General features: G+C 43.5%; 13 protein-coding genes across 40 annotated transcripts in view; 7 read left to right on the forward strand and 6 right to left on the reverse strand.

Moving 5' to 3' along the window:
* Positions 1–7,060, forward strand: part of LOC139556588 (E3 ubiquitin-protein ligase pellino homolog 2-like) — a 16,359-nt gene extending 9,299 nt beyond the window's left edge. The window contains exons 4-7 of one of the 2 annotated variants that reach the window (XM_071370721.1): positions 351–548; positions 803–988; positions 1,196–1,401; positions 1,645–7,060. In XM_071370721.1, coding sequence (XP_071226822.1) covers positions 351–548; positions 803–988; positions 1,196–1,401; positions 1,645–2,062 — 1,008 coding nt within the window. In that variant the 3' untranslated portion in view covers positions 2,063–7,060. The remainder of the gene's footprint in view (positions 1–350; positions 549–802; positions 989–1,195; positions 1,402–1,644) is intronic. The other variant, XM_071370722.1, reaches the window with a different exon arrangement.
* Positions 7,061–44,337: 37,277 nt separating this feature from the next.
* Positions 44,338–47,149, reverse strand: LOC139556589 (homeobox protein OTX2-like). Its single transcript, XM_071370723.1, has 3 exons — positions 46,735–47,149; positions 46,111–46,262; positions 44,338–45,830 (listed from the first exon to the last, which is right to left on the reverse strand). Exons 1-3 carry the CDS (start codon positions 46,829–46,831, stop codon positions 45,213–45,215), a joined length of 867 nt encoding a protein of 288 aa, XP_071226824.1. The 5' UTR covers positions 46,832–47,149; the 3' UTR covers positions 44,338–45,212.
* Positions 47,150–80,000: 32,851 nt separating this feature from the next.
* Positions 80,001–86,167, forward strand: LOC139556592 (N-alpha-acetyltransferase 30-like). Of its 2 annotated transcripts, XM_071370729.1 has the most exons (5): positions 80,003–81,072; positions 81,670–81,753; positions 82,688–82,811; positions 82,999–83,054; positions 84,589–86,167. In XM_071370729.1, the coding sequence occupies exons 1-5, from the start codon at positions 80,218–80,220 to the stop codon at positions 84,724–84,726; spliced, it is 1,257 nt and encodes a 418-aa protein (XP_071226830.1). In that variant the 5' UTR covers positions 80,003–80,217; the 3' UTR covers positions 84,727–86,167. The 2 variants fall into 2 exon arrangements, with proteins under 2 accessions (XP_071226831.1, XP_071226830.1); XM_071370730.1 differs by lacking the exon at positions 81,670–81,753 and having other exon boundaries at positions 80,001–81,072.
* A 2,623-nt stretch (positions 86,168–88,790) lies between these two features.
* Positions 88,791–102,701, reverse strand: LOC139556590 (armadillo-like helical domain-containing protein 4). 4 transcript variants are annotated; one of them, XM_071370728.1, is made up of 8 exons: positions 102,439–102,701; positions 96,051–97,255; positions 92,903–93,289; positions 92,369–92,524; positions 92,091–92,249; positions 91,841–91,872; positions 90,798–90,932; positions 88,791–90,508 (listed from the first exon to the last, which is right to left on the reverse strand). In XM_071370728.1, the coding sequence occupies exons 2-8, from the start codon at positions 97,147–97,149 to the stop codon at positions 90,434–90,436; spliced, it is 2,043 nt and encodes a 680-aa protein (XP_071226829.1). In that variant the 5' UTR covers positions 97,150–97,255; positions 102,439–102,701; the 3' UTR covers positions 88,791–90,433. The 4 variants fall into 4 exon arrangements, with proteins under 4 accessions (XP_071226829.1, XP_071226825.1, XP_071226826.1 ...); XM_071370724.1 differs by having other exon boundaries at positions 90,783–90,932; positions 102,439–102,700; XM_071370725.1 differs by lacking the exon at positions 102,439–102,701 and adding an exon at positions 98,689–98,939 and having other exon boundaries at positions 90,783–90,932.
* A 627-nt stretch (positions 102,702–103,328) lies between these two features.
* Positions 103,329–114,249, forward strand: LOC139556593 (actin-related protein 10-like). The gene is made up of 12 exons (XM_071370731.1): positions 103,329–103,524; positions 103,997–104,069; positions 104,183–104,265; positions 104,448–104,556; positions 108,758–108,933; positions 109,194–109,273; positions 110,238–110,273; positions 110,498–110,577; positions 110,773–110,846; positions 111,298–111,379; positions 112,480–112,681; positions 112,899–114,249. The coding sequence occupies exons 1-12, from the start codon at positions 103,448–103,450 to the stop codon at positions 113,078–113,080; spliced, it is 1,254 nt and encodes a 417-aa protein (XP_071226832.1). The 5' UTR covers positions 103,329–103,447; the 3' UTR covers positions 113,081–114,249.
* Positions 114,250–118,117: 3,868 nt separating this feature from the next.
* On the forward strand, positions 118,118–127,975 carry LOC139556595 (snake venom vascular endothelial growth factor toxin HF-like). 3 transcript variants are annotated; one of them, XM_071370737.1, is made up of 7 exons: positions 118,118–118,512; positions 125,426–125,459; positions 125,590–125,786; positions 125,958–126,037; positions 126,307–126,333; positions 126,503–126,568; positions 127,065–127,975. In XM_071370737.1, the coding sequence occupies exons 1-7, from the start codon at positions 118,426–118,428 to the stop codon at positions 127,084–127,086; spliced, it is 513 nt and encodes a 170-aa protein (XP_071226838.1). In that variant the 5' UTR covers positions 118,118–118,425; the 3' UTR covers positions 127,087–127,975. The 3 variants fall into 3 exon arrangements, with proteins under 3 accessions (XP_071226838.1, XP_071226836.1, XP_071226839.1); XM_071370735.1 differs by having other exon boundaries at positions 125,958–126,027; XM_071370738.1 differs by lacking the exon at positions 118,118–118,512 and adding an exon at positions 121,024–121,276 and having other exon boundaries at positions 125,958–126,027.
* A 775-nt stretch (positions 127,976–128,750) lies between these two features.
* Positions 128,751–134,625, forward strand: LOC139556594 (CLOCK-interacting pacemaker-like). 3 transcript variants are annotated; one of them, XM_071370734.1, is made up of 4 exons: positions 128,751–129,305; positions 129,713–129,903; positions 130,096–130,262; positions 130,657–134,625. In XM_071370734.1, exons 2-4 carry the CDS (start codon positions 129,792–129,794, stop codon positions 131,590–131,592), a joined length of 1,215 nt encoding a protein of 404 aa, XP_071226835.1. In that variant the 5' UTR covers positions 128,751–129,305; positions 129,713–129,791; the 3' UTR covers positions 131,593–134,625. The 3 variants fall into 3 exon arrangements, with proteins under 3 accessions (XP_071226835.1, XP_071226833.1, XP_071226834.1); XM_071370732.1 differs by having other exon boundaries at positions 128,818–129,318; XM_071370733.1 differs by having other exon boundaries at positions 128,819–129,281.
* Positions 134,626–140,503: 5,878 nt separating this feature from the next.
* On the forward strand, positions 140,504–162,027 carry znf410 (zinc finger protein 410). Of its 3 annotated transcripts, XM_071370742.1 has the most exons (13): positions 140,528–140,639; positions 141,262–141,327; positions 141,662–141,768; positions 141,857–141,908; positions 142,051–142,183; positions 142,378–142,563; positions 147,293–147,514; positions 155,617–155,779; positions 155,879–156,060; positions 159,780–159,869; positions 160,142–160,261; positions 160,475–160,594; positions 160,758–162,027. In XM_071370742.1, exons 4-13 carry the CDS (start codon positions 141,876–141,878, stop codon positions 160,856–160,858), a joined length of 1,350 nt encoding a protein of 449 aa, XP_071226843.1. In that variant the 5' UTR covers positions 140,528–140,639; positions 141,262–141,327; positions 141,662–141,768; positions 141,857–141,875; the 3' UTR covers positions 160,859–162,027. The 3 variants fall into 3 exon arrangements, with proteins under 3 accessions (XP_071226841.1, XP_071226843.1, XP_071226842.1); XM_071370740.1 differs by lacking the exon at positions 141,262–141,327 and having other exon boundaries at positions 140,504–140,639; XM_071370741.1 differs by lacking the exon at positions 140,528–140,639 and having other exon boundaries at positions 140,659–141,327.
* On the reverse strand, positions 161,074–174,044 carry LOC139556598 (ectonucleoside triphosphate diphosphohydrolase 5-like). Of its 5 annotated transcripts, none has more exons than XM_071370747.1 (14): positions 173,252–174,044; positions 168,460–168,708; positions 168,090–168,169; positions 167,808–167,951; positions 167,592–167,667; positions 167,134–167,169; positions 165,939–166,027; positions 165,744–165,823; positions 165,557–165,618; positions 165,311–165,412; positions 164,861–165,004; positions 162,466–162,522; positions 162,107–162,222; positions 161,074–161,942 (listed from the first exon to the last, which is right to left on the reverse strand). In XM_071370747.1, the coding sequence occupies exons 2-14, from the start codon at positions 168,704–168,706 to the stop codon at positions 161,856–161,858; spliced, it is 1,320 nt and encodes a 439-aa protein (XP_071226848.1). In that variant the 5' UTR covers positions 168,707–168,708; positions 173,252–174,044; the 3' UTR covers positions 161,074–161,855. The 5 variants fall into 5 exon arrangements, with proteins under 5 accessions (XP_071226848.1, XP_071226846.1, XP_071226849.1 ...); XM_071370745.1 differs by lacking the exon at positions 173,252–174,044 and adding an exon at positions 171,726–173,077; XM_071370748.1 differs by lacking the exon at positions 173,252–174,044 and adding an exon at positions 171,269–171,719.
* A 131-nt stretch (positions 174,045–174,175) lies between these two features.
* LOC139556596 (methylmalonate-semialdehyde/malonate-semialdehyde dehydrogenase [acylating], mitochondrial-like) lies at positions 174,176–189,524 on the reverse strand. The gene is made up of 12 exons (XM_071370739.1): positions 189,335–189,524; positions 188,898–188,942; positions 188,654–188,728; positions 187,838–187,999; positions 187,554–187,632; positions 187,002–187,304; positions 186,523–186,644; positions 186,062–186,251; positions 184,007–184,188; positions 181,555–181,734; positions 175,862–175,960; positions 174,176–175,691 (listed from the first exon to the last, which is right to left on the reverse strand). The coding sequence occupies exons 1-12, from the start codon at positions 189,371–189,373 to the stop codon at positions 175,587–175,589; spliced, it is 1,581 nt and encodes a 526-aa protein (XP_071226840.1). The 5' UTR covers positions 189,374–189,524; the 3' UTR covers positions 174,176–175,586.
* Positions 189,525–190,030: 506 nt separating this feature from the next.
* On the forward strand, positions 190,031–210,201 carry LOC139556630 (leucine-rich repeat and fibronectin type-III domain-containing protein 5-like). Of its 4 annotated transcripts, XM_071370821.1 has the most exons (9): positions 190,031–190,472; positions 190,559–190,653; positions 191,292–191,655; positions 197,109–199,768; positions 199,895–200,811; positions 201,140–201,314; positions 204,820–205,153; positions 207,756–208,056; positions 208,193–210,201. In XM_071370821.1, exons 5-9 carry the CDS (start codon positions 199,921–199,923, stop codon positions 208,949–208,951), a joined length of 2,460 nt encoding a protein of 819 aa, XP_071226922.1. In that variant the 5' UTR covers positions 190,031–190,472; positions 190,559–190,653; positions 191,292–191,655; positions 197,109–199,768; positions 199,895–199,920; the 3' UTR covers positions 208,952–210,201. The 4 variants fall into 4 exon arrangements, with proteins under 4 accessions (XP_071226922.1, XP_071226923.1, XP_071226921.1 ...); XM_071370822.1 differs by lacking the exon at positions 197,109–199,768; XM_071370820.1 differs by lacking the exon at positions 197,109–199,768 and having other exon boundaries at positions 190,032–190,472; positions 191,292–194,693.
* Positions 210,202–232,928: 22,727 nt separating this feature from the next.
* Positions 232,929–237,476, reverse strand: LOC139556599 (transcriptional repressor protein YY1-like). 6 transcript variants are annotated; one of them, XR_011671145.1, is made up of 7 exons: positions 236,516–237,476; positions 235,251–235,413; positions 234,911–234,955; positions 234,619–234,679; positions 234,325–234,483; positions 233,752–234,045; positions 232,929–233,637 (listed from the first exon to the last, which is right to left on the reverse strand). XR_011671145.1 is itself a non-coding variant. In XM_071370750.1 (6 exons), exons 1-6 carry the CDS (start codon positions 237,057–237,059, stop codon positions 233,863–233,865), a joined length of 1,143 nt encoding a protein of 380 aa, XP_071226851.1. In that variant the 5' UTR covers positions 237,060–237,476; the 3' UTR covers positions 232,929–233,862. The 6 variants fall into 6 exon arrangements, 4 of the variants coding, with proteins under 4 accessions (XP_071226851.1, XP_071226850.1, XP_071226853.1 ...); XR_011671146.1 differs by lacking the exon at positions 234,911–234,955 and having other exon boundaries at positions 235,251–235,401; XM_071370750.1 differs by having other exon boundaries at positions 232,929–234,045; positions 235,251–235,401.
* An 812-nt stretch (positions 237,477–238,288) lies between these two features.
* LOC139556600 (ena/VASP-like protein) overlaps positions 238,289–288,358 on the reverse strand; it is an 85,246-nt gene continuing 35,176 nt past the window's right edge. For 2 of the 5 annotated variants that reach the window (XM_071370757.1, XM_071370753.1), the window contains exons 2-13: positions 258,726–258,900; positions 255,253–255,430; positions 247,447–247,513; positions 244,585–244,649; positions 244,116–244,396; positions 243,571–243,677; positions 243,341–243,380; positions 243,173–243,227; positions 242,940–243,000; positions 240,052–240,112; positions 239,898–239,955; positions 238,289–239,393 (exon numbers count right to left, since the gene is read on the reverse strand). In XM_071370757.1, the coding sequence (XP_071226858.1) occupies positions 239,356–239,393; positions 239,898–239,955; positions 240,052–240,112; positions 242,940–243,000; positions 243,173–243,227; positions 243,341–243,380; positions 243,571–243,677; positions 244,116–244,396; positions 244,585–244,649; positions 247,447–247,513; positions 255,253–255,430; positions 258,726–258,900 (1,186 nt within the window). In that variant the 3' untranslated portion in view covers positions 238,289–239,355. The remainder of the gene's footprint in view (positions 239,394–239,897; positions 239,956–240,051; positions 240,113–242,939; positions 243,001–243,172; positions 243,228–243,340; positions 243,381–243,570; positions 243,678–244,115; positions 244,397–244,584; positions 244,650–247,446; positions 247,514–255,252; positions 255,431–258,725; positions 258,901–288,358) is intronic. The other 3 variants (XM_071370755.1, XM_071370756.1, XM_071370754.1) reach the window with 3 other exon arrangements.

The following is a 288,358-nucleotide window of genomic DNA, read 5'->3' on the forward strand; positions in this document are numbered from 1 at the left end:
AAATGTATCTTAAGTGGGTTATCACAGGTGGTTCATTTACCGTGAGTAACTGCACACAGTCTGAAATGAAATGTAGCCAGATGTTATTGCTATTTTTGTGTGAATAATGATACAACCGTGGCAAGTAATAAGCACAGCAGGATCCCTCAAGTCCTGGCCTAATTAACAAGCTAAAGAAAAGCTCAAATCATCACAATTACATCTATCAATAAAACCAGAATCATGGCCTGACATAAATATTACTTTAAGTGGAGCAAAGGACCTTTAAAATTACTTTCCCATCGAACCCTGTTCTGAACACAAGACAGATCCCATGTAATGTTTGTCTCTCTCGCTCGTTTCCCCTGCAGATTGGGCGCTCCACAGAGTGTCCAATAGACTTTGTCGTGATGGACACATCAGGAGAGGGGAAGGAGTGCGAGGACCCCTCGGTGGCCCCCAGCACCATCTCCCGCTTCGCCTGCAGGGTGGTGTGTGAACGCAACCCCCCCTACACCGCACGCATCTACGCCGCTGGCTTTGACTCCTCCAAAAACATCTTTCTAGGGGTGAGTGTGTAGCACGGGCTCGGTAGAGAGCTCTAAATGGATGTCAGTTGAAAACGAGTTGGAGAAGTCACACTTCATTAGGCACAAACAGAAGACAACAGTGTGTCCTTATAGGACATGTTCAGGTAGTACCCACCTACGTTTTCTCCCATTGGGTGGCTACTAAACACAACCCATCCTAGACGCGAGTAACCAAGCTTCGGTTCTTTCTCGGTTTTCTTATTCATCTTCTTCATCACCTCCTCCTCTTCCAGGAGAAAGCCACTAAGTGGAAGAACCCGGACGGCCACATGGATGGCTTGACCACCAACGGGGTGCTGGTGATGCACCCTGAGGGCTTCCCTGAGGACAACAGACAGGGCCTGTGGAGGGAGATTTCTGTTTGTGGGGACGTCTACGCCCTCCGAGAGACACGCTCTGGACCCAGCCGAGGCAAACTGGTCAGTACCGTAGGCTACAAGAGGCACAACCAGGGCACCCTATTCCCTATGGGCCCTTGTCAAAAGTAGTGCTATATAGGGAATAGACACCTGTATGTATTTGTGAACGTATAATTTTCTCTGATTTTGTTCTTTGTGTGCATATGTACTTGTGTGTATCAGTAGTAGTCTGATGTCCTCCCTGTGTGTGTGTCTCCTGGCCTGTAGGCGGAGGGAGAGAGCAGTGCCCTGCGGGATGGTTCTCTGGTGGACCTGTGTGGAGCCACTCTGCTGTGGCGTACTGGAGAGGGCCTGCTCCACGCTCCCACCCTCCGCCACCTGGAGGCACTGCGACAGGAGCTCAACGCTGCCCGGCCACAGTGTCCTGTAGGCCTCAGTACCCTGGCATTCCCCAGCATGCCACGCAGCCACAGGTGGGTAGCTACTACACAGTGACACATAAGGAGCTACAACACAAGGAGGTAGTATACGTGAGTTGCCCCTAACTACTTGGACAGTGGTCGGGGCAAATTCAACCTTGAGAACTACACAAACATGCCTTGATTACAACTACGTTTTTATCCCTTGTAGTCTATTTAAAAACTATTTTACAATACAACTACTACCAACAAAATAAATGGTGCTTTGAGTTTGAGGAAAATCGTAAAACCTAGTAGTTTTCCTTTTCTCCCCAGTCTGGAGGAGCGCCAGCCCTGGGTTTACCTCACCTGCGGACACGTGCACGGCCGCCACGACTGGGGCCAGCGCCCCGAGCGCCGGGAGGCGGGAGGAGGAGAGGGGGAAGGAGGGATCTCCACAGTCCGCCGGGAGTGCCCTCTATGCAGGAGCGTGGGGCCCTACGTGCCCCTGTGGCTGGGGTGTGAGCCCGCCGTGTACGTGGATGCTGGAGCGCCTACGTACGCGTTTGTACCCTGCGGCCACGTGTGTTCAGAGAGGACAGCCAAGTACTGGGCGGATACCCCGCTGCCCCATGGGACCCACGCCTTCCGGCCCACCTGTCCCTTCTGCTCTGCCCCTCTCAGCAGCACCCCACAGGGCTGGACACGCCTCATCTTCCAGGGCCCCATCGACTAGCCATGCCCCCACGGATGCATTCCACAACTACTACGCAACAGTGGAACCAACAGTCACTAAACCAAAGGCCCAATCCTAACTTGAGATAATAGTGTATAACTAATATAAATATTTCTCCAATTTACACTACATCCATGGTGATGTTAGACAAGTGTGTGTACCTCAAACATTTGTGTAATAATGTGTTAATGTCATTTTAGGATCTGTGCTGTAGTTTGCATTAGGCACATTTCTCTCAAGGTAAGATTTGGCCGTAACAGAATCTCCCTTCAAAAGCAATAAGAACACCACTATAGCGAAGCATAGTTTTTAGATGAGCTAGTTTTTTGGCTAGTCATCCATGTCTCCAATTCTGTCTCTCTTCAGACATGGCTGAATGTTGTCTGCAGCTCAAGGGCTAAACCTGAGGTGTGTTGAAGTCACTGGATGTTCATGATTGCTGGTTTCCTGACAAATTCCTCTCAGCCCAATTTTGAACCAATAATGTAATGTTACTTCAGTGTTTGAGTGAATATTCCCTTTGACAAATATGAATTATCCGGAAAACAGAACATTGTAATATTTTGAGAAGCGGTTAAGTGATATTGGTGAACATAATGCAGTTTGACCACACCTCAGGTTTGTGACCAAACAAACAGACAGACAGGGTCCGTGTCATGAGACATAGCAGAAAGGTCAGAAAGCGTGACATAAAGTAACCTCATAAGACATTTTTTTTTCAATGAAAATATAACTATTTTATTAAAATGGGGGGTGTTTGGGGTGGGATTTCATTTAGATGTTGAGTGTTATTAAGATACAACTATTTTTCTATCTTGAGTATTTAGTTAAATGTGATTTCTCAATGTACGCGTTTTCTGTAAGTGTATGACTTATGTGTGTTCGATGAAACGAGGAGAGTGAGAAAATTGCCAACACTGTGTCACACACGTTACACGACCATAAACAATTGGCCAGACAATGAATGTAGCCAAATACTCAGGCTATACTAGCTTAGCCTGCCCAGGTGCTTGTATTGAATTGCTCTATATTATGCTACTACTATTTCTTTTATCTGAACGTTGTGATATACAGTACCAGTCGAAAGTTTGGACACATCTACTCATTCAAGGGTTTTTCTTAATATTTTACTATTTTCTACATAGTAGAATAATAGTGAAGACATCAAAACTATAAAATAACACATATGGAGTCATGTAGTAACCAAAAAAAGTGTTAAACAAATCAAAATGTATTATATATAGATTCTTCAAGGTAGCCACCCTTTGCCTTGATGATAGCTTTGCCCACCCTTGGCATTGTCTCAACCAGCTTCACCTGGAATGCTTTTCCAACAGTCTTGAAGGAGTTCCCACATGCTGAGCACTTGTTGGCTGCTTTTCCTTCACTCTGCGGTCCAACTCATCCCAAACCATCTCAATTGGGTTGAGGTCAGGTCATCTGATGCAGCACTCCATCACTCTCCTTCTTGGTCAAATAGTCCTTACACAGCCTGGAGGTGTGTTGGGTCGTTGTCCTGTTGAAAAACAAATGATAGTCCCACAAAGCGTAAACCAGGTGGGATGGCGTATTGCTGCAGAATGCTGTGGTAGCCATGCTGGTTAAGTGTCACCAGCAAAGCACCCCCACACCACCTCCTCCGTGCTTCACGGTGGGAACCACACATGGAGATCATCCGTTCACCTACTCTGCGTTGAGATGTTTGGTTGGAACCAAACATCTCAAATTTGGACTCATCAAACCGAAGGACAAATTTCAACCGGTCTAATATCCATTGCTCGTGTTTCATTGCCCAAGCAGGTCTCTTCTTCTTATTGGTGTCCTTTAAATTTTTTACATTTAAGTTATTTAGCAGACGTTCTTATCCAGCAAATCTCAAATTTGGACCAAAAGACAAATTTCCACCGGTCTAATGTTCATTGCTCATGTTTCTTGGCCAAAGCAAGTCTCTTCTTCTTATTGTTGTCCTTTAGTAGTGGTTTCTTTGCAGCAATTTGACCATGAAGGCCTGATTCACACAGTCTCATCTGAACAGTTGATGTTGAGATGTGTCTGTTACTTGAAATCTAGGAAGTATTTATTTGGGCTGCAATTTCTGAGGCTGGTAACTCTAATGATCTTATCCCCTGCAGCAAAAGTAACTCTGGCATTCCAGGTGACTACCTCTTGAAGCTGGTTGAGAGAATGCCAAGCGTGTGCAAAGCTGTCATCAAGGCAAAGGGTGGCTACTTTGAAGAATCTCAAATATAAAATATATGTTGATTTGTTTAACACTTTTTTGGTTACTACATGATTCCATATGTGTTATTTCATAGTTTTGACGCCTTCACTATGTAGAAAATAGTAACAAGTCCAATTGTTACAGGAAGATGAACACGTTACACCCACACATGTAACATAAACATACACTCACGTCTTGCACTGTCGATTGCCAAACCTTGCATTTGTGCTTAATGGTGCACAGTGTGGCATGTTAATTATACAGCCCTAAATGCCTCAAATGAAAAGAAATGTCAGCAAAATGAGCAGTCCAACACAAATCTACAATTTAAACATGTTATTTTACATATAAGATATATACACGCCTACTCAAGCTTCTACTCAGGGGCCAGAGAGAGCAATATTTCTTATTCTGGAGGGTGCAACATTACAGAACGTTCAGATAGAAATGTTTGGAGTAGAACTGAGAATGTCTCTATTTTACATTTCTATGCCCCAGATGCATTAACTACTTCAGGTTTACAGCCATTAGGCCTCTACACAGTGCCATGCTGTATTTCATATAATGGGTAATGTTACCAATGGGTAAATATAAAACCACTTCAGGCGGTCTTCCAAGTCCCCAGTTCAGTTAGAGCAACCTTCTCTTCCTCAGTACCGGTGTTTTCACCAAACCAATTGTCTATTAGCTCAGGTTTAGAATACCCAGAGTTTGCCCCGAGGGTAGCACAGGACACTGAGCTACAGTAAGCTAGTAGTAATAGATTTTAGATGGTCATTCATTTCATGGCCGCATTTAAGGAGTTGCATCGTTACAGAACATTCGGATAAGAATGTTTTTTTAGAACCAACATGATTTTCTCTCATGGAGAATATTGAGTCATGTCAGCTCTAAAGTCAATTTCTATCTGAACCATTCTGTAACATTGTTACCTCTTAATAGGCCTCACCCAGCTAGCACATAACGTTCTGTGAACCATATGTTTCTGAGCGCGTGGTTGTCCTATTGTTATTTTGCATGCAACCTCCTGGGAATGGTGCAGGATAGTTGCTTGGCTTTGGAACATTCTCAGCACATTTAAGGAACTTGACAAAAAAAACTTTGTTAAAGTAATGAAATGGCAAGAAAATAAACTGTTTCCCAATTGTTCAAATATGTTTACATGTAATTTCAATTTTGGTAATGCTCTAGGAATATTCTACAACTTTTTTGACATTGAGCATGTTCTCAAATAGTTCAGAGAACGTTAAGAAACAACGTTCTTCTGTGGGAAATGTGGTGCTTCAGCATAACATTTCCTAATGATTCTATTAAGGCATGTTCTCAAATTGTTCCAAGAATGAACTTTCCATAAAAAACTAAAAACTTTTAGCATGTGAGGCTAAAACATTTACATTCTCTTTTCAGCATCAACAAAACTCTTATCCTCTATCTTGTTAGTGTGTTCAGGTGTGTTGGTTTGCGCCCACTAATTGGCCACACCTGATCATAATGAGTGCTTGTTTCCTTTTAAAATGGGGTCTGTTTGAATAGACTAAAACGAAAAGCTTTGTATGCGTAAAAAACATGGCATGTTAGCTCCATCCTGGTGGCGCAGTGGACTAATTCCATGGATACACAACAGAAAATGATAGGTTTGAATCTCACTGATGTTGTGTCACAACAAAAAGTTTCCATGATTAAGCCTACGGACCCCCATTTCCATGTGTCCTAGCTGTGCTTGAAGTTCCAAAAAAGTTTGCCCAAAAATAAGCTAGCATTGTTATTAAAAGTCTTACTGAAACGTTCAGTGAAGTTATTTAAAAACCTCCAAATAATCGTCGGAGCGTTAATAAAACCACCCAGGAAAACTTTCAAGGAACCAGAGTAAAATGTTCTCGGGTCCTCCTAGGCAACCTAAAGATAAATGTTCCCATAACAGGCAAAATGTTCACTTCTGTTCTCAGAAAATTACATTTTTTTTCTCAGTTTTACCAGTCAGGAAATGTATGGCTTCGTTTCCACAACCAATGTATAACCAAGAAACTTTGTTCGCCAACACTTCCAAGGAACCACAATGTGCTAGCTGGACAGTACCTTTCAGTATTCCCCAAATCCTCAGTACCTCAGGCCAGATTAGCTCAGAGCAGGTCTGAGATCAGTTTGACGACGCACTCCTCCATATACGGTTAGTGGTACAGTTGCCAGGTCCCTCGTGTTGGGGTGGAACTAGTCAGGTTCAAACACAGTATAGGGTTTTTTGAAACATTTCTGTTACCTACCCCATTACGACAGCCAAAATCCCCACTTGTCCAGTCCATGGGAGATCCTGCTATTGGACATGCCAATTCTAAAATGTATTATGATATAGCAGGTGAAATGAAATTGTTTGGCTCATTTAGTTTTTTATATACTTTGTTGTTTTGAACCTTTTATCTGTTTTGTTTTTATCCTGTAATTTATTCTCCCATTGAGTCGGTAGAAGTTGCCCCTAACCACTGATTCAGAGTCAGAATGGTTTCATTCCGTCTAATGGTTAAGGTTAGAATTGGGTGAGTGTAATCTGATCCTACTATAGATCTGTGGTTAAGAGGAACTTCTACTTAAACCATTCTTTTATCCGGTTGACCCCCACATCACAGCTGACCTCTGACTTGTAAAGGTACTGATAACCTCACAGCTATCACATTCCTCTGGAGCGACCAAAACGCTAAACGCTGATTGTTTCTCACCTTTCTGTAATCCTGGGGTGCACAGACAATCACTGTACACACATCAATAAACCTGTTTTAAAACTAGCCTCTTTGTCTGTTCACTGGCTGGAAGGGGATGGGATGAAGGTTTGGAAATAGCTGTTTTCCACTACTTTTCATTTGATTTATTTAGCACATTTGAAAAGCATTCTTTGTTTTAGTATCTTCTCACATGGGGAGGAGCGAGACTGTCTTTATTTTAATATTTTTTTTATTGAATATTAAAACATACTATTTACTTTTAGTGAAGCCGCTCAACTTTTATTTACATTACATTGTCATCTAACAGACTCCCATTCAGAGCGACCCAAAGAAGCAACCAGGCCCAACCAAGCTCCCAATCGCCAGGCCACCAGCTCTCCAAGACCCCCCCCCCCCCACCCACACACACACAGTTCCCCGAGAGCTGTCCCTCAACCATCCAAGAACCCCCCCCGAGAAAAAATTTGAATAAAATAATTCCATTCCACACCCCGAAGTGCCACCCCCCAAGCCCACTTGCCTCAATGCATCAACAACCAACAAAATGAACAAAAGAGAAAAAGAATGCAAAAACAAAAGACATCAAGGACAACAAAAAATTATAACAGCAAGGCCTGTGCCTTTCAATGTGAGTGTGTGTATATGCATGTGTACACGTAAAAACACATGCACGGCATCAGCCTAAGGCAAACAGGCATTAGATGTAACAACGTTGCCCATCAGTGTCATTCCAACTAACATTTTCTTTTTTTTTTACTTTCTTTTTTACTTTTATATTTGACCGTCATTCTATCCCCCGCCTAGCAACTCGTCCCACTCATCCCACTTGTCTCCAATTCCACATCCCAGATGTGCATCCAAGATGGCGTAGCAGTGTAGACGTGTATTTTTTAGTGCTCTCGTGCACATTGTATTTTTTCGTACTTCTTGTATATATTTATTATTATTTTTTCTATCTCTTTTCGATTTTCAATTCGATTATACCTTCCGGTAACCTACCTCACCCAATGTGGTACGGAATCGCTATCATTTTTTATCTTTGGAACACATCCACGAACCCCCAGTAGCTAACCAGCTACAAGCTACCAGCTACAAGCTACTTAGCCATTTTTAACCGATGCTAGCAGCTTTTACCGTTGGAACTGTGGAACACATTCAAGAACCCCCAGTAGCTAACCAGCTACAAGCTACCAGCTACAAGCTACTTAGCCATTTTTAACCGATGCTAGCAGCTTTTACTTTCGGCACAGACACCAGCCCTGTTATTAGCCTGGATATTACTCACCAATTTAACAGCATCGGACTGTCTCTCGACAACAACGCCGGATCCCTGCCGTAATCCCTGAGCCACTACTTCTGATCCTCACAGCTAGCCTGCAGCTAACGCAGCTAGCACAGCTAGTGCCACTGCTACGAAGCTAGCATCAGTTAGCAAACACAATTCTACAATCACAACCTCTCTCTCGCCATCCGGCCTGGATTCTCTGTCGACACGTCCACATCTGGTCTGCAGACGAATACCCCATCCGCTGTACCCTCAACCGGCCTCCGTCTGAGCAGACCCCCTTCGTCTGAGCAGACTCACCCCCCCGGGCTACTAACTTTAAACACCGCGTGCTAGCTTAGCGGCGACTTCCCTGCTCCATCTACGGCTGCCCCCTGGACACTATGATCACCTGGCTACATAGCTGATGCCTGCCGGACTGTCCATTAATTTACGGTACTCCATTCTGTTTACTTGTGTTTTATCTGTCGGCTCTGTGTTTTAACTCAGGCTCTGTGTGTAGTTAATCCGACCCTCTCTGCCTAGTCGTCGCCATTTTTACCTGCTGTTGCTGTGTTAGCTGACTAGCTGCTGTTATCTCACCTGTTGTTTTAGCTAGCTCTCCCAATCAAGACCTGCAATCACTTTATGCCTTACTGTATGTCTCTGCCAAATATCAATATGCCTTGTATACTGTTGTTCAGGCTAGTTATCATAATTATCATTGTTTTGGTTTGCAATGGACCCCGTAGTTCCACTCTCCGTACCTCTGATACCCCCTTCGTCCCACCTCCCACACATGCGGTGACCTCACCCATTGAGACCAGCATGTCCAGAGATACAACCTCTCTTATCATCACCCAGTGCCTGGGCTTGCCTCCGCTGTACCCGTGCCCCACCATACCCCTGTCTGCACATTATGCCCAGAATCTATTCTACCACGGCCATAAATCTGCTCCTTTTATTCCTTGTCTCCAACGCTCTAGGCGACCAGTTTTGATAGCCTTTAGCCGCACCCTCATCCTACTACTCCTCTGTTCCTCGGGTGACGTGGAGGTTAACCCAGGCCCTGCATGTCCCCAGGCACCCTCATTTGTTGACTTCTGTGATCGAAAAAGCCTTGGCCTCATGCATGTCAACATCAGAAGCCTCCTCCCTAAGTTTGTCTTACTCACCGCTTTAGCACACTCTGCCAACCCTGATGTCCTTGCCGTGTCTGAATCCTGGCTTAGGAAGGCCACCAAAAATTCTGAGATTTCCATACCCAACTATAACACTTTCCGTCAAGATAGAACTGCCAAAAGGGGAGGAGTTGCAATCTACTGCAGAGATAGCCTGCAAAGTTCTGTCATACTTTCCAGGTCTATGCCCAAACAGTTCGAACTTCTAATTTTAAAAATTAATCTCTCCAGAAATAAGTCTCTCACTGTTGCCGCCTGCTACCGACCCCCCTCAGCTCCCAGCTGTGCCCTGGACACCATCTGTGAATTGATCGCTCCCCATCTAGCTTCAGAGTTTGTTCTGTTAGGTGACCTAAACTGGGATATGCTTAACACCCCGGCAGTCCTACAATCTAAGCTAGATGCCCTCAATCTCACACAAATCATCAAGGAACCTACCAGGTACAACCCTAAATCCGTCAGCATGGGCACCCTAATAGACATTATCCTGACCAACCTGCCCTCCAAATACACCGCTGCTGTCTTCAATCAAGATCTCAGCGATCACTGCCTCATTGCCTGTATCCGCTGCGGGTCCGCGGTCAAACGACCACCCCTCATCACTATCAAACGCTCCCTAAAACACTTCTGCGAGCAGGCCTTTCTAATCGACCTGGCCCGGGTACCCTGGATGGATATTGACCTCATCCCGTCAGTTGAGGATGCCTGGTCATTCTTTAAAAGTTACTTCCTCACCATATTAGACAAGCATGCTCCGTTCAAAAAATGCAGAACTAAGAACAGATATAGCCCTTGGTTCACTCCAGACCTGACTGCCCTCGACCAGCACAAAAACATCCTGTGGCGAACTGCAATAGCATCGAAGAGCCCACGCGATATGCAACTGTTCAGGGAAGTCAGGAACCAATACACGCAGTCAGTCAGGAAAGCAAAGGCCAGCTTTTTCAAGCAGAAATTTGCATCCTGTAGCTCTAACTCCAAAAAGTTCTGGGATACTGTAAAGTCCATGGAGAACAAGAGCACCTCCTCCCAGCTGCCCACTGCACTGAGGCTAGGTAACACGGTCACCACCGATAAATCCGTGATGATCGAAGACTTCAACAAGCATTTCTCAATGGCTGGCCATGCCTTCCTCCTGGCGACTCCAACCTTGGCCAACAGCCCCCCCCCCCCCCCCCCCCGCTGCTACTCGCCCAAGCCTCCCCAGCTTCTCCTTCTCCTTTACCCAAATCCAGATAGCAGATGTTCTGAAAGAGCTGGAAAACCTGGACCCATACAAATCAGCTGGGCTTGACAATCTGGACCCCCTATTTCTGAAACTGTCCGCCGCCATTGTCGCACCCCCTATTACCAGCCTGAGATCCCCAAGGATTGGAAAGCTGCCGCGGTCATCCCCCTCTTCAAAGGGGGAGACACCCTGGACCCAAACTGTTACAGACCTATATCCATCCTGCCCTGCCTATCTAAGGTCTTCGAAAGCCAAGTCAACAAACAGATCACTGACCATCTCGAATCCCACCGTACCTTCTCCGCTGTGCAATCCGGTTTCCGAGCCGGTCACGGGTGCACTTCAGCCACGCTCAAGGTACTAAATGATATCATAACCGGCATCGATAAAAGACAGTACTGTGCTGCCGTCTTCATCGACCTGGCAAAGGCTTTCGACTCTGTCAATCACCATATTCTTATCGGCAGACTCAGTAGCCTCGGTTTTTCTAATGACTGCCTTGCCTGGTTCACCAACTACTTTGCAGACAGAGTTCAGTGCGTCAAATCGGAAGGCATGCTGTCCGGTCCTCTGGCAGTCTCTATGGGGGTACCACAGGGTTCAATTCTCGGGCCGACTCTTTTCTCTGTATATATCAATGATGTTGCTCTTGCTGCGGGCGATTCCCTGATCCACCTCTACGCAGACGACACCATTCTGTATACTTCTGGCCCTTCTTTGGACACTGTGATAACCAACCTCCAAACGAGCTTCAATGCCATTCAACACTCCTTCCGTGGCCTCCAACTGCTCTTAAACGCTAGTAAAACCAAATGCATGCTCTTCAACCGTTCGCTGCCTGCACCCGCACGCCCGACTAGCATCACCACCCTGGACGGTTCTGACCTAGAATATGTGGACATCTATAAGTACCTAGGTGTCTGGCTAGACTGCAAACTCTCCTTCCAGACTCATATCACACATCTCCAATCCAAAATCAGATCTAGAGTCGGCTTTCTATTTCGCAACAGAGCCTCCTTCACTCACGCCGCCAAACTCACCCTAGTGAAACTGACTATCCTACCGATCCTCGACTTCGGCGATGTCATCTACAAAATGGCTTCCAATACTCTACTCAGCAAACTGGATGCAGTTTATCACAGTGCCATCCGTTTTGTTACTAAAGCACCTTATTCGACCCACCACTGCGACCTGTATGCCCTAGTCGGCTGGCCCTCGCTACATGTTCGCCGTCAGACCCACTGGCTCCAGGTCATCTACAAGGCTATGCTAGGTAAAGTGCCGCCTTATCTCAGTTCACTGGTCACGATGGCTACACCCACCCGTAGCACGCGCTCTAGCAGGTGTATCTCACTGATCATCCCTAAAGCCAAAACCTAATTTGGACGCCTTTCCTTCCAGTTCTCTGCTGCCTGCGACTGGAACGAATTGCAAAAATCTCTGAAGTTGGAGACTTTTATCTCCCTCAACAACTTTAAACATCTGCTATCCGAGCAGCTAACCGATCGCTGCAGCTGTACATAGTCCATCGGTATATAGCCCACCCAATTTACGTACCTCACCCTCCCCATACTGCTTTTATTTCCTTTTCTGCTTTTTTTGCACACCAGTATCTCTACTTGCACATGATCATCTGATGATTTACCACTCCAGTGTTAATCTGCTAAATTGTAATTATCTGATTTATTGCCTACCTCCTCATGCCTTTTGCACACATTGTATATAGATTCTCTTTTTTTCTTTTTTTCTACCATGTTATTGACTTGTTTATTGTTTACTCCATGTGTAACTCTGTGTTGTTGTCTGTTCACACTGCTATGCTTTATCTTGGCCAGGTCGCAGTTGCAAATGAGAACTTGTTCTCAACTAGCCTACCTGGTTAAATAAAGGTGAAATAAATAAAAATTAAAAAAATCCTCAACTTCCCTCAGCCCACCCCACTTATCTCTGCTGGCCACCCTCTTCAGATTTCTACGTGCCATATATCTTTCAACTATCCTAGTTGCCTGGGACTTTAATGCAGGCAAACTTAAATCAGTTTTACCACATTTTTACCAGCATGTCAAATGTGCAACCAGAGGGGAAAAAAACTCTAGACCACTTTTACTCTACACATAGATGCATACAAAGCTCTCCCCCGCCCTCCATTTGGCAAATCTGACCATAATTCTATCCTCCTGATTCCGGCTTACAGGCAAACACTAAAGCAGGAAGCACCAGTGACTCGCTCAATACTACGTAAGTGATCAGACTTAATATAAATCTTGGGTAATCGGCATACATGTACACCTTTGTTTATAGGCCTTGGATTTCTAATCCTCTGATGTTGTTATTTGATCGGATTGTAAAAGCTAGCATTTCGATAGCCGTAACGAATAGATATGGTGACAGCGGACACCCTTGTTTTACTCCACTTGACATTTCAAAAATCTCTGAGAAGTAGCCGCTATTTACTATTTTAGACCTGGGGTTGCTATACATTACTTTTACCCATTTTATAAGAGACTCCAGGCATTTATAAATAAAATCAAAGGCTTTTTCAAAATCCGCAAAAAATACCAGGCCTGGCTTCTTAGACGTTTCATGTTGTTCTATTATTTCTAGTTTTATAATATCTGCAGTGTATCGTCCATGTAAAAAACCTGTCTGATCAGGATGAACAATACCTGGTAAAAGCGTTTTAATTCTAAGTGCTATTCATTTCGCTAGCATTTTTGCATCACAACATTGAAGTGTAAGAGGCCTCCAGTTTTTTAGATAGACTGGGTCTTTATATTTGCCATTTGGGTCTTGTTTTAATAATAGTGAAATCAGACCTTCCTGCTGAGTACCTGACAGACTACCATTTATATAGGAGTAGTTAATAATAATGTAGCTTTGAGTATATCAAAAAATGCTTTTAAATTGAACCTTTATTTAGCTAGGCAAGTCAGTTAAGAACAAATTCTTATTTACAATGACGGCCTACACTGGCCAAACCCGGACCATGCTGGGCCAATTGTGTGCCGCCCTATGGAACTCCCAATCACGGCCGGTTGTGATACAGCCTGAATTCAAACCAGGGTGTCTGTAGTGATGCCTCTAGCACTGAGATACAGTGCCTTAGACCGATGTGCCACTCAGGAAGCTTGATATACCTCTAATGTTATGCCATCAAGCCCTGGGGGGGTTTCGAGACTGAAAGGATTTAATAGCCTCAAAAAGTTATTCCTCATCGCACTGATCTTTTTGTACATTTGGTAATTTTCAAAAAAATGAATTCCTTACAGTAATCCTCATTCAGAGGGTGAGGATGAGATGGAAAAGAAAACATGCTTAAAATATTTAGCTTCCTCTTTTAAACTGATTAGGGAAATGGGATGAGATTTCGAGAATAAACCTATGTAAATGTGAGTTGACTATTAAGAAAATATTTGATGATTTGAATCAAGTTTGTGCCTGATACATACACATCAAATTGTGGCCCTAGAGTGTGGTTTCCTCCTAGCCCACCAGGGGGCAGCCGATGCTAATTTAGACAAGGTTAGCACATCATCTCTATCATATCAGGGGTTGCTCTCATGTTGCATCACCTCTTCAACTAATTTCACTGATTAGAATGAGTCATTCTGGCTGCCTTGAAAGTATGCAACCCAAACCAAGATAAGATGCTACGCTACACTTCTCGTAATAATATAACTACCCGAGATTAAGAAAAGGGTTTGGCAAGAGTTGAGACGGTTGCTTCTCTGCAAAGTTCTCAAGATGTCAGAAGACTCAGAAAGAAAACCTGCTGACTGCAGTGTTATTTAAAAGTTTGTTCTGAAATTATTTCACTCTACAACTGAAGAAGAGAGACAGTTTTTTTTCTCAAAGAGATTATGAAGCCTATTTCATGGATATCTTAGTGACACAGAGTATTTAATCTCTTCCTCCAGAGAGAGAGAAAGAGAGAGAGTGAGAGAAAGAGGCTGTATCTGTGAGACCCAAAGAGCTGTTCAGAGTTTGTTGGTGAGTCATTCATGTGGGAAATGATAGAAGCAGCATGAGTACACACTAACACTGACTATAGTCTATTAGGCCATAGAGAAAATGGTCACACAGCCACACCCACTGCCTGAAATTCAAATAAATGGTACAGTATTTGTAAGTATCAAACAATGTATATAAAGCAACGACTGTAAATTCCCAATATGAACTCAAGTCAAAACATTCCAGGAGAGGGCCATCTTCCCTTGTCACTGTGTCTATAAGCATTGTTTAACTGAACTGAGCGGAGAGAGCAGTAGGGTCTAACATTTTATTAATACTGTAATACAAAGTGCAAATACAGACTCAGCTCAATTATTTTATTGTATAACAGTAACAATATATAATTGCACAGTAATTATCTTCATTTTTCATGAAAAGTATTGATGGTGAGAAATTGCCAGACTGGGTGTATGCCAGTAATTGTCAGTAATTCTGTGCACGTGTCCCCGTCTGTACATATACAGTGGGGAGAACAAGTATTTGATACACTGCCGATTTTTCAGGTTTTCCTACTTACAAAGCATGTAGAGGTCTGTAATTTTTATCATAGGTACACTTCAACTGTGAGAGACGGAATCTAAAACAAAAATCCAGAAAATCACATTGTATGATTTTTAAGTAATTAATTTGCATTTTATTGCATGACATAAGTATTTGAACACCTACCAACCAGTAAGAATTCCGGCTCTCACAGACCTGTTCGTTTTTCTTTAAGAAGCCCTCCTGTTCTCCACTCATTACCTGTATTAACTGCACCTGTTTGAACTCGTTACCTGTATGAAAGACACCTGTCCACACACTCAATCAAACAGACTCCAACCTCTCCACAATGGCCAAGACCAGAGAGCTGTGTAAGGACATCAGGGATAAATTGTAGACCTGTACAAGGCTGGGATGGGCTACAGGACAATAGCCAAGCAGCTTGGTGAGAAGGCAACAACTGTTGGCACAATTATTAGAAAATGGAAGAAGTTCAAGATGACGGTCAATCACCCTCGGTCTGGGGCTCCATGCAAGATCTCACCTCGTGGGGCATCAATGATCATGAGGAAGGTGAGGGATCAGCCCAGAACTACACGGCAGGACCTGGTCAATGACCTGAAGAGAGCTGGGACCACAGTCTCAAAGAAAACCATTAGTAACACACTACGCCGTCATGGATTAAAATCCTGCAGCGCACGCAAGGTCCCCCTGGTCAAGCCAGCGCATGTCCAGGCCCGTCTGAAGTTTGCCAATGACCATCTGGATGATCCAGAGGAGGAATGGGAGAAGGTCATGTGGTCTGATGAGACAAAAATAGAGCTTTTTGCTCTAAACTCCACTCGCCGTGTTTGGAGGAATAGAAGGATGAGTACAACCCCAAGAACACCATCCCAACCGTGAAGCATGGAGGTGGAAACATCATTCTTTGGGGATGCTTTTCTGCAAAGGGGACAGGACGACTGCACCGTATTGAGGGGAGGATGGATGGGGCCATGTATCGCGAGATCTTGACCAACAACCTCCTTCCCTCAGTAAGAGCATTGAAGATGGGTCGTGGCTGGGTCTTCCAGCATGACAACGACCCGAAACACACAGCCAGGGCAACTAAGGAGTGGCTCCGTAAGAAGCATCTCAAGGTCCTGGAGTGGCCTAGCCAGTCTCCAGACCTGAACCCAATAGAAAATCTTTGGAGGGAGCCGAAAGTCCGTATTGCCCAGCGACAGCCCCGTAAACCTGAAGGATCTGGAGAAGGTCTGTATGGAGGAGTGGGCCAAAATCCCTGCTGCAGTGTGTGCAAACCTGGTCAAGAACTACAGGAAACGTATGATCTCTGTAATTGCACACAAAGGTTTCTGTAGGAAATATTAAGTTCTGCTTTTCTGATGTATCAAATACTTATGTCATGCAATAAAATGCAAATTATTTACTTAAAAATCATACAATGTGATTTTCTGGATTTTTGTTTTAGATTCCGTCTCTCACAGTTGAAGTGTACCTATGATAAAAATTACAGACCTCTACATGCTTTGTAAGTAGGAAAACTTGCAAAATCGGCAGTGTATCAAATACTTGTTCTCCCCACTGTATATGTGTGTGTGTGTGTGTGTGTGTGTGTGTGTGTCAGGGGAGCAGGGGTAGATGATGGAGGAAGGGCTTAGTGAAACAGTTTAAACTCTGAGGAGGGATTTGCAGGTTTTGATCCTGGCTAATTAATGTGGAGCCCTCGATGGGACGACTGGGTATTTGTGACAGGGAAGTTTGAAGGGGACTCTCGTGTGTGTGTGTGTGTGTGTGTGTGTGTGTGTGTGTGTGTGTGTGTGTGTGTGTGTGTGTGTGTGTGTGTGTGTGTGTGTGTGTGTGTGTGTGTGTGTGTGTGTGTGTGTGTGTGTGTGTGTGTGCACGTCAGCGTGTGTGTGTGTGTTCGTTCGTCTTTGTATGTGTGTGTGTGTGTGTGTGTGTGTGTGTGTGTGTGTGTGTGTGTGTGTGTCTCAGTGGTATCACTTGGTTCTATAATCATCTCTTCCTCTCTGTGTGTCCCTATGGTGAGATGATCAGAGCAGTGGAGGGCATCCACTCTATTGTTCAATCAATTCACTCATTAACTCACAACATTAGGAAACTTTAATTAAGCATGGGGCCTGCCACGATTAATTAACTTTTGAGACTACTTCCTTTTTTCTTTCCCGTACACTTATTTTACTAAGTCAGGGAAGCTACAGAATGCACTAATTTAGCCACACAATTTACAAATCCAATTAAAGTCAATATTAAAGCTTCACAAGCTGTCCCATGCATAGTCTTAGCTATAATACTATGCTCTTTTGTGGTTAGAACAGCCAGGCTGTGTATTTGTAAGCCGGAGAATAATGTATTAAATAGGGTTAGCAGTTATAATAAGTTTGGTTATTGAAAAGAGTTTATTATGCTGTGTTATCCTGTTAGGGAGGTGGTGTTGTGGCACTTTATTGGTAATCCTGAGTCTCCCATCGCTCTGAGTGGTCTCTTTTACACCCACCCTGTTCCAGTGTCTGTGTGCTTTCCCTTTTCTGAAAAGATCAGTTGTCCTGTCCTCTGTAGACCTAACTGACTGACAAGGCCTACATATGTGACTGGTCACATCTAACTGGGCACAAGTCCGTTTTTTGTTGATTTTCATATTATGACGATAGTAGGACTAAACTGTGGTCCACGTATTACTTTCGACAATACAGAAATGACACTTGACATTAGTATAGGCAACCACTTGAACACAGTTCTCTCAAGCTTGGTAACAATTAGCCTAGAAGACTAACTCTGCGTTTACACTAGGAAGCGGCATCGCTCAGTGAAACATCGGAAGCCACTCACTTTCAATGAAAGGAAAGCGAGAGAAGCGGGGGAACATTGAGGCGGGGGGACCGTTGAGCGATGCGAGTATGGGCGAGGGAGCTGAACAGGGCGGGACTAAAGTTGGTAAAAACTGAACTTTGTTCAAAACCTCCGCGATATCGAGACGTGAGGGGTCCAATCGATGCTCAACATAGCTTCCAACCCCTACTGGATTGGCTGTCAATGGCAGTTGATACGTTACACTACCCAGCTTGCTTAGCACCCACATGAGGGCGAGGCTAGCGTGGCTAGGCGAGTCAAATCAAACAACATTTAACTTGTCACATGCTTCATAAACAACAAGTGTAGACTAACAATGAAATGCTTACTTACATGCCCTTCCAGACAATGCAGAAAGAAAGAAAATAGAAAAGTAAAACATAATAATAAAAGTAATAATAAATACACAATGAGTAATGATAACTTGTGCAGGGGTACAAGGTAATTGAGGTAGATACTGTATGTTCATATTACTATGAATAAAGTGACATAATAAAACAGTAGCACCAGTGAATGTGATGAGTCAAAAAAAGTTAGCGCAAAAGGGGTGAATGCAGATAGTCTGGGTAGCTAATTGTTTAACTATTTAACTAATTATTTCACAGTCTTATGACTTGGGGGTAGAAGCTGTTCAGGGTCCTGTTGGTTCATCGGTGCCTCTTGCCGTGTGGTAGCAGAAAGAACATTCTATGACTTGGGTGGCTAGAGTCTTTAACAATTTTTTTCGGTTTTCCTCTGACACCGCCTGGTATAGAGGTCCTGGATTGCAGGGAGCGCCTTGTGGTTGGATGTCAAGCAGTTGCCATACCAAGCAGTGATGCAGCCAGTCAAGATTCTCTCAATGGTGTGGCTGTATAATGTTTTGAGAATCTGAGGGCCCATGACAAATCTTTTCAGCCTCCTGAAGAGGTAGAGGCATGGCCGTGCCCTCTTCACGACTGAATGTGTGTGTGGGCCATGATATATCCTTAGTGATATGGACTTGATGGTCAGCGTGGCGGTTATGTTGTTGCCCACCCTCACCACCTGGGGGCGGTCTGTCAGGAAGTCCAGGATCCAGTTGCAGAGGGAGGTGTTCAGTCCCAGGGTCCATAGCTTAGTGGTGAGCTTGGAGGGCACTATGGTGTTGAACGCTGACCTGTAGTGAACAGCATGCTCATTTACAGTAGGTGTTCCTCTTGTCCAGGTGGGAAAGGGCAGTGTGGAGTGCAATAGAGATTGCATGATCTGTGGATCTGTTGGGGCGGTATGTGAATTGGAGTGGGTCCATGGTGTCTGGGATGATGGTGTTGATGTGGTCCATGACCAGCCTTTCAAAGCATTTCATGACTACAGATGTGAGTGCTACAGGGCAATTGTCATTTAGAAAGGTTACCTTCGCATTCTTGGGCACAGGGACTATGGTGGTCTGCTTGAAACGTAGGTATTAGAGACTGGGTCAAGGAGAGGTTGAAAATATCAGTAAAAAACTTGCCAGCTGGTCAGCTCATGCTCTGAGTATGCATCCTGGTACACGGTCCCGTGTGGCTCAGTTGGTAGAGCATGGCGCTTGCAACGCCAGGGTTGTGGGTTCATTCCCCACGGGGGGACCAGGATGAATATGTATGAACTTTCCAATTTGTAAGTCGCTCTGGATAAGAGCGTCTGCTAAATGACTTAAATGTAAATGTAATTCGTCTGACCCTGCGGCCTTGTGAACATTAACCTGTTTAAAGGTCTTACTCACATCGGCTACGGAGAGCGTGATCACACAGTCATCCAGAACAGCTGGTGCTCTCATGTATGGTTCAGTGGTGCTTCTCTCAAAGCTTTCTATGATACGCTTGCTGGTGGGCTCGCATCACTGGGCAGCTGGGGGCTGGGTTTCCGATTGTAATCCGTGATAGTTTGCACGCCCTACCACATCCGACGAACGTCAGAGCTGGTGTAGTAGGATTTGATCTTAGTCCTCTTTTCCTGTTTGATGGTTCGTCGGAGGGCGTAGTGGGATTTCTTTTAAGCGTCCGGATTAGTGTCCCACTCTTTGAAAGCAGCAGCTCTAGCCTTTAGCTCAGTGTGGATGTTGCCTTTATTAATACATGGCTTCTGGTTGGGATATGTAGATGCGGTAACAAAGTCGTCGATGCACTTATTAATGAAGCTGTTGACTCATGTGGTAAACTCCTCACGCTCAACCACCCAAAGTCGGGAAGCAAGTTCAGGGAGTAGTGAGTGTTTTAATAAATAAATGTAACATGATACAAAACAAGAAAACACGAACAACGCACAGACAATTAACAGGAACAGAAACAATAACGCCTGGGGAAGGAACCAAAGGGAGTGACATATATAGGGCAGGTAATCAAGGAGGTGATGGAGTCCAGGTGAGTGTCATAACGCGCTGATGCCCGTAACGATGGTGACAGGTGTGCGCCATAACGAGCAGCCTGGTGACCTAGAGGCCGGAGAGGGAGCACACGTGACAGCGGTTTATGTACTCGCCAAAGTAGTTTAGTCAGGGTGCCCGCACATTGCTTATATAGTTTCAATGGCCAGTATGAGAGATTATATTCAAAATAGAGTACAAATTAAGATGGTGGACCTTACAAGCGTAATAACAGCCATCTTTTATTCCCCACCATCTCCACAACACAGTGTTGTCTAGCATGACCGATACAGCCCTCAGGGACCACACCATAATACACAGTAAATGACACCTAATTAACATTTTCATCATTAGTGTGTGTGTAAGTGTGTGCATATGCTAAACACGTGTGCGTGCTTAACTTAACTCGGCCGCGGGCCAAGATTCGCTCCACTTGTGTTAAATATTTCATCTCTCCTCCCTTTCTTTTTGACTCTCCTTCCTTGTTGATCCCTGCTTCAGAATAGGTCAAAGATAGTGTCGTCCCCAGAGCAGATATTGGTACTCTGCAGTGAGGTGAGGCATCAGCTACAGGCTCAATGAGCATATTAGACAGGTCGGCGTCCTAGGCCTATGAGTCATTTGAAAACATTTCTCATTACACCTTATCATGGCAGTACTGGAGGGTTACAAGAGGGGAAAAAAGAGTGTCTTAGAAAGAGAGAGAGTGGGAAGAGACATCAAAGTGGTGGTCTATTTAAATTGACTGATCTTTTGTGAAAGAACTCCCTACATAAAAGATTACCCCCCCCATACCTAATATCACATACTGCATACCCTTGGATTACGTGTCAAGGGTTAATAACTATACGGATGAGGATATTGGGAGGGGGGGGGGGGCAATTGGTGTGTGTGTGTGTGTGTGTGTGTGTGTGTGTGTGTGTGTGTGTGTGTGTGTGTGTGTGTGTGTGTGTGTGTGTGTGTGTGTGTGTGTGTGTGTGTGTGTGTGTGTGTGTGTGTGAGAGAAAGAGATAATGAGAGAGACTAGAAAGATGAAGAGAGAGAGGAGAGACTCCAACCTCTTGACTGACACATTACAAATCCCCTGACAATCCCATATCACTGTCCCAACTGGCAGAGTGAAAAGCCAAGGTTGGTGAATGGGGAGAGAAAATAAGACTGTACCAGGAAATAGGAAAGTGTGTGTGTGTGTGTGTGTGTGTGTGTGTGTGTGTGTGTGTGTGTGTGTGTGTGTGTGTGTGTGTGTGTGTGTGTCTGCGCGTGTGCGTTTCATCACTCTTTCCTTTATATGGCATTTTGGTCACACTTTATTTGGATAGTCCGGATAGTCCATCTGTAGATGCTCTACAGATAGCAAGCAGATCGTATGACTAAGGTTACAATTAGGGTTAGGTTTAGAATAAGGGTTAGGGCTAGAGTTAGGGTAAGGGTTAAGTTTAGGGTTAGGATAAGGGTTAGGGCAAGGGTTAAGTTTAGGGTTAGGATAAGGGTTTAGGTTAGGGTTAGGGCTAGGGCTAGGTTAAGGGTAAGTAGATTTTCCAAATAAAGTGTTACCAGCATTTGTTCTCTACTTTTTCTCTCCCTGAATGTCTCCATCTTAACACAGCTCCTTTTGTGGCAACCAGGGCGGGAAATGATTTTGGTGTGTGCGTTCTTCCATCCCACCCGCCAGATTAATGACGTCATCGGTTACTACTCTCTCTCTCCCGCTCCCTCTCTGATAACAGCCCTGCGCGCTTGCCTCCTGCCTGCCGCTCGCTGCTCCTCGCACTCAATTTCAGATAACACTAATGGAATCTGTCCCGCGCGATTGTAATGAGAGCGAGACTCATTTGCCACGGAGCTTGGAGTTGTCAGCTTGGCGGGCTGTGGGGGGGCGAGAAGAGAGGACAGGGAGAAGGAAAGAAAGCTAGGAGATGGGGGTTGATGAGGACTGAGGAGAGGGAGAGGGGTTTAATAAAGAAGAAGAGGAGAGGAGTGTGTGGAGTAGTGTTGGTTGTATATTGCAGGGGCAGGCGGGAGCTAGCACCAGTGTTGTTTTGGCCCATAGTGTGTATCAGGAGTGTGTGAATAGACCAGGCCTTCTCGCCTCTCCTCCCTGCCTGTCAGTGAACTGAAAGTCTGCAGAGGACTCTAAGCTTCATCACACAATAGAGAGAGCTCTCTGCCTCGGCACACACTGCATAGACACACCATTCAAAACACACACACACACACTTATGCACACAGCCACGCAAAACAAACAACAAAGGCTTTGGGAAACTCACTCACGCTGTCTGGTCACATGAGAAGAGTAAATAAAGAAACAGGTACATACTTTAGGATTGTTTAGATGCTTCTCTCTTGTGGTCATCTTGGACCAACCCTGGAGGCCAGGGTTCCCCAGCTGGTGGCCAGGTGGTTTTATTGAGCCCCCCCTATTTTTCTGGAGAAAAAAACCCGATTTTTTTGTTGTTGGACATAATAGACAAGTTGAAATCAGCTCCAAGTGATTTTAATTGAAGAAATCTGTTCCCAAGTATTCTCATGCATAATAGATGGAATACAAATGTAAGCAAGGTTTGAAATTGATATTTTTTGTCAATTAGTCAAACATTATATCTGTTTTGGGCTTCTTGCATTCTACAAATTATTAGTAATTATGTTTATATTTTACATTTGAGTTATTTAGTAGAAGCTCTTATCCAGAGCGACTTACATGAGAAATTAGAGGCAAGTGCCTTGCTCAATATTTTCCACCTTGTTGGCTCGGGGATTCGGACCAGTGATTTTTCCAACAGTCCTAACCGCTATGCTAACTGCAGACCCTGCCTGTTCCAACCCCCCTGACCATCCACTCAAGAACAAATTGGCCCACGGCTGAATCTAGTTAATGATCCCTGCTGTAGGCCTTATACCAGTGTCCTGCAGAGGGCAGTATCTGCTTGGAGAACTATACACTGCAACCAGAGGACCACACTGACGACCCCAGACAACCACACAATGATTACAGTTTGGGGTGCATGCATGTGGGTTATGAATTATGTCCTGGAGGGGTTGGTTGAGAATGAACATGGGAATTGAATGGAAAGTAACAGAGTAAGACAATGCATTACTTCTCTCGCTCTCTTTATTTATATTCTGTCTAATCCCCCTCTACCTTTTATGTCTATAAATCTGCATGGCTCTTTGTTTTTCCTCTCTTTATCGCTCTCTTTCTCCCTCTCTCTCTCTCTCTCTCTCCCTCCCTCTCTCTCTCTGTTCAGATTGAGGGGTAAAGGAAAGCCTATGTTTTGGCTGAGGCACAGGCCAGGGATTACAGTGGTGCTAGTATTTAATCTGGGACAGACTGTCCCGGACTGTGTGTGTCTGCACTTAAAACAGCCCAACTGACTACCCTGTGTGTGTGTGTGTGTGTGTGTGTGTGTGTGTGTGTGTGTGTGTGTGTGTGTGTGTGTGTGTGTGTGTGTGTGTGTTGTTTTTGTGCCCTGCCCAACCCCAGCCTCGTCCCATCGTGTTAGTGCACTAAACACTGCTAGGGCTGATTAGGCTCTTTTTAAACTGGGCCCAAAGCTCATATTAAGGGCTTTATGGTCAGCCAGACACCCCATTAACACCACTCTACCCCCTGGGTGGTGTTCAGACTGTACATACTGTACCCTCTCAGGGCATAGCCAAAACCATAGGACATCTATGTAATGTAACATACTACATCATATCTATGTATCTGTTTTTGGATGGTGATACCCAAACACAGTTGGCCACATTGGGATGCTTAGACAGACAATCATGCAGACAGACAGACTGGTCTAGCAGAGCAGACTTATAGGCCACTATAGGCTTTCCTAGTGCTGGTGAGTGAGACTTCACTGTCACATACACAGAAGTAGAAGTACAATCAAAACAAAGGGCTCATATTTACACATGCACGTACACCCACACATAAACCCGAGAGAAGGCGAAAGAATGAGTGAGACTGGGACAGAGAGAGAAATCTAGTGCATATGCTTAATCACCGCTGGAGTCTCCCAGGAACTCAAAAAGCCTCTGTGGATTAAAACCCTCAGAGCAGAACATTAGAGAAGTGCACAGTTCAGCTCCCACTGAAAAGGCAAATTATTATCTTTCCTCGGAGAGAAAAAGAGAGAGACAGTGTTAGAGAGCAAGTGAAGGAGGGAGAGAACGACAGAGGTTGAGGAAGCCACAGAAGGATACAGAGGGTGAGAAAAATGGGGAGATAGACAGAGATAAACAGAGAGAAAAAGAGCGATATACAGAAAAAGGAGAGAGAAAAAGGGGGCCACAAATTGGTGAAGGAAAAGTCAGCCTCACTCTGCTTTGCATTTCATTTACATGCCTGGCCGTATCGGCCAATCGGATTGCAGAGCAGAGCCCGCGGCTTAGGAAAGGGAATAAAGACTCCAAATGCCTTCACTGCTCTCATCCCTCTCTCATAATACCCTGTCTGCCTTTCTTTTCTCTCTCTCCCTCTCTTTCTCTCCCCACTGTCATAATACCCATTCTCTACCCATTCTCTCCATGCTGGCGCACTGCTATAAGTAGACCCTGGCCGATGTGATAGAGGCAGGAGAGGGATGGAAGAAGGGAGCGGGGGAAGGAAGGAGAAGAGGAGGGGGGGAGCTGCAAACATGACTTTAGTTGCTACCCGCCGAGTGTGAAAAGGGTGTGTGTGTGTGTGTGTGTAAGTGAGAGGGCAAGTGAATGAACTTGACTCATTTCTAAAATCCTCTTACCTGTCTTGGGTCCCAGTGGTGCTAACCTTCAAGCATGGAGTATTTGTAAGTTAACACCATAGGGGTATCTGTTTAGCTGAGAAAACCCTCACATGTACCAGGAAGACTGGTACTACGGTAAGGCTGTGCCACAACTCAAGATCAGGACTTTGAAACCTTTTAACCAGGATGCACGAAGCCAAATTACCTCTTACCTCTCCTTCCATCTAATTTGTTCCTCTTCCTCCCACCTCCTCTTCTTCATCCTTCTGCTCTACTTCTATAATGGGAAAAGCGTCTGCTCAATGCCCACCCTCCATCAACACTATTTGACACACTACGATGCACTTGAGCATTTGCAGTCTCGCTCCTAATGCACACACTTGGATCTATCTACAGCATTGTGATCAAATCTCACATGTTGTGTGGAGCACCACTGCGTGAGCATCCCAATTGAGTGTGTGAGAGAAGGCTAGTCAACGCACGTGCACACACACTTTCTGATGGGCGATAACCACAGCGTGACTTCCTCTCTGAAGTCACGGGCAGCACATTTCCTTGCTGACACGCGACACACACACACACACACACATTACATTCAGTACACTATCACTCCCTCTCGCATACAACACACAGCCTAGATTCATTTGAATAATGGACTGTAAACATACACATTAGGCACCGTCATGGACGGCCACAGGCATTTCTAACGGGTTCCACACACATACATACTACAGCAAGGTCCATAAACACACAATAATATCTTTTTCAGAAGAAGATGGGCTGCAGGGGGAATGTTCCGGGTTGCCATATTTTGTAAATGTTCCTGGTTGGTAGAGTGGATTTTTCCAGCTCCTCTCAACACCTCAGGAGGGTCATTTTGTGCCACATTAGATGATATAGCTACACTCCATTCAGAGCAGTTTCATCATTCTCCTTCGTCCTACCTTATATTATAGTGTCATATGGAAGGAATGGATATAATAGACAATGTATGCATATAATAGACAATTATATGGATTGTCCCAGAAGTAGACCCATCATCCTTCAATTGTACATACATCATTTGCTGTTTGGCATTCTACTTCATCATCATCATCATCGTGAGCATCAGCATCATCATCGTTGTCATCATCTCCATCATCATTATCGTCATCTAATATTTCTTAAAATGCGTTGATATAGTTGCTCAGTAAAGTCATTAGCTAAACGAAACCACTAATCCCGGAGGGGGGGGGGGCAAGGGGAGAGTAAAGTTACCTCCCATTCTCCTCATTCCCCCTCACTCACACCTCCTTCCCCACTCCCCCAAACATTTCCCGTGTCATCACCAACCCCGTGCAACAGGACCCAAAAGGGGGGAGAGATACTCACTACTGAATGAGATTAACCATCTAATTAGTATGGCAGAAATGTGTGGCATCGCTTATGTAAAGGAGGCTCTTCTCCAACATTTCTAAGATAGTTTAGAAACGAATCAACTTGATTGGAGGTACACAACACCCCCTGCCACGCTGGCGCTGCAGACGGATATATCCGCTAATACAGGATTATTAAAAGGCCCACTGCACTATTTTTGTGTAACAAAAAAATATATATATAATATATATTTATAACATATATATTTTGGGGGGTGATTATTCAGGGGTTGCTGCAGCACCCTCTGCACCCCTACTCCCCACGGCTATGCTGTCGTCATGAGCCATCAGTCCTTAAAGAGAACCACATACCGGATTTTTTAACAGGATCATTAGCGATTGAGTTTTAAGAGTATTTCTTGCGGCTACCTAGCTCAAAAATTCTAGATGTCGGATTAAAACGAGACTATAGTGTCCATAAAATGACCATTGGACTTTAAAAAATGGCAGATTGACTAAATTTGTAGGTGCAACAGTTTTTATTAAATGTATAATTTATCGCTCTCAAAATGCACATTTCCATTCATTATGAAACAACAATGTGCTACCTTTCTGTAGCATTTCTGACAATGCAAAAATATTTTTCCAGACGAATCTCAAGAGTTCGGTCAAACCCGGACAGCAACTCAGTCGATCAGCAACACAAACAGCTCACTGCTTGCACCAAGAAGAAGTAGTTGAGGACAAACCTAGGCTGTAGGTAGTTAGCTATATGTTGGTACTCAAACTGAGGTTAATCAATAAACGCAAACAGATAATTGTCCAACATGAAAAATGGGTCGGTTGTTGTAAATGAGATTGGGATCTTGTTTTGATTAGCTAACGTTACAGCTGCTGGCTAGCTAACATAACGTTATACCACAGATAGCTCTAATCTGACTGGTAAATGATTCTAACATTGGCTAGCTAGCTAACCAACAAGCAAAGAAAGCTAGCTAGATATGCTTTGCCAAGGAATATTTTTTTTAAAATAAGGCTGAAGTCATCTATGTAAAAAACAAATAAGCTAGCGAATGTCCTTGCCCGCTAGCTATATGACAAATTATTCCACAAAGCATAGCTATCTAGCTAAGTACATTTCATAGTCAACACCGAACTTTGGGAAACTGTCACGCTGATAATTTATAATGCAACGGGCATTGTTCATCTAATGTTAGCTACTCCATACAGTCAAATTATCTTGCTTGCTAACGTTACGTGTGCAAACAGATTTCAGCTCATAACATAAAAGCTGCTAGCTAGCTAGCCTTGACCAAGATCAGCCATGCCACTCACAACCCAAACTGTAACTTAGCTGATAAAATTGCCTAGCTCAGAAAAAGTTACCTAGGTAGCACACTAGACACACACTTTGCTTTTTCGACATCCAAAGCGAAGCAATTTAACGTTAGCTAATGTTACAGCCCTTACCTTATGCATTAATTCAGTACGCTCCTCCTCTCTCAGTGGAATTGGCCTTGTCATTATAATCCAAATTTGCGTTGACTGATCAATACAGTGTCAAATTACTTTTCAGTGAGTTCCCAAAAATCCGAATTTGTCATCCACATAAGTAGCACGTGTACACAGTTAAAACAACATTATTGCTTGCTGGCGCAACCGACCCTGTGCGCATTCAAAAGAAAACACCATCCCAAACTTGGTTAGAACTAAGTCTATAATTTATTAGGTGGCTCTTATTAAAAGAGCCTTTGGGTTTGTGGAGTGACATGCAAGTGGCAGTGAGTGTGGTGGGGTGTACTACTGTGTGCGTATTGCTAGAACAGTGGAGAGACCATCTGAGACTCTCAAGGAAGAAAGAGGTCATTGCCCTCATCCGTGAGATGCACGCCATCCAAACAGTACTGCCCAGGGACACAGTGCTTTATGGCGGAGTGGCGGATTGTGGCATACACCTGTCACAGAGAAATGCAAGCTAGCCCATGTGGAACTGACAATTTACTTATGCCAATTCAAATGCACGCAGTACTTAGCACACTATCAATACTTAAGATGTATGTTCTGTTCCAAATCTGTGAGTACTCCCAGTCCCACCAGTTTTAATATTTATAAATTAAGACATGTGCTCTTTTACTGGAGTTGCTGAAGTTTTGTATTCAAGGATTTAGAGCACCTATCCAATTACAATATGTAAATATGTCTATAGTTTTCTTAAGAATTTTGTACTTTTCTAATGACTGTATTTTAAGGGTGTTTCTCAGCAGTTTGTCATTTGTTGCAGTGTTTGTATCAATTACTCTTGATGATCCACAGTGTTATGCAGGGTTCTCCGTTCAATCCCAGTGCTGCCACACCGGATTCTACAACTCAGCTGTTCACCGAGACCATGAGTAGTAGAATCAGGTGTGGTAGAACTGGGCTTGAACAGAAAAGCCGGCTTAAACCTGTAGCTTGTCAAAAGAAATTGTGGCCATCCCTGAATAGTATTTACAAAGTTGACTATATCCGATGAATGTAAATTTGGTTGTAAATGTTATGTTTAGTGATAACTCACTTTTGTTTACCGGTAATGTAGTACTAGGCCTTACTTCAGTAAACTATAAGGTAAATTTTCTTGTAAATAGTTCATGCGTACACGATTATTTGTGTATTTTCCAGGAGCTTGCTCGATTGTCTTGAGAGATCAGGGAAAACATTTCCAGTTTACTCTATATTGACTTAAATGGGTTTCTTGTTTTTCATTTCCCTCTGGAAAAAAAATCAGCTGTTAATATTAAATACTAACTACATTATTTCAATTGCCATTTATCAAGTTTTTACTTTTGCTGTATAATAATATTGCATCATCACCTTCCGGTGTAAAAACCATGGATATTAAAAACAGTTAAGTGAGCATAGGTGTTGGTCTGAAGCCGAAAAAGAAAGGGCATTCACATGAGCTCCACAACGCCTATTCCACCCATGCTCTACCAAGGTTTTCCAGTACATAGCTTTGACCTACTACAGTAGCTAAGTTGGTATTTGTTCTTCAAAGTATGTGTAGGCAGGTTGTTTAGGATTCAAACCTTCTCAAACAGACTAATTCTATAAGGGCACAAGGCAAGACCCAGATGCAGACACGGGAGGCAGATAGTTTGAGTCTTGATATTTATTAAACAATCCAAAAGGGGTAGGCAAGAGAATGGTCATGGACAGGCAAAAGGTCAAAACCAGTTCAGAGTCCAGGAGGTACAGAGTGGCAGGCAGGTTTAAGGTCAGGGCAGGCAGGCAGGTACGGAGTCCAGAAAACAGGCAAGGGTCAAAAACCAGGAGGACTAGCAAAAGAGAATAGAAGCAGGTGTACGGGAAAACCGCTGGTTGAATACAAGACACCAGGGATAATAAGCAACACCTGGAGGGGGTGGAGACAATCACAAGACTGGTGAAACCAATCAGGGTGTGACAAATTCATACTCTTCAGAGGGATAATGGACTTTACAGTGTCCTGCTATTCAAATTATATATATATATATATATATACGTATATATATATACATATTGATTGTACAAAACATTAAGGACACCTGCTCTTTCCATGACAGACTGACTGAGTGAAACCAGGTGAAAGCTATGATCCCTTATAAATGTCACTTGTTAAATTTACTTCAATCAGTGTAGATGAAGGGGAGGAGACGGGGCAAAGAAGGATATTTAAGCCATGAAACAATTGAGAAATGGATAGGGCAAGAGGGTGAATCGGCAAGACAAATATTTAAGTGCCTTTGAACGGGGTATGGTTGTAGGTGCCAGGCGCACTGGTTTGTGTCAAGAACTGCAATGCTGCTGGGTTTTTCACGTTCAACAGTTTCCAGTGTGTATCAAGAATGGTCCACCACCCAAAGGATATCGAGTCAACTTGACACTGTGGGAAGCATTGGCATCAACACAGGCCAGCATCCCTGTGGAACGCTTTCAACACCTTGTTACTTAATATTAAGGCGGTGTCCTTAATGGTTTGTACACAGAGTGTAATTTGGCTGTATGTATTTTTAGATATTAGGCCTACTGTAAATGTGTGTTATTGTTGCGTCACCATCTTTATTGCAAAAATAAACAAGTACAAACATTACTTTAAGCTACACATTATTTTGACAGAGGTAATGAACTGTCCATTGATCAGCACGGCAATTGATAAAATAGGACCATGTTTGAAACACAATAGGTTCTGAGTTTAATTCAATATCACACAGGTAAGCTAACAGTTACAGCAATCAGTAATGCAGACATGCTCTATCTGAGCGACTGTGTGCAACACACCACCACTTGCTGTTATGTTGGGAACCTACTGACGTGTATTGCTAAAATAAAGGTTGAAGCAAATACAGGCATGCACCACATTACTACAAGACAAAACAGCTCAATCAAGCCTGATGTTCTCGTAAGTATGAAAAACAAAGCTTGCTTTCATTTAATAAAAAAAGCTTGGAAAGGTAGCGTAATGGCATTATGTCTTACTGTGGTGCGTGAAGAATCCAATACTTTACCTTGTATGTGGTACAAATCACATTATCGTGGAAGCACCTCCTCTAAGAGTATGAACTAGGCTGTTTGAAAGTATTTGAATCCTAAGCAACCTGCCTACACATAGTGTGAAGTACCATACCAACATAGCTACTGTAGTCGGTCAAAGCTGTGTGATGGAAAACATTGGTAGAGCATTGGTGGAACAGGCATTGTGGTGCTCACGTGAATTTTCTTTTTTGGGGGGCTTCAGACCAATGCTTATTCTCACATAAAACTGTTTATATATATATATATAAATAAATGTCTGTCTACTGAGTGAAGAGCCACATGCATCACTGCTTTCTTGTCATCTCTGGTCTCCAGACCTCTCATCGCCACAGAGATGCCCATGGAGGACATCCTGGGTGGGCATGGGATGAGGTTAGGACGACCCTTGTCATTACATGATAGTGGAGCACGAGGGACACCACATCACAGTAGGCTAGCTAGGCCTACTCATTGTCCATAACAAGTGCTCTGTAGGATCGACGTACTGTACATGGCCGATCAAAGGTGTTGTTCAAATCACTTGTCATTGCTGCATATTGTATGGTTGTTGTTGTCTTTTTACTATTGTTGTTGAGTTTATTTCTTCACTTGACCCTCTTTTCCTGGGTCCCACTAGCCTGTTGGTTCCAGGATGGTGACGTCACAGTGTGTTGTTGTTGGTTAAACTAGGCCACCGGAGGCAGCGGAGTTGTAGTGGGTCAGAGTAAGTCCTCTCCTCCCTCCCCGCGTGGCAAAACATGCTCCCACAAACACAATCCCACTCTCTCGCAGATAATATACCAGATCGTATAGGATAAAAACATGACGCAAGTGCAAACACAGGAATACAAAAACACACACGCAGTACAAACAAAACATACGCACTCATGTTAGCCACATCTCACATGGTTACTATGAACTGTAAATTATCGTCTAAATAGTTAAAACGTCATGATATTGAATACAATCCACAAGTGCTATCCGTACACAAAGACATTGGGTCAACACATACATAGGGGAGAGTGGTAAGTTGAGCGATTGTTTCTACATTCAGCATCACTCTGTCAAGGGAAATATAGCATTCTTTCTAACAAGGTATGTACATATATTTCAGGTTGTTGTGGAAATAATCAGAATTCATATGAACGTTACAGATTTGAAAACATAGCTTGTCCAAAAAGCGTGGTCTATCGGCACAACTTACCCTGGGTATGGGCTAAGTTGAGCCGCGGGACAGGGTAAGTTATGCCGCCTACAAATTTCTGTCGTCAATTAAATATTACCACTACCTTTTTAAAACCATGTCTATCTTTATTTCCCAAACACAATTCAACACAATCACAAACACTTTTTTGGTCTTCAAATCATTTTAATGGTAGACTCGGCAAAATGACATTGCCACGAGCAACACCGCAGATATTGAGACGAGCGAGATGCAAGACTTTGTCTCTCACACAGTCAAACACAGTATCGGCGCATGTGCACAGGGTCACTTTACGCTGTTCACAGCGTGGTAGCCAGGGCGCCAAAACAGCGGAGAAGTTGGGCCTCACGCTTCAACACTCTTAGTTGTTGCGAAAGTTGACCCACTATGCTGTTTACTTCCTGTATGTACGTCATATCGCTGAGTCTACCTTCAAGCATCTTTTAACACAGGCTTAACACCTAACAAACGCTTTGTACTTTTTTTTAACACTGTGAACATAGGCCAGGCCCTGTTGTTACCTCATATCCCAGAGATAATGCCTTGCATTACACCTGGGAAGAAAACATTTACATTGCTCAACGATTGGCTCGACTTACCACATGGCCACTGGCTCAAGGCAAACATTTTTACTATATCATCCCACATAGCAACAAGGATAAACATATTAGGACCTCATACAGAGACCCCAACTGATGTATAGAACAATCTTAAAATGATCTACTTTGTTTTAGATGCAAGCATCATGAAACCACTAAAAAACACCTTGGTGAACTTGTTCCCACTTCCTCCATGTGGTTTCTTCCTTCACAGACTCCATGAAATGATGACCTCTTCCATAAATATTTGTCAACTATCCATTCCGCTCAGCTTACCCCACTCTCCCCCACAGTAACTAATGTCAAACATTGGCAGTATATGCTATTGTTGTACTTATGTACTCAAGAATCTTCTCTCCAGTTCAACACAATAGACCAGTGAATTGTCTCCTTATTTAAAACTAAGGACAATGCTCAAAGCTATAGTTGTTTTGGGGTCATGTTGACAGGCGGTGCTGTGTGTCCTTTGTTGTGCGGGTGGTGTGTGGTGTATTTGTGTTAGTGTGTCTCCATTGTGACGCGTGTAATCCACATGCTCCCTAATCCACGAGCAGGTGGCCAGGCGTGTGGCGTCCGCGGGGCTCCTCATGCCTCCCCTAATACACACATACACATACACACACACAAACACAAATCCTTCCCTAGCCTTGAGAGAGGGACTGGTCACAAAAACACACATACGTTCATACACACAAACAGATATACACACTATTACCCCCGCCCCCTTTCCCATTTCCTTGCGTGTATCCACACAGCCACACATGCCTCCGGGGGGGGCATCTGTCAACAAACTAGCATCCTCTTGTACTACCTCTCCATCTGCTCTTCATACAGCCTATATGAACCAGACTGGTCAGGTGGCCTTGACTGATGAAAGCTATAGTGTTCTGGTAGAGTGTTCAAAAATCTAGAATCATTGATGCAAGCTGAGAGATGGTGTACAGGTCATCATTGTGACCAGTTAGGTTTGGAATGAGATGTCCCTTTGTGTCTCTTTGTGGACTCAGGGTGAGATGGTCCCAGTTGTCCAGTATAGAGAGGGATGCTATGTAAAACAGAGGTTGATTGGAACATATCTAGTGGATGGGGGACATTACAGTACTGAGGTGGATGAGACCCCACGTCCCTGTGCTGTCTGATTCAGTCTTACAGTAGTTAGCTAGGACGCCAGGAGACGGGTGGTAGCTGACAGCTGTGGTGGCCCCCTGACCACTAACCCTCACTCTGGAGAATGATTCAAACAGAGTTTTTGGCCCTTAGACACTGATCAAAATGGCATCTACACAGCATTATCAACAGTAAAATACTCTGAAACATTTTACTGCGGCGTACTGTAAATGATGGTGCGTTGTGGGAAAACGTTGTGGGCAGGGAAAGAATGCAACGATCTACAAGACTTCAAAGAGGACCAGCCCACATTGTGATACAGAATTAAATGATGTGTAATGAACCTATCACCCATAACAAAACACAATGGACTCCCGAGTTGCGCAGCGGTCTAAGGCACTGCATCTCAGTGCTAGAGGCGTCACTACAGACCCTGGTTCGATCCCGGGCTGTATCACAACCGCGAGTACCATAGGGCGGCACACAATTGGCCCAGTGTCGTCCGGGTTAGGGGAGGGTTTGGTCGGTGTAGGTCGTCATTGTAAATAAGAATTTGTTCTTAACTGACTTACCTAGTTAAATAAAGATAAAAAAATGATAAACCATGTCCAATGGCTTCAATATATTGGCAGCTGCATTCATATAGACAATATGGCCATAGTCTATAACCAGAATGAATGTTGACTGAATCATTTGTTTTCTGCTATTTAATGAAAGATAGGACTCGTTCCTATAGAAGAAGCCTATTTCAATTCTTAATTTCTTAACTAACTCATCAACATGCTTTATGAAAGATAGCTTTTCGTCAAGCCCGATGCCCAGATATTTATATGCGGGGACACGATCAATGAGGGCACCGTCCATAGTATGTATGCATAAATCATCAGATACATTTTTATGTGATTTGGAAAATAACATATACTTGGTTTTACATGCAGTATTAAGTACCAATTTAATTTCAACAAAGGATTTCTGCTGGGCAATAAAGACAGATTGAAGCTCTGACAGAGCCTGGTCAGCTGTGGGACAATAGCATATATCAAAGTGTCATCTGCATAGAGGTAAAATAAAAAAAATTGTACAGATAAACCAATATTGTTCATGTAAATAGTGAAAAAAATGACCAAGAATCGATCCCTGTGGGACACCCATTGTTATGTTCAGAAAACCTGATTTAACACCATCAGTAAATACACACTGTTCTGTCCTTTAAATAATTGTCTAACCAGCTACACGCAGCCTGGTCCAGGCAAAATGATGAAAGCCTCTTAATAAGTAATAAGTGATCCACAGTGTCGAATGCTTTAGACAGGTCAAAAAAAAGGGCCACACTTCTTATCCAAACAATTAAGAACGTAATTAAAACCAAAGAAGTAGCAAAAATGGTGCTATGACCTGCTCTGAAACCTGACTGCTGTTATGTATTTAAGTTGAGTATTTACCAAGGATTCTGTTAAGGCCTCTAGAAGTACAAGTGATTTAAAACACCAAATATTCATTAATATGCTTTACTGTGTAAATACTTTACTTAGCAGCCAACCTGCTTGCACCAATCCCTTGTAATTACGGTAAAATACTGTGAAATACAAACCCCTCCTAAATGAATTGAATTCATTCATTCCGATTATGGTAGCGTTTACTTTTTTTTTTTTACAGTATAATACAGTCAGTTTTACGGTATTATACTTTTTGTCATTACACAGTACTTGCCTTGATACAGTATTTATATTACAATAGGTATACTGTAATATGAAATACAGAATTTTACTTGCCACTGAGGCAGTAAGTTACTGTAAAATTCTCTGAAACCCTTTTACAGTGTACCCATAATGATACAAACACTAGTCAGAGTCAAGGGCCTCCTGACTTCTGTCTTCTCGCTGTCTCTTAGCACTCATTGTAGTTGTGTGAACAAAGAAACTGCTGTGTGAACAAATAAACTGTTTACGACTCGCTCAATTTTTCCATCTCTTGCTGTCTCTTTCTCTCTGATTGCATTCCAAATGGCAACCTATTCTTGATATAGTGAACTACTTTTAACCAGGGCCCTAAAGAGAATATGATGCCATTTGAGACACAGCCCACTCTCAACTGAGTCAGGTGACATCCTGTTGTATTATAAGTGACATCATCACACTCAAACACCTGACCGGTGGGCCAAAGAGGTTCCATCACATGTCCCAGTCACCATAGAGAGATGTTCCACCCCTTCTAGGGACAGTGTGCCTGACAACACACCACCAGTCTATCAGCCTTTTCAAATTCCATTCCAAATGCTTTTAGCCTCATGAAAAGCTTATAAAGGCTTGCAAATTGTGCCATTAGATGCATGTAATCTGTTATTAGAGCATCTCCATTTTGCTCTTAAGGAGATTTGCGAATTTTTTTTTAACACTAATGGTGCGTTTGTATAAAGACTGGGGTGTTCTGTTGGCTGGTTGTACTGCAGTCTGTCTGTATAATCCACGTTGGAAGGTCTCCAAGCTAAATGGACGCTGCATTTGAAATAATAACTAGGAATTAACATGCAGAAAGCCCTTCTGATACTCAAATGTCTTTTTTTTTTATATATATATTTTTACATATGTCAGAATATTAAAAACCTGTAATCAGCTTTCAGCTTTGTGAGTTTTTTTCTCTCTGGAATAAAGAAGACAATGTTGATATATTTGGCTGCCATTTGTAACCCCATCAATATGGTTAAAAAAGCCATGCAAACCTAATTCTAAACTCAAACAACTAAATTTGCGGTCATCATTATCTACACTTATACACTATTTACTTATATAAAGTTAATTGTTATTGGGGAGATTTATGTACAGATTACCATAACGTTTTCTAAGAATTGAGAGAAAGACATGCCATTCTTGAGTATATTTTATTATATTTCCAAGAAAATCTATTCACTAAGATTAGAATATTCCTTCTCTCATGTAAAAAGTGTCTCCAAAATCACCACAGACGAACACAAAGGCTTATTGAAAACAAGCATCAGTTTGACATAAAATATTGTTTTCATTTTTTACACCTAACATTAGTATGACATGAGAATGGTCACACGTGCATCCTTGGACAACCCCTGAGTATTGTTGGCTCTAGGTTGCCTGAAATAGCACCAACAGAAGGTGTACACTGCTATAATTGGAACTGCACTGAGGAAGTGCCTTTTGGAACTCTCGGACCCTTACAGAATGTGCAGCAATATTCCATTTACAGTAATGGATCAGAACCAAGTCACAGTCAAGGGGAGAAAACGTGACTGAGGAACTCCCCTGTAGTGCCAATCAAACCAAACAATGAGTGGGTTTTGTGTGTATAGCCTATCCTACCTGTTGGTTGAACTTTGTTATGGGGCCATGGAATTGTAGTTTCAGTCATGTCACACTCAAATATGACAATTGATCAGTCTCTTATACTACAGATGATGTATAGTACCTTGTTATGTCACACATATTAAGATACTTCATCAATGAATGTGTAATGTAAAAGGCATTTCCTTCACCCTTAATTATAACCAACCTAACCAACCATTCATTCTTCACCTATTTTGCACTTTGTCTTATTAAAGCATCATGTCACATTCTGTCACATTAAAACACCACACTAAAATATGCATTGAATCGCATGAGTGTGTGCTTGCGTCTCTGTCTGTCTGTCTGTCTGTCTGTCTGTCTGTCTGTCTGTCTGTGTGTGTTGCCTGTATCATGATTATTAACCATTTACCATATTCCCCAACCGTCAAATAGTACGTCCCTTATACAACACAGAGACACTATTGTTTCATGAAGTCAAATTAGATTCCATGTTTGTTGATGTAGATGAATTATGTATGTTGATGTGATGCTGTCACTGCCTGTATCCCTGGGAATGTAGGACAACATGCTTCTGCATAACAATACACAATAGTCTTTAGTTTAGTTCTCACAAACAACAAGGCTGTTCATTTATTTTTTAAAGAGGTTCTATTCTATATAAAACAACACTTGTATACATGTTTTAACAGTGTTATTGTAGACACCTGCGTTTGCTGCATGAATGGGAACTGGTAGATTTCTAATTAAAAATGATGTTACAATATTATGGTTTATGGGGGAGGGGGTGGCTATACAAAACTAAATGCTGATGATCATTGATTATCAATGATTGATTTAATATTGATAACTCACATGGGAGAAACTAGGCTACTACTTTTCCCAATTCCGATATCAACTGTCAGAATATTCCTAAACCATAGTAGCCTTTTTTACTGCATGGGTGAATATCACTGCAGCAGAAAATCGAAAAATATAAGGACTGAGTTTTTTCACATTTTTATTGTCAAACCATGAAAAAATGCTCAAAGTCACAAAACCCATAAAAGTGTTGACATTTCCTGGGGTGGTGGCACTTATGCAAGCTTCCTATCATAGCCTATTTTCTTTCATTGCAATGCGTGTAAAATTCCCTGGGCGCGCGGCTAAGTGCCCGGCTGCTTGATGTCGCTGAGGGGAAGCCCTATTTTGGTTCTCGAGGGCCGTTGGGCCAGCCAAGAGAGTTGGATCTCGTTTCCCAGTTGAGATGCAATTTAAGCATTACGATGATTGTACCAGTTGCCTCGTTATTTATGAGTGTTTCCCAAGCAAGCACGTAGAGAGAACGTTAGCTAAGTGCGTCGTTGGTTAGACCATGTGTTGCTACTGACAGAATCTGTCACTCCCTGATCTGTTTCACCTGTCTTTGTGATTGTCTCCACCACCTGCAGGTGTCGCTTATTTTCCCCGGTGTATTTATCCCTGTGTTTCCTGTCTCCCTGTGCCAGTTCGTCTTGTCCGTTCAAGTCAACCAGTGTGTTTTTCCCCGTGCTCCCTCTTTTTCTATTCTCTTTTGCTAATCCTCCCAGTTTTGACCCTTGCCTGTTTCTGGACTCTGTACCTGCCTGCCTGACCATTCTGCCTGCCTACCACACTGTACCTCCTGGATTCTAAACTGGTTGTGAGCTTTTGCCTGTCCACGACCATTCTCTTGCCTACCGTTTTGGAATATCAAAAATATCAAAGACTCAAACCATCTGCCTCCCGTGTCTGCATCTGGGTCTGGCCTTGTGCCCTTATAGAATCTAAAGAAATGCAATACTGCTCTCGGATCAGTCCTCTCCATTAAAATCTTAGTGATATAATTATTCCACAATACTGACGACGGATCAGCTCCTAGAGAGATAGTGTATTACCACATTTTTTATTATTTTTATTTCACCTTTATTTAACCAGGTAGGCAAGTTGAGAACATGTTCTCATTTACAACTGCGACCTGACCAAGATAAAGCAAAGCAGTTCGACACGTATAACAACACAGAGTTACACATGGAGTAAAACAAACATACAGTCAATAATACAGTAGAAAAATAAGGCTATACACAATGTGAGCAAATGAGGTGAGATAAGGGAGGTGAAGGCAATAAATAGGCCATGGTGGCGAAGTAAATACAATATAGCAATTAAAACACTGGAATGGTAGATTTGACAGTAGATGAGTGTGCAAAGTAGAAATACTGGGTTGCTAAGGAGCTAAATAAATAAATACAGTAGGGGAAGAGGTAGTTGTTTGAGAGAATGCCAAGAGTGTGCAAAGCTGTCATCAAAGCAAAGTGTGGCTACTTTGAAGAACCCCAAATATACAACATATTCTTATTTGTTTAACACTTTTTTGGTTACTACAGGATTCCATATGTGTTATTTCATAGTTTTGTTGTCTTCACTATTATTCTACAATGTAAAAAAAATTGTGAAAAAATTGAAAAACCCTGGAATGAGTAGGTGTGTCCAAACTTTTGACTGGTACTGTATATTTCAATCATATTAAAATCATATTGTGTTTTATTTTGTCACTAGGCTACTGTCTGTAATTTTTGCTTCAATATGTTCCCATGAAATACGGACAGAAATACTCCTCAGCACCCCCTCCCACCACCCCTCAGACGATCCCGCAGTGGAAGAAGCCAGATTTGGTCTTGGGCTGGCGACGTTGGAGGCAGTTTATGGTAGAAAAATTAACATTAAATGATCTGGCAACAGCTCTGATGGACATTCCTGCAGTCAGCATGCCAATTGCATGCTCCCTCAAAATGTAAGACATCTGAGGCATTGTGTTGCGAGACAAAACTGCACATTTTAAAGTGGCCTTTTATTGTCCCCAGCACAAGGTGTACCTGTGTAATGACCATGCTGTTTAATCAGCTTCTTGATATGCCACACCTGTCAGGTGGATTGATTATCTTGGCCAAGGAGAAATGCTCAGTAACAGTAACAAATTCGTGCACAAAATTTGAAAGAAATAAAGCTTTTTGTGTGTATGAAAATTCCTGGGATTTTTTATTTCAGCTCCTGACACAGGACCAACACTTTACATGTTGAGTTTATATTTTTGTTCAATGATATGATATGTTACATTTGGTATGGTTACATGAGACAGATGGTTACTTAATGCAAAAACTAAACGAGGGTGGTTGGTCGAGGTGGATGGGTTGGCGTATAACGTGAACGTCTAGCAACCCAAAGCCTGCGAGTTTGAATCTCATCACAAATTTAAGCAAATTAGCAACTTTTCAACTACTTAGCATGTTAGCTAACCCTGACCCTAACCTTAACCCTTTAACCTCACTCCCAAACTTAACCTAGCTAACATACTAAATGGAGTGTCTCGGATATACATAGCCTACAGAATAATATAAAATGCTCCGAGACCAGGTTGCCCCCACTTCATCTACACTGATTGAAGTGGATGTAATAAGGGATCATAGTGTCACACCCTGATCTGGTTCACCTGTCCTTGTGATTGTCTCCACCCCCTCCAGGTGTCGCTTATTATCCCGGTGTATATATCCCTGTGTTTTCTGTCTCTCTGTGCCAGTTTGTCTTGTTTGCCAAGTCAACCAGTGGTTTTCCTTGCTCCTGTTTCCCCCCCCAGACGCTGTTTGTTTTGAGTCCTCCTGGTTTCGATCCTTGCGTGTCCTGACTCTGAACCCGCCTGCCTGACCACTCGGCCTGTTCTGAATACCAGCCTGCTTATCCCCTTGTACTGTTTTTGGACTCCGATCTGGTTTCTGACCCCTGCCTGACCTTGAGACTGCCTAGTGTCTGGTACTGTTTGGTGTCTGACCTGGTTTATGAACTCTCGCCTGACCTGCATTTTGCCTACTCCCTTTGTTATAATAAATATCGGAGATCTACCATCTGCCTCCTGTGTCTACACTTGGGTCTCGCCTTGTGCCCTTATACATAGCTTTCATCCGGATTCACCTGGTCAGTCTGTCACGGAAAGAGCAGGTGTTCCTAATGTTTTGTACACTTACAGGCCCATGTAGGTTATTTATCTTTAATGTAGTCATCTCGGTTTTAATTTGACGCATCGTTTTTATATTTCACTTATTTGTAACAATTGCAAATCGCAACTTTGTATTTGTAGTCTACTTCGTTCTGATGTTATCTGCGGTCAGAGACATACCTAACCTAAACATCTTGATTCTATGTTTAGCAGACATCTTTTGTGAATAAAGTGACGCGGAAGGGCGAAACATCTAACAATGCAATTTGGCTGTGGATCTCTCAGCTGTGCAAAGGTTTTTAAGAGCAACGTGAGTAAAAAGGCTCTGGGAAACAGATCGGCTACTGAAGATACATTGTAATATGGTTCTAACAATTATCTTAACGGTACGAAGGCTCTGGGAAACGAGGGCCAGGTCCTCACTCTGCAGCAGTGACCAGGGCCAAGGCAGGGTTTTAAACTCTGAGTGCGAGGCCCTTTATTACCATCCACAAATGCGATGAGGGGATTAATGAAGCGTCTGCCGGACCCATATGTCCATTCATGCCGCGTGGAGCTTAATTAAAACCGAAAGCCTAGGAATGGCATTTTGCCGGAATTAGGTCCCTCTTCCTGGTCAAAGGAAGTGACTTGCTAGCTTAGCTACACGCTTTTAAAACATCAAATAAATCCGATGTTATTTCTGAGATGTATTGTTGATATTGTTTCATTGTTGACATATGGTTTTTAATATTTTTCGGATATAGTAGGCCTAGCCAAATTGATTCCTGCAAAAACATATGGCGTAGTAACATGACAAAAAAAGATTGATCATTCTATTGGAATAATTCTACAATTATATTTATGATTTATAGCATTGACAATTAGTTTGATCCTTTTTCATTATAATCAAAGCTGTTCATTCTGCTGTCTACTAATCTTGACAGTAGTCTCGCAAGTTCAACATTCAGTTAATTCTAACCTGCTGGACTATACATTTTCAAATTGTTTGGATAGCCTACATTTCCTGATGAGTGACTCAGAAATAGGATGTTAGCCTAACATTTAATAATCTCAGCAGCACCTGACAATATTTATCATTTTGGGATATTTCTCAAATGACAAATCTTCCACATACATAATCCACCTGCCACCTTCTACAATACTAAACTAGTATTGAATTTTCTAGACACAGTGCAAACAATTTGATCAACAGACTTGGGCCATTGACCACCCTGCATACCACTGCTGACTTGCTTCTGAAGCTAAGCAGGGTTGGTCCTGGTCAATCCCTGGATGGGAGACCAGATGCTGCTGGAAGTGGTGTTGGAGGGCCAGTAGGAGGCACTCTTTCCTCTGGTCTAAAATATATCCCAATGCCCCAGGGCAGTGATTGGGGACACTGCTCTGTGTAGGGTGCTGTCTTTCGGATGGGACGTTAAACGGGTGTCCTGACTCTCTGAGGTCATTAAAGATCCCATGGCACTTATTGTAAGAGAATGGGTGTTAACCCCGGTGTCCTGGCTAAATTCCCAAACTGGCCCTCAAACCATCACGGTCACCTAATAATCCTCAGTTTACGATTGGCTCATTCATCCCCCTCCTCTCCCCTGTAACTATTCCCTAGGTCGTTGCTGTAAATGAGAACGTGTTCTCAGTCAACTTACCTGGCAAAATAACAGAAATAAATTTTTTAAATTGATTAGGCCTACTGGTATTGATTGATGTTGACTGCATTGTCTCTCCTGCTTTCAATAAGTAGCTAATTGGCTTCAACAAGTCATGACAGCACAAGCATCCCAATTCTGAAGAATTTCCTAGCTCTTTTGCCAATAATTGGGCTACCTGTGTAAACGCACACGCACACATGTCCTGGATGTGCAATACGTCTGATGTTTTGGATTGAATTGAAATGAAATGCATTTCAATTAGTATTTCCCGTTTGATAGGCATATACTCATTTTGTTAATTATACAATATATTGATCTATCATCATGGCGTGTTCATGCAGAAATAATGCTGTGAAATCGATACCTTTGTTGGTGTTGCCTTTTTACTGACCAATGCATGCTATGATTATAGACGAATTCGTGTTATCTTCTGTCCATTTGTGGATTTAGACCAATAACACATTTGTCCCCGTTGTAGGCCTACATTGAGATTTTATAGTTATCTACAAAAATAATGTAAAAAAGGTCAATTTCCCTTTTCTAAAGAAATACATAATTGCAGCAGAAAATATGTTCTCATATTTCTCTCAGATATCTTGTTTTTGCTCAAGCTGCTAACGCCACCAATTCGGCCTTTCTAACCTCGTGGGAAAGAGAATTGCCCCTGTCCAATTGGTGCTAATTCAAGTTCAAACTGACAACAAAACATTTCAAACCAGCAACAGCATAGAGTGACATTGACATGGGTCATACAACTCCAGAATGCATGGTTTAATACTGTGTTTGTTTTCTCCTCCCTTCTGAAAGACCTTAGCCAAGCGGACACTTTCGTTTTTATAACCAATAACAAAATGCCAGTCTGAGTTTGATTTTAACAGGACGTGTCTAATATGAAAATGTAGGCCTAATAGCCTAAAGTGTTTTTATACTGCATTATTATTATTATTTATATATGTGGTGAATGTAATAGCTACAATTCTGACAAACACATAAAGCCTATTTTCAGTTGGGAAAATGTGCGTTTTCCTCGCCTGATTTGCTGACATCCAAGGCGGGACTTTTGCAAAGCTTTAAAAACGTAGTGCGTTTTAGCAGACAATTTAGTGGGAATGTGAATGTTGGTTAGTGATTAGGGGCTTTTTGGAAAGCCGCTCCGTGTGAACTGGACAGTGGTTAGCTGCCCTCTGAACCAAACAAGGCCCGTCAGTGAAATGTTGGATTATCCTCCCGGAAAACGGGATTAGCATAGCTTTCCCATACTGCGCATTCCTGCTACTGACACTTTAAATTGTGTGTCTGTGTGTGTGTGCTCCGAAAATATGCTTGGTCTGAATTAAAATAACATTGTTGAAATGTGCATCATGTTTTATGTAATATGCATTATTTTCACTGAAACTCAAATGTTGCGTTGACAGAAAAAGTAACAACATCGAGGCTTACAAAATGTACATGTTCTTATGAAGTTAAACAGGCGACACGGGATCAGTTCAAACGTTCTTTATTTGTGTGCTTGGCAGTTTGGCATAACAACCTTGAGCTGTATTTGGTCATTGATGTTTCAGGCAACGTTGCTGTTCATTGACTCCGCCACTCACACTGTTTGAGAACTCCCTATTTCAACTAATATTTCATCATAATAACTTATCATTTGAAACACTTGGACATTTTTTTTTTATCCATTCACAGCTGGGTGATCGCAGATGGGAAACTCAGAATTGTATACAAGGAATCACAGTCTCAAAAAGCTAACAAAGATAGAGAAAATTAAAAACACGTAGTGGGACATTTATCATTTATGAGCACACGAATACTGGTTGATTGTCTCTTGGAACTAGCGTTTAATAAGCATTTTTCATAAATTAAATAGTGCATCCAGGTTCGCCTCAAAGGCGCGCGCACAGAGACGTGCTGGTACACACACACATACGCACGCACGCACAATGCTTTGATCAAAGGGCCCCTTTAGCTTGCCAACCAAGAGGAGAGGGTCGGGGAGTCGTAAGAAGCTTATGGAAAGCTGACCAATTCCACGCGCTTAACCAAGGTTTGGAACTTCTCTTGATCATTTTCTTCTTGGGTAACAATTTTGTTCCATGTCCTTGATCAAAGTTAAACAGAGTTCACTCTGAATTTTCAATAAATTAACCCAACAGGTGTGACGCAGTCAGACAGACAGAGCGGCAGCTCCCCTCCTCTCACACTGCTGCTGCTGGGGTAATAGTTTGACAGACACTAAGGCCCAGCCGTTGGAAAACGTTCCCTTTCGGCGACTCATTCACTGCCAACCTGGGCCCACCGGATTGACTGGCCTTTATTTCACCACATTGTGAAAAGATCATGTAATTCACTCATTCTTCTCACAACACCTGAAATTTCCACGACGACTGGTCTTTGTAATCCAAACAATCCGCGTTGAAGTTGAGTTTCCAGGCCGCGGCCTGGTCTTTGTAATCCAGGCAGTCTGTGGGACCGCTGAAGCCCAGTCCCGCTGCCCCATACCCCTGCGTGGAGAGGGAAGAAGCCGGGCTCAGGTGGCTGGATACCCCGTTGCTGCCCATGGGGCTCATTGTGGAGCCCGCCGCGGAGAGCTGGTGGTGCATAGGCGCCAAGTAAGACCCACAGTCCATCCCGCTGAAATACGATGAGGATCCGGTGTAGCCTTGGCTGTATCCGGACGCCTGGGTGTAGGTCATCGGGTAGGACCGTTGCATACAAGAGGAGGAGGAGGTAGAGAGTGGGTCAGAGAGAGGAGAGATGGAGGCCGGGCTCCAGATGGACACCGGGGCACTGCTGCTGCTCACGGCCGGGATTGAGGTGCTGGGGGGCGGTGTGAACTGGCCGCTGGCACCGCTCTCGGAGCTGGCTTCTCTGATGGGGGAACTTTTCTTCTTGACGGGTCTGGTCTTGCTCTGCGCGCCGCTCTGTGACTGCTGTGCCTGCTGGCGACACTTCGCCCTTCGGTTTTTAAACCATACCTGAAAGAAGGATAAATATGAAAATAAAACAATGTTATAGCGTTTCCTTCATGTTTTATTACAATACAGTCATCTATCTATACAGTGGATGCAAAAGAAAACACTGGTAGGCCTATTCACTGGGAGATGAACACTCCATCAAATTAATAGAGTGGAGAAGACTCTCTGAAGTGGCGTCTGGGTGCTTGACTTCTCAAGCCCAAATTAATGAGCTGTGTGAGTGGCCTTCTCTCAGAATCTGGATGGACGCATGTGTTTACGCAAAGGCCCAGGAACTTACCTGAACACGAGACTCAGGTAGGTTGATCTTCAGGGCCACCTCCTCGCGCATGAAGATGTCTGGGTAGCGCGTCTTGGCGAACAAGTTCTCCAGAATGTCCAGCTGAGCACGCGTAAAGGTCGTCCTCTCGCGCCTCTGTTTACGAGGAGTGGCTGTATGAGGAAGAGTAAACATTCATTATAAGACTACAAATACAAACATGTTATGGCTTTAGAGGAAATTTCAGACAGAGAATAGTTTTCCTTTGATCAGACCTAATTTGGATAAGTTTTACAAGACATGGCTATTGTTTGTTTAGGACCATTGCTAGTAATAATTTACATTTACACCCACAAAGACCATCAGAAAATTAGTTACGATCTCCTGGTAGTTTAGATCATTCACTATAGGTCTAAGCAAAATGATAATGTTTCTAAAGCCAGTCGAAATTATTGATTTAAGGCCAATGATTTAAAAAATCAAATTATACATTGGTTTATTTTATTTAGCCTGTTTTAGCGTATCGATCATCATTTCGAAATAGACAAGACATTTCACAAAGACAAGCTATGCAATAAGCCATTTCACGTTATTTGACTATTTAATGGTTATTTGTAAGAGATGTGAAGTATTCCATGCCCTCACCTGGATAGCCGACAGACGGATGAAGTAGGTCCATCCCGGAGGCAGACAAACTCAGACCGTTGACTGTATAAGGTGGCTGTTTCAGATAAGACATCATTCTCGCCTCCGATCGAAGGGCAAAGTTGGAGAGAATTTTGAAAACAGAAAGTCGTAGAAAAATACCCTTTTAGTTGAGTCCTCAAGTGTTGGATTCTTCTCAATTATTCTGTCCAATACCTGAACAGAGCACGACAGGAAAGAGAGAATGTTGTTTTGGTTAGACGATAAGTCCTTGGTTTTTCGTTGGAGTTGTGACACACACTTTACACAGCGAGGTGAATTTAAAAAATGAGCGTCGCCCTGTACGCCCAGCGCTCTTAAAGCAGACCGGAGACCCCCAGCTGTCCTTGTGGACTGAGGATGCTCTGTCTGTCTGACAAACGTTTGCGCCACCGTTCTCTCTCTCTCTCTCTCTCTCTCTCTTACACACACACACACACACACACACACACACACACACACACACACACACACACACACACACACACACACACACACACACACACACACACACACACACACACACACACACACACAATCAACACTACCACAACCCACCAGCACCCAAAACATCCAATAATTTCATCATGCCTTCTCGGATAACAAAACATTCTCGTTAAAATGCGCACACACATTGGGCCAAACAAGGCAAGGCGCCTATAAGCATAGTACCCACATGTTAGCATCAGCCAATTGTCTCCAGAATAGACGGCATGATTGGGGGCCATTTGCAAAGACAAAGCCCGCTGTTGACCAGATAAATAATGCTGATAACAAAATAGCCTTTGGCGACAAACAAAAGAGATAATTCTGTACACCCAGAGCTCTCCATTTTCAGGCAATGAAACTAGCACGGCATCTTTAATTCTATCCATACGGCCTTTGTCTGCTAAAACGGTTAAATCTCTTGTGGTGAAAATTAAAATGTGAACGGCAATTTAGCAAAATAACTAGAAACTTGGGGGAACTCTTCCATTATTGTAATTCCATCTGACATTATTGACACTCCCTGGGCGATTTCCACGTAATTAATAGCTCCCGGTAATTAGATTTAGGTGGTGAGACTATGGAAGAGTGTTGATTAGCAAAGACCACTTCATCTTAATCTAAACAAACACCGCAATTAAGAACCGATCATATTTCTCTCATTCGGTGGAGTCTCCTTATTAGAGAGAGAGCTATTTCCTTTGGCATTAAAACTGTTCTACACGAAATTACATTTTTCTCTACATAAACGCTACTAAATAGAATTCCATACCTAATGTACCCTACAATGTAAGGGTTAATACAGGAATCATTGGGTGAGTTTGTTTGTTTGGTTTGAATAGCAACCAAACAACAATCTATCCATTCCAGATTGGAAACAATATCTTTGACCGCTGCATCCTCCTGAAGTGATGTGGAAACACAATTTAATTATGTGGGTAGTAGGCTAACTATTAGACTATTATATATATATATATATATATATATCATAGTGCCCAACGGTGAAAATATGTATCCATATTTATAGCACTCATAGAACAAGGCCTACATTTAATCTTGATCTTTAGCACTTTCATTCAAAATTCCAAACAGGCCTACATTTCATTTTTGTGTCATTTAACAGAGGCTCTTAACCAGAGCGTCTACAGGAGCAATTAGGGTTAAGTGCCTTGCTCAAGGGCACATCGATAGATGTTTCACCTAGTCGGCTCGACGGACGCGGTTAATCCCTAAAATACCAGCTACCCCATTGGAATTCTATTTTGACTTTGGCCTATAAAAAACGACAAAATACAAAAATGCAAACACAAGATCACAGGGTGAAGTGTATTACAACGTAATAACTAAGGATACATTTAATGTTTGTTTGTGAAACGAATGGGCCTATACAATAGGCCTATTCAAATAGTCTACATTTAACAAAGTTGTTACATTTAAGTTGATCGTGGAAATGTTCGTTGTAGGCTATGGGCTCCTTCCTACATTAGAATCATTCTGCACCTATCTGTAGAATCGAAGTTACAACTTTGAGTTCCCTCCTCTCGTGCACGTAGTCAACCTAGGATACTTCATGTGTATATAACCTATATAACGGCCACCGGGCTCAATCTGTCACTTCTTTCACCCAGACCCCGTCTACAGGTTGCTCCACACCCGTTCAATAATAATTACCCTGTCCAATAATTAATTATTATTGCACACAAGTTTTTTTTTTATAAGAAATTAACGAGATAATCCGGACGGCACGCGCTGCCCTGATTAGGACGCTAGCCGCGACTCCGCGCGCTCCGCATTCGGGCTGATTAATTTTCTGCGTCACGAAAATAAAACAAAGGCTGGCATTGTGTTTATTAAGCCAGCTGACTGCCAGACAACCTGCTCCCACCCTCACTCACTTTCCCAAACTGATTCAGGTCGCATACTAACAATAATAATAATAATAATAATAATACTAGGCTAATAATAATAAGGTAGGCTATATCATTAGGGCTATAGTCTATTGAAACAGCTTGAATTTTTGTTGTTGTTATCTTTATAATTTATTTCGAAAATTCTGTTCAGACAACTTTTCGTGATGTTTTAACTGCAAATTCAAGACCTTTCTACAGTTCACGTCCGTAGGCAGCAAACTATAAAACCAAGACAGAGTGCACATTATTCACAATCAACATCATATTTCCTCCTCTTGTTGAATATAGGGTTACAGAATGTTTTTGGCTCCGTCCACAGCCAATTATGCTAGTGGCTTTATAGCCTCCAGTGCAGCCGGCATGGCCAGAGAGGTGAGTGGTGGAAAACGTTTTTTTTTTTAAACACGCCTTCCCAATTATCGCTCCATGCAAAGGTATTTCCATCACAAAGAGCACTTGATGCTATTGAAAACGAGGTAAATACACGATAGAGATGAGATGCTTGGAAATTACTAGCACTGTTTTCACAAAGTTTGCCTTAAGAATGCAAAAGAGGAAAGGATTACAAAAAAAGACATAAACCAATGCAGATCTGTGGATGGATGAAATGGAAATAGCCTAACTGTATAGAATGTTACTCTGGCAAGCAGAATATTAATCTTATACTGAGCAATACTGATCAAAGTATTTCTAACCTATTATGCAGACTTGACACTTGCCTGGTATTAATGATTCGTCCGTCTTCGGCGCTCCTTATCTAAACTTTGAAGGAAATAGTATGAGAGATGGAAATGTAAGTTTAAACCAATTATATGACAACGTCGTGATGTATTCGTGTTTTGAAAAAACGTGAGCGAGTGTTGCTCATTTTATCCAGGGGGAGATTTGCTAAATAACCTTGACAGCCAATGGAATAAAGCGAGGAAAATGATGGGGAGTGATGTTGAACGTTTCCACGCGACGTAGGCCTACTGAAATGCGAATGGGCTGATTAAATGTGTTTAGGATTTGTTGTGACTGTCGTCACCGCAGCACATATCATATACAGGATTGTAGTTTATATCACTGCTATCAGTGTCATTAAAAAGATCACCTAGGTCTCCCGAAAAGAGCTCGCGCCCTGGATGAGCGATCCATTGACGTGTCCCCCGGGAGCGCATTGACGTATCCCCCTGTGATTCGTGGCAAAGTTGACCATGACTCGCGAAGAGCAATCAAACGATTAATTATGCCAATAAGTGTTTCACACACATAAACCTCGTCTCCACGGTATATTAGGGTGAAGAGCACTACACGAGGTGTCGGCTTCGGTCATTCGTGCTTTAATCAGTTTAGTTGTTTTTGTTCCATTTTATTTAAACTCATTTTGAACCAAAAATCCAAATTACAGGCTAGCCGATATTTCACCACCATGAAATATCAAACATGTTTTAATTATTTTGTAAATAATGCTTGCAAAATAATTATGCCTAAACGAGAATAAATGTTTGTTGGTCGACTGCACTGATTTAGAAGTGGCGAAGTTCTAGCTAGGCCTTGCCGTGAGGAAGGGGATTGGGAATATAAATTATTGGGGACCTGACTGTCACGGTTTGGTAAATGTAACCCTCTCAGAGAGATTTAAAAACTCTGGCACATGCAGCACCCCTCATCTCTCTCTCTCTCTCTCTCTCTCTCTCTCTCTCTCTCTCTCTCTCTCTCTCTCTCTCTCTCTCTCTCTCTCTCTCTCTCTCTCTCTCTCTCTCTCTCTCTCTCTCTCTCTCTCTCTCTCTCAAACAACCCCCTTCTCACACATCTACAGGCTACTCACATCATGCTGCTATTCCCTCAGAAATAATATCCTTCATCCTACTTTATTTTACTGAATTTTTTTTCTAGGTGTTTCAATTTTCAGCAGAGATATGACTATAGCGTTAGGTTTTTTGGGGGGGGAGGGGGGGGGCTGTCAAAATATATTTTTAATGTCTTACTGTCATTTTGAGCTTTTTGAATTTCGAGAGAAAATAAATATTTTAGGATATTTCAAATGCTTTTTCAAGAACGAATTCACCCAGCTTGTCTGTGAATACAACCGCTACTTTTGGTTTCCTTCACCCACGCCTCCCCCTCCCTCCTCCCTCCTCCCTCTTCCATTTCTGTCCTTGGGGACAGGTTGAGTTTTTGGGATTAGCGTCTGAATTTGATTACCCAGCAAGCTAATTGTTACCAGTGCTCTTTTCACTGTCTAGTTGTCATTGCATTGGTAGCAGCCTTACTCACTAGTTTAGGTGCTAAATGTTCCGCAAAATAATAGCCGTGTACTCGTAATTTCTCTCTCCTTTCTTTTTATGCGCCTATACTGATTCTCTTTAAATGTTGCAATTTGATTGTGGTTTTAAAAAGGAATCCTCAAAAGGTTAATGTTAAAAGGCAGTGTTCTTATAACGTTTATCTTGTGCTTATTGCTTATGACCATCTGCTATAAGAATACATGGCCAAAAGGTCAGGCCCCTGAACCAAGCCTACTTTGCAAGAGTTTGGTCTATAGAAACTAAACAGGCCTCAAAATGGAAGTTTTCAAACGCTTTCAAATTTAAGTGAAATTTGGAATGCTATTTAATTTAATATCAAATAGCCCACAGTGATAAGTCTTTTAACTTCATCATATTTTCAAGAGAACCCTAAATGATTAAATAAACAACTAATATCTCTAACGTTTCGTTTCCCATGTCTCTCAGAAGCGTGAAGCCCTAATGCTCATGGCTCGTGCTGTCGCCTTTCATCTCGAGCTCTGATACATAATTCATCGGTAAATATCGCATAGCCCCGGGGAGCGCTCGCGCTAAACGGGGCTCTGATTGTAAAAGGTGAACGCGCTTGTTAACGTCAGTGACAATATGCCCTCCCTCTGACTCCCGGCCAATTGAAGGAGTCATGGTTTCTCCTGCTGCTAGGGAGACGAATTGGAGTCTTTAAGAATCGTGGGACTGGAATAGGCTCACAGTAAAGGTCCATACATGCACGATAGGGTCCCTTTTTAAATGTGTAGTCAACTGTTTGTAATGTATTACAACTATAAAAATAATACTACTAATAATAATTGTAATAATAATAATAACAACAATAATCATATAAATAATAATAAAGATAATTATAATAATGTCATTACAGTGTCATTACCCATTACTAAAAATACAGCGATCAAATCATTGTCTTACAGTGTTTTTTTTTTTACACACTCAGTGTATTGTAAACTATATCAAAATCAATGATGTCATAGTTCAGTTCAATGTCATTCAGCTGTCCAGCCCAAGGTCAGATCAATGTCCTGGCCCACTCACTCACCCCCATCTGTCACACACACACACACACACACACACACACACACACACACACACACACACACACACACACACACACACACACACACACACACACACACACACACACACACACACACACACACACACACACACACACACACACACACACCATCTGCACCATACATCTACAGTGTTATGAATTTTTTTGATGAGCATGTTGGCGACATATAAGTATTGAAGATGGCATCAATATTGAGCCATCATTACAACGAGACAATACAGCAGGTGGTTACATTCAAAAGCAGCAGTTATGAAGCTAAGCCCGTTTCTGATTGCCTCATTCTACCATTGTCCTCTTCACTGCAACTCAGGTAACCTCAGGTGAGAATGTGTTCGTACCTGGTTCCTACCATTGAGACTGTTCTTACAGTGTCAAATTACCTGGTAAAAGTAGAAAAGTCGTCCATCTTTCCCCTCCTTGTAGTCTTCAGTACCTAACTACAGGGGCCGAGTCATATGATTGACAGATGGGCCCAAAGGACTAATTTAAACTACTAGCAATTACTTCTACTATTATTAGATGATCAGTTGGGGGATGGTAATATATGAGATCCTATAGCCACAACTCTCAATATACAGAAACATACATATACTCATACAATAACTACAGTATGTACATATACAGGCATCTGAACAAAGGGCATCTGGATAAACACACATACACTGTAAAAAGTCATTTAAAGTAATTAGTTCTGCTAAAAAAAATGTTTTGTTTAGAAACCTGTTGCCTAGAACCATTTGAGTAACTCAACTCATAGTATTTCAGTGTTCAATACCTAAAGTAATAAAGTGACATCACCATTATTTTTTTAGTTGTAAATACTTAAATGTTTTGTGTTTTGGGATCTTTTTTACACTAAATTGCATTATGTTTATTGAACTATAATGGCTGAAGTTTCTTGAACATTAATATTTGTTGAAGAAAACATATCGATGTAGGGTCCCTTCAACTTACCTGCGTTACATTTTTTTTCAAGCGTAAGTAGTAAGTTGTTCTGATTAGTAATTTTCAGTGGTCATGTCTTAATGTTTAACATGGTTTTATGTGTTAACAGCCACCGTAGCAGGTATTGTTGAGCACAGTGCTCATTCCTCTAAGCACAGGTATTCCCAAACTCGGGTACACACGCGAAATGCCGTCGGGGGTACGCCAAATAAAAATGTGATTCATATTTTTAAAATATATATATATTTATTTTTTTAAACGATTTCAAACGGTATTTTCCAATGGGGCTATACATTTGGGTGAGGTCTTTTTCTCGCCAAAAATCAAATTAAACCATCTAGTGTTCAGCGAAATAACAACACAATGTCAAATACAGGTAGCCCAGTCAAATAATTAACATCCAATCACATTAACCGTTACTCTCTCGCGGGAATTCCACTAGCGGTCGGTAGCTGCTGCTCATTCCGTTTGCTCTAAAATTGATAAAGAAAGTAAGGCCCGCATCCATAGAGACACATACCAGCTCTACTGGTAGTACTGCTGCTACCGGTAGTGCTGCTACTACCAGCAGTACTACACATTCACCTGTCGACAACACAAGTTGTTCCGCTTCCACGAGCACATCCAATGCTAGCATCAGTAATTCTACATTTGTTGTTAGCCCACCTAGCATGGACATTGACAGTTGTGAATCTGATGCAGCCGAAGAGCTACTCTCCCCTTACCCGGGAAAGCACTGAACAAAAGACAGGGACGTTGGACCATCGAAGAGACGCCTTTCCTCAGCCACAGTGTGTTATATGTGCAAGAGTACTATCTCACAACTCGATGAAACCTTCACTCTTGCGCAGAAATTTAGAAACAAAACATGCCAATTTGAAAAATAAGCCACGGGAGTTTTTTGAGCGAGAATTAAGATGACTTTCGAGTAGTAAGACATGTATAAAAGCAACAAATACCATTAATAAGAAGGGGCTAGAAGCGTCTTATATGGTGAGCTACCGAGTGGCTAGGACAGGCAAGCCCCATACTATTGTGGAGGACTTAATTCCTCCTAATGGCATAGATATGGCTGGGACAATGCAGGGGGAAAGGGCCAAAAAACTATAGACAATGCCTTCATCAAACAACACTGTTTCACGACGCATCAGTGACATGGCAGGAGATGTTTTGAAACAGACATGGCGGGCCTGGCACAGCTCCTGGTATATGTCTGTTACGTTTATGGGGGTCAATTAAGGAAGACATCCTCTTCTGCAAACCACTGGAAACCAGGATAACAGGAGAGGATACATTTTTAAGTACTGGACAGCTTTGTGACATCAAATGGACTTTGGTGGTCAAGATGTGTTGATATCTGTACTGATGGCGCAAAAGCCATGACAGGGAGACATAGTGGAGTGGTAACGCACATTCAAGCAGTTGTTCCCGACGCCACTTGGGTACACTGCAGCATCCACCAAGAGACTCTTGCTGCCAAAGGAATGCCTGACAGCTTGAAAGACATTTTGGACACTACAGTGAAAATGGTAACTTTGTTAAAGCAAGGCCCCTGAACTCTCGTGTATTTTCTGTACTATGCAATGATATGGGCACCGACCATGTACCTCTTTTACAATATACAGAAGTGCACTGGTTATCAAGGGGCAAATTATTGACACGTTTTTTTGAATTGAGAGACGAGCTTAACGTTTTCTTTACTGACCATCATTTTCACTTGTATGACTGCTTGCATGATGATGAGTTTCTCACACGACTGGCCTATCTGGGTGATGTTTTTTCTCGCCTGAATGATCTGAATCTACGATTACAGGGACTCTCCGTAACAATATTCAATGTGCGGGACAAAATTTAAGCTATGATTAAGAAGTTGGAGCTCTTCTCTGTCTGCATTAATGACAACACACAGGTCTTTCCATCATTGTATGATTTTTTGTGTGCAAATGAACTCAAGCTTATGGACAATGTCAAATGTGATATAGCGAAGCACTTGAGTGAGTTCAGTGTGCAATTACGCAGATACTTTCCCGAAACAGATGACACAAACAACTGGATTTGTTATCCCTTTCATGCCCTGCCTCCAGTCCACTTACCGATATCTGAACAAGAGAGCCTCATCGAAATTGCAACAAGTGGTTCTGTGAAAATTTAATTTAATCAGAAGCCACTGCCAGATTTCTGGATTGGGCTGCGCTCAGCGTATCCTGCCTTGGGAAATCGTGCTGTTAAGACACTGATGCCCTTTGCAACCACGTACCTATGTGAGAGTGGATTCACGGCCCTCACTAGCATGAAAACTAAATACAGGCTCAGACTGCGTGTGGAAAATGATTTAAGACTGAGACTCTCTCCAATACAACCCAACATTGCAGAGTGATGTGCATCCTTTCAAGCACACCCTTCTCATTAACCTGTGGTGAGTTATTCACCATTTTCTATGAACAAATAAGGTTTTATATGTAAGATGGTTAAATAAAGAGCAACATTATTGATTATTATTATATTATTATTTGTTCCCTGGTCCTATAAGAGCTCTTTGTCACTTCCCACGAGCCGCGTTGTGACAAAAAACTCACTCATTCTTATGTTTAACAAATCTATCGTATAGTGTGTGTGGCAGGCTTACAATGATGGCAAAAAGCAACATTTGAGAATGCGCTGACCCTGGTGCTAGAGGGGGTACACAGCTGGAGGTTGAATGTTTGAAGTGGTACGGGACTATAAAACATTTGGGAACCACTGCTAGCAGTAACTAGAGGTAGAGCTGTACACATTACAGGATGCTGCATTAGCCTCTGTCATTAAGAATGGTGCACATGACTCTTGTTGATGGTTGGAATGGCTTGTCTTGTTATTGAACATCAATTTGCCCGACGCCTTTGATATCGTGTTCCTCATGATCAGTTACAACTCATAGCATAGCACACTGCTTTATACTATTTTAGAAATGTACTTTTCTTTCTTCAAACATGCGTACAACAGTGTAAAGTAGCATAAAGTTAAAACATTTTGAAGTACCTAAACCTCTTAAAACAGAACGACATGGCACTTTTAAGTATTCACAACTTGTAAAAACCTAATAATTATATATCAGCACAACACAGATTAATCAAATGTTTTTTACTCAAATATCAATGTGTCTGACTACTACTTTATTATTTGAAGTAAAGATGGGAAACATATTAGAATAGAGCAAAAATAACTTATTTAATACATGTTAGATTGACATTTAAAATATTTAAATAAACATAACTTCTAAAAACGAAATTACTTTAGATTAGCAGAAGACAAATAAATCAAGTTATATTTACTCAATAACCTAATGTTCGTTAACAATACTCAGAAACATTAAGTGATAAGAAATCTCATTTACATATGAGTTAGTATCACTATTAGGATTTGAGTTCTACTGACCGTTGGAGATGTTCGAGTAGCCGCTACTCAATTCCTTTAATGAGTTCCTTTTTAAAGTGCACATAACTGAGTGTCTGTGGGAGGTTGGAGTGCCTCGTCCCTGCTGGTACCTTGTTAACCTCCCCAACTAGCTCTCACAGTTTCACTTCAGATTTAGAAGTTCATCCCATGTTTTTCAAACGTCAAATTTCGAAATTGTGGCAAACGTCAAATTTCAAAGTTGTTTAAGGTTAAATTTAGGCATTAACTCCGAAATCTTAAAGTTAGGCATTAACGCCGAATGGTTACATTAAGGGTTAAGGCTTAAACAAAGGGTTATAGGCTTAAAACAAACGTTAAAAAAAATATATACTTTCTATTACTGGATTTGAACTTGCAACCTTTGAAATCAGGGGCTGATGATTACACCCATGCACCATCCCGTTCCACACTGCCCAAGCAAAACCAAAATCTACTTGAAGGTAACAGTGCTTACTGTTGCCCCTAGTGGCCAGTTTCCACATCGTCTCCTGACATCCTCAGACATGGATGGACGTTGAATACTGACTTGTATCACAGGGTGACCTGGCTGAAACTTCCAGGGCCTGTGGGTAGTGTTATGCCAACGAGAGGCCTCCAACGTGGGCAGTACTTTTCAGGCTCTGGTCCCTGGAGGGCCCAGACCCCCACAGTGAGGGGTAGGGAGGGGGAGGGATGGAGGAGGGCCAAACAAAAACACACCCTGTGATCCCGACAGCAAACAGCCCACCTACTAACGCTCAGCATCTGGAGGCAATAACACACACACCTATTCACATTCTGATGTCACTGACCGCCCACACAAACAAACACACACACACACAGGTTCACAAACTGATATACACACCTACAGTGGGGAGAACAAGTATTTGATACACTGCCGATTTTGCAGGTTTTCCTACTTACAAAGCATGTAGAGGTCTGTAATTTTTATCATAGGTACACTTCAACTATGAGAGACGGAATCTAAAACAAAAATCCAGAAAATCACATTGTATGATTTTTAAGTAATTAATTTGCATTTTATTGCATGACATAAGTATTTGATACATCAGAAAAGCAGAACTTAATATTTGGTACAGAAACCTTTGTTTGCAATTACAGAGATCATACGTTTCCTGTAGTTCTTGACTAGGTTTGCACACACTGCAGCAGGGATTTTGGCCCACTCCTCCCTACAGATCTTCTCCAGATCCTTCAGGTTTCGGGGCTGTCGCTGGGCAATACGGACTTTCAGCTCCCTCCAAAGATTTTCTATTGGGTTCAGGTCTGGAGACTGGCTAGGCCACTCCAGGACCTTGAGATGCTTCTTACGGAGCCACTCCTTAGTTGCCATGGCTGTGTGTTTCGTGTCGTTGTCATGCTGGAAGACCCAGCCACGACCCATCTTCAATGCTCTTACTGAGGGAAGGAGGTTGTTGGCCAAGATCTCGCGATACATGGCCCCATCCATCCTCCCCTCAATACGGTGCAGTCGTCCTGTCCCCTTTGCAGAAAAGCATCCCCAAAGAATGATGTTTCCACCTCCATGCTTCACGGTTGGGATGGTGTTCTTGGGGTTGTACTCATACTTCTTCTTCCTCCAAACACGGCGAGTGGAGTTAGACCAAAAAGCTCTATTTTTGTCTCATCAGACCACATGACCTTCTCCCATTCCTCCTCTGGATCATCCAGATGGTCATTGGCAAACTTCAGACAGGCCTGGACATGCACTGGCTTAAGCAGGGGGACCTTGCGTGCGCTGCAGGATTTTAATCCATGACGGCGTAGTGTGTTACTAATGGTTTTCTTTGAGACTGTGGTCCCAGCTCTCTTCAGGTCATTGACCAGGTCCTGCCGTGTAGTTATGGGCTGATCCCTCACCTTCCTCATGATCATTGATGCCCCACGAGGTGAAATCTTGCATGGAGCCCCAGACCGAGGGTGATTGACCGTCATCTTGAACTTCTTCCATTTTCTAATAATTGCGCCAACAGTTGTTTCCTTCTCACCAAGCTGCTTGCCTATTGTCCTGTAGCCCATCCCAGCCTTGTGCAGGTCTACAATTTTATCCCTGATGTCCTTACACAGCTCTCTGGTCTTGGCCATTGTGGAGAGGTTGGAATCTGTTTGATTGAGTGTGTGGACAGGTGTCTTTTATACAGGTAACGAGTTCAAACAGGTGCAGTTAATACAGGTAATGAGTGGAGAACAGGAGGGCTTCTTAAAGAAAAACTAACAGGTCTGTGAGAGCCGGAATTCTTACTGGTTGGTAGGTGATCAAATACTTATGTCATGCAATAAAATGCAAATTAATTATTTAAAAATCATACAATGTGATTTTCTGGATTTTTGTTTTAGATTCCGTCTCTCACAGTTGAAGTGTACCTATGATAAAAATTACAGACCTCTACATGCTTTGTAAGTAGGAAAACCTGCAAAATCGGCAGTGTATCAAATACTTGTTCTCCCCACTGTATGTACACACACGCCCATTCACACAAACACAGTACTCACATACAGTGCAACTACCAACTACACACAAACACATACACGCCCACACACACACACAACAGGTTTTATTGATTAAAACACTAACTTAGAGTTGCATATAGCTCAAGTGTCGGTGAAAATGATATGAAGTTATATGAATTTAAAATAGTCTATGATGTGTTCACAGGTCATGGAAAAGTCTTGAATTTTAGTTTAATTCTCTTCAGAAATAGATCAGTGAAATCAAGCTATCAGCTATCAGCTATCAATCTATCAGCTATCAATCTATCAGCTATCAGCTATCCGCTATCAATCTATCAGCTATCCGCTATCAGCTATCAATCTATCAGCTATCAGCTATCAATCTATCAGCTATCAGCTATCTGCTATCAATCTATCAGCTATCAATATATCAGCTATCAATCTATCAGCTATCAGCTATCAGCTATCAGCTATCAATCTATCCGCTATCAGCTATCAATCTATCAGCTATCAGCTATCAGCTATCAATCTATCAGCTATCAATCTATCAGCTATCCGCTATCAGCTGTCCGCTATCAGCTAGCAATCTATCAGCTATCAATATATCAGCTATCCGCTATCAGCTATCAGCTATCAATCTATCAGCTATCAATCTATCAGCTATCAATCTATCAGCTATCCGCTATCAATCTATCAGCTATCAGATATCAGCTAAAGCATTGAATCCAAATAAACAGATTTAGAATTTGGCTAATACAGTATCCTTTGTGTATTTACTTAAGATAGAAAACAGAGGTAAAGAGAACAAAAGACAAACAAAAACAGATGAACAAAGTTGGAAAAAGAGCAGGGCAGCAAAACAAAGATGGAGAGGGTTGGAAGAGGAGGAGTGTAAAGTTAATCCAAGCTGAATCGTTGGGTCCGGCTTCAGGAGTGACACTGAAAACAGTTTTTCTTTCTTTTCTTTCTTTCCCGTCCAAATTTGCTCTCCCCTCTCCCTCTCTTTTCTCTTCCTCCTGTGCCTCTCGCTATTTTTCAGCCTCTTTATCCTTTTTAATTAGAGGGGCTATTCTGCAGCATTCAAGGCCCTAATCCCCTACTGACCAACAATACAAAAAGGCAGCCTTTGAACAGCCGACCTGCATCCCCTGCACCCCCTGCCCCTGCACCCCCCACCACTCCAAACACTACCCAAGCACTCCAAGGCTCCCACCATTTGGAAAACCAGACATTGCCTCTTTTTCCAACTTTTCGGACAAAGCGGAGAGGGTACCGAGTGCAAACTGAAAGTCTCTGAAAGATGTCTGAGTTTATTGCGAGATCTGCCAAGAGGCAAAGGTCAGAACTTGGATAACGTTTGGATGAACACTGTTTCCAAGAATTTTGACACTATTTTATTGAGTTCCTTCACTGTGAACATGTTTAGCTTTCTGTAACTACCAAGAGAGTACTCGAAAGTCAGCATTACTCTATAGCAGTGGTTCCCAAACTTTTTATAGTCCCGTACCCCTTCAAACTTTCAACCTCCAGCTAGCACCAGGGTCAGCGCACTCTCAAATATTGTTTTTTGCCATCATTGTAAGCCCAGCAAAACACACTATACGATACATTTGTTAAACATAAGAATGAGTGTGAGTTTTTGTCACAACCCGGCTCGTGGGAAGTGACAAAGAGCTCTTATAGGACCAGGGCACAAATAATAATATAATAATAATCAATAATGTTGCTCTTTATTTAACCATCTTACATATAAAACCTTATTTGTTCATAGAAAATGGTGAATAACTCACCACAGGTTAATGAGAATGGTGTGCTTGAAAGGATGCACATCACTCTGCAATGTTGGGTTGTATTGGAGAGAGTCTCAGTCTTAAATCATTTTCCACACACAGTCTGTGCCTGTATTTAGTTGTCATGCTAGTGAAGGCCGAGAATCCACTCTCACATAGGTATGTGGTTGCAAAGTGCATCAGTGTCTTAACAGCGCGATTTGCCAAGGCAGGATCCTCTGAGCGCAGCCCAATCCAGAAATCTGGCAGTGGCTTCTGATTAAATTCAATTTTCACAGAACCGCTTGTTGCAATTTCAATGAGGCTCTCTTGTTCAGATATCGGTAAGTGGACTGGAGGCAGGGCATGAAAGGGATAACGAATCCAGTTCTTTGTGTCATCCGTTTCGGGAAAGTATCTGCGTAATTGCGCACCCAACTCACTCAGGTGCTTCGCTATATCACATTTGACATTGTCCGTAAGCTTGAGTTCATTTGCACACAAAAAAATCATACAATGATGGAAAGACCTGTGTGTTGGCCAGTCGTGTGATAAACTTGTCATCATGAAAGCAGTCAGAAAAGTGAAAATGATGGTCAGTAAAGAAAACTTTAAGCTTGTCTCTCAATTTAAAAAGAAAGTGTAAATACTTTGCCCCTTGATAACCATCGCACTTCTGTATGTTGTAAAAGCGTTACATGGTCGCTGCCCATATCATTGTATAGTGCCGAAAATACACGAGAGTTCAGGGGCTTTGCTTTAACAAAGTTAACCATTTTCACTGTAGTGTGCAAAATGTCTTTCAAGCTGTTAGGCATTCCCTTAGCAGCAAGAGCCTCTCAGTGGATGCTGCAGTGTACCCAAGTGGCGTCGGGAACAACTGCTTGCATGCGCGTTACCACTCCACTCTGTCTTCCTGTCATGGCTTTTGCGCCATCAGTACAGATACCAACACATCTTGACCACCAAAGTCCATTTGATGTCACAAAGCTATCCAGTACTTAAAAAATATCCTCTCCTGTTGTCCTGGTTTCCAGTGGTTTGCAGAAGAGGATTTCTTCCTTAATTGACCCCCATAAACATAACAGACATATACCAGGAGCTGTGCCAGGCCCGCCACGTCTGTTGACTCATCCAGCTGTAACGCATAGAATTCACTGGCTTGTATGCGAAGCAGTAATTGTTTCAAAACATCTCCTGCCATGTCACTGATGCGTCGTGAAACAGTTGTTTGATGAAGGCATTGTCTGTATAGTTTTTTTGGCCTTTCCCCCAGCATTGTCCCAGCCATATCCGCGCCAGCAGGAATAATTAAGTTCCCCACAATAGTATGGGGCTTGTCTGTCCTAGCCACTGGGTAGCTCACCATATAAGACGCTTCTAGCCCCTTCTTATTAATGGTATCTGTTGCTTTTATTCTTGTCTTACTACTCGCACGTCGTCTTAATTCTCGCTCAAAAAACTCCTGTGGCTTATTTTTCAAATTGACATGTTATGTTTCTAAATGTCTGCACAAGAGTGAAGGTTTCACTGAGTTGTGGGATAGTACTTTTGCATATATAAACAGACAGTGACTGAGGAAAAGCACTACTCCCAATATAAGTGAACCCTAAATCAATGTAGTTCTCATCATATTTGCGCCTCTTCGAGGGTCCAACGTCCCTGTCTGTTGTTCGGTGCTTTCCCGGGTAAGGGGGCAGTAGCTCTTCAGCTGCATCAGATTCACAACTGTCAGTGTCCATGCTAGCTGGGCTAACAACAAATGTAGAATTACTGTTGCTAGCATTGGATGTGCTCGTGGAAGCAGAACAACTTGTGTCATCAACATGTACAGGTGTAGTACTGCTGGTAGCAGCAGTACTACCAGTGGAGCTTGTATGTGTCTCTATGGACGCGGGCCTTACTTTTTTTAACCATTTATCAATTTTCGAGCAAACAATGAGCAGCAGCTACGTTTGGCTACATTCGGACCGTTAGCCGAATTCCCTCGAGAGAGTAACAGTTAATGTGATTGGATGTTAATTATTTGACTAGGCTACCTGTATTTGACATTGTGTTGTTATTTCGATGAACACTAGATGGTTTAATAAAAATTTTGGCAGTGAAACAAGGCTACTCAGGCAAGAAAACAAACTCACCCAAATGTATATAGCCTCATTGGAAAATATAAATGAACTGTTTGAAAATTTGAAGAAAAAAATAATTTGAAAAAAAGAAATGCGTACCCCAGTTTGGGAACACCTGCTATACAGGGAACAGTAATCTGAAAACAATCAAACATAACCTGTGTTTACAGCAAAGACATAGGGCTAGAAAAAGAAAGGATGTAAACAAGGGGTTAACCAACTGCATATTCATGCAGAGGGACAGAAAGAAGGAGAAACTGTGAATCAATGAAAAAGAAAAACTGACTCAGCAGGCCTTTTGTTGTTTTAATAGGAAAATAGAAAAGGGTTAGATGGCAAGCGATGTAGAGAAATGCAATGGGGTTAAAAAATATGGAAATTCTCCCAGTCCAACTCAGGCCTCATTTACATACCATTAACATATTTTATTGGTATCCCAGAAGTCTATTAATGTTGACCCTTGTTGTTAAATGCCTAGTTAGTAGATAATAATGTCCTGTCATTACTTTTTAATGAATGCCAGATTGAGAAAAGGGGTAGGTTAAAAGTCTCCCTACTACACTACTGATAACACGCCTATTAATCCATATCAGAAACTTCTGTTATTAGGCAATCATGACCTCATTTATTCACAATGCTTTCAATAAATAGCCTGGCTTCCTCCTATTTTATCTTAATGCGGAACTGACAATTGCTTGCCCAAAAATTCATATAGATTATTATTCTTACATTTTAACATTTAGTCATTTTAGCAGACTTTCTTATCCAGAGCGACTTACAATAGTGAGTGCATACATTTTCGTACTTATTTTTTGTTCGTCACAGTAATTAGAACAAAAAAGTGCTAATTTTGGGTAGAAGCCTCAAGAAGATATTCAGTAAGCATTTAACACCCATGCTACAATAGATATACCAAAATCCATGACATAACCAAGTCTTTGTCTAATATTTGATGGTCTAAGTCTAAGTCTAAGTTCAATAAGGTTTTACTAATAGGCAGCAGATGTTTGTTTAATTTGGATAATAATGTTCAGAATATGGGGCATTTGTATTCTATCGCGCTAAATAACGTTTTACACACACACTTCTGCTAATGGCAAGTAGTTTGAGTAAAATAGTTAGATTAATTGCCAGACTTGTATGACTACCCTGAATATTGCCTCGGATATGAATGATTCAGAAACAACAGCAACAGTGCTCCTCGTTGGTGCACTGACTCTGCTGACTCCACACCACCCTGTACAGTCAGCAAGACCCAAACCAGTCCATCCAAACACAGTCTAGGCACACTGATAATCACATGCCCAATATATTCCATAGCAAGCAATTACCATCCAGCTTTTATGTGCGAAATGGGCCGTGGCAGAGAACGAGAGAGTTATGAACGACAATGAGAGAGGAAGAGTGAAACGGACGAAGAGAAACAGAGGGAGAATAAAAGAGTAATTAAGATGTTGGGTGAGAGGAGAGAGAGGAGGACAGAGACAGGCAGCTAGTCTGTTGCTGTGTGATTTGAGGCATGCTAACACACTAATTAGTCCTTCATTGTGAGATAATGCACTTGGCCGGTTCTCCTGGTTCTGCGAGCTGCCCGGCCTGAACTGACCCACCAAAGGTCAGAGGTCACCATGTGCAGTTTGCCTCGTGTGTATGTACGGTGTGAGCGTGTCCTATCGAGGCTGTCCCATTCTCTGCAAAGCAAACTTGGTATAGTTGAGTTGGCATGGTTTTGCAAAGGTTTGTATGTAGAATGAGTGGGAGTGCAGTGGGTGTTCATAACTGATTAAGAATTTCCTCCAAAACAGTGAACAAACCAAACCCAGAAGTAATAAGAATTAGATGGACCAGTGGGCAAGAAAATGGAATGTCGGTTCTGAGAATCCAGGCTTGCTTACTTGTAAAGGCCTAGTAGACATCCCCAAACACACACACACACAAATACAAACTTATACACACACGCACACACCACTCCTCCGGCCTATCACTCTCTTCTCCCGCCATCTTTTGAGGAGCAGTAATCTGTGAACCTTGAATCATAAGCCTGGGTAAAGCTATGTAATACGGGTAATTCGATGAAGTAGTATTTTCCCGGTGAGAGGCAAAATCCTGTTGACTATTCAGGAATTGAATCGTCCAACAGTAATGCCATTAGGCCAGTGCCACGGATTCCTCTGAAAATGCTGTTTAATTGCCAGTAGTGGACCATTGTCTGGTGACGGGTAAACACTGGCTTGGGGGGGGAGGGATTCCGTAAGGAAGCGTGTGAAAAAGATGTCCCCCTTGGCTTCAGCCAATCGGCATCGAGGAAAGGATTTACTCAGACATAGATGAAGCCGGAGCCTCCAAAGTGGCAGAGGCACTAGCTTAACTAAAGTCTTCAAGAGAAAGAATAAACTCTTCTCTTTTAATACAGGATTTGTTCAACAATGCGATTCAGGGGGTGTCTATTCAGAGTATGGATTTTTTGGGGGACTGGCGGGGTCTTTAAGGATCAAGCCTTGTTGCTCACGTTTGTTAGCGAGGGAATCGAAGGATCACGGCTTGTTGCTCACGTTCGTTGAGCGGTTTCCGGGTTTTTCTACAATATTATTCCTCTGTATCCCCCAACTGTTAGTCCCCCTTATTTCCACCTTTTTAAAAGCACCTTGCGTAAACCCATCACCTCATAAAATACCATAAGTAGCCTACTATCTTGCACTGTGCTGAAACATCGATATTTCAGTAAAGCCAAAGAATTCCTATAGCTCACTGATCAATAATTCAAGCCCACTCAAAAATGCCCCCTGAACCTCGAGCACCCCTAGGCTGCTGCTCCCCACCCCTCCATTGGTCCTGTCCAGGAGGACATTGATAGGATGTGAGAGGTGTGGTGGCCATTGCTGCCCTCCATTGTGAGCTGGTGCCTGCAGTACGAGCAGAGCTGCCAGACCAGACACTGATGCGGGTTGACACTGCATCCAGGAAGCGACGAGACTCTTTTCTTTTGCTCTTTTTCTCGCCCCCTAATAAGTTTTTAAAAAAAGGCCTTTTAGTAGACAGGCCCCTCCCTTTTCTCCTTCTCCTTTCCAGCCCTGAACTGGTCCTCGGTCTCACCCTCCTATCCGTGCCTCTCTCCTCTATTCTCACCCTCCTATCCGTGCCTCTCTCCTCTATTCTCACCCTCCTCTCAGAGAAACAGAACTGGGACCAAGATGGACATGGAATCCCTAAAGACATTCCCTCTCTTTTCTCTCCCTCTCAATCTCTTTCTTTCGCTTCCTCATTTAAAATCAAATTCAAGTCGTTAGACAAAGAAGCATTTACGCAACTGAAGCACAAGGCGATGAGAAGAATAAGAAGGCAATAAGACCCTGTAACATATTGAGCCCACTAGCTGCTCCTGAGGCTGACACCCTGCCACATAGTGGGCCCTATTCACCACACCTCAGGCTATGACCACACTCAATATTTAATCTGAGTACCAATCCCTGATCCATTCATAATCCTGAGTCTATTAATCTTATAATACCTATTGTTTACAGGGAGATGCAACAGACTGTCATGTCATTTATTCATCCTAGTGAGAAAGGGAAACTGACAAAGTGGGAAAGTGAGGACTGTTTTTGTCCTCAGACGATGATGTTTTCTGATTCCTTCATACTGTACGTATCAGTGACTATATAACTATTTTTGATTTGTCACCTATGCACGTCTCTCCTTGGCGTTATTGTCACACCTAAAGTGGCACGAAAGAGGAGAGTGACCTGGGAAGGCCTGCGGAAACTGAGAGGTAGTCTACACTTACAGCCCACATCAGGAAGTACTTGAGCCTAAAGGATGTTTGTTGGATAAGAACAAGAGGACTCATGCGTGGGTGTGGGAGGAGTATTATTGGAACGTAATTAATCGATTAATCTCCCTCTCCGATCGCCACAGGAGCACACGGACTACCAATCCCCTTTAATGGAACAGCTAATGACGAGCTCCATTAGTTTAATGTCTGCTTTTATCGTCCTCCTCTTTAGATGACTGCAGCGTTTCATTAGCCATGTCTGACTCATATCTCACTTTAGCAACCCAGAGGAAATTGTGAAGGGATTAATTTTGTGATGGACCCCCTGCTCCATCCCTCCCCCATCCTCCCGTCCTCCCTCCATCTTCATCCGCCTCTCTCTCCCAGCTCCCAGCCAGAGACCCAGGAGGAATAGTCTCTTTGTCGTCCTGCCGTTTTCAGAGTTGAAGAACAAGAGAAGTTTAATCCTCATTGTCCAGGAGACTGGGGGGTTCGCCGGCTGTAAAATGATCCAACTGGCCCTGGCTAATCCTCTCCCTAACCCCCTACCCCCAAGGTCTGAACCCCCCAGCCCCATTCCCAGCTCCAGCCCTATACTCCAGCCCAAGCACCAGCCCCAGTCCTAGCCCTAGTCCCATGATACCACCAAATCGCTCAGATGCACACTCACATAGAGAGAGAGCGAGACCTACACATTGAGAATAGGCCTCTAACAGAAATAGGCCTCTCACACACTCACACAGCACACCCTATTACGTGGGTGTGATGAGGATATGAACGGTTTATCGGTGTATATTTAAGTGGTTTAAGGTAATCACCTGAGCTAATTCTAAGGCCAACACACCAGGGGTATTTATCCTTAGACCCCATTCTGCATACCAAATGGCACCCATTTCCTACGTACTGCACCATTACATTACATTTACATTTAAGTCATTTAGCAGACGCTCTTATCCAGAGCGACTTACAAATTGGTGCATTCACCTTATGACATCCAGTGGAACAGCCACTTTACAATAGTGCATCTAAATCTTTTAAGGGGGGGGGGAGGTGAGAAGGATTACTTTATCCTATCCTAGGTATTCCTTAAAGAGGTGGGGTTTCAGGTGTCTCCGGAAGGTGGTGATTGACTCCGCTGTCCTGGCGTCGTGAGGGAGTTTGTTCCACCATTGGGGGGCCAGAGCAGCGAACAGTTTTGACTGGGCTGAGCGGGAACTGTACTTCCTCAGTGGTAGGGAGGCGAGCAGGCCAGAGGTGGATGAACGCAGTGCCCTTGTTTGGGTGTAGGGCCTGATCAGAGCCTGGAGGTACTGAGGTGCCGTTCCCCTCACAGCTCCGTAGGCAAGCACCATGGTCTTGTAGCGGATGCGAGCTTCAACTGGAAGCCAGTGGAGAGAGCGGAGGAGCGGGGTGACGTGAGAGAACTTGGGAAGGTTGAACACCAGACGGGCTGCGGCGTTCTGGATGAGTTGTAGGGGTTTAATGGCACAGGCAGGGAGCCCAGCCAACAGCGAGTTGCAGTAATCCAGACGGGAGATGACAAGTGCCTGGATTAGGACCTGCGCCGCTTCCTGTGTGAGGCAGGGTCGTACTCTGCGGATGTTGTAGAGCATGAACCTACAGGAACGGGCCACCGCCTTGATGTTAGTTGAGAACGACAGGGTGTTGTCCAGGATCACGCCAAGGTTCTTAGCGCTCTGGGAGGAGGACACAATGGAGTTGTCAACCGTGATGGCGAGATCATGGAACGGGCAGTCCTTCCCCGGGAGGAAGAGCAGCTCCGTCTTGCCGAGGTTCAGCTTGAGGTGGTGATCCGTCATCCACACTGATATGTCTGCCAGACATGCAGAGATGCGATTCGCCACCTGGTCATCAGAAGGGGGAAAGGAGAAGATTAGTTGTGTGTCGTCTGCATAGCAATGATAGGAGAGACCATGTGAGGTTATGACAGAGCCAAGTGACTTGGTGTATAGCGAGAATAGGAGAGGGCCTAGAACAGAGCCCTGGGGGACACCAGTGGTGAGAGCACGTGGTGAGGAGACAGATTCTCGCCACGCCACCTGGTAGGAGCGACCTGTCAGGTAGGACGCAATCCAAGCGTGGGCCGCGCCGGAGATGCCCAACTCGGAGAGGGTGGAGAGGAGGATCTGATGGTTCACAGTATCGAAGGCAGCCGATAGGTCTAGAAGGATGAGAGCAGAGGAGAGAGAGTTAGCTTTAGCAGTGCGGAGCGCCTCCGTGATACAGAGAAGAGCAGTCTCAGTTGAATGACTAGTCTTGAAACCTGACTGATTTGGATCAAGAAGGTCATTCTGAGAGAGATAGCGGGAGAGCTGGCCAAGGACGGCACGTTCAAGAGTTTTGGAGAGAAAAGAAAGAAGGGATACTGGTCTGTAGTTGTTGACATCGGAGGGATCGAGTGTAGGTTTTTTCAGAAGGGGTGCAACTCTCGCTCTCTTGAAGACGGAAGGGACGTAGCCAGCGGTCAGGGATGAGTTGATGAGCGAGGTGAGGTAAGGGAGAAGGTCTCCGGAAATGGTCTGGAGAAGAGAGGAGGGGATAGGGTCAAGCGGGCAGGTTGTTGGGCGGCCGGCCGTCACAAGACGCGAGATTTCATCTGGAGAGAGAGGGGAGAAAGAGGTCAGAGCACAGGGTAGGGCAGTGTGAGCAGAACCAGCGGTGTCGTTTGACTTAGCAAACGAGGATCGGATGTCGTCGACCTTCTTTTCAAAATGGTTGACGAAGTCATCTGCAGAGAGGGAGGAGGGGGGGGAGGGGGAGGAGGATTCAGGAGGGAGGAGAAGGTGGCAAAGAGCTTCCTAGGGTTAGAGGCAGATGCTTGGAATTTAGAGTGGTAGAAAGTGGCTTTAGCAGCAGAGACAGAAGAGGAAAATGTAGAGAGGAGGGAGTGAAAGGATGCCAGGTCCGCAGGGAGGCGAGTTTTCCTCCATTTCCGCTCGGCTGCCCGGAGCCCTGTTCTGTGAGCTCGCAATGAGTCGTCGAGCCACGGAGCGGGAGGGGAGGACCGAGCCGGCCTGGAGGATAGGGGACATAGAGAGTCAAAGGATGCAGAAAGGGAGGAGAGGAGGGTTGAGGAGGCAGAATCAGGAGATAGGTTGGAGAAGGTTTGAGCAGAGGGAAGAGATGATAGGATGGAAGAGGAGAGGGTAGCGGGGGAGAGAGAGCGAAGGTTGGGACGGCGCGATACCATCCGAGTAGGGGCAGTGTGGGAAGTGTTGGATGAGAGCGAGAGGGAAAAGGATACAAGGTAGTGGTCGGAGACTTGGAGGGGAGTTGCAATGAGGTTAGTGGAAGAACAGCATCTAGTAAAGATGAGGTCGAGCGTATTGCCTGCCTTGTGAGTAGGGGGGGAAGGTGAGAGGGTGAGGTCAAAAGAGGAGAGGAGTGGAAAGAAGGAGGCAGAGAGGAATGAGTCAAAGGTAGACGTGGGGAGGTTAAAGTCGCCCAGAACTGTGAGAGGTGAGCCGTCCTCAGGAAAGGAGCTTATCAAGGCATCAAGCTCATTGATGAACTCTCCGAGGGAACCTGGAGGGCGATAAATGATAAGGATGTTAAGCTTGAAAGGGCTGGTAACTGTGACAGCATGGAATTCAAAGGAGGCGATAGACAGATGGGTAAGGGGAGAAAGAGAGAATGACCACTTGGGAGAGATGAGGATCCCGGTGCCACCACCCCGCTGACCAGAAGCTCTCGGGGTGTGCGAGAACACGTGGGCGGACGAAGAGAGAGCAGTAGGAGTAGCAGTGTTATCTGTGGTGATCCATGTTTCCGTCAGTGCCAAGAAGTCGAGGGACTGGAGGGAGGCATAGGCTGAGATGAACTCTGCCTTGTTGGCCGCAGATCGGCAGTTCCAGAGGCTACCGGAGACCTGGAACTCCACGTGGGTCGTGCGCGCTGGGACCACCAGATTAGGGTGGCCGCGGCCACGCGGTGTGGAGCGTTTGTATGGTCTGTGCAGAGAGGAGAGAACAGGGATAGACAGACACATAGTTGACAGGCTACAGAAGAGACTACGCTAATGCAAAGGAGATTGGAATGACAAGTGGACTACGCGTCTCGAATGTTCAGAAAGTTAAGCTTACGTAGCAAGAATCTTATTGACTAAAATGATTAAGATGATACAGTACTGCTGAAGTAGGCTAGCTGGCAGTGGCTCCACTTTTGAACCGAGCCCTGTATATATAGGGAATAGGGTGCCATATGAGACACATCCCATATCTCCCAGGCGAAGTGTGTCTTGTTTACCTGACTGATATGACCGATCTTATGTATCCTCTTTTTGAGATATTAATCTCTTTTTCCCCCCAAGGGAGCCCTGTTTATCTCACAACTAGTTCTACTCCCCTAGGCTGAGAGGAACCTGCCACCATCCTGTCACAAAGAAGCGTGTTATGGGGCTTGGATGTGAGTGTTTGTGTGTAGAGAGAGGGCATTATGCTGCGATAAATCCGGGTTAAGGTCAGTGGGTTGGAGCACAGATTATGGCATGTTTACTGAGTGTATCAACACATCTCTTCTGTTGCCTCTGCAGAATGGGACCAGTAGAGTACCAGTTTGGGATAACGTATAGATAACGTATAGATAACATATGGATCAGAAGATAATGAAGAGGTGAGACAAAGGGAGAAAGAAGACTTCATCTGATTTACTGACATTCAGATCCCTGACAATGAAAACAATCCCCGTGCAATGGTTCTTCCAACTTCCTCATCATAAATAGTACTCCATGATTGCCTGTTTTCTCACCCCCTCTCTCTCGTCGTCTACCGTTTGCCGATTTTTTTCACTAATTTTTTCCAATCTCTCTATTTCTATCCCTCTTTCTCTCTCTCCACTCTTTCTCTCTTTCTTTCTTCCTCTCTCCTCCTTCCTGAGTGACAGCTCAATGGCCGTTTCTCCCAGGCTTATCTGTCCTCAGCAGATGGTTGACTTGGATCACTGTTCATACGCCACGATCTGGAGTGCTGATAAAGACTAGCTGGTATAGAGGGAGTTCACCCTCTCTCTCTCTCTCTCTTTCCGTCTCTCTGCCCCTCTCTTTCTCTGTCTTTCAGCATTCCATCTCTCTCACCCATACCTTCCCTTCCTTTTTCAATCTCACCCTTCTTTCCCCTTCCCCTTCCCACTCACCTCCCCTACTCTCTTTCTCTCCCACCCCATCTTTCTATGTTCCTTCTCTCCCTCCATACTTTCTCCCCATTATCCCTCCATCCATCCCTCCACCTCTGTGCGTGCGTGGAGTCTGGTGCTGAGTGATTGTCTCTCCTCCCTGCTGTGTTGGCGCCCGTCTAAAGAGCCCCGGGACTGTCTCACCGTGAGGGGCCCCTACGCTGCCAGAGCTGCCCACTGCACTCCTCTCCTCCAACCTTCTCTTTTTCATCTCCATATCACCCTTTCTCTCCTCTCCTTTACTTCTCTCTCCTCTACATTTTTTTATATCTCTGTATATTACACCAATCACCCTTCCTCTCCTCACCTCTCATTCCTCTCTTTGTCATCCCCATATCATGCCAATCCCTTTCGCTCCACTTCAATACTGGGTGATATCGCTTCATCCAATCCCTCTCCTTCCTCCTCTCAGTCAAAGCTTGACTCCACAAGATTTGTCAAAAGTTCCCACTGTATATCTCTCTCTGTTTCCAGCCGTTGCAGCGTCTTCTTCTCCTTCCTAGTCTTCCTCACTCATGACCTTGGAACACCAGGAAGGAGATGACGACTGCAACGGACGCTTTGTATTTCAGAGAATGGGATGTGTTGAGGATATCCTGCAGTCCGTTTAGAATAAATACACTGATAAACACAGTCAGTAGTCCTAACCTTACGGAGCCAATCAGTAGTTGAAACAATAACAAGAGAGGCTCCCCACCTCTGTTTTGGTAAAAAAACTGGAGGATGGGGCTGGACAAATGTAACCACTCTCGAATTCATAGACAATGCTACGGATGGACGGACTGACCATCCATGATATCAAAATGATCATTTTAACCAATTATTGTTTAGAAACAAAGGAGTAAAAAAAAATATATTATGGGTTCTGATGGGGTAGGACAGTTGAGCTAAGCTCATGAGGCATTTATAAGTTATATTCTTCAAGAATCAATGGGCACATACCATTCATTTAAAAGTTTTTAGAAAATGATGTAGCAATCGCAGATTGGCGCTTTAATCATTTGATGTGTGTATCACACTTCTTGCAGAATGGGAAGAAGAATGACTGGCCTTCTTTCGTCTACAGCAGCACTTGGGCATGAAAGGGGCGGTTGGAGGACTGGGGGCGATATAGGAGAACACAGCACCTTGTCGGGCAAGAGAGCAACAGACAGGAAAGTTGGCTAAAGCTGAAGGGGACTGGCAACCGGGCAAAGACAGCACAACTGGCTCATCACTAACTAATGCAGCATCAGAAGAAAATATAAAACAGCACCACAGGAAAGATACAGTTGATTCCAGCCAACGTGCCTCCGAATTTGCCAGCTCCAATGCCTCTGTGTTATATGTTGTTTATAAAGCTAGTTGTAGAAACATTCTAGTTCCTTTAACATTTCAAGTTTCTAAGAATAACTCATTTTCATAATCATTTATTCCATCCACTGCAGTCTAAAAGTAAATCCAAAAACCTATTCTAACATTCCTACATTGGGTTGCTGTTACATGTGCGGTGAAATCCTTCCCCAGACACTGAGTTTCTGGGAGCCTGACAGCTCTCTCCACTCCAGGCTCTGAGAGGCCATTTTAATCTGAACGCTGGAATCTGGCAGCCGCTCCCAAGCACCTGCGTCCGTCCAGTCAGTCTGACCCGCTTTTGTTCCGGTCCGACCCCCTAACTTTTCCCCCTTAATTAACCCAACAGAAACTAATTAAACCCGGCTCTCCTGGACCAGGCACCAAACAAAGGGAGAGAAGGAAGGAGGGATGGGAGTGGAGCGGAGCGGAGGGAGAGAAAGAGAGGGGTACGAGCCAACCAGACATTCAGGAGTGGAGAAACAGTAACAGTGGACCCCATTAAGGCCCTCGTACCCCAGGCCCTGGCCCCTGAGACAGACTGGAGGAGGGGGGAGAGAGAGAGAGGGGGGGAAGAGAGAGAGAGAGAGAGAGAGAGAGAGAGAGAGAGAGAGAGAGAGAGAGAGAGAGAGAGAGAGAGAGAGAGAGAGAGAGAGAGAGAGAGAGAGAGAGAGAGAGAGAGAGAGATAGCTATAATGTATTGTTTTCTGGGGAAAGGTGCAGGCTGTTACATGATTGGCCCTCGACTGAAATTAGTAATAGAGGGACAGTGAGGGAGAGTGAGGGGAGGAAAAGTGAGAGAAGGGGAGTGGAAGAGAGGGAGTGACAGAGAGATTGGTTCAGAGTTTGGGAGGAGACATTTTGTTTCCTTTGGGGGAGGCGAGGTGAAGCAAGAGGAGGGGAGGAGAGGGGAAGAGAGTAAAGAAGAGGGGAGGAGAGGAGTTAATGCACTTGGCAGTGGCTGGCGTCTCTAGGCGGAGGAGCCAGGCTCTCTCTGGAGGCTTTGTGTGAAAGGCATTGTTTTTTTAGTTACTGTGCTCTGAACACACAGTTGCTGAAGGAGTGGTGTGCGGAGAGGCTAATTTTGGCCAGCCCATTCAGCATGCAGCCGTGCACAATTGGCCTCTTTAGAGCAGATGATTGTTTTATTTGAAAGGGGGAAGCATACTGCATTCAATCCACCAATCTAACCTCTACACTATACGGTCAGAACATCATGCAGCTTTTACTAGAGAGGAAGAGACCGAATGAGTGAGAGAGACAGGACGACATAGTGGGAAAGATGGAGAAGGAGTGACACAGGCAAATAGATAGAGATTGTGGTTAGTTGTACTATCTGTGGCCCTGCTCTTTTAGCCCAGTCCCAGTCTGCTAAGTGATAGAGAAGGTAATTAAGGGCAGGCTGTTGAAGTAGATAGGCCTGGAAAGGAGATTTAAAGAGGGGAACTGATTGTGCATGTCTGATTCCAGCTCTTCAGAGAGTTCTCAGCCCCAAGGCTTATAGCTTTCAAAGGGTGGGTTCTCTCTGTCTCCCTCTCTCTCCCTTGCTTTCTGTTTTCTGGTCCAAATCAAACACACTTTATTCATACTCATTACAGTACAAGCATGACACACACACGGCCGCATGCACGTGCACACACACACACACACACACACCCTGAAACGTGAGGGTTGGTGAGATAGGAAATATGACCGCGGGCCACAGAGACACTTATAGTCCTCTTTAAAGCAATGGCCTCTTGTAATGAAATCAATTTACAGGGGTAAATAAAAATCAAGTGTGGTTGAGAGAAAGAGGGGGGGGGGGGGGAGGCATTCTTCAAACCTCATCTCCTAGTGACACATCACAGCTTAATCATGTCAACACTTTGAAACAAAGTTAATCAGTTCCACAATTTCAAATCCAATCGGTGTTTACCTTCATCAATGGTTGCTGTGAGATCTCTTCAACTATGATGAGAGATGTGCTGAGCCTCACAACGAGCAGCAAGGAGAGTTTGTGGTATCACGGCTGTCCGTTGTGCCTGGGGATGTGGAGATATGCGTTGGTCATCGTAGTGCCGTCCATCATCTATCCCCACACACAGAGAAACTCTGAGCCTGATACACGACCACTGGATGTAGAAACTGGAGAGCGCTTCAGATAGGACTTGACAAAGTTATAGAGCAACACTGCCACCTGTCTTTAAGAGAGCATTACACAACCCAGTTAGTGCACGCATGTGTGTGTGTGTGTGTGTGTGTGCGCGCGTCAGAGTCGGGATCAACTCTATCTAATTTCCAGTCAATTCTGGAGTTGAATTGCTTTCATGTGGAGAATTCCATGTCCAATTCATCTGACAGGAATTCAACTGAATGGGGTGGAACTCTGGGGAGACAGAGTGTGTGTGTGTGTATTTACATCATAATCTGGTGAACCCTTATCCAGCCTCTCCAGTGCATCTAATCTCCTCCACCTGCTCAAACACCCAAACAGTCCTGGCCACAACCCCCCCCACACACACACTTAACCCCAAACACACACATCCCCCTCTGGGTGGAGTCTCGCTTCCCAGCTTCCCCCTTATCACCCTCAACGGGGAGAGCTCCACCTCCCTCTGATGCCCAGTTGGGCACTGCCACCCCCTCACTGTGCTCCAGCTGGAGCGTGTACCCCCTGCCCTGTAACCTCCAGCATCGCTGCCCCCCACTCTTTACTTCCTACCCTCTGTGCCCCGTCTGCTGCCTACCATTGCCAAGGGCTTCCCCAGTGTTAGGGATCAGACAGTGTGTGTATATACAATCACTATCTGTCCATGTCTCCATGAAAATAATATTGCAAGCAGTTGTTATACCGGTTAACGTATTTGCAGAGATATCAGTTTTATTTACATTTTTGTACCTTAATCAAATCCATGACGTCCCATTGAGGTAAAAATACGTGTTTGTCAAGGGAGACCTGGCCAATGAGACCAGTATTTCTCTCTCTCCATTACACACACACTTGACATTACTTCATCAATTAGCACTGCATAATACTTTGCGAGAAATTAGACAATCGCACCATATTTCAACGCACATAACAGTAGCACCCTCTGCTGGCAAGCGAGTATATGGGCTCTGGAAGTAGGCCTGCTTACGTTCATGAACTTGACTTGAAAAAAATATATCGAAATTATTGGTTATTTATCTGGTCACTATTTAATTTGTTATTTTGTCATTTATTTGGAATAGCCAGTCCACCTAGTAACTTCCAAAGCTTTGCAGAGGTTTCAATTGTATATTTATGACGAAAACAGCGGGCTCCAGTTATTCCAGATAATGCATTGATTTAAAATAATGTGCGATCTACGGTGATGCTTGCGAGAGCTGTGAAAACCTCACATTTTTATGATCAAAGATTATCTATTAAATTGCCAATATAGTCAGGTGACCGCTCTAACAACGGAAATACATGTCCTCAAAGATGGAAGGCAAGCGGGAGTCGGCGAGATCAGATCTACCATTCTAGCCAATGAGAGGGCGGATACTCGTGTGAACAACAGGCACAAACCGTTTTTCTCAAAGTTGCCGGAATGCCACGTGCATCCACTTATGTTAGTACATTTATAACAGCCTAAACATTTCGAAACTTCTATGTAATCAAATAAGCATCACGTAATTCGACACTATAATAGGCCTCCATACAAAAAACCACTTGGTCTGCTTCTCTCAACCGCCCAGACTTTGGGCGGAATCCTCTCCGTTATGAATTGGTCCAGGCAATCGTCGGGACTTCCCAACTATGACGTTACCTTCTTCTTCGATGGGGTTTAACGGCATTTGGCATCCAATATTAACGGTGCATTACCGCCATCATCTGGACGGGTTATTGAATAAGAAACAACAAAAACATTGTGGGAAAGGGGGGAAACGACATCATGCAAAATGAAACACTTCAACTAACAAAACCCATTCCACTTCTTCAATCACAGTCCACTACACAATACATCCATACACAGGCTCAGGGGCCTGTGATGGTGGAACGTCCACCGACAGGATTTCCAATTTTGGAATACACTTCTTCTCCGCTTGTGCCGTACAGTTTATGACCATTGCAATAAATAATACAAAGTCCACATTTTAAACATGTAGCATTTCACTCTCCCTCAGTTGACGAGAAACCTTCACTGGTCGTGGTGGCTCTACTACCATTGCTTCTTCTCCGCCACTCATTCCTTCCACTCTTCTCACCGCCTCCAGATAGGAGACACGCTGGACACTCCTTACTCTTGCCTTCTCATTCTCCTTCACCCTAACAGGGCACTCCAGGAATTCAGGCACATGTTCACCTCCACAGTTGTGTAACAGTATAACTTTAGTACGTCCCCTCGCCCCTACACGGGCGCGAACCAGGGACCCTCTGCACACATCAACAACTGACACCCACGAAGCATCGTTACCCATCGCTCCACAAAAGCCGCGGCCCTTGCAGAGCAAGGGGCAACACTACATATTGGTTTCAGAGCAAGTGACGTAACTGATTGAAATGCTACTAGCGCGTACCCGCTAACTAGCTAGCCATTTCACATCCGTTACACTCACCCCCCTTTCAACCTCCTCCTTTTCCGCAGCAACCAGTGATCCGGGTCAACAGCATCAATGTAACAGTATAACTTTAAACCGTCCCCTCGCCCCGACCCGGGCGCGAACCAGGGACCTTCTGCACACATCAACAACGGTCGCCCACGAAGCATCGTTACCCATCGCTCCACAAAAGCCACGGCCCTTGCAGAGCAAGGGGCAACACTACATATTGGTTTCAGAGCAAGTGACGTAACTGATTGAAATGCTACTAGCGCGTACCCGCTAACTAGCTAGCCATTTCACATCCGTTACAGTTGCAGCATTTCACTTAATCTGGCATATGATTTCCCTTCTGCACACATGTGACACATGACCAAATATTTTACATTTATGACACTTAAGGGGCTTGCGCACAAAAGCTCTTAAAGCGTATCTGATGAATTCTAACTTTATATGAAAATGGGAGACTTTATCAAAGAACAGTAGCATGGATGAAGTTCATTTATTTTTTTCCATCCACCATACAGGTCAGTCGACGTGCACCAACCACTCCATCAATGTCTTCAGTTATGTCCTCTGCCTTTATTTCTTGCGCCACCCAATAAATAACCCCCTTGATAGGCGCCCTGCTACGAAAATCCACACAGGAAACATTTATACTCCGATATCTTTTTGAGTCTTAAAACACGCTTCTTCTGCTCCGTAGACACACAAAAAACATAATTAGATCACTTTTTGTGACTCTCACCGACTCCACACTTTCTTCCAACACATTCCAGATTTTCCTCGAGACCTTAAACAGATTTCCCAAGTAGCATTGATCCGAAATCCTCACTCTGACTAAAAATGAGGTCTAGTGGTTTCCTGTTTTCCGCCACAGCTTTACTTCTCTTGTTTCCCTTTTTATTCGCCACTGTAACCCACTTATTCTCACTTTCTGTACTATTAGCTTCAAATCAAATCACATTGTATTTGTCACATGCGCCGAGTACAACAGGTGTAGACCTTTACAGTGAAATGCTTACTTACAAGCCCTTAAACCAACAATGCAGGTTAAAAAAGTGTTAAGTAAAAAATAGATAAGTAAAAATACAACTAAAAAATAATTAAAGAGCAGCAGTAAAATAACAGTAGCGAGGCTATATACAGGCGAGACCTGTACAGAGTCAATGTGCAGGGGCACAGGTTAGTCGAGGTAAATCCGGTAATATGTACATGTAGGTAGAGTTAAAGTGACTATGCATAGATAATAACCAGATAGTAGCAGCAGTATAAAAGAGGGGGTGGGGGGACAATGCAAATAGTCTGGGTAGCCATTTGATTAGCTGTTCAGGAGTCTTATGGCTTGGGGGTAGAAGCTGTTAAGAAGCCTTTTGGTCCTAGGCTTGGCACTCAGGTACCGCTTGCCATGTGGTAGCAGAGAGAACAGTCTATGACAATGGTGGCTGGAGTCTTTGACAATTTTTAGGGCCTTCTGACACCACCTGGTATAGAGGTCCTGGATAGCAGGAAGCTTCGCCCCAGTGATGTACTGGGCCATACGCACTACTCTCTGTAGTGCCTTGCAGTCGGAGGCCCGAGCAGTTGCCATACCAGGCAGTGATGCAACCGGTCACGGATGCTCTCGATGGTGCAGCTGTAGAACGTTTTGAGGATCTGAGGACCTATGCCAAATCTTTTCAGATTCTCTAGCAGTTTCAAACAAAACCTCCGTTTCCACCATCTGCTATCTGAGGCAGCACTGTCTTCTGACGTTACCCCATTAAAGTTGACATTTAAAATGGTTAAGTTTACGGTTATGGTTAAGGTCAGGGTTCAGGGCATGAACGCCCCAGGGATCCCAGATAGCACTAACCGTTATGATTCCCATGACTGTCGTAAAGCACCACCCTCTTTCAGCTGCAATGGCATTTACTGCGACAGTACTTTCCGGCAGCGGTGAAACCGAGGAGAAAGCAAAGATAGGCGTCGGAAGTAAAACAGAAATTCGGATTTGCACAATTATTTGCACAATTATCGCATAAGGGAAGTGAGCTTCGTTTATAAACCCTTTCACCTTGTAGATGAAACTTTATTTAGCGTTTTTTTTTAAACGTGTATCGCCCCCTTGATGAAGTGGGATGGCTGCAGTGCCGACTGGGCCTAGCAGCGCATTGCCAGCATCCCCGGCTGAAATTATTCCCTTCCCCGGGGATGGGAGTGTCGAACATGGGCAAGGGGAGCAGTCCGGCTGCGGTCGGGAGGGCTCTGTAGCCTCTGGGGCAAGACAGGAGCAGCAGGTCAGCGAGGACAAACGGTCAAGTCAGAAAAAACAGAAAAACATGCTATCCCATGCTAACCCGGCTGCGCTACACCTCAAAACGCAAGCCCTGCAAGAACAGAAAATGAACGGCTTGGTCAGTCTGTCGGAAAATCGACCCACAAATCTGAGAACGTCCACGGAGTACTGTGACAACAGCAGTTTTGGAGACGACCCGAGCGACAAAAACAATAGCGACCATTGCTGCCAACATGAGGACCACAGTCCGTGTTCGAAAGGCAGCCACCCTCACTTGAACAACAATAGCATGAACGGTATGCTGACTATCACAAGAACTGAGGCTATCCAAAGCCACCCTGTAACGGGAGACAGCCCCGGTGGTAACGTTAGGAAAGGGGAATGCGACCCCACGGAAGCCCCTCGTCCACCGAGCCAGCAGTCCCTAGACTGCGAAGGCCCCGGTGAGCCCCGGGCTGGAGTAGAGAGTGAACCCGACGCCTCATACCAGCCGCCGGTGTCAGAACTAGCGAGGCTGGATTTGAACTGTTCGCCTTGCCGAGGAGAGGAAGAGAGCCAGGGGATTCATTATGTCCGCTACGAATCCGAGTTACAGATGCCAGGAATCATGAGGTTGATCACCAAGGACTTATCTGAGCCCTATTCCATTTATACCTATAGGTACTTCATCCACAACTGGCCGCAGCTCTGCTTTCTGGTGAGTATGACATCATCAGTTATTGGATTTATACAGCACTTTTCTAGCAACTAAGGTACTCAAAGCGCTTTATGTAGTAAGGGGAAACTCACCTCATCCACCACCAATGTGCAGCAACCACCTGAGTAATGCACTGTGACCACTTTTGTGTGTGAACGCTCACCATACATCAGGTGGAGAGGTGAGGAGTGATATATGGCAATTAGGAATGGGGCCAGGTTGGGAATTTAGCCATGACACAGGGTTTAAGAGCCCTACTCTTAAGATAAGTGCCATGGGAATTATTTTTACCACAGAGAGTCAGGACACCTGTTTAACGTCCCATCAGAAAGACTGCACCCTTCGCAGGGCAATGTCCCCTTCACTGCCCGGTGGGCATTGGGATCTCCTTAGACCAGAGGGAAGAGTGCCCCCTGCTGGCCCTCCAACATCACTTCCAGTAGCATCGTGTCTCCCATCCAGGGACCAACCCTGCTTCGCTTCAGAGGCAAGCCAGCAGTGGTATGCAGGGTGGTATGCTGCTGACATGACACTATTTATAGCCCTCAAACTCAACTCTGGACCACTGCATTTTTTTCATTGTTCCCTTCTAATCAGGAACTGATTAAGACCTGCGACACCAGGTGTGTGCAAATCATTATCAGGTTGAACAGAAAGCCAGCAGGCTCCGGACCTCGTAGGGTAAGAGTTGAATTCACCTGATCTATAGTAAAACACCTTCATGACTTGACTTAGGTGTGGTTGGGCAACATTAGCTAAATAAACAGGCCAGTAGTGTCCCATAGCACAGTTCTGATGTAGGCCTATTGTTACTACGTCTGCTTCTATTGTGTTATTATCCTGTCGGTCTGTAATCTAATCCTGCTCATTCGACATTCCTAAAGTTCCAGGTAAGTTGTAGGCTTCTCTTTAGGTGGATCCAGACAAGTGTCATATAGGCTAACTGAGAAGAGTAGTCCTTTCTCCTTGGTGTGTTATCTGACAGTGAAACTTGAGTTTGTTTTTAGGTTGGACTAAAAGGGCTGGTGGGTTAGGCCTAGGGTTGGTTCGGGTGCGACTTCTAGTGTAAACGTGCACTATATTTAATAATCTCAAGGTGTGTCACACAGCTACAGTTGAACATGATGTGGCACGTATGTACACACACACAAATCCCATTTGACAGCCTTGGGACTCCTTATAAATAGTGTTGGAGCCTCCGATGCTTTCTGACTGTGAAACACTTGTTTCATGTCTCTTTCAAGTAATTCACTTTTCTAGTCTTGTTTAATGTGTTTTCATTTGGTGTTTTGAGTTGAACTCTTGGATAATTCGAAAGCATTTTAGGTCCACAAATTCAGAAATGTGTTGTTGATCTGTCTCCCTCTCCATAGAGGAATTAGCCATTGTCATCATTGTAAACCATGCTCATTTATATTCAGCATGATTTCTCAGTCTACTGCCGTCAGTGAACTCTAGGAAGGAGGAAGTGCCATGTGCAGTGTAATCAAACCTAGAGGTCAGGGTAGATGTGTTCTGGATGCTTATTGGCTAGAAGCATAGGTTTTGTTGGGTCAAAAGAAAGCTTTAAAAACTTTAGGTTAGACACAGCACAAACATGTTTGTTAATTTCCAGGCCATGGTGGAGCAGGAGTGCGTGGGGGGCATTGTGTGCAAGCTGGACATGCACAAGAAGATGTTTCGTCGTGGCTACATCGCCATGCTGGCTGTGGACTCCAAACACCGGAGGAAAAGCATTGGTGAGAACGGGCGCACTCTTTGTCGTTTTCTCCTGACAACCGATCACATCTTATTAATAACAGTCATTTTCGCAATAATACTTTAAAACATTTTTTTTATATCTCAAAGTGCTTTATCAATTCAATTTTCTCTCTGCAAACTTCTACATGTGCAATCCCACTGAAGTAATTGTCTATGTTTTTTCAGGTACTAACCTAGTGAAGAAGGCCATCTATGCCATGGTAGAGGGGGACTGTGATGAGGTAAGAAGAGTGGTACTGGTTGTAATGGTGATGTCCCAAGGCCCTGTTGTCCATCTGGGTCCTTCACTCAGTTAGTGGCCCTGACTGCACTGATGCTGATGGATTAAAGGCACACACTTGGATTCAAACCACCACAAAGCGGTCACCTGCCACTTTTTTCGTGAACAGCTGAGTGATGGGGGAGTTTATCTAAGCTTATTAGGCATTTATAAGTTATTCTTCAATAATCATTGACTATAGCTATGCGTTCATTTTAAAGTCCAAAAATGTATGTAGAAATACTAGATTACCCATTTTTTTATTTCACCTTTATTTAACCAGGTAGGCTAGTTCAGAACAAGTTCTCATTTACAACTGCGACCTGGCCAAGATAAAGCATAGCAGTGTGAACAGACAACAACACAGAGTTACACATGGAGTAAACAATAAACAAGTCAATAACACAGTAGGGGGGGAAAATGAGTCTATATACATTGTGTGCAAAAGGCTTGAGGAGGTAGGCAATAAATAGGCCACAGGAGCGAATAATTACAATTTAGCAGATTAACACTGGAGTGATAAATCATCAGATGATCATGTGCAAGTAGAGATACTGGTGTGCAAAAGAGCAGAAAAGTAAATAAATAAAAACAGTAAGGGGATGAGGTAGGTAAATTGGGTGGGCTGTTTACAGATGGACTATGTACAGCTGCAGCGATCGGTTAGCTGCTCAGATAGCAGATGTTTAAAGTTGGTGAGGGAAATAAAAGTCTCCAACTTCAGCGATTTTTGCAATTCGTTCCAGTCACAAGCAGCAGAGAACTGGAAGGAAAGGCGGCCAATTGAGGTGTTGGCTTTTGGGATGATCAGTGAGATATACCTGCTGGAGCGCGTGCTACGGGTGGGTGTTGTTATCGTGAACTGAGATAAGGCGGAGCTTTACCTAGCATGGACTTATAGATGACCTGGAGCCAGTGGGTCTGGCGACGAATATGTAGCGAGGGCCAACCGACTAGAGCATACAGGTCGCAGTGGTGGGTGGTATAAGGTGTTTTAGTAACAAAACAGATGGCACTATGATAAACTGCATCTAGTTTGCCGAGTAGAGTATTGGAAGCTATTTTGTAGATGACATCACCGAAGTCGAGGATCGGTAGGATAGTCAGTTTTACTAGGGTAAGTTTGGCGGCGTGAGTGAAGGAGGCTTTGTTGCGAAATAGAAAGCCGATTCTTGATTTGATTTTGGATTGGAGATGTTTAATATGAGTCTGGAAGGAGAGTTTACAGTATATATATAGTATATATTTAACCTGATATTGTATATCCAGACAAGATGGGACTCAAGTATCGAGAGAAAAAAAATGCTCAACAGCTCTAGTGAATGCAATGAATAGAATAGAAAAATAACTTGTGCACCTCTTTCTTATAAAATTCACACAAAACATTTTTTTTATGGTTAATGTTGTTTCTCTTATGACAAAAACAAACAAAGAAAAATGATCCAAACACTGCTTGTATTGCTTCAGCTCTGACAAGCTCTATTTCCTTCTCTCAGGTGGTTCTTGAGACTGAGATCACTAACAAGTCAGCTCTGAAGCTGTATGAGAACCTGGGTTTCGTCCGAGACAAGCGGCTCTTCAGATATTACCTGAACGGTGTGGATGCGCTGAGGCTCAAACTCTGGCTCCGCTAGAGAGAGGAGGATGACAGGTGCTGCCCTCTTACTGAACCAACTCCACAGTCTCAGTCACACACATACACCCTTATGCACATGCACGCATATTCACATACATATGCATACACATAGGCACACGCACACTACCCCATCAGACATACACCCCTCCTTTTTTGATCCTCGACATCTTGGATACTGGCTCTTTGGTCAAGGCTGCACTGAAAGGACAGACAGACAGAAATCCCACCAAATGTTTTTATGACGAGACACCTGCCGCCTTAGCTGTAGGACCCTGTGAGAGGGGGGAGGGATGTGTGATGTGGTCTGATGACCTTTAGCCTCTAAACTTTGACCCCCCTCAACGGAGCAGTGTGTGAGGCATGAGGTCAAGTCAGTACCCACAAACCCCCGGAGGGCAACTCATCACGTTGAGTCATCTACCAGAATGCAGGGAAGAAGAAGAAGTGGAAAAAAAAGAATAAACGGAGGATGAAAATAAGGAAGTGGGGGGGGCAGACTCAAGAAAGTTTTTTTTGTGTTTCTTTTTTTAATCTCATGAGTCAACAGGGGGTTGGAAAAGCTATAGTGTGTGTGTGTGATTTTTGCCTAGTGGATTTGGAAAAGTGAGTGTTCAGGCTATTTCTTGTATGCACGTGTAAGGGATGTGGTTGGTGTGACTGGGTGTGAGTGTTTTGTGAAGTTGTGTAGTGCTTGGTGGGAATCCTGAGTTATGTGTGTTGGTGTGTGTTTCTCCCCCTGTCTGTGTTTTTGTTGCCCCCTACGGTGTGAGATGATCACGCCGATGGCTTTGCTTGCTGTTCAGTTTTCACCCCCAGACAAAGAGCTGGAGCCTGTAAAGATATGCATGCATTCATTTTAACACAAGTGGCGGGATGAGTGTGTGTTGGATAACACTGAGCATTGCCCAGTTCCGAACAGAACCATAGTCCTAACTCCTAGGCACGTGTAGATCTGAAAGGACTGGATAGGTGTAAGCAGTATGGTGCAAATTCTTCCTGGCCTATCAGAGGGCAAGGTGGAGCTATAACCATTTTAGTCATTCCTATCCAATCATTTTAGAAATATATGAAGTGCTTAGTGGAGGAGGGGCGGTTTTGAGATTGGGTCTTTTTGCAGATCAAAGCAAATTTCCACCAAATGCACTTCCAGCCACGAACACTTCTGAATAACCTTTAGAAGGAGACAATTCAGTTTAAATTCAAAATAGTTATTGACAAAGGAGTCGTTTTAGGTGTGGGAGGGGAAACTATTCCATTATTGCAGTTTGTTCATTCAGATTCCTCCTAACTTGTAGACTCGATCCAAGTACCACTCTGTCTTTCAATCAATCTTCGTCACAGTTGTCTGTCTGAATGAACCCCATCCAGAGCACTAGAGTCCTGTTTCAGCATGGCAAAGTGTCAGGCTGGAATAGTAATATTAAAAATGTTAGACTCCTGTTGGCTTCGCTGTGTGTTTTGAGTATGCTCATCTTTGGTTCACCTCTGGTAAAAGAGGGCAGAAGTATTGTTAGCAGTTTTCCTATCAGCAATTTGCTGAGTTTGTTTAGACTCCTTACTATACACTCTTACACCCGCTCACTTTCCCTTTGTGTCCAAGCCTTGTGTGCACTTCCCAGGGACCAGACTCTGATGCAGATCACTCCCCAGTAACATTTTAGATCTCCACTGTCCTCCTGGGAAAGACTAACGCACCAGGCGTTTCCTATCCACTCGAATTATGGCAAAGAAAATATGCATTTGTGGCTGCTTTTTTTTTTTTTAAATGAAAAAAATATATATACATTGTTTTTTTCTTCCCAGAGTAAATGAACAAAGGTCAGATGCACTTTGTTTGGCTATTGCTGCAGTGAGCATGTGCGTGTGAAAGAGGTACGTGTGTTTTGACAGATTGGTGTGGAATGGGTTCTGTTCAGACTCCCACTTCGCCCATTCCCATTTAAGTCCTCTACAGTATAGTGAAGACACGGACCCCGGGCGCTAGTACTGAGCCGCAGTAGGAACTGAAGAGCTGAATCATGTCCTAGCAGAGACACTACTGCTCTGTACCGCTGAGCTGGGATTGCTGTCACAAAGGCCAAGAGGGAGCAGCTATCTGGTATCTACCCATGATGTGTTCTATGGTATACGTTGACATACACAAGTCATTTTGGGCCTGGTTTGCTCAGTGTTTGCATCTGCTTTTTTACATCTGGTATAAAAACATGCGAACAGTTAGGAACTGTTACCCGAGGTCTTTGTCGAAATGGGCCGGTCTGCTATTCAACTGGCTACGATTGCAGAATGGGAAGTAAGAAAGGATGTAAACCGACGGACTAACCACCCACACGTCAGCTTGTGTGTGTTACAAATTACGGATCAGATTTTTTTTTTCATTTTTAATTGCAGATTTATATACGAGTGTTGGTTCTCTATTGATTTGACATTTGAGAGCAACTTTTTGTGAATTGTGTTTTTTGAGGGATTTGATTGACTGGGTTTTCTGTTTCTTTTTCTCTGCTCATTTATTTTGACCGATCCAGAGGTGTATATTGGACAGCGATGACATCATTAGAGGTCGAGAAGCACAGATGGGAGCTAGGTTAACTGTTCCATAGCGAAACTGCTTCGAACTGTTCCCATGGCACTCCATTTGGCTCCCTGTGTAGAATCGTGACTCTTTCTGACATCACTCTGATCCTGTTTTATTCTAGAGGTGTGAGGCTCGCTCCTGTCCTATTTTCAAATGAAATGGGTCTTTTTAATTTGGTCTGACCCTCGCTCCTCATTCTCACGGAATGGGTCTTTTTATTTCACCCCTACATTTTAACATTGTTAACCCCTGGCAGTGCCAGTAGGAACCGTGGGCATTCTAGCATTCCGTGATAGACCAGACCGCTCCGCTTTGACCATCAACACCAGAGGTCTGTTCAGGAGGGTGCCCTTTTACAGAAGGCTCATATAAATGTTTTGTCTAGAACCAATCTGATTCTCGGTCTTGTAGAACTGGGAATTGTGTCTGCTCTATTCATTACATTTCTAGCTGCAACGTTCTGAATGTTGCACCTCATTGAATGAACTCCAGTTGAAGGGCTTCCTCGGCAGTCTGTCATTGGTCATTTCTATAGTCCTTGATATATCTATTTAATGTACATCTAATGCTCTGGTCTGTTTCGACAAAGGAGTGGTCTAAAGAAGAAACGGACGCTTCCAGACTAGCTGATACCTTCCCATCCCTTATGGCTTCATATGAAATCAATAAATGGTTTTCACTCCAGAGAAATCATGTTGATTTCACAAAGGCCCCTTAACTGGTCCTGGAGAACCACCGTCCCACCGGTTGCCTAGCTACCCTTCATCCCAGAGCCCACCCACTCCTCTCCCATCTCATTGGATGAGAGCGAGAGTTGTCAAGCTTTTTATTGGATGTTCCACTCTGTTTATATCCGCAGCAACTGGCCTGTTGATAAGATAGGCCACGTAGGACTGGAGTTGAGCTGCTCCTCTTGCTAGAATTTCTCTTTAGGCACACCTATCTAGGATCAGCTTACCCTTTCCAAATCCTAACCTTCACTATTAGGGACGGGGGATGCAAACTGACCTTAGCTCAGTGGGCATATATTCTAGGCACCCCACACACTGTCCCCCCGCAGGACCAGCTAAAGGGGGTCTACATTTGTTTTTTTTGGGATGACCAGCCCTGGCCCCCTCCGATCTGTAAGATGTGCTAATGGAAGAGACGTTTTTTTTATTTTTTGCATTTAAGAGTTCTGTTCCCTCTTCCACTGTCGCCTCTTTTTTTATTTCTGAAAGTGTCCGATATCTTTTTATTTAATGTGGAAAAAGAAAACAGAAATAAATTATTTGATTTTTTTAATGCTGTAAGGTGGATTGTCATGGTTGACTTTTGGTTCTCTGATGGTTCTCTTTCTTCCGTAGCATGCAAACAGAACATTTTAAACATTGTAAAACAATGCAATGTTTTATTATGTATCATGTAATTCTTTCATGAGGCATTTTTGTCTTCCAACTGAATTTTCAGCGTTAAAAGATGTTCAGCAATCATAACAAAATAAGGAGCCCTTCCCAAACAGAGAGCTTTATTGGTAAATACTTCACATTTGATATCTATAGAAAGAAAGACCAAAATGTTGACAATTTCACAGAACCCATATGATACTGTATTATTGCATATTCACAGGCTTATCTCAAGCAACCTACCAGGAGACGGTCACACGAAATGACACATTTCACAGACTTGAAATGAGTGACTACTATAACAATGCAAGGTTACTTAAATACATTGAATTTGATTTTTGAAAACACCTTTGTGATATTTAGTGCTTAAAGGCAGACAGTTTAGATGCATCAACCATAGAACTAAATGAAGAGATGAATTTGGATCCCAATGGCATCAACGCTATAGTGGAAAGCATCAGAGGGGCTGATAGGCTCTTTTCGTCATGAATCTTGTTCTTGAGGCAGCTTTACAGAGTGGTCACTAGCTGGCACAGCCACAAAGTCCTAAAATCAGATTTTTAACCTAACCTTAACCACACTGCTAACCCTAATGCCTAACCTTAAATCTAAAGCTACATTTTGTTTTCATACATTTTTACAATAGCCAATTTTGACTTTGAAGCTGGCCCATCTAGCGGAAATGGCTCCGTTCTGCCTCAAGGGCAAGATTCATGACAAACGTCAACCTGCTGTCCTTTCAGGTACCAGTGCAAATTAAGAACATTCTATTGCTACACTGTTTGGAGAAACAACAGTACAGGACAGAAGCTGAGTGAAAAATACAAGTGGTCTCCCTTTACAAATCCATCAGCATGGATGTGGATGAAATGACTTGGGCTTTCTGTAGAGTAATGGACTATTAAATGGGAAATGATATAGAGATTATTAAGTATTAGCCTTGTATATACGGTTATGAAAAAGGTTGCTTGCCATGCACTGGAGGAAAAACCTAACATTGTCAGGAGGAGCAACAAGAGGAAAAATATCAGTATACTGTACACACACAGAGCTGGTTCCTGCTGCATGCTTTCAAAGTAGGATGATGACAGGCCTTCAACAATCGACAAGGTTGAATCAAAGAACCGCTGTCAGTATTTTCAATACATATTTACTTAATGAAACTGGTGCCGAGAGCTTATGTTTTTTTTTTTTTTTTTTCAGTGTCTATGATGTGCTATGAACAATATAGTATGTGGCAATCTTACTCCAGTAAGTGGATCTCTATAGTCTGAAGTGGCTTCCTTCCTAAAATGGCTTCCTAAATGTAGGAAAGGAGACAAGGAGAGGAAGCCACTTTAGACTATTGAAATGTAACCCTGCTAAGTTTATAAACTGAGAGCCTATTGTATGCCATGTAGGTGCGTCTTAATTACAGAGCCAGTCGTTTAAAGAAAGAAGAGGCATCAGCACACTGACATCCCTTTATGCAGTGTGTGTTTAAAAAGGATCTCAAACTGGTTTGCGATCAACACGTGGATCATACAAGAATGTCAATAGCCTGGAGTCTCTTAAAATGTTCTATAATTTTCCCTCTGTGCACCTGTAACTACGTAGGTGTGCAAACATTCGACCATGTTTTACATGTCAAAAACCCATCAGTCTGTCAGTAGTACTCCCACTTCCCCCATTGTCTCATAGCCAGGCAGCCCATAGTGATTGGCGATGTGGTAGTCATGGAGATGTGATGCACAGGGCTGTGGGAGGGATCAGAACTCGTCCTCGGAGCTGTCAGCCAATAGCATGGCTTGGTCCTGCCCGTTGCTGCTTGGCTCCCTGGGTTGCTAGAGATGAAACGGACAGATGGCAAAACCCAAAAGTCAGGACTTTCATTACATGGTGGTAAAGGTTGTATACAGCTCAATAAGTCCAAAGTCTCTTCCTCTCCGTCTCCTTTCCTCATCTGCACTGATGTGAAAGAAACTCCAATCAGTGCAGATGAAGGTGAGGAGATGAGGTAAGGAAGCCACTTTAGACTGTTAATGCCAATTTCTACCGTAAGCTGATTTGTGGATCCTTATTTAATAGCGTAGCGCTAGTAACCGTATTCCTATTAACCTCAGTGTGTCTGACCTTCCTCCTGCGCTGGTGTTTGAAGCTGTTCCTCTTACGGTGGATCATCCTGATGCTGTAGAGGGCCCCAACGATAAGCAGGGCCCCTGCGATGCCAATGCCCACCGGGGCCAACATCCCAGACACATACCCTGCCTGGAGGGAGAGGGGACATGGTTGGGGCATGGGTGAAAGAGGGGCCACACACAGGAGAGACAGACTAGACAAAGAGTAGTGTCCTAGAGACAACTCTTTCAGTAGATCTATTACATGTTTTTCTGACTAACTAAACTAAGTAGCCAAACGGTCTGAAGGATCACACGTTCTAGCCTTTATTTTATAATGGAGGTAAGTACGGTTCCATCAGGGGAATTTAGCTGAATGCGGTGCAACTCCATACGAGTCAAGGTTGCTACGTCCACGTCAGAGGAACATAGCAGGGGTGAAATTTACTGTACTGTAGGTGCAACTCCATACGATATGTGGCTCTGTTCATGCCAGAGGAATTGAGCAGGAATTAATGAGCACGCGGTTATTGCGTTTTGGTTTTCGTGTGTTGCACTTGCATTCAGAGGCATCTACGAATCACACGAGGCATAGTATTGATGTCAAATGGAAGAACCAAGGACACGGATGGTTCCTGATGTTGTGAAATTCTCTCTGGTGTTTACAGAACAACTAGTGCTCTGAGATTAGGATATCAGGATTCAAGGAAGCTGTGAGATTAGGAAATCAGGATTCAAGGAGCTGTGAGATTAGGATATCAGAACCTGTTTAGACAAAGCACTTGTAATAGTTGAGCAAAGGATTGCAATATATGGGAAAATGAATGGCGTCATTATTGCTGTTATGAGTGAATGATGCATGGAATGCTAAGGCATAAATGTATGAGGCAGACTATTCTTATTTTCAGTGTACAGTATGTACTATAGTTATGTGCTGTACTTGTCTATAAATGTTATGTATTATGTCGTTTTGTGTGGCCCCCAGGAAGAGTAGCTGCTCCTTTAGCATTAGCTAATAGTGATCCTAATTTAAAAAATACCATTAGGGGGCAGTCTTACCTTTTCTCTGATCAGTTCCACCCATCTACGCACTGAAAAAGAAGAGTGGCTTTGAAGCACATTGAATCCACACAAGGGATTTTTACCCACCAGTTCAATTATACTTACACAATGGATTTTTACCCACTATTTCAATTACACTTCTTTCCTAATTGAAAATATTGACCTCATATTTGATCGACCACAGAGCCAAAGTCAGTTTTACATGTGCATGAACGCATGTGTGTGTGTTTTTTGAGTATCCTCTCACTCAGGCCCTGATTGCGCTGCACCCAGACAGGGGGTGGGGGGATGAGGCTGTAGGGAGGTCGGGTGGGGGCTGGGATGGGGGTCTCATTCAGGTCCTCTTCGCTGTCCTCTTCCTCTGACTCCTCCGTGTTCTCATCCTCCTCATCCTCCTCTGGCTCCTCTACAGGAAGGAAGGAAAACAACCAATGCAACTTCCTGTAAATTTGAACTTTCATCCTTACACTGTGAAAACAATGTGTACATTTGTGTATTATGTGTGTGTATTACTGTGACTCCTACCTTCAGACTCCAGTTCCTCCAGACCTGATTTGGCTGCAGGCAGTTTGGTTGTCTTGGTGACCATTGTCATGGTGCTCTGCTGGGAGGTGGTGCTTATAGGATTGGGTTCGGATGTTGGCGGGGTTTCCTCTGGGTTCTGTATGGTCTCACCGCCATCTAAATATAACCATCACAGCGGGATCATTATAGTAGATATAGTGAAGTCTAACATAAACACCTATCACTTTTGTAAAAAAAAAAAAAAAAAAGAAGAGACGTGATCATGTCTCAATGTAATGAAGTTGTGAAATTATTTTTATATTCAAATACAATCTATTTTTGGGCTTAACTGTGGTCAATTTGCTGTGTAAAATTATCATTATTTTCTGGCCATTCACCCTAACAAAAATCGTCCCGTGGCTGAATCTAGTTGCCTATCCCTGCTTTAGACACTATTCTAGAAACTTCTAGATCTGAACAGATCGGATGACTGTAAGCAATATGGTGAAAAGATGAAGCGGACGAATGGAAGAGTGTGGAAGAATGAAGTCTCACCTGTGTCAGACTGGTGTACTAGCTGTTCTGCCTCTGAAGGGGGCGGGTCTATGGGTGAACCAGAGGGGCTGATGGGCTCAGAGATCTCAGCCCCGGATGTCTGCCATGGCGACGTCCAATCTGGTAGCACTGGGGACGGGACACGGGATGGCCCTGTGTCATCTGTATCCGCAGTGACCACCTGGTTGAGATCCGCCTCTGACAGCAGCATCCCCGTGGTAACCATGGCGACAGACGGCTGTGAGTTGTCAGGCGAGAGAGTGGCCGCTGCTACCCCCGCCCCTTCGGGTGTGACATCAAAGGGCTCGAAGATGAGGGGGAGGTCCTCCGAGGACATCGTGCCCTCTGTGGCCGCGTCCTGCAAGGGAGGGGCACTGGCATCCATGGCTGTTAGTAAAATACACACACACATACACCAAAAGATGTTGGGTCAGGACTCACTGATTGTCCATAGGCAATTCCTACTGGTTTAGTGACTGCAAGAGATCAGCTTGTGGCTAGAAACATTGTGGAATGTGTACTGGTGATAGTAGATCAGTTTTGGCCCACAACTCTGATTCCAGTTCTCAACTACATTCTAACTGCTCTGACAGAATAAAATAAAAATGCATAAATCACATATCATAACCATGGATAGAATCCACCATATGGTATTCATGATCAGTGCAGCTTTCTGGGACAGGTTATTCTTATACAGTAACTTTTGATTTACTCACCTACTTTTCTATAGAGCTGATGAAGGTTCAATCTAAATGTTTCTTTCTGCATCTCTTTCCGGCATGTACAGTGCATTCGGAATGTATTCAGACCCCTTGACTTTTTCCACATTTTGTTACATTACAGCCTTGTTCTAAAATGGATTAAAAATAAATAAATCTACACACAATACCCCATAATGACAAAGCAAAAGCTGCTTAAACTAAACACATATCACATTTACATAAGTATTCAGATCCTATACTCAATACTTTGTTGAGGCACCTTTGGCAGAGATTACAGCCTTGAGTCTTCTTGGGTATGACGCTACAAGCTTGGCACACCTGTATTTGGGGAGTTTCTCCCAGATCCTCTCAAGCTCTGTCAGGTTGGATGGGGAGTGTCGCTGCACAGCTATTTTCAGGTCTCTCTAGAGATGTTAGATCGGGTTCAAGTCTGAGCTGTGGCTGGGCCACTCAGGACTTGTCCCGAAGCCACTCCTGCGTTGTCTTGGCTGTATGCTTAGGGTCGTTGTCCAGTTGGAAGGTGAACCTTCGTCCAAGTCTGAGGTCCTGAGCGCTCTGGAGCAGGTTTTCATCAAGGATCTCTTTGTACTTTGCTCTGTTTATCTTTCCCTCGATCCTGACTAGTCTCCCAGTCCCTGCCGCTGAAAAACATCTCCATATCATGATTTTGCCACCACAATGCTTCACCATAAGGATGGTGCCAGGTTTCCTCCAGACGTGACGCTTAGCATTCAGGCCAAAGAGTTCAATCTTGGTTTCATCAGACCAGAGAATCTTGTTTCTCATGGTCTGAGAGTCCTTTAGGTGCCTTTTGGCCAACTCCACACGCGCTGTCATGTGCCTTTACTAAGGAGTGTCTTCCGGCTGGTCACATCTACCATAAAGGCCTGATTGGTGGCGTGCTGCAGAGATGGTTGTTCTTCTGGAACTTCTCCCATCTACATAGAGGAATTCTGGAGCTCTGTCAGAGTGACCATCGGGTTCTTGGTTACCTCCCTGACCAAGGCCCTTCTCCTTGGCCGGGCAGCCAGCTCTAGGAAGAGTCTTGGTGGTTCTAAACTTCTTCCATTTTAGAATGATGGATGCCATTGTGTTCTTGGGGACCTTCAATACTGCAGAAATGTTTTGGTACTCTTACCCAGATCTGTGCCTTGACACAATCCTGTCTCGGACCTCTATGGACAATTCCTTCGACCTCATGGCTTGGTTTTTGCTCTGACATGCACTGTCAACTGTGGGACCTTATATAGACAGGTGGGTGCTTTTCAAAATCATGTCCAATCAATTGAATTTACCACAGGTGGACTCCAATCAAGTTGTTGAAACATCTCAAGGATCATCAATGGAAACAGGATGCACCTGAGTTCAACTTCGAGTCTCATAGCAAAGAGTCTGAATACTTACAGTACCAGTCAAGTTTGGATATACCTCCTTATTCAGGGTTTTTCTTTATTTTCAACATTGTACCTGAGCTCAATTTCGAGTCTCATAGCAAAGGGTCTGAATACTTATGAAAATAAGATACATTTGCAAACATTTCTAAAAACCTGTTTTCGCTTGGTCATTATGGGGTATTGTGTATAGATTTATTTTATTTTATCCATTCTAGAATAAGGCTGTAACGTAACAAAATGTGGAAAAGGGGAGGGGTCTGAAATCTTTCCGAATGCACTGTACATATTGGCTCAGACAGACTCCTCTAATCCACTAGTCTACTGCATCACACAGTAATAACCTGCCTGGCTGACCCTGCCTAGGTATTTACTGTTCCGCTCAGAGGGAGGGAGGGAGGGAGGGAGGGAGGGATGGAGAGAGAGAGAAAGGGATAGAGCAAGAGGGTGAGGGAGGAGCACAGAGAGGGAAGGTATAAATACGGATGTTGTGTGAGGAAGAGAGAGAGAGACGGAGGCTGAGTGAATCCCCCAGAGACTTGTATTACAGTCCTTGTCACTGCTGTCTGCTGGCAGTCATGTGGGTTTATTTCCACAGTCAGAAATAGAAAATAATTAGACTGCTTCCCTGGGTCCCTGCCTGCTATGGTTCAAAGTGAAGCGTGGAAAACCAAAGGGACGCCTCTCCCGTGTCACCCTGATCATCAAAGGAGATCTCTGCTGCTAGACATGTCACTTTCATTTCCCCTTCTCTTTTGAATGAAACCTCATGAAACCTGGCGCGAAACGCAAAGAGGCAGGAAAATACGGTTCTCTGCCACTGAACCCATGTAATGGATTTCTATGGTGTGACACAATAACAGCCAGAGCAGCACCTTACCTTGTTGTGAGGCAGAGAAAGTCTGTGTGGGAATGTGAAAACTCAAAAGAGAATATCAAGTGCAACTGTAGAGTAGATTAACTCCAGGTGGCCCCCAGTGGCTCTTTAAAATATCCAGTATGTACTAATTGGAACATAGCATAATGCATACTCACCCTCATTTCGCTGCAGTGGTTCAGTCCAGAGGCTGTCAGGGTCATCCTGTCTGGAGGATCCTGTCAGGGCCGGTCCAAGGTCGGCCAGGGAGGGGTTTGAGAGAGCAGGTGCTGTCTCTCCATCTTGGTGCCACGGAGTGGCAGAGCCGGTGGCCTCTAGACCACTAGGGGGCAGCAATGAAGCTTCTCCTCTGGATCCCCATACTGACGGAGGGATGGAGGTCAAAGGTGAGTGTTTAAGGATGCTTTGGGGAGATAAGGAGCTTGGTCTGGTCGTCTCTGTCTCCTGGCCCAGAAGAGGAGCTCCGACGTCGGTCAAGCTCTGTCTGAGTTCCCCCTCCTCTCCTCCATGGAGGTCTGGCCTCTCTTCTAGGATGAGGTCTCTCCTCTCCCCAGCTGGGTGCGTCCCTGACTGGCTGTCTGGCTCTGGGGCTCTGGCTGCTGCGGAGGCATCATGTAAAACAGCTCTAGACGTATTCATGGCCACTGTCATCCCCTGCTTCTCTCCTATGGAAGCTAACATTGCCCCAGTGGTGGTATTAGGTACATTCTCCATGGTTTTCTCTTCAGGCCCTTCTCTCATCTCTTTGTCTGTGTAGAGTTCTGGAGCTTCTGCAGGCTGTCTGTGAGTCTCCTTCCCCTCAAACAAGCTCTCAGAGGCAGCCCCCGTCTTAGCCTCCCTCCCCTGGCTCTCAGCCCCAGCCACTCCTCGTCCATGACTGTCCCTGTTTCCTACCTGCGTCACTGGCTCTATCCCCCCTGGTTCGCTTCCGTCCACATCTGGGCCAGTGCCTCCCACTGCTCCTACATTCTCTGATAGGTCAGTCCAGCTGCCAGTCATGTGTTCTGCCATCCCATAGGACAGTCTGCCAGGATCAGAGGGCCCAGATTGGACACTTGTTGATATGACACTGGCAGGTGTTGCTGGTGTTAAACAGGGCTCTCCCTCCATTGGCTCTCCAGCTTGTCCATCACAGCCACTGTCCTGTGTGGAGGGTGCGTAGTCATGGAGGGGCGGGACTGGGGTGCTGTAGATGCAGAGACAAACCCCTGCCAGAAGGAGGTGACGGAGGGTCACAGAGAAGAGCATCTCTCCCATCTCTCACCACAAAGTAAACATGGAGAAGCAGAGAGGGGTCTCAGTGGCTAGAAGGGAGGGGTCAGGCGACAGGGGCAGGTCACACCCAAATGGTCTGGAGATTCAGCTTAGGAACGAGAAGGGATTAAAAACAAAGAGATATATTCAGCTCCTGATAAATGCAATGACTTAGAACTGCTGTGAATATGTGGCGCAGCGCTATAAGGCACTGCATCTCACTGCTAGAGGCGTCACTACAGACCCTGGTTCGATTCCAGGCTGTATCACAACTGGACGTGATTGGGAGTCCTATAGGGTGGCACACAATTGGCATCAGCATCGTCCGGGTTAGGTTTTGGCCGGGGTTGGCCGTCATTGTAAATAAGAATTTGTTCTTAACTTACTTGCCTAGTTAAATAAAGGTTAAACTAAACTGGAAGGGCCTCCCGGGTGGCGCAGTGGTCTAAGGCACTGCATCGCAGTGCTAGCTGTGCCACCAGAGACTCTGGGTTCGAGCCCAGGCTCTGTCGCAGCCGGCCGCGACCGGGAGGTCCATGGGGCGATGCACAATTGGCCTAGCGTCGTCCGGGTTAGGGAGGGTTTGGCCGGTAGGGATATCCTTGTCTCATCGTGCACTCGCGACTCCTGTGGCGGGCCGGGCGCAGTGCACGCTGACCAGGTCGCTAGGTGCATGGTGTTTCCTCCGACATATTGGTGCGGCTGGCTTCCGGGTTGGATGCGTGCTGTGTTAAGAAGCAGTGCGGCTTGGTTGGGTTGTGTTTTGGAGGACGCATGGCTCTCGACCTTCGTCTCTCCCGAGCCCGTACGGGAGTTGTAGCCATGAGACAAGATAGTAACTACTAACAATTGGATACCACGAAAAGGGGGGTAAAATTCAACAATAAAATGTTTAAACTGGAGCATGTAGATATTGAAGCCAGGTGAATAAAATAAGGTGTTCGAATTACGACCGCGAGGCACACTGCACTTATAGGAATAGAGAATTTGTTTGAGAATTTCACCACTCATTTATTGCTGAAGCCTAACCTAAGGTAATTGAGGCTGAGAATTATATGAGCTTTTCTGTCAGCCTTTCCTTTGATGCTGCAGACTGGTAGTTTCTTAAACAGCTTTGTGGAACATTTGGACTATCTCTCCACCCCTTGCTGTTTTCTATCCCTCTGGCTATTGTGCTTCTAGTCCATTCCTTTCCACACACACACATTCAGTACAGCCTGACACAGCAAACCCCTGCACTTTTAAAATGACTATTAATAGCAGGTTTTCTCTCCAGAACTACTCAGTCTTGTTCAGTTGGACTCTGTTCGAATACAGCAGGTTAATATGTTTAGATAGATAGGCCTAACCCTCACATAACAGTGAGTGCATTTTCATATCAAATGCACCATACAAATAGATACTGTTTCTTTGTCGCTTTGGTGCTATTTTCACAAGTATGTGGTGAATTTTCAATACTCTTAGTACAAAACTCCAATTCATTTTGTTAGGAGACATCATTCACCACATAATCTAGAAGAAAAAGAACGCACACCTATTTACCTATTTAGGCGAGGTGCTGGCTAGCGGAGCAGAAAACTTAAAAATAAAAGGAGAGACGATGCAAAAATGTAATTACCAACGTTTCGACAGCCAGGCTGTCTTCATCAGGGTATAATCACAAACACTGCGGGATGACTCGTTTATATAGTGTCAAAAGACACACAGGTGTCTGTAATCATGGCCAAGAGTGGCCTAATATCATTGGTTAATTCTCAAATATTAAAATGGCATACAAAGAGCAGTATACAAAAAAACAAATGGATAGCATACGATCATAGATTCATTTTAGACTACACAAGCTTACAAACAATTACAATGGCAAAGTCACAATAATGGCTTCAGATCAAAGTCCACGTTGAGACCGAAGGGAGCAAGGGTCTTTAAGTTAAAGATCCAGGCAGCCTCTCGTTTTAACAATAAATTATCAAGGTCACCCCCTCTCCTAGGGAGGGTGATATGTTCGATGCCAATATAACGCAGAGACAAAATCGAGTGGCCTGCCTCCAAAAAGTGAGCCGCAACTGGGTAAGTCAAGTTTTTGCACCTAATGGTGCTACGATGCTCTGAGATACGTACTTTTTAAGTTATTAGATGAATAACTGCCTTAGTGGTGCACGTAATAACACCTTTGATTGGGATCGATTTCCCTGTTTGTGGGTGTTTGAAGGATCTGCATTTATAAGTGCCATTGCATTGAGCACAGCCGTTACACTTGTAATTTCCATCCAGTAGGGGCGCAATTAGACGTTGTTCAGGAATATCTTGGGGTGGTAAATCAGAGTGTACCAATTGGTCTCTGAGATTTCTGCCCCGCGAAAATACGACCAAGGGAAGGTCCGAAAACACATTACCGAGACTATCATCGGATTTTAGAATGTGCCAATGTTTGTGAACGATTCCCTTAATTTGTTCAGAGTTCTTTGAATAGCGGGTAGTTAGAATGCAAGAATGCGTCTTTTTGCGAGACTGCCCCTGAAAAAGGTCATGTCTCGTTTGGTTTTGAATTTTCTCAATGGCAATATTAATCTGATCATTTTTGTACCCCCTCTCCTTGAACTTTCTTTGCGTCTCAGCCATATTTCTGTCAAAATCTGATTGTTTTTTTGCAAATTCTTTTGATTCGACAGAATTGGCTGTAGGGCAAACTATTTTTCAAGGGAAGTGGGTGACAACTATTAGCCCTCAACAAACTGTTACGATCAGTAGGTTTCCTGTAGAGATCAGTGTATCGAACATTATTTTCACACAAGATCAGAAGATCAAGAAAACGAATTTGACGTGTATCAGATTGCATAGTAAATCTCAAATGTTCAGAACAGGAGTTAAGAAAAGCAGGGAATGCCTGGAGCTGTTTTGCATCACCCCTCCATAGAACAAAAATATCATCAATATACCGTTTCCAAATAATGATGTTAGGCAAGAAAACATTTTTGAGAGGATTGAAAATAAACTGTTTCTCCATGTAACCCACATACAAATTAGCATAGTTAGGATCCATGGGGGATCCCATTGCAGTACCCTTCGTCTGAATAAAGAAATCTTTTAGAAACATTAAATAGTTATGTGTGAGTACTATTTCAGCCAATGTTATAATGCATGCACTGGAAGGTAGTCATTCACCACATAACCATTGATCCAAAATATATGTTTACTTTGAAATACCATGATCACCAAAACACAGCATAATGATATCTTCAGTTGCTTTAACAACCAGTTAATCCAATAGCAAACAATGCAAGATATATTTTTCAAATGTAATATGCTACAGTACAGTCAGATTAAGTAATAGTAAAATGTATTTTTGTCATTTCACATCGGTTACACTCACCCCCCTTTTGACTTCCTCCTTTTCCGCAGCAACCAGTGATCCGGGTCACGGCACCAATATAACAGTATAGCTTCCGTCCCTCTCCTCGCCCCTAACTGGGCATCGAACCAGGGACCCTCTGCACACATCTACAACTGCCTTGTAGAGCAAGGGGAACAACTACGTCAAGGTCTCAGAGCGAGTGACGTCACCGATTGAAACGCTATTAGCACGCACCCCGCTAACTAGCTAGCCATTTCACATCGGTTATCTGGATTGCATGCCTCATCCATGACCTGAAGTAGGGTGGTAAACTCATGGGGATGGCAATCATTCATCTTCCACCTGTATTGTAATCATGCATTGTATTTTACCGTATTGTATTGCACTTACAGTGTCTTCAGAAAGAAAATCCCAGCAGCGTTGCAGTTCTTGACACAAACAGGTGCGCATGGCACCTACTACCAAACCCCGTTCAAAGGCACTTAAATCTTTTGTCTTGCCCATTCACTCTCTGAATGGCACACATACACAATCCATGTCTCTATTGTCTCAAGGCTTAAAAATCAGTTTTTAATTAACCTGTCTCTCCTTCATCTACACTGATTGAAGTGGATTTAACAAGTGCCATTAATAAGGGTACATAGCTCTCACCTGGATTCACCTGGTCAGTCTATGTCATGGAAATAGCAGGTGTTCCTAATGTACATTTTCATTATGTAGTTCTCAAAATCTGTTGGTTTACCAAATGGTTAAGTGATCATCAATTAAGTGCAGTCAGGTTAAGTAATAGTAAAATGTATTTTAACAAATGAGAAGACAATCATATGAAAAGTGATGTGAGTATTGCATTGTGAAAGGCAACTACTTTATATGACCATGTATTACAATGTTTAACATGTATGTCTAGATGAAAAACCGATCAAAATGTGCTTTGAGTTTTTAACAACTATCTTTTTGATTACCTGTTTTGAGTGTGCAAAGCTGTCATCAAGGCAAAGGGTGGCTACTTTGAAAAATATAAAATACTACATTTTGGTTACTACATGATTCCATATGTGTTATTTCATCGTTTTGATGTCTTCACTATTATTCTACAATGTAGAAAATAGTACAAATAAAGAAAAACCCTTGAATGAGTATGGGTGTCCATACTTTTGACTGGTAGCATACTTGTGAAAATTGCACCAAAGCCATTGGGGGAAAAAACTGTAATACCATTATAATAACAGAAAGAACACGTTCAAATGTGAAGTAATTAAGAGAATAGGACACCGCACTAAAATGTTTAAATGGTACCATACTTCGATGATCTACAAGGGACATTTTTCTAGATTTTAGTTCCCATTGGGTTGCCTGGGAGACACCCTGCTTGCCTCAGCCTCCCTGTATTGCTGCGTGTGTCAGACAGGTATCTCACCGACATCAAAATCAAATCCTGACACACACACAAACAGACAAACAGACACACACCTAACTCTTACCAAACACCACCGACCCCTGCTGTGTTGCTCACAAAGCTGTCCGTCGCTAATCAATGTTAATTAATGCACTCAACAAGAGTCAAGAGAGCAGCCTGCTGCTTGACACCCAGAATACATGTTATGAGCCAATTATGAGGATTTTAATAGACCTCCGGTAAACAAACATCATCATCCTGATCCACGCCACTGCGGCGCAGGCACAATCAGCTTTAGCGTACACATCCCATGCCGAGATTTTAGTAGTCTTCTAGTGCATTCAAATCCGCGTATTCATATGTACGTTTGTGACTATGCAACATAGGCTACAGTAGCGAGAGTGCTTCTCATCATATCAACTGTTCTAGCAATACTGCAGATCATTTTTATATTTAAAATAGATATATAAATTAAAATATGTTAGGTAAAATTAAAAGTCTAAGGACAGATTAGGATGCACGTAGTATAATGCATGGTCCTTACCTGCCAGAGTCGTAGACGGGAATGATGTTTACCTCATTGCAAAGGGCGGTATGTCCCCCCCCCCAGGCTTTCCTTTAAACAAAGGGTTGTATATTACAACAGCTTCAATATCATATCAATAAGCTGCCAATATCGATCAGGAAGCAAGCTGAAGGAATAGCCTAGTCTTTATTATTGTACTGATCAGCATCAACCAATGTATGCTTCGGAGTGCGTGTGCATGCGCGCGACTGTGGTGCTGAACTGGCAGTGTCTCAATCTTGATCTGTGATTGAGCGCGTGGAGAGATAGGATTTATGAAGAACGTTCAGTAATATTTCACGTTTAGAGAGTTGAATAACAGGCAATTGTTTTAGTGGTGGATTTTTTCTCCAAATTCTATTAGTAGAACCTCAAATTTAGTTTTTGTTCGAGGTGGTGCTAAATGGACAGCTACTTGGATCCTATGTTGTGCGTCTCTTAGAACGTTACAATTAATACATTCCTTGAAGATAAATGTGAAATCTAAACAATAGCCAAATGTAAGGAAATTACCTAATTAAAGTTTATCTGTAAAAAAATGGTGTATCTCTCCACTCAAGGCATAACTTCATGGCAAATAAAAAAACACAGAATGTCTCTCTTTTCATCCTTTCATTTCTAGATACTTTAGGCAGTATAGGGATAGGCTATGCCATTAATTTCAAGTTCTTTATAGATAGTTCATATTCTCAGTGCATATATGGGCTGTACAATTGCCTTTTATAAATGTTTGGATGTGACTATAGACCGGTAGATTTTTGATGTATTTCAAATGTTGGTGTGATTTCATTTAAAACATAAAAGTATCATCCCATAAATGTATTTACAGAGGGGCAACTATTTTTAAGCAGGCGAGTTCCACGGACGTCATTCCTCAAGCTGAAAGGATACAGCCCAACCCTACAGGGATTAATGTCATTGCACTTGCATGTCGTATATTTAGTAAATTCTCCAGATTGGAAACGATTAAATAAATATAAACGTTAAAATGCCCTTGTTTGAAGGGTTGGGGAGTGGAGGGGAGAAAACTGCAGTAGTCATTGATTTAGGAGCAGCCTACACAAAGTGAGTATTTAGCTAGCTAGCTATGTTGTTAGCTAGCATAGCTAACTTTGGCTAGCTGACTACGTTATCTACTGTTAGCAACATTGGCCACTGGCAGTTATAACTGCTAAGTAATGAACATCAATCAGAGGTTTCATGGATTTAAGTAAATATAGACCGAGTGTCCACTGTTTAAAGCACGTTATTTAGTTAGCCAAAATGTGTTAGTAATATGCTATTGCTGAAAAAGGGCTAGCAATGATGTTTAACGTTAGCAAGCTATCTGGCGAACAGCAGCAGTATGGCGCCCGGGGCAGGTCATATGAGAAACAGATGAGACCCTCAATGACAACTCTGCTTCTGTTTCTGTACTGTATATTGACACGCACTAAGGCCTTTTGTCAATGAATGTGGACTCAATGAGTATTGACACTGTCTGACAAGTGCCAATGATTTCACCCACCAAACTAAATGGTTTTGTATGATGATGCAGATGTGGCTTTGCTGGAGAGACGGGCCCCAGGTTCATCATTCCCAGCGAGATCCAGAAGCCTGGACAACAACAGGTGAGTTAGTTACTGAGCGAATGACTAGTGCTATTTAACTTATTGACAGACCATGATAAAATGGACAACCTTGACCTATAACCATTACTGACGGTGTGTGTCTTCTGTCACAGTCTATCAAAGTAGTTCAGTACAACATCAACACAGAGGAGCTCTACTCCAACCTCAAGGAGTTCATCCACATGCTCTACTTCAGGTGAGGCTCTTTTGACGAAGTAGTGTGTGCAATGACTGACACATGGATAGAGAGAACCTGAAAGTATCCATGGGGAAGAAGCCATTTTGGAGATGCAGCCCAGGTCATAACAACATGGATGATTGAGTGACTGTGTAGTCTAGAATAAATGTCTGTGTCTACTCCCCTCCTGCCCCGCCCAGGCATCTGCTGGTGAACCCTCGTGACCGGAGAGTGGTGATCATCGAGTCAATCCTCTGCCCCTCCCACTTCAGAGAAACTCTCACCAAGGTCTTCTTCAAACAGTTTGAGGTACTGTCTGAGACCACTGATCTACAGTTGAAGTCAGAAGTTTACATACACTTAGGTTGGAATCATTAAAACTCGTTTTTCAACCACTCCACAAATGTCTTGTTAAAAAACTATAGTTTTGGCAAGTCGGTTAGGACATCTGCTGTGTGCATGACACAAGTCATTTTTCCAACAATTGTTTACAGACAAATTATTTCACTTATAATTCACTGTATCACAATTACAGTGGGTCAGAAGTTTACATACACTAAGTTGATTGTGCCTTTAAACAGCATGGAAAATTCCAGAAAATGATGTCATGGCTTTAGAAGCTTCTGATAGGCTAATTAACATCATTTGAGTCAATTGGAGGTGTACCTGTGGCTGTATTTCAAGTCCTACCTTCAAACTCAGTGCCTCTTTGCTTGACATCATGGGAAAATCTAAAGAAATCAGCCAAGACCTCTATGGAAAAAATTGTAGACCTCCACAAGTCTGGTTCATCCTTGGGAGCAATTTCTAAACGTCTTAAGGTACCGCGTTCATCTGTACAAACAATAGTACGCAAGTATAAACTAGAGGTCGACCGATTATGATTTTTCAACGCCGATACCGATTATTGGGGGACCAAAAAAAGCAGATACCGATTAATCTGCAATTTTTTATATATATATATATATATTTGTAATGTTAGGTTCTTATTTTTCAGAGTAAATGACCCACGGACACTAGAGAAGCTTTAACCAAGTTACATTTTTCCCAAAGGTTCTGTACAGCTGTAATCAGACAGCAAAACATTTCTCTCCATTGATTATATACATCCTACTTAAGACACTCCCTCTCTCCAGTCCTTAGTTTATGCCCAAGAGAAAGAAGCTAACCAGATACTAACCCTGATTACTCCTTTAAGGGGAACTGACCTCACCTGACCTCAACCCCTCCTTCACCTAATCCACAGATATCCATCTGTCTTCCCTATATCAACACATCGCTCTCCTCTCCTCCATCGAACACATTCCAAAGCCTTCTGGCTTTTTACAGAGAACCCTTAACTTCTGACACTAAACCCATTCTCTTCCACTCTTCCTATCCAAGGCTTCTTCTCTATCATTTATTTAATATCTCAATGTTCAAAGTTTAGCCGATTCCAACAGTAATAATGACAATTACAACAATTCTGACTGAACACTTATTTTAACTTAATATAATACATCAATAAAATCAATTTAGTCTCAAATAAATAATGAAAAATGTTCAATTTGGTTTAAATAATGCAAAAACAAAGTGTTGGAGAAGAAAGTAAAAGTGCAATATGTGCCATGTAAAAAAGCTAACTTTTAAGTTCCTTGCTCAGAATATGAGAACATATGAAAGCTGGTGGTTCCTTTTAACATGAGATTTCAATATTCCCAGGTAAGAAGTTTTAGGTTGTAGTTATTATAGGACTGTTTCTCTCAATACCATTTGTATCTCATATACCTTTGACTATTGGATGTTCAAATAGGTACTGTAATGAAACAGGCAGGGAGCAGGTCTCGAACCCTCGACCTTCTAGCCCGAGGTCCGGCGCGCTATCGACTGTGCCGCAAAAGCATGCTCGTGCGGCAGAGTCGATTTCCGCGCTTATAAACCCAGGGTCGTTACACTACTCCCTCCTTGTGCTAGCTTGCGACTCTACGTCTTACAGGAACTAGCTCACCGGCCAAGCACACGCACTGTCGTGGATGCAAGGTTCGATCACTTCTGACACCAATGTAATGAAACAGGTAGGGAGCAGGTCTCGAACCCTCGACCTTCTAGCCCGAGGTCCGGCGCACTATCGTGCTCGTGCGGCAGAGTCGATTTCCGCGCTTATAAACCCAGGGTCGTTACAGTACTTTAGTATTGCCAGCCTAATCTTGGGAGTTGATATTCTTCAAGTCATAAACAGCGCAATGCTTGAATCACAGCTAAGAGCAGCTGGCAAATGCAGGAAAGTGCTGTTTGAATGAATGCTTACGAGCCTGCTGCTGCCTACCACCGCTCAGTCAGACTGCTCTATCAAATCATAGACTTAATTATAATATAATGACACAGAAATACGAGCCTTAGGTCATTAATATGGTCAAATGCGGAAACTATCATTTCGAAAACAAAACGTTTGTTCTTGCAGTGAAATACGGAACCGTTCCGTATTTTATCTAACGGGTGGCATCCATAAGTCTAAATATTGCTGTTACATTGCACAACCTTCAATGTTATGTCATAATTATGTACAATTCTGGCAAATTAATTACGGTCTTTGTTAGGAAGAAATGGTCTTCACAGTTCGCAACGAGCCAGGCGGCCCAAACTGCTGCATATACCCTGACTCTGCTTGCACAGAACGCAAGAGAAGTGACACAATTTCCCTAGTTAAAAGAAATTCATGTTAGCAGGCAATATTAACTAAATATGCAAGTTTAAAAATATATACTTGTGTATTGATTTTAAGAAAGGCATTGATGTTTATGGTTAGGTACACATTGGTGCAACGACAGTGCTTTTTTCACGAATGCGCTTGTTAAATCAACCGTTTGGCGAAGTAGGCTGTGATTGAATGTTAAATTAACAGGCACCGCATCGATTATATGCAACGCAGGACAAGCTAGATAAACTAGTAATGTCATCAATGTGTAGTTAACTAGTGATTATGTTAAGATTGATTGTTTTTTATAAGATAAGTTTAATGCTAGCTAGCACCTTACCTTGGCTCCTTGCTGCACTCGCATAACAGGTAGTCAGCCTGCCACGCAGTCTCCTCGTTAAGTGCAATGTAATCGGCCATAATCGGTGTCCAAAAATGCAGATTACCGATTGTTATGAAAACTTGAAATCGGCCCTAATTAATCGTCCATTCCGATTAATCAGTCGACCTTTAGTATAAACACCATGGGACCACGCAGCCGTCATACCGCTCAGGAAGGAGACGTGTTCTGTCTCCTAGAGCTGAGTGAACTTTGGAGCAAAAGTGCAAATCAATCCCAGAACAACAGCAAAGGACCTTGTGAAGATGCTGGAGGAAACGGATACAAAAGTATCTATATCCACAGTAAAACGAGGCCTATATCGACATAACCTGAAAGGCAGCTCAGCAAGGAAGAAGCCACTGCTCTAAAACCGCCATAAAAAAAGCCAGACTATGGGTTGCAACTGCACATGGGGACAAAGATTGTACTTTTTGGAGAAATGTCCTCTGGTCTGATGAAAGAAAAATAGAACTGTTTGGCCATAATGACCATCGTTATGTTTGGAGGATAAAGGGGGACGCTTGCAAGCCGAAGAACACCATCCCAACCATGAAGCATGGTGGTGGCAGCATCATGTTGTGGGGGTTCTTTGCTGCAGGAGGGACTGGTGCACTTCACAAAATAGATGGCATCATGAGGGAGGAAAATTATGTGGATATATTGAAGCAACATCTCAAGACATCAGTCAGGAAGTTAATGGTTGGTCGCAAATGGGTCTTCCAAATGGACAATGACCCCAAGCATACTTCCAAAGTTGTGGCAAAATGGCTTAAGGACAACAAAGTCAAGGTATTGGAGTGGCCATCACAAAGCCCTGACCTCAATCCTATAGAAAATATGTGGGCAGAAGTGAAAAAGTGTGTGCGAGCAAGGAGACCTACAAACCTGACTTAGTTACACCAGCTCTGTCAGGAGGAATGGGCCAAAATTCACCCAACTTATTGTGGGAAGCTTGCGGAAGGCTACCTGAACTGTTTGACCCAAGTTAAACAATTTAAAGGCAATGCTACCAAATACTAATTGAGTGTATGTCAACTTCTGACCCACTGGGAATGTGATGAAATAAATAAATGCTGAAATAAATAATTCTCTCCACTAATATTCTGACATTTCATATTCAGAAAATAAAGTGGTGATCCTAACTGACCTAAGACAGGGAATTTTTACTAGGATTAAATATCAGGAATTGTGAAAGACTGAGTTTAGATGTATTTGGCTAAGGTGTATGTAAACTTCCGACTTCAACTGTATATATCTTGAACCACTTTGCCGGAGGCAGGTGATTGCTGATGTAATGAACCTGGTACAAAAACCCTATCCACCCTGACTAGATAGGTGTAAGCAAAATGGTGAATGCAATGCTCCCCTAAGCCAATTGAGAAGCTAGATGGAGCCATCTCCATATTGCTCACTCCTAACAGTAGTCTTACCCATGATGCATCTGTGTTTCCAAGGTGCCCTCGGTGCTGTTTGCCCCCAGCCACCTCATGGCCATAATGTCTCTGGGAATCAACTCAGGCCTGGTGATGGACTGTGGCTACACGGAGACACTGGTGCTGCCTGTGTATGAGTGCATCCCCATCCTGCCAGCCTGGGAAGCTCTGCCTTTGGGTGGAAAGGCCATTCATAAGTAAGTAGTGTGCGTGTGTGTTTTTTAGTTTTTTTTGATGGCGTAATCATGTGAAGTATGTCGGCGTATGTGTTACTTTGCTTGCCTCACATACTAAACTTCAGGGAAACAACCTGTTGTTCACCTCTTGAGAACTGTGCTTTTCAAGCCGTAGTTTCTTGTTTTGCCGGCCTTGACAGAATGAAGTGTATCAAGGTGTGTGCTTTCAGAGGTACTTGTCCCCCTTTGTTCTATGTGGCTGTGTGTTTTCTACCCTTCAGGGAGTTGGATGGGCTCCTGGTGGAACAGTGTACAGTAGACTCAGACTCCAGTACTGGACAGAGTCTGCCTACAGTCATTGGTAAGAACCCCACATCAGAAACCTACTTGTCAATAACACCAGCAACTTACCTCACAACTGACGCAGTGCTTTGTCATTGTATAAACTGTGTTAGTTTGCTACCACCGTGGATCCTCTTGTGGCTTTACCTTGCGTTGTGAATAGCTGTTGTTGACAATCTTGTTTGTTCATTTTTCAAATTGAGTTTCATGGTGATGCTGGTGTTCCGTTGTTATAAGAAAGGAATGAAAGTTATAATCGCTCTCCGGGTGAATCAATCATGCAGCATTTTGTATTCAGAAGTCCTTGTTATGGCGTGATGTGAAAGGAAGGCGAGACCCGCTATTTCTCTCTTTTGAATTATGTATATACACATGGCCTTCTTTCTCTCCTTCTGTACTGCATCCTGGGGGTTCTGTTCTGTTCCGTTCTGAGAGTGAATCATCACGAAGAGCAGCAGTAGCTCTCTAGCTAGCTGACACAGGGCTAGGCAGTTCGGATAGGCATCAATAATTAAAACAGGCATAGCGTAAACCGCCTCGCTCTCTGCACTACTGAACCACACCACTGCAGAACCACGGCAGTGTGTTACAGTCAAATGAATAACGTAGACTATGCATTGGTTCGACTGTTATGAATGCATACATTAAACTGTAGCACACAGATCTGGAGCAGGTAAAAGGTATATATCAAATTGGGACTAGTAAACTGCTCTGCACTTATCAAGAGTGGATACTCTCTTCACTTTCTCCATAATTCCTAAACCCATGAGTGCGCCTCCGTAGTCGATTGCGGTTTCCGCTCCTTGTCTCAGATGCACCCCCCATGGCGTGCCCCGTTCGATTGCAACGAGACTCAATCGTTTAGTACAGTAGCAGAAGCATTGACGTGAAATTAAGGGCTCTGTGAGGTTTGTGTTGAAGGAAGGCTAAGTGGGTCATAGAAAAAGAAGTCACTTTCTTTTCATCCTGTCTTTCTTTCCCAGGCTCCATCCCAGAGGAGGTTGTAGAGGATATCAAGGGTATGTTCAAAAGAGACTGAAACCACATTTTTTTTATTGCCTTCATACAGACAAAACAGACAATGCTGGGACGGGATTCCTGTTTGGCAGTTAAATGAAATGGATTTTGCTACAAAGGGCAGCTAAAGGGAAAATATTTTCAAACACCCCATTCATGTATGTTGGTGGTGTTGGTGCTACTATATTCACGTAGACCCTCTAATGCTGTTTGTCTTGTTGTCCAGTCAGGACCTGTTTCATCAGTGACCTACAGAGAGGCCTGAAGATCCAGGAGGCCAAGTTTAACCTGGGCGGCACGGCTGAGGTCAGTGATCTTTGACCCCCAAAACTGGGCAGTCAGTCATGACTATGTTTGGATTGTGTCCGGTATTTCAAAGAGTAGTTATTGCTGTGTTCTTCCAATAAATGCCTTTCATTAAAGTTGGTGTGGTGAGTATTATAGTGAGTATTATAGTCCAGTGCATTTGAGGCCCTCACATCCATGTTCTTCCCCTTGTAGCGTCCAACACCACCCCCTGATGTTGATTACCCATTGGATGGGGAGAAGATTCTGCATATTAAGGGACCAATCAGGTAGCTGTTTGTCCTCTGGTCCCCCCCACCCCCCTGAATAGCTGTTACGCTCTACTAACACTAGCAATGTGGGAAACTATGGAAAATATCCTCAAATATGGAACATATCCTCAACTGACTACAAGTAATGATACAATGACAAGACACGGCAAATGGGTTGTCCATTTCATTCATGTCCAGTGCACTTCCAAACCTAGATATTTGGTTCTGTGTCTCCTCTTTAATATCTGGGTCACCTTCTATTATTGAATCTGGGCTGTCTCTGCAAGGTCATTCATCACGAGTGTCTGTCTGCTCTTCTCAGCAGCGGCTAATGAAACGCTGCAATTTCCCCTTGGGGTCCCAAAAATGTTTATTGAATTGAAATAAGGGTTGTTATTGCAGGGACTCTTTGAGTGACGTGATGGTTCTGTTTTGTAAGGAATCGTAATACAATTCAGATTTATTGCAGGGACTCTGTGATGGAGATGCTGTTTGAGCAGGACAACGAGGAGAAGAGTGTGGCCTCTCTGGTGCTTGACGCTCTGGTCAAGGTAACATTTGTATTGGTTTCTTTCTGCTCGAACAGCAAAGAGATGAGATGCTGCCGAAATATGTGGGTACTGAATTTGTAAGTTGCAACACTGTCTTCATCAGTAATTACTGCACAATGTTGCGTCGGTCACAACGGCCTTTCATCAGACATCTGCGTCTTCTAATTAAAATCAGCCATTCCATAATTCCTTCCTTCCTTATTTTCCATTTTGTGATGAAGAACGCTTCCCCCTGAAACGTACGAGAGACTTACTTTAACCCTGTTACCATAGCAACACTTCCAGACTCTGGTTCACCGAGGTGAAATCGGCTTGGTTCCTTTGAGAGGAGCCTGATCAGGCCAACGACAGACCATTAATCTCAATAGGCAGTGCAGCCTCCATTACTCTTGCTGCTGGCCCAGTGCTTGTGCTGCACTCACTCTGTAAGCACAGTACCATAAGCACTCGTTGGTCTCAGTGGACTAGTTTGACAGGCAGTCGCAGGAAGCTAGTTAACAGTCCACTCCACTTCTCTGCAGTTTACAATGTCAATGAGGTTTCTCTCCTGAGAGACCAGCACTTCTGTCCTGCTCGGGAGTAACAGGGCGGCAGGGAAGTCAGAAACCTGAACCTCGTTTATCATGCTCATGTCCAGGTGAGCCTATGTCAGCATTTATAAACTTGCGTGACCATTTTCCTCTCTAATTTCAGTACATGCGTACATTACGGACATACTGCATGGATGCTGAACTACTTCTACCTGGCTAGTCAGAGTCTTGTTCCTCTCTAGGTTTCTTCCCACCCAGGCCCTAAAGAGTTTTTCTTGCCACTGCTGCCTCTGCTTGGCACAGTTTGCTGTGAAGCACTTAGCAAGTACAACTGATTTAGTGGCGCGGAAATGAACTAAATTTGAATGATTTGATTCATTGAAACATTTCTGATCATGTTTAAAACAAAATCTTATTTAACCTCCATTTCTGTCCCATAGACATTAATAACAAGCCTGGGAGTTTAATTCCAGCTTGCTGTTAATTTTGTGAACAGGACATTTGTGAAAATATGACTGATTTGATACATTTGTAACCACTTGTGTGTTTCCATCTGAATAACCCCCTTAGTGTCCCATCGACACTCGTAAGGCTCTGTCTGAGAACCTGGTGATCATCGGGGGCACGGCCATGCTGCCTGGCTTCCTGCACCGGCTCCTGGCTGAGATACGCCTCCTGGTGGAGAAACCCAAGTACCGCGACGCCCTGGCCACCAAGAGCTTCAGGCTGCACAGTCCTCCAGCCAAACCCAACTGCACCGCATGGCTTGGAGGTGAGACACAGATTAGTCTGATAACCAGCCTTGACACTGTAGAGCTGTATGGATCCGATGGGTGTAGGAATACAATAGTAGCTTAGCTGCGAGGTGATTGATACTACAGCTAGTGGCCATGAGTTAGAGATCAACCTGCCCCCCCCCCCCCCAGACTGATTAGGTCTAAACCAGCTGTGAATAACCCTGTGTCTCCTGCTTTCCTCTCCCTGTGTAGGAGCAATATTTGGAGCACTGCAGGACATCCTGGGTAGCCGCTCCGTGTCCCGTGACTACTATAACCAGACAGGCCGTATCCCTGACTGGTGCTGTCTCAGCTCCCCACCCCCAGAATCAGTATATGATGCAGGGAAGACCCCACCACCGCTCATGAAGAGAGCCTTCTCCACTGAGAAATAAACCACCAGATCAGACAGTGTCTACTTCTAGTCTGCATCTGCTATCTATGTCATCCTGTACCCTAAATAGTACACTACTTTGGGCCCTGGTCCTGGGCAAAATGGTGCCATTTCGGACGTAGTCCACACTAGACACGACAAACTCATCCCAGACATAAAAAGTTAGACCTACCAGATGTTATAGGTACGTCTCAATAGTCTATCGTGGCTTCCTCTAATGCTCCCGAGTGGCGCAGCGGTCTAAGACACTGCATCTCAGTGCTAGAGGAGTCACTACAGACCCTGGATCGATTCCAGGCTTTATCACAACCGGCCGTAATTGGGAGTCCCATAGGGCCGGGGTAGGCCGTCATTGTAAATAAGAATTTGTTCTTAACTGACTTGCCTAGTTAAATAAAGGTTGAAATAAAAAATAAAAAAATGCCCTTCCCCTCATCTGCACTGAACAGAATTGGTGGTGGTGAGAGCAGTATGGAAAAATCCTGCGACAATGGAGACAAGGCCATGAAGTCACGGTAGACTATGGAGATGCACCCAGCATCTCAACCCCCAGACGGCTGTGGGTTATGGGGGTTGTAGTTTTAGTTCTGTCCGCCTTTATGTGCCTGTTCTTGTTCTGTAAGACTCCTCCTGACCTATGCCACACTGCCATCCAGACTCTGCTCACTCTTATCGCTAAGCTACAGCTCACTGATACGGTAGTCAGCATTTTATATGAGAGAACTGTGCTGTGGCCATGGATTCAGAGGTCACGTAGATCAGTTCCTGGCCCAGATCCTTGTAAACAAGGCGGTCTTGATTTGTGGCCATGTGTTGACCTCCCCTTGAGGCAGAAGTGTTGGTTTGACTCTGCCGAACTGATGCGTTTCATGTTAAAACATGCTGTTGAGCTGCATTTGGAACCTGTCAGTAAGAAAATGTACTGTAGGTGAACCAGATGCATTGCAGTTCAGTATTCAAATGTTGCTTTGTCAAGTTGCTCTTTATGTAGTCACTGTGACTGCTACCCCAGGCATTGTTTTTCAGCAAATATGAAGTGTTTTATTAGCCATGTATTTATTGTTTCTTCTTTGCCATGTAAAACATTGCAATATCCGTTTCAATCTCCCAAGAGCTCATATCTGTAATGCGTCAACTCAAATACCGTTAAATAAACATTCCTGAAACGTTCACACTGTTGCCCGTATCCTTTTCCTTAGTGTTGTCTTTCCCGTCTTGTCTGTTGATGTCGCTCTGCCCCCTCAGTCTTTCATGAGACTTCTTTCTCACTCTTCGAGTGATGTTTCACACTGATATTCCCACAGCTTGCTTCACTGTTAAAACGCATACTGGAGAACATGAATAATATTCGGTCTTTAAGGATGTGAGGAGACAGCAGTCAGGGGTATTGTTTGAAGCTAGATTAGGGGTATTTCCTAGCCTCTTCTAAAGTAACGAACACCAGGCCAAAGTAATCCTCATGAAGTGCCGGGTACTGCTAATACTGTGTGACAGTAGTGAGTCTGGCAAGCAAACACCAAGTGGCTTTGACTCTTTTTCTGTCAAAGACCGACAGATAAACATTTTAAGGTCTTCATCGTTTTCGGGTTGATTTGTTACGCTGCAAAACTATGGGACCATAATGCACCAAGTCACTGACACCATTGTGCGGGCGTCTATTCATTATTTCATGAGTTTCTTTTTTTAAACCTAGCACCTGCAAGTCATTGGATGTGCTTACACTACGTTTGAAACATGAATGATCTATTTCTGGTATGAAAAAAGGACAGCACCATCATCGCGTATGATTGTGTGCAATACATGCAATGTGACTGTTTTTGATTCAAGGTTCTCTATCCTCCTGCATTCATATCAGCTTACACATACACACACACTCCCGAGTTCCACAATGATGTGCAATCATATTGCCGAGATCCCTTTGTGCCTGTGTTTGACTGTATCATTAAATCAACCCTGAACGTACCTGTCTGATCAGGTTTGGTCATTCTAGTTGATTATAGATCCCATATGGGCATTGGGATCCATATACTGTCTGGGGAAAATGAAATCTAACACTAAAATGTTCAGGATTTGGGTACAACATTTATCGCCCACAAGGAGGCGCCATAGTGAAACCGAAGTGTGTGTGTCTGAGGTTGTGGTTGTTTGCCCTCAGACGTCACGTAAATCATAAACTGTTTAGGTGGTTGCTACTGTGTGTCTGAACTGATGTGGCGTCATTACCCAAAAGATTGGCAAAGACTCTGGGGAATTCTGCTGCACCTCAGACTCCGAGACCAATCACCAGTTTGACTTCATCTCTACCGATATACACACATGCACATGCACACCAATAGTGCACGCACACGCACACGCACACACACACACACAAAACATGTCTCTCTCTTTCATCAGCCCCGGAGCTATCTCTGTGGGGGTCTCCCCTGTGGCCCTACAGGACCACCTATACTGTATGTTAGTGACAGTGAACCCAACAAGACTTCCCCGACCCAGACCCCTCAAGGGTCACACTCCTGTTCTCCTGAGATTCCACTCCATGTTAGGAGAAATCTGACTAAGCACTTCTTGGCAAACTCTATTCTCAAGTTCAAGTTCAAGTTTGTTTATTCGTCATATACACATGATATACACTGAGTATACCAAACATTAGGAACACCTTCCTAATAGTGATGTCCTTTGGGTGGTGGACCATTCTTGATACACACAGGAAACGGTTGAGCTTGAAAACCCCAGCAGCGTTGCAGTTCTTGACACAAACCTGGGAGCCTGGCATCTACTCCCATACCCCGTTCAAAGGTACTTAAATATTTTGTTTTGCCCGTCCACCCTCTAAATATGTCCCAGGAAAAAGATTGTGCACAATTACTCGGCACATATCCGTCTTAATTTGTTGAGTGCCTTCCTACTCTCTCTCCCTCTCTCTCTGTAATGTCTCTGTCCACATCTGGGTATGAGGAGATGGGTATCCCAAGGAGACACTCATATAGAACAGTCCCACCTAGGGTTGCAGCAAAACTTTCCCAAAATTCCCTGCTTTTCCAGAAATCCTGGTTCCGGGTTTCCTGCTTATTCCCTCCTGATTCCAGGCATCCTCCAACTGGGCTTTCGGGAAAACCAGGGAGTTTATTGAAAGTTCCCAGAATTTTGCAACGTTTGTCCCACCTGCTGTTGCTCTATCCTGGGAAAACTCCACCAAGCCTGGTCTCCATTTCCCGGTTTCCCTCCTCTGAGACTGGGGAATCACAAGTCACTGAGGCTGGGATGGGAGTGGGACTTGGGCGTCAACTCAGTTCCCAGGGACAGAAAGTCACAGCTGTTAACTTTGACCCCGCTATAGGGCCCTCCCCGAGTAAAAAGCTGACCGACTGACTGCTATACTGTTCTTTTCGTTCATATTGTGGATTTCTCCCAATTCAATGAATTATAGGCCTGTGGTGAAAGAGTCAAACCATTGTATACAGTATACATCACTCAGAAGGATAACAGTGTCTACCACTCTTGTATACACACCAAACACCCCAGAGTGTGTGATAAGTGAGATGTGTAAGACGGAGGGCATCATCTATCCTGGTTATCTCTCCTCATTCAAAACAAAACGACCTATTTAGCCGGTTGTCTATCACTCTGGTTTTAACAACAGAAATGTATGATGATTCCACAGGTCCACTACCAGTAACTGCCCACTGGGCAAAAACCGGTTGAATCAATGTTGTTTCCACATCATTTCAACCAAAAATGTCAATGTGAATCAATGTGGAAAACTGATCAACGTAAGGGAATCTCTTCTTTTTTTCACCCAACTTTTAACCAAATTCCAATGTGATGGTGAATTTGTTTGTTGATTTCACATTGACCTCACATTAGTCGACAACTCAACCAAATGTAGGTAAAAAATAGACGTTGAACTGACGTCGGTTCCCAGTAGGCATATTCATCATCATCAGGTGTGAGAGTTGTTCTTTGAACTAATAACAGAGCTGTACCGTTATCATGGATGGAGATACAAGGTCATCTTTCCCTCTAGGTGTGAGTAGCATGGCCTATGAATGGCACATGCACAGTGAATTGTGTATGTACACTGGCCCCTCAGAGTGTGGTCCCTGTCGGGTCTTACCCCAGACATGATGAGGTTATCATGGCACCACTCCAAATATGAGCAGAATGTCTGAAAGGGATCCTCCTCCTTCATTCCTGCAGTCGTGTAAACGCACCATCTCCATCCCACGTCTAGACAGATAAGGTGTGTTTGTGTCTACTGGCAGAGGAGGGTTCTAATCTACTCACCCTTACCCACTGTAAAGACTCGCCGCTGCGATGGGTCAGAAGCACCAACTCACTCTAACTCACTCTAACTTGGGTGGTAAAAATGAGCTCTGAGAATACAGCATAGATTGGAAGTCGATGATGTGCTTTCCTTCCTTATGAAGTGTTTTGAGCACTTGAAAAAGCAACATATCTGGTTCATTATCCTAATTCATTCATTATCTTGGAAAATAAATGGATGATGAGAATTTGTAGAGGCTGAAGGTAAACAATCAAGACTTCAGTGCGAGGGAGGACTGGCATGTTGTCATATCTCTCCTGCACATGTCTCAATAATGAACTATCATGTTCATTCCTTCATCAAAAATCACTAAGTATCATACCCTATCACTTATAATTACACATCTGCTGTATTAATTAATCATCACGCAAAGGGATTCAGAGATAATGAGTCATTTCCAAGAGTGTGCAAAGCTGTCATCAAGGCAAAGGGTGGATTTTTTGAAGAATCTCAAATATAAAATACATTTTGATTTGTTTAACACTTGTTTGGTTACTACATGATTCCATATGTGTCATTTCATAGTTTTCGTGTCTTCACTATTATTCTACAATGTAGAAATAGTTTTTTAAAATATAAAATAAAAACCTGTAATGAGTATGTGTTCAAACTTTTGACTGGTACTGTAAGTGGGGAGAAAGTGTTCGTGTGAGAGAGAGAGATAGAGAGAGAGAGAAGGGGGGGCGGAGGAGGGGGGGGGGGTCTGGAGCAAGACATAACATTATGGGACACTGGAAAGCTTTGATAAGCACTTTAGTGAAAGTAACCTAATTGAATTTCACTAATCACCTTTAGATTAGGCTATATCCAAGCGCTGCAATATAGTATTTTACAAAAAGTCAGTCCTACTCTGACTGCTCTTCACCGGCAGCGATAGTCATACAAGGGTCGCTCACTCTGTAATCGCGTCATTTCTACAGTGGTCGATAATACGCGCATCTCTTTACCTTGACTCAGGACTGTCAATGCCGACAGCCACTCAGATTCAGTGAAATTATTTTGTAAAAATTTGACTGCAAAAAATGAACACTTTTTCCTTCAAGATGCACAATCTCGTCGGCGTCTCGCAGATTTTGGCAACTCTTATGTTCCACTTGGCACCTACTCAGGTAAAGTAGTATGACTGTTTTATAGCCTGTCACTATCAAGGACAACAACGAACATGTGTTGTGTAAATGGTTAATACAGTTTGTCATGTTGTGATGATATCATTCGGCTTTAGTTCTTGATAAACAATGGTTCAGCCTCCTTGAAAACCTCTGTACTCAGAAACAAATAATGATAGGCTATACATCTTCCTATTAGTTTTAATATAGCAAGTAACACCTTATTAATTTTGTACTTTATTGTATGCAATGTTCCAAACTGGACTCTCTGTAAAAGGTGAGTTCGTAACTGCTTCACATGTCTGTATCTCCAATTTCTTCTCTGGCCCCAAAATGTGACTCCCATTACGACTTCACGTGAAAAAGTAATGAGTCACATTTAGAGCTATTTTTTTCTAATACAGTATCTCACTTTTTGTCATCACGACTCACTTTTACAGTGAGTTCAACATTAGGGAGATCGTAAAATATAGTTAATCCTCTCCTAGCGTATATTGACCCCCTAATACTGAAGTGGCATCAAGATAAATAATGGATAACGATCAGGGTATTACAGTAGTCAGTCTACAAACGCATTAGCAACACATTCAACAGACACTGAGTGGCGACCACCTGCATTGGGCTGTTGAGGTTTTCTGGGAAATGTAGTTTAAAGTTTATACCGACGTAATAGTTTATACAGGGATGCTTTGTGCTGTTTATCGCGACAGCGTGTTGCTAATTACTCATGCGAGCAGATATTTACAGCAGCAGAAGTCACAGAAACAGATATCCATCTGCAGCTGCTGGCTAGACCACCTGGGACGGAGCAGATATGTCACAAGAAGATGGATGATATTTACATTTCTAAACGCTACAGTCTGAAAGTGAGAACAGCTGGGAACGTACACACATATTTGGTGCAATATCTTTGTGGCACCAAACGTATGGACAGGGCGCACCAAATAATGCAGTAATGATGAGTTAATGTTGTAGCTGGGAATGTAAGACCGAATGAGTGTGTTGGGGATCGATAGTGAAAACAAATCATGATTTTGTCGGGTGGAGGGAGGGAGCTGGGATCAGAGGAGAGATAGAGACCCGTCGATCACACGGTGGAATAGGAGGACGTCCTAAATAAGAGGATAAAGATGTATAAAATGTGTTCTTTATTACATGTAAAGTACAAGTCTCATACACAATGAAAGCACTGTGGTGTTGCAGGCAGGGAGAGGTGGAGGGACATGGGTTGGTTCTTAGGGACGTAACGGTAAAAGTTCATTACGCAGGTGCCTCCTTTTCCTGTAGCAACGCCTGACCCGTATTGAGACTTGGGATGTATCTCAACAATCAAAAGTGGCATCCTCTCCCCTTCTCCTTGTGGAACAGCAGGACTGGTGATACTGTCAGCTGACCAGTGTTTTCAGATCAGTACAGATGAATGAGAAGAGATGTGGAACCCACATTAATGCGATGCACTCGGCAGGGTCTGCAGCGTCATTGTCACACTACTGCTCAAGCGAGGAACTGTACCACTGTAGCCTCCATGTATGTGAAGTGTACTATGGTCCAAAATAGAGGAGTGTTGTCAAACTTTTAGTTTTTGTTTGGGGAGGGTTGTGTGTTTTTTTTTATTGGGCACGGGAGGGTAGTGCGTTTTTCCCCTGGTTTACATTCTCTCTTTTGCAGGTTTTACTATATAATTTTTTCCATCCTAGCCTAATTTCCTCATCTGCTTACATGCACCTCCCCTATATCATGGCGTTTTGGTACTTACCTTATGCGCAACTCTTTTCCGCCTCGAACTTTTACTATACCACATGTCAATATAGTCTACCAGTCTAACTGTTTATCCTGGCCTCTATCCACCATTCATAGTGACAATAGTGGTAGGTGGAGGCCAGGTGCATCATTGCGCATGAAAGAACAGTGAAGACATGAGACACGCAGCTCAAAAAGGTACCCCATTGATATTGCTTAGGGACAATACAATTATACTAGCAGCCTACAACCCCACAATGCAATGAATAATTGCATTATTGTTTTCAAGTGAGTACAAAATTCCACTCTAGGTTGCAGTGAAAATGTCATTTGAAAAAAAGCGCAATAGCCCTGTGATTTGAATGTTTCATACCACTTGGATCAGTGGGTGGGTCTACTCTCAACAGTTTATACGATCTAGAAAGGCACAATAAGCTGGCCAGCCTGGCTGTATTTTTTAAACTTCTGATACTGAGATACGCTGTCTGTTGCAGGTCATCATTCTCCCAAGTCGTCCTATAATAACGTGGCGACATATGCTTCTGACAGGCCCAGTTATTCAGGAAAGCTTAACGCGCCCTCTGCCTCCTCTCCAATACGAGCAGCTATACCTCAAGCACCTGGAACCTAACGCTTCATTATAGCCTAACTATGTATCATTTCACTTTTTAAACACGACCAGTCACAAGGTTTTAATCTGCTTAGGCTACATCAAATGTATCCTGTAGACATGCGCACATTCATCCAAAACATCATTCCAGCATCCTCAAAATGGCTTGACATCCAGTTTTAATGCGAGTAAAGTCGTACCATATAAAATAATCATGACAGCTGTAATGGAAACAGGAAGTTTCGTCACAATTATATGAATGCAAACAGATCATTTGATCGCTAGACATGGCGGGATCTTTTTGCGTCGATTAAAAGCTATTATGCGAGAAATGGCGGCGGAGAACGCCTTTATGCGAACAAATCGATATCACAAGCATCATATTGAATTAAACTTGGAGTCACGCGTGACGACATGGTGAGTGTTCCTCCCACTTTGGAAACCATGCAGTTTATTCGGTTACAGATGAAATACATTATGATGAACTTCACAGGGTGGTGAAAGTGCACGGTGATGAACTTGATGCTCCTTTCAATAAATATCGAGGGTCTTATTCTGGTGACATGATGATCAATGCTTGGATGCTATTTGACAAATAAAAATAATATCACACCTTTGTCCATAATAATCTCATCATGTAGTAAACAATACCTGCACTGTATCTGCAAGCTGTTGGCTAGAGCACACGTGCCAATACCAGAGTGGGCACATTTGCTATACCTATGCAACATTTTTAGTGACAAAACCATCAGTAGGCCTTGAGTTGAAAATTAGATGGAACCCCATTTAACTTTTTTTTTTGGTGCATGGAAATTTAACCTTAAAATAAATATTTTTTGTACACTATGTATTTACACACAGACTTTTATCCGCAACAAGTCAATTTGATGGAAACACAACTCTGATGGGAAAATGTGCATAATGTTTTTATGCAGATTTTTGAATATTTGCATGAAAATCTGTCGCCAATTGGATGGAAACCTAGCTATAGACACCCTTAAGCAGGGGTGTCAAACCTATTTTTCCTGTGGGTCACATTTGGTTATATTTCCTTGCAATCAAAATGTGGAAAAAATTGTCGTCTAGCCAGTGTTTTTTCCATTTTAGATTCTCCCTGACTGTCTAGTGATTATTAGCGAGCTGGACTGTCAAGAATATAAGTCCATTATCATTTCTACACAGTTTCGATTTGCTTTTATTCCTTTTAAAGTATATTGAGTTCATCCCCCCTCCCCAAAAAATTGTTTTTGTTTCAATTGTATTTTATTTTATTTTATAGCCTATTTAAACAAAATATTCAAACCACCCACCGGCTGGATTAGACCCCCCCACGTGCCGTATGTTTGACACTCCTGCTCTAAAGACTCTGGCAGGTGCACTAGTCCAGTGTCACTTTGATTATGCTGCACATCATTGTTCACCAGCAGCCCCAAACATCTAAAGAATAAGCTACAGACCAGCCAAAACAAGCTTGTAGGAATTGTAATACTCATCTGAATGTCGAGCATTTATTGTCTGTGTCTCTGTAATGTGTCTGTATCTACATAATGTGTCTGTGTCTCTGTAATGTGCCTGTGTCTACATAATTGTATACGTATGTATTTATGTCAAAAATAGGGACACCAATGGAAATAAGTCTCTGACCTTATTGAGCAATCTTGATGATTTTCCTAAATCGTTGTACTGTGTATATATACTGAACAAAAATATAAATTAATCAATCAATCAAATTTACATCAGCTGATGTTACAAAGTGCTGTACAGAAACCCAGCCTAAAACCCCAAACAGCAAGCAATGCAGGTGTAGAAGCACGGTGGCTAGGAAAAACTCCCTAGAAAGGCCAGAACCAAGGAAGAAACCTAGAGAGGAACCAGGCTATGAGGGGTGGCCAGTCCTCTTCTGGCTGTGCCGGGTGGAGATTATAACAGAACATGGCCAAGATGTTCAAATGTTCATAGATGACCAGCAGGGTCAAATAATAATAATCACAGTGGTTGTCGAGGGTGCAACAGGTCAGCACCTCAGGAGTAAATGTCATAGCCGATCATTCAGAGTATCTCTACCGCTCCTGCTGTCTCTAGAGTTGAAAACAGCAGGTGAACAGGTCAGGTTTCCATAACCGCAGGCAGAACAGTTGAAACTGGAGCAGCAGCATGGCCAGGTGGATTGGGGACAGCAAGGAGTCATCAGGCCAGGCAGTCCTGAGGCATGGTCCTAGGGCTCATGTCCTCTGAGAGAGAGAGAAAGAAAGAAAGAAAGAAAGAAAAAGAGAGAGAGAATTAGAGAGAGCATACTTAAGACAGGAGAAATACTCCAGATATAACAGACTGACCCTAGCCCCCCGACACATAAACTACTGCAGCATAAATACTGAAGGTTGAGACAGGAGGGGTCGGGAGACACTGGTAAGGCAACATGCAACAATTTCAAAGATTTTACAGTTCATAGAACGAAATCAGTCAATTGAAATAAATAAATTAGTCCCTAATCTATGGATTTCACATGGCATGGGCGCAGCCATGGGTGGGCAAAAGCCCACTCATTTGGGAGCCAGGTCCACCCACTGGTGGGCCAGGCCCAGCCAATCAGGATGAGTTTTTCCCCCACAAAAGGGATTTATTACACATTAAAATGTGTAGCATATATTTTTTATAATTGTAAATATGGCATCGAAATGTTGAAAATCTGATTTCCCCCTAACTAATCATTGTCTTCATCCGGCTCTGATCGTATTGTCACGAAACAGGCAGGGAGAGTGAGCTCGTCCGTGGTGGTTGGCAAACCCTTAAACTTCTGGCCCGTAGCCCTACGTGGCATCGACTGTGCCACAAAAGCATGCGGAAGTGGCAAAGTCAAAATCCACGTTTATAAACACAGGGTCACTACAGTTATGGTTATTTGTGGTCGTAAAAATGATTTTGAGTTCATTCTAGGGTGCGCAATTTATTTTGAATTTAGATTCGAATGGAGAAAGCTGAGAGCAGTACCCCCTTTCTGTCACACTTAGCGACCGTTCTCTCTGCATGGTGTTTTGGGAAACGCATGTTACATCACTCGTAAACCGGGCCCGGGACTTTCCACTCTTCTACCTAAATCACTACAAAACCTGACCACCGCCTCCGTCTCACTTCAGGGGGTTGTGTGTGATAAAATAACCAGCTGAAACGCGTAGAGAGAAATTAACTCTTAGTGTCAACAGGATACATGTAATGGAGGCCAGTTAAAAAGGAGCTAATGGTGAGATTTATTAGAGCCATTGAAACCAGCCCAGATGGGACCACTGGATCCAGAGATACAAACTGACATTTATAAAATACAACTTATGAGAGAGAGAGGGCGAGAGAGAGAGATGAGAAAAGAGAGAGAGAGAGAGAAAGGACAGGAAGAAATCGAGTGAGGAGGAGAGAGAGGGAAAGAGAGACCCCGTGAGGTCAAGGATGGCTAGCAGAATACTGTGAGAACTCTAAAACTGTGTCTCTCCCATTGTCTCTGTGAGCTGCCTGTTCACTGTCTGGGCTTGTATTTGTTTGTGTTCATAGTTCCTGACCGGAGACATGTCTCTCACTGTGTCCAAACAAAGACTTACAGTAGAGACTTCCTGGGATGCCTTTTTGTACTTGTGCGTTAGTGGCCAGTGGGAAGAGACTAACGGTCATGTATCGTTGCCTATGGTTGGTTACGCGGCGTCACTATGGCGACAGAGATGGATGGCTGCAGTTTTGCCACATCACTGCTTCTTGTTGCTGCTGAGTGACAACACTCAGGTTTTCAGCAGCACTGTAACACCGAGGAAAATGTGTCTCCTTATAGACAGACGTTCTCGTTGCATGGCCTAAGGTTTGTTGAAACCATGGCTTCCTTCCATCAACCCGGCTGACGCAAGCAACGCGAGCTTGTGTCAGCAAGACTATCCTTTCCATGGCTTCAAGTTCACAAAACAGCTTGATTATTAACATCATGTAACAGTTTATTAAAACAACAGGGGGTATCATTCTACATTTGGAACTTTGGGCTTATCCAAACCATGGCTTCACCGGAACTGTCAACTCTCATTGGAACTCAAAAAGCCCCAGAGTGGGTGGAATCAGTACGTGAAAACAAGGAGAGAAAATCTTTGGTCCTGAGGAGAAAGATCTCTATCTCTCTCTCTCTCTCTCTCTCTCTCTCTCTCTCTCTCTCTCTCTCTCTCTCTCTCTCTCTCTCTTTCTTACTGGAGATGATCCTGCTATCCTACAGTATCCCACTGCACTGCTTTAGTCTGGATATAAGTCTATGGTCTGGACTCTGGGGCCCTGTAAGATTATTATGTCTGCCCCCTCTGCCTTGGTTGAGCTGAAAATAGGCTATAACAGAACTCTTGCTTGCTCACAGCTGTAGCATTTTCTTTCTACCACAAGAGTACGCTGCCCAATAAATATGTTCAGAGTCGACGTTTCTGTGACTGACTGAGTGGGCGTCAACTGTCACTATGTATTGGCTATGTTGTTCACAGTGATGTCTACCTGTGGTCATTTCCTTCTATCTGAAATATAACATAGCATTTTTTCGCCTTCTTTTTATTCCAGACTTCTCACTCCCCAGTGGAACCACACTCTAGAGGTAAGTGCCTCTCTTGTTCCTTAAATTAAGTAACCGTCTTATTAATATTTCTTAGAGACAGTGAATACATTGGTCAGCTGTCAATCAACCTGGGTCTGAGTGATAGTTCATTGGTCAACTCTTGTTGCAGTGATGCTGTTCCGGGAGGTCTTGGAGCGGAGTTTGTGTCGTTCGATGGAGCGATTGGTGGAGGTGGAGCAGGAGTACCCTGGAGGGGTGGAATATATTTTTAGCCCTGCCTGCGTGCCCCTGTGGCGATGCGCTGGTTGCTGTGGAGACGAGAACCTGGAGTGTCACCCCACCCTCACACGTAACGTCACCATGCAGGTGGGGGTCACTTTGTGTCAGGAGGCCACATATTACCTTGGGCTACCCTCTTCCAACCTTAAAGAGATATATGTTCCGGTAAAACACCCAATGCCTGTCCACATCTTTGAGCGCATGGACACCTCAATGCATGTGTTTGTGTTTTCCTCTGTGTGTTTGTATGTGTGTCAGTTGATGAGGATAACTCCGACTGAGAGGACAGGGCAGTACGTGGAGCTGACGTTTGTGGAGCATCAGACCTGTGAGTGCAGGTAATAAAGCCTAAAGTCATCTGACATGTAATGCTATCTAAGTAATTCAAAATAGCTCTTTCACCCAGGCACATTCTCTTAAAAACGGAGTTGTATTCACTGGGAACGAAACGGAAGCAATCAGGCCAAAATGGGAAGGGACTACCCTGACCGTTTTGAATAAGAAATGCTTGTTTTCATATGCCGTTGCAAAATGTTTTGCTATGGTGCGCACTAATGAATATGAATGACCTTGATGAGACTCATAACACCGGTCCTCTTGTTTTTAGACACAGGAAGATGCATTTTAATGAGAGGTGAGTAAGTTAATGATTACTTCTATGGTTACAGATCTGATATTGGGTAGCACTTTATTTTACAGTACAGTAATAGTGAAATGGTAATCACATAGTAACTACCTAAGAATGACGTGTTTGTTTCTGTAGATTTGTTAACTCAAGCCCCACTGCTTTCCCTCCTTTTCAGCAGTCCCAGAGTCAGGATCCATCCCAGGAGGAGGAAGCACAGGAAAAGATCCAAAGACTGTGGCAAGTAAGTGGCACTAGACTGCCCTCAGCTGGTGATGGGAAGTCTTACACACACAGAGAGATACACACCAGAGAGAGACAGCGAGAAAGAAGCGAGAGAGAGGAGAGAGAGAGAGAAACTTAATTGCCTACGCATAATATTGATACTCATGCCGCGGTGGTGGGTTCAAGGGTGGGAGCTGAACTACGCAGCGACCCAGACCTCCCACTGTCGAAGACAACACACACTCCCATTCATATATATATATATTTTTTGTTGTAATGTACGTAATCTGTAATGTACGTCTTGTATTGTAAATGTTTGGTATGCTTTGGCCATACATACTGCCTGAATATCATGCCAATAAAGCAACCTTGAATTGAGAGAGTGAGACAGAGAAAGAGAGAAGAAAGAGAGAGAGAAAGAGAAGAGGAATAGAGAAGCGGAATAGAGAAATGCTTTTAACAGTGTGAGCATAGCATCAGATGATGGAGCGTTTACTCTGCCTGTTTCTTTGCAGGTGTCAGAACCCACACAGCTAGTTGGATACTTGGGTCCCCGTCCTTCCAGTCCGCTGTCCAATCACCACTCAGCTGTGGAATGAAGACAGCATAGGGGGAAACCAGACACCTACTCGTTTACCCCCCAGATACAAAAATTCCTCAACTCATTGTCCATGAAAATACACTAACCCCAAACTGCAATTTGCAATTTATACCAGAGTAATAACAACTTTAGTTTTCTGATACTGGATACGCAATATCAGCCTTGAGAATACTTTTACACTTTTACATGGATGATATTCTACTGTAATAGCAGATACAATAGCTCCACCTCTTGGACATAGAGGAGACGGACAGAGGGACGGCAGGGCAGGAGATAAGCAATTGCCAAGGGACAAGGGATTAAGCTGCAACTTGCAGGCAGTGTTCTTGAAAAGCATTAGGCCAATAAATGGACTTAGCTTCAATCTGGTATGGAACAACAACGAAGAAGGCTAAAACAGATGCAGAATGGGTGTGGACTGAATTAGGGAGAGAACGGACACCTTCACAGTATACCTCTCCCTATGATGATCATATTACAGTACAGAATGTTCTGAACTGAAGAGTGCATGATCAAAGGGAGGGATGGACATACTGTAGGTTATATCGAGACCTATAATGTTTATATCTCTAACTTTCATCAGACAGAGAAGAATAACAAATCCATATGGATTCCACTGTATTATATATGAAAATGAAATATATTCAAATGTAAATAAGTTTATAGCGATCACTGTATCAGGAATGGCATCTGGGAATTACATTTTGAGTTGTTTATGTTAGAATTACATCTTTGTCTTGGGAATGTGCTGTGTTCATTTACTGAGTGTCATGATGTGTCTGACTGACACTCTTGGAAAGGAGTAAATATAAGATTTTCCTCGGGTGGGTTGTTTCGATTGTGTGTGTGTGTGTGTCCTGATGCTGTGTGTGTGTGTGTCCTGATGCCCTCCCCTTGAAAACTAGTATGTCATGTAACAGCACACTATGGTCTCACATCACAGATTCCCCATACAGGCGAAATGCCAGGTTTCCACTCGTTACCACGAACACAAAGTCAAAATGAGCTATATCGTGAAAATTCATGAAAACAAAAATATGCTTTTTGGTCAGGGTTAGTCATAAGGTTAGGGTTAGGCATAAGGTTAGCAGTGCGGTTAGGTTTATGGTTACATTGCTAACAAATTGTAGAAATGGGCGGGGTTTGGGCCTTTGTAGCTGTGGTAACTAGTGACGGCCGAAATGCCTGTACTGTGCTACCTAAGATGTTTATAACTAAACCAAGATAGACAACAGCCTGTCGTTTCCAACGGGAACAAGTTAGTCATAGTGGGCAGAACAAGCAAGGATATGGGCAGAGCCAAGCACGAGCTAGCGAGATCATATTGGCTTGTTCTAGAATATATCTGCATATTTCCGTTAGGGAACGCCTCCTTTGTAAATTCTCCTTCGCACTCGTTTTAAACAACGCAATTTGTATAAACGTTGTTTTTTAAAACAAAGAGTAAAGTCTCCTAAACTTAGTCCACTCTGTTCATAACAGATTTTAGTTTTGGAAACAAAAAACTGTATTGGGATCAAATGTTTCATCGATGAGAACATTTGCAGAAGGTCGGCCAAAATCCATCTCGTTCCATCTTCTCCCACTGCCAGCCAGAGGGCTTCCTCTCACTACCGTTTTTGGAAAGGCCAAGCGGAGGCTTCACATTTATACATCCGGTGAAATATATGTGTCATTGTTCTATCTGTGGTACAACTCCCATAGTTCACTGTTGAACACAATGTCGTTAGATGGCATACGGGTGAAATATAGTAGTGGGTGGCCTAGACAGCACAAAAAACTTATCGAACACGACGATACGCCCACATACTTCCAAATATGGATAGGTGAGGTACAAAGACTCTAGACTAGAATATGGTGTCTCATCCGGGTTCTCACTGCCGGGAGAACATTGTTGATCATTCGGAACGTTAGCTACTCACTCACTCACTCCCTGTGGTGTTGCTGCACCGTCTCGATCAAGAAAATCGCATCGGATTCTCCTGGAATTCCTCGCTGCATGTGCGCTAGCTGGCAGGAGTGTACCAGAAGTCTAGTAACGTGTACTTTACCTTGCCGACTAACGTTACACACTCACACCAGACCGACAGACAGACTGTGGCGGAGACTGCGAGCGGACGACAGACCCCAAGTTAGGGTTGGGCAAGGACACGAAGTTGGCAACATTTGTATTGTTTCAATCATGTCTATGCATTGTTCTGTATTGTAATCGTTGCTAACTAATCCGTCCAAAGGAAAGATGTAACTAGATACGTTGCATTCAGACATGCTAACGTAGTTGGTATAGCTAACTAGTGGTCTGTAACAATCAAGTAGCCAACGTTAGTTGGCTAACTTCAAAAGCCAGAAATTGGAGTAGCTAGCAGTTATGCTAAAACTGCAGCTAGCTACTGAACTATAGCAGGAGGGACACAGAAACGGCTAGATTCTAACAGAATAGAAAGAGTATTGCACCCCTAGAACAGTATTGCACCCCTACAACACGGAAGGAGTTGCAATAGATATGTAGTAACTAACCATATAATAATGCAGATTTTTTTTGGGGGGGGTGGTGCATCCCAGGTTTCCTATCCATTCTACACTGATGTGGGTGTAGTAGTCTGAGTGACTGACAAGACCATTGAAAAGAAACAGAGACAAGATGAGTAGTACCAAGAGGAAAGCAGAAGGGCAATCTAGGACCATGGGCAAACTACGAACCATGAAGTCTGGAAGCTCCAGAACAGACTCGGAGAGAGACTCTGGCTTCTCAGGTTAGTCCCTCACCGAGTCCCTTCGTTCTGATGTCTTTACTACCATCTTCACCATTTAGCTTTGAAAGGTGATTTCTACTATACTTCCCTTTGTTGATTCCCAACTGTCTTCCCCCACCATATCATTGAAGTTGACTCTATTTTTCTGGTCCTGAAAACACTGAATCGCTCTTCTCCTCCTTCCCTCCACAGATGCCAGCACCATAGACCTGACAGATTCTGAGGACTCATCTCGCGCTGTGTCCAAGAGAGAGGCTCAGCGCCCTGCATCGGGGTCTCATCCCTCACAGCTAGCTGTGGTGGGGGGGTCCTTCTCCAACATGTCCCCCATGATCATGAAAAATGTCCTCCTAAAACAGGTATGTTAGAAATGTCCCTCTAAACCATCAGTGAAGTTGTAGCTGTTCATGATTTCTTGGAGTGTCTGATTTGATTTGTATTACTTTGATGGTTCATAAAAAATTAAAAATCATTTCCAGGATGTAAGAATATTCTGTCGTTTCATTTTCCACCTTCTTTTATCCTAGTCATGGATTATTAATCTGTGTATTGGGACTGATTTCTATGTAGCCTTCTATAATACTTAAAGTATTGTCCATGGGCTAGTCTGTATTGTGATTGACTGTGTCCTCTGTCTTGAGCCTTGTGATACTCTCTTATACTATTGTTCATGAACTAATCTTTCTGTTTTGTGTCTGTGTCGCTCTCTCTCTCTCTCTCTCTCTCTCTCTCTCTCTCTCTCTCTCTCTCCAGCCCGGGAACAACCCTCCCTCTCAGAAGCCATGGGGGTTCAGCCCAGCTGTGGAGATGGTCCAGCAGCCTCAGGTTGTCTTCGTCCAGCCCGTTGTCTCCCCTGTGGTCTCCCGCTGCACCACATCCAACCCTAAGGAGGCCTCCTCCAAACGCCGGCGCCCCAAGAAGTATCTTCCCATCCTCAGGTCCTACCCGAAGATCGCCCCTCACCCTGGAGACAGTTCAAGTTCCTCCGGGAGAGAAAGCTCTTGTTATTTCCCCTCTTCTTCCCCCTCGGCCTCTAGCCACCGGGAACACCATCACAACCACAGAAACAAACATCAGAGGCACCAGTCTAGTAGTTTTAGCTGTGGTTCTTCTGGTTCCAGCACCCCCAGTCTCCCTCCTCCCTCTAGCTCCCTGTCCCCCTCTCCCCAGCATAGGCTCACCCCCTCCCTCACAGACTCCAGTGCTTGCAGCAGCCCTGCAAGATCCTCTCTCGCCGTCAGTAGATCAGAGTTCTCCCCAGCCCCATCCCCTGCCTTAACCGTAACCCCTTCAGACACCCTCACCTCTGAGGTCCCTGAGAAAACCAACACCCTCTCCCTCCCACAACCCACCGTCGCCACAACCAACGACAACAGCTGCCACGATGACGGCAACCACGACGACAATGGCGATGACCATAACATAAAGCGCAAGCGTTTCTGCAACACGTACAACATCCTGTCCAAGTCTGGCCTGCTGGAGATCACCCTGAGTACCAAGGACCTGATTCGTCAGAACCGCAGGACCCAGGTAGACCTGGACCGGCTCAAGGAGCACACCAACCTCTTCCTGCAGGCCCTGCAGACCGGAGATACCAGCATCTGGAGCAAGCTACAGACCAGCCTCCAGGAAGAGCAGGAAGAGAAAGGCAGTGGGCAGCAGAGCAGCTTAAAGGCGGATACAGATTAGATTTGAGTAAAAGCAGGGTTTCATCTGTTAGACTGGGCAGAGACTGAGTTGAGGTGGGGGAGGCTGAGGCAGCTAGACTGGCAGTAATATGCCCATAATGATCACACAGACATATACTCTGACCTACATAGTAGCAGTAGTCTCTACTAGCAGTATATATATATATATATCTATATCTATATACTATACTATAGCCTGCCTGCCTTACCCCAGGCCAGGTTGGATGGGATGCTTCTGTACAATATGAAATCGCTCTATTCCCCATAAACTGCACTACTGTGACTCTAGTGTACTACTTTGATTCTCCTGAAAGTCTACACACCCCTTGCACAGTCTTCACATTTTGCTGCCTTAAAATCAAATCAATTTTCTTTCCCTACCGATCTACTCCACATTTTCATATTGAAAGAAAATGTGTAGAACATTTTCCAAATGAGTAAGAAATACAAAAACAAAGATGTCTTGATTGCGTATGTCTTCACACCCCAGAGTTAATACTTGGTGGAAGCACCTTTGGCAGCCATTACAGCTGTGAATAATTTTGAATAAGTTTCCTCCAACTTTGTACAACTCTTAGGGCAATGTATATCCATTGTTTTTGTCAAAATACTCTACATTTGATTGGGAGTCATTGATGGATACCAATATTCAAAGCTTTGTTTCTGGTTTTCAAGCTAATTTAAATCAGGAAAGAGACTGGACCAATGAGGAACATTCAACACCTCTTGGAAAGCCATTCTGGGGGGCAGTGCTAGCTGTGCAACTAGAGATTCTGGGTTCGAGTCCAGGCTCTGTCGCAGCCGGCCGCGACCGAGTGACCCATGGGGCGGCGCACAATTGGCCCAGCATCGTCCTGGTTAGGGGACGGTTTGGCTGGTAAGGGTATCCTTGTCCGATGGGGCACTAGCGACGCCGGGTGCAGTGCATGCTGACACGGTAGCCAGGTGTATGGGGTTTCCTCCGACACATTGGTGTGGCTGGCTTCCAGGTTAAGTGGGCATTGTGTCAAGAAGCAGTGCGGTTTGGTTGGGTTGTGTTTCGGAGGATGCACGGCTGTCAACCTTTGCCTCTCCCGACTCCGTACGGGAGTTGCAGCGATGAGACAAGACTGTAACTACCAATTGAATACCACGAAATTGTGGAGAAAAAGAGATTAAAATTAAGAAGAAGAAAAAAAGAAAACCATTCTGGTGTTTCTTCGACATTAACTTTTGTTTTATTGTCCTGCGGAAAAAATACAACTTCCAAGCGTAGGTTATCAGAAAACTGCGGCGGGTTTCCCTTTTTACCTGAGCTTTGCTCCTTTAATATTTATTTTGATCCTGACAAACTCCCTAGTCCCTGTCGGTGACAAGCATACCCATAACATGATGCTGTCAAAAAGTTTATTTATATATTTATTTGCTGTGTTGTCTTGCAGTATTGTTCAACGTCCTTGTTGCAAACAGAATGGATGATTTGAAGTGGATTTTTAACACAGGCTTCCTTCTTTTCAATTTGTCATACAGGCCAATAATGTGGAGTGACTGCAAATGTTGTTGATCTGTATTTTCAAGTATTGTGGTGGCAGCATCATGTTATGAATGTGCTTGTCATGCTGGGTATCTCTGAGATAAGCCATAGGGGGCTGTTTTACTGAAAGCTATAAGTGTCCACCAACTGACACTTTAACCAGTTGTAGTTATGACTTGAAGTGGGGCATGCTGAGTAAAATAGGCCTATTTTGAGGAAAGCTTGCGTGGTATGGTTAGTGAGAGTGCTAGAATGGGTACCTGGACTGAACCCAACAAACAAACAATTCAAATGTATGGACTGAACCCAACAAACAAACAATTCAAATGTATGGTCTAAATTTAAAATGAAGATCTTTATTGATATGTTTTACAATAGCCAGTAGGTTTCCACTGTAAAATGTCTAAGAAGAATGGAAAGCAGGCAACACAGAATACTTTATTCCTTTGTGAATTCATGGACTTCTGGACAAGGAAAGACAGTGATTTACCTAAAGACTCCGTCAGGACTCCAGTGAGGATTCTGTTCATCAAAGCATTTTTTTTAAACAACAAAGACTGATGTAAGAAAATGTTCAAGGCCTTATCAAAAAGCTGAACTTTATTTTAAACCTTGTATTGTATTTGCATGGGAAGTTACTCCCAAGTAAGACTAAGTTGGCACAATTTATCATGAGGTTTAAGTTATTTTTAAACCTGCGATTGTGTTTTTGTAATAGACCAAGCATCATATCTTCCTGTTCTATGTTACTTTCATGGCCTTATTTAGACAATTGATTATGTGGTGTTCAATTACTTAATTTTTTCAAATAAGGAGTTCTCCATAAGAAGACAGACTGTCAGGGGTACAGTAGCCCTTCGTGACATATCTTGTTATTTAGTCCTGCAAAGCATTGGAGTGCCTCAAAGTTGTTACAAATGCAAAGAAGGTGATCTAATTTGTGCTTTACAGCCTAAAATGCAAATAACAGTAGATGTTATCTTCAGTGTAAGTAGTAATAGGCCTCAGGGAAGCCATTTTAAAACTTGAGCTTCCTGAATTTCTCATCTATAAGAACTGCATAAGACCTGTATGTGCTTGTTACCACAGTTCAAATAGGTAAAAACTGTAAAAGTTTGTCTTTATATTTAAATGTTGGCAGCTGTTTTTCTATCATTGTTATCCTGCCTCCTCATCGCAAGGACATGAATGAAATGTAATTATATTTATATTATAAGCTCAATGTTTCAATAGCACAGCAGTAGTAGCTTGTGATTGATAACAGATTCTGCACCAATGTTTTATATTACTATTCTTTATTTAAATGATAAACTTTGTAAAAGCTGCAGAAAAATACATTGATCATGATGTTGACTTCCTAAAACACTTTTTTTTGTTGTTGCAGCTATGCAAATCACGATCCTTTTAATTGAATGACGGTTAGTAAAATGCAGTATCTGTGTTTGTGTTGCTCAAGTGAACCTTTTTTTGTTCATTTTCTAGAAGATACATTGCTTGCTCAATAAATGTTATTTCCAAGAACACGGTCTCTGTCTGTGGTGATGAAGCACGATAATATCTAAGTCAATATAATTGAGCAGAGAAGATGGATGAGATCACACACGTCCGACTCCTTTATATTGCAACAACATAAGTAACTCATAATAGAGGAAACCACGTGAACAGACCATTGACAGTCATATCAAACATACTAACTGAAAGATTATTGGAATCTGTTTGGGTCGCTAGACAGGTAGGATGACTGACAATAGTGAAGGTGAACAGGTGGTCACAGGTCAGGTGACTGAAAGGTATGGAGGAGACTGAGGCAGGAATTCCTTTAGCCACAAAGAAGTATGTTTGACTGGGTAGTTTGTCTGTGCTGTATAACAAAGGAAACAGAGTAACACGTGTCCAATCAAATTCATAATCACAAAAGTCAAATAATAACAATCATTCTCATTAACATTATTAGGTAATTCAGCAATTCAGATCAATAGGAATCATGATCGAGCCATTTAGGATCATAACCATTTAATCATAATCATGAGAATGATAATGCAAATAAATCGAACCAGTTATCAATTATTCAATCAGTAATCTCAATCAGTTTGATATCAGGATTGATAAATTCAGCAAATAATAATTACGTTTCGAATTTCATCCTTCCAGGTTTGTCTTCATATGTACATGTAATTTCGTTACATTTTAACCTTATGTCAATGGCATAATTAGCCTGTGATGATCTGTAGGGCCGTGATCATTGTCCATTGTCATTGTAAATAAGACTGCGCAAGTGGACATGAACTAAAGGGCGATTCCACCAACTCCATGGACCTTTTCTACACTAACAATCCAGAGAGAGGATCGGATGTGTTTTACCAAAGATTTGTTATAACTAACCCAAGAAGACCACAGCCTGTCGTTTCCAATGGGAACAAATGAGTCGTAGTGGGCAGAACAAGCAAGGAGGGGGCCAGAGCAAAGCACGAGCTAGCAAGATCCTATTAGCGTGTTCTAGCATGTATTTGCATATTTCCGTTAGGGAACGCCTACTCCGTGAAGTAGGCGTGTCGGCCAAAATCCTTTTCACTCAATCTTCTCCCACTGCCGGACTCTGGGTTTCCTCTCATCACCATATGTGGTAGTAAGTGGAACCCCCAACCGGATTATTCACACTTACATATCCGGTGAAATATCTGGCTCATTGTTCTATCTGTGGTTTTGCTCACTTTTACACATTCTGTCAACACTACAAGCATGGTACAAGAGGGGAAAGTCCATATTTACATACGAAGGCTGTACTTCTTTCAAAAAGTAATTTATTTTAGAGCTGACCCAGACAGTAGAAAGGTTAAAACTGTATTCTGCCTTTGTTGAGATAAAAGTAAAGACGGAGAGTAGTCGAGTGTAGCCTCTTCCTCTCTGTTTTTATACATTTAACTAATCAGGGTGGCATCGGAAAGACTGCCTTAGTTCCTACCCTGTCACAAATTCATTGCTTTGACAAGACTGACATAGACTTCAGAGACGGAACTAAAATGTCCAATAAACATTAAACCTTTTATTATAAGCTACAGTTAACTTCTTCCTTGCAGTGGGCTGTATACCGATCGTAGATAAGATATATATTGTTGACAGCCTTCCTTCGAAATTACGCTACACTATCATCTTTATCATCTTTACCTGCAGCTGAGTTTCTCGCCGGGCACGGTGGCGTGTGCCTGTAATCCAAGTCACTGGGAGGCTGAGGTTGGTGGATCATGTGAGCTGAGGAGCTCTGGGCTGCAGCATGCTATGTCAAACGGGTGTCCACGCTAAGTTCGGTATCGACATGGTGATCCTGGGGGAGCCCGGGACCACCAGGTTGTCTAAGGAGGGGTGAACCGGCCCAGGTCGGAAACGAAGCAGGTCAAATCCCCCGTGCCGTCCAGTAGTGGGTTAGCGCCTGTGAGTAGATGCTGCAGTGCAGCCTTGGCAAGACAGCGAAACCTAATCTTTTTAATTAATTTAGTTGTGTTTGTTAAAAAATAAGTAAATCGCGGTGGCAGCTGCTGCGATACAAATAATCGAGCATCCCACAAAAATAGTAAAAAAGAAAGCAGAAGAACAAATTTAACAGGCACTTTTCTCCTGAACATTTTGAATTACACTGACTCCTACTGGCGAAGGGAGTGATAGTACAGTATTTAGAACAGCTCGTCGAAAAGCAGGCTTTTTTATATATATATATATATATATATATTTTTTATTTTTTATTTTTTTTTATTATTCAAAATACAGATCAACAATTTACATTCTTACATCATACAAAACAGAATGCAGGTATTAACAAGAAAATACTAAAACAAACTAAAAATATAAAAAATAAACAATTCTAGTGCAATTGGTAATCACTCTGAAAAAATCTTATTGTAATGATTTCGGGAAATGTTATTCTTGTTGTTACTCACTAGGGTTAATGTGTGTATGTGACAAATAAGATTTGATTTGATTTGTTTTAATAAAATAGTTCAATTCAATAAAAAAAATTTGTCATTTTGGTATAGAATTTTGGAATTTTTGTTTCTGTATAAAGCATTTGGCAACAAGAATTAAAAAAATTCACAATCATTTCAATGGTCTTGTTATTATTGCAATAGTAACATATAATATCTTTCATGTCAAAAACATGGGTAGTGTTCATAATGGTAAATAAGTATTTTGCAAGGTTTTCCCAAAATTCGGACACAAATTTACATTCAAAGAACAAGTGAGACAGATTCTCATCTTCTTTTTCACAAAAAATGCAGATATCATCAATAGCCACTACATTTGAATATCATGGATTTACATGGATATATCTTATGTAAAATTTTAAAGTGACTTTGTTTGGTATATAATATTTGTAAGGCTTTTACCAGGAATAAGCATGTTCCAGAAAAATGTTCCTCTCGGTGTAAGTTGGTTTTGTGAATGAAGAATTTGTCTTATATATTAATTACAACAAGATTTCTCAAGTAAGCCCACACCTTCCAATCTGAGTTCTGGATAAACTTTGTGATCATTACCAAAGCTAATATGAGTTTTCATTAGTGTAGTTAGACCACTGGGAACGGCTTTGATCACAGAAATAAACTCTCTGAAAGGTATTGGAAACTATTTCAATGTTATAGATTGTTCATTTACATTTTTTACATTTAAGTCATTTAGCAGACGCTCTTATCCAGAGCGACTTACAAATTGGAAAGTTCATACATATTCATCCTGGTCCCCCGTAGGGAATGAACCCACAACCCTGGCGTTGCAAGTGCCATGCTCTACCAACTGAACCACACGGGACCATCATATGTGAGAATGTTACCCTTGTTGTCAAAAACGTCAAGAACAAAGTCAATATTCCTCTCATGCCAGCTGGGGTAGAACAATGACTTATTCCTCACAGTTATGTCTGAATTATTCCACAAAAGAGCTTTATGTGGGGAAAAATTGTGCAGGAAACATATTTTCCAGGCCATTAAAGCTTGTTGGTGAAACCTAGCCATATATATAATTACATTTCAGTAAAAATTGAAGAGCTCCCAACTTATTAAACACATTATTTGGAATGAAATACCATATTGAATCAGTGTTAATCAAACATCTTTTCAACCAGTTGATCTTGAAAGTGTTATTTATGTCAACAAAATCCAACACTTCCAGACCGCCTTCTGCTCTTTTGTTAGAAAGGACTGACTTTTTAAGTTTGTGAGACTTATTTTTCCAGATGAATTCAAGAAAGGTCTTATTCATCTCTTTACAAGTAGCAGGATTTACACATAACAATAATGAGGGGTACACAAAACAAGACAGTCCCTCTGCCTTGGACAGAAGTACTCTCCCAAGTATAGAAAGATCTCTTTGTAGTCAATTATTAAATATATTTTTGGTTTTCTTAATTTTAGGAGAGAAATTCAAATGTTGTGTGACTAAGTGTTTTTTTGACAGATGTATTCCTAAATATTTAACACAGTCCTTTACAGGAATATTTTAAATGTCTTTATCATCAGAGTCAAATAAACATAAGATTTCACATTTAGAAACATTCAGTTTTAATTCTGATGCAATAGAGAATGCAGTTATAGCATTAAGGGCATGGGCGACCTGGTCTTTGTCTCTTAAAAAAAGAGTAGTATCATCAGCCAGTTGGGAAATGTTGATTTCTTTGTTAAAAATGGTTAAGCCATACAAATTTGCATTATTCAGAATATCTAGAGATAGAAGTTCCACAACCAAAATGAATAAAATGGCGAAATTGGGCATCCCTGTCGTACACTTCTGTTGATACTGAATCTTTTGGAAGTATTAAGGTTTAGTAACACAGAACTCTTTATATCTTTGTAAAACATGCGAATTACTTTGATAAAACCTTCACCGAATCCCCAAAAATTAAGAGACCTAAAGAGAAATTCATGTTCGATTTTGTCAAAGGCTTTACAGAAGTCCAAAAATAAGACAACCGCATCTGAGTCAATTGCATCTGAATAATCTATAAGGTCCAAGACTAAACAAATGTTAGGGTTTATGTGACGGCCCTTCATAAATCCTGTTTGAGTCTCATTTATAATGGTATCTTTTCCTTTCTTTAATCCTTTGGCATAAACAAGAGCAATCAATTTGTAATCAATATTTAATAAAGTAATTGGTCTCTAATTGTCAATGAGAGAAGGGTCTTTATCGGGCTTCGGAATCAATGAAATAAGGTCTTGTTTCATAGTGGAGACCATTTCCCCACTTTTAATGCAATCTTGAAACATATTAAAAATCGGGTCTTCTAGTAACTCCCAAAACTGTCTATAGAATTCAACTGACAGGCCATCAGGGCAAGGTGATTTCACTTTTTTCATTGAATTCAGAGCCTCTCTAATTTCTTCAATTGACAGTGAATCGCAAACTGAGTGGAAATCATCCTCAATTACAGGGACATAATTCTGAATGTGGCAAATGTAGCTTTCACAACCATCTTCCTGAAATTGAGAGCTGTAAAGGTTTTCATAAAAGGAATTGACAAATGATGATATTGTAATGGGATCTTTGCATAGAACATTGTTCATTTTAAGTGCAGTTATAGATTTTCTTTTGTAGTTTCTCTTTTCAAGTGCAAGAAAGTAACTAGTGTTTCTTTCCCCCTCTTCAATCCATTTTGCTCTTGACCTTACAAAGGCACCCTTTGCAAGATCCGTGTAAAGCTGTTCTAATTTTAGTTGTAAAGACTTGAATACAGACTACTCTTCAGATAGATTATCTTTCTTTAGAAAACTGTCACGCTTGCTCATCATCTCTTTTTCTCTAAGGTTCTTTAAGTGCATCAGCTCTTCGGCCCGTTTAATGGCTACCACTCTGACTTTTTATTTGAAAAATTCCCATCTACTTCCATGACCCAAGTATTTTCTTGCAAAAATATCTTTAGCTAACGATTTGATGTGTTCAATGAGAGTAGTATATTTTAGAAGTGTGTTGTTAAATTTCCAATATCCTCGAGGAACTTTGGATTTTTTAGTAGCTTGTAAACTCAGGGAAATCAAGTGATGATCAGAAAAGGGAGCCAACTGATGATCTACATCTATAACAAATTGTAACAAAAAGGGGGAAATTAGGAATAAATATATTCTAGATTTACGTGACATAGTTTTGTTGGTCCAGGTATAACCTTTCGCATCCTGATTGAAATAACGCCAGGCATCCTCAACACAGAGATCCTTGCATAAAGTAGTGATAATATTGCTATTTTGAGGGCTTTGACTCGTTCTAGGAGGAAAACGATCAGCAGATGCATCGGGTGTTTCATTAAAATCCCCTGAAATAATTAGAAAAGCCTCTGCTCGAAAAGCAGGCTTCTCTCAACAGGAAGGGGAGGCGTGACGACTAGATTTTTGGAGGTTTAGCAACGCGAGACTACAGCTGACCACACAGCAACCAGCAGATATCAACTGCCGTTTCCAAAACTGAAATGCGGAAGTACCTGTTTTGTCTCTCAAGAAGTGCCGTAGAATTGGGTTGGCTGGTACATTTATTTGATGTACAAATAAGAAAACAAGGTAAAACGTTTAAATTAATCTTTAATAATGAATGTTTTCTCTTAGTGTTTTGATTATAGTGTAGATGTGCGACGTAGATTGACTGTTGAGAAGCTTTGTTTTGGCATAAGAAGCTAGCAAGATATTAACTGCAATGTTAACAAACTCACCGGCTAACTAGCTAACGTTAAAATAGCCACAGTTTTCGATCCACTTTTTTTATTTATTTTTGTAGCTGCAATAGGAATTAAAAAATACCGTACAGTATGAAGATAGCCAGAAACTGCTTAGCCAATAGAAATCCCAGATCACGGTTGTAGGCGATGATTGCTAGCTGCTCATGCGCAGTTAAACGTCAGCGTGTCTAACGGTCGTCTCATGCCGAATTTCTAAGTGCAGGCTGTCAAATCGAAGGCACTCCTTCGATATAGTGTTTTTTTGATGAAAAGGAAAACTTGTCAGTTTGTCACGTTCAGGAAGTTGGAGTAATGACATGTTCAAATACTTAAAACATTGTCTCGAATCTAGGTTGTTCCTTTTAGATTTCGAGAAAATGACCAACTAAGGATTTTTTTTTAAACTTCTCACATTGATTTCTCAACTCTCTAAACCCCGGCCTGGTCTGTTTGGTCTGTTTTGCAAGCGTTCCCGGAAGTCTCGCGATGTTGCGACTCTGTGTTTAGAAACTCTTTGGATTTGGTGTTGACCAGTAAGTAACACAACGGTAATCTATCATAACTGGTAACATAGCTATATTCTGTTTGGAGAAACAGTAGCTACTGTGCTGGTGGTGTTGGTAGCTTGCTATGCAGCCAACCAACATTATTGATGTTGCATTAGCTAAACATAGAGGCTGTGCTAGTTAGCCAGCTAACTAGTTAGCTTTCACAGATTATGCAAAGCTTGTTGTGATTCATAGTGAGTTTACAGACTGACAGCTCAGTTAAGTAATAGACATTGTATCCAGCACGCACTTTTGTGGAGATGTTGGTTGCTAGCTTCAACAAGTCATTCAACCAAAGAGGTGTATATAATCTATTTAGGTTTATGACGACTTCATGAATGGAAAACACTGGAAACTGATGAAACCGAGATGATCATTCTCACCCCAACCCTAATAGGACATCTCACTTAAAAGCTCATTTTGGGGGTAAGTAATGGACAGTAAAGTACAATAAGTTTGTGTAAGGTTGAAAATTCCTCCTCAGTGTAATGCATCGTTTGATTTATCCCAACAGATCTCTCAAGGCGTAATCCATGCTGTCAGATGAGCTTGACTCCAAACCTGAGGTAACAACACACTATTCACCTGCCAACATGAATGCATGGCTGTATTTATTTGGAGTCTTCCATTTGCACTTATAGATCCACCCTTAGCTACATAACAGTTTGATAGATTCTCTCTTCCTCACTTCCGCCTCTGCTTCTGCAGCTGCTGGTTCAGTTTGTCCAGAACGCATCCATACCTCTGGGGCAGGGTCTGGAGGACTCGGAGCCCAAACACATCTGCCTTCCCCTGCTGGCTCCCGCAGACAGCTCCCTGTGTACACAGCTGGGTCTGACAGGTCAGACAGATAGCATGAGACGGCTATCGAAGAGAATGACTGGAAATCATCATAGACAATCTACCATAAAAATACCTTGTGTTTTTCATATGATATATTCCCACTTGGACTAAATCTCTCTATGAACCTGCTCTGTCATTGGTCCTCAGGCAACTAACCACTCCACTAATGTAATCTGTTACTTTATTCCTCAGAGGGTGGTCTCAGCCATGTGTCAGCAAGGTCTCCGTCCCGTTCAGAGTTTGGGGGTGCAGAGCGGAGCCCCATGGTGGTGCACCACCACCCCCGCAGCCCTCACATGCCCCCCAGCCCCCCTCCCGTCCTCCATGACCTGCAACGGTCAGAGAGCACCTCCTATGTCCTACTGAACCTCGCCAAAGGTATGGAGACGCAGGCCCTAGGCATAGAAAACCCCCACTTCTATCACCATATTTCTATATAGACAGCCCCCTTTTCTTCCAGGGCATGCCTGCATGTGGTGCTGTAAGATGAACATGAGATGTTGATACTCTTTGAAGAGGTAGGGTTTCAGACATTTTCGGGTATGGGCATGGACTCTTCTGTCCTAGCATCATGGGGAAGCTGGTTCCACCATTAAGGTGTCAGGACAGAAAAGAGCTTTGACTGGGCTAAGTGGGAGCTGACCTAAGTACTTGGACAAATTTCACTTATAGTGTATTAAAGTAGTGAAATGTAGTATTTGGTCCCATATTCCTAATGCAATTATTAAATCAGGCTTGCGACTCTACACACTTGTTGGATGCATTTACAGCTTATTTTGGTTGTGTTTCAGATTATGTTTTGTTTTATAGGAAGGGACTGGTGAATAATGTATAGTGTCATTTTGGAATCACTTTTATTATTTGACATTTGACATTTTAGTCATTTAGCAGACGCTCTTATCCAGAGCGACTTACAGTAGTGAGTGTATACATTTTCATACTCCAGTGAATCTCTCCAGGATTTCGCATGGATTTTTTTTGATATTTGCGGATAAATATGCTAGATTTTGCAGCAACAATTATGACATTTTGCATAGCAATATGCAATTGTTTTGTCCAATTAGTTGCAAAAATGCGCTGACAAGGGAAAAAACTGTGTTGACGTGTGGCTTGATTGAACCATATTATGCAGTAAATGTGCGGTGATTGGTTGAAATTGCGAGCCCTCTTTTTGTACTGTGGTAATGGGTCAGTTCTATGCGATAATATTGTGATGATGTGACTATTTTATGCAGAAATAGTTTGGTGATTGGTCAAATTTGTAAGCCCTCTCATAATATGCGCTGAATTGTTGATTTTGCAACCAAAACAATGCGATCGCAGAGTCCTGGAGTAACCTCCCTGCGTGTAGGTTAAGATTGGGTTGTAACAGCGTATCAGAGCCAGACGTTTCTACCTGTCAGCTAGTAATTGTTCTGTATGGTGACATGAGCAGAGTGGCCTGACTTCTCCCACTTATTACAGATGTCCGACTTAGATATGTTGAGCATCCTGCTATGATGTCCATCACCAAGCCGGAACACTCCGAGGCCAACCCTCAGTGCCAGACTGGCAGCCGGCCGGTGGCTGAGCCCGAGACCCCTGCTGTTCACAATAACAGTGGAGGCTGGCTCAGCTGGGTTTTTGGGAGTGGAAGAGCTAATAAGAAGGAGGTTCATCTACCTCTGGGTCTCAATTATAGAACATGTTTGTGAACAATTCTACATAAATGTGGATGCTACTATGATTATGGGATAATCATGATGAATGATGTAGCCTCGAGGTTGAGAGTGTTGGGCCCGTAAGCAACAAGTCTCTGGTTTAAATCTGTAACTGGTTTAAATCTGTAAATATGTGACTTTCTCACTCATCATTATCTACTCACATAGAAAGAGAATCACTCCAGTCATCATTCACCATTAAGTTCCTATCGTTTCAAGTTTAAACGTTTATTCGCCATGTGCACAGGATACAACCGGTGTAAAACAGTACAGTGTGATTCTTCCCTCGATAGCCGTTTCCCAACAATGCAGTGATAGTAGTAATAATAATATAGAAAATATAATCAAATGAAAAAACACCAGAAGTGCGATATAGGTTGAAGAAACAAGAGAATACAAGTATTATACATAAAAAGTGACAGGTAGTAGGATATATACAGTTGAAGTCGGAAGTTTACAGACACCTTAGCCAAATACATTTAAACTCAGTTTTTCAACAATTCCTGACATTTAATCAGAGTAAAAATTCCCTGTCTTAGATCAGTTAGGATCACCACTTTATTTTAAGAATGAGAAATGTCAGAATAATAGTAGAGTGAATGATTTATTTCAGCTTTTCTTTCATCACATTCGCAGTTCTGTACTTCTGTACAGTCAGAAGTTTACATACACTCAATTAGTATTTGGTAGCATTGCCTTTAAATTGTGTCAAACGTTTCGGGTAGCCTTCCACAAGCTTCCCACAATAAGCTGGGTGAATTTTGGCCCATTCCTCCTGACAGAGCTGGTGTAACTGAGTCAGGTTTGTAGGCCTCCTTGCTCGCACACGCTTTTTCAGTTCTGCCCACAAATTGTCTATGGGATTGAGGTCAGGGCTTTGTGATGGCCACTCCAATACCTTGACTTTGTTGTCCTTGAGCCATTTTGCCACAACTTTGGAAGTATGCTTGGGGTCATTGTCCATTTGGAAGACCCATTTGCGACCAAGCTTTAACTTCCTGACTGATGTCTTGAGATGTTGCTTCAACATATCCACATAATTTTTATATCCTCATGATGCCATCTATTTTGTGAAGTGCATCAGTCTTTCCTGCAGCAAAGCATCCCCACAACATGATGCTGCCACCCCCGTGCTTCACGGTTGGGATGGTGTTCTTTGGCTTGCAAGCCTCCCCCTTTTTCCTCCAAACATAACAATGGTCATTATGGCCAAACAGTTCTATTTTTGTTTCATCAGACCAGAGGACATTTCTCCAAAAAGTACGATGTTTGTCCCCATGTGCAGTTGCAAACCGTAGTCTGGCTTTTTATGGCGGTTTTGGAGCAGTGGCTTCTTCCTTGCTGAGCGTCCTTTCAGGTTATGTTGATATCGGACTCTTTTACTGTGGATATAGATACTTCTGTACCTGTTTCCTCCAGCATCTTCCTTTGCTGTTGTTCTGGGATTGATTTACACTTTTCACACCAAAGTACGTTCATCTCTAGGAGACAGAACGCATCTCCTTCCTGAGCAGTATGACGGCTGTGTGGTCCCATGGTGTTTATAATTGCGTACTATTGTTTGTACAGATGAACGTGGTACCTTCAGGGGTTTGGAAATTGCTCCCAAGGATGAACCAGACTTGTGGAGGTCTACAATAATTTTTCTGAGGTCTTGGCTGATTTCTTGAGATTTTTCCATGATGTTAAGCAAAGAGGCACTGAGTTTGAAGGTAGGCCTTGAAATACATCCACAGGTACACCTCCAATTGACTCAAATTATGTCAATTAGCCTATCAGAAGCTTCTAAAGCATTGACATAATTTTCTGGAATTTTACAAGCTGTTTAAAGGCAGTCAACTTAGTGTATGTAAACTTCTGACCCACTGGAATTGTGATACAGTGAACTATAAGTGAAATAATCTGTCTGTAAACAATTGTTGTAAAAATAGCTTTTGTCATGTACGAAGTAGATGTCCTAACCGACTTGCCAAAACTATAGTTTGTTAACAAGACATTTGTGGAGTGGTTTAAAAACTAGTTTTAATGACTCCAACCTTAGTGTATGTTAACTTCTGACTTCAACTGTGCATGTAAACAGGGCTGAAAAGTGACTGGAAGCTGGAATATATAAACACTTATGGTAATATAGTAATGGTAATATATACATGTAAAGAAGAGTAATAGTGACCAGTAGCAGTATTTAGATAACCCAAAACGAACTGCAAATGCATCCAACGAATTTGTAGAGTCACAAGCTTGATGTAGTCATTGTGTGCTAGGAATATGGGACAAATGCTAAACTCATTCCAAAATCATGGCCATTAATATGGAGTTGGTCCCCCCCCTTTGCTTCCATAACATCCTCCATTCTTCTGGGAAGGCTTTCCGCTAGATGTTGGAACGTTGCTGCGGTTACCTGCTTCCATTTAGCCACAGGAGCATTAGTGAGGTCGGGCACTGATGTTGGGCGATTAGGCCTGGCTCGCAGTCGGAGTTCCAATTCATCCCTAATGTGGTTGAGGTCTGGGCTCTGTGTGCCTCGACAAACCATTTCTGTATGGCCCTCGCTTTGACTGCATCAAATCTGAGAAAATAAACTTTCTAGCTAGACTAAGTGAGGCAGCATTTGCTGCGCTCCCTGAGCTTGTCTACAAAAACCAACGAGTTCATTCAGATTAAACAGCCTACCTGATGGTTGCTCATTGTAGCCTACTGCCTGCTTGTTCTCATTTAGCTAACTTTTAATTCCTTAATTTAAGTTCCATTTTGCATTGCATCGCTCACTTTATTTACTGCACATGGATCCTCTTTGACTGTAGTGGCGCTTTGATAGGCTGACAAAAACAACTAGCTACACACATGAAGGCTACTGGTATGTGTTTTTTTTATTTTATCGGGCACACGTCATAAAAACTACATTCAAAAGTTTGTTTTATTAAATTAAGAATTTCAAATGTCATGGTATATCCTTGTATGTAACAATGTCACATGGATATTTTAATTTAATTTAGACAATGCCTTTCATTGTTAAAATAGGCCTATACAACAAACAAAAAATAATTCACACAAGTAATCGAATACTAACGTCCGTTTGGGTATTAGAATAACCGTGGCCATCCCTAGTTTTGAAATGCTGTATTTAACAGTTATCTGTACTGTGGTGTGACAGCAGCTTTGAAATGTCATGCAAATGCACTGACAAGTGTTATTATCTCATCTCTGGATGCTCTGTCTTTGCCATGCTCTGTCTCTGTCTGGCAAATGATCACAATTATTCTCTTATGACCTTGTTTTGTTTACATTGTAGGACTTGAGATAACGGGACAAGGACACTTCATCATCCCCTGACAAACTCTCTCCCCCTCCACCTTCCCTCCCCTCATTTTTCTCTCCGCCCTCCCCTCCCTCCCTCCCTCTTCTCCCAGGTCTAGCAGCCTCCTCTGAGCCCTTAATCTTCTCAGCAGATGGTGCAGAGGAGGAGGAACAAGAGGTGATCTCGTCCGGGGACTGTGGCGTGGATGGCACTGCCCCCTGGTACCTGCGGGTACAGGAGCTGGCGCACGACAGCCTCATCGCAGCCACGCGGGCACAGCTGGCTAAAGATGCCAAGGCTAGCCAGGACGCTAGGGCTGGGAATGGCACCAACAGTAAGTCAGATCTGTGGAAGACATTTGACTTAGTTGTTGGAAACTACTCAAGATCCAGAAAAAGGAGGGTATAAGCAAGCATTGCGAGTGTGCCAAAAAGTTGCTGTAAGATTACAATGTAATTTTTTTCCTGACCATTTGGAACAGTGTACACAACATTCAGTAAATAAGTGGACCAGAGAGTCTGTTCTAACGAAAAACAAGATATTTAAAGCCTTTACTACAGCAGACGAAAAACAGTTGCATGCCTTCGTGAATTGCAGTTTATTTTTTGTTTAGGCTAATTATTCAAAGCTCCCTTTGTTATTTAACTTTAAAACTAAAATGCTCGATTGCTTTTCAAAGCATGAATGTCTCATATGCTGTGTGATGGCATGAATTAATAAATTATTGGTTGATACATTAGCCCATTAATTAAAATATACAGTAGGCCTAAGTAAGTTAGGGTATTAAGCCTAAATAGGACTTGTTCTTAGGCCTACAGCTCGATGGTGGTTATACAAGGCTACTATACTAAGCCTACTAATGATAACGACATTACTTATTATAATGATGATCATAATAATAATTGTAATAAGAAGAAGATCTAGAAAAAGGAGGGTATAGGAGCGAGATCTACTTGTATATTGTGTGTGACAAACAGGTGCTGTTAGATTACAATATAATTTTTCTGGTTTGGAACAGTGTAAACAACACTAAGTAGTAAGTAATATCAACAAAAAAATCGTCAACTTTTTTTTCTCCCCCAATTTCATGATATCCAATTGGTATTTTTTTACAGTCTTGTCCCGTCGCTGCATCTCCCGTTGGACTCGGGAGAGGTGAAGGTCGAGAGCCATGCGTCCTCCGGGAACATGACCCCGCCAAGTCGCACTGCTTCTTGACACTGCCCGCTTAAACCGGAAGCCAGCCGCACCAATGTGTCGGAGGAAACGCCATATACAGTGAGGGAAAAAAGTATTTGATCCCCTGCTGATTTTGTACGTTTGCCCACTGACAAAGAAATTATCAGTCTATAATTTTTATGGTAGGTTTATTTGAACAGTGAGAGACAGAATAACAACAAAAATATCCAGAAAAATGCATGTCAAAAATGTTATAAATTGATTTGCATTTTAATGAGGGAAATAAGTATTTGACCCCTTCTCAATCAAAAAAAGATTTCTGGCTCCCAGGTGTCTTTCATACAGGTAACGAACGGAGATTAGGAGCACACTCTTAAAGGGAGTGCTCCTAATCTCAGTTTCTTACCTGTATAAAAGATACCTGTCCACAGAAGCAATCAATCAATCAGATTCCAAACTCTCCACCATGGCCAAGACCAAAGAGCTCTCCAAGGATGTCAGGGACAAGATTGTAGACCTACACAAGGCTGGAATTGGCTACAAGACCATCGCCAAGCAGCTTGGTGAGAAGGTGACAACAGTTTCTGTGATTATTCGCAAATGGAAGAAACACAAAAGAACTGTCAATCTCCCTCAGCCTGGGGCTCCATGCAAGATCTCACCTCGTGGAGTTGCAATGATCATGAGAACGGTGAGGAATCAGCCCAGAACTACACAGGAGGATCTTGTCAATGATCTCAAGGCAGCTGGGACCATAGTCATCAAGAAAACAATTGGTAACACACTATGCCGTGAAGGACTGAAATCCTGCAGCGCCCGCAAGGTCCCCCTGCTCAAGAAAGCACATATACATGCCCGTCTGAAGTTTGCCAATGAACATCTGAATGATTCAGAGGACAACTGGGTGAACGTGTTGTGGTCAGATGAGACCAAAATGGAGTTCTTTGGCATCAACCCAACTTGCCGTGTTTGGAGGAGGAGGAATGCTGCCTATGACCCCAAGAAACCATCCCCACCGTCAAACATGGAGGTGGAAACATTATGCTTTGGGGGTGTTTTTCTGCTAAAGGGACAGGACAACTTCACCGCATCAAAGGGACGATGGACGGGGCCATGTACCGTCAAATCTTGGGTGAAAACCTCCTTCCCTCAGCCAGGGTATTGAAAATGGGTCGTGGATGGGTATTCCAGCATGACAATGACCCAAAACACACGGCCAAGGCAACAAAGGAGTGGCTCAAGAAGAAGCACATTAAGGTCCTGGAGTGGCCTAGCCAGTCTCCAGACCATAATCCCATAGAAAATCTGTGGAGGGAGCTGAAGGTTCGAGTTGCCAAACGTCAGCCTCGAAACCTTAATGACTTGAAGAAGATCTGCAAAGAGGAGTGGGACAAAATCCCTCCTGAGATGTGTGCAAACCTGGTGGCCAACTACAAGAAACGTCTGACCTCTGTGATTGCCAACAAGGGTTTTGCCACCAAGTACTAAGTCATGTTTTGCAGAGGGGTCAAATACTTATTTCCCTCATTAAAATGCAAATCAATTCATAACATTTTTGACATGCGTTTTTCTGGATTCTTTTGTTGATATTCTGTCTCTCACTGTTCAAATAAACCTACCATTAAAATTATAGACTGATCATTTCTTTGTCAGTGGGCAAACGTACAAAATCAGCAGGGGATCAAATACTTTTTTCCCTCACTGTAGCTGGCGAACGAAGTCAGCGTGCATACGCCTGGCCGCCACAAGGAGTCACTAGAGCGCGATGGGACAAGGACATCCCAGCCGGCCAAACCCTCCCCTAACCCGGACGACGCTGGGCCAATTGTGCGCCGCCTCATGGGTCTCCCGGTCGCAGCCGGCTATGACACAGCCCAGGATCTAACCCTGATCTGTAGTGACGCCTCTAGCACTGCAATACAGTGCCTTAGACCGCTGTGCAACTCGGGAGGCCCCATACCAGTCTGTTCTAACAAAACAAATGTGGCTTGGTGCTCAGTAGGTTATTAAAAAAATCACTGAGGCAACTGATGCTTGTAGATATATAGTACCAATCAAAGGTTTGGACACACCTACTCATTCCAGGATTTTTCTTTATTTTTACTATTTTCTACATGGTAGAATAACACTGAAGACATCAACACTATGAAAGTAGTAACCAAAAAAGTGTTAAACAAATCAAAACATGTTTTATATATGAGATTCTTCAAAGTAGCCACCCTTTGAATTGATAACAGCTTTGCACACTCTTGGCATTGTTTTAACCAGCTTCATGAGGTAGTCACCTGGAATGCATTTCAATTAAGAGGTGTGCCTTGTTAATTTGTGGTATGTCTTTCCTTCTCAATGCATTTGAACCAATAGTTGTGTTGTGACTAGGTAGGGGTGGAATGCAGGCGATAGTGCTATTTCGTAAAAGACAAAGTCTATATTATGGCAAGAACGGCTCAAATAAGCAAAGGGAAATGACATGTCAGTCAATCCGGAAAATTTCAAGAACTTTCAAAGTTTCTTCAAGTGCAGTCGCAAAAAACATCAAGCGCTATGATGAAACAGGCTCTCATGAGGACCACCACAGGAAAGGAAGACCCAGAGTTACCTCTGCTGCGGAGGATACGTTCGTTAGAGTTACCAGCCTCAGAAATTGCAGCCCAAATAAATGCTTCACATAGTTCAATTAACAGACATCTCAACGTCAACTGTTCAGAGGAGACTGCGTGAATCAGGCACTTCATGGTTGAATTTCTGCAAAGAAACCACCACTACTAAAGGACACCAATAAGAAGAAGATACTTGCTTGGGCAAAGAAATATAAGCAATGGATATTAGACCGGTTGAACAAATGAACAAATGATCTCCGCATGTGTGGTTCCCACCGTGAAGCATGGAGGTGTGATGGTGTGGGGGTGCTTTGCTGGTGATACTGTCAGTGATTTATTTAGAATTCAAGGCACACTTAACCAGCATGGCTACCACAGCATTCTGCAGCGATACGCAATCCCATCTGGTTGGCGCTTAGTGGGACTATCATGTGTTTTCAACAGGACAATGACCCAACACACCTCCAGGCTGTGTAAGGGCTATTTGACCAAGAAGGATGGAATGCTGCATCAGATGACTTGGCCTCCACAGTCACCTGACCTCAACCCAATTGAGACTGTTTGGGATGAGTTGGACCACAGAGTGAAGGAAAAGCAGCCAACAAGGGCTCAGCGTATGTGGGAACTCCTTCAAAACTGTTGGAAAAGCATTCCAGGTGAAGTTGGTTGAGAGAATGCCAAGATTGTGCAAAGCTGTCATCCAGGCAAAGGGTGGCTGCTTTGAAGAATCTAAAATATAAAATGGAGTTAAAGTCGGAAGTTTACATACACCTTAGCCAAATACATTTAAACTCAGTTTTTCACAATTCCTGACATTTAATCCAAGTAAAAATTCCCTGTCTTATGTCAGTTAGGATCACCACTTTTTATTTTAAGAATGTGAAATGTCAGAATAATAGTAGAGAGAAATTTATTTCAGCTTTTATTTCTTTCATCACATTCCTAGTGGGTCAGAAGTTTACATGTACTCAATTAGTATTTGGTAGCATTGCCTTTAAATTGTTTAACTTGGGTCAAACATTTCGGGTAGCCTTCCACAAGCTTCCCACAATAAGTTTTGGCCCATTCCTCCTGACAGAGCTGGTGTAACTGAGTCAGGTTTGTAAGCCTCCTTGCTCGCACACGCTTTTACAGTTCTGCCAACAGATTTTCTATAGGATTGAGGTCAGGGCTTTGTGATGGCCACTCCAATACCCTGACTTTGTTGTCCTTAAGCCATTTTGCCACAACTTCGGAAGTATGCTTGGGGTCATTGTCCATTTGGAAGAGCCATTTGCGACCAAGCTTTAACTTCCTGACTGATGTCTTGATGTTGCTTCAATATATCCACATAATTTTTATATCCTCATGATGCTATCTATTTTGTGAAGTGCACCAGTCCCTCCTGCAGCAAAGCACCCCTACAACATGATGCTGCCATCTCCGTGCTTCACAGTTGGGATGGTGTTCTTCGGCTTGCAAGCCTCCCCCTTTTTTCTCCAAACATAATGATGGTCATTATGGCCAAACAGTTCTATTTATGTTTCATCAGACCAGAGGACATTTCTCCAAAAAGTACGATATTTGTCCCCATGTGCAGTTGCAAACCGTAGTCTGTCTGTTTTATGGCGGTTCTGGAGCATTGGCTTCTTCCTTGCTGAGCGGCCTTTCAGGTTATGTTGATATCGGACTCGTTTTACTGTGGATATAGATGCTGGAGGAAACAGGTACAAGGTCCTTTGCTGTTGCACTTTTTCCACCAAAGTAGGTTCATCTCTAGGAGACAGAACGCGTCTCCTTCCTGAGTGGTATGACTGCTGCGTGGTCCCATGGTGTTTATGCTTCAAATCAAATTTGATTTGTCACATACACATGGTTAGCAGATGTTAATGCGAGTGTAGCGAAATGCTTGTGCTTCTAGTTCCGACAATGCAGTAATAACCAACGAGTAATCTAACCTAATAATTCCACAACTACTACCTTATACACACAAGTGTAAAGGGATGAAGAATATGTACATAAAGATATATGGATGAGTGAGGGTACAGAACGGCATAGGCAAGATGCAGTAGATGGTATCGAGTACAGTATATACATATGAGATGAGTAATGTAGGGTATGTAAACTTTAAAGTGGCTAGTGATACATGTATTATATAAAGATGGCAAGATGCAGTAGATATAGAGTACAGTATATACATATGCATTGTTTAAAGTGGCTAGTGATACATTTTTTATCAATTTCCATCAATTTCCATTATTAAAGTGAGCTGGAGTTGAGTCAGTATGTGGGCAGCAGCCAGTCGATGTTAGTGGTGGCTGTTTAACAGTCTGATGGCCTTGAGATAGAAGCTGTTTTTCAGTCTCTCGGTCCCAGCTTTGATGCACCTGTACTGACCTCGCCTTCTGGATGATAGTGGGGTGAACAGGCAGTGGCTCGGGTGGTTGTTGTCCTTGATGATCTTTATGGCCTTCCTGTGACATCGGGGGGTGTAGGTGTCCTGGAGGGCAGGTAGTTTGCCCCCAGTGATGCGTTGTGCAGACCTCACTACCCTCTGGAGAGCCTTACGGTTGTGGGCGGAGCAGTTGCCGTACCAGGCGGTGATACAGCCCGACAGGATGCTCTCGATTGTGCATCTGTAGAAGTTTGTGAGTGCTTTTGGTGACAAGCCGAATTTCTTCAGCCTCCTGAGGTTGAAGAGGCGCTGCTGCGCCTTCTTCACAACGCTGTCTGTGTGGGTGGACCAATTCAGTTTGTCCGTGATGTGTACGCCGAGGAACTTAAAACTTACTACCCTCTCCACTACAGTCCCGTCGATGTGGATAGGGGGGTGCTCCCTCTGCCGTTTTCTGAAGTCCACAATGCTTGCTTACTATTGTTTGTACAGATGAATGTGGTACCTTCAGGCATTTGGAAATTGCTCCCAAAGATCAGCCAGACTTATGGAGGTCTACAATCTTTTTCAAGGTCTACAATTCTTTTCAAGAAATTTGTGGAGTGGTTGAAAAACGAGTTTTAATGACTCCAACCTAAGTGTATGTAAACTTCCGACTTCAACTGTATATTTTGATTTGTTTAACGCTTTGTTTTGGTTACTACATGATTCCATGTGTTATTTCATAGTTTTGATGTCTTCACTATTATTCTACAATGTAGAAAATTTGTACAAAATAAAGAATTCTCACGGGACTAGTATTATTAGAGAAAGTTGGTTACGTAATTATTACCCCAGAATGTTCGTTATTCCAGAGGATGACTCGGACGGGATTATCTTTTATCGAAACTGCCCCCTGTTATTCTTTTTTACCAATAAATTGACAGTTATGATTAAGCCTGGAGGTTTTTATCTTGGCGTGAAGATAGTGCAACACCTCCAGGCGATAATAGGGCTACACTGATAACTCAAACTTGGTTCCCAAGTTTCTAAACCATACCAAACCATCTTTGGTATAGTGTCTCCATAATATTTGAATTGAGAAAATGTGATCATAATCATTAGGATATTTTAGCGATCTGCAGTAGACGTCCTAAATGCCCCCCAGCCTTCATGTGAGCTAAACAGTGCACTTGCACTTGAGATGCGTTTTAAGGCTATGGATGTGAAAGTGAACTACAAACGTTTAGGTCAGTTACATTAAATATCCGCAATATTTTTTACTGATGCATTTGGCAATATTCAATTCATACGCACAGAACATATGAACAACAGCCTTCACTGTAAACATTGATACATGGAGGCCCTTCATATATAGGCTATGCGCAGCACTTTGTTCAATTTATCAAATCACTTATTGTTTTCTTCTCAAACCTTGTGCAACCCCTGTCAAACAGACATTTCTCTCAAAACACGCACAGGACTAGTATTATCGCCAAAAAACAGTAGGTTATTCTGGCTGGAATTGTTACTCTCTTGCCATGTACAAATTACTGACATGGCAGATTCGTACAGGACAAAAATGACAGATGTGGTGTTTTGCGCTGGTACACGTAATTACATTCCCCTCCCCAGTAAAACTAATCCAGTCCGAATAGGGCTTAAGGAAAGGGCCGTTCCTGCTGCTGCCTCCGCCGCATTGTTCTCAATCCCAATATGCTGGTTAATTTTGCTATTATGCACATAGCAATATGGGGTAAGGCGCCAATTCTACAGTGCACTGAAGATTGTTTCAGGACCGCGGACAGCGACCGTATCCAACGAGGGAGAAGGCGCATTTGTTATACAATTATATTAGAGTGCACCATTATTTTTACATAATATAACCATATACAATTTCATCATCACATATTTTAGAGTGATGGACTGTGCCATCCCTGTGGCCTCCGCAATTGATTAGTCCACGAGACAGGCGTGAATCAGATAGTTGTCTTGTGCACCATTGGGGGGGGGGGGGAAATTGTGACTGCTCGACTAAAGAAACCTCGGTCGACCAACAGCCTGTTAACCAAACAATTGACCTGTCGACTAAATGGGGTCAGCCCTAGTTTACTGTCACCAACTGGCCATTGAAGAGCAAGTGTTATCGCTGATACTGATACTTTAGCTGATACTGGGTATTTGGTATGTATTAGGATCCCCATTAGCCGCTGCAAAAGCAGCAGCTACTCTTCATGTGCACTATAATGCACACGAAGACCTCAGTATATGGTATCACATCCCATTTCTGCTTTTGTTGTCTAGGTGACCACCTGCCCAGCTTCCTCTCGGAGGGGGCGAAGAGAGAACAGCCGGCGAGGCCCAATCGTACGCTGTCGTCTAAACAGATCCTCCGCTGCTCCTTTGAGGGGTGCTACAGAACCTTCACCTGGCCTGCTCACCTCAAATACCACCTCAAAACACACAGGTATACACACACACACACACACACACACACACCATATTCTCCATATTCTCAAATATCACCTCAAATGTTCATATACGTGCGTGTGCTTGCGTGTGTCAGGAACGACCGCACGTTCCGGTGTGGGGCAGAGGGCTGTGGGAAGAGTTTCTACGTGCTGCAGCGTCTGCAGGTCCACATGAGAACTCACAACGGCGACAAGCCCTTCATCTGCAAGGAGAAAAACTGTGGCAAGAAGTTCACCACCGCAGGAAACCTCAAGAACCATAAACGCACACACACAGGTGGGGACAGTCAGAAACACACACACACACACACACACACACACACACACAGAGGTACACAGCGCTAGAGCTCAAGTGCACATACGCAGGAAGGACATCTCTTTTAGTCTGCTCTGTATCCAGTAGTAGGGCATAGAAGTAAACTAAATGTATTATGTTTTTTCAGTGCTGTGGGAGGATATGTGATACATTTGTTTGTGTGGGAGAGAGTGGTATAATGCTTGGTCTGAGAAAAAGTGTAATCATTGTATTTGTATTTATTATGGATCCCCACTCTTCTTGGGGTCCAGCCAAATTAAGGCAGTTTATATGATTTTTAAAAACATTACAATACATTCACAGATTTCACAACACACTGTGTGCTCTCAGGCCCCTACTCCACCACTACCACATATGTACAATACTAAATCTATGTGTATGTGTGTGTATAGTGCGTATGTTATCGTGTGTGTGTATGCATGTGTCTGTGCCTATGTTTGTGTTGCTTCACAGTCCCCGCTGTTCCGTAAGGTGTTTTTTAAATCTAATTTTACTGCTTGTGTAAGTTACTTGATGTGGAATATAGAGTTCCATGTAGTCATGGCTCTATGTAGTACTGTGTGCCTCCCATAGTCTGTTCTGGACTTGGGGATTGTGAAGAGACGTCTGGTGGGGTATGCGTTGGTGTCCGAGCTGTGTGCCAGTAGTTTAGACAGACAGCTCGGTGCATTCAACATGTCAATACCTCTCATAAATACAAGTAGTGATGAAGTCAATCTCTCCTCCACTTTGAGCCAGGAGAGATTGACATTCATATTATTAATATTAGCTCTGTTTACATCCAAGGGCCAGCCGTGGCGCCCTGTTCTGAGCCAATTGCAATTTTCCTAAGTCCTTTTTTGTGGCACCTGACCACACGACTGAACAGTTGTCAAGGTGCGACAAAACTAGGGCCTGTAGGACCTGCCTTGTTGATAGTTTTGTTAAGAATGCAGAGCATCGCTTTATTATGGACAGACTTCTCCCCATCTTAGCTACTACTGTATCAATATGTTTTGACCATGACAGTTTACAATCTAGGGTTACTCCAAGCAGTTTAGTCATCTCAACTTGCTCAATTTCCACATTATTTATTACAAGATTTATTTGAGATTTAGGGTTTAGTGAATGTTTTTTCCCTAATACAATGCTTTTAGTTTTAGAAATATTTAGGGCTAACTTATTCCTTTGCACCCACTCTGAAACTAACTGCAGCTCTTTCTTTAGTGTTGCAGTCTTTTCAGTTGCTGTAGTAGCTGACGTGTATAGTGTTGAGTGGCTATGTATGAGGATGACTCAAAGTCAGTGGCATGTCGTTAGTAAAAAAAAAAAAAAAATGTATTTCTCTCAGCCAATCATGAGTCATTTGTGTAAGTGCTGTGCTTGTTGAGTGTCCTTCCCTATACGTGTGCTGAAAGTCTGTTGTCAATTTGTTTACTGTGGGCCTCCCGGGTGGCGCAGTGGTCTAAGGCACTGCATCGCAGTGCTAGCTGCCGGCCGCGACCGGGAGGTCCATGGGGCGACGCACAATTGGCCTAGCGTCGTCCGGGTTAGGGAGGGTTTGGCCGGTAGGGATATCCTTGTCTCATCGCGCACTAGCGACTCCTGTGGCGCGCCGGGCGCAGTGCGCGCTGACCAGGTCACTAGGTGTACTGTGTTTCCTCCGACACATTGGTGCGGCTGGCTTCCGGGTTGGATGCGCGCTGTGTTAAGAAGCAGTGCGGCTTGGTTGGGTTGTGTTTCGGAGGACGCATGGCTCTCGACCGTCGTCTCTCCCGAGCCCGTACGGGAGTTGTAGCGATGAGACAAGATAGTAACTACTAACAATTGGATACCACGAAATTGGGGAGAAAAAGGGGGTAAAAAAATAAATTTACAAAAATATAAAAAATGTAAAATTGTTTGCTGTGAAATAGCATTGTATCTGGTCAAACACTATTTTTCCCCAGAAGTTTACTAAGGGTTGGTAACAGGCTATTTGAGCCAGTAAAGGGGGCTTTACTATTATTGGTTAGACTTTCACTTCCCTGATGGCACACACTTTCTAGTAGGCTTAAATTGAAGATGTGGCAATATAGCTATTATCCTCAGTAATTTTCCATCCAGATTGTCAGACCCCGGTGGCTTTTCATTGTTGATAGACAAACAAACAAAAATCACCTCTTCCACACGGACTTTACGGAGTTCAAAAGTACAATTCTTGTTTTTCATAATTTGGTCCGATATATACTTGGATGTGTAGTGTCAGCATTTGTTGCTGGCATGTCATCCCTAAGTTTTCTTATCTTGCCAATGAAAAAAATAATTAAAGTAGTTGGCAATATCAGTGGGCTTTGTGATGAATGAGCCAGTGATTCAATGAATGATGGAGCCGATTTGGCTTTTTTCCCCCAAAATGTCATTTAAGGTGCCCCAAAGCTTTTTACTATCATTCTTTATATAATTGACCTTTGTTTCACAGTATATTTTATTTGTATTTTTATTTAGTTTAGTTACATGATTTCTTAATTTGCAGTACGTTTGCCAATCAGTTGGGCTGCCAGACTTATTTGCCATACTTTTTGCCTCATCCCTCTCAACTATACAATTTTTCAATTCCTCATCAATCCAAGGCGATTTTAACATTTTCGTAATGGGTGCGTGCTTATTAGTGATTGGAATAAGCAATTTCATGTGTCAAGTGCAGCTTCTGGTTGCTCCTCATTACACACCACAGACCAGCAAATATTCTTTACCTCATCAACATATGATTCACTACAAAACTTATTGTATGACCTCTTTATACACTATATTAGGCCCAGCCTTTGGAACTTTGGTTTTCCTAGATATGGCTATTATATTGTGATCACTACATCCTATGGATTTGGATACTGCTTTAAAGCAAATTTCTGCAGCATTAGTAAAGATGTGATCAATACATGTTGATTTAATTAATGTGCTGTTTGTAACAACCCTGGTAGGTTGACTGATAACCTGAATCGGGTTGCAGGCACTGGTTACAGTTTGAAGTTTTTTCTTGAGTCGGCAGCTTGATGAGAGCTAGTCAATATTTAAATCACCCAGATATTATACTTCTCTGTTGATATCACATACATTATCAAGCATTTCACACATTATCCAGATACTGACTGTTAGCACTTGCTGTTCTACAGCAGCTTCCCACAAGAATGGGCTTTAGGTGAGGCAGATGAACCTGTAGCCATATTACTTCAACATTATTTAACATTAGATCGTCTCTAAGCTTTACAGGAATGTGGTTCCTGTACTGCAAAACCGCCCCTTTTCGGTAGATGTTATTGCCATGTATTGCTACCACTATCATCAACGGTATAATCTAAGTGAGTTTTAGAGATAGTCAGAATATGAATGTCATCTGTTACAAGCAAGTTATTAACTTCATGGACCTTGCTTCTTAGGCTACATATGTTAATATGGGCTATTTTTAGCACATTTCTGGGTTGCTTGATTGTCTTTAATTCTTTACTGGGAAGCTTATCAGAAGTAGACTTACTCATGTTATTTACATTGGAGCTGATAGTGCAGGGTGAGCTGCACAAAGTGGTCTTCCTGCTAGGGCACACCGCCTCAGTGCTAACAGTGTGTGTTGTCTACAGGTGAGAAGCCTTAACTGTATGTGCCTTCAAGTGTGTGTGTGGGGGGGGGGACACATGTGATCATTAATTGGTGTGTGTTGTCTGCAGGGGAGAAGCCCTTCTTGTGTGAAGCAGATGGTTGTGGTCGGTCCTTCGCTGAGTACTCCAGTCTACGCAAACACATGCTCGTACACTCAGGTGAGAACAACACGCCAGTTTCAGCTTTTCATTCTATATATAGTGAAATTACAACAGTTAGCTTCGTTTATCTATGTCAACTGAATATGTGGAAATCCACTTCCTACTGTCTACAAACACATAACTTTAGCTTCAGTGTGTGTCACTGGTTGTCTCTCATGACACCCTATTCCCTATATAGTGCACTCCTTTTGACCTTATGTGCAAAGGTAGTGCACTGAATATTTAAGATGCAACCACTGATATGTGTTACTGTGTCTATCGTGTTCCAGGAGAAAAGCCCCACCAGTGTGGGATCTGTGGGAAGACGTTCTCTCAGAGCGGTAGCAGGAACGTTCACATGAGGAAGAGACATGGAGAGGAGGCTCTGGGGAACGAGGGCAGAGAAACGGGTAACACACACACACAAACTAGGCTAGTGGTCGCCAAGCCTGGTTACGAGCGTTCTTCCAGTTCCAACCCAGCACAAACGCACCTAATTCAGCCGCAGCCTTGGAGTGTATGTGTGTGTGTGGAACCAGCCCTTTGTTTTCCATCTGGAATGTTCAATATGGCACACAAACATACCTGTAATGTACAGTATGTCCCCTGTGTGTTATTGACAGGTGAGGCTTTGACACACAGCAGTTTACTGGAGGCCGACGGGTCGCCTGGCGACACCATGGTCACCATGACTACAGGGGTTGATCCAATTAACGTCCACCATGCCATGCTGCGAGCCCAAGGTAGACACAGTCACACACCCCGTCACAAATGCAAAACTCCAATCCTAATACTCTTTAACAGTTAGCGACGCTGTTATATTCTTGTCCAAAACCAGGGGAACAGCCTATGACCATGTTAGTTATTTAATGCCTTCCCTCCTCCTCTTCCTTTCCTCCTTCTTAGGCTCGGCAGACTCGGTGGTTGTTCTCTCTCAACCCCATGACCTGGTCACCATGACAACAGCAAGCCACACATACCCAGAGGATGTGGTGGCCCTGTTGTAGTCAAGTCTGTTGGGCAAATCTCAGGCATTTGAGGCAAAGCTCTCTGTACATAGATGCATCCTTCACTTTTAGCCCTGTAGATATCTGTAATTAGCTACTAAGGGTTTTATTATGAGAAAGACAGTATGAAATGTTCTAGAACTTGTACAAAGACTTTCTGTAGTTTATAAATACAAATAACTATCAGGTGACTTTCCAAAGAAATAAGACAGATATACAAATCATGAGTTTTATTAAAAGAAAGTACATGTATAGCTACCTGGATTTGTCGTTGTGAAACGTCCTTAATCAATTGTGTAAGCTCACCTGAGAGCAGATGAGGTTAACATGCAGTGATATTCCTTTTGTAAAACAATATTAAGGCTGTTGCTTTTAGCTTAATTCACAAATTAATCAAGTCAATAGCTGACGTAAGACTATTTGAAAATGACATTAAATGTGCTCCGTCCTCCATCATTAATAGAAAGGAAACTTTGAAATCAGTTCCAAACTTCCAAGCTGCTATTGGAACAGTAAGATTTGATGCACAGAGGGCTGCATGTAGAACAATTGAACACGCTGTTTTTGCAAAGCACACTCATACCAGTTGAAAAAATAAAGATCACACCCAAGTGATATTAAACAGACAGTCAAAATATCCACCTTTATACAGTAACACAACTCAGTGGCGTTTGTCAGCGACAGCTCCCAGTGCTTTAATAGAGATGTAAATAATATAAGACCACTGTGCTATAGCAACCAGTCACATGAAAACAACAGACCTACTGAACTATAGTACCAGCCATTTAGGTGTTGGGTAACAAAATAGTTGTAACAATTGTAATGTTATCTCAGAAAGGTCAAATCTTGATAGTCAAAGATGCAAGGCATATTTTTAAGACATTACAAGGCAAGAACAAAGGCTGTTAAGTTTAAAACAACAAGAATTCCTCAGTCCATTTATTTTTAAGCACCATCTAATCCAGTGGTTTTCCCCTCCAGACCTGTGGCTCCTTGTCTATCTGTGGATCTTTAGGTTCTGGAAGTGGTTGAACGTGGCACCTAAAGCCCAGCTAGTCTCCACGTTGTTGACTTTCTTAGTCAGCTAGGGAAATGAGACAACACACACACACCAAATCACTCAACATGCCTTTTTGTATTTATTTAAATAAATAAAACATTTGAACTGATCCTGTCTTTAAAAAGTGTTGTTTTGCTTTACTGACTTGCCAAAAAGGACTAATGTGCATTACGGCTTTACTGTCTCACCTGCAGTACAGTGTTCTCCTTGAAGCCAAAGCCGTCTTTGAGCAGACAGGTGATGTAGGTCATGTCCATACACAGGAAGGGGCTGATCGGACGGTACTTTGACATCTTGTTACACACTGGAATAAGAAACAAAAATCAGTTTCCAGATCAGTGCAGTAAATGAAAGAGGAGAGGAAGACACTTTCAGCCAATGAGACTTCTCCAGTACACAGCGCAGTAAGTCTGATATGGGTATAATACATTGCCATGCACGGCATGTCTGAAGTGCACTGCGCAGAGAAAGAAGCAAGTCTCCCACTAAATAGTAACGATAAATCCATTGCTATGCATATCATGATTCAGGCTTATCTGGTTCTCACCCTCTTTAGCTCTCTTCTTGAAGTCCCTGACCTCCAGCATTCCTCCTTGGGTCCTGTCTGAAAGAGAGGAGCGATGGGGGTCGTTAACCTTTCCATCAGAAAGAAACACTTATCACACTATCATTCATAATGACAGCAGGGCTACACAGTACATCGCCATCATACTAACAATTGGGCCTGCAACCTTTCTCATCTCACTCACTGATGAGTCGACAACCAAGGACACCACTGTAATAACTTCACATCTACAACGCACCACTGAGTCCAGTGTTCCCCTACAGTTGAAGTCGGAAGTTTACATACACCTTAGCCAAATACATTAACTCAGTTTCACAATTCCTGACATTTAATCCTAGTAAAAAATTCCCTGTTTTAGGTCAGTTAGGATCACCACTTTATTTTAAGAATGTGAAATGTCAGAATAATAGTAGAGTGATTTATTTCAGCTTTTATTTCTTTCATCACATTCCCAGTGGGTCAGAAGTTTACATACACTCAATTAGTATTTGGTAGCATTGCCTTTATATTGTTTAACTTGGGTCAAATGTTTCGGGAAGCTTCCACAAGCTTCCCACAATAAGTTGGGTAAATGTTGGCCCATTCCTCCAGACAGAGCTGGTGTAACTGAGTCAGGTTTGTAGGCCTCCTTGCTCACACACGCTTTTTCAGCTCTGCCTACAACTTTTCTATAGGATTGAGGTCAGGGCTTTGTGATGACCACTCCAATACCTTGACTTTGTTGTCCTTAAGCCATTTTGCTACAACTTTGGAAGTATGCTTGGGGTCATTGTCCATTTGGAAGACCCATTTGCAACCAAGCTTTAACTTCCTGACTGATGTCTTGAGATGTTGCTTCTATATATCCACATAATTTTATATCCTCATGATGCCATCTTTTGTGAATTGCACCAGTCCCTCCTGCAGCAAAGCACCCCCTCAACATGATGCTGCCACCCCAGTGCTTCACGGTTGGGATGGTGTTCTTCGGCTTGCAAGCTTCCCCTTTTTACTCCAAAGATAACAATGGTCATTATGGCCAAACAGTTATGTTTTTCTTTCATCAGACCAGAGGACATTTCTCCAAAAAGTAGTACGATCTTTGTCCCCATGTGCAGTTGCAAACTGTAGTCTGGCTTTTTTTTTATGGCGGTTTTGAAGCAGTGGCTTCTTCCTTGCTGAGCGGCCTTTCAGGTTATGTCGATAGGACTAATTTTACTGTGGATATAGATACTTTTGTACCCGTTTCCTCCAGCAACTTCACAAGGTCCTTTGCTGTTGTTGTGGGATTGATTTGGACTTTTCGCACCAAAGTACAATAATCTCTAGGAGACAGAACGCGTCTCCTTCCTGAGCGGTATGACGGCTGTGTGGTCCCATGGTGTTTATACAGATGAATGTGGTACCTTCAGACGTTTGGAAATTGCTCCCAAGGATGAAAAAGACTTGTGGAGGTCTTGGCTGATTTATTTAGATTTTCCCATGATTTCAAGTAAAGAGGCACTGAGTTTGAAGGTAGGCCTTGAAATACATCCACAGGTACACCTCCAATTGACTCAAATGATGTCAATTAGCCTATCAGAAGCTTCTAAAGCATTGACATCATTTTCTGGAATTTTCCAAGCTGTTTAAAGGCACAGTCAACTTAGTGTTTTGTAAACTTCTGACCCACTGGAATTGTGATACAGTGAATTTTAAGTGAAATAATCTGTCTGTAAACAATTGTTGACTTGTGTCATGCACAAAGTAGATGTCCTAATTGACTTGCCAAAAATATAGTTTGTTAACAAGAAATTTGTGGAGTGGTTGAAAAACGAGTTTAAATTACTCCAACCTAAGTGTATGTAAACTTCCGACTTCAACTGTAAATGCATTTAGCAGCAGCACGCCGCTGCAAAATCGTTGCCACCAATGCAAAAAATATATATTTGGGGATGGTAAAATATTTTAAGTGTAAACTTAAACTACTAAAACCAGATATAAAGTATGTAGAAAATATAATGGCGCAATATATTTTCAAATATGATCACTTTTCAAACTGAAATTTGTCTCAGCCTCGGGACAAAACCTGTAGAATTGCAGGAAACTAGCTTTAAAACGTACTCTGCCCAATGGCAAAATGTGTAGAATTGCAGGAAATTTGCCCTAAAACCATGCATTGGCCCCGCCCACTACCGCTAACTTTGCCACCGCTGCTGAAAGAAATCCTAGGGGAAACACTGGAGTCAATCACCTCAGCAATGAGTAATTTTTCCCTGTCGAGAGAGAGGAAGTGAATAAATCTAATTCTAGCAGTGAGTAATTATACTAACTGTGTGTGTGTGTGTCCTCTCACTGAAAAGTCCACTGCTCGGTTGAAGTATTGTGTGTAAGTCATAGTGTGTGTGTTTCCTCTCACCAATAAGGCCTGCATCCACGGCTCGGTCAAAGTAATAGGAGAAAGCGTAGAACACACTGGTGTCTTTCAACTCATAGGGCTGGTGAACTATTCCCTTTACCACCTTCAGCACTTCCTGGTAACACAGCTTGTATCCCACATAACCTGGGACAGGGACAGGGACAGAAACAGGATACTATTATGACCTCAAGTTTTCAATCAATCAATGAAATGCATGTGTATAGCACTTTTCACACACATTTGTGACAAACTGCTCAACAGCAACCGAGACCTAATACCCCGATGAGCAAACTCAGGTAAACCTTACCACCCTGCATAGAGGACATATTGAGAGGTACCTCAGCATGCTATGTTTTGTGTTACCATCCAAAGAACTGTTCCAAGCTTGATCTACTATGGTACATATTTGACTGTACTTCTAGCAGATATAGTGAGTTGGCTGACTCTCACCATCAGGTATCCCACTGACTATGTAGGTGAGTCCTCCAAAGCTCCACTCCTCTCTGAACTTCTTAGGCAGGCAGGAGCTTTTGAACACTCTCCACTCTAACCCTGGAGGGTAAAGTAACATAATAATATATGGGGGGTCTATGAATAACATGGGAAAGTAAACATTTGATACATGTTCTGAAACCTATATTGTCGAAATGGAGATAACATGCTGATGATGATATGTAACATATGTAATCCCTGTACCTTCTGCCCCCAGTGCTCCTAGGGCTGCCAGTCTAGCTGCCATCAGTCCATTACCCAGGTAGCTGTCAATTAAATCAATCAATCAATCTTACTTGGAAAACAGTTTTACAAATACCTACCTTATGGATTTGTTACGAATAAATATCACTGTTTATACTTGCTGCATCAGTGGATATAGATTGTATACCTGTGAGTGTAGAGTTCATATGTCGAGTTGAACATGTCAATTCTGGCAATGTAGTCATCAGGAGAACTTCCAATGGTTTTCTGCACAGGAAAAAATAAATCAATAAATGTTATTACCATTCCAATAAAAACTGTATTAACACAACATAGAAACACAATATTGAAAATGAATCAACTTGTACAAATGGACACTAACCTTGGATTTAGGAAGAAAAGTGATTTGAGTCGATCCTCCCCCCAAATCCAGAATCCCCACTGTCTTCCTGGTCTCAGCATACAGATGACCTAAAATAACATGCTTCACATTTGAACCAACTTTATTGACAAGTTCCCTCTGAAGACGGTGGGAGTCAGCTGTCTGATTTATGTGTACAGTGATCCCTCGCCACTTCGCGGTTCACTTATCGCGGATTCGCTATTTCGCGGATTTTCATAATGCATTTTTTTTTTTTTTTTGGTGCATTGTGCTCTGCATTCTGATTCGCTAAAAACTCACCCTCGCTTCTTGTATCAAAACATGCTACGAATTGTGCTATCATTTTGTCGTCTCGTGCAGTTATGTGTACGTACATAAAACAGCTTGGCAAATTTACATTAAGTTGGCCAAATTATCTTGTAATTTCGAACATCTCCTAAACCCATAATGTCGACGAAACGGCCTACACGTGAGTCACTGTATTTGTATACATGTAATAGTTGCTAATTGTAAAAAAAAAAAAAGTTTTCTATTTCGCGGATTTCACTTATCGCGGGTCATTTTCGGAACGTAACCCCCGCGATAAACGAGGGATTACTGTATATACAAGTAACTGCCAAAATAAATTAAACACCAACATAAAGCGTCTTAATAGTGCGTTGGGCCACCACGAGCCAGAACAGCTTCAATGCACCTTGTCATAGATTCTACAAGTGTCCGGAACTCTATTGGAGGGATGCGACACCACTCTTCCACGAGAAATTCCATTATTTATTTATTTTGTTGGTGATGGAAAATGTCTCAGGCGCCGCTCCAGAATCTCCCATAAGTGTTCAATTGGGTTGAGAACTGGTGGCTGATAATGCCATGGCATATTGTTTACTCGTGCCCTTTGGATGGGGGCATTGTCATCCTATGGTGGCATAACCATGGTAGCAAAAATAATGGCCTGCCCAGAATTTTTATACATGACCCTAAGCATGATGGGATGATAATTGCTTAATTAACTCAGGAACCACACCTGTGTGGAAGCACCTGTTTTCAATATACGTTGCATATTGTTTCCATTATTTTGGCAGTTACCTGTTTATATCTGACCTTACAACCTGATAATAGAATAGCCTAAACAAAATTGTTTGAAAAGTGACAATAATGCATTACAATATGTACTATGACAAAAAGTTACAAGCCTCACCTGTCAAAAAGTTCACAGTAACCCACGCCAAGATTCCTACAAGAACAAAAAAGTAGAATTCAAGTGAGGCTAATACTGATCTGACAGTGCAGTTAACTCATCACTTGTTTGACATGCATAAGCATTAGTTTGACATTAGTTTGTGTAAGAGGGCTATCATTTTCGACAAAATGCTGACAAATCAATTACACCACACAAGGTTTGGTAAACCACTAAATCCATTCACCACATAATTACACCTTTTTGAGGTGTAACCAAGACCAGACTAACAACAACAACCCTCTTTTTCTACAGCGTCATCATAACAGACCGGGGTAAGAAAGTGTACAGCAAGCTGTCGAAGGAGAACAGGGACTGATGCCACCAAGAGGCGAGCGCTGCTGAAGCCTGCCTCCGGAGTGCTGATGAATAGGTCTGACTGGAGGTTGACTACGGGTTATGGGTAGACGAGACTTTACCTTCATTTGTACCGTTCATTATGCTGACGCTATCGTCTGGCACGAAGAAGGGAGATTCATCAAAAACATCCTGCACCTGTGGGGTGGAGTGGGAACACGGAGAGATGACAGCAGAAAGGGTGAATGCAGTGTCAACACCTATGGCAGTGCCATACCTGATTTAATAGCCCTCCAGCCCCCTATCAGACATAGGAGTGCCCTAACTCCCACCCATACCTGTTCCAGCAGAGCCTGGGCTTTCTCTGAGGGCAGCAGCCTGAGTCCTGCTGTAGCTTTCAAGACCAGCGGGGTTCTCTTCCATTCCAGCCGAGGGACGGTTTTCTTAGCCACTTTCAGAAGCTGCCTCACTGTATACCCACCCTGGGGAGAGAATGTGGTGGTGGAGATGATGATTATGATGTGCATTTTAGGGACTCAAGCCATTTGAAGTGTTTTTGAAATATTTGAATATTTGAATACCACTTGCTGCATCGACAATTACAACCACTGCTGTCTCACCATTTCAGGCATGTCTGCATATGCTGACAGACCAGGCTTGATGGAATGGAACATCTCATTATCCAACACTGGTAACTCCTCTGTCAGACAAAAGATACACATGAACGATCCGTCAACAGAAAAAAAAACATACAATTAAGATGACAAAATCCACTTGGATCAATAAGCATTTAATTTACAATTTGCAAACATGAACAGTATTTTATGAAGATGTGCATAGTGTTATGTTTACTGATGAGCATTTAATAATATACTAATTCAATTTTGCTTGAAGTAAATGGGCAATTCAATACCACAACATTGCACAGAGTAACACATTAGGGAGCATCTAAACACCACCTCTCTCCAGTAGAGTTTTGGCATAACTCACCAGGGTCTTTCTGTATGAAGGTATAGACGTGGATGCGTGTGCCAGTGCTGCCAGCGTCAAACATTACCCCATAGAAGATCCGGCTGGAGTTGGCTGGTCGGCTGAGGCTGGGGAGGAGGTTACCCAGGCTGGCTGAGAAGTCCAGGACAGAAGCCTTGGGCTGGGCATGGGTCAGCCCTGTCAGAACCCACACAACCAGACCCAGTGACAGGACCACCGCAGGTAGGAGAGAAGCCTGGGGAGACATCTCTGGGGAAGGAGTAGGAGATGAGTGTCCCTCTGATGGGTACGAGGCCAGGAGGATTAGGCAGAAAATGAGGGACTGAAGGGTATCTTAGTCAATTCAACTAATAGGAGAGTGGACCACTGAGGCAGTCATGCAGAGGAAAGTTTATTTTAGCCAACAGCACGCTAGATATTTGACACTGCTCCTGAGTCCTGACCTAACTGGATAGACGACACAAGGTCCCAACTAGAAACAACAACCAACAGAAGAGCCCCAAAGCAATAGCATACAGTTATATGCACTTTGACCACACCCTAACTAGCCATTCACCAATCAGAAGGGAGCCTTCTGGAGGATGACGTTGACACTTCCACCAAGCAGGATTGTTAGACAAATGTACAGTACTCCCCTTACAACTGTTTCGCCCGAGTGGAGCAGCGGTCTAAGACACTGCATCTCAGTGCTAGAGACGTCAATACAGACCCTGGTTTGATTCCAGGCTGTATCACAACCCGCTGTGATTGGGAGTCCCATAGGGTGGTGCACAATTGGCCCAGCGTCGTCCGGGTTAGGGTTTGGCCGGGGTAGGCCGTCATCATAAATAAAAATTTGTTCTTAACTGACTTGCCTAGTTAAATAAAGGTTAAATAAATACAAATAAAAAGAACCAACTATCATATGTGTGACAAATACTATAGACTATTGTGAGAAATTCAGATGCTCTCTCTCCTGTCCACGCAGTCCACCTTGTTTGAACATCTTGAAAAACGATCTGGCCACGTATACTCTAAAACGGTCCCGATACAGCCAGAAGAGGACTGGCAAGCCCTCTGAGCCTGGTTCCTCTGTAGGTTTCTTCCTAGGTTCCTGCTTTCTGGGGATTTTTTCCTAGCCACTTTGCTTCTGTCTCTGCATTGATTCCTCTTTGGGGTTTTAGGCTGGGTATCTGTAAAGCACATTTTGACAACTGTGATGTAAAAAGGGCTTTATAAAATACATTTGATTGATTGACCTTGTTTAAATGTTTACAGGAATATGTTATTGGTTTTTAATAGTGAATAAACATGTTATAACCTCATGTTATATAAGCTAACCCCATGGAAAACCTAGTATTGCAAGAGAAACCACAACGCTGCAGCTGTCAAGAATATAACGTAAACTCACCCCATTCCGTACAAATGTGCGCAACCGCAACATTCAAACGAGGCTACAAAGAAAACTAATGGGACTGTAGCGACTGTGTTGACTTCAAAATCGGGGGTGTGAACTACGTTTCTATTCAAGCGTTGATCGACATGGTAATGGCTCTATAGTATTGGAGAAAAGTTGAAAAAACGGACCCTCCGTTACATCGTGACGTGTCATGTCGTAATGTACAGCACGCATAAAGCAACTATTTCTGTCTTACAATCTCTCTCCACCAGGTGTAGCACTTCTCTCATCGTTTAAAAACAAGAAATGGACAGTGACGGGGGTAAGGGGGGATACCTAGTCATTTTTTGCGTCATCATTGCATGCGATCATCATTCTCAAAGCCGCTGTTTACTTCTAAGATCACTTAGCACCTCCCTAAAAACCTGATTCAAATTCGACAAACCTTCAAATATGTATGTAATGACACATTATATAAACTCTTTATAGTGTTTTATTTACATTTTAGAGGCGATAAGGTGATAAGTTGGACAGATCGAGTGAAAAAAAGCAATTTTCCCACACAACATCTCTCATCTCTCCTCCTCACTGTCACGCATTAGTTTCGCTTCCCCACCCACCATTTTTAAAAAGACCTGATGGGGCTCAATGCATGCTTGGATTATGCAGAAACGGGCAGCGTGGGGGTCATGTAATTGATTCTGTTGGAAAGGGGAGAAATTGTGCTATACAATGGTATTGACATTACAGTTGATCTGGAAGTATTACGTTTTTGGGGCGCTAAAATAAGGGCAATTGTACGGACCAAGGCGATGTACGAGTTTACGTTAAACAGTTCTGTATTGATCCTGTTAAAAAACAAGGCTGTTAAAAGGCTACTCTGTTCAAATTTCCAGTGCAGTGCCGTCAAATTCTCAAGACTATGATAGCTAGCTGCTAGCCACCGAGGGCTTCCTCTTTGGTTCTCAGTTGATGCATTGAAGACGGCATGGGATTGTGTACAATAGTCCCGAAGCTTTGTCTACACTTTAATAATGCTTGTTTCTAATGCGAGTTTGGAAACCTTTGGAAGTTTACTTTACTATAATCCAGAAAGATGTTTCATTAAACAAATTGTTGAATTACTACACACACCTGTATAGCGTTAGGGTTCCGACATGTCCATGTTACAGCGCTTGTTTACCCGAAGACAGAGGCAACCACCTGTTCTAATTAGCTATAGCGTCTCCAAACACTTGTGTGTAATGAAAGGACGCCAGAAGTGTTGTAACTGAACTAAAACAGAGTACAGTAGTGTATATTTTGCATTTCTAAAATGATTTTGATGTGTTATGAAAGTAGATCTTATGTTTCTAGAACCATATCGGAATTGAGAATCGATTCATGTTTAGAGGGAGTATTTGGCTGTTTTGGCTGCCAGAGCCCGTTTACCTCTGACAATGTCATGGTCCTGACCTGTCGATTCGCCTACATTTCTTTAATTAACACATTCTTGTGCTAGCTAGCTAACTTACACTGCATGCAAATAAAGAAACGATAGCTGCTACCTATATAGTGGCATGTTGTGTAAATAAATGATGGGAATAAAATAGGCACAAAAGTTTATATTTAGCTCATTTCGGACTGCAGTTGACCCATGCCGTTGCACGATTTACCAATTGACAGCTAACGTGCTAGCTATCTAACTGGCTAACCAGTGACTTCTTCCGAAGAGACCACAAGATGTACTGCAAATAAAACAAACGATATATATTTCTTCTCGGGCAATGCAGGTAGTCACAGCCATAAAAAATACATATCTAGCTAGCTAATGATTTTACTATTCATGTCAACATCCACCTGCTATCAAACTAGCTAGCTTGTTTGGCAGCTAAACTGGAGGACATACCTACGTCATCAATGTTATGCTCATGAACGTCGCCTCATGGCTCTTCGCGCTATTGATGCTGCAAAACAACAATGTTGCCACACACATACCTACTTGTTAACAAAATTAAGGAAGTTTCCTTTAAAATTATTCATAAATATTATCCTGCCAACCACTATATGAAGAAGTTTAAGGAAAACATCAACTCTAATTGCTCCTTTTGTAATGATCACTCAGAAACAGTGTTGCATTGTATTCACGTAAGAAAACTGTGGAAAGACATCAGTAGATTTATAATTGAACACATTTATGAAGATCTTACACTATTGTGGAGAGATGTACTGCTTGGATTCTTTACCTACGATAGAAATAAGCTGAAACATTTTTATGTAATTAATTTCATTATTCTTTTGGCCAAATTTGTTAATCACAAATGTAAATTTACAAACAAAACAACACATTTTCTTACCTTACAAAAGGAAATTGAACTGTATTTTAAGACAATTAAATAGTCTACTAACAAAAAAGCTGTTAGAATAATAAGTGTATGTATGTCCCTTATTAAGGTTCTTGTGTAATGTGATATTGTACCCCCAAGCCCAATTGTCCTTTGTATATTATTTATATATACTCGTGTTCCCACATGTACTTCCTGTATTGATTTGTTGTTAATTAAAAAATATAAAAAAGATGCTGCAAAACAACTGGGAACTCAAAGGAAAAAAGCAGGTAAAATCATGACGTTGGTGATCTTCAGGTCGGAAAGTTAGAGCTCTAGAAAGATGCCAGAATTTCCCTCTTGGAATTCCGAGTTGGTTGACCGTTCAAAACGATTTTTCCCAGTCGGAGCTTCTCCCCCCCGAGTTCCCAGTTGGTTTGAACGCGGCATCTGTCAAACCACTGATCAAAGAAGACTGTATAATTCTCATGTAGATTGTTGTTTTCCATACATTAAGGTAATCTTGCTGACAATGTAAATAAAGACCATAAAGGTTAATCCCGAAAGAATGAACATGCTGAGGAAACGAAACAATCAACCCACAATACCAATTTTCAGCATGTTCAATGCAGTCAAGGGAAACTCACTGTAATTAGTTTTGTGCCAGCACAGCAGAAGCATATTTCTATTGTTGGGATTTTGCAACAAGTACCATGGTCTGTCTGTCAAAACATAGGATTTTCTTAGGCAGCAAAATACCAGTTTTACTGCTTAAAGTTTTTAACTCTGCCGCTTTACTGTTCACAATGTCTACGTGAAAGGGTTTTCACAACCAAAATAACCACCAGACAGCAGATTTAGGATTGCTAGGAAAATCTCTGGGCCCTGGTCAGGACTCCGCTATTGATGAATAGAAAAGAAAGCTCTGTAGCAAAAAACACATTGCAAACCCCATGGTAATCTGACTACCTAGTGTTGTCAAATGTTTATGATAAACATTTACATCCATGTCTAATTCTGTACTTTAACAACAGCAAAGCCCTGTCAAAGCTTGTTCACGAAGTTCCGTTTATGTAAGTTACAAAATGCAAACATCCATACAACCTACCAGTCGCGTGTGTTATTCTGTGGCCTAAAGAACATATAATCAGGAACTTCAGGGACCACAAAGCTTAACGACTCATCAAAGAGTGGCTCTAAAAGGTGTCTGACTCGCAAATACCAGCATTTACAACTTCTCAACAAAACATGTTTTCCCCAGATTCATGCTTGAGAGAGCAATATTTAGTTATAGTTGCAATATATAGAGCTCATTGAAGAAGTGTCTTTAGCAGCAGTATTCAATGGAAATCTTTATGCCATGTAAAACAGGGTGCATCATTGCATCATTTATTTGTTTTGTTTTTTTATCTTTATTTAACTAGGCAGGTCAGTTATTTACAATGACGGCCTACCCCGGACAAACCCTACCGACGCTGGGCCAATTGTGCACCGCCCTATGGGACTCCCAATCACGGCCGGTTGTGATACAGTGCCTTAGACCGCTGCGCCACTCAGGAGCAGAGGTCTCGGCACTAACATCACAAATTGGATTATTCTAATGTATACTCACTGAAATACTAACAGAGACCGGTTAGCACAAAATACATTTGTAGAAACAATAATGTGCCCAGTGTCACTAACCAGGTTTCCATTAAACCTTTTTATGTGAATAATGCACATTTCAGATAAAAAAACATTATGGAAACAGCAAAATGTCAGTAAACTTTCCAAATGTCAACAAAACAAAATACACTAGTTAAGGTGAGGTGGGATGTTTTTGTATCTGTACAATTAGTTATATTAGAAATGCCAGTGGAAACACCTTTATGCTCAAATATTAATATAATAACCATCATATCGCAGTAAACTTGGAATAACGTGATATGTTGTGTGGTCCTTCTACTACCACTCAAGAAAGCATGCTGTTTCCAGCAGAGGCGTAGCCAGGGATAGGCCTACCCCCCAAAAAATTCCCAGAAATGAGTCAATATAAATTGTATTTTATTTTATTTACATTTTTAAAATAAACGCAGGTGAGATGTATTTTCTATGGGTAATTGTATTATAATGTAACAAAGAAATAGTCAGCGACAATCAAATTGGCTTCCATTTAAAGCTGGTGGTTCCTTTTAACATGAGTCTTCAATATTCCCAGTTAAGAAGTTTTAGGTTGTAGTTACTATAGGACTATTTCTCTCTATACCATTTGTATTTCATAGACCTTTGACTATTGGATGTTCTTATAGGCACTACAGTATTGCCAGCCTAATCTCGGGAGTTGATAGATTTGAAGTCATAAACAGAGCTGTGCTTCAAGCATTGCAAAAAGCTGCTGGCAAACGAAGGAAAGTGCGGTTTGAATGAATGCCTGCTGCTGCCTACCACCGCTCAGTCGGACTGCTCTATCGAATATCAAATCATAGACTTAATTTTAATATAATAAACACACAAATACGAGCCTTAGGTCATTAATATGGTCAAATCCGAAAACTATCATTTCGAAAACAAAACATTCGCTATATAATGCAACATTTGATGTGACAAAACCATCAGAGTTAAATGCGATGGAAACCAATTTACAGTGTATTTTTTGATTCGGTACATGGGAATTTAACTGCAATAGTTTGTGCACCTCGTCATAACACACAGCCTTTAAAATCGGCAACATCTCTGGTGAGAAAATTCACATTGTATGCAGATTTTAGAATATTTGCATGAATCTATCGCCAATTGGATGGAAACCTAGCTAGTGTCTCCGTTACACAGGTTGGGAACACTAATGCCCACAAGGGACTGGGTGAAGCTGTTTATCTATGGTGTCCTGCTGTCCCCCTCCTAATAGTTAGAGTTAGGATGCAAGCTGAGAAAGATCTTAAACATAAATAAAATATTCTTAAGATGTAACCTTTATAAGTAAGCAAGTCAGTTAAGAACAAATTCTTATTTACAATGACAGCCTACCGGGGAACAGTGGCCTGCTCAGGGGCAGCCAACAGATTTTTACTTTGTCAGCTCGAGGATTCGATCCAGCAACCTTTCGGTTACTGGCCCAATGCTCTAACCACTAGACTACCTGCCGCCGGCCTTCTCTCACCCATTGCATTCCACCAGCATATGACCAGTGTTTGAACAGAGGATTTGTTGCTACAGTAACAGTACATTTCAGATTAAAATCTGCCATCACCCTACAGGAAGCAATTTCAGTAACAGGGTCAAACTCAAATACAAAAACTTTTCTCATATAGTACACTCTGTATAAAACATATTCCATGACTGCAATAGACTTATCAGTTGTTCGTACCCCTTGGCTGCTAACCCCTTCTGAATGTTAACGCATGTCAGTCAGTATGTAGAACGTCGTGCCAGGTAGAGAACACCACATTAACAAGTGTACATTCCGTTTAGCGTCCCATGGTCGGCATGGTAACGGCTGGGCTCTTCGTGGTGGCGTCTTCGGCCTTCCACTGTGATGTAACAGTCTTGATCTGAGTGTAGAACTGGATGCCCTGTAGAGAGACAACACAGAGAAGAGGAGCAGACAGTCAACACTAGAAAATGTCCACCTCATACTGTATAGTTGACTGCAGAAACTATCAATTAGGACCAATATGGTCATATGATAAAAATCGATGGGTGAGAAACAGTTGTGGGCTTGTGCTGGTTGTTGCGAGCTAACCTGTTTGCCATAGAAGTTGGTGTCGCCCCTGAAGGAACCTCTGGAGCCGGTGAAGGAGAACATGGGAAGGGGGACAGGGATGGGCACGTTCACGCCAATCTATTTGAGAAACGCACACACAGTAGGGTTTAATATTTCCCCCGAAAAAGATGTCAGACAGCTTTGTTGGCCCTTTTCTCTCCTCTTGCTCCTGGCTATCGGGGAAATTTGGGAACGTTGTTTTTACTTTACGATCATCCGTTTGTGATGACTCAGATTATCCCCTGAATAAATCAGATAAACTAATAGTCGCCCTAGGCCAGCGGAGATTCAGCACCATAGATATCGCAGTTGATCGCAAATCTAACCAGTTGGCCCACAGTGCGTTTGCTTTTGTTAGCATAACATCATGAAACAATGTTGCAAATGTCTATTTCCTCAAGCGCTTTTGTGGACACAGTGCATCAGCCGTTTTGTGATTAGCAACAGTTTATATTCTCAGCCTCTGCCAGTGTCACACGTTGGTTTGGAGATCTGAATGTGAGCTGGAGATTGAACGTTATCGACCATAACTGCGTCGAGAGGTTGTGTGTAGCCTGCACATATAGTGAGCAATTAAAATGTATAGAAGCTATGCTGTAGCCTAAGGGTCTAATATCTGCTAATTTGCCCTTCTTTCTCAGCATATCCTCTCACCAGTTGTGATTAGGGCTGTGACGGTCTTGAAATTGAAGTTACGGTAATTGGCCAGGGGGAGGGGATTTGCGCATATCAAACTCAAAAGAAAACGTGGCTTTTCTCTGAAACTTCACTATTACACTTCGTTATCATCAGTAGCATTATTATTTTTCATGTTCTCTAAATATAGTCTAGTACACAAATTAAGAAGTTTCAGATTGGCAAGGAATCCCCCCCCCCCCTAGAAAAAAACAAATTTGACGCACTGAACCAGTCACACCAAGTTCGATGAATTTTTTCCCCCTCCACTTTTCTGAACAATTTCACATAACGTCACAAATACTGCTGCGTTCATTCTCTGTGGCAATATGTTGTTCAAAGCCGCTAGAGGGTGCAGTTGGGGCGGCAGGTAGCCTAGGGGTTAGAGTGTTGGACTTGTAACCGAAAGGTTGCAAGATCGAATCCCTGACAAGGTAAAAATCTGTTGCTCTGCCCCTGAACAAGGCAGTTAACCCTGTTCTTAACTGACTTGCCTAGTTAAAGGTAAAAAAGAGGATGCAGCAATGAGGGGGGGGGGAAAAATATCATATACTAAATGGAAAAATACACTACTGAAAATATTAGTATGCTCTGGAGCAGGTTGACATCAATGATCTGTCTGTACTTTGCTCTGTTCATCTTTCCCTCAATCCTGACTAGTCTGGCAGTCCCTGCGCTGAAAAACAGCCCCACAGCATGATGTTGCCACCACCATGCTTCAACGTAGGGATGGTGCCAGGTTTCCTCCAGGCGTGGCGCTTGGCATTCAGGCCAAAGAACATTGTTTCTCATGGTCAGAGTCCTTTTGGCAAACTCCAAGTGTGTTGTCATGTGCCTTTTACTGAGGAGTCGCTTCCGTCTGGCCACTCTACCATAAAGGCCTGCTTGGTCGACTGCTGCAGAGGTGGTTGTCCTTCTGGAAGGTTCTCCCATTTCCACAGAGGAACTCTGGAGCTCTATCAGAGTGACCATCGGGTTCTTGGTAACCATCGGGTTCTTGGTAACCTCCCTTACCAAGGCCCTTCTCCCCCACGATTGCTCCGTTTGACCTGGCAGTAGGAAAAGTCTTGGTGGTTCCAAACTTCTTCCATTTAAGAATGATGAGGCCACTAAGTTCTTGAGGACCTTCAATGCTGCAGAAATGTTTTGGTACCATTCCCCAGTTCTGTGCCGACACAATCCTGTCTCGGAGCTCTACGGACAATTCCTTTGACCTCATGGCTTGGTTTTTGCTCTGACATGCACTGTCAACTGTGGGACCTTATAGACAGGTGTGCCTTTCCAAATCATGTCCAATCAATTGCATTTACCACAGGTGGACTCCAATAAGTAGAAACATCAAGGATGATCAATGGAAACAGGATGCACCGGAGCTCAATTGAGTCTCATAGCAAAGGGTCTGAATACTTACGTAAATAATGTTTTTTTAATACATTTGCAAAAAATTCTAAACCTTTATTCGCTTTGTCATGAAGGCGGATTTTGTGTGTAGATTGAGGGGGGAAAATGTATTTAACACATTTTAGAATAAGGCATAACAAAATGTGGAAAAAGTAAAGGGGACTCAATACTTTCCCGAATGCACTGTATATATGGAAGTAGTTTAGTGCCTAAAAAAGGGTTAAATGTGCCAACAACAAACTACAGATCTTTCTCTCTCAGATATAGGACAGACACTTAAAAAATAAACTTACGATATTTCCCATCTAGTACCGGGTCGGATCTACTTTTGCCTCCAGAACATCCTGAATTCTCAGTTGCATTGATTCTACAAGTCGGAAACGTTCCACAGGTATGTTGGTCCATGCTGACGCGATACACCGCCCCTACTAGATTGGGTCCATTGACTCGAGCCAAATCCTAACTGCCATCAGCATGATGCGGCAGGAACTGGGAGTCGTCGGACCAGGCCGTTTTTCCCACTCCTCAATTGTCCAGTGTTGGTGATCGCATGCCCACTGGAGCCGCTTCTTCTTTAGCTGATAGGAGTGGAACACGGTGTGGTCGTCTGCTGCAATTGACCATCTGTGACAAGGATCGATGAGTTGTGAGATGCCGGTCTGCGCCGTTATTTGTCTGTTTGTGGCCAGCCTGTTAGCTTGCACGATTCTTGCCATTCTCCTTCAACCTCTCATCAACAAGCTGTTTTTGCCCGCAGGACTGCCGCTGACTGACAAAATGTTTTGTTTTTCGCACCATTCTCAGGAAAACCCTAGACCCCGAAGATCATACCATGCTCAAAGTAAATGTATTTTTATTGAATATATAAAAAAAAAAATCAGTCATCTAACAGACTCCCAACCAGAGTGACACAGAAGCAACCAGGGTCAATGCCTTGCTTAAGGACACGACAGCAGATCTCCCACCAGATCAAAAAACGGGGACCCGAACCAGCGACCCATCAGCCACCGGCCCAAACTCCCAACCGCCAGGCCACCAGCACTCCAAGATCCCCCCCCCCCTCACAGTTCACCAAGAGCTGCCCCTCAACCATCCAAGAACCCCACCCATCCCTCGTCCAATACACCAACAGCCAACGAAATGAACCAAAGATAGAAAAGGAAAACAATGCAAAAAAAAAACAAGACTTAAAAAGGACAACAAAAATCATTACAGCAAGGCCAACTGAATAGGTTTGAGTGCATGTATGGCACTATTTCCATGTGAGTGTGCATTTGAATGAGTGTGTGTGTGTGTGTGTGTGTATATGCAGGTGTACAAACACCTGCACGGCCTCAGGCAAACAGGCATTAGCTGTAATGATACCGCCCCTCAGTGTCATTCAAACATACTTTTTGTTACGTTTAAAAAAAATCTTTGACCGTCATTCTATCCCTCGCCAAGCAACTCCACTCCCATATACCAACCCTCAGCCCACACATCTCTGCCGGCCATCCTCTTCGGATTTCGACGCACCATATCCATCTATATATCTCTTTCAACTACGCTGTGATGTTTTACATACAATTTGAATCTAATCGAATAGAATCCACAGACTGCGAGTTGAAGATACTTTTACTACGAGTATTAGTAATTGACTGACCAGGTCTCTCCAGATCTCCCAACAATGCTATTTCTAGGGTCAATTTTATGCATTTTTAGCCATTCTTGAACCCAAGACCAGAAACAGGCTACCTGAGGGCAATAACAAAACAAATTGTCTATTGACTCTGTATCCTCACAACAAAATCTGCAGAGTTGCGATGATTGCATGCCCCAAATATTCAACATTTTGTTGGTGGCAAGCATTCTGTACAATAATTTTAGCTGAAAAACACAGTCTTGAATCTCGCAGTGTTTTATATCTCAACTCATACCATGGAATTGGTACATCAAAAATGCTTAAAAAGTTGCTTACGTCACTAATTTTGCCCATTCTAACGTTCAATCGAAACAGTAACTGAATGCCTTGATGCCGGTCTGCCTGCTTTATATTGCAAGCCACGGCCATGTGACTCAGTGTCTGTAGGAGTGATCCATTTTCATGAATGGGGTGGTGTACCTAATAAATAGAGAGAATCAGCGAACTCACCCCCCCCCCCCCCCCCCATAAATGGACTTGTCAATCAAAGCCACCAGTGTATGTCAGACAAGAGCAAATACTTCACCTTTCCTTGAAACATATATATTTTTTTAAATTAAAAACCTTAGGCTTTCTGAAAGTAGGCTATAAGATAATGAATTGATAAGTATGAAGGGGACAGCAATGCGATAGTATGAAGATGAAATGGACAATTATTAAAATAGAAACAAATACACACATGTCCATGGCCTATTTATCACTGTTGATTAGTCTATAAATTAAGAAAAGATTCCATATCAAATTATACCTTGCCAGGTTGGATAGGATTGGCGCATTGTCTATTTGACAACCCTAGCGCATTATAGGCCTCAGAGCCAGAACAACCTTGTCGACTGCTGTTGAAGAATTTAATGAAGTCAGGCACATCCAACCTTTTGTACACTGCAAATTGACCACAACCTACCCCAAAAAGAGATTGTATTTGAAAATACCAACTGTCATAATTTGATACCTTGATTACATTGAGACACAATCATGTCTCTTTTTATTATTTGGAATACTGGGGAGAAGATTTCCTAAAAAAAGGTATTTATTTTTTAGCTGAATTCCTGGTGATTTTAGTATTTTTACCAAAAAAACTAAATTCCTAAACTTTGGGGAGGCCAAATATTTTCTTTAAAATGAAATAAAAAAACGACCCCTGGTATAGGCTATGGACATCATTTTTGACCGTTGATCTGATGTAGCCTAGCCTATAGGCCTACTTACTGTTTGCAATGGCATAGTACTGTAGGAGAACCAGTCACACACAGCACATTGAATTTATGGCCATTTCTTTTTTGTAAGTAAATAGGCCTACGTTAGACTAAAACAGCACACACACAGATGAACCAGCAGAGAAGGCTGTAGAAAAGCCAGATTTAGACATTGCATATCATTTAATAGTAAGTTTTACGTTACTCTGTTCATAAAAATTACTTATTATCATTTACTGGTTTCTCACCATATAATTTATCTCAGTAACTCGGTTCCTGCTATTAAACCCTAACACACACAATTATACAGCCCAACGTTAACCTACAAATTACACCTTCAACGACCCATGACAAAGACTTGCATACACAACAAAAATTGTGCGGTAAACAATAGATGACCCCGTATGGCTCAGTTGGTAGAGCATGGCATTTGCAACGCCAGGGTTGTGGGTTCGATTCCCACGGGGGACCAGTACGAATTAAAAATGTATGCACTCACTACCGTAAGTCGCTCTGGATAAGAGCATCTGCTAAATAACTAAAATGTAATTAAAGTTGCATCAAATTATCCGCAGAGTTACCACAAGCTATGAATCACTGCATAGTCGCCCATCTATCTAGAAATGAAGTTAAATGGGAAATACTTGTACTGTTGGACGCCAATCACACAAGTCTTACTTCCCCACGCACCTACCGGAAGTCTCTGAACTATGGCTCACCTGTCCGACATCCACCTCGTGTGTGTACTTGCGGGCGGTGGCGCCGTTGGTGGTGAAGATGGCGGTTCCGTTGCCGTACTGGTTGTTGTTGACCAGGGAGATGGCTTCATCCAGAGTGTCAGCCTCCAGAACAACCAGCACCGGCCCAAAGATCTCCTCTGTATAGCACTTCATCACTGGCTGTGGAGGGGAGAAAAAGCCTGAGTAGTGCATCATCAGTTTTCCTCATCATTGCATACTTTAGAGAGCTATTGATAACTTGTAAGAAATGTCCAGATAACTTTTTTTTTATTTTTTATCTAGGTTTTGTAGCCCTAGATTGTCATGTTGGGTTCTGAGAATATGAAATACGTATTCAGGGAGAGAGGGGAATGTATAACGTTTACATTCTGTCCGGATATGTTGTTAGCCATCAGGGATCCTATGGGAGGGAAAAAAAGACAGTCTGGTACGAGTCAACATAACAGCCGTGAGTTGGAGAGGAGTGAGCACTTTGGGGCAGAGGTCAGATGAAGTGAGGAAGTACAGATATCACTACGGTTCTGTCACGCAACAGAGATGCATTGGCTGTTCAGATGTGTAGGAGACTCTCCATAGGAGAAAGGGTTAAATATCAGTGCTTGTGTGAATATGTCTTTTGTCTTATGCAGCTATATGACCCAATGGGGGTATAAACTTGGTTTGAGCTTTATCAAGCGTCCATGAAATTTTACAAGGTTCCTTTAGAACCTAACACTGGTATGTCAAAAGTTTATATATATATTTGTTTTTACTTATGTCAAAGTGTAATTTCCACTGTACCAAGGTTCAACGCTGTTCTGAGATACTCCATTGATGCATGACCCTTCCAAGTGTAGTGGAGATGGTTCACCAAAATGTACATGATCTATGAAATACAGTAACCTGTATAGTTTGTAGATGTGGAAACCTAGGATTTAGCTAAGCGTGCTAACAGTCAATCAAAACTGAAATGACACACAATTCTTGCAAACTGAATGTTATATAAACTCAGCAAAAAAGAAATGTCTCTAATTGACATCATTTGAGTCAATTGGAGGTGTACCTGTATTTCAAGGCCTACCTTCAAACTCAGTGCCTCTTTGCTTGACATCATGGGAAAATCAAAACAATAGTACGCAAGTATAAACACCATGGGACCACGCAGCCATCATACCGCTCAGGAAGGAGACTCGTTCTGTCTCCTAGAGAGAAGTGCAAATCAATCCCACAACAATAGCAAAGGACCTTGTGAAGATGCTGGAGGAAACTGGTACAAAAGTATCTATATCCACAGTAAAATGAGTCCGATAGACATAACCTGAAAGGCCGCTCAGCAAGGAAGAAGCCACTGCTCCAAAACCACCATAAAAAAAGCCAGACTACGGTTTGCAACTGCACATGGGGAGAAACATCCAACATTTTTGGAGAAATGTCCTCTGGTCTGATGAAACAAAAATAGAACTGTTTGGCCATAATGACCATCAATATGTTTGGAGGAAAAAGGGGGAGGCTTGCAAACTGAAGAACACCATCCCAACCGTGAAGCACGGGGGTGGCAGCATCATGTTGTGGGGGTGCTTTGCTGCAGGAGGGACTGGTGCACTTCACAAAATAGATGGCATCATGAGGATATAAAAATTATGTGGATATATTGAAGCAACATCTCAAGACATCAGTCAGGAAGTTAAAGCTTGGGTCTTCCAAATGGACAATGACCCCAAGCATACTTCCAAAGTTGTGACAAAATGGCTTAAGGACAACAAAGTCAAGGTATTGGAGTGGCCATCACAAAGCCCTGACCTCAATCCTATAGAAAATTTGTGGGCAGAACTGAAAAAGCGTGTGCGAGCAAGGAGACCTACAAACCTGACTCAGTTACACCAGCTCTGTCAGGAGGAATGGGCCAAAATTCACCCAACTTATTGTGGGAAGCTTGTGGAAGGCTACCCGAAACATTTGACCCAAGTTAAACAATTTTAAGGCAATGCTACCAAATACACTCAATTAGTATGTAAACTTCTGACCCACTGCGAATGTGATGAAAGAAATAAAAGCTGAAATAAATTAATCTCTCCAATATTATTCTGACATTTCACATTCTGAAAATAAAGTGATGATCCTAACTGACCTAAGACAGGGAATTTTTTACAAGGATTAACTGTCAGGAATTGTGAAACTGAGTTTAAATGTATTTGGCTAAGGTGTATGTAAACTTCCCGACTTCAACTGTGTGTGTGTGTGTATATATATATATATATACACACACACATACATACATATACAGGGATGTGAAATGATGCAGACAATTACATTGACGGAAGCTACAATCTATCCACAATATTAAAGCTGATCCATCCCGTTAAATATTTTTTCAATAAAAAAAACAAACAGTAAATCACTCAGCTGACCTGGGTTCAAAGCCAGGTCGGTTATAGAGACCCCCCCCCCCTACCGTAACGTTGCCGATGATGGTGGGCCCTACAAAGTTGCCATTCTCGTATCCTTTGACGTGGACATTGCGTCCATCCAGCAGCAGCGTAGCTCCCTCGTCCACGCCGCTCTGGATCAACATTTCAACACGGGCCCTGGCTTCAGGGGAGATCAGAGGACCGACGTCGGCACCCGGCTGGTCACCTAAACACACACAGAGGGGAAGAAACACACACAATTAGAACTCTATTCTATGACATACACTATGCGGACTGGCGCTGGTGGTCATATTGGATGTACTATTTGAAATGTTTAATTAAATCAATGTTCTCACACATAGGGGGAAACCATTTTGATTTGTAAGAAGTTCTGCTGAGGAAAAAAATAATAATCATAAATCCACACAGGCTATTGAAAGTCCCTTTAGGTAAAAGAGTGAGAGGTACAGTGCCTGGTGAAAGTATTCACCCCCTTGGCATTTTTCCTATTTAGTTGCCTTACAACCTGGAATTAAAATAGATTTTTGGGGGGTTTGTATCATTTGATTTACGCAACATGCCTACCACTTTGAAGATGCAATATTTTTTCTTGTGAAACAAACAAGAAATAGGACAAAAAAAACTGAACTTGTGTGCATAACTATTCACCCCCGCAAAGTCAATACTTTGTAGAGCCACCTTTTGCAGAAATTACAGCTGCAAGTCTCATGGAATATGTCTCTATAAGCTTGGCACATCTAGCCACTGGCATTTTTTCCCATTCTTCAAGGCAAAACTGCTCCAGCTCCTTCAAGTAGGATGGGTTCCGCTGGTGTACAGCAATCTTTAAGTCATACCACAGATTCTCAATTGGATTGAGGTCTGGTCTTTGACTAGGCCATTCCAACTCATGTAAATGTTTCCCCTTAATTAAACCACCCAAGTGTTGCTTTAGCAGTATGCTTAGGGTCATTGTCCTGCTGGAAGGTGAACCTCCGTCCCAGTCTCAAATCTCTGGAAGACTGAAACAAGTTTCCCTCAAGAATTTCCCTGTATTTAGCACCATCCATCATTCCTTAAATTCTGACCCGTTTCCCAGTCCCTGCCAATGAAAAACATCCCCACAGCATGATGCTGCCACCACCATGCTTCACTGTGGGGATGGTGTTCTTGGGGTGATGAGGTGTTGGGTTTGTGCCAGACATAGCGTCTTCCTTGATGGCCAAAAAGCTAAATTTTAGTCTCATCTGACCAGTGTACCTTCTTCCATATGTTTGGGGAGTCTCCCACATGCCTTTTGGCGAACACCAAACGTGTTTGCTTATTCTTTTCTTTAAGCAATGGCTTTTTTCTGGCCACTCTTCCATAAACCCCAGCTCTGTGGAGTGTACGGCTTAAAGTAGTCCTATGGACAAATAGTCCAATCTCCGCTGTGGAGCATTGCAACTCCTTCAGGGTTATCATTGGTCTCTCAGTTGCCTCTGATTAATGGCCTCCTTGCCTGGTCTGTGCGTTTTGGTGGGCAGGTTTGTTGTGGTGCCATATTCTTTCCATTTTTTAATAATGTATTTAATGGTGCTCCGTGGGATGTTCAAAGTTTCTGATATTTTTTATAACCCAACCCTGATCTGTACTTCTCCACAACTTTGTCCCTGACCTGTTTGGAGAGCTCCTTGGTCTTCATGGTGCCGCTTGCTTAGTGGTGTTGCAGACTCTGGGATCTTTCAAAACAGGTATGTATGTATGTATGTATGTATGTATGTATGTATGTATGTATGTACGTATTATATATATACCCATACTGGTGGACTTTCATGGACTTTAATTAATTATGTGACTTCTGAAGGTAATTGGTTGCACCAGATCTTATTTTAGGGGCTTCATAGCAAAGGGGGTGAATACATATGTGCGCACCACTTTTCAGTTTTTTTTTTTTTTTTTAAACAAGTAATTGTTTTTCATTTCACTTCACCAATTTGGACTATTTTGTGTATGTCCATTACATGAAATCCAAATAAAAATCAATTTAAATGACAGGTTGTAATGCAACAAAATAGGAAAAACGCCAAGGGGGTGAATACTTTTGCAAGGCACTGTACCTGCATTGACGCGCAGGGCTTTGGAGCGCTCCACCAGCTCTGGGAGCCATTCACGAGCCTCGCCTACGAGAATGGCGGTTGAGAGAGCCATACAACGCTGTCCTGCAGCGCCGAAGGCCGCGCCCACCAGCTGGTTCAGAGTGTTCTCCTTGTTTGCGTCAGGCATCACCACACCGTGGTTCTTAGCTCCCTACGAGGCAGAATACAAGGGTTGGTAGGTTTACTGCCATGCGTTTTCGGGATGTGCGAAGACAGACCTAAGCAATAAGAAACTCAAGGAACTTTAGCCATCTACTGGTTCAGGATTGATAATGTGGTAGAACTATTCATCTTGCAGCATGGTTAAGGGCACTGTAGACAATTTAAGACAGACATATTTCCCTAAGCATCTAAGGGTTCCCTTCATTCGTTTAGTCCCCAATTGACCCTATTCACAGACCCTATTCGGTTATCATATTTACCATGTTGGACTGCACTCTCTTTCCATTCTTGGATCCTCTCTCGTAGATGTACTCTCCTGCCTGGTTGGAGCCCACGAAGCTGATGGCCTTGATGGCAGGGTGGTCACAGATGAAGTTCACAGCTACGGAAAGAGGTCAAAGGTCATATTATTTCACTCCTCAACATGGTACTAAGGGCACAAGATGGCGGTGTAATCACCTTGGAAATGAAACCTGCAACAAAACAAACAGTGTTTCCTATATGGACTGCTACCCCCTACGGCACTTAAACACATTTACCTACACACACATTAAGCTAAGCGTTCACTTAACATAAAGTGCTGGGTCGACAGGACATTCAAAGAGTACCAATGTACCTCAGGCACTAACTAACACACATGATCAGCATAGCCTGGTTTTTCCTTACATCCTGGGAAACAGGACACACTTCAATAGCAGGTTTTATAAAGACTCATCACACACACGCCCCCTGGTCTTACCAGCGTGCTGTCCATGGATGATGTTCAGGGTCCCGTCGGGCATCCCTGCGTCCTGCAGCAGCTTGGCCAGCAGCATGGTGCATCCTGGGACGCGCTCGGAAGGCTTCATCAGGTAGGTGTTGCCACACACCATACCCATGGGGAACATCCACAGAGGGATCATGGCAGGGAAGTTGAAGGGGGCAATACCAGCACACACCCCGATGGGCAGGCGGTAGGTGTAGGTATCCATGTCTTTGGCGATGGAGGGCAGGGTCTCCCCGAGCATCAGGGAGGTGATGCTGCAGGCGTGCTCTGCCACCTCTAGGGGGCAGAGAGACAGTGAGTAAAGCCAAGGTCAAACAGTATATGTGGAGGTAGAGATAAGAGTAGCAGTGAAAGACATACAAGTGGTGGGCAGAGGGTCAAATATTTGTGGTGCAAGGAGATAGCGATTGCAGAACAGAGACTTCAATACAGACTACAGAGACAAGTTGTTATCTCCCTGTTTCAATCAGTTCAAACATTTTCTCCCATTTCCCCATGCCTACTTAGCATGACTGGTCTACCTACGCAATCCTCTGAAGACGTCTCCCTCCGCGTCAGCCAGAGTCTTGCCCTGCTCCAGGGTGATCAGCCTGGCTAGCTCTTTCTGAAAACACAGATGAAAATAAATAAATTAACCAATCATCTTTGATGAACATTCATGTTTTAGGCCCCGGTTGTTGCAAAGAAACATGTTTGTAGCTTATTCTTTGGATCGCGACTTTCAATACAGCTCAAAAGGCATTACATTGAACAAAGTATTGGGAACCATTCCTATGGAGGCCCGTTTTCAGACCAGGGTCTTTCCTTACAATGTTTTCCTTGATGAGCTGCTGGTATCGGAGGAAGATCTGCTGGCGGGTGAGGATGGAGGTCTCGGCCCAGGAGTCGTAGGCCCTGGAGCAGGACTCTACTGCAGCTAACATCTCTGTCTGGGTGGCTTTGGGCACGCGACCCACCACCTCGTTAGTGGCCTGAGGTAGGGAGAGAAGAAGGACAATAGATAAATAATCACGTCATTGTGAACAGAGACACACTACATAAGGGGCCTGTCCAGGAGGGTGTAACATAAAAATTGATTGTGTACAGGTACAACATTATATCATGACATGTAGAATAGGCAGTTGAGTCAGATAGCGCTTCATTATGTCTTTTTAGTGAGACTGAATGCTTGAGGGGGACATTTCTGTCTTTTACCAAGGTTTTTAGCATTATAAATAATACATAAATACTTTTTAGGCTAACATTTAGATTAAATTATTTGTAGGGAAGAGATTTATGGTCTTCTGGGTGTGTAGCTGATTCCGCATTCAACAGCCGTATATAGTTGCCTTGCCAAAAGCAAGTCAACAGCAAGTTTCCCTGAAGTAGATGCAGAGTTATAGTGAATGTTAGAATAGGCTTCCATTTCTACACTTTGCAAATCATACAGATTAAATATGACACCCTCAAGACATATTCAACTTCCAACCCGACCGGCTTATACATCGTGTACACCTGTTGTGATGTGTGTGTGTGTGATGTGTGTGTGTGTGATGTGTGTGTGTGTGATGTGTGTGTGTGTTGTGTGATGTGTGTGGTGTGTGATGTGTGTGGTGTGTGATGTGTGTGTAAGCATTGACACTTACAGGGTTGTGAATATCCAGCCATTCTGAGGTGTTGGACTCTACAAACTTGCCGTCAATGAACAGCTTGGTGGTGGGCTGCAAGAAGACGGGAAATGACAACCTCACAATGGACATGTCATCGACAATGTCAAACATGTCTGTGCAGGTGTAGATTGCATGAGCATATATTTTAGATAGCGAGCTACAGTATATATACGACCACTCATAAATATAGTTATTATACGATTGCAAGATGTTAACTCACCACTGATGATGATGAATAACACATGAGACCCATCCGAAGTGGTGCCTGAAGAGAGGACACACGAGGATCAATTTTCAACGTTACGTTTCCATTGCCCAGCTAGCTAAGATCCAAAACCCTACCTTTCTGCTAGCTAACTAGTTAGCTAAGCTAACTAACTGTGACATTGAAGCTAGTTCGCTAACTAGTTGACTCGTTCAACCTGTTAATCATGCATTGACCGCATGCTACAGAATATAGCTAACGTTACATGTTGCAATGCCAAAAAGGAAATAATCGTACATAACTGCTTAGACTTTTTTTTTTAAAGTGTGGCGATACTTAGCTAACTTGCTACTGTGCCATGCTACTATGCTAGCAATTTATATAGCTAGCTAGCCAATCAAGTATAAAACAATGCATTTAGCTAGAAAAGCTGCACCGGGAATGTGGTTGACCTTTTTGCTCCATAACGATCTCGCTAGAATCCCTGCCATGGTAGAAGAGACTATGATTGTTTTCAGCCCAAAGTACGCACACCAGAGTCCCTAAACACAGACACCTCTGGCCACTGATAAGGTTAGCTATCTAGCAGTTATACGTTCATGAAGTCAAACAGACTGAGAACGTAGAAAACGCAAAAGCTGCACATTTTATTTGATCTTTCAATGAGACAGCAACTTTAGGCCACGTTGATGAATGCAGCAGATACTTTATTCATCTGTGAAATGGAAACGCTAGATTCCCGTGAAGAGGACGCAACATGTGAGGGACATACGCTTGGAAGAGAACCAATCAGTTGGCGAAAACAAAAACACGCCCCAAAATGTATGAAGCGGATTGGCCGGCCTTTCATGATAGGGACCAGTCGTCGTTGACATTGGGCAAATTCGTTTTACACGGTCCGGTATTCCGGTTGAGTGGATTTCAAGTAAGGACCAATGGAATGGTCTAAAATGTATAAACTCCAAACCCAGGACACCGAGTTATGCAAAATAATTTACCCTTGCAATTAGTGCCCGCCCCAGCTCTGTTACATGTCTTTCATTGGTGCAAAATCGAGTCCATCAATTACCTTATGCATTTTTTACTTATCCAACAGAGCTTAAAGTATCATGTGAGAACTGTTCTTTTTTCGGAACATACATTAAATTAAGTAAATGTAACTTTATAGAATAAGGTAGAATACATTATAATAGTATAGAATAGACCATAGTCAATAAGTCACTACATTACTTTATTTCTGATTCCACTTTTTATAATGTGACAGACACTTTTTACATTGGCCTTGGTCTGAGTTTTAATGCTATAATTAAGTTACATCAGGATGCATTTTAACATATTTCTATACCTAACATGTTATATTTAGGCGTGAGCAAAGTAATTTGACCCAATGGAAAACTGCGACTGAGCTACGTTGGCTTCTTTCCTTACAGCTAGGTTGAAGATGACATAAACACTTTCAACCTAGCTTGACATGTGACCGTTTCTATGATACCGCGCGCGCACACACACACAGGCAACATGGCGTTCCTTCACTGGAGTTGCCAGGCCTTGACAAAATAGATAGGATCCTTAGGATATCCACAGTATACAGTGAGTGAGCTATCACATTGTTTTATGAAGTTACTCATTTCTTTACAATGCCAAATAACTTTTCCATTTTCTTTTTGCTTACCTAGCATTAGTGTACAGCAGTCCACTTTGCTGATGGCGACTAGTCAACGACTCTGTCTTTATCCACCCCAGGCCTGTTTCACTGAGAACCTCATCACAGGTAAAAAGCTGATTTATGTAAATTGCCACTATCTGTCATGATTAGGAATCACAGACTTTGAGGATATGAAGGTAAAGGGAAATTAAGCTGAGAAGCTTTCAGATTCTAAGCCTGCACTGGATACTTATAGCAATTTCAGTAGAGTGGTGTTGATTGAAAAGGTCTGAATGTAAAGTAGAAATAGGCTAGGCTACAGTAATCTCTGCATTAAGGCACTAAAATGTCCTGGAAGCGCCACCATGAATGTATGCAGGATTGTTCCAACCCAAATAAGAAAACATTGGGCAATCTTCCCATCTCAGTGGTAGTCTAATTATTCAAGATGGGTCGCACAACATGATATATCATACACAGCCAAATGCAGACAATCAGATTCAGCACTGAGAATAAATCATATTTCATAGGCCAACTAACGAGGGTTGCATCTAAACTGGACCCTGAGTTTATATTTCTAATGTGCATGGTCATATCATAATTTATAGCCTTTTATTAAGTTAGGGTTATCCCTACATTTCAAGCACACCTGAACATTCCTGTAAATAGAAGGATGCAACCTACTGAACATTGCAGATAGAAATATTATGAATAGAGCTGCGATTAAAAAACAACAACATTTTTTTCCTCCCTCTACATTTCAGAGGGACATGTCTATTCTAAAATACAATACATTTCTATCTGAAGATTCTACAACATACCCGACTGAATATGACCCTTAGATCTAGCCTACGGTTTGGCTCAGCTCCTCCCTGTATTCCCCCCTTCCCCCCCATCTCTGCCTATGTGCGTGAGCTGCTGGGGATTTCAGAGCCGATGTGGAGGCACAGCATCGCAGATCCCCCCCAGAGACAGCATGGGCCTTTTCCTGGAGAAGAAGAGCAGGACAGGGGACTGGGCCGACTCCTTCACCTACAAACAGCTCCTCAACGACAGGAAACAGTGAATGGGATTTGGTGTCTGATAAAAGAAACGTGAATGGATTAAATGTCTGTCAGTGTGTTGTTGGTAAGAATCAGAATCACCTTTTTTCGCCAAGTATATTTAACATTTCTAGAATTTTACTTGGTGATGTGCTACGAGAAATAGACAACAGACAGAATACAGACAGAGGAATTTACACAAAGTTTATGTACATTATATACAAAATAGATAAAGTATGCATAGAACTGTACAGTAAGAGAATTTACAGAGAGGATTTACAAATGTACATTATAAATATATATGTGCAGAGGTTGCACTACATCACAGAGCATTCTAACAACAGGTGCCTATGTACAGTTTATATGCAGTGTTAATGTGCAGAGCTGAACAGAGTGCAATTATGGTAGTGCGGTTATTATATGTGCAGTTCGAAGATGGCTTGATGCAGTGCGCAGCAGAGAGTGCATAGTCCCTTAGTTTCTGTGGACCAGATGGCCAATTGGTGAGCAACACAGCATGGGGAAAGAAACTGTTTAGCTGTCAGGTTGTTTTGGTCATGATTGCCCTGAACCGTTTACCAGAGGGGAGTGTTTGGAAGAGGGGGTGTCTGGGGTGGGCGGGGTCGGCAATGATATTTTCTGCACGCCTCCTTACCCCGGGGGGGGGGGGCAGGTCCTCGATGGAGGGCAGGTGGCAGCCGATGACCCTCTCCGCAGACCGGACAATGCGTTGCAGTTTGCCCTTGGAGGGAGGAGTGGTTTAGTTGTGAATGACGCAGCAATAGCGTTCCAATCAATTACAGATGTTGACGTTGATTGTAACGACAGGGGTTTGTAAGGCGCTTTGTGATTAAATTGGTGTTCTGGAGAGTGTGTTAATGTTTTTCTGATGATTTCATTTGTAATATCATAGTGATTGAGGACTTACACCTGGTTCAGTGCAGGATTTAGAACTATGACCCTGTAGTTATTATACTACCACATGTGCCAATAGGGTCCAGACCTCCTGGCATAGTATGCTAAACAGATACATATCCTTAGCCAAGGGTCCAAGGCTATGTTCCACATATTCTCGTTTTCTTTCTAAAAATGTTCTACTCCGCTAGCCAGCACTTCGCCTAACCAGGCTTGCGTTTCTTCCACCTCCAGATTGACCACTTATTCATGGTCCAATAGAGTAGGAAGGTTTGATTGGAGAATATTAATACTCCATTGGTCCATGAACAAGTGGGACACAGTTGCCTTGTCACAATGTCCTTTATTGATTAACTAGGTAATGAAAGCTACGACAACAGGATGTCATTTTCTGCATTCTAAAGAATATATTAGACAGACAAACTGCAAAGGCTCCTGGAATGACCATAGATTCCTTCATTCCAACACCTTGGGCATACATTGTCTCTATTGATCTGAACCCTGCCTGTATACAGTGGCGGAATGAGGCTATATATTGATTCGCAGTAGAACTCCTCAGTGCAGTGCTGTAGTAGATGAAACACAACACCTTGTGAATTATGAGGAGCTGGGCTAAGAGGCAGGAAAGGCTTTGTTTTGAGGACAAAAACAACGGGTCTGATGGTATTTCCTGTTCAGAGAATGCATTTAGAGAACACACATGGGCTTTGTCAACGTGGAGAATAAGATCAGAAGATGACATACGATGTATCATCCCAGGTATCATCTTCTGCACGTCACAGTACCGTGTAAGCCTGCGGGGCTAAAACCTAGACATTAGCTCAGGTAGCTAACACAAGTATTTAGGTCTCAAGCAAGGTTGCGATTCACCGAATCATTTCCGTTACATAACCATAGCAGCAGTAGCCTTTGGCTAGCCCTGTGCTTTAGCCTGAGGAGTGGGTGCCAGAGACAGGGCAGAGAGTGCAAAGATGGTTACAGCCAACCTGCCATTTTCTTGTGACCTTATTGAATGCAGAAGTAGTCATGTTGGTACCCAGCTACCTGGGCATCTCTTGAAAGCTTTTTAAATTAACATATGGTCATTTTTCAGTTTGCCAATAGATCATACACATTTTAAGGCTATTATTTCATCACGTGTTCAATAGCCTATACATTTTTGGTTATTTGTGTGCTTGCTCGTTTGCAGAGGTGCCTGCAGCAGATCAATTCTTAAATTGTGTTTGTATGTCACTGCATCAAATCATTGAGTTTAATGATTGCTCATAAATGTGTTAAGCTCACAATCATTGTGATGATAAATGAATAACAGCATGGTGGTTAATACAGTATTTCCATATAGCCTACTATAGGGACAATGCATTGTCAGATGTGAAGCTGAGTTCATACAGCCTACTAATTTAAATAATCAGTATACAGGTGCAAGATTGTACTGGGAGGCATTGCAACTGTCTGTCTGTTTGTGGATGAATGCACAAATGGCCCTAGTGCTGGGGGGCGCCCTCGATTACCATTCCAAGCACAGCAGTGCACCTCTGGTCACCCGCGAAATTGAGCTGGCTCGCTGGCGGGGAAAGGTTGATAGTATAGTCCACGACTTGTGTGACGCCCGGACCGGAGGACAGAGGGGATCTAGCGGGGTGTCAGTCTGACTAGGTTGCTTTGAGCCCGCATGTCACCGGCGGACCTGCTGAGAAAAAGCGATGCGAACATCTGACTTCTACGCGTTCCGAATGCAGCACCAGCAGTCAGTAGACAGCGCCGTATCGCTACAAAGGCGTTTTCTCTGCTATTAAACGGTTCATGCCGTCCGAGTGCGCAGAGGCAATCCTCTGTGGTGTGGCTGGAAAGCTGTAGACTCAAAGCGATAGCGGGACCTCATCCTCCTGCAGTTTTCTTTTAGATAGCCAACATCAAGTGTGCATTTCCCACGTAGATACACCGGGGGAAGTAAGTAAGGCGTTGGAATGTTGCTTTCTATGGTCATGGATTTCTTGAAGGGCATCGCTGGTTTCGAAGGCCATTCTCACAGACTATATTAGGATCCAGCGCACATTTTTGGGAGACCTGAGTCGGCTCAAGGAACCACCATTTACATTACACAGAATTCTGTCAAAATGTTTTGGCGCTCATAACAGCATTTGCGGAAGAATTTACGCGGTAGGCCTACTACCCCAGATTGAACAGGGCTGATGCTCCGTCTTCAAGGTAAACTTTAAGCAATATTTTTTTATAGCCTACCATACATTAAATGCATCGCATTGTTGTTGAACTCTTTTGGGTAATCGGCTTTGAAGAAATTGCATGAGGAGCAGCAGTACGGTTTTTACTGCAATTAGGCTCCCATCCTCATTGCCTCTCACGGCGGGGTGTCTGAAAAGGTGAGGGATCTCCTAAAGACAGCTGTCATGCGCCTAGATCTTTGAAAAGCTAGGCTATAACACCGCAAGGTCAAAAAATCCCTTCAGATGATGAGCAAAGCGGTCAGATTACAAATTGTATTTATAGAACCCCCTTGCTTGCGTGCGGAGTTTTTTTTGTCTAGTTGAAACTGAAAATCATGTAATGTACCAATTATCGTCTTGTCCACTTACAGATGCATGGTGGATCGCATCAGATTGAATTAAGATGTGAAATGACTGCGCTTGTGCTCGGACATTATATGAGTTCTTGTCAGTCCAACCAAAATAACTTGCAGAGTGGTAAGAGAGAATGAAATATGACCACAAAACAAAATATTTGCCATTAACAGCCCTTACTGGAATGCAAATGAGGCATCAGTCATTCACTTGTTATCTTGTTGTAGGCTATTGCCTATAATAAAACAGCCTGGATTGAGTAGCCCAATGAAAGACTGGACAAGGTACAGTTCAATACAGATGTATGTTGATACAGGTCTCTGCAATGTGAATATGTGGCCCTAATGACTTATAAACGTGTTTCATCTTTTTATGTCGGGTGTTGGTTATCATCTATTTGATTATTCATGGTAGCCTGAGGCACCATTGTAACTGCCACACCAAAGCACCCTGTAGGCCTGATTATAATGCTTCTGTTTGCTGACTGCTCGAAAGGCTACAACGCTCTCTGATCACAACATTCAATATCACGCCGAAACATTCATCATGGCGTAGCCTTTTCATTGAAGGCAATGCTTATGTCTTTCACTAACATGATTCATAGTCTAAAAAGAGAGGGATGTGTAGTATAGTTCCTTTCACCACCAACGCATCCAATGAGCTGTGGCTTGGGCTACAGTAGACTGAGCACATCGACCTAATTTACATTGCTTACCTCACAATAGCTTTGCTGAATGCACAGCATATTCAGTAAGAAAGGGGGGAAGGCAAACAGTGGGCCTATTGATTATTCAGCTCGTAGGATTGGATGTATTTGCCAGGAGAAACAATCTATTCCCTCTACAAGGTGAAAAACAACAGATGCATTTTTGGATCTTCACGCCAAAGGGAAAAGGAGGGTTCACACCAAAAAAGAAGACTCTAAAAGCACTGAAGACAATTCCATTGATAGAGAGGGGCCTGTTCACTCAGCCTGCTAAGACGTCCCTCTTCATTCTGAAACTGAACCAGTGCCACCTCAGACCCCACAGTTCTTTGGGATTTCCTCGACTGGAGAACGTAGCTGGCGGCTCATTACATCCACGGTTTAGGTCACCTCAGCCATGTTACCTACGGTACCTATCTAACATCAATGGGAAGAAAATGAAAGGATTGAAGCGTTATTTTATGCCTCGGTGTAGATCGATCTGACTGTGTGTGTGTGTGTGTGAGAGAGAGCTATAAGATCAGTTGGATCCAGCCACCCCGTTCATTAGGCCACGCTAAATGCATTTGACATTTTCCTCCATAATTCAGACCTCATCAAAGTATGACCCCAATGGCAAACAAAACACCAGATGTTATTGATGGACCTACCGTAGTAGCATTGGAATCTAATAGGCCAATGAAATCTGTGGGACAATAGTACTGACTCAACGCAGTATTAGGTTGTCTGAGAATGAACCTTTAAAGACATGCCATCCCAAAGTGAGGTTTTGGTGTTGCCATGGTATCAAGGATGTCACCCTAGACATAGCACATCGCATTGGCAGACACTGATGTAAATTGGTATTCCAACAAACACACACTCTCTGTCTCACACACCCACACATACTCTTACTCTGACTCGCTCTTGCATGTGCGCACGCACGCACAGACACACAGGCTGATGGTGTGTTCAGGACATACTTAAACCGTTCAACACCAATTTATCCAGTTTAATTAAGGAATGTTTTTAATCAAACACTAACTAATTTCATGTGGTGAACAATTCTCTCCAGGTCAACAAATCAGAACGTGTTTATATCAGCATGAGGGTGTCTGTAATGCTACCAAGCCCCTAATGTGTTTCTCCTTATAAAATAGGAAACATCAGTTTCGTACCACAACCTCAATACATGTACTGAAAGCATTTAGCTTCCGATGGAGAATGCAGTATCTAGCTTTGTCTCTGCAGTACCTAGGTGAGACAGGGCCACTACGCAGAAGTTCCATCTGTAAGCATGACAAGCATTCGTTTTCTCTCTTTCTCTTTCTTTCTCTTTCTCTCTCTCCCGGTTCCAAGCCCAGGGCCCACAGCCCAGCAGCAATGTGATGATGCAGTAGAGGCTTTCTCTATATGAGGCCCAGCATACGTTAGACCATCTGAAAACAGATCCCTCATGACCCAACTGGCCCAGCTGCCTGCCTGCTGCAGAAGTGTGTTTATGTGTGTGTGTGTGTGTGTGTGTGTGAGAGAGAGAGAGAGAGTGTGTGTGTAGGATGCTGTATAAGGCTTTTCTGGATGATCGCTGCCCCAGGGAGAGCATAGATATCCTCCACTAAAACAGTAGTATGCCTCTGCTGCTGCCATTGCGCTTGAGTGTCACTGTAAATGTTGATGTCTACCAAGCTGCTTTCTATTAGGAATAATCCACCCATGTGTGTGTGTGAGTGAGTGTGTGCATATGTGTGTGTGTCTGAAAGTGTTCTCTATATTATCTAAGGTTTGACATTCTAAGGTTGAGTAAAGCATTGATTAAATCATTGATTGATTATCTAGTTATTTGTTCATCTAGGGGATGAATGTGACCTGCTATGCAAATTGCTGTGTAGAAACCCCACCGTAATTAAATGCAAATTAGGGAGACCGGCGCCGACATGTATTTCCTGCTTCTCATCATGTCTTGGCGATGGGGTTGTACTTTTGTCCTCACAAAACGAATTTCGCAGTGATAACCGTCTCAACCATTCTCTTCACGTTTGGCTGAGTTATCACCGGCGAAAAAAGCCCCATCTCTACGGAGTGAATCAATATCGCGTCTCCATTGCCATTTGAGTCGGGAAGGAGCAGGTCCTCTCTGCCTCATTGCACATCCAGAGGCTGTGCCATCCAGAGCAAAGCAGAAGGTTGGTTGGCACGCACGCATAAACACACACTCGCACGCATACTAACTCGCATACTAACTCGCTATCTCTCTTTCACACACAGAAAAGCACACACCCCTACACACATGCAAACCCACCTACACACGCTACCACTATCACAAAAACAGACAAACACCTAACCCCTCAACACACACGCACACACACATTCTCCCATTACACACTCTCTCTCTCGCACCCACACACCACCAGCCGTATTTCCTCAGTTTGGGTCACGATCTGGCAGTCGTTTGCCATGCTTAAGGAGTGTCATAACTTGTCCATTTAACAATTACACCACAGTCCATTTGTCATCGACTTACTTAGGCCCTCACTGCTAAGCCTACTACTCCCCTCTCACCAGCACCAGCCACCCAAGCAGTCAACACAGGACAGAGAGTCAACACATTTCTATAACTGTTACTCAGTCGTGGTAAAACGTCCTATAAAACAAGGGCATAAACCTGTTCTCCAAGAAAAGTGGGATTTTTATGTAGCGTGGCGTTCATTGAAATGTCAGACCAGGGAGACAGTGTGTGCTCTGCTCTCTCTAAAAAGATTTCACTGTGTTCTCGTTTTTATTGTCGGCCGCAGACTCCTAGGCAGCAACCTTTTTCCTTTAGTCGTCAGGCCGGGATGTGTTTTACAGCTGTCAGATGACAGGTGTTGTCACTATGTTCCCACCAGGCCTCAGTCTCCGTTAATGTTGCAACAGAACATTCCCCCATGGCAGTTTGTCACTCATGTTCCATCTGCAGAATTCTTCATTCCCTGACACATTCTGAGAATTCCGAGACATTCTTCAAATTCCTCAAACTATTTTGACAGTTAAGGTTATTGTTTTACATATTCTATATCAAAAGCTGCAGGTGGAAAAAGCTTTTGAAGGTGTACAGAGAGCTTCCAGGCTTTTAGTCAGATAAAAACGCATTTATACTGACACATTATTCAAGACACAGAGATATAACCTCAGTTATTTAAAACATTTTTTATTCAACCAGGCAAGTCAGTTAAGAATCAATTCTTATTTACAATGACAGCTTACCAGGGAACAGTAGGTTAACTGCCTTGTTCAGGGGCAGAACAACAGATTTTTACCTTGTCAGCTCAGGGATTCAATCCAGCAACCTTACGGTTACTGGCCCAACGCTCTAACCACTAGGCTACCTGCCACCCGAGGACCAAAGAAAAACCAATGATGATATAACATTCTGTGTCTAAAGGTTCGGCTTTGAGTTATGCTGCTGTTGTGAGATCTTTAGGCGTTGGACATTGCACCTTCCTCCCGTAATCAAGAACCATGAGACACGCATGGTAGATTCATGTTTTCTGTACATGTAGCCAATAAGAATGAGTTATATAACTCATTATGAGCAGTATTTCACGTGTCGTTAGGCAAACTCTCTCTGCACTCCAGCTGCAGTATCCCCCGCTACTCACTAGACTACCTGCAGAGCTCTTTTTCTAAGGTCTCAGGATTCAGAATAGAATACTTTGCGCTCTCTGGCATTGTTTTTGTCTGGGTGTATGATTGTTTTGTCTGAGCTCCAGGAAGAGTAGCTCTGGATAAAGTAACAGCTAATGGTAATCCAAATACAATTCTGTCTCTCTCGTCTCTACTTCGTTGCTTTTGTGTGGGTGTATATGATTGCTTTGTTTTGTGATTTGAGTGGACCCCAGGATCCAGGAAGAGTAGCTGTACCCAAATGAACAAATACAATCTTTTCTCTCCAGTCTCTACTTCAGCGTACGCAGCCATCCTATCAGGAGATAAAAAAAACGGACCTTAGATCAGTCTGGTGAAACTTCATCCAACTGCATGTAATTAAAATCCTTTCTATGTTGTCTCCTATTTAGGCGGAAATTACCTTAGATCAGTGTCTTGGGGTTATCTCTATCCAACTCCACGTAGGATATTATAGTTCTTTCTCTCTCTTATCTGGCCAGGTGTGTTAGCCTGACTGGAAAGCCTGATGGAGACCCTGCTAGTTTACCTGATGGTCCTTGGCATGGCTGTAAAGGCCCACAAGGTCCAGCTGTGCCCAAAACGCTGTGTCTGCCAGATGCTCAACCCCAACCTGGCAACCCTCTGCGACAAGAAGGGCCTCCTCTTCGTCCCCCCAAACATCGACCGGCACACCGTCGAGATGCGTCTGGGCGATAACTTTGTCACGAGCATCAAACAGCGGGACTTTGCCAACATGACCAAGCTTCAGGACCTGACGTTGTCTCGGAACACCATCGGTTCCATCTCGCCTCACGCCTTTAAAGATCTGGAGAACCTCAGGGCCTTGCACTTGGACAGCAACCGTCTGACGAGGCTCACCAACGACACCTTCAGCGGGATGTCCAAACTTCACCATCTCATTCTTAACAACAACCAACTGATTCATATCCACACTGGGGCCTTCAATGATCTCACGGCTCTAGAGGAGTTAGATCTGTCCTACAACAACTTAGAAAGCACCCCCTGGGTGGCCATCCAGAGAATGACCAGCCTCCACACCCTGGGCTTGGACCACAACATGCTTAGCTACATCCCTATAGGAACCTTCTCCGGCCTGCAGAAGCTCAAACGGCTTGATGTCACCTCCAACAAGCTCCAGAAGCTTCCGCCAGACCCTGTGTTCCAGCGGGCTGGGGTTCTGGCCACGTCAGGAAGCATGGGTCCGTCGTCATTCGCGTTGAGTTTTGGGGGGAACCCACTGAGGTGTAACTGTGAGCTGCTGTGGCTGAGGAGGCTGAGGCGGGAGGATGATCTGGAGACATGTGCGGCTCCGCAGCACCTGGCTGGACGGTACTTCTGGACCGTGTCTGAAGAAGAGTTCCTCTGTGAGCCGCCTCTCATCACCAGACACTCCCAGGTAAGGCTGAGATGATAATAAGATCATTTGTCAATAGTATTGCAACAATCCAGTGATAACAGAAGCATTATAACTGTTTTTATCATGCTATTTGACACGGACAAAAAGTAACTATCATGTATATCACTGAACACACTTTTTTAACATGATAATTAATGAAATATTGATCATCATGTCATCCCTTTCCAGAATAAACACATTTATTGCAATAATTGTCAAACATCGATTATCATGCTATTGCTAACCACGATAACTGTTTTAATCACGATAATTCAATACCTATCACGGTAATATCGTTCACCCTACCCCACCATCTAACTGCCTCCAGGAGCTGCGAGCGCTGGAGGGTCAGAGTGTAGCTCTGCGCTGTAAGGCCAGGGGCGACCCAGACCCCATCATCCACTGGATTGCGCCAGACGGCCGCCTCATGTCCAATTCCTCCCGGGCTGTGGTGCACAGTGACGGGACTCTGGACATCCTCATCACCACTGTGAAGGACTCAGGTGGGTGTCATTGAAACGTCTGTTGTGGTAGACTATGTTGAGTGTTTCTGTTTGTATGCTCTGGTTTTTCAGTAGGCCCTGAGGTCAGCTTTTCAGACCATTTGATCTGTATCAAAATGATCCTACGATGAACTCTGTTCTGCCATTACATTTAGTTCCACCTTTTTGTTTTAAAGGAAACAGAAAAGCTAATGAATGTTCATAGAGTTGTGAATGTTTTTTTTTTTTTTTTTTTTTTTTTTAATTTTTATCCCCTTTTCTCCCCAATTTTTCGTGGTATCCAATCGCTAGTAATTACTATCTTGTCTCATCGCTACAACTCCCGTACGGTCTCGGGAGAGACGAAGGTCGAAAGTCATGCGTCCTCCGAAGCACAACCCAACCTAGCCGCACTGCTTCTTAACACAGCGCGCCTCCAACCCGGAAGCCAGCCGCACCAATGTGTCGGAGGAAACACCGTGCACCCGCCCCCTCGGTTAGCGCGCACTGCGCCCGGCCCGCCACAGGAGTCGCTGGAGCGCGACGAGACAAGGATATCCCTACCGGCCAAACCCTCCCTAACCCGGACGACGCTAAGCCAATTGTGCGTCGCCCCACGGACCTCCCGGTCGCGGCCGGCTGCGACAGAGCCTGGGCGCGAACCCAGACTCTGGTGGCGCAGCATAGCACTGCGATGCAGTGCTCTAGACCACTGCGCCACCCGGGAGGAGTTGTGAATGTTAATAAAGTTTCAACATTGAAAAACAATTATCCATACGCCCATCCGCCAATATTTCACACATTACCAGGAAAATAATTTATTTATATATTTACAGCAATGCTGGCCTATAGAGTCCATTGGGAAACCCAAATACTGAACCGTCCAATGATGGGATTTATAAATAATTGATCTGGACTCTCAAAGGAATGATCTCTATAATATATAAACAACTTTTTTAATCTGAACAACCGTTTAACTTGAGCAGAATATGGAAAAATATGACCTTGGCATCCTGTAACCCAAACCGTAAACATATACATTTTAAGTTTGTTTACAGACTGTATTTAACACCAACTGTTCATAGAGTCCCCTAAATCAGGTAGGCACATTCCTCCGTATGATGTGGGAGTGCCCTGCAGTTAAATGTTTCTGGGGCAAAGTCACAAAATTCATTTTGAATTGCATGAATGTAAATATTCAATGCTTTGCATCTGTTATGCTATTTAACGATGATATCTCCTTGAATCTCTCAATCAATCAAAGACATTTGCTGCAAAACAATGATGTTGGCTCTTAGATTGCAATCACCTCACTCTCTTCCAATTCATAAGTGAATACAGTTACTATTAGAAGCTGTAACATTAGAATTATCGACAGTGAGAATGAATGGTGCTAGTCAAGGAACAATTGAGGCCTGGACAACTACTTATTTACTACTTATTTTTTTGTTTTGCTTTTCCTGTTTATACTGAATTTATTATCACTTAAACGCTGTAAATCAAATCAAATTGTGTTTGTCACATACACGTGTTTAGCAGATGTTATTGCGGCTGTAGCAAAATGCGTGTGTTTCTAGCTCCAACAGTGCAGTAATATATAACAAGTAATATCTAACAATACACACAATCTAAAGTAAAGGAATGGAATTAAGATTATATAAATATTTGGACGAGCAATGTCAGAGCGGCATAGACTAAGATACAGTAGAATAGTTGAAGTTGGAAGTTTACATACACCTTAGCCAAATACATTTAAACTCAGTTTTTCACAATTCCTGACATTTAATCCTAGTAAAAAGTCCCTGTCTTAGGTCAGTTAGGATCACCACTTTATTTTAAGAATGTGAAATGTCAGAATAATAGTAGAGAGAATGATTTATTTCAGCTTTTATTTCTTTCATCACATTCCCAGTGGGTCAGAAGTTTACATGCATTCAATTAGTATTTGGTAGCATTGCCTTTAAATTGTTTAACTTGGGTCAAACGTTTCGGGTAGCCTCCACAAGCTTCCCACAATAAGTTGGGTGAATTTTGGTCCATTCCTCCTGACAGAGCTGGTGTAACTGAGTCAGGTTTGTAGGTCTCCTTGCTCGCACACACTTTTTCAGTTCTGCCCACAACTTTTCTATAGGATTGAGGTCAGGGCTTTGTGATGGCCACTCCAATACCTTGATTTTGCCACAACTTTGGAAGTATGCTTGGGGTCATTGTCCATTTGGAAGACCGATTTGCGACCAAGCTTTAACTTCCTGACTGATGTCTTGAGATGTTGCTTCAATATATCCACATAATTGTCCTTCCTCATGATGCCATCTATTTTGTGAATTGCACCAGTCCCTCCTGCAGCAAAGCACCCCCACAACATGATGCTGCCACCCCCGTGCTTCACGGTTGGGATGGTGTTCTTTGACTTGCAAGCCTCCCCCTTTTTCCTTCAAACATATTGATGGTCATTATGGCCAAACAGTTCTATTTTTCTTTCATCAGATCAGAGGACATTTCTCCAAAAAGTACGATGTTTGTCCCCATGTGCAGTTGCAAACCGTAGTCTGGCTTTTTTTTTTATGGCGGTTTTGGCTTCTTCCTTGCTGAGCGGCCTTTCAGGTTATGTCGATATAGGACTTGTTTTACTGTGGATATAGACACTTTTGTACCTGTTTTCTCCAGCATCTTCACAAGGTCCTCTGCTGTCGTTCTGGGATTGACTTGCACTTTTCGCACTAAAGTACGTTCATCTCTAGGAGACAGAACGCGTCTCCTTCCTGAGCGGTATGACGGCTGCATGGTTCCATGGTGTTTAATCTTGCGGACTATTGTTTGTACAGATGAACGTGGTACCTTAAGGCGTTTGGAATTTGCTCCCAAGGATGAACCAGACTTGTGGAGGTCTACAAAAAAAAAATTGTGGTCTTGGCTGATTTCTTTTGATTTTCCCATGATGTCAAGCAAAGAGGCACTGAGTTTGAAGGTAGGCCTTGAAATACATCCACAGGTACACCTTCAATTGACTCAAATGATGTCAATTAGCCTATCAGAAGCTTCTAAAGCCATGACAATTTTCTGGAATTTTCCAAGCTGTTTAAAGGCACAGTCAACTTAGTGTAGGTAAACTTCTGACCCACTGGAATTGTGATACAGTGAATTATAAGTGAAATAATCTATCTGTAAACAATTGTTGGAAACATTACTTGTGTCATGCATAAAGTAGATGTCCTAACCGACTTGCCAAAACTATAGTTTGTTAACAAGAAATTTGTGGAGTGGTTGAAAAACGAGTTTTAATGACTCCAACCTAAGTGTATGTAAACATCCGACTTCAACTGTATATATGAGATGAGTATTATGTAAAAATATGTAAACATGTTTTTCTTACTGGGTTTATTTCTTCTTTTGAGTAGCAGCCTACAGGTACATGTTTTAATAAACATATCATTTAACATGGATAATGTACCTTTTAACCCCCACTAACAAAAATGACAAATTTGGTTTAAAAAGAAAAAAAGTAAGTTCTCAATCGCTCCATCAGGCTCCTTCACCTGTGTTGCCTCCAACCCGGCCGGGGAGGCTCAACAAACTGTGGACCTGGTGATCGTCAAACTCCCACACATCACCAACGGTACTGTGAAGAAGGAACCGAACCCAGGTTCTTCTGATATCGCCACGGTAATGAAGACGGGTGGGGAAGGCGGAAGCGTGGTGCCACTGGGAAACACGAAGACGAGCCAGGAGAAGAAGGTGGTGATCACTGAGGCAACGTCTACCTCCGTCCTGGTCAGGTTCAACTTCCAGAGGAGTATACCGGGCATCCGAATGTTCCAGATCCAATACAACGGAACCTACGATGACTCTCTGGTTTACAGGTGAGCCTTGGCTTATATAGGGACTGTTTTTTGATGATTGCTATTGATGCCTCATTTCGACTCTCAGAACCAAATGAGAACAAACAAGAACTAGGCACAATGTTCTGTTGTAGTATGCCTGATGGTGTTGAGGGGTGTTTAAGTTGTTGAAAAATGTATTTAAATGTCAAATGTTAAAATTTCCATTGTTTGACGGGCTGTTACTCTAACCGCATTAAGTAATTAATGTACTGACATTCTTGTTCAGTACAGGGTCATTCCAGCAATTAGGTGCCTTTTGAATAACTTGGAGAAAATGTTTACATTCTGTCATGTTCAACTTAATAAAAAAACATGTTTTCCCATCTCTTAAATAAAAGAAATGACTATGGTAAGTGCCTATTAAGTGCCAAATAAAGTAACAGGGTTGATGATTTAATCTTAAATCCTCCATAAATCCACAAATTACTGATGATTGGCTGAGAGAAATTTATGATAAAAAGATTGTGGGGGCTGCTTTGTTAGACTTGAGTGCAGCTTTTGACATTATCGATCATAGTCTGCTGCTGGAAAAACGTGTGTTATGGCTTTACACCCTCTGCTATAACGTGGATAAAGAGTTACCTGTCTAACAGAACAGAGGTTGTTCTTTAACGGAAACCTTTCGAACATAATCCAGGTAGAATCAGAAATTCCCCAGGGCAGCTGTCTAGGCCCCTTACTTTTTTCAATCTTTACAAACAACATGTCACTGGCTTTGAGTAAAGCTAGTGTGTCTATGTATGCGGATGACTCAACACTATACATCTACTACAGCGACTGAAATGACTGCAACACTTAAGAAAGAGCTGCAGTTAGTTTCAGGGTGGGTGGCAAGGAATAAGTTAGTCCTAAATATTTCTAAAACTAAAAGCATTGCATTTGGGACAAATCGTTCACTAAACCCTAAACCTCAACTAAATATTGTAATAAATAATGTGGAAATTGAGCAAGTTGAGGTGACTAAACTGCTTGGAGTAACCCTAGATTGTAAACTGTCATGGTCAAAACATATTGATACAACAGTACCTTTTGATGGGGAGAAATCTGTCCATAATAAAGCCCTTCTCTACCTTCAACACTTTCAACAAGGCAGGTCCTACAGGTCCAAGTTCTGTCGCACCTGGACTACTGTTCAGTCGTGTGGTCAGGTGCCATAAAAAGGGACTTGGTTGCAAAAAGGGACTAAGTTGCAATTGGCTCGGAACAGGGCAGCACGGCTGGCCCTTGGATGTACACAGAGAGCTAACATTAATAATATGCATGTCAATCTCTCCTGGCTCAAAGTGGAGGAGAAATTGACGTCATCACTACTTGTATTTAGGAGAGGTGTATGTTGAATGCACCGAGCTGTCTGTTTGAACTACTGTCACACAGCTCAGACACCCATGCATACCCCACAAGACATGCCACAAGAGGTCTCTTCACAGTCCCCAAGTCCAGAACAGAGTATGGCAGGTACTACATTGAGCCATGACTACATGGAAAACTCTATTCCACATCAAGTAACTGATGCAAGCAGTAAAATTAGATTTAAAAAACAGATAAAAATACACCTTATGGAACAGGGGGCACTGTAAAGCAACACATACACATGCATACACACACACAATAACATACGCACTATACACACACGTACACATGGATTTTGTACTGTAAATATGTGGATGTGGTTGAGTAGGGGCCTGAGGGCACACAGTGTTGTGAAATCTGTGAATGTGTTGTAATGTTTTTAAAATGGTATAAACTGCCTTAATTTTCCTGGACCCCAGGCTAGAGTAGCTGCTGCCTTGGCAGGTCCATAATAAATACAAATACTTTTGTATATATAGTATACCTAATCAACAGAATCAAAATGAAATGTCAGCACTGAGCTGTAAAGAGAAGCCGAGATGAAAGAGAAAGCAGAATGTTACAAAAAGCTTCCGAAGATCTTTCAGGCCCCTTCTGAGAAATGAGTCTACACAATGTTCTTTCATCCGGCAACTCTTTCATTCCATATTTGAAGCTTATCTTCATGATACAATATGACGTGACCATTTAGAACACACTTTTATTCAAAGTGACTCACAGTCAACAAATACTGTACATACAGTATATTGATCGTATGAGATCCAGTTGGGAATAAGAAATCCACAGCTCTAGTCTTTCAAGCACACCGCACCATGATCCAACCACCGAGCCATTGGATCTAATGTGACTTTCTCTCCTGAGAGATGGGTGTGCGTACAATCTTTCATCTTTAATGCTTCCGACTTCTCAGTGGGTGTTTGTGTCTCAAGGGGGTTGGGTAAAAAATAACTCATTTGGACAATAAAGTATTCTTTTTCATCTTTCACCCCTTTCACTGCACATTAGCGATTCTACTTTCTTTTTTTAACCATTGGAATCCCGGCGACTCTGTTACTCGTCCACTCACGACAATGCTGCTCATAGCATTCTCTCTTCTCTTACCATTTTCAAGCCATAGCCCTGTGCTCTTTGTTATTGCAATATAATGTACAGTATAATTGGTCTACAGTTGGTCTAGTATGCTCTCATCTCTTTCATTCCACACTAACTGTCTCTCTCTCTGTATTTTCAGAATGATCCCTTCAAGCAGTAAGAGTATCTTGGTGAACAACCTGGCGGCCGGTACACAGTACGACCTGTGTGTGCTGGCCATCTACGACGACCTGGTGACCTCCCTGACCGCCACGCGAGTGGTGGGGTGTGTCCGCTTCACCACCGAGCCACAGTACCTCCGCTGCCACTTCATGCAGTCCCAGTTCCTGGGAGGGACCATCGTGGTCATCATCGGAGGGATCATCGTGGCGTCCGTCTTAGCTTTCATCATCTTCCTCATCGTGAGGTACCGAGTGTGTAACCAAGGCGATGAGGATAAGGTAGGAGTATTGAGTAGTACTCTTTTTCTTTGGGGCTACTGTCTCTGGATTATTTGTGTTGTACAGATGTGATGATGAATATTGGGGTCATTTCTCCCTGGGGATTAATAAAATCTCTCTCAATCTCTTTCATAAGGCTTTGGAGATGGGTGAGATCCCATCTCTGAGCAGTGATGGTCAGCTCCAGGGCTGCGGCGTCCCCAAGACCATGTCCAAATCTCTGTCCAAGCAGATCCTCCAGCCAGAGAAACCAGAGACGGAGGACCAGGAGTCTCTGAGGGTGGCCCTTCCTCCTCGTAAACCGGTCAAGCAGCAGCAACCCCCAGCCCCAACCACCACCACATCTACCAAGACCTCCATCCCCGACTGCACTGTCTCTACTTCCGCAGCCAGCCACTCCTGGCACCCTGCCTCCCCGGTCACCCTGAGGCAAAAACGGGCCGATATCACTGCCACCGGGGGTCCGAAACCCGGAGAAGCTCGCCGAGCCGAAGGCCAGACAGATGTGGAGTTAGAGAACACAAACCGTAATAACTCGTCGGAAGCTAAAATTGCTGCCGCCTTGGCCGTACCTGTTCTTGCCCGTTCCACAAAATGGACGCCGGTTGCTAGGCGGCCGCGCCCCCCTGGAGCCTCCTCCCACCATTACATGACGGTACCTACAGGGGGTGTGAGGGTGAACCGGCGGCACTCGCTGAACGTGGACTCGTACAAGGAGCGCTGCTATGTCAGCCTGGTACAGCAGCAGCAGCCAAAACCTGGCGGGAATTTGTGCTCCAAACGCAGTCTGTCCATGAGCGGAGAATTGCCCACGTTGGAGAGTGCAATGGCAAACATACGCAGAGGCAGAGACAAGCTGTCCCGATCTGAGTGGCTTCTCGAAAGCACTCTATGATCTGGATTTCACTGGCTTATAGGTTCTTTGTTTTACTGGATTGGATTTGTGGCCCGTCGTGGAGCATACAGTAACTTTATGCCTTGTCTTTTATCTACAAGACCCATAGATTCCTCTTGTATTTCTGAAGACAAGGCAGCAAAACAGGGTTTTAAAAATGTTTCACATTTTGTTTTTCTTCCTAAAAAGCAAATATCCTCTCAAAGTCATCTGTATAGCGACATCGGATATAACTTTGATGAAAGGCACAAAAAACTGTATAAAGCAACTTCATGTACAAAAATGTTGAGTTGTGTAACATATAGGCTAACACGATACACCCGTAAGTGTTCATATGGTACTGAATGCAGTATTCTTGGAAGTCTAGCATCATTTAGAGAGAGGGTGAAAAAGGGATGGATGATCAAGCTTGTTATAACATTGCCTGTTACTTAAAGTGATTACAATAACTGTGTAGACAATGAATGGACATATTTCTTGTCATCAGTTTTTCAGACAGTTGGTGACATGTCTTAATTAACTTGGCGGCGTTTGGAGGAATTGTGAATGTGCAGAGATGTAGAACACAATGTATCCAGGCGGTGTCCCAAATGGCACCCTATTCTCTATAGTGCACTACTTTTTTGACCAGGGCTCTGGAAAGTAGTGCACTATATAACAAATAGGGTGCCATTTGGGCCACACACCTCAGTCTAGTGACAGAGCTGGATCTTTTCATCAAGCCGCACCAGACACACAGCACAATGCAGCATTGATGGCAACCCGTCGGTGTCGATTGAGCCTAATACTGCCCTCCGGGTTGAATCAATACATTTTTATCACGTAATTACACATACAGACTCACGCTCATAGGATTCCTGTCGCAACTGATATGACAGTCTAAACCAACACAGACAGGATTCCTGTCGCAACTGATATGACAGTCTAAACCAGTCTAAACCACAGACAGGATTCCTGTCGCAACTGATATGACAGTCTAAACCACAGACAGGATGACGGGCGCGATTCCAGTACGTCAGCAGGTGGATGGGGATCGATAAAGGATTGGTGGTCCATTTTCATGTTTTGTTTACTATTATTAAGACATAATTTGTCATGTCAGGCCAAGAACCGTTGTAAATTGACTTGTTGGTAAAGAGAAAACGAAAGCCTACTGTTTTTGTGGCTATCTAAGAAGTCGGCTCTTGATTTTGCTGTTGTTTCTGTTTGATGTTTACCAGTATAAATAAACCAATGAGAAATCTATCTAATGTAGAAAATACCTGTACAGTTATTGCTTGTGACATTCATTTGCCAGGTATCTACTGTAGCTTTCTTGAGTCCTATAACATGAAAGGCAACACTGAGGACACAGCAGAAGTCATTTCAGTTTTAGCTCCATTTTCCAGGTATCGTCTAACACGAACCCTTCTGAAGTCTGACAACATAACATGCAGAGGGATACCTAGGACGTCATGTTCACAGTAGCCCACATTTTGGTAGATAGATTCCATCTCAAACTACCTTCAATCTCGAGTCATGACTGACAAAAGAAATGAGATATTTTTCTCTGGCGAGCCAGCCGGGAGATTCATCTCATCTGTAATGATTTTTAAGGTTCATTATAATCTTAAAACAGTTGAATCTCCCCTCCTTCTCACTGAGAGTAGAAAGAACGGCAGATCTCTGCTCTCAGCTCCTGTGTTTGTTCAAAGGCAATGAGAGGCAAATGATGAAAAGAGGCCATGCTAGTCACCTGGGACTCCCCCTTTCCCTCCCCCTACACACACAGAGAGAGAAGGAGTAGGGCTCTTAGAGAGAGAGAGAGAGAGAGCCCTCTGCAGAGGTTAAAGACTCCAGCGTCGGTCAGTAGGAATCGTGGCACCATGGGCCTCGCAGTCACAGAAACGAATCTGCAATCGCAGTAATGTTTCAGATCGTGGAGAGTAGGGTCCATTTCACTTCAATCATATGATCAGCATTTATATCTGCTGTTAGACAGTATGCGCTCTGAATCCACGGTTTTGATGTTGGATAGATTCTTTTCATGTGGTCTGACTGAGTCCATCGCCGAATTAGAGCTGCACCTTGAGAAAGAGATACGCCCCATTACCTTCGCTCTGAAACTCTCTGCTGAAATATAGTTGAGTATTAAACAGTAGGCTTGTTAAGATGTGCTGCACATATGTCAGACATAAATTAATTAATGTCATCCAAACAGACCGGGCCTTTTAATACTGATTTCTCTCTCATTATGCATAATTATAAATGTGTCGTGGAGGAGCCGGGGTCCGGACATCCACTCAGTCTCTTGAGGGTGCCAGAGGTGTGTGATAATAATACATGAGTTCCTGGGGAGAGAAAAGAGAAAGAGAGAGAGGGAAAGTGAGAGGAAGAGGGGAAGAAGAGGGATGTTTGAGAAAGAGGGAGAGTGGGGAGGTAAAGAAAGCGAAGGAGAGGCCAGAAAGAGAAAAACAGAAAGTGAGAAGGAGAGAAAAGAGCATCTGTGTAAGTCAGCCATGCAGCCTACAGCTTCTCAGCATTCACTGCACCTCTGCAGGAGTGAGGTAGGGGGTGAGGAGGGTTGGATGGGTGGGGGGGGATCACAGGAGGCTGCTGAGGGGAGAAAGGCTCATAATAACGGACGGAACGGCGCAAATGGAACGACATCAAACACCTAGAAACCATGTGTTTGATGTATTTGATACCATTCCACTAATTCCGCTCCAGTCATTACCACGAGCCTGTTCTCCCCAATTAAGTTCCCACCAACCTCCTGTGGTGGAAATGGACCAAAGCCGAGTGAAGTGTGCCCCGCGGCCAAATACAGAACCACACGTTTCCCCTCACACACTGCGGGGTTCTGCCCGACTTCTAACCCCCCTTCTGCCCTGCTGCTGCCCCCTGCCAACTCCTGCCTTCCCCTCTAGCACTTACTCCTCCACCATCCTTCTACTCCTGCATGTTTCTGGAACTACTCCCACTGCCTCCCTCGGGCCCTCCTCCCCTGTTAACCCGCACCTGCCCCTGCTCCCTCCTCCTGCACCCTCTCCTCCCCTCCATCCTTCCTTGATCCACTACAGGGCTCTTCTTCCGCACTGAGCACCGCCCTGTCATCAAATCCTGACCTGCAATGCCCCTTAGACCCAATCGCTGTCACCCGCCAATCATGTGTCACTGGCCCTGCCAGTCTGTCAGAGTCAGTCAAACAGCCAATCACCTCTCTGTGGGGGTTTGAACAGTCAATCATAGATCACTGGGCTTTAACAAACTGTCAGAGCAAGAGGCAAGCTGGCCAATTACTTCTCAGTGGGGGAACTGATCCGCCAATTATTTCTCACATGTTCATCATACCTGTTACATTAACTACCTGCTGGTACAGGTGATGGCATTGGCATAATCCTTTTTTTTCGCTGTACAAGTGTTTCTCAGAATTGGTTCACAACCGCTAACATTCCGAAAGAAATCTACTGGAACGATTACTGACGCTACAATTATCTTTTGCTAATTGTAATTGGGACAGGGAGAGTAGCTATCCCACCAGGCCACTGATGGCAACAATTTGTGTCCAATTGCATGGTTTAACGTGATCTTTGAGTCTGTTTCAGTGTGAAGGGGCTATTACGATCACAGTGAGAGAGAGAAGATGAGAGAAGATGATAGAGATGTTTAACTGTTGATGACAGGGGTGCTAAAAATGTTGCATTACATTGTTTTGTAAACACTTGGCACCCCTTCATAGAGTAGGCTAAATCACCTGTCAGACATTTGTGAAACATTGAAGAGGAGGAAGAGTAGTTTATTGTCCATTTGTAGGGATGTAATTGTGTCTTTTCAGTTTCTTACAGCTGGAATCCTTAATGGTGAAACGGCACATCCGTTCGCAAAATTACAACAACAAAGAAGTTACTGCAAACAAGGAACACAGTTTTTCCACCTCTGACATCATTGCACACGCGATAAAAGAGCACAATATGTAGGTGACTTTTTTCAACTTAAAAAAACAAAACATTTATTTATTCAGGGGAACCAATTGAGACCAGGCTCCCAATTACATTGGTGCCCTGAGGACAACAATACAACAAATTCAAAATGATCAATAAAAATAAAAGAATCTACAAATGACAGAATCAACACTGCAGCTTCAACCACCACAAATTCAATCCAAACAGTTGCAATTCTCGTTAAATTCATTCAACATTAAAGTCATACACTGCCATAGAGGCACCAGTCAAGATGTTGGGAGTTTTGTAGGCTATTCTAAAAATGGGGGGCATTAAAACTGAAGGCGGATTTACTGGTACATATTAGTTGAACCTCGAGAGGTAACCATCCCTGTGAACGGGTTTGGTGTCTCATATTTTTACATTTTAACAGTGAAGTTATGATCTCTTTCTATAAAAGAAGGCTAGCCTACTTTAAATCTGAGCTTCTTAAACTCATCCATATGTTTTTTTAAACGTAAAATTATTGTAAATCCAAAAGGCCAGATATTTATTGGCGGGAACCTGATCGATGAAAGAATCATCCAATGCATAAATGTGTAAGCCATCTGAAATATATCTATGAGAATTAGAAAACGGCATACATTTCGTTTTTCCTGCATTAAGTACCAATTTTAAATCAACAAGGACTTTCTTCAAGGTGACAAAATCAGATTGCAGCTACAACATAGCCTACTGTAATTTTACCATGCTGCGCAACGCTCCTCAGCTTAGTAACAAAAACAATAACAAAGGTGGTGGAGCGCTGTTTCCATCTACTGCGGATTCCATCTTTGAACAACCCCTGAGATACAAACAAACACACGCCCGCATACAAACAGCGGTTTCCTGTTCGTATACTGCCATAAGCAAACAGTAAACCGTTCATCCCGAGGCGGCACTCCTAGTGACTTTAATGCAGGGAACCTTAAATCTGTTTTACCTCATTTCTACCAGCATGTTAAATGTGCAACCAGGGGGAAAAAACTATAGATCACCTTTACTCCACACACAGAGACACATAAAAGCTCTCCCTCACCCTCCATTTGGCAAATCTGACCATAACTCTGTCCTCCTGCTTAGAAGCAAAAATTAAAGCAGGACGCACCAGTGACTCGGTCAATAAAAAAGTGGTTAGATGAAGCAGATGCTAAGCTACAGGACTGTTTTGCTAGCACAGACTGGAATATGTTCCGGGATTCTTCCGATGGTATTGAGGAGTATACCACTTCAGTCACTGGCTTCATCAATAAGTGCATCGATGACATCGTCCCCACAGTGACTGTATGTACATACCCCAACCAGAAGCCATGGATTACAGGCAACATCTGCACTGAGCTAAAGGGTAGAGCTTCCGCTTTCAAGGAGTTCGATCCTAACCCGGAAGCTTATAAGTTATCCCGCTATTCCATTCAACGAACCATCAAACAGGCAAAGCGTCAATACAGGACTAAGATGGAATCATACTACACCGGCTCCGATGCTCGTCGGATGTGGCAGGGCTTGCAAACTATTATAGACTACAAGGGGAAGCACAGTCAATAGCTGCCCAGTGACACAAGCCTACCAGACAAGCTAATTTACTTCTGTGCTCGCTTCGAGGCAAGTAACACTGAAACATTCATGAGAGCATCAGCTGTTCCGGATGACTGTGTGATCACGCTCTCCACAGCCAATGTGAGTAAGACCTTTAAACAGGTCAACATTCACAAGGCCGCAGGGCCAGACGGATTACCAGGACGTGTACTCCGAGCATGGGCTGACCTCTCCTTGTCTGAGTCTGTAATACCAACATGTTTTAAGCAGACCACCATAGTCCCCGTGCCCAAGAACACTAAGGTACCCTGCCTAAAATACTACCGACCCGTAGCACTCACGTCTGTAGCCATGAAGTGCTTTGAAAGGCTGGTCATGGCTCACATCAACACCATTATCCCAGAAACCCTAGACCCACTCCAATTTGCATACCACCCCAACAGATCCACAAATGTTGCAATCTCTATTGCACTCCACACTGCCCTTTTACACTTGGACAAAAGGAACACCTATGTGAGAATACTATTCTTTGACTATAGCTCAGCGTTCAACACCATAGTACCCTCAAAGCTCATCACTAAGCTAAGGACCCTGGGACTACACACCTCCCTCTTCAACTGGATCCTGGACTTCCTGACGGGCCGCCCCCAGGTGGTAAGGGTAGGTATCAACACATCCGCCACGCTGATCCTCAACATGGGGGCCCCTCAGGGGTGCGTGCTCAGTCCCCTTCTGTACTCCCTGTTCACTCATGACTGCACGGCCAGACACGACTCCAACACCATCATTAAGTTTGCCGATGACACAACAGTTGTAGGCCTGATCACCGACAACGATGAGACAGCCTATAGGGAGGAGGTCAGAGACCTGACCGTGTGGTGCCAGGACAGCAACCTCTCCCTCAACGTGATCAAGACAAAGGAGATGATTGTGGACTACAGGAAAAGGAGGACCGAGCATGCCCCCATTCTCATCGACAGGGCTGTAGTGGAGCAGGTTGAGAGCTTCAAGTTCCTTGACGTCCACATCACCAACAAACATTGTCCAAGCACACCAAGACAGTCGTGAAGAGGGCACAACAAAACCTTTACCCCCTCAGGAGACTGAAAAGATTTGGCATGGGTCCTCAGATCCTCAAAAGGTTTTACAGCTGCACCATCGAAAGTATCCTGACGGGTTGCGTCACTGCCTGGTATGGCAACTGCTCGGCCTCCGACCGCAAGGCACTACACAGGGTAGTGCGTACGCCCCAGTACATCACTGGGTCCAAGCTTCCTGCCATCCTGGACCTCTATACCAGGCGGTGTCAGAGGAAGGCCCTAAAAATTGTCAAAGACTCCAGCCACCCTAGTCATAGACTGTTCTCTCTGCTACCGCACGGCAAGCGGTACCGGAGAGCCAAGTCTAGGTCCAAGAGGCTTCTAAACAGCTTCTACCCCCAAGCCATAAGACTCCTGAACATCTAGTCAAATGGCTACCCAGATTATTTGCAGTGCACCCCCCCCCCCTCTTTACACCACTGCTACTCTCTGTTGTCATCTATGCATAGTCACTTTAATAACTCTACCTACATGTACATACTACCTCAAATAACCGGTGCCCCCTCACATTGACTCTGTATCGGTACCCCCCTGTATATTGTCTCGCTATTGTTATTTCACTGCTGCTCTTTAATTACTTGTTACTTTTATCTCATTCTTATCTGTATTTTTTTAAAACTGGATTGTTGGTTAGGGGCTCGTAAGTAAGCATTTCACTGTAAGGTCTACACCTGTTCTATTCGGAGCATGTGACAAATAAAATTTGATTGGATGTCTGTCTCAAACACTTTCTCCCAGACTCTGTCTCTCCTCTCTCTTGTCTCTTCTTCTCTTTCTCACTTTTTCTCATTATGCTTTCTCCTGTCTCTCTATCATTCTACCCCTCCGTGTTCATTATGCCCTCTTCCTACCTCACTCTGTATCTATCACTCTTATCCTCTGTCTTTGCCTCGCTCTCCTTCTCTCCCAGTTCCTCATCTGCTCTGGGGGGGTGGGTAAAGAGGCTGGCAGCAGTTACCACCAGACAAGCCAGGCACCATTAGGAACCATTTTCTGCCCATTTGCCTGATAGCTGGTATCGCTTATGGAGGTTATTTTCTCTCTGTCTCCCTCCTAAGCACCTGTAGTGATGGATTCCTCATTGATTAGCCAGTGATAGAGATATGTGAATAGGAGCTGCCTAATGGGCTAGCAGACTGCCAGTCAGTCAGAGTCAGCTCTATAACTATCAGCTCCTGGCGAAGGAAGAGGGGAGACTAATCCTCTCTAAGAAGCCCTTTCATTCTCAGTGACTTTCTAAGACAAAGCTTATGCTAATCTTGTTATCACTGCAGATTTCCGGTAATGGAGGATATTGGAGGATAGAGACTGCTAGGGGAGTCCGGGACCATTTCTCTTTGTTCAAACACAACTCAGTCAGAGAGGCCCCTGCAGTCAGCGATGCAGAGTAAGATGAAGTTGACCCTAGCTGCTGATCTGAGGCCAGTGTTGCATTTTTGATTCACTAATGGTTACGGTTAGGTTTGAGGGAAGGTAAGCTGATCCTAGATCTGTGCCTATGGGCAATATCAAAATAGGTCTATCCTCTGCAAACTGCTGATCGTATGTAGTATATGAAGACGGGTCATTTAACAACAAATCACTACATGGAGGTCATCCCTCTTGGTTTATCCCGCGATTACAAATACAGTAAAACTATTTATTAACACCATAGCTCCACCTGCTCAATTAGGGGTTGCTTATATTTGTCTCGTTTCACTGCTTGTTCAAGTTATTTTAACCTGCACAAGTGTGAGATGGAAATGTGTTTCTTGCATATCCCAACTTCCCCCTGAGACACATCAGCAATTATTGCCAGTGACCCTGGAGTATTTAGGGTTAAGTGCCTCGCTCATTTCGACGGATGTTAACACCTTGCCGGCTCAGGGATTCGAACAAGCAACCTTTGATATCTGATGCTTCCTCTACGACCGTGCATAGTAAATTGAGATGTCAAACCATTCTCAAACAATGTCCCATTGGGCAGAATGTCATATTACACGAACTTGTCTAAATAAACTGAAAATTGGAGACAAATGAACTGATCAGTCGAACAGTGATACAGTCATTTGTTTGATCAGTTGTCACTGGTTTAGGTTTATGGCACCGTGCCCCAGGTGGGAATTCATGTGTTTAGGGAGAAAATGTCAGCTAGCTCATCAGAAACAAGGCTTTAAGGGTATTTTGATCTAAACGTGACCATGTTTTCCGTGTAAAACCAGCTACAGTATACAGCCGTTCCTATTGCTATTCAGTGCTTTTGAGACCGCTGACTTGAAATGTAGATGCAATAGCTATGCTCTTTTGAAGAGGAGCGCACGTGGCACATTTGGTAACTGGGTGGAATGAGGACGAGACTTAATAAGGATTATAAAATAGAAGTTATCAAATAACAGGTTGACACGTTTGTGATGTGCATTGGATTTGAACGCTTTGCATTGAACGCTTTGCATTTACATCAAAAGACAGAGAGGGAGGTGATGAGAAAAACACTTTGATCCTTATGAGGAACATTTTGGCTAAATTGTCACATAGACACCTAGGCTAAAATATGACATTTCAATGTTTCAAAGCTACACAATGGTAGGCCTAATGTTTTTTGTTTTTTTTCAGCTAACCTATCTGCCCTGTTCCTGATGCAGAGTAACGTATTTTGGGGCTCTGCTCGCCCCACGACTACTGCTGCAGTCCTGGAATTCAGATAATTTCCCAGCGCTCACTCAGCCTCTCACGTCTCTGTTACCTTGGCAACATATTTCTGCATGAAAATAGCATCTGAGAGAAGTGAGCTGTTCCCACCGCAAAGAACCACAACCACAACATTTATATGTGTCAGTGTCAAGAGCGGCAATGATCCTCAGAGAGAGACACCTCAACCGCTGTTATCACTGCAGCTATTGGACAGGCATAAGTGAACCGCTTCATGCATGTCATTTGTTATAGGCTATTTAGCTGGCCCCTAGTGAAAGGCCGGGTAAGTGACTACATGTGCAAAGGCCGGGTAAGTGAGTACATTTCAAAGGAAAAGTGGTGCACTATGTGGGGAAAATGATGTAATTTGAGAATTAGCCTAATCTGTAACCAAATGTATGGAATGGAAATTGATATTTGCCACACTAGCACATGCATGCACTCATAAGGCAGAGTACAGAGCAGCGCGAGGATCAGGAACATCATTAATAAATGTAAAATAATAAATAATAAATCAGAAAAGGGCTCAGGGTCAAATCCTGGTGGATTTCCTACTTTAAATTTGCTGGAGAGGATTTAGTGCTGTATGTTTTGCTTATACTTCCTTCCCAGTTAGGATTGGTTTTGATAGGTAACCATTCCATATACACTACCGTTCAAAAGTTTGGGGTCACTTAGAAATGTCCTTGTTTCTGAAAGAAAAGTACATTTTTGTCCATTAAAATGACATAAAATTGATCAGAAATACAGTGTAGACATTGTTGATGTTGTAAATGACTATTGTAGCTGGAAACAGCTGATTTTCTTTTTAATGGAATATCTACATAGGAGTACAGAGGCCCATTACCAGCAACTTCTGTGTTCCAATGGCACGTTGTGTAGCTAATCCAAGTTTATCATTTTAAAAGGCTAATTGATCATTAGAAAACCATTTTGCAATTATGTTAGCACAGCTGAAAACTGTTGTTCTGATTAAAGTAGCAATAAAACTGGCCTTCTTTAAACTAGTTGAGTATCTGGAGCATCAGCATTGGTGGGTTCGATTACAGGCTCAAAATGGCCAGAAACAAATAACTTTTTTCTGAAACTGATCAGTCTATTATTGTTCTGAGAAATGAAGGCTATTCCATGCGAGAAATTGCCAAGAAACTGAAGATCTCGTACAATGCTGTGTACTACTCCCTTCACAGAACAGCGCAAACTGGCTCTAACCAGAATAGAAAGAGTGGGAGGCCCCGGTTCACAACTGAGCAAGAGGACAAGTACATTAGAGTGTCTAGTTTGAGAAACAGAAGCCTCACAAGTCCTCAACTGGCAGCTTCATTAAATAGTACCCACAAAACACCAGTCTCAACGTCAACAGTGAAGAGGCGACTCCGAGATGCTGGCCTTCTAGGCAGAGTTGGAAAGAAACAGCCATATCTCAGACTGGCCAATAAATAGAAAAGATTAAGATGGGCAAAAGAACACAGACACTGGACAGATTAACTCTGCCTAAAAGGCCAACGTCCCGGAGCCGCCTCTTTACTGTTGACGTTGAGACTGGTGTTTTAATGCTGTGGTAATATATTTGCAAAAGGGTTTTCTAATGATCAATTAGCCTTTTAAAATTATTAACTTGGATTAGCTAACACAACGTGCCATTGGAACACAGGAGTGATGGTTGCTGATAATGGGCCTCTGTGCACCTACTTAGATATTAAAAATCAGCCATTTCCAGCTACAATAGTCACTTACAACATTAACAATGTCTACACTGTATTTCTGATCAATTTGATGTTATTTTAATGGCTTTTCTTTCAAAAACAACAACATTTCTAAGTGACACCAAACTTTTGAACCAAAGTGTAAATTGTATTGTTATGTGCTCTAGGTGAACGTTTTTGGACAAACAGCAACACCAAATTACATTTGAATGTAATGTCCAACCGTTAGATGCGGTGAAGGCCAGAATATTTGGCATGGCAACAACAATCTAGAAGAGTTGTCTGAAGCAGAGAGCGACAGAATGGTATCCAGGCTAACCTTCCACCAATCCATCATAAAAACAAGAAGTCTCTTCAACATGGGAGAGAAGCGCTTAATGAAATAAGCATCTGAGAGAGCAGGTGTTGGAGGCTTGACAGACTTTAGCTGCATAACAAGTAGCACGCTTTAACATCCCTGCCTTCGTCAATCAAACGGCCAATCGCCTGAATAAATGCTCCCTAAATAAGCAAAATGCTTGGGCGCCCATGTCGTCATGCCTGAGCAAGATTTACAATTATAGGCCTACTAGTACAAACAAACAAAACCACACACACACAGGTAGGAGTAACACAGTTGCTTTAAACACCAATCAGAAAGTTGCATCCCACGCGCCATCTTCAGATTCAACGGAATGGATAGACAGTTTGTGAATATTAACTAGGTGTCAGAGGTGCGCCTGTGAGTTCCCTGCGATGTTTAAGAAGCCGACAACACGTCAAGAATGCACTTGAATTGAAATGATGTATTTCTTTAGGAGGTATAATTAAATAAGTAGCCTACTTTCCCTTTTATATGTCAGTGATCTTTGAAATAGTTGTATTCTCGCTTCAGTTCAGTTAAAAAATCCACTGTAGACACAAGGTGAATTTGGGAGAGGGGGAGAGACAAAAGAAAATAAACCAATATACCTTCTGTTGTTGTTGAATGCAAATGCTGTTCTGTCTGTAAGCCATGATCCAGATTTATTAAAAAAGGGTATTTTCTTTTAAGCATTGACCAGATGCCAGCCTTTGTATCAGAGCAAACAGAGCTTATAGACTTGTGCTGCACAGATATAGCCCAGCCAGGCACCGTTTCTCAAATCCAGACCTCTAGGTCAGAACAGAAGAAGGCCTACTGCCCTCTTATCACGGACTGATTCAGCGCTCGGACACCAGGTGAGAGAAATCTTGCTAGTCAGTGATATGAATCAATTATATTAGGTTTCACACCTTAAGTATTGAATTAAAAATAAAATTAACCATAACATAAACATAAATGTTTCATAAATGTTTTTCATAAACATGAAAAATAAAGTTGAAAATGTAAAAATAATATTTGAGGAAAGGTTAAATTATAGATTGTTGAAATAAAAAATTCAATAAATTGAGAGCAAAATGAGTAGAATTGTAAACAAAAATGATATCAAAAGCAAAAAAAAAACTTGCAAGCAAATTATTTAAAAGGTAGAGCAAATTATTTGAAAACTAATGCAGAAATTGTTCAGTTAAACTTATCCAACAACCCTATTGAATCCATTTTGCAGTTACATGTACCTTTAGTTAGGTTACTCAGATATTTTCCTTCTCCGTCTGTTTCTTAGCTTTCAGTGCCATTTCTTTTGATTGCAAGATTTGGCACAGTTTTTCCATGAATGTGGGATTTAAAGGGAAGCGTAGATAATGCGTCTCCATTGGTCCACTACGGAGTAAAGAAAACAAGCAGTAATGCCTACACTGGCTCGGATTTGGCGATCACTGTCGTGCAAGTTTGCCAGGTCTAGCAAAAATGTATAGTCCAATGACATCAGAAAAACGGACCACAAGGCCTGAAAACTAGGCTAAAAATGTTTTTCGCAGCAAGAGAGGGGTTGCTACATTCATCCAATAAACCCTTTTTCCATAGTGTTATTGAGCAAATTAAGAAGGAACATCAGTCATTTTTAATGATGTAGGCTAAGACGCAAAATACATTTTTCCATCAAAATAATAATTATTGCGAGTTTAACAATATGTTGCAAGAGAAGAGAAATCACCCTTATTAAAATCTCCAGATCATTTTCCATCAAGCTAAGACCCAGATGCAGACACAGGGGGCAGATAGTAAGAGTCTCTGAGTTTATTATAGTACGAGTCTCTGAGTTTATTATAGTACAAGTAGCAGGCAAAAGGTAAGCCAAGGCAGGCAAAGTGTCGTAATCCAAATCAGAGTCAGGGAGGTACAGGACGGCAGGCAGGGTCAGGACAGGCAGAAAGGTCAGAACTGGGAAAACTAGAGCACAGGAAACACGGGAACATGCTGGTGGGACAAGACGAATTGGCAACAGACAAACAGAAAAAGCAGGTATAAATACACAGGGGATAAGGACAGGAGATGGGAGACACCTGGTGGGGGGTGGAGACAAGCACAAAGACAGGTGAAACAGATCAGGGTGTGACAACGGCTAAGGGCTGTTCTTAGAACATGTTTAAGGGCTGTTCTTAGGACATAAGCCTTAGCCGTGGTATATTAGCCATATACCACAAAGAATAGCCATATACCACAAGCTCCTGAGGTGCCCTATTGCTATTATAAATGGGTTACCAATGTAATTAGAACAGTAAAAAGTATGTTTTCATTCCTGTGGTACACATCCGATATACCATGGCTTTCAACCAATCAGCATTCAGGGCTCAATTGTAATTATAAACTGGGTGGTTCGAGCCCTGAATTCTGATTGTCTGAAAGCTGTGGTATATCACGGGTAAGACAAAGCATTTAATTTTACTGCTCTAATTACGTTGATGACCAGTTAATAACAGCAATAAGGCACCTCGGTGGTTTGTGGTATATTGCCAATATAGCATGGCTAAGGGCTGTATCCAGGCACTCCAGGCCATATAGCACACTCCCTCTGGCCTTCTTGCGGAAATAAATCCAGTTTGTACTTGTGCATAACTACAGATAAATCTGACAGGTGAGTTTGAGTGATCAAAGTTGGACAGAGGATCTCGAAATCTCTGTGCAAGAAACACTTGGCCAAACTTTAAAAAAAACAACGTTTGGCTATTGTTTGGCAGAAACTGCAGGGGTTCAAACTGTAGAACCCAGTTCCTACATCTGAATATAAAAATGGATTTTATTAAACAAAACTATGCTACATTTGATCTCTGGGACCCTCAGGATGACAAATCATAGCAAGATTACCGCATGTAAGTACATGATTTACCTTCAGAGGTGAATGTATCAAACCAGTTGCCGTGATAAAAGTTTTTTGTTGTTGTGCACTCTCCTCAAACAATAGCATGGTATTTTTTCACTGTAATAGCTACTGTAAATTGGACAGTGCAGTTAGATTAACAAGCATTTAAGCTTTCTACACATATAAGACATCTCTATATCCTGGAAAGTTGGCTGTTACTTACAACGTCATTCTAGTAACATTAGGGCACGTTAGCAACAACCTTCCCGGTATATGGACACCCATCCTGTAGAGGATTTACAGGCTATTTATTAAATCTGTTTGCCAGCTCCAGGTAAGTTACACAAGTGGCACAAATTGATTTGCAATGACTCCAGTGATTTGATTTCAATATATTTATTGTATGAAATGGTGGGCTACAGTACACTGCAATGGCACAGAAATAGCCTACTTGATGGCCAACAGATGCAAATGTCGCCTATCATTCTCCACATTTAATGTCATTTTCATTGTGGACTTTTCCCATAACACAAGTATGCAAGGGAGTTTCATAACTTCCATAACTTCCATTTCAAATGTCCACTCGTGCAGCGCTCCAGACCCTATAACTGAGCAGTGCCGATTTTAGCATGTAAATATTGATGGGGCAAAACAAAAACAAAAAGTGAGATGCATGCCAGCAAAGCCACAACACTAACAATACATGAATTGCACTATAATAGTGACAAACGGTGCCCACTAACTGTTAGGGCCTACACATAGCTGTCCCAACAGCAGTCCCAACATTTTACCACTGCTGCACCTGGCTATCAGCGGAGCCTTGTCTGGCAGTTCATTCAGCCTCATTTACTGCCTTTTAAAAAAACATAGCTGTTCTTATGTTCTTAACTGACTTGCCTACTTAAATAAAGGTTACATTTAAAAAAATTAAATCCCGACTTCCCAGTTGTCTTGAGCTCACTGAAGACAAGTTTTCGCAGTTCTGAGTTAACAGTTGTTTTGAGCACGGGACAAATCATGTTTCATTGACAGCATGGCCAATGTTGAAACTTGGAAAAGAGCCCCTTAATCCCAGATTTGGGACCACACAGCCATTCCACGGAATAGCAGGCTAGTGAATGCTTTGTAATGCTTGCAGTTAGCCACTGTCACTGATTTCTTCCAAACCACTCATTGTTGAATTTGCGATTTCCAACTTGTTGTGTAATGTTTATGTCCAATGGTCGGTGAGCACCGATGAGCACCGATACCGATTTTATCTATAATTTCCCTTAATTATTTATCTTCATATGATAAGGATTAAAAACGATATGCCAGTAGATTGTCGACTTGATTCATGATGATGACTGCTGGCTAAGATTTTGAAAGTATGACGTTGACATGATCAGTCCAATCAAAGCTACTGTACATATAAAGTGATTTGACATCATCTTATCTGTGGCCATTGATCTTGAGCCTTCTTGGATGGGCACTTCTAATGTAACTCTATGGCAGCACCCAAGGGGCTAGAATTTTCTAGCTCTACCCTTAGACTTGGCGGTGACGTAGCGTCCCCATGAGTGACAGAACACTGAGCCAATCATGGCGCAACACTCCATATTTTCTGCTGGCTTGCCCCACCACCACAGAAAGCACTGAGCTAGGCTGAAACACCTGCATTTTGGAGCTGCCTTACTCAAGAAAACAAGAGACCATGTTTGTATGAGGCTTCATTAACTCAATTATATATATTTTTTTACATTGTTGGCAAACTGATATGTGACACGTATTAATGCAAAAATAACATGCAAAACAGGCAAGGCCAAAAAAATGTATATATATTTTTTTTGTTGCTAAAAATGTGAGGCTCAAATGAGTAAAACACTTCGCTTGATACTGTTATCTATAAGCAAAGTCAACATTAGAATGCAGTTTACTAAAACCACCTATGAGCGAATTTTTCTAAAGCGCTTTTGTACGCCTAAAGTTGTTTTCAAATGATCAGTTCTAGCGCGTTGATAGGTTTTATGGGAAAAGGGTGTCTCCATAATAACCAATCGAACGCCTTGATCACACCGACAGTGCCTTTGCATTTTGGTACAGCAGAAGTACATTAATTTCCAATGGAACGCTGCATTTGCCTTGCAGCATTGCATTACAGAGGCAGTTGAAGTGTTTTCTGTGTGATGCATACGTTGGATTCATGGAACGTAGGGTACAGCCCCCTAGGGTAACCATCCCCCCCTCTAATTCACATTAAAACCACAAGATGTCACCAAATTATTTCCCCAACACTTTCCCTGGCTGCCACTGCTCTTGCTCAACAAAAAATGTCTTCTGTGTCATCATAACTTTTGGAGATATTTCAACAAACGATTTTGTGGTAAATTGATCAAATTTTTTTAACATTTAAAAAAGTTGTAGATTTATTCCAATGACGTTAGATCTATAATAGTTTTGTAAATATACAAGTAGGAAAGCCTTAAGATAAATAATCCACTTGTTTAGAGAGAGAAATAGTATTAATATGTTGGATGAGTTTGTAGCAACTTCACTAGCAGTAAACGCACGCCAGCTAGCTAGTTAGCATAAGCTGCTCGGGGTGCTAGCTAGGAACCTTACTACCAGATTGTCTGAGCTAAAATATATTAAAAAGATGACGTAACTTAATTGCAGTTGTAAATGTTTCCACTAGTGACTGATAGCTTTACACTTAATGTTCCTTTATAGCCTTTGAGCTATTTTACACAGCATTTTATGTCATATAGCTAGCTATGTTTTTAAGAGAGCTTTTCAATTGGCATCTCTCCCCCTGTTTTCAGTCACAGGTGGGGACTGGAATCAGGTGTGAGCATTGCAGGAGGTGGGCTCATGAGTTGTGCTCCAATTTTACTGCGGGATAGCTTTATTTGTGACCTATGTAGAAATTAGAGTTAGAGCATAAGATGGTTGCTACCTCAATGTTACCCTGGGTTAATTAGTGACGTTATTGTTATGTCATTTTAAAAACTGCTGGGATTTTAAATCTTGCATTATTCAAGTAATATTTAGTGCAGTTGAACATAATGGATTGTATGGAAAAGGACCAACAAAGAAAATGTATGTGCAAGTGAGTTAAAAATAGGGACTTTACATCAAATCTCCTCATAGTGCAGATATTAATGGTGACATGTGCAACACCATTTCCTGCCCATATTTTATTTAAATAATTACAATAAGACAACTAGACACAATTGGGTGAAACCCTATGCCATAATCTTCTACCGGGATAACTGGCATGGGCCCTTTTTTCTAAAAATAACATTTCATGAAATAACAAAAAAAAGTGTAAACTGTAGCCATTTATTTCCCTTTAAAGTTAATTCGCCTAAGCATGATCTTCATCCAAATACAATTATTTTGCCCCAAACGTTTCTTTTTTTGCGTCAGCAACCAGACATTGTTCTTAGGGGGGGCTAGTTACCCTGTAGTACCCTATGCTTCAAACTGTATGTGTAGAAGGCTTGGCAGAAATGGTAACAGAAGGTGAATGTTGACATTTTGTTTTTCACATATCCAGATAATGCTGCTTAACATTTTGCGCCATAACGCTATCGGTGTGATCAAGGCATAAATGGTGATCGAGGCATAAATAGCCTAGCTAAAACTAGTAAAAAGTTGTCACGACATTCACACATGCTGCTCTGTCTCCAGGACTCAGCAGCCTCAACTGCAGCACTCTCTCATGTATTAATCACACCTACAGAGTCATTGCACAAAATGGTACGCAGCATCATTTGGATATTTGTGCAACAAAAGTTCAACTTCTGCTACCGCTTCTGTCAAGCCTGTGCATACCAGTTTGACGGATATGTTCGAAAAATCCAAGGTGTGCACCACACAGAACGCACTGCCTCTGTAACACAATGCTGCAAGGCAAATGCAGCATTCAATTGGAAATTAATGTAATTCTGGTGTACCAAAATGCAACGACCCTGTCGGTGTGATCCCACACCCCTCCGGCCCTCCCCACCATTCACTCACTTCTCCTCCCCACCATTCACTCACTCACTTCCTCACTCAATAACAGCCTGCTCAATGCCTGATAGTCCGCAGCAGCAGGTCACAGTGAAATATACAGTAGCAGTCTAAAGTTTGGACACACCTACTCATTCAAAGGTTTTTCTTTATTTTTTATTGTCGAATAATAGTAAAGACGTCAAAACTATGAAATGACATATGGAATCATGTAGTAACCAAAAAAGTGTTAAACAAATCAAAATATATTTTATAGCCACCCTTTGCCTTGATAGCTTTGCACACTCTTGGCATTCTCTCAACCAGCTTCATGAGGTAGTCACCTGGAATGCATTTCAATTAACAGGTGTGCCTTGTTAAAAGTTCATTTGTGGAATTTCTTTCCATCTTAATGCGTTTGAGCCAATCAGTTGTGTTGTGACAAGGTAGGGGTGGTATACAGAAAATAGCCCTATTTGGTAAAAGAAATGACAGTCCATCGTTACTTTAAGACATGAAGGTCAGTCAATCCGGAAAATGTCAAGAACTTTTAAAGTTTCTTCAAGTGCAGTTGCAAAAACCATCAAGCGCTATGATGAAACTGACTCTCGTGAGGACCACCACAGGAAAGGAAGCCCCAGAGTTACCTCTGGTGCAGAGGATAAGTTCATTAGTTACCAGCCTCAGAAATTGCAGCACAAGTAAATGTTTCACAGAGTTCAAGTAACAGAAACATCTCAACATCAACTGTTCACAGGAGACTGTTTGAATCAGGCCTTCATGGTCGAATTGCTGCAAAGAAACCACTACTAAAGGACACCAATAATAAGAAGAGACTTGCTTGGGCCAAGAAACATGAGCAATGGACATTAGACTGGTGGAAATCTGTCCTTTGGTCTGATGAGTCCAAATTTGAGATTTTTGGTTCCAACCGTCGTGTCTTTGTGAGACGCAGAGTTGGATAACGGATGATCTCTGTATGTGTTGTTCCCACTGTGAAGCATGGAGGAGGAGGTGTGATGGTGTGGGTCTTTGCTGATGATACTGTCAGTGACTTATTTAGAATTCAAGGCATACTTAACCAGCATGGCTACAACAGCATTCTGCAGCGATACTCCATACCATCTGGTTGGCGCTTAGTGGGACTATCATTTGTTTTTCAACAGGACAATGACCCAACACATCTACAGGCTGTGTAAGGGCTATTTGAACAAGAAGGAGGGTGATGGAGTGCTGCATCAGATGACCTAGCCTCCACAGTCACCCGACCTCAACCCAATTAAGATGGTTTGGGATGATTTGGACTGCAGAGTGAAGGAAAAGCAGCCAACAAGTGCTCAGCATATGTAGGAACTCCTTCAAGACTGTTGGAAAAGCATTCCAGGTGAAGCTGGTTGAGAGAATGGCAAGAGTATGCAACGCTGTCATCAAGGCAAAGGGTGGCTACTTTGAAGAATATAAAATATATTTTGATTTGTTTAACACTCTTTTTTGATTACTACATGATTTCATATGTGTTATTTCATAGTTTCGATATCTTCACTATTATTCTACAATGTAGAAATATTGAAAATAAAGAAAAACCCTTGAATGAGTAGGTGTGTTTCAACTTTTGACTGGTACTGTATATATTTTTTAAGAGAATTGTCACGGCAGCCGCTGTAAAATTTAGAAATAGCCCAAAAACCCGCCACCCGCAACCAATAGATTTTCACCAACGACATCTGGGAAAATGTGAACATACAGTAGAAACACTGCTGTCGCAGCAAGAGTTTCAGCCGTTCTTCATAACTCAGTGGTTTCAGCACCACTGATGTAATCCTTTAAGATGGATACGCGACTGCAGCTGAGACGCTTACCATATGGTGGAAATGTCATCTTCCGTGTCTCAAAAACAGATCTGGCTCCCAATTAGTTTTCTTTAGAGGCACAGAGTAGGGTAGATCATTTAGCAATTTAGTATTCAACCAAAAAACATTATGATGCTCTCTTAGATACATTATGGGTGCGTTTGGAAATTCACTCTGGCTATCTACTCAGATTTCAGAGCACTCTCGTCTGAGTGTGCCAGAGCGCAGAATAACTGATGAATTAAAGAACGCACAACACCCGATGAATATGGCCAGTGTCAGTAAACTCTGCAAAAAAGCGTAATTAAATTGTTGCCAACAGCATAATTACAGTCTCCAGTGCTCTAGATTACATGAAAACAGCCTAACCAGCTATGCTAGGGCGAGTGAGGTTTTCTCTCTTTTGTGTCTGGAAGTAGCTAGCAAGCTAGCCAGCTTTAACCAGTTAGCTTCGGTGCTTGACTGCACTTGTGAGGTCAGAACGCTTGGATCAACCCTACTCCTCGGCTAGAGCGTCCAGTGTAGAGTGCGCTCTGAACGCTCATTTATAAATGCCCAGAGCGCACTCTGGCACTCCAGAGGGAATTTTCCAATGCACCCGTAATTATATTTTCCCATACTGTACCATATTCATTGATTATGCGTGTACAATAGCCTTGGTCCAGTTTTTCGCAAATACTCATTAAATTGTTGCTCGTGGTTGTAGTAAATGATCCTCTAATTACACAATTTGCATTTGTTTACATTGTGAACTAGCTAGAGTTTCTGCTAGATAGCTTATTGATTTCATTAAATCTTAGTACAATAACCAGTGGTGTATAGTCGAGGCCATATGCAACCAAAATCAACTTTTCTCTCATTATTTCAATTCACAAGATAGAATGAATGCGATTATTGAGCTTGGACGCTGCCATGGGACGTGACGCAACGCAAGCGCAACACAGGCAGCTTTCATTGATATCAAAGGAAGAATTTACTCTGGCAATGCCGGACGCCCGATGGTTATAGTGTAACAGGGCTGTAAAACTGCTAGACTGCACCCTGCGGGGAAGAGTAAAAACATTCCCTGAACTTGTGAATAGTCTGTTTTGATGCATTTTCTCAACTTCACCACAGAGTGTCAGTAAAACTGACTACGGTCAGACTTGATCATTGATGAGGCCAAGAGTTCCTGGAAGCAGGATCAGCAGAATGCTGAGGTATGTGGAAAAACCTGCAGCTCATGCAGAACAGCACAGAACTCCTGCCTTTGTATTAACAACCATGGCTCGGTTCCAAATCGGCCCCTAGCACCTACCTACCCGGCTAACCCTTCCCCCGGGCACTTCATGTATACTGAACAAAAATCTAAACGCAACATGCAACATTTTTAAAGATTTGACTGAGTTACAGTTCATATATGGAAATCAGTCAATTGAAATGTATTCACTAATGAATGAATTTCACATAACTGGGAATACAGATACGGTATGCATCTGTTGGTCACATACCTTAAGAAAAAGGTAAGGGTGTGGATCAGAAAACCAGTCAGTATCTGGTGTGACCACCATTTGCCTCACGCAGCGCGACATATCTCCTTTGCATAGAGTTGATCAGGTTGTTAATTGTGGCCTGTGGAATGTTGTCCCACTCCTCTTCAATGGCTGTGCGAAGTTGCTGGATATTGGCGGGAACTGGAACACGCTGTTGTACACATCAATCCAGGGCATCCCAAAAATGCTCAATGGGTGACATGTCTGGTGAGTATGCAGGCCATGGAAGAACTGGGACATTTTCAGCTTCCAGGAATTGTGTACATCTCTTTGCGACATGGGGCCGTGCAACATCATGCGGCGATGGCGGCGGATGAATGGCATGACAGTGGGCCTCAGGATCTCGTCCCGGTATCTCTGTGCATTCAAATTGCCATCGACAAAATGCAATTGTGTTCATTGTCCGTAGCTTATGCATGCCCATACCATAACCGCACCGCCACCACGGGGCATTGTGTTCACAATGTTGACACCAAATCCCTCGTCCACACAACGCTATACACGTGAGGCCGGTTGGACGTACTGCCAAATTCTCTAAAACGACATTGGAGGCGGCTTATGGTAGAGAAATGAACATTCAATTCTCTGGCAACAGCTCTGGTGGACATTCCTTCAGTCAGCATGCAAATTGCATGCTCCCGCAACACTTGAGACATCTGTAGCATTGTATTGTGTGACAAAACTGCACAGTCTAGAGTGGCCTTTTATGGTCCTCAGCACAAGGTGCACCTGTGTAATGATCATGCTGTTTAATCAGTTTCTTGATATGCCACACCTGTCAGGTGGATGGATTATCTTGACAAAGGAGAAATGCTCACTAACAGGGATGAAATACACATTTGTGCACCAAATTTGAGAGAAATAAGCTTTTTGTGCATATGGAACATTTCTGGGATCTTTTATTTCAGCTCATGAAACATGGGACCAACACTTTACATGTTGTGTTTATATTTTTGTTCAGTATCTAAAAGGATTGCTCAGGTAGCCTATAAGTGAGTAATCTTTCTCACCAGTATTGACAAGCAATAAACTATTGCCTAATCTCATATCGACCCTTAAAGGAATAATCCACTCAAAACCAATATTTTGGTATTTTTGGGGGACTGTTCATAGTCCCAAAATGTTTTAAATGTCAGCAATCAAGTGTTCAAGATATAGGACTTTAAAAACTTGTAACTTGCCTTGATGATACGTTTTGCATCATATATTATTTAAGAATCTCAAAGACACTTTAAAACAAAAACAAGAATTAAGTAATTTATCATTTATGGGCTGCATGGTAAGATATTAAACTCGGACTGTCTCAAATCCACTATCTGAGCACAGTCCTCCACCTCAAAGTCACTGGCTCGTCAGCATGCCCCAATGAAGCTGGTTTGAATGAGGGGGATGGTGGTCTCCTCCAGCAGGAGGGAAAGACCGGAGGACAGATCCGAAGCCATTGATCAAGGCACCCCATCCCCAGCCGCTCTCTGTAGAACCAACCTGGGTGATGCCAGGTGCTGCTAGGGCGCCAGAAGCTCACTGCACATCAGTAACAGGAAAAGTTTAATAACCACTTGAGAGATCAGCGGCTCAATTTCAAAAAGCCTCCGCCACTTCTTATTTCAAATAAAAACAATACTGGGCACCGACGTCAGTTCAACGTCTAGTTTTGATCTACAGTTGGTTGAGTTGTCAACTAATGTGAATTCACAGTAAATTTAGGTTGAAAGTTGGGTGAAAAAAATATCCAGGTTTCCACTGTGATTCAACAGCTTCACACAGATTTTTTTAGGGTTGAAATGACATGGAAACATTGATTCCACAAGTTTTTGCCCCGTGGGTAGTAATTATCCTTTCAGTTGTTTTAGCAAACCAACTGGTTTGTTGCTCTTCATGGATCAATATAACCAACACTTAATCAGATTACAAAATATAGAGTAGATACAAAAATAACAAAATACCACTAAATCACTATTTGCTTTTTGAAAGTCCTATATCTTGAAAACTTGATTGCTGACATGCAAAACATTTTGGGACTATTATCAGCAGTGGACCAATGAAAAAAAATTCCTAAATATAGTTGGAAGTGGAATGGGATTATTCCTTCAATCCCTATGCACTTGTGGAGATCTGAGGTGTTAGTATTATGCCAATAGCACCACCTTGCCCTTTGATAGGCTAGGTGGAAGTTTCACCATATTGCTTATACCAATAACTCAGATCTCTATTAGTGCTTAGGGGTCAATTTACAATTGAGCCCATGTCTCCAGTATTATGCAAGCAATGTTTTTCACCACACTTATGACAAACACTCCAGGCTCATGTCAGGGGATCTATTCACTAGGAAACAAACAGGGAGGGACCTACCTGAATGTAAAACAAACATTTTCATTGCAAATGCAACATTTTGGACTAACGATTACACCCCAGGCCTAGAAAAGGAATGAAAAGTAAAAAATGGATTTGGGATGACCGTTTTATTGTGGGCCATTGAAATACATGGGTGTAAATATCAACAAAGAAAGGTCATGGTTGACGGACGCCTGTACATTACATTCTAACAAAGAAACTGATGGTCACGCTGGCGATTTTCATTTGATGTGTTTCAGTATTCCAACAGAGACAGGCTCGCAGTGAATCAACGGTAGGGACACGTTTCTCTGCAAAGGGACAATCCATAAAAAAAGAAAGCAACTCATGACTAAAAGTTAAATTGGTTAACACTTTAAATCACACCTCTATCAAGGTCTACATCATTTCAATACAGCCATACAATACAAGTATACAAGATTATTTAATGGTTAGAAGGAATACAACCAAAAGTAGGGATGAATATGCAAACCAGAACTTTTTACAGAAAATACTATTTGAAGCGATGTGATGGTACAGTAAGTCTTGTCTGAGGGACCATCATATGGTAAGCGGATCTCAATAATAATCACAAATTGTCTTACTGAACATATCCCAAAATAAGTGTACAATATGCACACTTGGAGAAATAGAAAATTAAAAGCTATGCAGTAGATATGAACACCGGTCAGTGGAAATTCATTTAGTGGAAAAACAAACAGATTGCTCCCTCTCTCGCTCTTGCAGCTCCATTGTAGAAAGCATAGTCTCTGATGTTTGTCCATGAGTTCCATATTTCTGGCAACAACATGATGCCACTACGAAGGGAGGAGAGAGAGGGGGATGGGAGGAGGGTTTATTATTTTTCAAGAGTGCCGCTGTACTTTAGTCAGCCTATCCAACAGGAGAAGAAGGGGGGAGAATTTCAGTACCTTTTGAATTTCTTTAGTCTTTATTCTTCTCCCCCCCATTTATTTATTTCCTCAAAGGAAGTTGACGTGTGGTGTCATTGGGGGTGGGACTTGGGGCAGGTCGGAGGGCTCTCATTGGTTGTTTTTGGCTTTGGCGTGTGTGAGGATGTGAGACTTGAGGTTGGTTGACTGGGCAAACTTCTTATTGCAGCCGTCGAAGGGGCATACGTAGGGCCGGTCTCCGGTGTGGATACGAACGTGTGTGCGCAGGTTAAAGTCCAGCGAAAACCTCTTCCCACAGCCCTCAAAAGTACACTGCACACAGAAAGGAGACCATGGATGGACAACAAGAAACATTTATTAGGATATACAAATAAATAGTAAAAGTGTGAGCAATTAAATTCAGTGCTCAACATGCATTAGTCTTTTTGTGTCAATGTCCTAGCAAAATGTATGCAGACCCTCAATGCAAGTTAAGGGACTTATTTTAAATTTGTGAATAAACCCCACGGCAAAAATGTTACACTACAGTGTCAAACACAGAGTACTTGGGAGGGTTTCTCCTTTATGTGAGTGTGTGTCTGGGTATTGCACCTGGAAGGGTTTCTCCCCCGTGTGAACGAGTTGGTGGCGTTTGAGTTTAGAGCTCTCTACGAAGGCCTTGCCACACTCGGCACAGACGTGCACGCGAGGCCCGTGGGTGTGGAGATGCTTCCTCATCGCCGAGTTGTCCCTGAACATCTTAGTACAGCCCTGAGTGAGAGAGTTCCGTTATTGAGCCATGTAGGACGCCTTACGGTTCAATGGGGACCAAGAAAACGGTCAAGTCGGGCATAGACTGAGAAAGAGACCGGGTAGGAAAGATACGGTTGGAAACTGACTACTTACTTTATGAGGGCAGGCTATCGTCCTGGGAGCGTCATCTTCTTTTATCTTCCTCGGCTTCATCCTGAGAAAACATCAGATGTGGAGGTAACTTTCATCCTATTGCATTCACAGAAAACAGAACTCAAATAATGTTGCCCATATACAAAATCCAAGTAACCATGTTCAATTGCTAACCAAATAATATAAACCAGCACCCATGGAAGAGTTTCAGTATGGCTGAAACAGCCGGTTCCCTCCTTTCACTGTGTCCGGGTGCTCTGTGTCAGTGCGTGGGTTGAACTCTAGAACTTACCGCACTGGGCTTTGACCATAGGGACCCGCAGAGTTACTGAAGGGGCTAAGAACACAACATCCAAACGGGAGTCAGAAAGAGCTCATCACTCCCTTTAGGAAGGAGATTAGGCTATATACCTCCAACATCTACGACAGGAAAGATGCCACATCAAGTGCTACCTTCCAAGACTTGAGTAGCCAGGCTACACGAAGAGAGTCAAAAATCCTGGCATCTTGCTAAACACCACTTTCCAAGGTGTGCCACAATTATTTGTGTGTCAGAGCTTAGGCTATGTAATAGTTGTGTGTGTTTATTGTACATATCCTTGACGGACAGGTGAGGTTAGACAGACACTGACCTGGCGAACTCTGCCAGCTGTTTGGGGTCTGACAGGTCGATGCCAGGTATTCCTCCAGGGGGCAGCTTCTTCCCAGTCATGTATTCAGAGTAGTCCGGAGGGGAATTATCCCCAATGATCTGTTCTTCAACAACCGACTCATGGTCGATGTCTTTTTTGTCATCTAGGATACAATGCAGGGACTTAACCGAAAATAGCCTTACAAGACCGGGGTACACCATTGCAGTTTGAAAACAGTCATGTTAACAACAATACTGCAGCAATATTTCTAGACAGTGTAGCTAGTCTGGCTGTGTTATTACCAAAAGTAAATACAATGTATACAATCATGCATCACCTTGATCCCCCTGCACCGTTTCCCAGCCAACATAATTCCTAACCCTGATGGTAGTCGCATATTTTTTTTATTGTAGCCACATTATAATGGGTTTACTAGCACGCGAACGGGGGACTATAATTCTAATGTATCAATCATGCATAATCCAAATGCTATTAAACGTTGCTCATGCAATACTGGACAAGGCAAATTGTGTTGGTTCTTCGTTTTTAGGAACTTCTTACTGTGTTGGAAACTCGCTAGTTGTAACTTGTAGAACATTTGTTAACAGTAACAGAGCTAAAAATATATATATTTCTAAGCTAGCTAACGTTAGCTTTTTATGCAGACGAAATGTGTGTGCATCAATGCGTGGGCGTAGACTAGACATATTACTTATTTTGGCAAACAAATATATTTGTCCAGCCATTTAAATCTAACATAACTCAACTGGTGCTAAATTACAGTGTTATTGACCTAGATAATCACGGCTGCAGCAAGCTAATTGTCCGCATAGCCAACGTTAGCCAGCTAGCTAGTTAACCTAGTGGAAAATAGCTAGCTAGCTACGCCATCGCGGCCTACTCTCTAGAGCCAACAGCGCGCTTGCTCCCCCAACCGCCGCCATCTTCGCCCCGCCGCTCTATCGCCATTTTTTCGGGCCGCCATACTGGTTCTCGGGGAACATGGCGGCGCCCATCAACATCTAAAAACATGGCCTCCCTTCAAAACAAAAACATTTCAATCTAACCGACAGGCAATTCTGCACCGAAAACAACTAAAAGTGATCCCGACCGTGGCCTGGTGAACTACCCGAGGAAATAGACTGGTGCAGAAGGACAACGCCCTGCAACAAGGCCCCTTGCACAGGCTAACAACCAAGCACGAACAATGCCGGCAGCGAGATACAATTTTCGAATTGATAGATTACATAGAACCGACCACTTACCCGACGCCCACATTGTAACAGAGAATTCCCCCTCCAGAGTCTTTATTTGCACCTGCTTCTGTTCCCATTTTCTACCGCTTGCTTCTGCAGCACCCAAATAGCTCTTTTTCCCCGCTTTCTTGCCACTGCCGCCTCCCCCTCTCTTCATCCGACCCACCGAGCTTTTCCCGGCCACAGTTACCAGAGTCTGTTCGATGTACTCGTCTTCGACGCCGGGTGCTGGGACGGGGATGAGGATTTGATCATCGTAACTCCCGTCCGCATGCATATCCGAATCATCCCCGCCAACAACCTCCTCTCTTGTCTGCACTAGGATCACTTCTTGATGGTGGTGGTGGTGGATCGAATTCGGGTCGTCTGATGCCAGCGGCTGAAGTGCTATCATCGGCTGGTCGTCGTCATCATCATCGTCTTCTTCCCCGACCACCGTAGTCTCTATAGTCTCCACTGGTATCGTTTCCACCTCTATCTCGTGCAACTCCACTATTTCGGCCGGCATTTCCGAGCCGTCCGCCTCAATATACAGCGTATCGCCGGATGCCATGTTGAATTCCGCCAGCTTGCTTCTCACGCACCCTGTGCTGTGTTCGTTTGCCCAACAAACACACCCCCTGTTCCGGTTCTCTCTCTCTCTCTACGATAACACAAATAGCTATCTAACTCAATTCCGTCCCACACCACCAATTCCCGTCGCCACTATGCTCTAAAAAAATCACAAACATCGCGAGACTTCTGGAACAGGGTGTCTGGTGAGGGATATGTTTAGACCAAAAAATAAATTAATCACATATGAATTAATAAATGAATGGCTTGGTGAATATTTTTTAGGTTGCTAAAACATTAAGGGCCACAAAGACTTTGACCAACTCACTGCTATGCGTAATGCATCATAAGACTTAAATCGTTTTCTTAATGCAGAATATTACTATTTCATAGAGCAAGGTTTCCCAAACTCAGTCCTTGGGCGTGGAGTATGTTTGTTTTTTTGCCCTAGCACTACACAGCTGATTAAAATAATCAAAGCTTTATGATGAGTTGGTTATTTGAATCAGCTGTGTTATGATAGGGCAAAAAAAGAAAATATGAACTCAGGGGGGGCCCCAGAACCGACTTTGGGAAACCCTGGTAGAGGAGCGGCAACCTCAAATACCCACTGGTATTTGGCCCATCTAATCTTATAGATTTATTTCATACTGTTGCATATACTTCTTGAATATTACCCTACACATCCAAAGGGAAATACTGCAGTTGACTTATGTTTGTTGGGTTTTCTACAAATACACCTTTACTGTAAATTAGGTCACTCTATATACAGTAGCTGGTCTTTTACCTCTTTCCTAATCTGACCTCTAGATGGCGGTATATACATGGGGACAAAATCCTACAAAATCCACATTCTAGACAGTATATTGTATTGCCTCTTGTGGCGCAGTCATGTATCTGCAATACCTACCCTGCCTACTGACTGCAAGAGTATATTCTTATCGGGATCTCCTTTATGTAGAGAATCATTCAACCCTATACATTGCACTGCTCTAAATTAATCCCCAATGAATTCGCCCCATGATAGTATTATGTGTTGTTACATAGTAAAACTGAAAGGAACCGATTGACCAAAATATGTACATAGTCGCCCATAGTGTATGAATACATTGTCTGACTAGGTGAATACTTGAGAATGAACACTGAATCAAGCAGTTAATCAAGCACAACTAAAAATAAAAAAAAACAGACAAAACTCTCACAATCAGAGACCACTTCATTTATCCAAGACATTGTTCACAGTTTTATTTGAATTCATTTTTAATGTAGTGTGTGTCTTTAAAAAAATTTTAAACCAGGAAGCACTTGGTCATAAAAGTAAATAATAAAACAAACAATACTTATTCTTGCAGCCAATAGACATTTTTAACAACATCATCACAAATACTCTAGTGTATTGATGTTTTTCTATTCATAAGATTGCAATATCCAAAGAGCAACAGTTTATATACCACCCTCCCTTTCAGGTTAAAGACCTGTTTTTAAAAATCTTTCAGTCAGTGATTCCACACACACACACACACACACACACACACACACACACACACACACACACACACACACACACACACACACACACACACACACACACACACACACACACACAAAACTGTGTTGGCGAAAAGGATACAAAACTCTTCAAAAAAATCTCAAGGTCAGGTCATGAGAAAGAAATCCGTATGTGCTTATTATTGTATTTTAAAAACAAAACCAAAAGGGGGAAAAAATACAATATAAAACATAAAAGGCTGACATAAAATGATGTGTTATTATTATCATCATCCATATCATTATCATTATTATTTTGTCATTTTTACTATTGCATCACTAAAACTACTACTATTCATGTTCACACCATTACATCTACAATAATAAAAATAATAGTCATAATAATGACAATGGTAGTAATAATAACCCCAAACAACCTTTTTTTAAACAAAACAATAAACTCCTAAAAAAAAAACAAGAGGTTACTTCATTGAATTGAATAAATGTTGCCTTTAAGACTGGGAAAAGAACAGCAAACATGGGTTACCGATGGACAGATAGAAAGGAAAAAGAGAGAGAAAACCTAAACCAAAGAAACAGAGGAAAGCAGTGAGAGTGTCCATCCATCCTATTCCTCCAAACCAAACGTAACATTCCTGTGGTGTTACAGCAACATTGTTACGTTGCTACAACATCACAGCAATGTACAATAAATAAAAGGTCGTAGTTCGGGCCTTGATCCTCTCCTTGCTTCCTAACAGTAGTTGGCGTGGGGACGATGGTTCCAAAAGCTGGAGTTGCATGAAAGATTATGTCGTACTGATTCTGCTCAGTTCTTGTCTAATGGCTGGAAGAGAGAAGTGACACACAAGAGGAGTGTTACAGGCCATGTCATAGACATAAAAGGTGCTGTCAAAGCCCAATAATAGTATATTAGCATTATTAGTTTCAGTTTCTCTGTTTCTGATGCTCTCTGGTGGATAATACGTCTCACTTCTCCCTCTCTAACAATAACAAGTGTAACAGTATAACTTTAGTACGTCCCCTCGCCCCGACCTCGGGCGCGAACCAGGGACCCTCAGCACACATCAACAACTGACACCCACGAAGCGTCGTTACCCATCGCTCCACAAAAGCCGCGGCCCTTGCAGAGCAAGGGGAAACCCTACTTCAGTCTCAGAGCAAGTGACGTAACCGATTGAAATGCTATTAGCGCGTACCCGCTAACTAGCTAGCCATTTCACATCCGTTACACAAGCACATTTGATCAGTTATAAACGTATGTGTAGTTAAAACCACAGTCAATTTCCCACGGAGACATTCTCTGATGAGGTGAGTGAGGACGACGCACCGTCAATGATCTCATCCTTCACCTTGTGCAATTCACGAACGACTTCTTCCAAGATTTCCTGTTTCAAGTACAAAAAAAGTGAATCCTAACAGGTACAATACCTTTTCAGATTTACAAAGCGTATGTGCCACTGACTGATTCCAGGGCACCTTACCTGCTTCATTCTGTCAAAGTCTAAGGCGTCTGTGTCACTGCTACTCCCCACAGGTCGTACCCTGCAGAAAAGTAAAACACTCTCACACTTACACACTTCATAACATCACTGGTATTTCAATGTTTTTATTTGACGAATGCACAGAGAGCGAACATGCAAGAGAAAATTAAGTGCAAATATAAGGCATTAAATGTACAGAGGGAAACATGTACAGTCCTTTACACAGTTAAACAGGCAATCCCTTGATTCAAATCAAATCAAATTTTATTAGTCACATGCACCAAATATAACAGGTGTAGCCCTTATAGTGAAATGCTTACTTACGAGCCCCTAACCAACAATGCAGTTTTAAAAAATACGGATAAGAATAATAAATAAAAGTAACAAGTAATTAAAGAGCAGCAGTAAAATAACAATAGCGAGACTATATACAGGGGGGTACAGAGTCAATGTGCGGGGGCACCGGTTAGTTGAGGTAATATGTAAATGTTGGTAGAGTTATTAAAGTGACTATGCATAGATGACAACAGAGAGTAGCAGCGGTGTAAAAGAAGGAAAAGGCGGGGGGGCAATGCAATAAGTCTTGGTAGCCATTTGATTAGATGTTCAGGAGTCTTATGGCTTGGGGGTAGAAGCTGTTCAGAAGCCTCTTGGACCTAGACTTGGCGCTCCGGTACCGCTTGCCATGCGGTAGCAGAGAGAACAGTCTATGACGAGGGTGGCTGGAGTCTTTGACAATTTTTAGGGCCTTCCTCTGACACTGACTGGTATAGAGGTCCTGGATGGCTGGAAGCTTGGCCCCAGTGATGTACTGGGCCGTTCGCACTACCCTCTGTAGTGCCTTTGCAGTCGTAGGCCGAGCAGTTGCCATACCAGGCAGTGATGCAACCAGTCAGGATGCTCTCGATGGTGCAGCTGTAGAACTTTTTGAGGATCTGAGGACCCATGCCAAATCTTTTCAGTCTCCTGAGGGAGAAAGGGTTTTGTCGTGCCCTCTTCACGACTGTCTTGGTGTGCTTGGACCATGTTAGTTTGTTGATGATGTGGACACCAAGGTACTTGAAGCTCTCAACCTGCTCCACTGCAGCTCCGTCGATGAGAATGGGGGTGTGCTCGGTCCTCTTTTTCCTGTAGTCCACTATCATCTCTTTTGTTTTGATCACGTTGAGGGAGAGGTTGTTGTCCTGGCACCACACGGCCAGGTCTCTGACCTCCTCCCTATAGGCTGTCTTGTCGTTGTCGGAAATCAGGCCTACCACTGTTGTGTCATCGGCAAACTTAATGATGGTGTTGGAGTCGTGTCTGACCGTGCGGACATGAGTGAACAGGGAGTACAGGAGGGGACTGAGCACACACCACTGAGGGGCCCCTGTGTTAAGGTTCAGCATGGCGGATGTGTTATTACCTACCCTTTCCACCTGGGGGCGGCCCGTCAGGAAGTCCAGGATCCAGTTGCAGAGGGAGGTGTTTAGTCCCAGGGTCTTTAGCTTATTATTGAGCTTTGAGGGCAATATGGTGTTGAATGCTGAGCTGTGGTCAATGAATAGCATTCTCACATAGGTGTTCCTTTTGTCCTGGTGGGAAAGGGCAGTGTGGAGTGCAATGCAGATTGCATCATCTGTTGATCTGTTGGGGCGGTATGCAAATTGGAGTGGGTCTTGGGTTTCTGGGATAATGGTGTTGATGTGAACCATGACCAGCCTTTCAAAGCACTTCATGGCTACAGACGTGAGTGCTACGGGTCTGTAGTCATTTAGGCAGGTTACCTTAGTGTTCTTGGGCACAGGCACTATGGTGGTCTGCTTAAAACATGTTGGTATTACAGACTCGGACAGGGAGAGGTTGAAAATGTCAGTGAAGACACTTGCCAGTTGATCAGTGCATGCTCGCAGTACACGTCCTGGTAATCCGTCTGGCCCTGTGGCCTTGTGAATGTTGACCTGTTTAAAGGTCTTACTCACATCGACTGCGGAGAGTATGATCACACATTAGTCCGGAACAGCTGGTGCACTCATGCATGTTTCAGTGTTATTTGCCTCGACGCGAGCATAGAAGTAGTTTAGCTCGTCTGGTAGGCTCGTGTCACTGGGCAGCTCTCGGCTGTGCTTCCCTTTTTAGTCTGTAACGGTTAGCAAGCCCTGCCACATCCGACGAGTGTCAGAGGCGGTGTAGTACGATTCGATCTTAGTCCTGTATTGACGCTTTGCCTGTTTGATGGTTCTTCGGAGGGCATAGAGGGATTTCTTATAAGCTTCCGGGTTAGATGTTCCGTTCCTTGAAAGCGGCAGTTCTAGCCTTTAGCTCAGTGCGGATGTTGCCTGTAATCCATGGCTTCTGGTTGGGGTATGTACGTACGGTCACTGTGGGGACGACGTCATCGATGCACTTATTGATGAAGCCAGTGACTGATGTGGTGTACTCCTCAATGCCATCGGAGGAATCCCGGAACATATTCCAGTCTGTGCTAGCAAAACAGTCCTGTAGCTTAGCATCTGCTTCATCTGACCACTTTTTTTATTGATCTAGTCACTGGTGCTTCCTGCTTTAATTTTGCTTGTAATCAGGAATCAGGAGGGTAGAATTATTGTCAGATTTTCCAAATGGAGGGCGAGGGACAGCTTTGTATGCGTCTCTGTATGTGGAGTAAAGGTGGTCCAGAGTTTTTTTCCCTCTGGTTGCACATTTAACATGCTGATAGGAATTTGGTAAAACGGATTTAAGTTTCCCTGCATTAAAGTCCCCAGCCACTAGGAGCGCCGCCTCTGGGTGAGCGTTTTCTCTTTTGCTTATGGCCGTATACAGCTCCTTCAATGCTGTCTTAGTGCCAGCGTCGTTGATTAATTATTAGATGTATGTTGGCAGACTGACTGAGTCCCTCAGGTTCTCACCTTGATACCAGTGATGACCTCTCGGCAGAGTTGGCTCTGTCCCATGGCTTCTTCCCTCCATCTGAGAGGGCAGGAGAAGAGAAGACAGGGGTCAGGTGAAGAAAAACATTACCTAAACATGTCAATTGTATTATTTCAATATAGTTTATATTGTGTTGTTCTTGTGTAGTACAGCATATATTGTGTTGTATTTGTACTGTATATATTGTATATAGTGTGTATGACTGTAGTACCTGTGGCGTTTTGTCCACCCCTGGTGCTGGGTGAAGGGGATCCGTTCGGGTTATCCTGAAAGACAACAGGAGGAAAATGTTGAGGTCAACTAAGGAGAAGTGAGCCATACATTTAATGATGAAAAGAGTCATATGTCACTGTTGTATCATCAGTTAAGCATCACTCACGTTTTGGCTGTCTTCAGGCTTCTCTGACGCTGCTTTCCTTCTGGGGGCAAGAAGAAGCCTCAAGTCAGACCCTCATTCAGTTTGATATCAAAGTAGCACATTCAATATGGCTGCCGGCGCACTCCACATATGACAGGAAATGATGTTGAATAGAAATGCCTGTTGTGGTGGTTTTAACAATGCTCTGAATAGGAATGTCTGTTCTAGTGTTTCTAACTCTATGCTCTGACCTCCGCGCCAGCAGAGCGTTCATCTCCTCCATCAGTCCTCCGCTGCCGCCACTCGTCCTGTTGGCATCGTTTTTGGCCCCCGATCCTGAAGAGTTAGAGTCCTCAGGCTGGCGAGAGAAGGAAGACACACACACACACCGTATGTTAGGTGAGGATAGAACGAAGTGTGTGTGACGTCACCTAGTTGTAAGAGGCGGAGCACAAGTTAATGGTCTGAAGGGGCTTCCTTTCCTAGTTCAGCTCCACTGATATGAAAGAGCTGGGCTTGGTGAACATTGTGCTTTCACCCATCCTCTGTTATGAGATCAGTGCAGATGAAGGACCGAAGAAGAGGAGGAGGAGAGGTCTTTAGACTTTTGAGATACAGGTATGTTTGCCTGGGCCTTGATGTCACTTCTATAAAGCTCATTACATCTTCATAAACCCTCATAGGATGCTCTTACATCCCCATGTCTATGAAGGTATTGATAGATTGTCTGAGAGGGTAAGTCCATGTACTATTTTATGTTTATGTAACGTGGTGATTAGTGTGATTGGCATCTCACTCTATTGACGCGGCGCAGTTTGGCTCCAGCGATCATGGCGGCGAGTCCCGTCGGGGCGGGAGCCTCCTCACCCTGTCCCCCTCCACCCATGGGCAGCGGAGGAGGCAGGGGGGGCGGGGGAGCCCCTGCCGAGGGGGGAGGGGGCCCGGGAGGGGGAGGAGGCATAGGGGCACCCAGGGAGGGGGGGCCTCCACCTAAAGAGGAGCCCATGGACATGGGGGGCGGCATGGAGGCTGGGGGGGCTACAGAGAGCACACCGGGATGGCCTGGGAAAGGAGAGCCTGGTGAAATTGAGAGAGGCAGAGAGAAAGAGAAGAGAGGAAATAAGACATTGTTTATAGTGTCACAGTGTCTGACTTTGAAAGGGAATATGCACTCACATCAGGCCCTTGAGCCTGTAAAGACGACCTTCACTTTAAAAACATTTCCATTTCACTGTTCGGTAGGTTGAGTTGAGCGGTTTCCTCACCTGGGTTCGAGGATCGTCGTTCCCTCTCCATGTGGGCCTGCATCTGCTGTTGCTCCATCATCTGCCTGGGGAGACAGCAGACACACAGTCAGTCAGTCAGCCCACCTCCATTTTATGCCTGTCATAGCACAGTCAGTGAGATAGGCAGAAAGCCTTAGAGCCCTATTGCCCTGTAGAGCAGGGACATTTGACAAACAGCCAGCAGTCCTTCAATTGTATTTATAAACTGGGTGGTTCGAGCCCTGAATGCAGAGTGGCTGAAAGATATGGTATAGCAGACCGTATACCACGGGTAACCAGTTTATAATAGCAATAAGGTACCTTGGGGGTTTGGTATCCATAAGAACAGCCCTTAGGCGTGGTATATTGGCCATATACCACACCCCCTCGGGCCTTATTGCTTAAATGCACCACAGTCAGTTAGCCTACAGTCCTACTGCTCTACAGTTCTCCAGCTGTCCAAGGTCTGGTAAAATGCCGGCATGTGGTGGTATACACTGAGAGTACAAAACATTAGGAACACCTTCCTAATATTGAGTTGCACCCCTTTTTGCCCTCAGAACAGCCTCAATTCGCTGGAGCATGGACTACAAGGTGTCGAAAGCGTTCCACAGGGATGCTGGCCCATGAAGACTCCAAAACTTCCCACAGTTGTGTCAAGTTGGCTGGATGTCCTTCGGGTGGTGGACCATTCTTGATACATGTCTGAAAAACCCAGCAGCGTTGCCGTTCTTGACACACTCAAACTGGTGCGCCTGGCACCTACTCCCACACCCCGTTCAAAGGCACTTTTCTATCTCTTGTCTTGCCCATTCACCCTCTGAATGGCACACGTACACAATCCATGTCTACAATTGTCTCAAGGCTTAAAAATCCGTCTTTAACGTGTCTCATCCCCTTCATCTACACTGATTGAAGTGGATTTAACAAGTGACATCAATAAGGGATCATAGATTTCATCTGGATTCACCTGGTCAGTCTATGTCATGGAAAAAGCAGGTGTTCCTAATGTTTTGCACACACAGTGTACGTATCCTGTATGTCTGCCTATGTGCAGTAATCAAATCAAATCCAATCTTATGTGCAGTACATGGACAAGTAGCGCTATTAACCTCCATGACAAGAGAGATACTCTCCCTGCTGTTCACTATGCTGCAGGCTTTATGAGATGATCCCCCATTTCTTCTTCTCACGCCCACCTCTCTCTTCCCCCGTTCTCTCCTTCTTCACCCACTCTCTATCTCCCCTCCCTCTCTTCACCCTCTCCCCCTCTGATGTGAGACACATTTGATAGAGCTCTGGGCAGAGAGACACCGAAAGACATATTAGAGACACATATTTCCCCCAGATTACACAGACCCACAAATAATACAAAATAAAATACAATTTTGATAAACTCCCATATCTGTTAGGTGAAATACCATCACAGCAGCATGATTTGTGACCTGTTGCCACAAGAAAAGGACAACCAGTGAAGCACAAACACCCTTGTAAATACAACCCATTATTTAGTTGTATTTATTTTCCCTTTTGTACTTCAACTATTTGCACATTGTTACAACTCTGTACATCGCCATAATATAACATTTTAAATGTCTCTATTCTCTTGAAACTTTTGTGAGTGTAATGTTTACTGTTCATTTCTGATTCTTTATTTCACTTTTGCTTAGTATCTATTTCACTTGCTTTGGCAATGTAAACACATGTTTCCCATGCCAATAAAGCCCTTTGAAGTGAATTGAGATTGAATTGACAACAGACAGAGAAAGAGAGCGAAAGAGCACACAGAGAGGAAGTGGAATTTTCCAGCTGTGTGTAATGTTGGAGAGGAGATGTGCTGACCCAGCAGCCACAGGCCTGGGAGATACACACTGACTGTTACCACTGGAGGGGGCTCCACACACACACACACACACACACACACACACACACACACACACACACACACACACACACACACACACACACACACACACACACACACACACACACACACACACACACACACACACACACACACACACACACACACACATCTGATATTTTGATCTCCACACGACACAGAGCTGCAGTGCAATCCTGACTTTTACCACTAGTGAGCGCCTCAGGGGTGTCCTCTCCACTGAGAGGTCATCACATATCCATAATGCAATCGTATTTGTTTTGTTTCTGCTTTGGCATTTGGAATTGAGATGAAATGATAAGCGGAGCAGAAATAGCTCAGGCAACAAAGGGCTTGTGTAATTCCCTGGGGGCGTAGAGACAGAGATAGATAGCAGAAACAGCTCGAGTTACTGTACCTCTCTGAATAGGTGCTATGGTGCAATCGAATAGTCCTGGAGCATAATCTCAAGCACAAATCTGCTATTAACATCTATTCTCCACAATCTGCCGCGACCATGATTTAGCACAAATAAGCGCTTCCTGTGTTTAGCTGTCATTATAACTCTATCATTCTCTTTCCCTCTTTTACTCGCTCTCTCTGTCAGACTCTCTGAAACTCTCTCTCCTTCCTGTATGTTAATCCCGTGAGGAGACAGAGGGAGAGAGAAAACAGAGGGAGGAGAGGAATAAAAGGTTGATGAGGACAGATGTCTGGCTGGGGGTCATGTGGCCAGGGCTGCTGCCTGTTCGCAGACTGAGTCCTGCGTGACAGACCGTTCTCTATTGTGCAGTCTTTGCTGACAGACTCGCAGACAACACAGTGTGTTTACCGCTCTAATCCTGTCGTCGGGAAACATCTCTGGGAAGTTCGGTGAATGTTGTGTGAACGTTGTTTCAGTGTTTTGTGACCGTTGTGTGGCTGTTATGTCAACGCTGTGTCTTGTTGCGTGGTTGTTGCGGAGTACCTCGATGCCTCACCTTGCTCTCTGCACCTCCATCTCGTCTGTAGTGGGCCCATTCTGGACTGGGCGCGGGACCACCGGGCCTGGAAGGAGAGGAGGGAAGGAAGGGAGAGAGAGACGGGGAGAAAAGACAAGAGATATTTATTACCTATTGTTTGTACGGTTTACTTTATTGTTGGTGTTCGGCGAGAGAGAGAGAGAGAGAGAGAGAGAGAGAGAGAGAGAGAGAGAGAGAGAGAGAGAGAGAGAGAGAGAGAGAGAGAGAGAGAGAGAGAGAGAGAGAGAGAGAGAGAGAGAGAGAGAGAGAGAATCCCAGTGTGTGTCTTATCTACCTGAAAGGTGAGAGGCGTAGACCACTCCCACCTGCATCACAGCTGTCACTCACTCTCTCTTACATCACAAACACATACTCCTGTTACATAGTAGTCTCGTAAATATGACCCTAGGCAACAGCAGTGACTTTCTTCTTACCTTCGATAATAATAAAATACAAAAATCTTGCGTTTAGTGAAGGTAGTTGATACAAACTACCCAGCAGACTTGGAACATTCCCAGAACATTAAACAAATGTTCTGGGAACGTTCACATGACCACTTTTGGTTTGCTGGGTATCCATTTGCAAAATGCACTCATTAAAAATAACCTCGGTGATCTCCATCTTGCTAATTAGATAAGATTCCCATGAAGTTCTAGTTAGTGTTTTTATAATAAAATATATACGACATATCCTTGGAATGTTCTCCTAACATTCACTAAAATGTTGTGCACCACATCTGTAACAACCACCACAGAACATTCCCCAAACGTTGTCATTAGGTTTCCAGGTAAGGTAATAACACAATGTACCAGTCATGTTTTCCCGCCAAACCAAAATTGGTTCTGCGAAAGTTCCCATAACATTCCTTAGGTTGCGGCAAATGTTCTCATCACACAAAAATTGTCCAGTTATGTTAATGATTATACTGTTACCACAACCAAATGAAACATTCTGGGAACCTTTAAAGAACAGACAAAAAGTGTTCTGGGAACGTTCTTGTAACATCAGGTGAATGTTTTTTTTGCACCCTAAAAGAAACATTGTAGAATCATCTGCACAACTGGACATGTTATGTGTTTTGGAAAAATATATTTTGTGATGTCCCCACAATGTTCCCACCAGACTGTTTCCAAAACCTAATGAAACATTCTGGGTAACCTTCACAGAACAAATGAAATGTGTTCTAGGAACATTCTTGCAACATCAGGCGAATGTTTTATACAAACGTTCTATAATCCTCAGCATGACTGGACAGTCTTATGAGGACATTCGACGCGACCTAACAAATGTTCTGGGAACGTTCACATGATCACTTTTGGTTTGCTGGGTATCCATTTGCAAAATGCACTCATTAAAAATAACCTCGGTGATCTCCATCTTGCTAGCTACTATTTAGCCTTTTATTCAAACCGATACAGCGGTGACGTAGTTTCTCTATGCCAAACTGACATTTTGTTTCATAAAGACGTGTTGAGCCGGAACATTGAAACATTGTGGGAGGCAGCCTGGACGCCTAGAGAGACTAGTTACATAGCCCAAGCTTTGCCTGTGTGACTTTACAAAAAGAGAGAGGCCCTCACAGTGGTACCAGTTTGACTGGCAATGTGGGGGTCCTGAACCAAAGGTATTCCTCAAGGCTTGGAGTTTGACACATTACTTATGACCTACGATCTCATATGTCGTTCACTACTGCCGGAAGTGTCTCCATAGCAACCGGTGATTGGTTAGAGAGGATGTTGATGGCTGTGGTTGGTCGAGTTACAGCCGGTGTTCCAAAATAACACACAACAACAAAGCAACCGGACTCACGATCTCACACAATCGCTCACGATCTCTGGACAGTCACTCTCCATACTGCTCCATACTGCTACCTCATCTCTTATTAATTAGTTATTAATTAGTTATCACACACACACACACACACACACACACACACACACACACACACACACACACACACACACACACACACACACACACACACACACACACACACACACACACACACACACACACACACTTTGACAACAAAAAGCAAGTACTCAACAGTTTACATCCTAACACAACCATCCACATACTGAAAATCCACTACAGGGAACACACCATAACATACCAACAATATTCACAACACAACACACATAATCCCAGTATCCACAACAACCCAACAGCTATCTAATATCATTCAGCACCCACATAACACACACACACACACACACACACACACACACACACACACACACACACACACACACACACACACACACACACACACACACACACACACACACACACACACACACACACACACACACACACACACACACACTACTAGTAGTCACAGCACCAAACAGATCTTGCCCAACAAACGCACCTCAAACCCAATCAAAATGAAATGAATGTCCACAAACTACTAATATATCCACAACGCTCAGTCACCTGAAAACACCTCTCGCTCTCTTTCTCTCTCAAACACACACACCATGCCACAATCTTAACACATTTACACACATTCTATGTCACGATTATAACACAGACATACATACACACAATCCAGTAAGAGTGTGAGAGACAGCCAGCAGCAGTACCTACAGGACATATTGAAGAGGACGAATCGGCTGTGGCAGACACAGAGGCACTGACAGACCCACTCTCTGCTCACCATAGCTCGCCCTGAGCCCTCCTCTTCCTCCATCTCTCTCCTCCTCCTCTGTCTCGCTCACCTGTCCAGGTATCTCTCCTGCCTCGCCCACACCCATCCCCCTCCTACCCCTCTCGTCTCCAGTGTCATCTCTAGTAATCCACACCTCTAGGCAGCAGCAGGAGAGCGTGTGCCGGGTAGTTCACCTTTAACGAGGCCCTCCGTCTTCCAGAAGCCTGGTCACTGAGAGACTGGCCAGGTGGCTCCATAGACATACATACAGTAGACACACGCAGGCCATTGAGATCAGTGAGGCCCGTCTGCACCAGGCCTCCGGAACACCAGGGGGCAGACGTGAGGTGCTGTGAGGAGTGGTAAGGGGCCTGAGGTGCTGTGAGGCTCAGGCCTAATCCCAAATCAACCCGTACACCATAGCCACTACACCGACGCCTAATCCCGACACCATGGCCTACTCCATAGGCACTTGTTTAGACCCGAGAGGATTGAATAGGTGTATCCAATAAGGCCTAACCCTGTTTGCTGCGCATGAGTGTTCAGTGTGTGTGTGTGTGTTGGTTTGTATAAGTCTCTCCAAGAACTGCAGAAGAGAGGGTGTCTAACCCTTGACATTATGGCGTCTGCTGAGCACACACACAGAGAGAGAGAGACACACACACACACACACACACACACACACACACATAGGCTTACCGTTGTCTGTGTGTGTGTGTGTGGGGGGGGGGGGGGGGTCTGTGACACTCGGAGACAGAGCAGAGAGCAGAGGGGTGGTGGTGTATCTTCTGTCACTGGACCCTCTTTGTTCCCAGTCTGCGTGTGTCACGCCCCCTGACCTTAGAGAGCCGTTTTATTTCTCTAGTTGGTTCGGTCAGGGTGTGATGTGGGGTGGGCATTCTATGTTTTGTTTTCTATGTTTCTTTATTTCTATGTTTTGGCCAGGTATGGTTCTCAATCAGGGACAGCTGTCTATCGTTGTCTCTGATTGGGAATCATACTTAGGTAGCCCTTTTCACTCCTTTCAGTGTGGGTAGTTATCTTCTGTTAGTGGCACTTAGCCCTGTTAGCTTCACGGTTGTTTTCTTCGTTTGTTAATTGTTGGCGTCATTTTTCTAAAATAAAAGGAATATGTACGCTCACCACGCTGCACTTTGGTCCACTTCTTTTGACGGCCGTGACAGTGTGTTTGTGTTTGTGTGTGTATTCCGCAAAAGAAAAGCGGAGCACTTGAAGACTGGGCCACGGGGACAACTCCTCAATGACTCATTTTAATTAACAGAGAGGAGGAGAGCAGAGAAAACACACAGTTACTGTGAGGACTGGGGAGGAGGACTCCACTGCCTCATTCTCTCTGTATCATTCTATTTATATCTCTCTCTCTCTCTCTCTCTCACTCTCTCTGTATAGCTGTGTCTCTCCATCTCCATCTCTCTCTCGCTCTTTTTCTCTCTCTCTCTCCCCCTCTATCATTCTCTCTCTATCGCTCTCTCTCCCTCTCTCTCTGTCATTATCTCTCTATCACTCTCTCTGTATAGCTGTCTCTCCATCTCTCTCTCTCTCTCGCTCTCTTTCTCTCTCTCTCTCTCTGTCATTCTCTCTCTCTCTATCACTCTCTCTCCCCCTCTATCATTCTCTCTCTATCACTCTCTCTCCCCCTCTATCATTCTCTCTCTATCACTCTCTCTCTCTGTCATTCTCTCTCCCCCTCTATCATTCTCTCTCTATCGCTCTCTCTCTCTCCCTCTCTCTGTCATTATCTCTCTATCACTCTTTCTCCCCCTCTATCATTCTCTCTCTATCACTCTTTCTCCCCCTCTCTCCGTCATTATCTCTCTATCGCTCTCTCTCCCCCTCTCTCCGTCATTCTCTCTCTATCGCTCTCTCTCCCCCTCTCTCCGTCATTCTCTCTATTGCTCTCTCTCCCTCTCTCTGTCATTATCTCTATCACTCTTTCTCCCCCTCTATCATTCTCTCTCTATCACTCTTTCTCCCCCTCTCTCTGTCATTATCTCTCTATCGCTCTCTCTCCACCTCTCTCCGTCATTCTCTCTCTATCGCTCTCTCTCCCCTCTCTCTGTCATTCTCTCTCTATCACTCTTTCTCCCCCTCTATCATTCTCTCTCTATCGCTCTCTCTCTCCCTCTCTCCAGCATTCTCTCTCTATCACTCTTTCTCCCCCTCTATCATTCTCTCTCTATCGCTCTCTCTCCCCCTCTCTCTGTCATTATCTCTCTATCGCTCTCTCTCCCCCTCTCTCCGTCATTCTCTCTCTATCGCTCTCTCTCCCCCTCTCTCCAGCATTCTCTCTCTATCACTCTCTCTCCCCCTCTCTCCGTCATTCTCTCTATATCGCTCTCTCTCCCCTCTCTCTGTCATTCTCTCTCTATCACTCTTTCTCCCCCTCTATCATTCTCTCTCTATCACTCTTTCTCCCCCTCTATCATTCTCTCTCTATCGCTCTCTCTCCCCCTCTATCATTCTCTCTATATCGCTCTCTCTCCCCTCTCTCTGTCATTCTCTCTCTATCACTCTTTCTCCCCCTCTATCATTCTCTCTCTATCGCTCTCTCTCCCCCTCTATCATTCTCTCTCTATCGCTCTCTCCCTCCCTCTCTCCAGCATTCTCTCTCTATCGCTCTTTCTCCCCCTTTCTCTGTCATTATCTCTCTATCGCTCTCTCTCCCCCTCTCTCCATCATTCTCTCTCTATCACTCTTTCTCCCCCTCTATCATTCTCTCTCTATCGCTCTCTCTCCCCCTCTCTCTGTCATTATCTCTCTATCGCTCTCTCTTCCCCTCTCTCCGTCATTCTCTCTCTATCACTCTTTCTCCCCCTCTATCATTCTCTCTATCGCTCTCTCTCCCCCTCTATCATTCTCTCTCTATCGCTCTCTCTCCCCCTCTCTCCAGCATTCTCTCTCTATCGCTCTCTCTCCCCCTCTCTCTGTCATTATCTCTCTATCACTCTCTCTCCGTCATTCTCTCTCTATCGCTCTCTCTCCCCCTCTCTCCGTCATTCTCTCTCTATCGCTCTCTCTCCCCCTCTCTCTGTCCCAGGAGATTATGACACTGCAGTGTGTATGACTGTGCCCGCAGTGTGTGTGTGTGTGTGTTTGTTTGTTAAAGTGTACAGTGCACTGAAGGTGTGTGTGTTTATGAGGGTGTGTGCGTAAATAGGTTAATCTGAGTCCAAAGGGGGAAATTAAGGTCATCATCTTTAAAGCAAATTAACTCTTTCACCACCGGGGTGAGTTTTGGGGTTCAGCGTGAGGTGATAATCTTAGCCTGACGCCTCTTGATACATTACAACAGGAGCAAAGCATGTGGATATAAAACAAGTTAGAATGGCTATGTTGCCATGTTATGTATCCTGTACTGGGTTCCAGTTACACATTGCCTCTTGGCGCCGTTGCACTGTCAATGGCTCCGTCTATGCCTTGCAATGTATGTGCTCATTTGGCTCTATGCCACGGTTTCAACGTCCACGTGTGAAGTTGTGGAGCGCGAGAAATGCAAAGCCAATTCCTGTAAAAGGCCATAGAGAGAGTGAACTGAGTGACCCTGCTGTGGGTGACCATGGAGAGAACCTGGGGCGCAACTAATATTTTCTCGGATAAACACTCCAAACAGCCTACCCGACCGCTCAGAGGCGTCCGCATGGTCCTAAAGCACACCGCTTCCTCGTTTTGTATCACATTCCAATGATAAAACTGGGGGGGGACAAAAATGCAATTTCAGAATGTAGGGGGGCATGTCCCCCCCCATCCCCAGTGATAGTTGTGCCCCTGGAAGGAACTATGAGGTTGTGGAGGAACTCTAACAGAATGACAGTAAATATGGACTGACAGACAGACAGCCCCAGCACTCTGACTCACCTGCATTATTCAAACTGCAGTAGAAAAACTAACCTGTCTACATCCTTTTTCTGCCTCTCAGCCCCTTCATCATTTTAGGGTTAAGTCCATTTTCAAATCAGTCCATTCAGTCGAAGTGGATTGAAATTCCAATCGGAAAATTGGGTCATTGAAAGTAAGTGCCACCCGCTCATACCTCAGATTGACTGAATTGAAATGGCATTGACTTCACCTTCATGACAGACTCCCTTTCCCCCCTTGCCATAATTAATGAGATTTACAGTATATAGGGTATAGATGTAGAATCTTAATTTGAGCCAGTTTGCTACGGCAGGAAAATAATCCTGCAGCAAGAGGACATGTGAATTATTATGTGGATTATAATTAATGGAACATTTTTGTAGAGGTTGATACATTTTTCGTCAGGGTAAATCAAACCTGACACTTTAAAGTGGGAATTACAAACTTTAGAAGCCTTTTTAAAATCTTGAATACACTGCCGTGCAGGAAAATTCTCAGCAACAACAGAGTGATCAAATTAAGATCCTACATCTGTAGGGCTTTCCCAATTCATGTTGTCTATTCACGCCCCCCCAATCTGCCTGTTGTTGCCCACTGTCACCCCGATTGGGGTTAAAGACCTATTAACACCCTGAGCCTCACAGACACACACTGGGCTTGACTCACAGCGGCTACACACACACACACACACACACACACACACACACACACACACACACACACACACACACACACACACACACACACACACACACACACACACACACACACATACACATGCACGCACCCAGGATGCACACATCGACATGCAAACACACACACACACACACACACACACACACAGGTTAAAACTTATGGGTCTCACAACACATGACAGTCGGTCAGGCAGGCTCTTTGTGTGGTTGGCTGTAAATGTGTGTGTGTGTGTGTGTGTGTGTGTGTGTGTGTGTGTGTGTGTGTGTGTGTGTGTGTGTGTGTGTGTGTGTGTGTGTGTGTGTGTGTGTGTGTGTGTGTGTGTGTTCGGGTGTGTGTGTCTGTGTGTCTGTGAGCCAAACTGCTTCTTTATTATTGTTAATCCGGTCTCTAGTGACCTTAGATACACTGGTCCATCTGTCAGTGTCAAACTCCATAGGCTTTATCTCGTTAGCACGTTACAGTTTAAAAACAGAACACATCTGATCAGCCAACTGCAAGTTAATAATAGTAGACGTGAGCACACACACCCACCCCATCGCCCTTACACACTCTCTCTCTCTCACCTCCGTCCTGAGTGCTGAGGACATTGAGAGCGAACAGCATGGCATTGGAGAAGGTGGTAGCTTCCTCCTTGCTGGCGAAGTTGAGTCCGTAGACCTGACGGGCATCACGCCACTGGTGGAAGGTTGGCGTGGCCTGGTTATACTTCAGACCCTTCACTATGGAGTAGTTGATTACCACCTAGAGAGGAGAGATGGAGAGGTGGAGAGATGGCGAGATGGAGAGGTGGAGATGTGGTGAGATGGAGAGATGGTGAGGTGGAGATGTGGTGAGGTGGTGAGATGGAGAGATGGAGATGTGGTGAGGCGGTGAGATGGTGAGGTGGAGATGTGGTGAGGTGGTGAGATGGTGAGGTGGTAAGGTGGTGAGATGGAGAGATGGTGAGGCGGTGAGATGGTGAGGTGGAGATGTGGTGAGGTGGTGAGATGGAGAGATGGAGATGTGGTGAGGCGGTGAGATGGTGAGGTGGAGATGTGGTGAGGTGGTGAGATGGTGAGGTGGTAAGGTGGTGAGATGGAGAGATGGTGAGGCGGTGAGATGGTGAGGTGGAGATGTGGTGAGATGGAGAGATGGTGAGGTGGAGATGTGGTGAGGTGGTGAGATGGTGAGGTGGTGAGATGGAGAGGTGGAGATGTGGTGAGATGGAGAGATGGAGATGTGGTGAGGTGGTGAGATGGTGAGGTGATGAGATGGTGAGGTGGTGAGATGTGGTGAGTTGGTGAGATGGAGATGTGGTGAGATGGTGAGGTGATGAGATGGTGAGGTGGTGAGATGTGGTGAGGTGGTGAGGTGGTGAGATGGAGGTGTGGTGAGGTGGGGAGATGGTGAGGTGATGAGATGGTGAGATGGTGAGATGTGGTGAGGTGGTGAGATGGTGAGATGGAGATGTGGTGAGGTGGTGAGATGGTGAGGTGATGAGATGGTGAGGTGGTGAGATGGAGAGGTGGAGATGTGGTGAGATGGTGAGATGGTGAGATGGTGAGGTGGTGAAATGGAGAGGTGGAGAGGTGAAAAGGAGGAGAGGTGGTCAGGTGGAGAGGTGGAGAGGTGGTGAGGTGGTGAGGTGGAGAGGTGGAGAGGTGGTGAGGTGGAGAGATGGAAAGGAGGAGAGGTGGAAAGGAGGAGAGGTGGAAAGGAGGAGAGATGGAAAGGAGGAGAGGTGGAAAGGAGGAGAGTTGGAAAGGAGGAGAGATGGAGAGGTGGAGAGATGGAAAGGAGGAGAGATGGAGATATGGAAAGGAGGAGAGATGGAGAGATGGAAAGGAGGAGAGGTGGAGGAGGAGGATGGAGAGGAGGTGGAGAGGTGGAAAGGAGGAGAGATGGAGAGATGGAAAGGAGGAGAGGTGGAAAGGAGGAGAGATGGAGAGATGGAAAGGAGGAGAGGTGGAAAGGAGGAGAGATGGAGAGATGGAAAGGAGGAGAGATGGAGAGATGGAAAGGAGGAGAGGTGGAAAGGAGGAGAGATGGAGAGATGGAAAGGAGGAGAGATGGAGAGATGGAAAGGAGGAGAGATGGAAAGGAGGAGAGGTGGAAAGGAGGAGAGGTGGAAAGGAGGAGAGATGGAAAGGAGGAGAGATGGAAAGGAGGAGAGATGGAAAGGAGGAGAGGTGGAAAGGAGGAGAGATGGAGAGGTGGAGAGGTGGAGAGGTGGAAAGGAGGAGAGGAGGAGAGGTGGAAAGGAGGAGAGGTGGAGAGATGGAGAGGTGGAGAGATGGAGTGATGGAGAGGTGGAAAGGAGGAGAGGTGGAAAGGAGGAGAGATGGAGAGATGGAGGGATGGAGAGGTGGAAAGGAGGAGAGGTGGAAAGGAGGAGAGATGGAAAGGATGAGAGGTGGAAAGGAGGAGAGATGGAGAGATGGAAAGGAGGAGAGGATGAGAGGTGGAAAGGAGGAGAGGTGGAGAGATGGAGAGGTGGAGAGGTGGAGAGATGGAGAGGAGGAGAGATGGAGAGATGGAAAGGAGGAGAGGAGGAGAGGTGGAGAGATGGAGAGGTGGAGAGATGGAGAGGTGGAGAGGTGGAGAGGAGGAGAGATGGAGAGGAGGAAAGGAGGAGAGGTGGAAAGGAGGAGAGGTGGAGAGATGGAAAGGAGGAGAGGTGGAAAGGAGGAGAGATGGAGATGGAAAGGAGGAGAGATGGAGAGATGGAAAGGAGGAGAGATGGAAAGGAGGAGAGGTGGAAAGGAGGAGAGGTGGAAAGGAGGAGAGATGGAGAGATGGAAAGGAGGAGAGATGGAGAGATGGAAAGGAGGAGAGGTGGAAAGGAGGAGAGATGGAGAGATGGAAAGGAGGAGAGATGGAGAGATGGAAAGGAGGAGAGATGGAAAGGAGGAGAGGTGGAAAGGAGGAGAGGTGGAAAGGAGGAGAGGTGGAAAGGAGGAGAGATGGAAAGGAGGAGAGATGGAAAGGAGGAGAGGTGGAAAGGAGGAGAGATGGAGAGGTGGAGAGGTGGAGAGGTGGAGAGGTGGAAAGGAGGAGAGGAGGAGAGGTGGAAAGGAGGAGAGGTGGAGAGATGGAGAGGTGGAGAGATGGAGTGATGGAGAGGTGGAAAGGAGGAGAGGTGGAAAGGAGGAGAGATGGAGAGATGGAGTGATGGAGAGGTGGAAAGGAGGAGAGGTGGAAAGGAGGAGAGATGGAGAGATGGAAAGGATGAGAGGTGGAAAGGAGGAGAGATGGAGAGATGGAAAGGAGGAGAGGATGAGAGGTGGAAAGGAGGAGAGGTGGAGAGATGGAGAGGTGGAGAGGTGGAGAGATGGAGAGGAGGAAAGGAGGAGAGATGGAGAGATGGAAAGGAGGAGAGGAGGAGAGATGGAGAGGTGGAGAGATGGAGAGGTGGAGAGGTGGAGAGGAGGAGAGATGGAGAGGAGGAAAGGAGGAGAGGTGGAAAGGAGGAGAGATGGAGAGATGGAAAGGAGGAGAGGTGGAAAGGAGGAGAGATGGAGATGGAAAGGAGGAGAGGTGGAAAGGAGGAGAGATGGAGAGATGGAACGGAGGAGAGGAGGAGAGGTGGAAAGGAGGAGAGGTGGAGAGATGGAGAGGTGGAGAGATGGAGTGATGGAGAGGTGGAAAGGAGGAGAGGTGGAAAGGAGGAGAGATGGAGAGATGGAGTGATGGAGAGGTGGAAAGGAGGAGAGGTGGAAAGGAGGAGAGATGGAAAGGTGGAAAGGAGGAGAGGTGGAAAGGAGGAGAGATGGAGAGATGGAAAGGATGAGAGGTGGAAAGGAGGAGCGATGGAGAGATGGAAAGGAGGAGAGGAGGAGAGGTGGAAAGGAGGAGAGGTGGAGAGATGGAGAGGTGGAGAGGAGGAGAGATGGAGAGGAGGAAAGGAGGAGAGGAGGAGAGATGGAGAGATGGAGAGGAGGAAAGGAGGAGAGGTGGAGAGATGGAGAGGAGGAAAGGAGGAGAGAGTTCATGGTTACCTTCAAGGCCATTTTAGATCAATGTGTGTGTGTGTGTGTGTGTGTTTGTGAGTGTGTACCTCTACCTGCTGGTCCTGTAACTTGACTCCCACCACGCGGAAGGTGTTGTTGGCCGTGTTGTGGTAGATGTTGATGCGGCTGAAGCCCTGCTGGCCTGGCTTGATGGGAACCCACTTCTTACTGCCGTCATCATACACCATGACAGAGGCTCGTGCCTGGCAGATACTCTGCTCACTGAGGGGGACGAGAAAAACAATCAGTCAATTTCTTTATCAATCAATCAACTGATCAATTTGAACCATCATACACCACCATCATACACCACCATCATACACCACCGTCATACACCACCGTCATACACCACCGTCATACACCACCATCATACACCACCATCATACACCACCGTCATACACCACCGTCATACACCACCATCATACACCACCGTCATACACCACCGTCATACACCACCGTCATACACCACCATCATACACCACCGTCATACACCACCATCATACACCACCATCATACACCACCACAGAGGCTCTAGCATGGAAGATACTCAGCAGTCAACCTTGAGACAATCAACCAATCAATTTTGTTTGATTTACGTAGCTTATGACAAAGAACACATTGAGCAGTGCACTGCAGGCCAATCCAGCTGCAGGTCATGTGATTGATTGAAAAGCCCTCTATCCAAACCTAATGAGACATCTATACCAGAGTCTGCAGCTACTGTTATAAATATGTGTGTGTGTTTGTGTGTGTTTGTGTGTGTGTGTGTGTGTGCCTCCAGGGTTGGGTCTGCCTACTCCCCCATCTTACTGCATTTATCACAGCCCACTGAGGCTCTCTCTCTCCACTGACCTTCACCGTGTTGCGCCGGCACACACACACACACACACACACACACACACACACACACACACACACACACACACACACACACACACACACACACACACACACACACACACACACACACACACACACACACACACACACACACACACACACACACACACACACACACCTCAACTCACTCCAGCCTTGACTATTGTAGCTAGTAAGTGCCAACAAAGGAGAACACTCTCATCGTTCTTTTCTTAAGTCATATGTTTACTTTGGCTGTAAGTCTGGGTCAAGCACAGAGATGTCACACAAAAGGCAAGGGAGGGAAGGAAGGAGGATGACAGCAAAGGAGAGACGAAGAGGAGAGACAGAGGATAGGAGTAAGTGGGGAAAGGAAAGGAGGAAAGGAGAGGGGAGATCTAGGAAAGGAGGGAAGGAGAGGAGAGAGAAAAAGTATGTAAGGAGGTGAGATGGAGAAAAGGATGAAATGAGGATGGATACAAGGAGAGACAGAGGGAACAAGAGGGGAAGGAGACTAGGGGAGGAAGGGGAAAAGGGGGGAGGTGGAAAGGGGAAAGGGTGGGAAGAGGGAGAATTTTGGCATACAAATGAGAATAACAAGAGAGAGACCCATCTGTGCCTCTGCTTCAGTGCCAGGCTAAAATGAGTGGAACTGCCCCTGGGGCAGACAGAAAGAGCTGCGTCAGAGAGTAGAGAGAGAGAGAGAGGTAGGAGGAGAAGGGCGGGGGTTGAGATCCTAAGAGACATGCTAGGTGAGTAGAGAAAGTGAGAGAGAGGTGGAGAGAGAGAGAGTAGAGAGAGAGAGAGAGAGGTAGCGAGAGAGAGAGAGAGAGAGGAGAGAGAGAGGAGAGAGAGAGAGAGAGAGGTAGAGAGAGAGAGAGGTAGAGAGAGAGAGAGAGAGAAGTAGAGAGAGAGAGAGAAGTAGAGAGAGAGAGAGAGAGGGAGGCTGGGATCCTAGGAGAGTTGCTAGGTGCGTATCTGCGATGACGTCAGAGTGAGAGAGAGAGATAGCAAGCGCGAGATAAGAATTGTTGTTGAGAAAGTGAGGGGGTCCTGAGCTGCAGGATTCAAGTGAATCTCCTGAGCAGCAAGGAGAGATGTCAGGTTCAAGTGAATCTCCTGAGCAGCAAGGAGAGATGTCAGGTTATGGTGAGTGACAACCTTAGAGACTGAGAGAGAGAGAGACTGAGAGAGATTGTTTATTTGACTTTTGTATATTACCTACCTCACTTGCTTTGGCAATGTTAACACATGTTTCCCATGCCAATAAAGCCCCTTGAATTGAATTGAATTGAAAATTGAGAGAGAGAGACTGAGAGAGAGAGAGACTGAGAGAGAGAGAGACTGAGAGAGAGAGAGAGAGAGAGAGAGAGAGAGAGAGAGAAGTCATGCAGAGGAACAGCTCCTGACTTGTTATAACTTTTTGTTTGTTAAGAGCGAGATTGACACGATTCAATTAGCAAAAAATGTATAGGTAATCAAATTGTACAACTGAAGATCAACAAAGGAGGAAAAAATTGACAGAGAGTGAGTTAAAAGACCAATCTTCATCGTGGTAGCTAGCCAAATTCAAATCGGTCAGTTAGCTTAACGTCTAGCTCTAACTGTTTACTGGTGGTAACCATAGCAACATGGCCACTGAGGCAGCGCTAGCAGCGACAGCAGCGACAGAAACTGAGAGACTTTCCCCGCTTTTTTTTGAATACCCAGCAGAAATCAAATCAGAGAAAGGAAGAATCAATTTTAAACACAGAATTCTGAGGGAGAACCCAGAAACTTTGTTTGCCGACTGCTCACAAAACAGGACTGTTACAAACCTGTTATTTTACACAGACCACACTACTGCCTGGCATACAGCTGTAACCAGGCATTTCAGCTATACCACGAAGAAAGGCATCTGCAAGGGAAGGCAAATCCACATTTTTGAGGACAGCGATAAGGACCAGGAAAACAGGTTTCTGACAGTAAATATGTATCAGAACGGCACTGTCATGGTCCAGGGCAGTGAGGCTGCACTCAGCTCTGTTGTGCAGGACTTCCCCACCCTAACGAAGATAGCGGAAAGCAAAAAAGAAAAGGACAGCACCCCGACCTCTCCCCTCACCTCAGGCACCCCAACAGCAGGACCATCCTCCCCCCTGCCTGCCTACAACCACCAGAGCCAAGACCCCACTACCATCAGCCTGTTGAGAGACAGGCTGGCAGTGATAGAGGTATGGGTTACTGAGCTGAAGGAGCAGCTCCCCAGCTACACCACCACCAGTCCAGACACAGAGCTTCTACAGGACCAGATCAACCAGTGCAGGACCCAGCTGAAGAACTCTGTCCAGGAGCTGAGAGAGAGCCTTACCACAGCGCTGGAGGAGGTAAAGGCCACCATGAGGAGAGAGCTGGTGCAGGTAAAGGAGGAGATGACAAAGGAGTTGTCTGGCATCAAGAGGGTGCTGCAGCACAGAGAACAGACTGTAGAGACTCCTAGAGAGAAGCTGCAGCCCCTCACCACCCCTAACACCCCCACCGACCCACCTTTACCCACAACCCCCCCCCATACCGACAACACTTTACCCACACCCCCAGTCAACAAGGAGGCTCACATGGAGACACCTACGACAGAGAGAAGCTCTCTGGCCCCCCCTGACACACCCCCACACACCCCCTCCATGTACACAGGCCCTGTGTACTCCAGCCCCAGACCGTAAACACACTAATCTGGTAAAACCCACTGAGGTGGCCATCCTCATTGACTCAAATGGGAAATTCATCCAAGAAGATAAACTCTTCCCCCAACACAAGGTGCGCAAAATATGGTGCCCAAAAACACAGGATGCACTCCACATCCTGTCCCAGCCTGACTTTGGCACACCAGGCCACATTATTATTCACACCGGCACCAACAACCTGCGAGAGGAGCAGGAGAGAGTAGGCAGGCTGGTCAACAGAGTAGCAGAGAGGGCCTCTGAGCGGTTCCCCAACTCCCACATCACCATCTCCACTCTGCTGCCCCGCAAAGACTTCCATCACCGTACCATTCAGAAAGTCAACGCTGACATCACCAGAGGGTGTGGCCTACTCCCAAACGTACACGTTGCTCACCACACAACAATCACCCCAGAGCATCTGCACGACTACTCCCACCTGAGGAAGCAGACAGTAGGGATGTTTGTCAAGTCTCTAAAGGACGTGGCACTTGGTAGACAAACACCCCATGCCGCACTGGACAGAGGACCACCCAGAGACCCCTACCAGACCACTGCACCAACAAGGAGCCCCAGGCCCCTTCAACGCCACACCAGACCCAGCGCACCCCACAGGCCCCACCCACCACCAGACCATCACCACTTCCATCGGCTTAGCCAGACCGGACCGGGCCCAGCCTACTACCCCGCACCAGACCACCACCCCTACCAGACCAGAGAGGAAGCCCCACGGCCCAGACCTGGCCCCCCTCCACTCCACAGGGCCCAACAGCAGGACCAGCGCAGCTACGCAGAGGTTGTCAGAGGACAGGAGAACCCTGTGGGATTGAGTGAGATTAAACAGCTCCTCCAATACATCTGCACTAAACTGCACTAAACACACACGGACGCATGTACACACACACACACACACACACACACACACACCTATTGTACTAAAATGTACTTGTTCAATGAATAGGAATGTTTATATAACAGAAAAAATGTTGGCTGTTATCCTGTTTATCTCGCTCTTAACAACTTAATAGTTAGTTACTGTATTTCTGACTGCTATTCTTTCTTTTGGAACATGAAATCACTGTCAGTTAGCATGTGGAACATTCAGGGCCTAAACTCATCAACCTTTGGACTGAAGAGTTTAGCACTGGAGTTCAACAAAAATCTTAAAGATGTTGACGTCATCATTCTGCAGGAGACATGGTGTAAGGCTGACATTGTCACTCACTGTCCCACAGGTTACAGAGAGGTAATTGTGCCGTCACAAAAACACAGCTCTGTCAATAGAGGCAGAGACTCTGGAGGACTGATCATTTGGTACAAATCCGACCTACAACATCTAATTGATCCCCTCAAAATTGGCAAATATCACATTTGGTTAAAACTGAAAAAAGAACTTGTACTGACAGAAAAAGATGTGTTCCTTTGCGCAATTTATATCCCCCCCTCAGAATCCCCATATTACTCAGAGGAGATCTTCCCCACCCTTGAGGAAGAGACGTGCCATTTCCAGGCCCAGGGAAATGTGCTCATCTGTGGGGACACAAATGTGCGCACAGGAACACTACCTGATCTAACGAGCACACGAGGGGACAGCTTTATTACAGGCCATACTGTTTCTAACTGTCTTAATCTCCCCAATAGAAACAACAGTGACAGCACCGTCAACAAAAACGGAAGGGATCTGTTGCAGCTCTGTAGAAGCCTGGGTCTGTACTTTGTCAATGGTAGGTTACGGGGGGACTCTTTGGGGAGATTCACCTACTGCTCACCTCTTGGCCACAGTACAGTAGACTATATGATCACAGACATTGACCCCTTCTCTCTCAGCTCATTCACTGTCAAGCCACTAACACCTCTGTCTGATCACAGCCAAATTACATTGTTCCTCAAAAGAACAGACATGGAAACAACCACACATTCACAGCCCAGTAAGCTGTACAACATCAGACATTCATACAGATGGGCCCAAAACAGCACAGAAGAATACCAGAAAGCAACCTGGAACCAAAATATCCAAACACTCTTAGATAACTTTCTGGATACCACATTCACTCACAGTAAAGAAGGCATCAATCTAGCAGTACAAAACATCAACTATATATTCAGGCAAACGGCAAAAGAAGCACAATTGAAATTGATAAAAAACAAAACAAAAAAGATCACAGATGACAACTGGTTTGATGCAGATTGTAAAATTATAAGGAAAAAACTTAGAACACTATCCAACCAAAAGCACAGAGACCCAAATAATGGTGAATTACGCCTTCATTACTGTGAGACTTTAAAACTCTATAAACGTACACTCAGAACCAAAAAAGCACAGTACAACAGAAAGCAGCTGACGCTAATTGAGGAGTCCATAAACACAAACAACTTCTGGCAAAATTGGAAAAAAATAAAAAAATCTAAACAAGAGGAATTAGCGATACAAAATGGTGACATTTGGACAACCCATTTTAAAACACTCTACAACACTGTTCAAATTGACACAAACGCAGAACAACGCCAAATTCATGAGAAGTTGAATGGATTAGAAAGAGCTATAAAGGACAATCAAAATCCACTGGACTCCCCAATTACTGACCAGGAGCTCTATAAGAAACTTCAGGCTCTCAAATTTAAAAAGGCATGCGGACCTGATGGCATCCTAAATGAGATGCTCAAACTCACTAGTGCAAAATTTCAGTTGGCTATATTAAAACTGTTTAATTTGATCCTGAGTGTAGGTTATTTCCCTGACATCTGGAATCAAGGACTCATAACCCCAATCTTTAAAAACGGAGACAAATTTGACCCTAACAATTACAGAGGCATTTGTGTGAACAGTAACCTGGGGAAGGTTTTCTGTAGTATTATAAATGTAAGAGTTCTAAACTTCCTTAATAAGCACAATGTCTTGAGTAAAAGCCAAATTGGATTTATACCAAAACATCGCACGACCGATCATATTTACACCCTACACACCCTGATAGATAAACATGTCCACCAAAATAATACCAAAATATACGCTTGCTTTATCGACTTCCAAAAAGCATTTGATTCTATTTGGCACACAGGACTGTTCTACAAAGTTATTGAAACCACGTAGGGGGTAAAACATATGACATAATTAAATCAATGTATACTGGCAATACGTGCAGCATTAAAATTGGCAAGAAAAGAACAGAATTCTTTAACCAGGGGCGGGGCCTTCGTCAGGGTTGTAATCTGAGCCCAGCACTCTTCAATATTTACATCAACGAATTGGCCACTATTCTAGAAAAATCCTCAGCCCCTGGTGTTAGTCTCCATAATTCAGAGGTTAAATGCCTACTCTTCGCCGATGACCTATGCCTGCTGTCACCCACAGCACATGGCCTACAGCAGAGCCTGGACCTGCTAGAGCAGTACTGCCAGACCTGGGCCCTGGCAGTAAACCCCAAAAAGACTAAAATAATGATTTTCCAGAGAAGATCCAGATCTCAGGGAATTAGACCAAAGTTCTCAATTGGTACAAAATATATAGAGCACTGCACACACTACAATTACTTAGGTTTAAAAATAAGCTCAACTGGACACCTTAATGAAGCAGTGAATGAACTGAGAGAGAAAGCACGCAGGGCATTCTACGCAATTAAAAAGCAAATTCAAATTGAAATACCTATTAAAATTTGGCTAAAACTAATTGAATATGTCATTGAACCAATTGCACTTTATGGCAGCGAGGTGTGGGGTCCACTTGCAAAACAAGATTTCATCAAATGGGACAAACATCCCATTGAAACCCTGCATGCAGAGTTCTGTAAGATTCTCCTACATGTCCAGAGGAAAACTACAAACAATGCATGCAGGGCAGAATTAGGCAAATATCCACTAATAATAAAAACTCAAAAAAGAGCAATTAAGTTTTGGAAACATCTAAAATACAGTGACCCCCTCTCATATCATTACCAAGCCCTGCAATACCAAGAGCTGAACAAAGAAAAGAGTCCCCTCATCCAGCTGGTCCTGGGGCTGAGTTCACAAACCTGTTCTACTAACACACTGAAGCCTCAGGACCAGAACATCCAATCAATCAGGATAAACCAAATTACAACACAGTCAAAACAAAACTATATTGCTTATTGGGAAACACAAGCACAAGCACAGAGCAAAATGCAGTGCTATCTGGCCCTAAATCGACAGTACACCGTGGCTAAATATTTGACCATGGTTACTGATCAAAACTTTAGAAAAACCTTGATAAAGTACAGGCTCAGTGAGCACAGCCTTGCCATTGAGAAGGGTAGACACAGGAAAACCTGGCTCCCTGTAGAGGAAAGGCTGTGCAACCACTGCACAATAGCAGAACCTGAGACGGAGCTGCATTTCCTGACAAAATGTCAAAAATATAAAACAATTAGAGAGTGTCATTTCCCCAAATTTGAAACTCTTATTCAAGGTTTCAAAGACCTCTCTGATGAGGATAGGCTACCCGTCCTGTTGGGGGAGGACGCAGAGAGCTGTGGGTTGGCAGCGCACTACATTGCTGCCTGCCATAAGTTGAGGGACAGTGTCTGACAAACCAATCAACCTGCACATGTCCTTTACTGTATGTTTATTGTTATTGTTGAATGTATGGTTATTTTGACCCTTGGTTATTGTTGTTACTGTTGTCCCGTTGACAATTTTGATTCTCATTTTTACATTGTAAACAAGCTTTGGCAATATGTACATTGTTACGTCATGCCAATAAAGCAAATTGAATTGAATTGAATTGAATTGAGAGAGAGAGAGAGAGAGAGAGAGAGAGAGAGAGAGAGAGAGAGAGAGAGAGAGAGAGAGAGAGAGAGAGAGAGAGAGAGAGAGAGAGAGAGAGAGAGAGAGAGAGAGAGAGAGAGAGAGAGAGAGAGAGAGAGAGAGAGAGAGAGAGAGAGAGAGAGAGAGAGAGATAAAGAGTGTCTACTACCGTAATGGATAAACATGCTGACAGGGCCTTCCTGTCTCTCAAGCTCATCCCAACTGTCCAGTTCACTAACTCCAGCCAGGATAGTGGATGGGAATAGAGCAGGCCAGGAGTCAGGGCTATTCAAATACTGTCCTGGAGGACCAAAACACTTCTGGTTCTCACCACCTGATCAGGGACTGATTTAGACCTGGAACGCCAGCTGAGTGAACTCTTTGGCCAATCAACGTCATTCGTTGATCAATCAACAGCCAGCAGCATCCCTTTGCGGCTAGTGATTTGAAGCCGAGCGATAGCTAAGTAGATGCTGCTGAGTTGAGTCGACAACCGTGCCTCCAAACAAAACATCACAGAAACACACCATATCTTTGCATGAAAACACTGTCGATATTGAAGTGAGAAAGCCTTGGTTATAAATAACCACACATCTTAGGGGGAGCGTTGACGCTACACACACGCACTGCAGTAGGGTGGCGGGAGTGACGCCATACACACTTCACATAAGCGCTTCCCATCTTAACAGGCTTGGAATCAGCCAGTGTAGCAGTAAAGCAGTGAGCTGTTTCATTTATTTTCTATAAACTAGGCGGCTGAGTTCGGTTTTAATTTTTAAGGAGTTCTTGGCAGTCGGACGGAAAATGGCGCCCTTCCCCCCCACCAGCATGAATAAATGAGACTCTCAATGGGAGAGAGAGAGAGAGAGAGAGAGAGAGAGAGAGAGAGAGAGAGAGAGAGAGAGAGAGAGAGAGAGAGAGAGAGAGAGAGAGAGAGAGAGAGAGAGAGAGTGTCACACCCTGGCCTTAGTTATCTTTGTTTTCATTATTATTTTAGTTAGGTCAGGGTGTGACATGGGGAATGTATGTGTTTTGGTTTGTCTAGGGGTTTGTATGTTTAATGGGTCAGTGTCTTGTCTAGGTGTTTGTATGTCTATGGCTGCCTAGATTGGTTCTCAATTAGAGGCAGCTGTGGTTTATTGTCTCTGACTGAGAGCCATATTTAAGGCAGCCATAGGCAGTTGGGTTTTGTGGGTAATTGTCTATGTTGAACGTTTGTTGCTTGTCTATGCACTTACGTCGTTAGCTTCACGGTTGTTTTGTTTAGTTTGTATTCAGTGTTCGTTTCGTGTTTTTCCCTTCTCTAAATAAAAGAGAATGTATTTTGCACACGCTGCACCTTGGTCCTCTCTCTTACCCATAGACGAGAGAGAGAGAGAGAGAGAGATGAAAGAACTGTTCTGTATCTGTTCAGCACACACACTGCAGTTTCCCTGCACGCCATGTGTCACAACCGTTGAAAAATGTACAATAGTGCTCTGACACATGTATAAGTCCAATGTTTCTGTACGCACTAACTATTTTGACTCATCACATACACTGCTGCTACTGTTTAATATCTATCCTGTTGACTAGTCCCTTAATTCCGAGTTATATGTGCAATTATGTCAATTACCTCGTACCCCTGCACATCGACTTGGTGCTGGTACCCCGTGTATATAGCCAAGTTATCATTACTCATTATTACTTGTATTATTATTATTATTTGTATTATTACTATTATTATTATTATTATTATGTGTTACTTTCTATTATTTCTCTATTTACTTTCTCTCTGCATTGTTGGGAAGGGCCTGTAAGCATTCACTGTTAGTTTACACCTGTTGTTTACGAAGCATGTGTCGAATAAAATGCGATTTGAAGCTATACCTGAGGGGAGCGTTTGTGTTGACAGACACACACACACACGCGCGCGCACACACACTTTAAATACCATTTTGTACTCTGGAGAAAACATAGAGACAGATTGACACAGTTACAGGAGATGGAGACAGACAGACAGAGACATTCCACAAGTGTTGTGATTGGGAGATTTGTCCTGAAAATGTATCTCTGGAGCCCAGCTCACCAAATTCCCTCTACTATACGGACATTGTTTCGTTTTGGTTGAGCTTTTCTGACCCGGATGTTTTCAGCTGCAGCAGCACTTCTGGCTCGTCACCTCCTCTGAGCATCACCCACCCCCCCACCCACCCCCCCCCACACACACACACACACACACACACACACACACACACACACACACACACACACACACACACACACACACACACACACACACGCGCGCCTGCATGCCCGTATGCACACACACCATGACATTAATTCTCCTCAGGGACTCAGGTCACTGAGAGGTTAATGGTTAATAGCTCACACCAGCCTATACTGAACGTCTCTCTCTCCTTCCCTAAACCTCCATACCTCTATTTCTCTCTCCGTCCTTTGTGTTTGTGTCCCCCCCCCCCTGTGGTTCATTAGTGAGTGTTTTAATGTGGTGACCGATTGAGATCTGGTGCACCCTGCTTGACCTTTCCCTGGATAATGATCTCACTGGCAATACTGTTCATACTGTAGTCTGGCCTGAATGGCCATGCTGTGTCATACTGTATACTGCAGACTGGCCATTCATCTCCACACAGTCATGGCTCTCTGTGGTAGAAGGTGCAGGAAGCCTTTCTTTTCTCTCGGTTTTACAGCCTGCTGAATGAGATATGGAGGGATAGACAGAGAGAGAGAGAGAGAGAGAGAGAGAGAGAGAGAGAGAGAGAGATGCGTATATCTTTGTTTATAGCCAGCTGAATGAAAGATGAGAGCAGGATGGAAAATGAGGGAGCTGCATCTCTCTGTTACCAGCTAGCTAAAGGCGAGAGTCATGATGGTTTCTCATCACTATAATCACCAGGTTCACAGTGTCTGTTCCCCACTCTATTTCTGACACAGAGCCACCGGTGCCCTGAGCTAAACGTACTCCGTTATCATCAGCTCCCTGATCAAAGGTGAGCAGCAAAACAAGTCTCTGTCAGCGTGAGCAAACACACACACACACACAGACACGCTACGTATTCAAAGCACACAATCGCGCACGCACGCACGCACACACACACACACACACACACACACACACACACACACACACACACACACACACACACACACACACACACACACACACACACACACACACACACACACACACACACACACACACACACACACACACACACACACACACACACACACACACATTTATGATGATAACAATGGTCCCGTTTAATGCACAAATCCCGATACTGAACTTCAGTCCCTCTCAAAAACTCTAGCAAGTCAGTCATTTTTTTTACCACACTATAGTGTTGCTGTAGTGACTGAATCCTTATACTATCAGTGGCACTCTGTGTGTCTGGTTAAAATGGCCCTACTTGACAACTCAACTCTCTCCATTCTGTAACAGGCTATTCGAGTGGAGTGGTTGAGCTGAAACGCTCTCTCTCTCTGTCCCGCTTCCTCTCTCTCTCTCCCTCTCAATTTTTTTCAATTCAATTCAAAGTGCTTTATTGGCAGGGGAAACATATGTTTACGTTGCCAAAGCAAGTGAAATAGATCATAAACAAAAGTGTGGCAACAGGTCACAAATCTTGCTGCTGTGATGGCACACTGTGGTATTTCACCCAGTAGATATGGAAGTTAATCAAAATTGGATTTGTTTTTCGAATTCTTTGTAGATCGGTGTAATCCAAGGGAAATATGTGTCTCTAATATGGTCATACATTTGGCAGGAGGTTAGGAAGTGCAGCTCAGTTTCCACCTCATTTTATGAGCAGTGTGCACATAGCCTGTCTTCTCTTGAGAGCCAGGTCTGACTACGGCGGCATTTCTCAATAGCAAGGCTATGCTCACTGAGTCTGTACATAGTCAAAGCTTTCCTTAAGTTTGGGTCAGTCAAAGTGGTCAGGTATTCTGCCACTGTGTACTCTCTGGTTAGGGCCAAAAAGCATTCTAATTTGCTCTGTGTTTTTGTTAATTCTTTCCAATGTGTCAAGTAATTATCTTTTAGTTTTCTCATGATTTGGTTGGGTCTAACTGTGTTGTTGTCCTGGGGCTCTGTGGGATCTGTTTGTCTTTGTAAACAGGACCAGCTTGCTTAGGGGACTCTTCTCCAGGTTCATCTCTATGTAGGTGATGGCTTTGTTATGGAAGGTTAGGAAATCGCTTTCTTTTTGGTGGTTGTAGAATTTAACGGCTCTTTTCTGGATTTTGATAATTAGTGGGTACCGTCCTAATTCTGCTCTGCAGGCATTATTTTGTGTTTTACGTTGTACACTGAGGATATTTTTGCAGAATTCCGCATGCAGAGTCTCAATTTGGTGTTTGTCCCATTTTGTGAATTCTTGGTTGGTAAATGGACCCCAGACCTTACAACCATAAAGGGCAATTGGTTCTATAACAGATTCAAGTATTTTTTTAGACAGATCCTAATTGGTGTCGAATTTTATGTTCCTTTTGGTGGCATAGAAGGCCCTTCTTGCCTTGTCTCTCAGATTGTTCACAGCTTTGTGGAAGTTACCTGTGGCGTTGATGTTTAGGCCATGGTATGTATAGTTGTTTGTGTGCTCTAAGGCAACGGTGTCTAGATGGAATTTGTATTTGTGGTCCTGGCGACTGGACCTTTGTTGGAACACCATTATTTTTGTCTTACTGAGATTTACTGTCAGGGCCCAGGTCTGGCTGAATATGTGCAGAAGAGCTATATGCTGCTGTAGGCCCTCTTTCATTGGTGACAGAAGCACCAGATCGTCAGCAAACAGTAGAAATTTGACTTCAGATTCTCTCTTCAGATTCTAGTAGAGTGAGGCTGGGTGCTGCGGACTGTTTTAGTGCCCTCGCCAATTCGTTGATATATATGTTGAAGAGAGTGGGGCTTAAGCTGCATCCCTGTCTCACTCCACGGCCCTGTGGAAAGAAATGTGTGTGTTTTTTGCCAATTTTAACCGCACACTTGTTGTTTGTGTACATTGATATTATAATGTTGTATGTTTTTCCCCAACACCACTTTCCATCAATTTGTATAGCAGACCCTCATGCCAAATTGAGTCAAAGCCTTTTTTTAAATCAACAAAGCATGAGAAGACTGCCTTTGTTTTGGTTTGTTTGTTTGTCAAATAGGGTGTGCGGGGTGAATACGTGGTCTGTCGTACAGTAATTTGGTAAAAAGCCAATTTGACATTTGCTCAGTACATTTTTTTCACTGGGGAAATGTATGAGTCTGCTCTTAATGATAATGCAGAGGATTTTCCCAAGGTTGCTGTTGACGCATATCCCACGGTAGTTATTGGGGTCAAATTTGTCTCCACTTTTGTGCATTGGGTGATCAGTCCTTGGTTCCAAATATTGGGGAAGATTCCAGAGCTAAGGATGATGTTAAAGAGTTTAAGTATAGTGAATTGTGATTGGTTGTCTGTATATTTTATACTTTCATTGAGGATACCATCAACACCACAGGCCTTTTTGGGTTGGTATTTTGTCCCGTAGTTCATTTAATGTAACTGGAGAATCCAGCGGGTTCTGGTAGTCTTTAATAGTTGATTCTAAGATTTGTATTTGATCATGTATATGTTTTTGCTGTTTGTTCTTTGTTACAGGGCCAAAAAGATTGGAGAAGTGGTTTACCCATACATCTCCATTTTGGATAGATAACTCTTCGTGTTGTTAAGTGTTTTCCAATTTTCCCAGAAGTGGTTAAAGTCTATGGATTCTTCAATTACATTGAGCTGATTTCTGACATGCTGTTCCTTCTTTTTCCGTAGTGTATTTCTGTATTGTTTTAGTGATTCACCATAGTGAAGGCGTAGACTCAGGTTGTCTGGATCTCTATGTTTTTGGTTGGACAGGTTTCTCAATTTCTTTCTTAGGTTTTTGCATTCTTCATTAAACCATTTGTCATTGTTGTTAATTTTCTGTTTGAAATTTTTAGATTTGATAGGGAAGCTATCAAGTTTACACCTTCACTATTACAGTGGAACGTTTGTTCCAGGAAGTTGTCTAAAAGGGATTGAATTTGTTGTTGCCCAATAGTTTTTTTGGAAAGTTTCCACATTTATAGCATTTCTTTATATTATGAAATTCCTTTGGTTTTGATGCCTCATGATTGAGTATTGCTCTGTTCAAGTAGACTTTGATATCTCCCTCCCTCCCTCCCCCTAGTAATGCACTCAGCAGTGGAAGGTCTACTACTAAGCATTAACCTATGTACTGCGCATAACCCTGACACAGAGACACGAGAGAGACAGACAGAGAGCACAGGAGGTTGGTGCCACCTTAATTGGGGAGGACAGGCTCGTGGTAACGGCTGGAGCGGAACTAGTGGAATTTTGTTTGATGCCATTCCATTCTCTCCTTTCCAGCCATTATTATGTGGGGGAGATTAAACCTACTGAGATTTTTGGCACATGAGGTAGCGGTCTGGCACCGTCACACAGCTGCTGGTTCAAGTGCCACAACGATCTAGACTTTGTTACGAGGACTTTGAGGTCCAGCAAGGTCGCACAAATAACTCTTTAGTGATGAAAGCAGAGGAGAGCAGTAGACAGATTCAGTCTTTGTGTTGCAGAGCCAGCTGCAGATGACAACAGCCAACGAACCAGCGAGCTGGCTGGCAGGACAAATAATGTTTAGCACAAATCGTTTTTTCTAGTTCTTTTAAACAAAACAAGGATTCATGTTGGAGAAGTTCAGTTACAAAAATGAGCCAAGGAACTGCAAAATGAAACAGAGCGGTGTGTGTGTGTGTGTGTTTACTATCCTCACAAGGATAGTAGAATGAGGAACAATTGGACAAGTGGGGACACAAGGAAAAGGGTTATTTTAGGCTTAGAGGTTAGGTTTAGGGTTAGGCTTACAATTAGGGTTAGAATCAGGGTTAGGGGTAAATGATTGGTCCCCACGAAGACAGTAAAACAAACACGTTTGTGTGTGTATGCGTGTGTGTGTGTCTGTGTGTGTGTGTGTGTTAGGGCTGGGCGATATGGCCTAAAAATGAATGGGCGAGTTACAATATACAGTGCATTCAGAAAGTATTCAGACCACTTTACTTTTTCCACATTTCGTTACTTTACAGCCTTATTCGAAAATGTATTAAATCGTTTTTTTCTTCATCGATCTTCACACAACACCCCACAATGACAAAGCAAAAGCTGTTTTTTAGAAATGTTTGCAAATGTATTAAAAATTAAATATCACATTTACATAAGTATTCAGACCCTTTACTCAGTACTTTGTTGAAGCACCTTTGGCAGCGATTACAGCCTCTAGTCTTCTTGGGTATGACGCTACAAGCTTGGCACACCTGTATTTGGGGAGTTTCTCCCATTCTTCTCTGCAGATCCTTTCAAGCTCTGTCAGGTTGGATGGGGAGCGTCGCTGGACAGGTATTTTCAAGTCCGGGCCACTCAAAGACATTCAGAGACTTGTCCCGAAGCCACTCCTGTGTTGTCTTGGCTGTGTTCTTAAGGTCGTTGTCCTGTTGGAAGGTGAACCTTCACCCCAGCCTGAGCGCTCTGGAGCAGGTTTTCATCAAGGATCTCTCTGTACTTTGTTTCCGTTCGTCTTTCCCTCGATCCTGACTAGTCTCCCAGTCCCTGCCGCTGAAAAACATCTGCACAGCATGATGCTGCCACAACCATGCTTCACCGTAGGGATGGTGCCAGGTTTCCTCCAGACGTGGTGCTTGGCATTTAGGCCAACGAGTTCAATCTTGGTTTCATCAAACCAGAGAATCTTGTTTCTTTTTCTCATGTTCTGAGAGTCCTTTAGGTGCCTTTTGGCAAACTCCAAGCGGGCTGCCTTTTACTGAGGAGTGGCTTCCGTCTGGCCACTCTACCGTAAAGGCCTGATTGGTGGAGTGCTGCAGAGATGTTTGTCCTTCTGGAAGGTTCTCCCATCTCCACACAGGAACTATGGAGCTCTGTCAGAGTGACCATCGGGTTCTTGGTCACCTTCCTGACCAAGGCCCTTCTCCCCCGATTACTCAGTTTGGCCGAGCGGCCAACTCTAGGAAGAGTCTTGGTGGTTCCAAACTTCTTCCATTTAAGAATGATGGAGGCCACTGTGTTCTTGGGGACATTCAATGCTGCAGAAATGTTTTGGTACCCTTCCCCCGATCTGTGCCTCGACACAATTCTGTCTCGGAGCTCTACGGACATTTCCTTCAACCTCATGGCTTGGTTTTTGCTCTGACATGCACTTTCAACTGTGGGGCCTTATATAGGGCTGATATTTGGGCTCCAGAATGGCGCAGCGGTCTAAGGCCCTGCATCTCAGTGTTAGAGGTGTCTCTACAGACCCTGGTTTGTTTCCAGGCTGTATCACAACAGGCTGTGAATGTCCCATAGGGCATTGTCATTATGGGGTATTGTGTGTAGATTGATGAGGAATTAAAAAAAAAATCTATTTTAGAATAAGGCTGTATTGTAACAAAATTTCAAAAAAGTGAAGTGGTCTGAATACTTTCTGAATGCACTGTATATCTCAATGTATTTATTTATTTTCCCTAAATAAGCTTTGTTGCACAATTAAATGTCAATACACTTCATTTCAAATAGTCAGCAATAATCTAATTAATTCAGGGCTTGTAAAATTATACCTAGGCTTAATATAAATAAGCCTTCCACAATCATACTCACCACTAATGTATTAATGTAATATTTTATTAAAAAATGGTTTAACCTGCTTTTTTGCAATAATCACTTATCTGGCTTCCAAGTCTGTCTATGAAAATGGCCTTTTTGTTACAAACAACCATAACCATGCACAATGCACACCCACGAGTAATGACCAACTTCTTGTCCCAGGCATTATAGAAAATGAACACAAGTCTCGTAAACAAATCTCTCAAGCACAATCCCACATGCTAGTGAGTAGCCAGCTAATTATCATATTTACAGTCTAGAACAGTTGAGCTGTTATGAACACACCCTCCTCCTGTTTGAACAGCATGCTAGTGGGTAGCCAGACGTTATGAACACACCCTCCTCCTGTTTGAACAGCGTGCTAGTGGGTAGCCAGACGTTATGAACACACCCTCCTCCTGTTTGAACAGCGTGCTAGTGGGTAGCCAGACGTTATGAACACACCCTCCTCCTGTTTGAACAGCGTGCTAGTGGGTAGCCAGACGTTATGAACACACCCTCCTCCTGTTTGAACAGCGTGCTAGTGGGTAGCCAGACGTTATGAACACACCCTCCTCCTGTTTGAACAGCGTGCTAGTGGGTAGCCAGACGTTATGAACACACCCTCCTCCTGTTTGAACAGCGTGCTAGTGGGTAGCCAGACGTTATGAACACACCCTCCTCCTGTTTGAACAGCGTGCTAGTGGGTAGCCAGACGTTATGAACACACCCTCCTCCTGTTTGAACAGCGTGCTAGTGGGTAGCCAGACGTTATGAACACACCCTCCTCCTGTTTGAACAGCGTGCTAGTGGGTAGCCAGACGTTATGAACACACCCTCCTCCTGTTTGAACAGCGTGCTAGTGGGTAGCCAGACGTTATGAACACACCCTCCTCCTGTTTGAACAGCGTGCTAGTGGGTAGCCAGACGTTATGAACACACCCTCCTCCTGTTTGAACAGCGTGCTAGTGGGTAGCCAGACGTTATGAACACACCCTCCTCCTGTTTGAACAGCGTGCTAGTGGGTAGCCAGACGTTATGAACACACCCTCCTCCTGTTTGAACAGCGTGCTAGTGGGTAGCCAGACGTTATGAACACACCCTCCTCCTGTTTGAACAGCGTGCTAGTGGGTAGCCAGACGTTATGAACACACCCTCCTCCTGTTTGAACAGCGTGCTAGTGGGTAGCCAGACGTTATGAACACACCCTCCTCCTGTTTGAACAGCGTGCTAGTGGGTAGCCAGACGTTATGAACACACCCTCCTCCTGTTTGAACAGCGTGCTAGTGGGTAGCCAGACGTTATGAACACACCCTCCTCCTGTTTGAACAGCGTGCTAGTGGGTAGCCAGACGTTATGAACACACCCTCCTCCTGTTTGAACAGCGTGCTAGTGGGTAGCCAGACGTTATGAACACACCCTCCTCCTGTTTGAACAGCGTGCTAGTGGGTAGCCAGACGTTATGAACACACCCTCCTCCTGTTTGAACAGCGTGCTAGTGGGTAGCCAGACGTTATGAACACACCCTCCTCCTGTTTGAACAGCGTGCTAGTGGGTAGCCAGACGTTATGAACACACCCTCCTCCTGTTTGAACAGCGTGCTAGTGGGTAGCCAGACGTTATGAACACACCCTCCTCCTGTTTGAACAGCGTGCTAGTGGGTAGCCAGACGTTATGAACACACTCTCCTCCTGTTTGAACAGCGTGCTAGTGGGTAGCCAGACGTTATGAACACACCCTCCTCCTGTTTGAACAGCGTGCTAGTGGGTAGCCAGACGTTATGAACACACCCTCCTCCTGTTTGAACAGCGTGCTAGTGGGTAGCCAGACATTATGAACACACCCTCCTCCTGTTTGAACAGCGTGCTAGTGGGTAGCCAGACGTTATGAACACACCCTCCTCCTGTTTGAACAGCGTGCTAGTGGGTAGCCAGACGTTATGAACACACCCTCCTCCTGTTTGAACAGCGTGCTAGTGGGTAGCCAGACGTTATGAACACACCCTCCTCCTGTTTGAACAGCGTGCTAGTGGGTAGCCAGACGTTATGAACACACCCTCCTCCTGTTTGAACAGCGTGCTAGTGGGTAGCCAGACGTTATGAACACACCCTCCTCCTGTTTGAACAGCGTGCTAGTGGGTAGCCAGACGTTATGAACACACCCTCCTCCTGTTTGAACAGCGTGCTAGTGGGTAGCCAGACGTTATGAACACACCCTCTTCCTGTTTGAACAGCGTGCTAGTGGGTAGCCAGACGTTATGGACACACCCTCCTCCTGTTTGAACAGCGTGCTAGTGGGTAGCCAGACGTTATGAACACAGCCTCCTCCTGTTTGAACAGCGTGCTAGTGGGTAGCCAGACGTTATGAACACACCCTCCTCCTGTTTGAACAGCGTGCTAGTGGGTAGCCAGACGTTATGAACACACCCTCCTCCTGTTTGAACAGCGTGCTAGTGGGTAGCCAGACGTTATGAACACACCCTCCTCCTGTTTGAACAGCGTGCTAGTGGGTAGCCAGACGTTATGAACACACCCTCCTCCTGTTTGAACAGCGTGCTAGTGGGTAGCCAGACGTTATGAACACACTCTCCTCCTGTTTGAACAGCGTGCTAGTGGGTAGCCAGACGTTATGAACACACCCTCCTCCTGTTTGAACAGCGTGCTAGTGGGTAGCCAGACGTTATGAACACACCCTCCTCCTGTTTGAACAGCGTGCTAGTGGGTAGCCAGACATTATGAACACACCCTCCTCCTGTTTGAACAGCGTGCTAGTGGGTAGCCAGACGTTATGAACACACCCTCCTCCTGTTTGAACAGCGTGCTAGTGGGTAGCCAGACGTTATGAACACACCCTCCTCCTGTTTGAACAGCGTGCTAGTGGGTAGCCAGACGTTATGAACACACCCTCCTCCTGTTTGAACAGCGTGCTAGTGGGTAGCCAGACGTTATGAACACACCCTCCTCCTGTTTGAACAGCGTGCTAGTGGGTAGCCAGACGTTATGAACACACCCTCCTCCTGTTTGAACAGCGTGCTAGTGGGTAGCCAGACGTTATGAACACACCCTCCTCCTGTTTGAACAGCGTGCTAGTGGGTAGCCAGACGTTATGAACACACCCTCCTCCTGTTTGAACAGCGTGCTAGTGGGTAGCCAGACGTTATGAACACACCCTCTTCCTGTTTGAACAGCGTGCTAGTGGGTAGCCAGACGTTATGGACACACCCTCCTCCTGTTTGAACAGCGTGCTAGTGGGTAGCCAGACGTTATGAACACACCCTCCTCCTGTTTGAACAGCGTGCTAGTGGGTAGCCAGACGTTATGAACACACCCTCCTCCTGTTTGAACAGCGTGCTAGTGGGTAGCCAGACGTTATGAACACACCCTCCTCCTGTTTGAACAGCATGCTAGTGGGTAGCCAGACGTTATGAACACACCCTCCTCCTGTTTGAACAGCATGCTAGCCTGTCCACTTTGTTCAGATGTTGAAATCAAGTGGCCCACCTGGATAAGAAGATGCTTATTTCTCAGAATGATGACTTGCCAATTCCTTATATAAATGTGTCTATTTGTGTTAATTGCTTGTGTATAAAACACAGACTAGAGAGCTAGCACATAGCACTCTGTGGCTAAAATATTGCTAGCGGTATGCTACATGGTATCGCAATGCCAAAAGACACTGGTAAGTAACATGTTTCCCCTTTTGTCTGTGTCAACGCCGTGCACGACAGAAACGTGAGCATTCATTTTCGAAAATCAATGTTCATTGATACTCCCGTTTTAGTAGGGTCTGCTGTGTGTCAACTCTGGGAGTCTGGGACATAAAAAGGATATCGTCAGAGAGGTTAAGTTCTCCTCTTCTAGAGTTAAATAATGGCTCAATTTGTTTCGGAGTCCATACGACTGATTCTGTCGGACCTAAACTCAAATGGAAACCGCTTTTTGTCAGAGAGGAAGAAGTGACCTTTCATCTTTGTTGTTGTAAGTGGCAGGGGGAGGGGCTTGGTGTGCGTGGAGATGAGACCAAAACGACAACATAAAAACAAAAAATGTTGCACTAAAACATACATTTGAATTAACCGAATTAACTCGATATATAACAAAGCCCTGGTGTGTGTTCTACTTCAAACATCAACGCAGCAGCAGAATTAACATTTAGAACTGTGACACACATTAGCGATAGGACACTAACCCTAGCCCTTGCTAAACCTAAGCAGCTTTCATAGACAAAGCACTAAAGACCGCTAAACCGCTGCAATCCTATTCCAACCACTGGGGCCAATTATGATAATTATGTGCTTCTTTAGCCCCCTTGCTGCAAGTATTAGTCGCTCCTAACCACAGATCTGGGATCTGATTACCCGATGCCCAGTTGTTACTTTATCCACTGTAGAGGTCAAAAAAGGCCTAACCCCGAAACAGTGGTCAGGAGCAACTTCATGCTTCTCCCTCTGGGGTGTGTGTGCGCCTTTGAAATCCATTTCTGGACCCTTTTCTGTGGGTTTTGATAGCGGATGTGGCGTGTGTGTGTGTGTGTGTGTGTGTGTGTGTGTGTGTGTGTGTGTGTGTGTGTGTGTGTGTGTGTGTGTGTGTGTGTGTGTGTGTGTGTGTGTGTGTGTGTGTGTGTGTGTGTGCCTGCCAGTGAAAATAGCTCTGCGAAAGCCTTCTGCAACATGGCAGAACACAGACAAAGTTATGAGTCAGGCTGTTATTGGAAGTCTGTTATATAAGCTGCTTGCTTGCGTATTTGAGGTTTGGTGGTGAAGCGAGGGAGCGAGAGAGAGACGGAGGGAGGGAGGGAGAGAGAGAGAGGAAGGTAGAGCGAGGAAGGGTGAGAGTGAGAGATGGGGGAGTTTAATAGTCTATTTGGGTTAGCCCTGGGATTGAATAGTGTATTTGGGATAGGCTTAGGGTTCATGGGCTACGCAAAGAGAGACAACTCTGTTCTGTTGTGCTCTTTCAGATAGGCAAAGAGCTTGATAATCCAACACGGAAGACAGGAGAGGGAAATCCCTATGGTCCAGTACTGATGCAGTGGAGACATGCAATATCTTGACCCAGATGTGTCGTGACCTGTGTATTAGAGTGGTGTTCTGTTTGTTTGTGTGTGTTGTCGTTGGAGTGTGTTTATGTCTGAGAGTGCGTATTTGTGTCTCACTGTGTGTTAGAGCCTTGAGAGCTTGATGTGTGTTTTGGAGTGTGGGTGTGTTTCTGAGGACTGTTTGAGAGCCTGGAGACCGGGATGCAGACAGCACAGATCATGCACGAGCACACGCATCCGCACACGCATCTGCACACACACACACACACACACACACACACACACACACACACACACACACACACACACACACACACACACACACACACACACTCTCAGTTCCTGCTGCAGACCCCCTCACTTGGCTCCAGAGAGACCACGCAAGAGCACGCTAATCTGTTGGCATGACAACTGGAGTGGAATATTTGGCTGAGGAAGAAAAGATGAATGAGCTGTGATGTGATATAAATAAAAATGTCTTCCTGAAAGCCAGGGGGCTTCAGAAGACAGACAGACAGTCTGTGCTGCTTTAATTACAGACAGAGCGGAACGATGCTAGACACACACAAGTAGAGAGGGTTGCCGCATCCTCTAGTCGTCAAAATGCTTTTAGAGCACAATGTGGAATTAACACAATGAAGACTGAATGGTGATGAATCACGGCCACGACATCACATTTGGTGAGTAGGCCGAGGCTTAATGATTCTGATCAAAATACGCTCTTTGTCTTGATCAAACTAATGTTTTTACATACTGTATGTTCAGTGTGGAACCTGTCTATGTTTAGGGGTGGTTATAGCCTAGGCCAACCTGTTCTAAATGGCACTAGCAGTGCGCAAAGTAGCCTGAGCGGAAAATAGACAGGATGCAGTTATTCCAAAACTGCAGCTCGTTGCTGGAACACATATTTCCCTACTCCAATCAACCAGTCCATTTTTGAACGTGTGAGAAACTGTCATCATTCTTGCAAGGAATGTAGTTTATGTATCACATCAGTATCTATGCTTTTATAGAATTGTATTTCTGTAGGTTTACAGGAGCTTGTGTGTCCAGGGGGAGCGGTCGGAAAGCAATTGAGTGAGTGGATAACAAATCTAGATCACCTTCACTCCACACACAGAGGCGCATACAAAGCTCTCCCCCGCATGTCATTTGGCAAATCGAACCATAACTCTATCCTCCTGATTCCTTTTGCTTACAAGCAAAAACTCAAACAGGAAGTACCAGTGGCGAGCTTAATACGGAAGTGGTCCAATGAAGCGGACGCTAAGCGGACGCTCGCACAGACTGGGATATGTTCCGGGATTCATCCACTGTTGTCTCCACAGTGACTCTACCCACACACTCACACATACTACACTGACACTCCAACACACACACACACACGCTCACATACACACATGGACATATAGACACACTTCACATACGCTACTGCTACTCTGTTTATTATATATTCTGATTGCCTAGTCACTTTTACGCCTACCCACGTTTACATACTGCATTACCTCAATTACCTCAACTACCTCGTACCCCGGCACATTGACTCGGTACTAGAGCTCCTTGTATATAGCCATGTTATTGTTTTTATTGTGTTACTATTTCCTTTTTTATTTAGTAAATATTTTCCATACTTTTTAACTCTGCATTGTTGGGAATGGGCTCGTAAGTTAGCATTTCACAGTAAAGTCTACACCTGGCCTCCCGAGTGGCGCAGTGGTCTAAGGCACTGCATCACAGAGCTAGCTGTGCCACTAGAGATCCTGGTTCCAGTCCAGGCTCTGTTGCAACCGGGAGACCCATGGGGCGGCGCACAATTGACCCAGCGTCGTCTGGGTTAGGGGAGGGTTTGGCCGGCAGGGATATCCTTGTCCCATCGTGCATTAGCGACTCCTGTGGCGGGCCGGGCGCAGTGCACGCTGACATGGTACGGTGTTTCCTCCGACACACAACCCGGCTGGCATCCGGGTTAAGTGGGCATTGTGTCAAGAAGCAGCGCAGCTTGGTTGGGTTATGTTTTGGAGGACGCGTGGCTCTCGACCTTCGCCTCTCCTGAGTCCATACGGGAGTTGCAGCGATGAGACAAGACTTTATAACTACCAATTGGATACCACGAAATTGAGAAGAAGAAAAGGGGTATAAAATGTTTAAAAGTCTTTGTGACCAATAAAATGTGATTTGATTTGGGTTGTTGAGATCCTATGGAGGTCAATTTGGACAGAAGAACGGTATAAAACCAAGGCTTGGAACGGGTCTGAATAGTTTAATTCCTGCTGACAGCCTGCGAGCAGTGCGGAGAGATGAGAGCACCTTTAACCGCTTCCCACAGATGATGACATAAAACATCGAAGAGTTTCCTAAGCAAAGTGTCACGCTGAGAGTTTCGAAAAGAGAGTGAGAGAGAGAGGAAAAGATGTTGGCGGATGAACGAGTGTCTAACGTGAGGCCTTAAAGTAGCTTTCACCTCTACGTCTGATACACTTTGGCCAAAAGCCATAGATCAGGGATGGCCAAGAACTACTGGCTGTGTAGACTGGCAGGTGTGTTACAGCAGGGCTGGAGCAAAAGCCTGAATGAGAGGAGGGTTGGCCATCCCTGTCATACTGAGTGAGTCAAACTCTGTTCAAGATTTAGAAAGGGTGTATTTTAACACTACGGACTGGTTTCCCAAACCTAGAATGTTCAATAGAGTCTCTAAGAGAAACCCCATTTAAAGTGTATTTTTTGGGGCCCAGGAAAAAGGTGCTTAATCTGGTTCTGGGAACCCCCCCCCCGCCCCCAAATGTTCCCAAAGAGAATTATTAAAAGTCAAAATACAATTTAGAATGTTATTGTGAAGGCAAATAATTTTGTGAAGGGGTAATTTGGTGCTAACAAAAAACGTCTGTCGACATTTTAGCCAAAGTCTGGGTGGATGGCACACCAGATCTGGAGGCTTTAAGTCGACACACAAACAAACAGGCCTTTGATCGGTCATACCTTGGATTACTCTTTTGTCTACTCATCTCAGGGAGAAAAGCACAACGGTCAAATGAAACTCTAAATCTTGGCCAACAAAATCTTGGTTAAGATTGCCTCCCTTGTAAAACCCTAAGGTTTATGTCAGGACAAGAGAGAGGAGAGTGGAAAATAACTGGGAGCTCTCGAAGCAAAACAATAAGTATGGCGTGGCTGCCCCTCCAGTCCAATTAAGGATCCTGAAAGGAATAAGGAAGAGTGACAAACTACATCTACACCAGATATTCAGCTTCTCTTGGAGGAAATCGCAAGTTTTTTTTAAATAAAAAAAGCCCACTTTGTCATAAAGTCTTGATCCGTCTTAGAGCAGGGTCAGAGAGAGACACACTCCTGTCTGTCTAGTTCATTTTCATGGGAAGATGATCTCTTACTAATGATTATTCACTGGAATGTGTAATATTGAGTCTACTGCTACCGCACAGGCTATGTCTGCCTCAACCGGAAATAACAGTTTCGCTTTACACACATTAGGAGACCTAAATAAGGTGGTCGGGGAATGTGTGTGTGTGTGTGTGTGTGTGCGTGCGTGCGTGTGTGCATATCATTCTTCCAGGGCTCCCTTGGAAAAGAGACCTTGGTCTCGATGGGACTCCCCTGCCTAAATAAAGGTCAAATGAAAAATCCAGCACGACTCGACGAATCAAACGCTTGAGCAGAAGCACTCAGGCCCTGTGCTGAGAGAGAGAGAGAGAGAGAGAGAGAGAGAGAGAGAGAGAGAGAGAGAGCGAGAGAGAGAGAGAGAGAGAAGAGCGAGAGAGCGAGAGAGCGAGAGAGAGAGAGAGAGAGAGAGAGAGAGAGAGGGAGAGAGAGAGAGAGAGAGAGAGAGAGAGAGAGAGAGAGAGAGAGAGAGAGAGAGAGAGAGAGAGAGAGAGAGAGAGAGAGAGAGAGAGAGAGAGAGAGAGAGACAGAGAGAGAGACAGAGAGAGAGACAGAGAGAGAGAGAGAGAGAGAGAGAGAGAGAGAGAGAGAGAGAGAGAGAGAGAGAGAGAGAGAGAGAGGGGGAGAGACAGAGACAGAGAGAGAGACAGAGACAGAGACAGAGACAGAGACAGAGACAGAGACAGAGACAGAGACAGAGAGAGAGAGAGAGAGAGAGAGAGAGAGAGAGAGAGAGAGAGAGAGAGAGAGAGAGAGAGAGAGAGAGAGAGAGAGAGAGAGAGAGACAGAGAGAGAGAGAGAGAGAGAGAGAGAGAGAGAGAGAGAGAGTTCCGGAGTTCCAAATTAAGCAGCAACAGCTGAAAAGATGAGCTCCTAAAAATATTGAATTTTACATGGTTTTTAGAGGAAAGTATATCGAAAAAAAGCAAAAGAAAACTGCAAGACTGATTAGGAGACCAAACAAGCAGCAAACAAAGAAGAAAGGCCTTCGAAAAAAGTAAAATTATACAATTTTCTTAGCTAGCTAAGTTGTTTACCTGTTGCTAGGCAGTTGCTAGGGACTCTCCTGAAAGAAGCTAGCTAGCTAACAAGGAGAGAGAGAGAGAGAGAGGTCATGATCAGATGATCAGATGAGCTCCTGCATTTTTCAGCATTTTCTTTAAAAAAGATAGATTTAGAGTTAGTTAAACTTGGATTTTTTGTGGAACTGAGAGAGATACAGCTTCAACTGTATTCAACTGTAACTGACTTGATACAGCTTCAACTAGCACTGACGTGTCAAGTGAGAGGTGTCAAAGACCATTAGCCCAACAATGGCAGGAGAGTCGAATAGTCTACCCCAACCAAATGGAGAGGCCTTAGAAGCTCCCTCCTGCTGTTCAGAGGTAATTAAAATACAGTACCCTGTGAGTGTAAAGAATGATAAGGCAAGAAAAGAGCACAAAATGAAGCTCCTTATGGAAAATCAAGAGACACTTTTTGCTGACTATTACAAAAATGGGAACATCAGCAACCTTATCTTCCACACAAACCATCCCCTGGCATGGCACAGTGCTATATTAGCACACTACCCCTCTGTTAAGAGAGGGGGGGTTAACGAGGGGTGGAAACTCAGGATACTTGACAACGAGGACTCTGAGTCAGCTAACATAAATCTATATAAGTCTGGAACAGTATTGGTACAGGGCAACCCCAAACAGTTTCAGCTGGACTTTCACCTAATCAAAGAATTAGCCCAGCAGGAGAAGCTCTCCCTTGATAAAGATACCCCCACCCCAAGCGGGTCAGACCAGACCTCTTCATCATATAACCCCACAGACGAGCAACCCTCAGCAGACAGTCAACCTCCCAGTACAGAGCACTTCTCCCTCATTGAAATGAAGGATAAATTCACCCAGCTGGAGGTAAGGCAGGTGGAGCTGGAACAGCAGGTGATTACACTCCAGTCAGCACAGACCCAGACAACAGTCCAGCACAACAACCCCTTAACCAGACCAGGAGAGCTGGAGGTGGAGAGAGACATATCTGCACTCTGGACAGTGGTGAGACAACTTCAACAGGAGAAAGAGCAGAAGCAGGAGCAGAACAAAGCACTAGAGGAGAGGATCAGACTGCTGGAGGAGAGGGAGAGGGGGATGGAGGAGAGGATCAGACTGCTGGAGGAGAGGTTGAGGGGGATGGCATGTGACAGAGAACAACCCACTAGGGAGGTGGCCATCCCCACAGAGATGCCAGCAGAACAGCCCACCTCAGCACCGGACAAAAGTCTCGACACCACAGCAGAACAGTCCACACCAGACCCTGACCATAGAGTCAACATCACAGCAGAACAGACAAAAGAAAAAACCCAAGCCCAGCAGCTCTCACCCCCCCTGAGCACCCCCCCTGTCAGCCACCCTGATAGCCCTCCTGACAACCCCCCCACACCCACTGAGAACAAACACAAGACACAGATTGTTCTCCTTATGGACTCAAATGGGAAATATATAGAAGAAAAAAAACTTTTTCCCAAACACAGTGTGTCTAAACTCTGGTGTCCAAACACCCAGCGCGCCCTAGACCTTCTGTCTGAGGACAAACTAGGCTCACCTAGCCACATAATAATACACACAGGCACAAACGACCTGAGAGCAAAGCAGGAAAGGGTGGCCACAGCACTGAAGGGAGTGATTGAAAAAGCTTCTTCTACTTTCCCCAATGCACAAGTGGTTATCTCCACCCTGCTACCACGAAAAGACTTCCACCCTGCTACAATACAGCGGGTAAACGCAAGCATTTCCCGTGACTGTGCCTCAAAACCAAATGTTTTCCTGGCCCACCACTCCACCCTGGACTTGAACAGCCTCTATGACCAGGTCCACCTCTATAAGGCAGCAGTGCCCACCTTTGTCCGGACTCTAAAGGACATCGCTCTCAAACGCAGCCCCAACACTTCACACAGGAGCAACAGATCAATAGACACCCCACCCAGACCAGCGAGACACCCTCCAAGACCTGCAGGACCCCCCCGTGGACCTACACATAGAGGACCCACGCCAAGAGGACTTACATCCAGACCACAGCACCCCCAGACACATCCACACCCCCACCCCAACCAATCAACACCCCCCCACATCAACCATGCCCACACCCCATTTAGGCCCCCTCAGATCAGACCTATGCCACTCCTGCCCACCCCATGCACCCCACCCCCGCAAAGAGAGCATCAACATGGAAGTCACACATACGCCCAGGTAGTGAGCGGGCAAACAGGCCCAACCCCCACTCTTACACTCGCCCAAGCCAACGGCATGTACCAGATGCTCAGCAGGCTCTGCTCACACTTACTGGCCTGAGGCCAAACCACACGGCCAACAACATTGGACACTTTATGGAACAAAAAGCCTTCACTATATCATCCTGGAATATCCAAGGCCTGAGGTCATCTGCCTTTGGCCTAAAGAGCAGGAACACGGACTTCACCAAAGAAATCGGTAATGCAGACATTGTCATCCTGCAAGAAACATGGTATAGCAGAGACGGACCCACTGGTTGCCCTCTAGGTTACAGAGAGCTGGTAGTCCCATCCACCAAACTACCAGGTGTGAAACAGGGAAGGGACTCAGGGGGAATGCTAATTTGGTATAGAGCAGACCTAACTCACTCCATTAAATTAATCAAAACAGGAACATTTTACATTTGGCTAGAAATTCAAAAGGAAATTATCTTAACAGAGAAAAATGTCCTCCTGTGTGCTACCTATATCCCCCCACTAGAATCCCCATACTTTAATAAAGACAGCTTCTCCATCCTGGAGGGGGAAATCAATCATTTCCAGGCCCAGGGACATGTATTAGTCTGTGGCGACCTAAATGCCAGAACTGGACAAGAACCTGACACCCTCAGCACACAGGGGGACAAACACCTGCCTGCAGGTGACAGCATTCCCTCCCCCATATGCCCCCCTAGGCACAACTATGACAACATAACCAACAAAAACGGGTCACAACTCCTGCAGCTCTGTCGCACGCTGGGTATGTACATAGTCAATGGTAGGCTTCGAGGGGACTCCTATGGTAGGTTCACCTATAGCTCATCTCTTGGCAGTAGCACTGTAGACTACTTTATCACTGACCTCAACCCAGAGTCTCTCAGAGCGTTCACAGTCAGCCCACTGACACCCCTATCAGACCACAGCAAAATCACAGTCTACTTGAACAGAGCAATACTCAATCATGAGGCATCAAAGCCAAAGGAACTGAGTAACATTAAGAAATGCTATAGATGGAAGGAATGCAG

This window comes from Salvelinus alpinus, chromosome 27 (assembly GCF_045679555.1).
Source record: "Salvelinus alpinus chromosome 27, SLU_Salpinus.1, whole genome shotgun sequence".
Lineage (NCBI taxonomy): Eukaryota > Metazoa > Chordata > Actinopteri > Salmoniformes > Salmonidae > Salvelinus > Salvelinus alpinus.

Excerpts from the sequence above, each read along its gene's own strand:
- LOC139556598 (XM_071370747.1), bottom strand. The coding sequence starts at position 168,706 with ATGTCTCCCCAGGCTTCTCTCCTACCTGCGGTGGTCCTGTCACTGGGT. Across the intron at positions 165,619-165,743 it reads TATGAACTCTACACTCACAG|CTACCTGGGTAATGGACTGA; the intron begins GTATACAATCTA and ends TTTAATTGACAG. Across the intron at positions 162,523-164,860 it reads CGTGGATGCAGGCCTTATTG|ACAGGACCCAAGGAGGAATG; the intron begins GTGAGAGGAAAC and ends CCTCTCTTTCAG.
- LOC139556630 (XM_071370821.1), top strand. The coding sequence starts at position 199,921 with ATGGAGACCCTGCTAGTTTACCTGATGGTCCTTGGCATGGCTGTAAAG. Across the intron at positions 201,315-204,819 it reads CACCACTGTGAAGGACTCAG|GCTCCTTCACCTGTGTTGCC; the intron begins GTGGGTGTCATT and ends TCGCTCCATCAG. Across the intron at positions 205,154-207,755 it reads GATGACTCTCTGGTTTACAG|AATGATCCCTTCAAGCAGTA; the intron begins GTGAGCCTTGGC and ends CTGTATTTTCAG.
- LOC139556596 (XM_071370739.1), bottom strand. The coding sequence starts at position 189,373 with ATGGCAGGGATTCTAGCGAGATCGTTATGGAGCAAAAAG. Across the intron at positions 187,305-187,553 it reads AGACGTCTTCAGAGGATTGC|AGGTGGCAGAGCACGCCTGC; the intron begins GTAGGTAGACCA and ends TCTGCCCCCTAG. Across the intron at positions 184,189-186,061 it reads AGCCCTGCGCGTCAATGCAG|GTGACCAGCCGGGTGCCGAC; the intron begins GTACAGTGCCTT and ends GTGTGTGTTTAG.
- LOC139556599 (XM_071370749.1), bottom strand. The coding sequence starts at position 237,059 with ATGGCATCCGGCGATACGCTGTATATTGAGGCGGACGGCTCGGAAATG. Across the intron at positions 235,414-236,515 it reads TGTTACAATGTGGGCGTCGG|ATGACAAAAAAGACATCGAC; the intron begins GTAAGTGGTCGG and ends ATTGTATCCTAG. Across the intron at positions 234,046-234,324 it reads CGGGGGAGAAACCCTTCCAG|TGTACTTTTGAGGGCTGTGG; the intron begins GTGCAATACCCA and ends TTCTGTGTGCAG.
- LOC139556593 (XM_071370731.1), top strand. The coding sequence starts at position 103,448 with ATGCCCTTGTTTGAAGGGTTGGGGAGTGGAGGGGAGAAAACTGCAGTA. Across the intron at positions 104,266-104,447 it reads ATCCACATGCTCTACTTCAG|GCATCTGCTGGTGAACCCTC; the intron begins GTGAGGCTCTTT and ends TGCCCCGCCCAG. Across the intron at positions 110,847-111,297 it reads CATATTAAGGGACCAATCAG|GGACTCTGTGATGGAGATGC; the intron begins GTAGCTGTTTGT and ends GATTTATTGCAG.
- LOC139556595 (XM_071370735.1), top strand. The coding sequence starts at position 118,426 with ATGAACACTTTTTCCTTCAAGATGCACAATCTCGTCGGCGTCTCGCAG. Across the intron at positions 125,787-125,957 it reads CACGTAACGTCACCATGCAG|TTGATGAGGATAACTCCGAC; the intron begins GTGGGGGTCACT and ends TATGTGTGTCAG. Across the intron at positions 126,334-126,502 it reads AAGATGCATTTTAATGAGAG|CAGTCCCAGAGTCAGGATCC; the intron begins GTGAGTAAGTTA and ends CCTCCTTTTCAG.
- LOC139556590 (XM_071370724.1), bottom strand. The coding sequence starts at position 97,149 with ATGGGAGAGATGCTCTTCTCTGTGACCCTCCGTCACCTCCTTCTGGCA. Across the intron at positions 92,250-92,368 it reads GGAGGAACTGGAGTCTGAAG|AGGAGCCAGAGGAGGATGAG; the intron begins GTAGGAGTCACA and ends TCCTTCCTGTAG. Across the intron at positions 90,509-90,782 it reads GGAAGGTCAGACACACTGAG|CAACCCAGGGAGCCAAGCAG; the intron begins GTTAATAGGAAT and ends TTTCATCTCTAG.
- LOC139556589 (XM_071370723.1), bottom strand. The coding sequence starts at position 46,831 with ATGATGTCTTATCTGAAACAGCCACCTTATACAGTCAACGGTCTGAGT. Across the intron at positions 46,263-46,734 it reads TCCGTCTGTCGGCTATCCAG|CCACTCCTCGTAAACAGAGG; the intron begins GTGAGGGCATGG and ends TTCCTCATACAG. Across the intron at positions 45,831-46,110 it reads TACCTGAGTCTCGTGTTCAG|GTATGGTTTAAAAACCGAAG; the intron begins GTAAGTTCCTGG and ends TCCTTCTTTCAG.
- LOC139556594 (XM_071370734.1), top strand. The coding sequence starts at position 129,792 with ATGAGTAGTACCAAGAGGAAAGCAGAAGGGCAATCTAGGACCATGGGC. Across the intron at positions 129,904-130,095 it reads GAGAGACTCTGGCTTCTCAG|ATGCCAGCACCATAGACCTG; the intron begins GTTAGTCCCTCA and ends TTCCCTCCACAG. Across the intron at positions 130,263-130,656 it reads AAAATGTCCTCCTAAAACAG|CCCGGGAACAACCCTCCCTC; the intron begins GTATGTTAGAAA and ends CTCTCTCTCCAG.
- znf410 (XM_071370740.1), top strand. The coding sequence starts at position 141,876 with ATGCTGTCAGATGAGCTTGACTCCAAACCTGAG. Across the intron at positions 147,515-155,616 it reads GGCTGGGAATGGCACCAACA|GTGACCACCTGCCCAGCTTC; the intron begins GTAAGTCAGATC and ends TTTGTTGTCTAG. Across the intron at positions 160,262-160,474 it reads GAACGAGGGCAGAGAAACGG|GTGAGGCTTTGACACACAGC; the intron begins GTAACACACACA and ends TGTTATTGACAG.
- LOC139556592 (XM_071370729.1), top strand. The coding sequence starts at position 80,218 with ATGGCTGCAGTGCCGACTGGGCCTAGCAGCGCATTGCCAGCATCCCCG. Across the intron at positions 82,812-82,998 it reads ACACCGGAGGAAAAGCATTG|GTACTAACCTAGTGAAGAAG; the intron begins GTGAGAACGGGC and ends ATGTTTTTTCAG. Across the intron at positions 83,055-84,588 it reads TAGAGGGGGACTGTGATGAG|GTGGTTCTTGAGACTGAGAT; the intron begins GTAAGAAGAGTG and ends TCCTTCTCTCAG.